The 257,543-nt window shown below is 40.7% G+C and overlaps 7 protein-coding genes and 1 non-coding gene across 13 annotated transcripts in view; 3 read left to right on the forward strand and 5 right to left on the reverse strand.

Moving 5' to 3' along the window:
- Nucleotides 1-17,773: 17,773 nt before the first annotated feature.
- Nucleotides 17,774-23,060, forward strand: LOC140996881 (uncharacterized). Its single transcript, XM_073467326.1, has 10 exons — nt 17,774-18,011; nt 18,618-18,914; nt 19,988-20,293; nt 20,949-21,059; nt 21,155-21,208; nt 22,155-22,190; nt 22,304-22,342; nt 22,442-22,474; nt 22,580-22,627; nt 22,893-23,060. The coding sequence occupies exons 1-10, from the start codon at nt 17,924-17,926 to the stop codon at nt 22,952-22,954; spliced, it is 1,074 nt and encodes a 357-aa protein (XP_073323427.1). The 5' UTR covers nt 17,774-17,923; the 3' UTR covers nt 22,955-23,060.
- fam114a1 (family with sequence similarity 114 member A1) lies at nt 23,061-35,547 on the reverse strand. 3 transcript variants are annotated; one of them, XM_073467329.1, is made up of 13 exons: nt 35,461-35,547; nt 33,038-33,379; nt 32,839-32,923; nt 32,520-32,746; nt 31,840-31,974; nt 31,494-31,646; nt 31,244-31,409; nt 29,421-29,506; nt 28,308-28,532; nt 27,981-28,120; nt 27,816-27,888; nt 26,367-26,420; nt 23,061-25,404 (listed from the first exon to the last, which is right to left on the reverse strand). In XM_073467329.1, the coding sequence occupies exons 2-13, from the start codon at nt 33,371-33,373 to the stop codon at nt 25,279-25,281; spliced, it is 1,806 nt and encodes a 601-aa protein (XP_073323430.1). In that variant the 5' UTR covers nt 33,374-33,379; nt 35,461-35,547; the 3' UTR covers nt 23,061-25,278. The 3 variants fall into 3 exon arrangements, with proteins under 3 accessions (XP_073323430.1, XP_073323428.1, XP_073323429.1); XM_073467327.1 differs by having other exon boundaries at nt 25,183-25,404; nt 31,205-31,409; XM_073467328.1 differs by lacking the exon at nt 35,461-35,547 and adding an exon at nt 35,344-35,399 and having other exon boundaries at nt 25,183-25,404; nt 31,205-31,409.
- A 1,146-nt stretch (nt 35,548-36,693) lies between these two features.
- Nucleotides 36,694-36,765, forward strand: trnap-agg (transfer RNA proline (anticodon AGG)). The gene has a single exon. It is a non-coding gene; the product is annotated as a tRNA-Pro (tRNA).
- An 879-nt stretch (nt 36,766-37,644) lies between these two features.
- On the reverse strand, nt 37,645-54,080 carry klf3 (Kruppel like factor 3 (basic)). Of its 3 annotated transcripts, none has more exons than XM_073467332.1 (6): nt 53,786-54,080; nt 44,867-44,927; nt 43,920-44,418; nt 43,165-43,312; nt 40,781-40,947; nt 37,645-39,711 (listed from the first exon to the last, which is right to left on the reverse strand). In XM_073467332.1, exons 2-6 carry the CDS (start codon nt 44,906-44,908, stop codon nt 39,530-39,532), a joined length of 1,038 nt encoding a protein of 345 aa, XP_073323433.1. In that variant the 5' UTR covers nt 44,909-44,927; nt 53,786-54,080; the 3' UTR covers nt 37,645-39,529. The 3 variants fall into 3 exon arrangements, with proteins under 3 accessions (XP_073323433.1, XP_073323434.1, XP_073323432.1); XM_073467333.1 differs by lacking the exon at nt 53,786-54,080 and adding an exon at nt 51,403-51,421 and having other exon boundaries at nt 39,446-39,711; XM_073467331.1 differs by lacking the exon at nt 53,786-54,080 and having other exon boundaries at nt 39,446-39,711; nt 44,867-44,947.
- A 24,773-nt stretch (nt 54,081-78,853) lies between these two features.
- tbc1d1 (TBC1 (tre-2/USP6, BUB2, cdc16) domain family, member 1) lies at nt 78,854-131,163 on the reverse strand. 2 transcript variants are annotated; one of them, XM_073470584.1, is made up of 22 exons: nt 130,546-131,163; nt 111,034-111,618; nt 109,120-109,209; nt 108,915-109,019; nt 107,964-108,096; nt 106,862-106,953; nt 106,023-106,136; nt 105,714-105,839; nt 105,312-105,460; nt 104,685-104,945; nt 103,033-103,152; nt 102,594-102,707; nt 102,248-102,381; nt 95,949-96,149; nt 92,221-92,382; nt 89,823-89,981; nt 87,588-87,688; nt 87,285-87,428; nt 85,968-86,127; nt 84,644-84,813; nt 81,075-81,251; nt 78,854-80,991 (listed from the first exon to the last, which is right to left on the reverse strand). In XM_073470584.1, the coding sequence occupies exons 1-22, from the start codon at nt 131,161-131,163 to the stop codon at nt 80,725-80,727; spliced, it is 4,182 nt and encodes a 1,393-aa protein (XP_073326685.1). In that variant the 3' UTR covers nt 78,854-80,724. The 2 variants fall into 2 exon arrangements, with proteins under 2 accessions (XP_073326685.1, XP_073326678.1); XM_073470577.1 differs by lacking the exons at nt 102,594-102,707; nt 103,033-103,152; nt 130,546-131,163 and adding an exon at nt 125,102-125,231.
- A 1,931-nt stretch (nt 131,164-133,094) lies between these two features.
- pgm2 (phosphoglucomutase 2) lies at nt 133,095-144,578 on the reverse strand. Its single transcript, XM_073470739.1, has 13 exons — nt 144,414-144,578; nt 142,108-142,275; nt 141,142-141,333; nt 139,310-139,393; nt 138,764-138,957; nt 138,290-138,479; nt 138,104-138,201; nt 137,612-137,792; nt 137,258-137,351; nt 136,001-136,130; nt 135,689-135,881; nt 134,437-134,570; nt 133,095-134,181 (listed from the first exon to the last, which is right to left on the reverse strand). The coding sequence occupies exons 1-13, from the start codon at nt 144,486-144,488 to the stop codon at nt 134,079-134,081; spliced, it is 1,836 nt and encodes a 611-aa protein (XP_073326840.1). The 5' UTR covers nt 144,489-144,578; the 3' UTR covers nt 133,095-134,078.
- Nucleotides 144,579-146,173: 1,595 nt separating this feature from the next.
- Nucleotides 146,174-194,984, reverse strand: zcchc7 (zinc finger, CCHC domain containing 7). Its single transcript, XM_073478105.1, has 9 exons — nt 194,382-194,984; nt 193,533-193,764; nt 169,976-170,028; nt 169,110-169,247; nt 168,826-168,996; nt 165,927-165,962; nt 149,775-149,882; nt 148,934-149,051; nt 146,174-148,595 (listed from the first exon to the last, which is right to left on the reverse strand). The coding sequence occupies exons 1-9, from the start codon at nt 194,889-194,891 to the stop codon at nt 148,000-148,002; spliced, it is 1,962 nt and encodes a 653-aa protein (XP_073334206.1). The 5' UTR covers nt 194,892-194,984; the 3' UTR covers nt 146,174-147,999.
- Nucleotides 194,985-217,795: 22,811 nt separating this feature from the next.
- The window catches only part of pax5 (paired box 5), a 48,605-nt gene continuing 8,857 nt past the window's right edge, over nt 217,796-257,543 (forward strand). The window contains exons 1-7 of the mRNA XM_073466926.1: nt 217,796-217,838; nt 226,736-226,901; nt 231,440-231,637; nt 232,285-232,349; nt 237,175-237,300; nt 244,660-244,760; nt 254,223-254,355. Of these exons, the coding sequence (XP_073323027.1) occupies nt 217,796-217,838; nt 226,736-226,901; nt 231,440-231,637; nt 232,285-232,349; nt 237,175-237,300; nt 244,660-244,760; nt 254,223-254,355 (832 nt within the window). The remainder of the gene's footprint in view (nt 217,839-226,735; nt 226,902-231,439; nt 231,638-232,284; nt 232,350-237,174; nt 237,301-244,659; nt 244,761-254,222; nt 254,356-257,543) is intronic.

Consider the following 257,543-nt stretch of genomic DNA (forward strand, 5'->3'; position numbering starts at 1 on the left):
TTAGACTCCCCACATTGACACCCCTCCCCCGCCCTCTCCTTTTCATTACATCTGTGTGTTATCGGACAAAAAACATGCAGTAAAGTTCATGAGGGGGACTCAGTCTTGCTGATCCGTGGAGCGACTCGTCCATTTCTTTAATGCCCCCTTTTCTTTTCTATTCCCCTTTTGATCACCTCCTGTAATAACCTCCCCTGTCCATTAAGTAATGTCTTCCTCCACTTCTCTCCCATCCATTACCCTTGTTCTCTCATTTCTATCCTCCCCCCTTAGAGAGATGGATCTACTGTGTGAGGAAGTGTTAATTAGGCGTGTCTCGTGTGTGCGACTGGTAGATGGTTCTGAGTGGGAGGGAAAGCCGAAAAAGACAGAGGAGGAGAAGGAAAGCCCGTGTGATCCGGGAGACAAGGATCAAAACACCCAAACTGCCCACAATTACATCTGTGCCTCGCGCTGACAGAGGGAGGCACACGCACACACTTTCTATCTGATCTTATGTTGGAGCAGAAACCTTCCATCCTGCTCCCTCTGTACTGAGCAAGACTTTGACACACTTTTACTGCCATGTTTTATTCAACACAAACGTAGAGAGAGAAAAATATGTTATTGAGTGTGTGTGTTAAAAAGATGTGTGTGGAAGCAGGTCTGGGAGGCAGAGAATACACACATAACAAACACACACACACAACCTCATATACACACAAGGCTTTGGAGTGTGAACCGAACTGTCCAATTACTTTGATCCATGCCTGTTGCTGTGGGGAGAGGAAATAGTTTCTCCCCTTTAGCCTTAAAGCACATCACCTTGGTACACACACACACACACACACACACACACACACAACATAATTGCTAAGGTCTGGCCTGCTAGCTCTGCTTCCCCTAATTGCCCGAGCGGAGGGAGAATGGAGAATGCCAACTGCCAAATTTAACCACATTTGTCGTGCTGTGCATCTGTTTAGCAACAGAGGAAGATGATGATGATGATGATGATGGGAGCAGCCACAGTTTAAAAGCGTCTGGCTCTCATCCAGTCTAATCAAGCTCCTTGTTATATCAGCTCCTGTCCAAACACACACTCGCACCAACATGATTTTGGAGCAGAAGCAGCCATCGATCTGCCATTGATCCGTCGGGGCCCGACTTTTGGCCTTGGTGTGTGTACCTGTTCAACTCTGACATCATATTGTGCTGCTGCAGGACAAACGAAGTTTATGAGCAGATGTTATGAGATTATATGACCCCTGACAAATCACACCGCGCCCTCCAGCAGCAGCAGCAGCAGCCATCCAACAACATCCATACAGCAGGAAAACAATGTTCAAACGGTTCATTCCATTGATCCACAAAATACAAAGGCAATCACAATTACAGCCCATCCACATTTCTTCTGTTACATTGATGCATTTTCTTATTTTTCTTTCAGTCATTTAAAAAGGTGCAATATATAAAAATTGGCCACCTGTCAAATTCATACTCAAAACAATTATCACTGCATTAATCCTTAATAGCTGCCGTTAGCCAAAACCTTCTTCACATTCTGTTGATAACTTTAGTCAATTTTTGCACGTTTTCAACTAAAATCTTACATAATGCACCTTTAAATGTATTTTATATTTTCAGCACATCTGTTTGTGTACAGTAAGTGTGCTCTTTAAACAACTTGACTTGATTAAACCCACCCTTAAAAGGTTCACCCAAAAATGAAAATTAAATCATTATTTACTCACTCTCATGCCGGCTGAACTTGTGCACCCATTTCAAACAGGTTGTATACTAATGCTTTTCACTTAGCTGCTATAAAAGATTGAAAGATAATAAAAGATTTTGGCTTCAAAATGGGTGTAAATAATGTCTTTTCAAATCAATTTGGATCTTGGGGCCTCTGGAGACTTGGATTAAGCCAGACAAGCTTTATGGAGGCATTTACTTTTCTTTCAGTTGTAGGTTTACGTTTTAAAACAAGTCCCCATCTACTTCAGTTGTTCAGGAGAATGCTGGTTTGCTGTGAAGCTCCAGACATGTTTTGTGGACAACCAAACCTCACCCATCTTTACATCCACTTGGGGGTGAGTAGATAATGAAAATTCAATATATGAATTCATTTTTGGTTGAAATTATCCTTTAAACCTGCATTAACAGCTTAATTTATTGAGAGCTGTATTTTTGGAACACCTGATTAATATTCACTCTTTGTCTGGCTCTGTTTTGGTCTCCACCAACCCCCGAAGGAAATTTTTTGTCTCTTTAGCAGCTAAATGCTCCACTATGTTCACCAGCTAGTTGCTAATTTCTGCCATCTGATGTTTGGTGCCTTAGGGGCAGTGTACAGTGGGTATATCAGAGCCAAAAAACAGCTGCCTGATGCTGCCGCAAATGATACTGATGAGGCCCATAAACTGAGACATTGATAATTCTCTCCAGGTTCATCACTAAGAAAGACCCCTTTGACACAACACATAATCATTTGATCAAGATATTAATACGAGCAGCTTTCTAGGCTGAAGGGATATACAGGAGGAGGGCAAGTAAGAGATATTGCAGTTGGAAAAGTGCAGCGTAGAGCTATGCTAAGTAGCTTCTGGCTGATAGATTCAAAAACATCAACTGATAAAAAAGTACACTAATAACCAGCCCACTTCTTTTCTGTAGTCAAGAGTTTCTCACAGCGAGAATCCCATCTTTACATAAATTACACGTCTGTGTGCAAAATGACACAAACGATTGCTAATCCTCCTGTTGTGTGTGGGTACGTTTGTGTGTGCACGTGCGGGGTTGTTTGCCGCTGTAAAAATCGCTGAGGCATGAAGTTTGCAGCTGCACACAACAGGAGATAATACACATCCTGAATTATTGATGGAAATGAAAACAACTCCATTTTTCCTTTCTACTGTCTTTCTCTGTCGGTAACCATCTCCCCTCCTCTCTCCCTCTTCCTGTCTCTCTCCGCCTTCACCCATTTGGCAGTTTAACAGCTCTCTAATGACAGAAACACTCAACTGGTCCCTCTTTGGTTTGGTTTACAAGCACATACACACACACACACACACACACCAGCAAATACTCGCTATTCTTAGGTATAAAGCAGGTGTGTGTGATCGCTCTTGCTTGGTGCACTCAGGGCAGGTAGCAGGTGGAGAAAGTCCCTGCTGTGCAATTCATCAGCACTCTACCTCTGTCAATCCTCCCTCTCTCTCTCTTTTTAATGCTCCATAGCTCTTTTTCCCATTTCCCTACTGACATCCTTTCTCCATTTCTGTCCATCTCGACAAACCGCATCTGTCTGTGTGTTATTTTTCCCTTTCTGCTTTTTTCCCCTCGTGCTGCTGCGGCGCCTTCTTATCCTGTTCACTCTCTTCCTAAATGGGCTGAGTGTTGAGGGAGGAGAGGAAGTAGAAAACACGAGGGAGAGAGAGATGGAAAGAAAAAGAGAGAGAGAGCATTTACGGCCAAATACAGAGCAGGCCTTAATAATTTACTCTGACCTGGAGCCATAAGCCAATCACTCCTGTAGAAATGAGCGAGAGAGCAAGCGAGAGAGCGTGAGAGAGAGAGGAGCTGCCATGTTGATACTGACAGTCCCTTGATGCTGTGATAAATTATTTGAGGCGATACACTGGACTAAAAGCCTTGAAAGATTCACTGTCAAATGTCGAGACCGGTGAAACTGAGGCATCCATTAAAAGGAACAAGAATTTAAACAGTTAAACTTAATGACACACAGCAGAGCTCTGTAGTAAACCAGTGTTTGGGTTGTAAAATCTTATTGGGATTTTTTCCTCAACTACATGTGAGAGTTTCTCAGAACAAAGTGAAATATTTATTATGTGATGGTGAGAGGTCAGAGCCTGTGCCAGAAAATCTTGTTCAGGAAGTCGTTTTATACAGTAGCAGAGAGAGATCAACGCGCTGCAACATAAACCTCCACTAATTGATTTTTTGGGCCAGTTTGGGGCAGCAGAAGAAGCTAAAAGAACAAATTGAAACAACACCGACATTTTATCACCTTATAAAGTTCTTGCGGCTAACTTGATAGCAAACAGTTGCCTCTTTGCAAATTCAGCCTACAGGAGCATTCATTTGGATTTGTGTTTTTTGGGCAACCGTAAATGTAAGACCCCTGTTTGCTTTCTTTTAGCTCTTTGTTTTGGTCTCTAGATGAAAATCCTTACCTGCTAATGCTCAACTTTGTTCACCAGGTAGTCACAAAGTGTTTGCTGATTGTTACTGGGTAGGTAGTTTACATAAAAAATGCTGCCCCCTGATGAGGGCGGTGAGATTGAACCAAAACAGTAAATCTGGATTTATGCAAATCTAAGGTGTTAATTTACTGGAGGTGTTTTGATTTATAGTTGAGCTGTTGGTGATTACAACAGATATCACAAGCGATATCACCACCGCCAGCCCAGCTGCCATAATTAAATGTCAGCAGTTACGCTTCTATAAACCACTATGTTAACATTTGTACACGTCATATGTTCCATATTGACATTTCATGTCATATCACATTCACTAAGTTGACCTGACTTTCATATCAGGAGGTGGAGGGGATGGTGGTGGAGTTACGTTAAGTAACAAGGCTGCGATTCAACATTTTTAAGTGTGAAACCACTGGATTTTTTTAAAGGAGACCTTGGAACTATTTCCAACTGTGTTTGTGGTGACAACAAACTGATATTTTTTGTGTGAAGTCAGGACATCTCCAACTGTGTCTAAGGCATCAAAACAGGGTGATCCTAACAGGACTAAGGGATATCTGCTGTGTTTGTGGTGACTAAACAGGTATTTTAAGTCAAAACATGATCTTTTCCTAAGCCTAACCAGAGCAGAAGCAAAACATTGTCAGTGTGTTGACTTAAATATTCAACGTTTTGAGAAAAAGGTTAAATTGCGATATAAATATATGTAAAATTTCAAAATATCCATGGTTTGCATTCTGGTGATTGTTACTGCAACTCAAGATTAAAAACTGAGCACGATCAGGCAAAGTGCTTTACAGTAGCATAGAAATAAGATTAAAAATGACATTTAAAAGTCAGTAAAAAAGCAAGCAAATACATAGTTACAATTAAAAAGACATTATGAATTATTGTGATTAATTATTTGAAAGCCACTGTACACAGTAATGAGCAGAGCTCAGTTGCTCAGGAGGCTTGTTCCACAGGTGGAGAGCATACAGTATAAACTAAAAGCTTCATCTTGCTTTGTTTTGATCCTGGAAACACTGAGCAAACCAGCAGATGACCTGAGGGATCTGGTTGCTCTGTGAAGCAGTAAATGCATTAAAAACAAAACAGTGAGCTAAAAGACGCACCAACGCTCTGTAGTTCTGAGGGGAATGATGTGCTGTGGGTTCATCACTGAGAAACACCTTTTACATTACATATTAATTTGATCTATTTTTAATATAAAATATGAATGAAGCTCTCTCTTGCCATCTTGAACACCTGTCTCTATGTATTTACGTTCATTCCCTAGAGGTATGTGCTATCCTTAACCATAATGAATACATGGCTCAGCCCAAACCTGAACCTCACCTTAATTTTACCCAGATGGAGACAGAAACCAATTTGTGCTGAAGGCAGATGCAGTGAAAACAATTGACGACAGCAGTTTTCCCCCAATTAGACATGTCATCCTCAATCAGCTGGTATAACTCCACAATATACCCCACAGTGTGATGCACACACAAACACACACAGACACACACAGACACACACAGACACACACCTGCATGTACCCATACAGACTACTGCACTCTCTGGTCTATTCTGCCCCTGGTGTGAAAGAAATAGATAGTGCCTGAGAAGCATTTTTAGGCAGAGCTCTGTCCAGCAAGCTCTCTTATTGGTCAATCTGAGGAAGGTCACCTTACCCCCCACCGTTCATTGATCCATAAACCTATGTGACAACAGAGAGAGGAGAGCAGGGCTGGATAGAGAGAGAAATCAAATTACAGAGGCGAAAGAGGAGAATTAAAAGGAAATCTATGAATATTATAGCAGCAGTTAAAGACGTTGTACTATTCTGGCTGCTTCTGTACCTGAATGTCAGTTCCATCTCAAACCAATCATGGTCCACGAGTCACAATCTTTAAGTAATTAGTCAGCCAGTTGACACTTGATCAATTCTGGATCAATTCCTCACTAAGTGTGAGAGTCTGTAAGTGATGCCTGTGTGTTTTATTTTGGCCATTCGAGAGAAAGGAAGAGAGACAGAGATGGACGAGAAAAGGTGCATCGAGCATGAGGAGACCATTCCGACACTTTCAGCATCAGACACGAGTGGATCTATGATTACCTCTTGTCAGTATGATTACACCTCTGTAATATAACCAAATATGGATCTAAAAATACTCAATTTAAGAGAAAACTGTCTCTAAAATGCTTGCAGACATTTCACATTCAAAGAGCAAAGGCTTCCTTTTACATATATATATATATATACAAATCCTTTGTACAGAGAGAAAAATCCTCAGTAGACCAAAATGACTAAACGAATCACTGAGTGAAACAGAAGATGAGAGGGCAGAAGGAGCACCAACAAACTAAATAACAAAACAACTCCTGGAAAGCATTGGCAATCACTTAAAGAAAAGAAATCTGGCATTTTTTAAGTAATTGTGTCCATTTTGACCGCTGGGTCATGTTTACTTCCCACTCCTCATCTTCATTCCAGTTCAAAAAGCAATGCTTATAAAGGCAAGCTGTGCAAATCTCCTAAAGCTTTCCAAACACATTTCAATTTTACATAAATCATGTAACAGAAAATAAACACAAAAATAGGCCCCTAGACTAACTGTACAGGGGTCTAGCAGGGCAACTTGCCATGATTTAAACAGCTGACTGTTGTTTACATGAGTGAGGCTGTCGGTCGCTGTTGATGAAGCATGTGTGCCTGCTTCGCAGTAGCAAACAACACAAGGCTTGTTTATGTTATTCTTGCTGACGTACAGCATTATTCTTCGCAATTTACTTTTTTGTACTCATTTTGTGTACCTTTTTAATAATATTATTTTTGGAAAGTGAATAATTGATATTCAGTGACATAAATGAAATCACTCCCCTGGTCCCCCCATGTGTGAAAAAAATGCAGAGGACATGCCCTCTTGGATGTCCCTATGGTAGCTAAAACATGATAAAGTGCCCTCTAGGGTGCCGTTCAAGTGGAGAAGACGTGATAAAGTGCCCTCTCTTCACTATAAATGTATTGCGACTTTCTCCACGCTGGTGTCCCATCGCACACAACCGGTTCCTTTTTTAATTATTCGCCCCTGCCCCTCAAACATCCTAAGTCTGCCACTGCCCTGATATACCTGTTTTGTTTTGAAAAGAGTTGATGAGTTAACAACGTTAACATGAACCAGTCAGAATGGTCAAGATTATAAGAACTGAATTTTTTTCTTTAAGAGTACTTAAGATGTGATTTCTTACATGTAAGTTTAAGAAATTCTTCTGCTTATCGGTGACTGCCATTGTAAATCCCTAAAGCTGTGAGCCATCTGCCTTCAGACATTCAAAAGTGCAGTTTGTAACTAAGTACAGGATAAAAGGAACATGGCAGGATGAAGCAGGTTTAGAATGAGAATTAGCGGATCGAGGTAGTATTAACGATAAGAAGAGGAGGAGGAACAGACAGAAGGCGTTGTCGGTAGATAATTACCAGAGGGCGGGCATTTAGAGGACGCTGACACTGCAGCTTATCATCTCATAACTGGCCCTCAGTACTTCATATTTTAGCACAGGAGGGCTTTTAGCGTGCATCTGGTTTATTGAGAGAGAAAGAGAATGAATGAAATGGTGAGACGACAGAAGATCATTTAGGATGTTCGTGCGTCAGGAGTCTGGAGATCTGTCATAAAATGTTAATCAAACATTGATGGCTTGAATGTTCTCACTGATGTATGATTATGTTTAAAACTTTTCTAATTAACAATAAAGGATAAACCTGCTCTCTCCGAAGGTCTTTTATCAAAAATGCAAGAAAAGCCAGCGTCTCAGAAATGTCAAGTCTACCAGGCGCCTTTCTCCCAAAACATCTGCTTGCTCCTCTATCTGGCAAACTCATGAATAACATTATCCCTAAATAAACTTCAGGAAATAAAATTACCTCTCATGCACGAGAAAGCGCATACACGTGTGTCTGATGTTTGTGTCTGTGTGCCACTTTCCATTATAAAAGGTAGACAGAAGGCTAATTTTACTCTCATTGTACAAGCTCAGCTACAAGACGCGACAGGAATATTCAGCTCTAGAAACGGTGCACACTTTACAAACCAGGCAGAGAAATGTTGTGATCATCTCCTATCAAGCTCTTAGAGTGTGTGCTTGAAGAGCTCTATAAATAGCGGGGTCATCACATCACAAATACTTCATATAAAACAATAAAAGCAGCAGCGAGGCAGACCACTCAGAGTGTTGTTGTACAGGAGGTCATCTGCACCCACCTAATCCACTAACAATGACTCATTGCGGACTGAAGTGCTTTTATTTTAGCTCAAATCACTCCACGATGCTAATGAATTACTTTGAAGCTCAATACAAAATACTGACATGTTTGTTTGTGTCATTGTTGGCAAAAATGCATGACAAAAAACTTTTGATTGCGCTTATGTTATTTTAAAATTACCGTTATTTGTTTAAAACTGGACCAAAACCCAGATCCTGTGACAAATTAAACTCAAAAGGACTCTGCATCAACAGCTAATTGAATTGGCTTATATCACATGATAACAAGGGGTTTCATAATCTTTGATCTCATAGTCTTAATTCTCTTTCAGGAACAGTTCACTCAAAAATGTAATGTCATTACCTACTCAACCCCATGCCGATGGCAAGTTATGGGGATGATGTCCACGAAACAATCCTGGAGCTTCACAGCAAAACAGTGTTGCAGCATTTTTCCTAAACAACTGAAGTAGATGGGGTCTTGTTTGAAAACTTAAAAAAACAACCGGAAAAAGACCATAAACAAACAGCTCATCCGCCGTAAATCAAGTTTCTTGAAAAGATGTCATTTACACTGAGTTGAGGTGATAATTCTCCATGGGGTTTGTCATTATGAGTGACAACTTTCACATTATAAATAGTCATTTATTCAATTTTAATGCTTTTACCTGTACATAAGAAATCATGTCCTCTGCATAAATAGACACAACAAATATAGCACAAAACTCTTCTGACTTCCATGTGTTTATAAAGCCGTGTATTTCTTTCTCAACTCTTAAAAAAATACGTCTGAGGCGATATTTTCAATGAGAGATTGATTGTGTGTAGCTATATGATGTGTCTATTTATCTACATTTGATTGAGCTTTTATGTTAATGTGTGTTTATTGTGTTTTTATTGTTTTTATGTTACATTTTTATTGTGCAGTTTTATTGCAACCCCACATGCAAGCCTGCTTTCCCTTCTTGGACCATAAAAGTTGATGGTGTGAGTTGTAAACAATAAAGCACTTCAAAGTGTAAATTGTAATGATAAGTTAAATCAATATAAACATGATTTTGAGATACTGTGGATTTTGGCGTCGATTCCAATCAAAAATAAGGTAAAACTACTAAATTTAGAGTTCGAGAGCAGCATTTTTACCCAGCAACCTCCTCGTGTGCAGAAGCAGAACGACTCATTTGTTTGGTAGATGGGCCTGAAAGAAGGTGCGATCGGAGCGCATTGATTTTTCCTCATGTTAAAAAGCTTTTATTGACATGGCATTTTCTCACCAGGAAAGGTTACAGCAGAGGAGAAAGGAGGAGGAGAAAAAGGTGAAACATAAAGGGATACAAAGGAGATGCAGCACCACGATGGCTCTAGAGTTTGCTATAAATTCACCCCACTTTAGCCCACTTTAATGTGCGCTATCGTTTGAAGTATTGCCACTCCCAACACATTCACACACACACACACACACACACACACACACACACACACACACACACACACACACACACACACAAAGATGTGACAGACACTAAAAGCCTTGAAACTGTGTGAGAGCCAGCGTGAGAGCCCCCTTTCACATTTCTTTAGGTGAACAAAACAGTGGGGAAGGAAGCGAAGAGAAAGAGTCCGTCAAGGACAAACTGTATTCAGAGCACATACTACTAATATAAAGCAGTGTGTTACAGACAGACAGCGAGACAGACAGACAGACAGACATATTAGAGCCGCGAGGAGGATAAGTCTGGAAACCTTCATCACCTTTAAAGGTTCGCTCATAATGATAATCTCTTTGTGAAACATCGTAATTTCTCCATAAAAAGTCATAAAGCTTCACAGTGGCTTCCTCTCTGGAGAGCCAGATGACGCCTTACCGCTGACACAGCACTAAATCACCGCGCTGTCCCTCCTCCTCCTGCGCCTGCTCTCTTTTTAATGGAAAAACATGCTCAGTACCCCATTCCTCATTTCCCACAATTTCTCTTCTATTGGTCTCCTCTTTAACTTGTTTTCCCATTTTGTGAGTGCTGCTCATTACTTTGAAATACCTTGAACGCAGTCAATGCACTGTTAATGAGCACGCCTTTTAAATATGCATACTTTTAAGACTAAAGGCTCAGAGAGGAGAAATCATTGATTTTTTAGCCACTTGGGGGTAGCAGAAACATATTATGAGCACAGCATTGACATATCTTGACCTTGTAATCAAACACTTCCGCATAAACATAATATTTCATTTGGAGTTGTGTTTCTGTCCACCTGGAGAATGTAAGTGCAGAATTCACTCTCTTTTAGCTCTGTGTTTGGTCTCCACCATCTCCTAAACAAAGTATCTTGCTCTTTAGCTGCTAAATGTTCCACTTTCTTTAGCAAGTTGCTAACTGTTTCAGTCTGCAGTTTGGTGTGTAATTTCAGCATCGCGTGATGTATTGGGGGCCAAAAAGACTTTTTCCCACAAGCTTCTGGAAGTTAGCTAGGAAGTGGTTCAGTGCTAATGTTAGCTAATAGGTTATCAAACATGTTGATTGACTGAGAAATATGACCTGATGTCCCTCCAGATATTCACTATCCATCATCTTTTCAGTGGCTGATCAGTCGGAAAGTGGTAAAATGATTCCCGATGTTTATGCTTTCTTACTATATTCTTACAGCAGCAATCGAGCTTCCGAACCTGAACATGACATCACACGAAAATCCAGTTGTTATGAGCTGTCCGTTGTTTTTACAGCTTTTTCACTTAAAGCAGCTGCCTGCTTTGGCTGAAAATGACGGTATGAGTGGTTTAACAGTAAAGTTGTGGGCCAGATAGTAGACACTAGATAACAGTGAGCTGAAACTCGTTTTAAAGCTCTTTAGGCCGAGGGGAGCTGAAGAATCAGGTGATAATTTCACCTTTCAAATTGTCATTTGATACACTGTTATTGTAAAAATATCATTATAGCCACTCTTTGTATTTTCTTTCTTATTGTTCATTTACATCATACAGTACACAAGCAAAGCCAAAGCTAATGCCTTCATTTATATGCACACACGGTTGCCAATTAAACTAACAAAATTTCACGTCAGTCCATCTAATAGCTATCAAGATGTTTAGCCTGTATCAAAATGGTTGACTGACCAACCAACCAACTTTGCCTCCCTCAAGCAATGTGTGAAGTTTGGCTAAAAAGTTGCTAGAGGCGAGACAGGGTGCTTCCTCCTGAGATGAGAAGTTGTTAGATGAGAGGAAAAGATGAAAATTTGACACAGTTAATATATGGAGATGTAGGCAGAGGGGGATCCACAGCGGTATTTTTCTTGTCTCATTAGCATGTTGAAATTTATTCAGCTGTTTGACTGATGCAAAATCTAAACTGCAATGTGAGCTGAGCAAGTTTAGTTTAGATTAGATAACTTCATCATTTCCTGGAGGGGAAACTTGTTTGTTAGCCCACGCACAGTGAGAACAAACATCAGAGACATGAGTCAGTGAGGTCGGGCCAAGACAACAGTGGTAAAACCAACACACAAACTAGCACATATTCAAAGAGGGAGATTAGTGCAGTGCAGGAGATGCCTAGCTGCTAAATTACCTCATAAATAAAAGTCAGACCATAAGTGATGCAGCTGAAATTGGTGCCAGACGTCAGGCAATAAACATAAAATAAAAGCTTAAAAACTGACAGAAATACAACACATACCTCAGAAAGCAAGCAAGTAACACAACTCATTCAAAACTGTCACAGCTGTGGGCAAAAAAGACCCGCTAGGTCTGTCTGAGGAGCATCCTGACATCCGTGACCAGTCACTCAACACACTTTTTAGACTGCGTGAACAGAAATGGGATGACCTTTAAACTGAAGTATGGGTTGAGCTCTTCAACAGCTTTTCTAATGAATCAGGAGATTAAACAATTAGATCACACTTAAACCACGAACTGCATTAAAAACCAGAACAAGCCCGCAAATCTGACCTCTTTTCTCCATCAATTTCTCAACACAAACACAAAAAAAAGGAGAAAAAAGGATGAAAGAGAACTTGTAGCTATTGATGCTTTAGCCCATCTGAGAACATCATTGTGTAAAGCATTTAAAGCAGATCCAGGGATTAAGTTCAGATATCCCAGCGAGCACATGATGAGAAGGATCAAATGTACAACATCTAATGCCTGAGATACAACCATAACCTGCACTGTGCCTGCCAAGCACACCCCGTTGTTGAATATCCTCCCTTGTACCTAAATCCCTAATCTCATCATGCTGTTACATTCAATCTCTAAACTCTCCTCATCAGATTCTGCAGTAATGGAGAGCTCCAAAAATATCCCACATATATCCAATACCTCTGGAGTGACTTCCATCCAAGGAGATGCAGCAAACTGTCAAGGTGACTGACAGTTAATGCCCATAATATTCAGCAAATAACTGGAAAGTGTGTTGATAATGCCTGTCTTCTGTCTACCTCAAACACACACTTCCCACTCAGTCAGCATTTGCAGCACACTGTTGTGTTCATCATTAGAGCTTCTGACTGCAGCATTAAAGGTGATAGATGTGTACTGTTAGCTATATGAGACAGATGCTGCAGACTGTACTGCTGAACAAATCACCTGTATGAGTCGAAAAGATTGAAACAGTCTGAAGGTTCGCCAAATCTCTGGGGTGGAAATTTGTTGTGAATGAGTCGAAAAGTTCTGGCAGTGATCTCTGGAGGCTGCAGAGTTCATTACAGCAAATAAAAGTACTGGACTGAATGAACGGATGGTCAGGTCATGGGGGTCAATCAAATCAAAAGATTTATCTTCGGAGGTTTAATTTAATGGCAATCTGCTGTACACAAGATACCCATCGGCATTTGAATGAGACACAACAGGTTTTCGATTAACTCTGATGAAACGTGTGTCAATAGACTCGCAGAACAAGTCAGGTGATATAAAGTAGTATAAACAGCAACATAGTGCAGGTATGGAGAAGGTTGTGGTGGATGGGCGGGTAAAACACAAGACTTGCCCTGCGATCTATTGCAAGCAGGAATTCAATAGTTCTCGATAGAACTCGACCTCCTACAAGAAAAAGAACAATTCCTACTTGTGACCTTGGGGTATATTAATCTACCCTGACTTCATGAGGGAGAAGTTGTCTGACGTCACACAACACTGGCAGCACTCATGGGAAGGGTGTGTGTAATTGTAGACTACAGTATTTGTATAAGGCTCGGGAATTAAATGTTTAGGTAGGTTTCAAAGTTTGAAAGTGCCGTTAAATTAATTATATAATGGCATCTGTGACCTTAATGTGTCGTTTTTCCTCCTCCATTTCATTTATAATGCAAAAAACGCTGCCCTGCTGAGGGTTCAGTTGTGTGTACACTTGTCAAAGAGACATCATTTTGTCACGGTCAGTCAAGTTTTTCGTTCACTTCTGGCGTCTTGCACCTGGAACGCTTTGAGGTTGAAGGTTGGAAGTTTCAACTAGGAAATTCCGACCTCCGATGTTGTCTGGAACGCGGCATAAATGTGTCCCATCGCAGCTGCTGGAGAAAACATGGACGCCTGCAGCAAACTGATGTTTGTATGTATGGTAAGTCTTTGAACTTCACAAGCAACGACAGCAGCTTATTTAACAGATTAGAAGATGGGAAGAGTAGGCTCGTACAGCAAACTTGCAAATACTAAAAAATAAATAAATATCAACATCAAATCAACTGAATGGAAATGGTAACAGCAACTACAAAGTTGTTACAGCACATATCATGACACAACTGCCATTCAGACTGAATTCAATAGCAATCTGACCACTTGCCAGGATATCTTACTCTGAGCAGACCAACAGACACACCGACTCTGGCAAACCACCTCACATCCGCACATGTTGGTCCTCCGGCTGGAAAAGCAATAAAATTGGGGCTATAACATCCAGGACTTCAGAGCGTTTGAACACCTGGCTTTCCTCTGAGGGCTCAAATCTCTCCAGGCATCTTCACCGATCGCAAATTTACATTTTCCAGGTCCATCTGCTCGAGCTTCCACCCAATCAACCCCAGTTATTTATTGGTTTTCTGTCAAGTTGAAAGTTCAAAATTATGGGACTAAAGGGAGTGTGGACCTATAAGGAGGTTTCATTTTCCTGTTCATGCCGGTTTGTCACAGCAGTTTACTAATCAGACACACATGGCAGTAAAGGAGAGGCAGTCCTTACCTTTGGTTTTCTAACCAGGTTTCAAAGAGACTCAAGGATCCTGGAGATGTTTCCAGCTGCTCCCCTGAAAAAATGTGGAACACTCAATTTCACTCTCAATTTCACTCCAGCCAATAAAAAACTGTTTTGATACATGCTTCAGCCCCCTTTGATATCTTATAACCCTCAGCTTGTACCATCTGTGTGGAGCTGTGAGATAACATACTGAGCATGAAACACATCAGAGACACTGAGGCGTCATTGTGACAAACCCTTTATCAAAGGGTGGTCTTTGGTCTAAAGCCTACAGTATTAATTAAAAATAAAAGGTTAAGAAAGTGTATGTTCTCCTGGTCAATAAGGATGGGCAAGTTGTACAACAACACCGCACCAGGTTACAGGACTTCTGGTGTCGGCGTTCATTGTTTAAAGCCCAATTAAACAACTTTGAGCTACGAGGATGGACTTGGAGTTGAGATTAACTAAAAGCTAATAAAAAGCTAAATCATCATTAGACATTAGCTAATGGGTTCCAAAATTGCTCTTTTTTTTCTGTTCACCTGCATGTAACCAAAGCCCGCTCAAGTGTGACTGGTCAATGCTACTCGGACCAGAACGCTCCCTACACCAAAATCCTGTCCCTTTCCTCCATATTCTGCATTCATACGGCGATATCTGTTTATAGAGATTAGTATGTATAAATACATAATAGCCATACACTCAAAATATTTGGAAAAGCTTCAAGTGTTGAGCAACTATGATTAGAAATGAAAGGACAGAAAGTGATTTTTTTCTTAGTTTTGGCTGCTTCCATCCGACTCTAAGCTGCCGACTGAGCCCTGAGAGAGGCGAGCCGCTGTGGAGTGGAGATAAGGCTTCACCTGCCAGCCACGCTCATCACTGTGTTTGTGTGTTTGAGTGTGTTTGCCTGATCCTGTGTGTGTGTGTGTGTGTGTGTGTGTGTGTGTGTGTGTGTGTGTGTGTGTGTGTTTATGTGAGTTTCCGTCCCAGGCCAGCCAAGATAAGTGGCTCTCAGGAACCCAACCGTAAAATCTCAGCTACACTAAACACCCAGCAGAGATCAAGTCAAACAGTACAAAGGAAAAAAACATATTTTTTCAGAGAAGGTGAGTGAAATAATTAAAAAAATGATAAACAGAAAAGGTCATATCTACAGCAGGAATAGAAACACAGGTCAGCTCTCTACTGTGTGAACGTTAATAAAGTCTATGGAAGCACATTTCTGCCACCTGAAAAAAAAAAGGTTTCTCAGAATTATGACATCATAGTTATGAGAAAGGGTCTCATTATTATGACTTAATATCTGATATCTATGATTTAATATCTTGTAATTATAAGAAATCTTTTCAAATCTATGACATAGCACCTAATAATTATCTGATTCCAAGTCATTATTATGAGAAACTTTCTCATAATTATGACTTTTGTTTGTCTGTCGGTTGGTTGATTGGTTTGTCAGCAGGATTACACAAAAACTTCTGAACGGATTTCCACAGATCTTGGATGGAGGATGGGTCTCTGCCCAGAATATGTCACGCTGGAGCAGAGAAGGTGGACTCAAATGAAGTAGACAGAAGATCAGTGGACGAACTGACATTCAAGAAGAAGGAATTTTTACTCACTTTCTTTAACATTGTAAGATAGAGCGTATTAATAGTAATAATGCACGGATCTTGATGAAAAAAATGAGGTGTATTTTGGTGGCTGGTATCAAGCGAGTACAGATGTACTTCAGATGTTTTACAAAACTCTCTTGCAGAGTGTCTTATCCTTTGGCCTTATTTGTGCCTTTGGAAACATGTATATTCAGGATCAAAAGAAACTACAACGAATAGTCAAAATAGCCAGTAGGATCATTGGAGTTGATCAGGTATCTGTAGCTCAATTGTACAATGACCTCAGTTTAAAAAAGACAGATCAAATCCTAAATGACTCAACCCACCCTCTTCACCTGACATTTTTAAGAAGTAACAGGTCAAGTGGCAGAATCCTGCAAAGAAAAAATAGGACCACAAGGTACAACAAGTATTTTGTGCCTACAGAAATTAGACTGCACAACAATACAGTAGAAAAACTCCTAAGCACTTTAAACTACTCCATATGAGCATTCAACTATTTTTATTTATTCATACATGTTTGTCATGTTTCCCCAATGTTCCTACTGTTTTGTTTTGTTTCTCTTAATGCTTTGTATTTATGTTTTTCTTTTCTTTTTAATGCTGTACAGTATATAGCAATGGAACGTGCAATGGTGACCACATGAATTTCCCACTTGTGGGATAATAAAGTTTACCTTGACCTTGACCTTGACCTTGACAATATGATGGAGATCCTACATCTGGTGAGCTTAAATTATGGTTAACCAGTTATAGGTTGTTTAAAATTCTTACTGAAAGCAGCATTATGTAATTTTTTTCACCTAAAATAACAGTTTCAAAATCATTTTGATGGTACAGTGTCCCTCCCAACATTAGTTTTTGCACTATGTAGCTTCAGCAAGAGGGGAGGATCACAGTGTTACATACATGCTTACTTCCAAGTTTTCAACACATAACATTGTTATGACGTAATGAGTTTTGTTTGTAGTTATCACCTACACTACGTCTGGCAAATTATTACAGACCTGGGATTTGTATTTATAACAGTGGTGTTGCACTCAGAAACTGTGTGTGTGTGTGTGTGTGTGTGTGTGGGGGGGGGTGTCAAATGTCAATTTCTACATAATGTGTCTACAAAGAACTCTGTTTTTGACAAACACGTAAACCACAAGCTAACCTCTCTTTACAGATACAGACCACAGCCCACTACAACACATGATTGGTCATCTGTCTCTGTGTTGTTTGTCACACATGATTTTAATGCAAAAAACTATTACAGTCTATTCATCTCATCTTTAAAGAGGACGATCGGCACCGTAACACTTTCTCCCACAGAAATCCACAACCAGACAGACAGAGACACACATGACAGACAACATGTTCACTTACATTCTGCGGTTGGAAACTCTTTGTCGTTTCTGTAAGTCTCCATTTCTCACTCGTTCTGAGGAAATAACAGGAAGTGTAATAGGAAGTTGCATTTTGCACATGTGTCGTGTTACACTGTCGCCTGCTTCTACAATAATTATTAGCCATAAGGAGCAGGCGTTGTTGTCTCAACTTAAGGCTACTACGATGGGCACGGACAAAGTGTGACTGAATGTGTTGGTTTCAAGAAAAGGAAGCTGGCACCACGAGCCACAAGTCATGCCTGGCCCGCCTGAAGAAGGACGCGCGTGTTTGTGTGTGTGTGTGACCTGATGGTGCAACAATGACAAGAGTAGCACTGACAAAACTCTTCATCCTCTTGATCCTCGCCTTCATCATCTGCCTACCAGAATTCTTCACGTTTTACAGAGGTGGGTCATCCAAACATCTTCAGATGGAGGTTCATCCTCTGTGTGTTCGTGTGTGTTTTTCCAAATGCTTCACTAGCAGTTCGTGACCTTTTGAAGCATTCAAAAGGCAGAACTGAGGCTGTTTCTTGGCTCGGTTTTGTTCAAACTTCGTATCAAAAGTCACTCTTTAAAAGAAGTAAACTTTACGTTGTTGAGTCACTTTGTCCTCTTTCTTCCTCTTCATGTATGCTCACTCTGATTCAACCTCTCTCTTTTTGTCTTTCTGAGCTAAAAGTCACTCCTAAATATAGCTCTTTACAGCCCTGACTGACAGCTGCTTTGAAAATGTTTCCGTATTGTGTTGCCTTGAAAAGCTTCTCTTTTTGAGAGCATCTTGCTTTAGGCTTTGTACTCGTCCACGTGTTCACCTTCAATGCATTTGCTTTGTCTGTGTCTTTCCTGTCTGTCTTTGTCTGTCAGATATAAACTGGAGGCAACAGCTTCCATTTTGAGATTCTTGCTCTGATTCCTTACTTGAGAGCATTTTGCCTCTTTCCCCGCTCTAAGCCTGCTCCTGCTGAGAAACTGCTCCCAATTTTCTGTTGTTCATTCTCTCTCTCCTTTCAGTATCAAAAGTTAACTTCCTCTGCCTGCCATACCGACCCTGTGAGCGAGGGAATCCGGTGAAGACGGGGGGAAATGGGATGATCGAGGATGCTGAAATTAAGAGAAAGAAGATGTGTGACCCATCACAGACTCCAGAACGTGAAAAATGGGAGCAGGGCTGCACACAAAAGAGTCAAAGCAACAAAACAGATCCTGTGTCGGACTTCAGGGGAGGCAGTGAAGACCCAGAAAAGAGCTGGTTCATCTGTGAAACTGATACAAACATGGCAGAACTACACAGAAACATCTCATCTTCAGGTATTGCGCAGTTTTTAAACATAAGCTTCTGTTGTTTTTCGTCACTTTGGTCCAGACTAAAATAAAATCTTCCTTCTCAGCTATAAAAAGACGTTGAGACATCTTCGAGTTGTAGTTATTTTAGCCTTCAGTTATTTCATAATGTGATTAAATAAAACTAAAATGATTCAATAGTCTAAGTGGATTTGTACTGGATTTAAATCAGATTAAAAAAAAACCCTGTCCCTTGTACTAATAAGCAAAAGGTTAGTATGCTAACACACTAAACTAAGATGGTGAACATGGTAATCATTATTATGGATCCTGATGCATTTTCCTTGCCTTGACTCGAAGTGTTAACTACGGTGGTCTATGAGCTGTAGTTTCCCCAGTAAACACACCGACTCTTCCACATCCTTCCTGGTCTTCTGCTGCTCCTCCCGGGGGTCACTCATCCTCCCGAGCTGCCAATGGGCTGCCGGCCACTGGTCCGCTACCTAGCCCAGAGACACTGCAGCTGTGACAAACCCAACAACAAAAAAAACCTAGACACAAACAATTAACACCAGAAAACCACTGAACATACAGTTAGAAAATAGCACACTAGATAGCTCATTCTTGTCTCATTCCTGGTGTGACTAAATAGTAAATTCACCCTGGCCCACTGAAAAAAAAAGATAGACGCAAGCTAATCAGAGTAAAGTGGGTCTTGCAAGAAGTGTAGTGGGATCCATAATAACACCACTGTGAGCATGTTAGCATGTTGACGTTAGCATTTTGCTCTAAAAAACTGCTGTGCCTTAATAAAAGTTACAACTGCAATTGTAATGAACGTGTCAGAGTATCAGTTTACAGTCGTGCTAGAGTAGACTAGTGCTTCAAGCCAAATGCTGAGCCAATGTTGATGGTTAGCGGGTGTAATGATTAATGGCACCTCAGTTTAGTATGTTAGCATGCTAACATTTGGTAATACTAGCACGCTAACTGCCTCTAGCATGGCTGTAGACTGCTAAAAACCCTGACATGATCATGACAGTTGCAATGCGCAAATAATTTATGACTATCTATCTATCTATCTATCTATCTATCTGCAGATTTAAAGGTTCAATTCGAGGTGTCAGTGGAGCTTCAACTCACAGTTGCAGAGACCCTGAATCTCACCTTGTACGGCCTCAACAATCAGAGCTCCTTACACCTCCACCCATTAGAAGAGGAGGAGGATGAGAAAGAGGAGAAGCAGATGGATGGTGTAGGACAAAGCGAAACATTTTACTGCTGCCTCCCTGCCTCACCCACCTCGGAGTCAGCCAATCAAAGCCACTGTCTCCTTTGGCTTGCCAATCAAACAGTTTTGAATGCAACAGCAAAGGAAAAGCTGCCATGGAAACGGCCACAGAAAGGTTGGTGTCAGGATGAAGGAGCAGAGTTTCTTTATTCGCTCTGTGATCGGTGTGGCTTTATTCTAAGATTGGAGAGGAGAGGAGACAATAAGAGACAAAAAAATTGGCCAATCAGTTTTCATTTGGGGTGAAAGTGATTCAGTCTCATTCAAACCCGTCGTCGCTCTCAGTGGCAGTGGAGTCATTTTTTTCAATAGAGCAAATCTTTCTACTCTTGACTCCAGCCTCAGCTCAGTGACTTTGTTTCTCTTCCTCTCTCTGTACTGTAAGATCCGAGAGTTACAGTTCATCTTAATCTACTGTTTCTCCAGGGCTCCATTGATTTTGGCTCCTCTTCTTTCTATTCAGCTCTCCAACACTCCCCCAAGCTTAAAGCTACAACCAAGTCATATTTTCCAGTGTGTGTGTGTGTGTTATAAACTGGATATCCATCAAACTTTGTTTTTTCTGCCAAATTTCCACCGAACTTTTCCATACCCTTCCTTACTGTTTCCCCTCTGCTTGTATTTGTAGCTGTATCTCTACCTCTTGCTATTATTTTCTCGTTTTTTTCATCATTTCATGTATTTGTTTAATGAAAATAATAGTTGTTGCAGGCTTGGACCTTTTCTCTTACCATAATCTGTCTCTGCTTTAATCCCTCTCCATCCTCCAGATGAGTGGCGATGTATGTTCAGGGTGCTCTGGCTGGTTCTGCTGTGTGTGTTTCTGCTCATTATAGTTACAACTGTGCTCGGACAAGTCTACTGGGGGAGATCTTCATGCAGTAAGACACACGCACACACACATTCACACACACATGCACATTGGGTTACTTTGATCTTTTGATGTTGACCCGAAAATGTCTCTTAATCTCGTCAGAAAACCCCAAGGTGCACCCTGTTGGTTACAACTTCACGGGCCGGCAGTTGAATGGTACATTTTTTCATTTCTTTAACAAAACGTGTTACTATACTTTACACTTTCCCTGATTACTAAGTGTCTATAGACAACTTATAAAACCACGATACACACTTCACTCTCTCAATGCCTTTTTATTAATCAATTAAGCAAGTTTGCAAACATAAAACTGGAATGGCTCTCAGTAGAGCGCATACCCCTGCCAAGGCCCAAAAGTCCCCTCACTCATAGATAACAACCGCCTTCATATGTCTGATTATTTTCATTAAGATCCATGCATTATTCCCTGAGAATTAAGGAAAACATTGAATAAATAGCCCAATCTCGCAATGTTAAAGAAAGTGAGAAAACATTCCTGGATCTGTCCCTTTGTCAGGATCCGCACCAAAAGTTAATGAGGTCTATTCTTGGCCAAGACCCATCCTCCATCCAAGTTTTGTGGAAATCTGGTCAATAGGTATTGTGAAATCCTGTCGACAAACCAACCAACCAACCAACCAACAAACAAACGGACACAGGTGAAAACATAACGTCCGTGGTGGGGGTAATAAACATCTACAAACAATCCAAAAATACATAAAAATAAGGTTTAAGGGCAGTGTTCAATCCATAGCTGGCCAACAAAATCCAACGCTGCTAAGGTAAATTCAAAAAGTGCATTTATACACAAGATAAACTGATCTTTAACTGTTAATGCTCACTAGTCTTACTGCCTATCAAATAAAACCAAACTTCCTTCTATTTGTTCATGCCATTGAAAGCACAATCCTGATAGCATTAGCTCCAAAGATAATTATGATAAATGTATTGAATGGTGAAACGCCTCTGTAAGTCTCTAGTTTTCTCCAGATTAAGAGAAAATGAGACAGATTTCATTTTTCAGGCGAGGGCAGAATACCTCTTTATGACAAATGATAAATTTGCCTGATATAATGAATATTTCTGCTTATCTTTAAACCAGATGGTGAGAGGCACACAGACACCCTCATTTCCAGAGGTAACTGACTTTGGTTAATTAGTACGCCATGAACTCTACAAAAGGTCTTTATTTTTGACATGATTTTTAAATGTATTACATTTAAACTGTAGTATTTTCTTATTGTCCCACAGGGATGATCCCACACTCCCTCGGGTCCCGGACTTGGCCCGGTAAGTTTCTTCACACAGTTTGGATGAAAATCATTTGATTGATCTGATATTTCAGTTCTTTGACCATGTTTTTTAATTTTTTTTTTCCTTAATGGACAGTACTGTCACCTATTCAAGAAGTTGGCAGTCAAGGTAAAACTCACACACGTGAATAAATTCAGAGAATGAATCAGATCACATGCACTTACAGTTCTTTCTGTCACATTGTATTTAACAGTCTGCACAAACTTTTTTCAGACAACATAGAAACTCTGCTGGATGGAAATGTCGACCAGTGTTATACAGGTAAACTTTTTTTTTCACATTTACTTTGATGCGAGTATTTAGTAGTTTCAACTTTCAACACAGTACCTCTACCCTCGCTTTTAGGTGACACTGCATCTGTTCCATGTTTTACTGTGATTTATACTTAATATTAGTCTTTATATGATAATCAGCATAGTTTAAAGCCTGAACGAAACAGTCAATATCACCCCACTCTGACTCGTTTCACTGTCATCTAATTCTGTGTCTGTTTACCATATATTTTTTTTATCTTGTCTATATTTAGCAAACCTGCATCATCGCAGCCATCCATCCGCCTCCTCCCTCACAGAAGAGCAGGCCTGGTGACAGAGGAGGACAGAAAAGGACTCAAAGTGCAGTGGAGAAAAATAATAATATCTTTCAATTACCAGCCACCTTTAAGGTGAAAATAAAAACATCTGAGACAAAGAAAGATGGTTACACTTGTTTATTTTCAACATCTCATCCTCAAACAGTCCCAGGGCACTTTATTAGAAGGAAAACTTGATATATGAGTAAACTGTCCGAGCCGAAAAAAATGACCGGGCTTTCAAACATTATTTATTTTCGCATTACAAATCATTTTGTATTCTGAGGCACGAGCATGGCTGATAAACAGCCTCACCCTATCTACCGCTGAAAGCAGGCTTAATATCTGTCTTGCCTGTGTCAATGTATCTCTAAAAGACAAGAACCAGAAGTAAAGAAGGGGAAGAAAATATGTTATCTCCAACAGAGATCTGTGTAACTGCAGGCTGGAAGAGCCAATTTAACACTGGGTATTAAAAACCAGATGCACTGTGAGCACCTTGGGATTGCTATAAAATGCCACAGGTGGTTGAAGAAAAGGAGGAGAAATGAAAAATGGCTGAAAACAGCATCAAATGCCTTTTTCAGGAGGGCAAGACGAAATACACAAAAACACCTTCATGTTTCGGCTAATGCCTTCATCATCGTGAAGAGTCATATGAGAGTTTTGAGAGAGGGCACAACATGTCATTATTATTCAAGAAATACTTCAGCGTTTTCTTTCTTGCCAAGAGTAAGATGAGAAAATCAATGCGAAATCATGTGTTTACAGGAAATACGTAGCTGGCACCAGCAGCCAGTTAGCTTAGCTTAGCATTTAGACTGAAGACCGGGAAACAGTTAGGATGAACAAAATTCACCTACCAGAACCTCCTTAGCTCACAAATCAATACATTACCAATGAATCTTGTTTGTTACAGAGGCTATTATTGATATGTTTGTATTAACAATGCAACAAAAGACAAAATGTCACAATTTGAAAGGGTTCAAGGGGGGATTATCACCTTTATAGAGAGTTTCAGGTCATCTGTTTAGGTGTTTGTTGCCCAACTTTACTGTTATGGTTTGTTGAGGCTGCTGTTTTCACACACTTACCAACTAGCTGGTGAAAACAGCGGATCATTTAGCAGCCAAAGAGCCAAATATTTCCTCAGGAGATGTTGGAAACCAAAAACCGAGATAAAAGAAGCTTACATTCAGCAAGTGGCCAGAAACCTGACGCAAATGAATGATGATAATATTGCTACGGAAATGCTGGAAGTGTATATAAGAAACTTTATCATCATATCTATCAACTTTAAAGTTGATGATATGTTAATGTTGTTTTCACAAGTTGTTTCAACTGCCCCCATGTGTCATAAACATGTTTATTAGTGAGCTTTAGTGGTGCTGGTGGGCAAATTGTCATTACTTGGAGCAAGTCTAGCTATTTCCACCTGTTCCTTGTCTCTGTGCTATGCTAAGCTAACTGGCTGCTGACTGTAACTTCATATTTATCATACAGATATAAGAGTGGTATTAATTTTCTCATCTTACAAAGTTATTCAGCAAATTTCACAAAATACTGAACTACTTTTTAAGCGTAGCAGCACAAAAATAAGATAGTTAGAGATGAACTCACCTACATTTAATCTTTAAGGTACATATTTTCTAATCTTAAAGTATGAAGATCCAATTTTTCTTTCAAATCAAACTGGACGAGAGTGAAAGAGAAGGTAGTGTTGCTTCACATAATTCAATAATAATTAAAAAAAACAAGCTAAAAGTGTTGCTGTCATGTATTATTAGTAATACTGGCATTTTGTCTCAAACCAGATTAAAACATGTCAGTTCACTAGTGTTAGTCAATGCTTTATGTTGAAATAACAAGAGACCATCAGGAGTGCAAAGAACGCTTAATATACATTAATGTAGAGTCTCTTGAACACAATCAGTCATTTTCTGTTTTTGGTTCAGCTTTTGGAGACAACAGAGAAACAACATTATTTGGCAGATATGAGTACCAGCTGAAGTCGAGTCAGCTCTGAACACGTTTGGTTCCTCAAAGCACAATATCAGCTGTCGAAAAGAGATACAATGAGGAAGAGACACACATTCAACCTGCATGTGGGTCACTTTGACATGTATCTACTTGTTATACTGTTATTTTAAGATTATATTATGTACGTTATATATAAAACATCTTCTGCCTGTCGCTATGGCACTTAATGTAGATTTTAGCTCTTAATCTAGAATAATCTATTCTCGACACTTAACTGTACAACAATAGATACATTTAAGACAAGCGGGTGAGCAGGTAGCGCGTGTTTGTGTGTGTTTGTGTGTGTGTGTGTGTGTGTGTGTTATTGCTGTGTCTGTGCTGCTGGTTCTGTGTTGGACCGACTGTGCTGGCTCTGGAGATGAGAGATCTGCAGGACCGGCAGAAGCAGCTGAAATGCATTCTGGATGTAGTTGGTGCTGTTGGAGCCCTGCAGACAGGAGACACATTGTCATTGTCATTGTCATTGTCATGTCGCATACAAACAAAAAGTGATTTAACCTTTTTCACAGCTGGTGACAGATGTGTATTTCAACATAACATGGTAACAATTAAAGTATTAAATGAATTATTGAAGCATAAGAAAATCGTTAAAACAAAGCATGAAACAATAAAATAAAATGTCGTGGAGCAAGATTTATGGTTACATTTTAATTTAAAATACTGACTGCGCTTGGAATAAAGTGTATTTTTGAAGTGTATTCCCAGTGTTACGAATCTACTTTTTCTTATTTAGACACATAGCATGTGCACACCTCACCTTGTTTCCCATTAACAGATGAAACATGATCAATTATCTGGTGTTACGTTTCCCCAGAAAGCAAAACCTAAAGGACAGGGGTCGCAGGTTGGGAAACTAACAAAACACTGTACAAATCACAAAAAGGGTAAAAGCAAATTTGTCCCTTGGCGTCTAAAAGGTGGCAGTGGGGATAAAACACACAGCCACCCTCTGACAGACAGACAAAAGGACTGGACCCAAAACCAAAGGTGAAGTGGGAGTCACTGGACAGGGGGGAAACAAAATGTATGGAAACTGGCCAAAAGAAAAATCTCAACACTCTCAACTCAGATTTTCACTCAAACAGAAAACAGAAAGCCAACTTATGGTGTTGACTCCCTGAAGACATACAACCAACAGTGCAGGTTCCCCTTATATAGCCTCCTAGCTGACTGATTGCAGTCAGAGAACATCACACATGTACCCAATAGCTCCTGACGACCTGTGACCTAGATCTTGGGAAATCTCTGTTCACAACACACGTCAGTCGCAATCATTGTTAATGCATTTCTAGCAGTCATCATCAGGCTCACACGGCTTCGTCATTAATGTCCTTCATCGCTACTTGATCATAATCGAGATTATCTGAGAAAAAAATCTGTACATCTCACCTCTAGCAGCACGCTATCGACCAGCGGATTCAACTCCTCTGCTTTCCTCTGGCCCTGAGAGACAGAACGCCAGAGATGAGAGACAGGAAGCAGCAGTGAGCAAAGATGTGAGATCATAATCTAAATACTCAGTGTACTGATGGAAAGCCTTGGGAGAAAAACACACAAAAACTACAAAGACAGTCCATTTCTCTCAAAAGATATTCAAAACACATAAATGAGCCACACCATTTCACTTGGTGAAATCTCCCTTCATTGTCACATAATCACCATGGACATTAGGGCTACCACTAAAGATCATTTTTATTGTTGATTAATCTCATAACTTCTTTGGTCTGTAAAATGTCGGCAAATGGTGAAAAATGTTAATCACGTTTTCCCAGAGAGGTCAAGAGGTCCTTAAATGTCTGTAAAGATATTCAGTTTACTGTTACGAGGAGTAAAGAAACCAGAAAATAGTCACATTTAAACTCTTTAGTCCAGCAAAATAGAATAATACATTATGCTGCATGATTGGTACATTTGTAGAAATGATGCAAAAACATTTCATTTTAAACAAACATTTTAATTTCATTAAAAATAGTGCTGCTAGCCGTTGTTAGTTTATGTTAGCAGACTATACATTAGCTACTCTTGTTCTCAAGAGGCACTCGAGAACGTTCATAAAGTCACATCCTTTGGACTGTCGCGGAAAGTCCGACCTGAGTCCATCACAAAGAAATCCACAGCATTAAACAACTTCCACAGGCTTGCATAGACAACTGAGAGAGACGTGGAAGGTCTCATTTTTCACGTCACGTGACAATCCGCTCACATATGGTTAATAAAAAAGCGATTAATACATTTAAACTGCTACAGATGGCTACATAGAGCCGCTTTCAGGAATGGAGATACAACTGAATGGCTATTATGAAAAGATGCAGACTATAAATAGCTTCCAAATCAAGGTCTTGTTTCATGAAAATTTAAGGAAATATTTGGACTGTAAGAAGCAGGAATCAGATACATTTTATTTATTTTTCTCAATATATTACTCAACTCAATTATCAAAACAGTAAAACTGATTAATCGTTGTCAGTGTAATGTGCTTATTTTAAGTCAATCCCATATATGCTGCTACTCACTAGGGCATAAAATGTATATTATTTGCAGCTGAAAATAGTCCCAAACAAATGGACTATACTTATTCCTGATTGAGTTTTAAAATATTACAGTACAATGCTGTTTTAGGAAATAACTGAGCCTCAATGAGCCTCAACCCAATTAGCTTAGATCTGAGAGCCACAGGGATGAACGTTAAGACAAGGTGGGGAAAGTGTTAATTCAATTAATACATTGTGATATTTTTAATGGGATTTGTTGGCAATAAGAAAAAAAAAAGAATAACACCAGCCTCATCCTTTAACACGCCTACTATCCACACACACACACACAATCTCTCTCACCTACCCCAACAAAGAGCAGCGTATCAGAGAACTTCTTGGCCAAACACTCCACCTCCGTACACATGGCACCCGTTAACCTGGAATAAGAAGGTAGATCTTAGCAAAACTCTCTCTCTCACACTCATACTCACATACACACAAATGTGCACACATGCACAAACACACACACCTGGTGAGGATGTGAGCCTGGTCTCTGGCTGGTTTCTCCAGCTCCTGGCCGTGGAGGATGAGCTCTGCCACCTTGTGGAGCTGCTCGATACTGCGAGCCGTCACCTCAGCCAGACTGCTGACTGATGACAGGTAGACGGCCTGGAGAGAGAGGGATGAACACACACACACACACACACACACACACACACACACACACACACACACACACACACACACACACACACACGGAGTCATTGTATTAAATGAGCTTGTGACAGCAGGAGTACAGGGAGATTAAATTACTTTTGCTGTGTTGAGTCACGTAATGTTGCTGAGCTGACCTCACCTCTACAGATCTGGGGTCTTTCTCTTTCTTTTCCTCCTCTCCGCCCTTCATCTCCTCCTCCTCGCTCTTCTCCTCCCCCTGCTCCTCTCCGCCTTTCTTCTTCTTCTCCTCTTCCTCTTCAGTCTCTCCAGGTGAGACCTGTCCTCCCGGCTGGTCATGCGTTTCCCTGCCAACCGTCTCCGGCTGTTCCACCTCGCTCACCCAATCGTGGGCCTTCATCCGAGCCTGGTGATTAATAATTACCACCCATCAGCTCTGCGTGGTGAGAGCTCGCCATCCTGATGTATGCTAATCAGATGCATATACACGCTCATATGCTAATATAGGTCCTATATGTGTGAGGTTGAATATGCAGAAGGACTTCAAAGGTGATAACTTTTGTATTTCTTATAAGACTGCAGCGGGAGAGAGTGGCTCAGAGTGTGTGCATGTATGGACGAAGAGCTAAAGAATAACAGGAGACTGTCTCAAGACTGTTTCAAGTTAAGGGTAGGAAAATGATGCTTTGACAGGCTTCCAGTGTTTTGTTACTTCAACTTTCTCAGTCTTTTGTAGCAGTACAACAAAATGAGTTCACCCACTCAGTCGCACAGAAAAAACACAAACAGCAGTAAAACATCAAAAATTATAAATAAATTACTGATGAGGTGGACAGACCTGCTGTCATCTTCGGCATCTTGCTGATATTAATATTACCGGTGCATTAATGTAAAGCAAAATTTGACTGACTGTGTTGAGACGGACTGCAACAAATTACCGAATTTAGAGGGTTTTTTTCCACGATTAATTGTTTGCTTTGTAAAAATGCTGAAGAGGCAACTGTGCTCATCTCTGTGTCGACGAGCTATACACTGTTTAATTCATTACTGTTTGATAAATCTAAAATATACACTGTTTGGTTTATGTTTAATTTATAACAAAACAGTCATTCATAACCGAAGCTGTCAGATAATTGCAGTGAAGTAAAAAGAAACAATATTCCCGTCTGAAATGTAGTGGAGAAGAAGCAGAAAGTGGCATGAAAAGAAAAAGTGTCAAATAATGTACAAGTACCTCAGATTTGTACTTGAGTGCAGTATTTGAGTAAATGTTCTGTGTATGTGTGTGACTCACCTTGTTGAGTTTGTCTGGAGTGGCAGCAACATGGAGCTCAAACAGCAGCTCAGTGAGAACGCTCACAAACTCCTCGCCGTCGGCAGCTGGTAAAAAACACAAAAATACACACATGCACACACACAAAAACACAAAAACATACTTCAATTTACACAGCATATGTTAAAGCCATAGATGCATAAAACAAGAGCAGTTTGTAGCAGGTGCACATGTTTGATTTCCCCCATGCTGAGATCATAATGATAATATTCTTGTTTGCCTTCAGCTAACAGCACAACAGAGAGTTGGAGCAGTTCTGGTTCTTGTTTTCGTGCCAAATTAATTCAAAATCCAGTATATAAATTACAATTAGAGCTTGATGCTCACAGCACACATGCAGATTTAATGTCTTGATCTGATTGTTTTTGTTTAGAATCTGTGATGTGATGCGAATGTGTCGGTGGCCCCTGAACACCGGCGCTGGATCAGTGTTGAACCCTCCAGGTAAAGGGACTGCTGTGACATCGCCCGAGGGCACCTGTCGCACAGTATAAGGTTACATATAGCTTTCACAATGTGAAGTGACAAGTGGCTGGTGAGATATAATGAAAAAACAAAAACTTGGCATCGCTTGGTGTCCCCTCGACACTGAATTTCACTTTGGTAAAACAGTTTCTACTTTGTAAGCAGACAGCAGATCAGGAACAAAACGCCTCCAACACCGGTTCCCATGAGTTTCTCAGGTTTTCCAGGCTTTTTGCAAATAGGAAAAATAATGTGTGCACGTTTCGAGTGAATCAGACATTATTTGACACAACACTGTCAGTTTTTTTCCCAACACGAGGAAAATGTTGACAGAGACTGCGCTTTGAACAGTTTACACCTGAGCTGACACTGAAACTGAATCCCTCCTGACTGCTCTGACCTGACCTTTGACCTCCCTGTGGATGAGGACAATCGAAAAGAGATTTCACTTACAGGGATCTTTATAAATTAAACACCACATAATGTCACAGACTGACAGTGATATGTCTGATTTACTGTTCGTTCGGTCATTAAGCCTTTCCGTCCTGTCAGTTACCTACGACGGTGATTTACTTGGATTAAAGAACTGTGCGAATATTTCATTTTCACTGGTTCACTAATTCACTGGCAGTAATGTATTTAAAATACCTTTCGTCACATGTTGGGGGGAGGGTAAGTTTTTGAACATCTCAAGGTAGTTTCTTTTTATAACCTGAAATATTACATTCAGTTCCCCTCCCCGCCCCAATATTTTTCTCACAGGCCCTTAAGTACCTGTTTTTTCCCTGCTGGTTAGAAGTGTGGGAGTAATTGACAGCTACATAAACTGTTTTCTTGTGTCTTGTTGTTTGCTGCAGCCTCCAGGAACCTGTGTACTGTTCATCTTTAGAAATTGGCGGAAAAGCGAGGCAGCATCTTGTCTTCTTCCTCCAGTGAGATGTTATGAAATCATTATGTATCACTTGTTGTGATTGTAACACTGATGTGCAGCACTTTATGAAGGGGCACTTGAGCAGTTTAGCATTATTTCCCTGTTTTTATGCTCACTCTATGCCCCTGTTTTGGTACTTAAAATCATCCACTGAACTGGAAAATTCAACCAAAGTGAAATATCAGCTTTGACACTGAACTTCTGATCCAATATCAGGACTTATGCCAGAGTTCAAACAGAAAATAAAGCCAAAATAAACAGGGGATAAAGCCAGCTGATCCTGGGTCAGTGCTCAGGGACCTCCTCCACCTCCAGCAGGTCTGGTGCTCGGTTGGTTTGGGTCACTCACACAAGGGGGTAGAACAGTGTAATTGGGAACTTAGATCACCGTTATCCTTCGTCTGTCCTCCTCCTCCTTCTCCTTCTTCTTCTTTTTCCTCTCCCTTTCCTCCCTCCTCTTCCTCCCGCTTGATGAAGATGTCCTTGATGAAAATCAGCTCCTTCTTCACCTCCTCCTGCTCCTCTTCCATCAGGGACGAGAGGAAGGCTTGGACCTAGAGCAGGTATATATAACTTCATCAACACTGTCTTAAAAAAAGACTGAACAGTACTCTATATTCCTCACAGTTGTTCTTTACCTTGACCTCGCTCTCATTGGACAGGATCTCTAGGGCCTCGAGGTGTGACAAGCCCTGGTAGTCGTCAAACAGAATACCGTAGTGAGCTGTGGGAGCGCTGATTGGCTGGTTGCCCAGACGAGCCCGCTCTTTCTCTTTGGCTTCCTTCAACATCTAAAAAAACACAGTAAAACCTTAATTAACAGCCGCAAAATCACTAAATTAATCCCTTCAAGCAGACACACAATACACAAGTTTTAAACGATACATCTGACAGGAGGAGACGTATCGGCTTTCTGTCAGTGTCTTTATGTGTGTGTGTGTGTGTGTGTGTGTGTGTGTGTGAGCTCTGTGTGAGTTTGCGTGCCTGACTCAGCGAGGCGGTCTTCTGCATCAGGGTCTTGGTCTTTTTGAAACCCGGGTCACTCTCAGCAAGAACGGTCATCGTCTTCTTTCCAATGAACTCCAAGGCATCCAAACCCCCACTGATCACCGACTTACCCTGGGAGAGAGAGAGAGAGACAGAAAAAGGTAAATTGTCAGAGTCGTCAAGGAACATTTAAAGGAACTGATGAAAGAATAAGACATGATAAAAAATGAAAATACTCAAGGTAATCCACACCAAGAACTATAACTCAAACCATAACTATAAAGATAACTAGGTGAGCATCCACACTGATGATCGATCACGTTCTGTCAACAGCGGCAAAACATGTACAGAGAAACAAAAAGAAAACCCACAGAAGGATTTGGTTTCATGAAATTCTTCAAATATGACAGGAGATACGGGAATCAGCACTCTGCTACAAGAGTTTATTAATACTTTTGGCTGACCCCATCAAGATGGTTTGGCAGCATGTCTCAGGTATAATGGCATTTTTTAATGTTACATTTGCAGCCTACTATATGTTACATAAGCGTTTAATACGTTGTAGAAATATCCAAGACTGAGTTATTACAGCTGACCTTCTAAAAAGTGTCTCTTAACTGGAGAGAGCAGAATGTGTGTGTGTGTGTGTGTGTGTGTGTGTGTGTGTGTTCACTGACTGTGTTCTGCACAGCGTGTGTGATCGTAGAGAAGACGCCCCTGCCAGAAGCTGCAGCACTCGCAGACGACTCCCCAGAGCTGGAGAGGTCGGTCTCTCCACTTTCACCTCCTCCCTCTCTGCCCTCCTCTGCTCCCTCGTCCTCCTCTCGCGCCTCCTCTCCTACTGAGGCGCTGTGGAGACGCAGAGCCTCTCCTGCCTTCACCTTAACGGAGGTCAGGCTCTGACCTGCACACAGACACACAGACAGGTAAAGACGCGAGGGTTGTGTGGATGAGGAAATATGCGATGGTGAAAGGAGATAACAACAGAAGACGTACCGACTGAGGAGGTGGCACTGCTAATGAGAGATTTCCCCCAAGAGCTCCAACCTCCCCAACCTTTTTCTTTCTCCTGAAGTGACTTCTGCACAAAAACAAACACACACAAAAAGAACGTTATTTAACAATATACAATCATCAGTACTCAGAAATCCAGAATTGGAGATGTTATAAATGTCGAGATACTGGTGCTACAGACCTCCACATCCTCCTCTGCAGCCTCGGGCTCCAGACTCACTGGTTGGTCACATTCGAACACCTGACCCTCAGCAGGAGGCTCCGATTGGTCAGTCAGACCCTCTGAAGTCTCGGCAGTGGCAGCGATGGTGGTGGCGGTGTCTTCAGTGGTCGTCTCCTCAGTGGACTGTGGGAGGCCGACACTCTCCGGGATCAAAGGAGGCTGCAGAGAGTCTGAAGGCGGTGCAGGGACTGCTGGGACATCCTGGCAGGAGTCAGAGTCAGAGTGAGCGGGCTGAGTGGGTGGAGGGTTGATGTCAGCAGGGGGGTCTCCGTCAGAGGGGGCAGCCTGGGACATGGTGATCTGGAAGAGAAGAGACGTTTGATTTTAGTGGGAAAATGTTGATCTGTGTTATCTTTAGATTTATAGACATATACAACATATACATTTATCATAACATAGATTTAAGCTTACAAGGTACAAAAAGACGTTTTCAAGGTGCAATATGTAAGAGCTTTGGTTGAAAAAAGTTAAAAATGAGCTATCAGCAGAATATGAACAACAAAAGTTTTGACGTCATGACGTCTGTGTATTGTGCTGCAGAAGTTAACATGATAACCAGCTTGTCCCGGTCCAAAGCTCTTGTGCTAGCGACGTAAACACAAACACTATGGCAGCGGCTACAGTTAGCAGCAGTTAGCTGTTCACTCTGATCATATGATGCCCCCTTATTTGTTTTGAGTGTGAATTTGACAGGTGACTAATTCTTACATACTGAACCTTTAAGTTTGGGGACATAACAAATATTTAAATAAAAAAATAAACAAATAATATGTCGGGTGATGATGACAATAATTTGGGGATGTTTTGGTATAATTTATCTACACAATTGCACGTATTTCTGCAACTTATAATACTGTAATTTTCATTGTCAATTACTTTTTTTTGAATGGATTCAAAGATTTTCATTTTACAGTGATATAAAACAGAAAACAAGCAGATTCTCAGGTTGGAGAGGCTGCAACACAGAATGTTTGACCTTTCTTTCTTGATAATTGACTGACATAATTAATTAATTATGTTTGGATAGTTTTTTTCTGACTATCTACATGTGGAATAATCAACACGACATCACATGCTCAGACACGTACAGGACAAAGTCCCAACACTCAAAACACACAGATCACTAAATCAATTCAAAGTCTTTGCAAACATCTGTCCTCTTTTTTTTTTTAACAGGCGACCATTATTGCAACATGACCAACAATCTCTTCAGCACCATTTCCAAGCATTTCTTTGCTTTGATTTACTTTTACAATTTTGCATGTATTGGGTTAGGCTTAATGTAAATCCAATGATTAAACTTAAGAGAGAGGGAAATATCTAATATTTGATGTCTAGAAGAAAGGCCAAACTTTATGGTGGACATAGAAGATCATGTACAACCATTACTTCTCCTTGCATGAATCTAAGAATCAAAAGTCAGACTGAGTCAATTATTCATACAGTATACTCTGTAAATAAATGTGCAGCTTTCTGAAGGATGTCTTGCATCCCCTGATTTCTATCTGCAGCATCTCTGGTGAAGTAACCATCACAAAGTCTATTACATTAATTTGCATGTTATATTAATTATTAGTCTAAAACTAGGAGAATATAATGTGTCTTAAAAGGTGTGCACATTCAAACTTTGAGAAATCTGAGCCCAAATGATGATTTATCGCTTCCTGGCTCGACAGCATCATCTACTGGTAGGTTGCTGTAACTGCATCCTCATCACGACTGTCATCCCCATGTTTTCAATCTCGGTTAAGTTTGTTTAAGGCTGTTTCCTGGCAGCAAAAAGGCCATTTAGCACAACGTTATCTCTGATGAACTGTTTGCAAAAGATGGCGAAATTCACAGGTTCACAATACCAACAAACATCTGTCCAGAAGAAAAGACACTCCAGCCTGCAGAACAAGGCACAATAAGTATGATGTGACAGTTTTTTTTCTTTTGATCTGGAGAAATAAGACAATAAATGTAATCGAAATGGTTGAGAAAGAAAGCCTGTAGAGATCAAACTGTGGCCTACAGCTAGTCACTCAAACTGGTTAAATGAAAACAATCGTTAAAAAACATCAATATGAGCCTTCTCAAAGCTTCTTCTGCTGCTTTTAACACATTATTACACTGTGACAACATACACAACGATGTCAAGCGGACACTCAACAGAGACCACTGTTGTATAAGAAAGCGTTCATGACAATTAGGCTATTATTCGCAGCTTTATCATCTTCTTAACCAGCAAAACACACACAATTTTCAACACTGAAGCAAATTACTGAAACTTTATCGCCGGCCTCTTGTTGCAGACTTGTGTCTCCCAGTTGTTGCAGACAAAGGCAAGTTATAAACGTCAAAGACAGTTTTGTTTTTGTGAAAGTGACAGTGCAGCTCACCCGTGCTCTGGTGTCAGCCAGCAGCTCCTCTTCCGCCCCGCCACGTCGGCAGGCCGGTCAGTGACTGCGCCGAAGAGTAGCGACAAGAGGTCAAGATGAGTCACTGCCTCAGCAACCACTGTCGTCTGTTGGGCTGCGAGTCTTCTGGCACAGCCACAAGAAAGTAACTATAGCTAATGACTAGCAAGCCAGTGCATACAGCAGCTGATTTAAGACATTACCCTACAGAAGCCACCACTTACAACAATAGGCTACAAATGAAAACAGGCTGTTGTTGTTGTTCTTTTTCTTTTTTTTTTCATTTAAAATATTTCACAAACTGAAATAGGTTTAAAATATGTATATTATACATTATACAAAAAACAGTGTAACGCGGGGTATAAGTTCCTACGGAGCCACCTGAAGGTCATGGCGAGAACTTTTTAAGAACATTTGCGCACCCTCCCAATATGTTTGCATTCCCTCACAATATGTTTGCGTTCCCTCGCAATATGTTTCGTGTTCCCTCACAATAATTGTTTACTTCTGTTCCTTCTGAGCTGCATTATTAGGGATTATGGATCTAGCACACCGACCCCCGGCCTCTCCCCGGGTCTTCTGCTGCTCCTGTCGGGGTCACTCATCCATCCAAAGCTGCTCTTCACCCAGAGCAGGTAGAGCAGACAGGCTGGGTGGCGGAGCAGCAGCAGAGGTGCGGCCTAATGAGCCCAGAGACTCTGCAGCTGCGACAGCCAAAGGTCCGGTGTGTTTACCTGCTGGGCAACAGCTCACAGTCAGCCGCATCAGCTCCACTGCTGACTGCTGCTGCTGACTGTTGAATTGTCACTAAACTTGTGTTTCCCTTCTATTTCATGTCAATATGGCTACCGTGAAAAAGGTCTATTGGAAGACTGCCCACAAAGATGCAAGCATGAACAGCCGTGGATTTGGGGAGGGGCCCATAAAGGGTGCCTACGTGCAGCGTCCAGAATGTTGTGCTACGCCCCTGATGCTACGCCTCCTGCGTAAACACGAAGACGGAAGTGGGCAGGAGTGAATCACCTCGTTTCTCCTATAGATGTGTTTTCTAATCGGAAACACAATGGATTTGTTTCGGAGTTTCGCGTTTCGAGTCGAAAAGCTCAATAACAATTCGTATTGTGTATAGTTATATAAAAAAAACACTTTTAAAAAGGCAATATTTCGTAGATTGCTACAATAGTAATAGTGTCTTACTTGCGACTTTTGCACGACGGCTCGTTGGTCTAGGGGTATGATTCTCGCTTAGGGTGCGAGAGGTCCCGGGTTCAAATCCCGGACGAGCCCACGTTTTCTTCTTGAAATAAATACAATATATGATGATGTAAATACAGACTTACCTTTTTCTTTACACTTTCTTCAATATTTTGCACAGTAAACCCTTTTCACTTTGAACACTGTAGCTACAGCTCTTCATGTGAGAATGTATATTTTAACTGTAAATTACTTTTTCAGATTTCAGATCTCACAATGTTTTTTGTATAATAAATTAACGGTCTTTAAAATGTCATAAAATGTAAAAAAATAAAAATAAAAATCACATCATATCATGAATTTTAAAAAATACTACAACTAGAAATTATTTCTTATCAGCTGTATTATATTATATTATATTATATTATAATTGAAGCTGAAGTCAAACCTACAATATAAAACGTTGTGAAAAATGTTTTACTTATTTATGTAACAGCATGATATGGTAAAAAAGATCATATTGCAGTTACAGAATATTGCGATTGTGATATGATTAATTATTAATGATATTCACCATTTTTGCATCACAATTTTCATTTTTACTGATAACCCTCCCCAAAAAACTACTAAAAACATGATGATGTGACATTTGTTGGAGTCTGTACCAAACAAACATGTTCTGGAAAACAAGATTTGGAGGCCAGGGCATCTCTGCAGCACTACAGCACCTTTTCATAACTGGTTTATTGTCACACATTTGACCTTTATCAAAAAATATCTTCAGCTTCTTGCTATTTGGATATTGCACTTGGCCATATGGCAATTTCGATTGTATTTCGGTTAATTGTGCAGCTCTACTTATAATCATAACAAACTGTCACATTTGAGAAGCTACTACCAGCAAATGTTCAACATGTTTCCTTAATAAACCACTTTAATGACACACATCCAAATTTAAGACACAGCACTCCATTCTGCAAATATTATCAATAAGTTTATTAAGTGGTATGAATATTCTGTTTTAAAATATAATGCAACATTGCAGATAGACCTGTACACTTATATGTTCACAGTTTAACATGTTCCCTTTGAATTGCCAACATTTAGATTGAAAAGAGATAGATAGCAACATTATGGAAATGTATAATATCCATTATTATGAGTATCAAAATCATGCTTAATAAAAAACCTTTAATTGCCCTTTCAGTCTAATAATCAATTATAAAATATACATACATATATATATGTATACATATATATATATATATTACAACTTATATTTGCAGAGATACAAAAACATTTACAAGCAAAGAATATCCAGGAGCAAATGCAGATCGGTTGAGCCACTACATTCGGTGTGTTTGTTTGTTTGTTTGTTTGTGTTTGTGTGTGTGTGTGTGTGTGTGTGTGTGTGTTGTGTGTGTGTCACACCTTTATCTGGCATTAAAAGACAAACCAAGACACCTGTTAAATGCTTCGGATCAAACTGACCAGCAGATATATGAGTAGAAAAAACTGTTGTGATTAAAACATGTGTGGCTTTGGGAAAGTTTTATATATATTTATATATATAAAGTGCACATTGGAGACATGTACAAAGACGCGATAAACAAACTTTTTTTTTGTTCTCCGGAAACTGTAAAAACAGAAAGTTGTGCTAAAAAAAAAAAAAAGATGGTTGATGAATTAAAAGGCATTTTTTCTTTCAAATTAGATCTCCTGTATGAAGGGCTGGAATGAAACTCATCTGCTCCTGATAAAAAACAAAAATTAAAGAGCAGATTTCCCTGCTTTGCACTTTGCATTTTTCTCATATAAAAGTGTCAAACAATAAAAGGCTACCACGGCGTCACATCACAAACCAAAACAACTGTTCATACAGATACACAAACTCGATATAAGACATTTCATTGCTTCTACCCTTAAACCAGCCAAGTGGTGTCTTTTTCTCACTAACACAATAATGCCCCTGTGCAGCAACGTTCACATTTCTGAATGAAAACTTAAAAAACCCCCACTTCACTCTGACAATGAAAGACCCACAGTCCCCCTTTTATTTTTATTCAACCCAAATACCAAAAGCACACCAGACTGAGGCTGAGCTGCTTTTATCAAGTGCATGTTTTTTCTGCTGTGTGTGCATGTATGTACAAGAGAAAAGTGAGCATTAGCTACCTGTTTTTTGTTTTGAAGTCACTTCATGATGTAAGCTTGTAGAGGCAGATGAGGTGTGTGGTGTTTTAATGTGGCGGTCCATGAAGTAGGAGTTAGCGTTAGCGTTACGTCACAGGTAGCTGCATTGACAAAAGAGAGCTGATCTATGACACGATGATGATGATGCACAGTAGGCGTGAGTTATGATACATTCTGGAAAGTTTCACATTATGTCGGCCTAGCTAGCAGATAACGCGTGTCTGTATAAGTCCACAATCTTTACTTGAATGCATGCAGAGGAATGAGAGCTGATGTTGCAAAAATAAGAAGCTTGAGCATGCCGTGTGCAGGTTGGTTCTGCAGCCACAAGAGGGCGCTGCTCTCAGGCCAGCTGAGATGCTGCAGCAAAAGTGTCTGGACCTTCCACAGCTGATCTGGTACAACAACCACTTTTCTATTGTGATGTCAAAACGATCTGACGGATGGTGTGATGGGTGGATGATAAGCAGGCTGACACCAGCTCATACTCAGGCTAATGAGGTGAAAGGGTCTAAACTTGCACCCTGAGGACATTCCCCCACTCCCTGTTGGAGTCCGAAGTGTAAGGCCAGCTCTTAAAAACTCCCCCCCTCAAGTCAAAGTGGTACAGTCCAATGTTGGAACCAGCACCGAGTTTCTTTTTCAAGCTGCCCGGTGGAGGCTTTCACACCAGGAGGTGGCGTTTCTTGTGCAAAGCCAGGTGGTCAGAACGAGAGAAGCTGCGTTCACAGTCGGGGCACTGGAACGGTTTGACTCCTGTGTGCTTGCGGAAGTGTCTCGTCAGCTCGTCTGAACGGGCGAACTTCCACGTGCAGCCTTCCCACATGCACTTGTAGGGTTTCTCACCTGCACATAGAGAGAAAGAGCGAGGCATGTAAAAGGTGAAGTTTTGGGAAGGTCCAGAAGCCCTAAGCGATCATGGGTGGAAGATATTATTTCCTCCGTTTTCCCTGAGATAACTAGTTCAATTTTATTTGTTTTCTCGAGATCATGAGTCATTTATGTCGTTATCACAGAATAACAAATGTTGTTTTCCTGAGATAAGATCTTTCTCGAGAGCTTGAGGATAACGAGCTGTTATCCCAAGAAAACAAGATAAATTATATCTGTTATCACAAGAAACAAAATGTTGTTCCCTCTTACTCGCTATAGCTTAATGTTCATTAGACCAGCAGTGCCAATGTTGTGGCCCAGATCTGGCCCACACCAGACGTGTTCATCCGGCCCACATACTGCGTGGAATGATACCACTTGGGCAGTCAGCACTTGTTTGCCAAATCTGAGCCACAAGCAGGCCATAACATGGCCACATGTCAGCTGAGAGTGAACCGAATGAACCAGAACTGACCCGAATCTGCGCCACAGTTCGTTCATCTATTCTGGTGGGCTGGATCTGGCCCTTGGTTTATTCAGTCTGCTTTTGGCTGACTTGTGGCCATGCTTGTGGCTCAGATCTGGACCGCCTAAGTGGCATCATTCCATGCGGTATGTGGGCCGGATGAACGTGCCTGGTACAATTTTGCTATCTGGGATGCCAGCATGTAGCGACTGATTTAAGCTGAAAATGTCAGATCAAGGAGTATCCATTATTAAATGCAGAAGCTCATAAAAGGTTCATATGGTTTACTTCAAAACTCCCAAACCCACCCCACAGAGCAGTGTGTATGTACTGGTCACTTAGGAACCTCATGAAGACATTTTCTCATGAGAAATTATCTCGTTATCTCAGGGAAACAACATTTATTATCTCGTGACATAAAGACATAAACAAAGTTTGTTTTCTGGGGAAAATTACCTCATTATCTCGGGAAAACAACATGTGTTATTCCGTGATAATGACATTAATAACTTGTGATCTCAAGAGCCATGAGCCATGACCGTGTACTGCAGCTTGCGTGTGCATGAAGACTCTTACCGGTGTGTGTCCTGCGGTGTGCTTTGAGGTGGGAGCTCTTGGTGTACACTTTGTTGCAGCCGGAGAAGTCACAGCGGTGAATTCGCCTCTTTTTCAGTGTGTCCGGAGATTCAGCAGGGAGAGGATGCTGTGTGCCCGAATGAACTATTACTGATGGGTTGTTCCCCCTGAGAGAGACACAGAGAAGAGATTCTTGTGTTAGAGTTCATCGGTTTGACCAGGAGAGGGCGCTGGTGTCGAGTAACAACCACCTCCTTCATGATGTTGCAATCTTCATTGAAGTTTAATTCGGTTGCAGCTCCTCTCCCGTTGCAATAACAACATCTACCAGTCCGGAAGTTAAAGAAATAACACATCCCACCTTTTCCAGTCAGCCACGCCTTTGCCTGTCACCTCTCTCATGTTTGTGACACAAGTGCAGCTCAAAATAAGTCCAAAACTGTGAAGTAGGAGATGCAACTTTGCAGCTACTCTTTACAGTCTCATATTAGGTTTCTAACACTCTGTGTGCGTTTGTGTATTACAGCTTTTCTGTGCAAACGTTTAGCATTTAAACTGTTGAGAAAAACTGCTGAGAAAAGTCATGTTTTCAAGCGTTTTACAGCCAAAGATGAAAACAAAAAGGAGTTGTCTTTCTGCACTATTATTAAAGAGTGTGCGTGCGAGTGTGTGTGTGTGAGTGGCAGTTGAGAGCAGGTGTCGAGTGTTGAAATATGAATCCCTCACAGATCAGCTCTGCATAAAGGAATGTGCAGAAAATCCCCCGTAATACACACACACATTCCCACACACAAACACAAGCACACGCCACTTCACTTCACACAGCCATCATTATCATACACACTGAGCAAACATGACCTATTTACTGTACACAAACTGTATATTTACATCGTTCATGTGTGAGTTGAGTGGAGAGGTGATGACAGATGTGGACACACCCTTTATTTGCCCTTAAGGGTTCAATTATTTCAGTAACGATGCCTTGTGATAGCAACTATTGCATGTATAACCGACCTGCTTGGTAAGAGAAGAGCCACTCTTATAAAACAGATGATAAGGGGAGGTGAGGAGGAGGAGGAGGAGGAGGAGGAGACAGGAAACAGGGGCAGAAGAGGAGGGCATGAAGGAGTGGGAGTTGCTGGACAATGAGCGATAAAATGACAGGAAGTGCTGATCAAGGAAAGTAAGTCGAGATGGGAAGGAAGGAGGAAGAGAAGCCGAGGAGGCGACAAGCTTAGGTTGGCTGATATGAACCTGTGTGGCTGATTGAGAGGTGATAAGAAGATGCGGGAAGGAGCCGATGGTTGTGAAAGGAAATGACAGAATAAAAGACGCCACAGTGGAATGAAGGAATCCGGCACACCCACACAGTTCAGGCAGTTTGCTCATGACAGGTGTTACTGGTCCTGTGTTATCTCTGTATATTAGAAACTCATCTCTAAAGTGGCTTTTAGCTGCTCTCAGTTAACTTCCGCTCACCACCACTCCCACTGCATCAACAATGATGGAAAGGCTGTTGTTGAGCTGCCATCTTTGTATGTTTTCCCAAAGACTTTTTGAACAGAGCTACTTCTAATCTTCTAATTTCACTGAATAAGACCGATCTTCTTAAAGGAGCATGCAAATTAGTTTGATGGATAGATGCTTTCCTACTTCCATAGTGACCAATAATAATAATAATAGCAAATTGGACTGGAGACAATTAAAGCAACATTATGTAACTTTTTCACCTTAAAATGACGGCTTCAAAATCATATTGATGGTACAGTGTCTTTTGATAGGGTGAACGGTTTCTCTGTCACAGCTGTCACTTGTTTCTGCACTATGTAACTTCAGTGAAAGTGTCAGATCACAGCGTTACATACATGTTTACAAGAAATCAACAAAGGTGCCTGGTTGGACTTGAACCAGAGATGTTGGGATTATATACTGAATGTTTGGTCCGATTCAAATCACAGTTTTTGATAATTCTGTACAGTTTTTTATGCAAAGTTCTGTGGAGGGGCTTGTTTGACCTCATGTAAGCTGACAACCAATACCACTATCAGGGAGATTACTGTGACACAAAAAGATTCCTAGATAAACATCACAGGTTTATTTCATTTGAAAATTGCTCCACACAAGGTTAGAAAAAGGGATTTTTTAAAATCAGAAAACAATATCAGTTCAGGTAACAATAAACTTCAAGCGATACCCAGCCCTAGTCTAGGGACTCCACCTAAAATAAAAAAAAAAAACAGGAACAGCTATGGATCTGGTCGAGAACAAGCCTCTGATCACCACTCACTTCCATATAAAGTTAAAGGGGAAGCACTGCAGCAGACTGTGAAATTTATCAAAGGTTCCTTTCATAATCTGTGTGAGTGTGACGGTGTGTCACTCACCCGTATTCGTGTGGTATCCTGATGACTGATGATTTCATCTCCTGGCCGCTGTAGACGTCATGAATGAGCTCAGGGCGGGGCTCTGTTTTGATTGGCTTGTGCAGGTCGTGGACGTCGCCTCGCAGCTCCAGCGGCTTCGTAGAGTGAACTGAGTAGATACGAAATAATCAGCAAATGTGAGCTGGTATTGACAGGAATATATTGTTACTATCTTGTACATAAAATTAAGATTGTTTTGCATTAGCATGTTAGCTTGTTAGCATGCTGCTGTGAGCATTTAGCTCAAAGCCCTGCTATGCCTAATTACAACCTCACAGAGCCACTAGCAAGACTGTGGACTTGAAAGTCTTGTTTCTAAATAAATAATTTTTTTCTTGATTCTGTTTTTTTGATTTTGCATTCTAGATTTTAACTTTTCCTTTAACACTAGTGGTTATTTTTGTTTGGTTTTGTTTCTATGCTAGTACATTAGTCCTAGAGCTGGGCATTGCAAACACACTTTAATTCATATTTATCAGACGGTTATGAATGCATGTAGTCTCTCTCTATGTGCATCAAATATAGGGGATTCATGGATGATGACCTCTGTGAATTTCTTCTGCAGAAAACTAACTAGCTAACACCAGCTACAGTTAGCAGCAGTTAGCTGTTACTCTGGTGATATGCTGATATTTGTTTTGAGTATGACAACAACAGCTGGACAATTATTACATATTGCACCTTTATGCTCAAAAAACAATAAAACGTGGCTTCACCTGTCTTGTGGTCCCTGCTTCGATGGTGGTCGTCCTCCCCGGCGACAGGCGGGCTCACCATGATCGGCTGATGCAGGTGGAGCGGCGACTGGTAGAGGACAGACAGAGGCACCATGACCGGAGACACCATGACCCCTGACCCCTGGATGACCCCGGAGCCCGAGCTGATCAGAGGAGCCACCATGGGTGGGTAAGGATGGGAGTGTGGAGGGGAGCAGCGAGGGGAGGCGCGGGGAGCAATGCTGTAGGGGGAAGGCGGGGAGCTGCGTGAGGAGGCCGGGGAGGATGCGGAGGAGCAGGGAGGGGAGGAGGAGGAAGAGGTGGAGGAGGAACGCTTGCTGACTGACAGGTCCACTGGCTCCAGCTGGGTGTGTGTGGGATTGCTGGGGGTGGGAGACTGGGTGAAGGCGTGCATGTGCGCCGGGTGGTAGAGGTGGGTGGGATGGGAGAAGATCACTCCGTACTGCTCAGAGGTTTTCACCAACGAGGAGTAGAATGACTGCGGGAGAGGATGCAGGAGAAGGAAGCAGGGAAGGGGGACAAAAGAGCAGAGAGTTAAAACTTTCCGCTCTGCATTGAAAAACAGGGAAAACACGTTTCTGCCGCACAAACAACTACAGCCAGCCAAAAAATTTAAACCCAGCTCTGTTTGGGAGCGGATAACTGTTACGTCTGTGTGTGTGTGTGTGTGTGTGAGTGTGTGTTCATTAGCCTGCTGCCTGGCAGTGTTTTTACCCATTGTATGCAAATGTCCACTGTACGGCAGCCTGTTTGTCCAGGAAGAGCAGGAATGTGGGAACCAGTCTGTCTAGACACGTAACAGGCGTGTGTGAAGGTGTGTGTAGGCGTGTGTAGGTCAGAGTTACTGTACATGTTCAGGCATGATCGAAGCACACAAACACACACAAGCACCCAAAGCTACATTTAGACAAACACACGTGTCTTACCGTCTCCATGTCTGTCTTCAGAGGGTAATCATACATCAGCATGGCTGCACAGGCCAGGCTCCTACAAAATAAAACACACATATACAGTCATTAGTACACACATTTAAGAAACAACAACACATTTAAAAGTTATTTCATTTATTTTTATGTTCAGCTTGGTTTAAAAATGAAACCGGTGGTGGAAAAAGTACTCAGTACTAGTTGAAGCTACTACAAGAAACTTTCATTTGTCGTTTACTTGGCAGCTCATTTGGACAAAAGATTACGATGAGGAAACAAGGTAAAGTTTGAGACTGTTTCATAATCAGTTAAAAGCTGTAGCATGTTTAAGTAAAAGTAAAAAAGAAAAAATGTCAAAATACATCATGTAAGTGTTGTTTTCAGCCCTTATGACAAAATAAATCTGAGGGGTCGTGAGAAGATTAATGAGGTCGGAGGAAGGAAGACACAAAGTTTCTTCTCTATAAATGTGGACTGTTTTTTCTGACTTATCTCTGACTTTTACCCTTTTTTTGTGAAATATTGGTGAGTTTAAATGAAGACTCTTTGGTGAAACCGTTAACAGGTCATAAACACCTCAAATGTGACATAATCAAAATAACTAGGGACTGTAGTAGCTGTCAGATAAATGCTGTATGTAAAAACACAATATTTCCCTCTGGAGAATTATGAAGTAGCATATAACAGAAAGTAAAGCACAGGTTCCAGTACCGCAAAATTGGATGCATGCCTCAAGGGTGTGACAACATTTCCATCGTTTTTTCTTGTTTACAATCATCTACACAATGTGTTAAGAAATTAAATTAAAATATATTATTGGTTGCACCTTAATTATGTGCTGGTGCACCTAAATGTAAAAGTTAGGCGCACCAGTGCAACGAGTGGAGCCCCGACATACCACCACTGTCCACATCTCTGTTCTTTTACTGTTAAACTTCCATAAATAATGTGTAAAATTATCATATTTTCAAGGCAGAAGACAAAGAAACAAATTCTACACACACACACACACACACACACACACACACACGAACACGTTTGAGAAGCGATGAAAAGTAAATCACTGGCAGAGGCGAGACGAGGGTCTGTAGTTAAGTAAAGGTGGCTGAAAAGTGTCTGAAGTGTCTGTGTGTGTTTTACTGCGCGTCAACGCATTTTTCTGTCTGATTCTACACATCTTCTCCTCTCTCATTTTGTAATGTCCACTGCAAATCACCTTGTCTGACAGCTTGTGAAAAAAGTTAATAAATAATAATCACCAGTCTGCTCAGACAATGCTACAGACGATTTTTACGAGACTTTTTCCCTGTTTTACGACATTTTGACAGTTACAGGTGTGATGTTGCTAAAAACTACCTAGTGTAGGAGACTAGACAGAGATAGTATCTCAAACATTTCTGAACACGTAGACACACACACACACACACACACACACACCTCCCACTGAGGCCTGTTGAGTGTTTGGATGAAAAGCGTGTGAGGTTTCAAAGGTGTTTCCAGTTACCTTGGCTTTGAATGGCCAGGTGCAGCTGCGATGACTCTGTGTTTGTGCCTAAATGAGTGTGTTTATGAGCATGGCTGTGTGTGTGTGTGTGTGTGTGTGTGTGTGTGTGTTCACCAGAGCATTAAGGCAACATGAACTGTCAAAGAATGTACCCTGAGGGAGTCTGTGTGTGTGTGTGTATGTGTGTGTGACCTGATTAAAGTCCACAGTCTGGAGACAAGTCAGCCTTTAATTATTAACAAATGGGCAAGAACACAGGTCGTCACACCCTAGCACACACACACACACACACACACACACACACACACACACACACACACACACACGCAGACTCCAGATGGGGAGCTGACCAATAGGAGAGCAGGATGCTTGCTCGCTGGGTCAGGAAGGGTGTGAACATGACGACTGAAGCCTCGCCCTTTGCCCGGCTCCAAAGAAACAAAGAGACTGTGGTCAGGTGGGGAACTGTGTGTGTGTGTGTGTGTACATATGTCTTTAAGGGTGTGTTTTCTAATCCGGGTTTGTATTGTATAGTAGTTCAACTAGAGGTCAAGCCGTTGTTCTATTTTGGCTGTGAATCATACACACAGAGGTGATAATAAAAGAAGGTATGAAGCACAAACAGAATCAGAAAAAGGCCAAAAGAAAAAGCGTCTCAGTGTACAGTGAAATCACAGCGTACAGGTATTTTCCCCATGGAAACATGAAATTCAAAATGAACAAAGACTGCTCGGGTTTGAAAAAAATCAAAAAGTCCCCACTATCCATTTAAATATTTCCCCTCAGCTATTGAAACAGCAATGCAACGATTACTTGGAATGAAAGAGTAGGACTTCTGCAAGAGACACATCTCTGACTCATAATCAATCACATTTGCAAACAAATGAGGGACACAGTGTCACTGATGGAAAGCACCAGACAACAGGCCGGGAGAACTCGAGGTTACAGTCCAACATGTACAGCTGACAAAAACAAAATCACTGTCGATTGTTCTGTTGAATATTTTCAATTGTTAAGTGTACGCATTGTCAGAAAATATAGGAATATCACGTTTCTTTTGTCTAATCCTCAGTCAGAAACCCAGAGATATTAGCCAACACTCCTCCTATTTAGCCTTAATAAGAAGTATATTTAGTATATATTTTATATATTCACTAACTGGTTTATAACACACTGTAATGTAGATGATGGCCTGACCTACAATCCCAAAGTGTCAGTATATGAGTTGGGAAAGAGACTTAAAAATGAACTGAGAAGAGAAAGGATAAAGTATCGATTCTCTGATTCATTGTGAATATTTGCTGCTTTCTTTCCTCCTCTGTGACTGAAAACTGAATATCTTTGGGTTGTGGACAAAACAAGACATTTGAGGACGTCATACTGGGCTTTGGGAAGAAAATGATCAACATTTTACAGACCAAACTAATTGATTAAATGAGAAAATAATCAATAGATTAAATTGAAAAAAAGGTGCAGCCCTTGTTCTGAACCATTTATGAAGTGTTAAATACTAAACAGGGGTACTTAAAGTGACCAGATATTAAAGATAGAGCAATATGAGCGAGTAACTGATAAATGCTGCTAGCGGTAGCTGCCATTAGCTAGTTAGCTCAGTTAGCCTTGCAGCACAACAATATAAAAACCCTTATATTGAAGAAGCTTAAAACATCTGACATTTGAGCATCTAAAACTAAAAGCAAACATCCCTCAACACAAATACACCTTGTGGACTCCCTTAACTTCTGAAATATAACATGCAAATTCTCTTGTCACTGCAGGGCTCAGTAACATGTGTGAACACATGGGCCAAGCATACCTTTCGTACGCATACACAGTATGCTCATGTGCTGAAAAACAACACCCAAAATGATCTTTCAGGACATAGGTTGGGTTCATGTCTCTCAGAAACTGCAACAAACGCCTGCAGCGCTCAGTGTACGAATTCCTCGAAAGGCAGAAAAGATGGAGTCACGGGAACATACCATTCCTCTCAGAGTTCACCTGTCAGCCAGCACATGTGAGGCTGAAGTTGATGCGTGCATGTCTGAGAGACGTCTACTTTAGTGGGCTACATTCACTGGTTTGAGCACACACAGGGCGATGGTGACAGAGATCTGGGTCGCACAGCAGCAGAAACAGCAGATAATTAATGTTGGTTGTTATAATCTGCACGGAGGTGAACGCCTGGTGGTTTAGGTTTACCAAAGCGGGGAAGAGAACGGGGGAGAGTCATCATCAGGATGGTGAGTGGGGGAGCCCGTCCTTGGTAAAAACACTTTCCCTGGCGCCCTTGGGTGCATCATAAAAAACTTAAATACAATGAGACACAGAAAGTTTGGACAATCACAGGAAAGAAATGTAATTTTAGCCGCGCAGCATCTTCCTCAGTGTACAACTCCACAAACCATAAGGCCTCAGGAGAGAGGAGACAGTCTGCAGCTGGAGTGTGTTGGTTTGTGCAGGAATCAGTCCTGCGTTAATGTTGATTATACGAGAGATTAATCAGCAGCAATTCAAGCAAAAAATACCAATAATGTCCCCATTTAAGCTTCTCAATTTTCTATTCTCTGCCTTACGGGACGGTGAATTGAATATCTTCGGGTTTTGAAATGCTGGTTGGTCAAAACAAGAGATTTGAAGATGCTATCTTGGGTTTTTAGAAACTGAAATTGTAATTTGGGGTTTTTTTTTACTACTTTTCGACGTTCTAAAGATCAAATTATTAATAGATTAAACGTGCTTTGCTTTTGACAATTTTAGTAATTTCGTTCTTTGTTCTTGCTCGTGCTATTTTTGTTCCCAACCACAACTGACAATATAACCGTTCTTTGCCTTCTCTCTATTTTTTTTTTTTTTTTACAAATATCAGTGTAAACATATGGCTTTAAAAGACATCTAAAGCTCATGGTAGCTCTTGCAAACTGGTACTGCTTGTATCAAGGACTGTTTGTTTATAGGCATAGTACACCTTTAATTAAGAATAGGGCTGCAACTAACAATTATTTTCATTGCTGATTGAGCTTCTGGTTATTTTTTCAATTAATCGAATAGTTGTTATATATAAATGTCAGAAAATGGTGAAAATGTCCATCAATGTCTTTTCTTTGTCTTTTTATCAAAAGTAAAATGAAGTCTTTGCTTCTTTTGTCCAACCAACAATACAAAAAGCCCAATCTAAAGACGTCACTTTTGGCTTTGAGAATGTGCGATGAGCATTTTTTTTTTTTTTTTTTTAACATTTTAATAGACTAGAATAGATGATTAATCTGTAGAAAACAATCATTAGTTGCATGGATCCTCTGACAGATTGAGTTTTGTTTTTACAGTGGGAATGATTAGTAGATTAATCCCAAAAGAAAATTGCTTTCTAACTAACAATCATTTCAGTCATTTTTCTGGCAAAAATGACTCTTTGGGTTTTGGACTGTTGGGTTGGACAAAAGAAGCAATCTGAAGACATCATTTTGGGACTCTGGGAAAGTGTGATGAGCATTTTTCACATTTTATTTGACGTTCGAATAGTCAAAGTGATAAATTGAAAATAATTGTTGGTTGCATCTGACAGATTTGAGTTTTGTATTGAAATCAGACAGCTGTTGCACCTCTGCTTCATCAGAGCATCTCCAGCTTACTGCGGATCCCTCAGCTGTACAACTCAAAGGACACACACACTGTGAAGTGAAGGAGCCAGTGTGCTCTGCACCTTTTCGATAAATAAGCAGCCCTACCTGAGCTGTTGTGGAGTATTTTCTCCCTGGGCGCTCGCTCTACATGTGGGTGTGTGTTTGTGCATGTCGAGTGTGGTCTGCAAATATTGTCCTTCTATGTCAGAAGAGCTACTGTGTACTCAACCCCAACCCACTCAGCAAACACTTCCTTCACCCCTCTCTGTCCAACTCTCTCCACCCCGGGACTCTTCCTCTCCTACACCTCCTCTTCATCTTCAGCCATCACTCTTGTCTTTACTACTGTATTTATCTGAACCGCACACCACCCCGCGCTCCTTTTCTCTCCCCTCTCTATGAATGATATAAAACAACATGACTGAAGGGGAAAATATTGTGGCTTGGAGTCCCTGGCTACTGACTCAACCACACACACACACACACGTACTTATACACACACATTCACAGCCGCACACCAAGTTTCTGCTAGCTCAACAGAATACACACACTAAATCACTGAAGGGCTAAATTATTACAGACACGCACACATGCTCAGACGTACGCACACAGAAACAGGGCTGCACGCACACACACACACTCACACACACACACACCCTCTAATGGCAACAGGCTGGAGATGATGAGATCACCAGAGAGACCAGAAACCTCCAGACAACAGCTTTGTCCAAGAACACGCCGCAATAGACACACACGAACACACAGCTTCAGTTCAATGCCTCTGCCTCTTTCGCCTTCCTCTGCCTCTTCTTTTACCTTCTCACCTCGCATCTTGTTTCACACCTGACTGTCTTTGCTCTCAATATTCATACAGCATCCCTTGCACATCCTGTAGCCTGGCTCACACCTTGTTACCTATTTAAACCCCTCGGGTGGTGCCCTGATTACTCTTAATTTGAGATCCATAATTAGGTGACTCATCAAGGTGGCGAGCTAATATTCCAGCGTTTAACTTTTCCTTTCCTTCCGTTGCCCTCCACTCGCACCAGTTTACCCCCTAATGCACCTCCCTGCTCCCTTATTTCAACCCCTTACCTCACTTCCTTCTCCCAACTCCCCTAATGACGACTCATGTGCTCCCACTTTGACTCCTCTCACTTTAAGGCCTCTATCCTCTTATTTTGGCTTCCTATCCCCTCGTCTTTGCACACACACAGGCACGTAGCCCCTCTCAGCTCCTCTCCAGCAGACTGTGGGGCTGCAGGCCTCGGGGGGAAGCCAGAGGGGGCCGTCAGCGGGGGAGAGGAAACAGGATCCATCATCACACACACATGCAAACACACATTTAAAGACACACCAGAGTTGACTTAGGGCTTCAAGCGCTGACAAAGACACACATGCGTACGCACCGAGAGACGAACTTGTCAAAGAGGGGGGGGGACGTTTTGAGGCTTTCCAGACAACCGAGGACAGAGGGAAGGAGAGAGCGCTGCCAGAGAGGGAGAGAAGCGGAAGCCCTCAGAGTTTAGTCTGACTGTTATTATTTCCACACTGCGTGATGGGTCGGGGGGGCGTAAAGAGGAGGAGGAGGAGGAGGAGGAGGAGAGTGAAGCCAAATGGGGGGTGCTGCTGCAGGGGGCCTGCGGTTTCCTGTCTGACCCCCCCACACACACACACATGCACGCACACACACCTCCCTACCCCGAAGAATGAGAGGAGAGAGGGGGGAATAGAAGGAGAGAAAGGGCAAAGAAAACAGCCGCTCTGACCAAACTATGTCAAAATGGAAGTGGAAAGAACAAGGCAGAGACAGAAAACGGGGAAGAAAACGAAGTGGGTTTCGACCAAAATATGACAAAACTTCAATGAACCACAAACATGAGGAGGGGGGCCGGCGGTGAGAGAGAGCAGTCACAGTGGCTCAATCCAGTGGTTTAAAAGCAGCAACAGACACGCTGCATACGAGTGTGTGTGTGCGTGTGTGTGTGTGTGTGCGTTTAGCGGCCGTGTGCGTGCGTGCGTGCGTTGGCACGCATGCGAAGTTGTGTAACGAGTTACAGCTTTTTTATGTTTATGGCCGTCTGTGGAGCGAGGTGTCCTAATTCCCTTAACTTCTAATGGAGAATCACCAACTCTTCAGCATCCAGGAGTTTAATGTTTAGCCCTAATGTTCCCTGGGACGTGCCCTTTGAGCAGCATGTGTGTGTGTGTGTGTGTGTGTGTGTGTGTGTGTGTGTGTGTGTGTACACACTCCTGCGCATTTTGTTCCACCAGATAACATCAGCATGTTGGTTCAGGAAAAAAAAAAAAAAAAAAGGCGTAGGGGTGGGTGGGGTATCTGGGGCGTGTGTGTCAGATCTAATGAGAGACAAATAATTAAGAGATACATAAAAATAAAAAGGAGGTCAACTCTTCTTCTTCTTCCTCTTTTTTAAAAACTTTATACAGAGCGAGAGTGTGAAGTAAGACAAAGAGGCAGAGAGAGAGAGAGGTCGCCCTCATTCCACCCGTCCACCCCCCACATCCACATCCCTCTCTCCTCCCTTCTTTCTCCCTCTTTCTCTCTCACTCCAGGCTCTAAACAGGATAAGGGCTTCATATGCCAAGTGGAATGTGTGACGCAAGCCTCAGCCTTGAAACAAAGCACAGGAAACAGGGAGAGACAGAGACGGAGAAAGACACACACACACACACACAGCAAAGACAGGGAGAGATGTGTGTGTTGTAAAAGGATGGAGTGAAACGGGAGGACAAAGAAGTTCAGGTGCGACTGAATGAATCTTTCACCCTCACACACACACACACACACACACCTGTCACTCAGCTCCTGACACCAGGCAGCAACACTGACAGCCATCCCTCACTCGCTCACACGCTGATCACGCATCAGATTCAGTGTGATCACCAGCCAAGCAATAAATCAATGAGATGAAGGAGAGATAATCAGTTTTTGCTCATCAATGAGCTCTATCAGTTGTTTTATCAAGCAAAAATGCTAAATTCTCACTGAATTTGCTGCTTTGGTGTGTTTTATATTAGATTTTGGATCAAATATGAACTTAAAAATGGCAAATTTCATTATTTTCTTGACATTTCTGAAACTAAAACACTGAATCTCCTCATCAAACAGCTCAACTGAGCCCCCAGCTGATCACAATAACTTCAATATATGAGTGAATCTCTATATCTAGATTAAAATCACACTTCATGTGGTCACAGGTTGTTAAATGTCACTGACACTGAAAAAGAGAGGAACCAGCTCCACAGACTGAGACACATCACTCCAGCGGAGTCCCTCTTTTCTCTCTCACCAGTCTGTCTGACCACTTTCTAGTTTTAATTAACGAAACAACACTTTGTCCTATAAAAGCCTCCGAGGGCTATAAATAGCAGTGTCTCCTCGCTGCCTTTCAGTGGGGTTACATCAGTGATCAGACAGCGTTGATCATTAGTCATCGGCTCATTTTTACAGCATGACATCCACGAAAAAAAAAAATCAAGAAACTCTCCTGAAAACATCTTTGAGTAATTAACTAATTAGGACAATTAATCAAACACAATCAGCCTGATCCCATTAAAGACCCACAACTCTGACTTTATGGACTTCTTCTGGGTCTTTTTTAAATGAGGTTTGCTCTGACACAACACGTCCACTGCCACATGTAGCCTTTTTTTTTTTTTTAGAGAGAAGCAGGCAGAGATTAGAGGCTTCAACCACACAACATCCGAGAGGAAATAAGAGCAGTGTGCCGGGGTCACCGTGAGAAACACGGCGCTCAGAGGGACACTTACTTCTCAGATGGATGTATACGGTCTGTTCCTTCCAGGAGAGACGGTGGTTTCACTGCTGCCTTGCTCGACGGCAGAAGCTCCGTTTGAGTGAGAAACTTCAATTAGACAAGTCCGCTGAAAAAGTGACGCAGGCGACGATCGGCTCTGCGCTGTGTCACTGACACCAGGCGCAAAAAAACAAGACGCTCCACTGATCGATGGCTCCACGAAACTTCCCTAAGTTACGAAACTCCCTCTCTCTCTCTCTCTCGCTGTGTGTGTGTATGTGTGTGTGTGTGTGTGTGTGTGTGTGTGTGTAAATGTGTGTGTCTCTCCGTTTTTGTCGTTTAGAAACTGTTGCTGTCACATGATCCGCTGTCTGTCTGTTCTCCATGGGGTCGGGCCGCTGGGCGGGACCGGGGCGGGGTGGTCCAGCTCGTGTGTGTGTGTGTGCGTGTGTGTGTGTGTGTGTGTGTGTGTGCGTGTGTGTGTGTGTGTGTTGCAAAAGTTTGGTGAAGAAAGTAGGCCTACTTGGAACAACTTTTGACAATGGGCTGAATAATAAACCTGTGCAGTTTTTTGTCTTGTCATGTCATTACAGGCTACATTATAGAAGCTATAGGTGTATTGTGTTTCATATGACTAGGCCTAAAATAAAAAAAATATTTATTCCTACTGCTGTAAAAAGTCATTACATAATTTATTATTTATATATAAGTTGATTCAATTTAAAGTTGATAGCCAGACCACCTCTGAACTTATAAACATGAGTACTTTTAACTTGATGTACAGAGTTCAATCAACTCATAGAAATTTCTAAAGAAACATGATCAGCATATTGGCAGACTTCCCAGCATCCATTGTTTGAGAGGTGAAACTCTCCTGAGACCCTTCCTATAGTTTGAAGAAAACATATGTTATGGAAACTTGCTTTTCGTCTTCCTACATTTTGAGAGAAGTTCTCGTTCTTTTTCTTCTTCTTCACAATGACGAAACATCACGAACATGCTAACCATGATAAAGGTTATACTGAATTCAGTCTTTACCTCATCAAACACACACATTTTCTATTTAGTCTTGATGAGTTGGTTGATGTTTGTGTGTCAAATATTTATGGCAACAATCAAACTTAGACTTTTAAGTTGAAACAGCCTAAAATTATTTACAGTGTATCTCATAGTATATCAGACTTTGACCCTTTGTCTGCCTGCTCATCCCTGTGTCCAAGGCCAATCATTTATTTTAAAAGTTGTTGGCTATTTAACTGTTCTATATAGGATATTTGGGCATTTTGTTGAAAGTAACTAAAAAGTAGTCTAATGTATTACTCTTCGCAGACAGCAATAATGTAACATAATATATAACATTAAAATGAAGGTAACTGGTAATATGTAATGTATTGCATTTTGTAAGTGACTAGCTCAACGCTGGTGGGTTTAATTAATTCCTGTAAGTTATATAACACTGGGTCCTTTAATATACTGCAGCCTCTAAGGTGGCCTCATATTTAATATAAGGATAAGATAAGTTTTTATTGATCTCCAGAGGGGGACTTTGGTTGTTGCAGCAGCACAAGGACAGACATAAGTAGCCTACAGATAAAGAGTAAAAAAATAATTAATTACTTAATAAGAAGAAGAAAAGAAGAAGAAAAGAAGATGAAGAAGAAGGAGAAGAAGATGTATAGTAATAATAAAAATAAGAGTAATTAAAGTAAACAATAAATGTAGTGGAGGAAGAAAACAATTCAATTTATTCTGATTTACACACACTTATGAGGGTTTGAGGGTTATACTGTATATCATAAAAAAGTCGAAGTGAGGTGTACTGGAATACAGAATAGACTACAATTTGTGTGCTTCCTAGGTTAAATATTCAAATTTGAAAATGTAAGCCTGTTTTCTTTTTACGATGATAATAAACATGACTAATGAAGGGGATTGGTAACAAGTTCCAGCCTTCTGTTTGTGTGCGTGTGTAGAAGGAAGAGGGTGTGACAAACAACAAGCCTACTGCATTGCTATAACAAGAGAGGGAGAGACAATTACAGAGCAAACCATAAAACAGATTATATAATTTAACGTGCAGCATTCGTCACTCATCACAATATAAAATGCTTTCTTCTGATTGGCTCACAGGTGCACATTAAAACACCACTCCTGTCAACACCAACTATTGAACTGCAAGTGACTATTAATAATATTTGTTGGAAACACCACAGTTACATTTAAAGATTACATAATAGTGTTGGCATCAACACTGAATTAAATGACTCGATCTAACATGTAAGAGTTTGTACCGCTAGAAATCCGTGGCAGGCAGGTGTAAACTAACAAAAAAGTAAAAATGCTTGAGAAAATTGACTTAATTATGTTCCAACATCGTATTCTGCGTGACACAGTACTTTCAACATCTAAAAAACAAAACAAAAAACTAAAATAAACTAAATGCAAAACTTAAAGCTGCAATAACTGATTTTCTGGGTCACTTTGGGGCGTATTTGACATGGCTTAGTTGATAAGTCGAACTTTCTAGCAAACAATTGCTTATCTACACATCAAGAAGAAGGGCGCAAAATCATAATTCATTTTGAGTTGTGTTTCTGGCCAACTGATGAATCAAAGTCCGCTATTCACTCTTTTTTTTGGCTCTGTTTTTGGTCTCCGCAAACTATTGAGGGAATTATCTGTCTCTTTAGCTGCTCCACCATGTTATTATGGATCCCACCGCATTTCTTGCAAGACTTGCCCTACTCCACCTCTGATTGGTTGCATTTTCTATATGCTTGACTCAAACTTGTAACTACAGCAGTTTATGAGTTATAGGTTTCCCCTGGAAACACACCAACCTCTTCGACCTCCTTCCTTGCTGGTCCGCTAACTGGCTTGGAGACACAGCAGCTGCGACAGTCGAAGAGGTCGGGTTAGGGTTAGTAAAGGTGTCCTCAGCAGATAATAGTCACACTCATTTTGTTAGTGTATGGTGAGCTAATAGCTGCGAAAGGGCTCCAACTTGACTCAGAGCTGGCTTTTCTTCTTTTCAATATGTAAGTAACTTGATGTGTACGTAATGTTACATTCCTGTTTTCATTAGTGACAAGCTAGAGCAGGCACTAATAAAATTTCCAAAGAAGGAAGTCAGGTGAAGTAGTACAGAGAGCGAAAAGTCTGCATATACAGGAGGTTGGGGATGGATGGTTTGGTTAAGCAAGCAGGACTTTCATCGAGGAGACCTCTGTTCGTGTGAAACCAAAAGTGAACAGTGAGTTATTTTAACTTACTAACGTAGTTATGTCATTTACATAACATAACATAACTTACTTACATAATGTACGTAACTGAAATAACAGTGGTAACGTAGTTATTTGAAGCCAAACCCTGACGATTTCCTAAACCTAACCAAGTAGTTTTCCTGCCTACACCAAATCAAACTGCAAGCGTACGACAAAGGTCCTGTGCACCTGTTTACTGGTACACTGCAACTGTCATTATGTTTTGGGCACAGTGACATAATTTGTTTTGGAAGTCGCTGGCAATCAACCTATTGGGTTGTTTTGGTATGAGGATGTTTGGCAATAATAAATTGCATTTATCAGGTGGCTCTCCACCTGATGAAGCCTTGAAAGTGATTCCAGGGAACGTGTTTATCCTTCGCGAGACGCCATGGTAAATTATAAGCATACCTAAGCACTGCTACTGTAATTGAGATGATTTAGAGACACATTGTAGCACAGTACATTTTGCGTCATCTCTTACTTATGCATTCTGTCCGATATTCTGTTAGTAATTTTTCTATTTTTGTTCTGTTGCTCTTCTTGCTTTAGTAGCACATGCTGGTATTTCTCGATTCCTTTAAAATGTCTTGAATGACTCAAATAAGCTAAAAGTACAGGATTATAAACTCATGCTTCACATTTCTGTGGAAAAATAAGGTGGGTCGAGGTAAGAACCTAATCTAACACACACACAGAGACACACACAAACGTTGGCATCTGTCATTACAGCCCCGTCCTCCATGTTTTCTGTGCAGCGAGGTGAGGCGGTGCAGGGCGGTGCTGCTGCAGAGCTGGAGCAAGGCTGTGATTATATGACAGCTGTGATTTCATGGATGGTTTCAAAATTAATGTAGGTGTAAGCCTTTCGTGTCTGAACACACATCCACTTCGGCTTAACCGGCTTCATCTATATGAGAAATGGAGCATGACAGTGGTGGATGGGAGCACGATGGAGGGCGTGTTTCTGTGTTAAAAATGACTCGGGGAGAACAAGCTTAAGCTGACTCCACAATACACCATGAACCTATAGACAGGAACAAGGAGTAAGAATTTAAATTATGTAGGTCAGATACATGGTGTCATTTTGCTAATTGTACTGTGCTGTAGGTCGTCATGCAAGCATTTACCCGCCATATTTGTTTTAGATTTTTTTGTGCTACTCTTTGGGATTGGGTAGAACGGTATTTGATGTCTGATTTGAGATTTGCACAGAATTACAATTTATCTAATACAAGTCAAGACACACATATTATACATTTTTAAAATAACAAAACATAACAGAGTGGAGTTTCTGATTGGTTATCTTTCTTTCTTGATCTTTGCGTTCCATCACGATGACCAAAATCAAATATCAAAATCAGACCCACCTAGGAAGATACATATCACGTAGACAAAATACAAACACCTTTCAAATGTTTTTTTTTCAAAGGAACTGTAAACAGTAAGTTCTGTAGATTATCTTGCCCACTGCAAGCAAACCCCGGCATGACCAATTTTTTGCAAAACTTTCCCAACATTTGGAGCCAGGGAAATACCAAACAGGCACAAATGCTCAATTTCTTTTCTGATCTTTACTTTCCATCACAAATTCAAACCCACCTATGTAGAAACATATCAGGTTGGCAAGAATAGCAAACATCTGGTGTAGTTTCCTGTCCCCAAAAAAGCTCACCACAGAAAGATCTGTTGAGTGACTGGGACATTTTCTCTGGAAAACCCTTGGTTTGGAAGAAATTTGTAAATATTATGAACAGCGAAAAGGAAATCCTATCCACCTCTACTGGGTTGAGGTGGCATACATCAGCAGTGGATTCAAAAAGAGACCTCTGCAAACCAAACCAAAACTCTCCTCATGGCAAAATATCAAGGATCACAAGGGTTGATAGGAAATTAGTTCTAACCCTAACCCATTTAATGTTTTTCAGACTTGTTAACATCTACTATTATGAAATGACAGTAAAATTAAAGACAGCCTCTTTTCTTTTAATTTATGTTGCAAATAGACACACACCTAATGTGTCTTTCTGTTGTTTTTTCTGCAGGAATGAGTTATGAAAGTTTAAGCGAGAAATGTTCACGTTACATCCTGGATTGTGTCCCTCTGTCTATGTATGAACATGCATGAGCCAGCGTGTACACAATATGCAAAGTAAACTCCCACTGGCTAAATATTTAACGAGGAAGAGTTTCACATTTTCAGCACACCGACTTCCGCAGGCCTACAGAGTTCCTCAGCTGTAAAATGGTAACAAGTTCATTTATGTGCACAAACAGACTTTATGCAACAGATGACATTTAATCATGTGTGAACATCATACATTAGTCCTAATATCAAAATTAGTTTAATGTTTGAAGGGTCATCCACACTCACACATCAGCTTTTAACCCAGGCAGAGATATGTACACCAGGTTTTAAGAAATACTGATGTCGAGAGTCCACGACCTGAATTTTAGATTTTTTCAGACTGAAATTTAAAATATATTTGAAAATAAATCTCCTAGCCTGTATTGATTGTCTACATGGGTTGATAAAATGATGCAGTTGCTTCCCAGATAGTGTTGTTACTATTTATTTGCTTATTATTGCTTTTTGTATTTACTGTCCTTACAATGCAATTTTAAAATTTTCTTAATATCCCCATCTCTGTTTCTTCCCTCTTTTCTGTCGCCTCTCTACAAATTGTGCACCCACAAAATCAAGGAATCAACACACTGTTGTCTTTATTTGAACTCTCCTGCTGTTTTGTTACCCAGTTGCTAACCTTCCATCAATATCCCAAAAAAAAATACTGAGAGCATGACCTCAGTGTACTCCTGCTGTCCTGAGCCCAGCTGATATACAGCGGTGCTCTGTGTAAAGAATTTGGGTTAGGAGGGTTAAGAGATAAATTAATATGCTTGAAAACTGCCTGATAGTTTCAGTCCATATTAACAGCAACTAATAACAGGTAAAGCAAAGGTCATGTTCTCACCTGTCAAGAGTCATAGATCAATAATTCATTATCAGTAGATCAGTATCAGTTATTTCTCTGAAACTGGACTGCTGACTGCTCACCTGCTACTGCTAACTAAACAAAAACAAGAGACTGAATACTTTTTCGTTCACTTTTTCGCCACCAACCACATTTTTTTTAAAATTTCTATAACTGTTAGCACTTCCCCATTTCCTTTGTGCCTTGCATTGTGGGAGAATTCACACGAAGTTGCCCGTATTTAGTATACACGCTGTATGGTTTGTTGGAATGAGTACACAGTATGGATTTCAGACACAACACATGTTGGTGCTACCATTGGCTTTGCGCTGAAAGAAAAATTAGGCCCTTTGAGTCAAAAGGCCATGAGCACAGACCTCTCACCGCCCTCACACAGGTACAATTTCACCAACTTATCCTCGGTGAGTTCTGCTTGTTGATAAGGTGATTTGTGTTTGCTTGAATGTAATAGAACACGTTTCATTGTGCAGACTTTACAAGTATTTATCTGGAAGAAGGTGGTGACTCATGAGACTCTCTGTGTGCGTGTGTGTGTGTGTGCGTGTGTTTGTTTGAGTGTGTGTGTGTGCGTGCATGTGAGCGTTCAATTGTCTATACGTGTGTATTTATTTTCAGGTGGTATTTGTTATATCATGCCGTCTTCTGTTGAAAAGGTAGGGGAAATTTTCTTCTGTGGAACCACACACACAAAACTGGTCACTGTTCCAAGAAATGTGGCGCTTCACTGACGACTCATTAAACACACTCAGGACAGACATTAGAAAGCATTGTTTATGCATGAATAGTTGACAAAGCTCTAATGAAAGTTCAATCCATCAACAACTGCGATTCCTTCAAGTGAATTAGAAATGAAAGTAAAAGAGTAATGTGTGCGTATGTGTGCAGCATTGTTAGAGACAAGAGGCATTTTGGAGGTTAACAATAGGTCCTGTCTTAGGTCATGTGTTTGTTGATGCGCATAACAGACAAAAGGTCCACGCTTTTACTGTACAGAGTGACAGAGGACCCCTTGATCACTATAATGAAGTTCCCTCTTAGATAGTATGGAAAGATATCCGAACTCCAGCATTGATAAATAAAGAATAAATAAAGAATAAAACCAAAATAACAATTATTGTGAGGGAATAATAAACCAAATGTATGAATCTATTTTTGCTATCATTACAATTATTTTTAATTATTTAATCTTTAATTATTTATTAAAAAAGATTTCAAGCACACAACAGAGTCTGATTCAACCCAGTGCTGTTTGAAGTAAATCATCTGTAACAGTTTTCATTAAATAAATTTTTTTTTTACTTGATATTATTTTTGCTTTAATGCGGGTCAGCATCTGCTTTTCTCAAAGATGAGGACATTTGTAGTAGAGATATTTGTTTGGTTGAATAACTGTGAACTACAGACTCAAGTCCCGGCATGATTCAGAACACACCCTTGGAGTTTTCCTCCTGGCTCAAGGATACAAAAATTAAATGTAATCCACAAGACAAAGGTAGTCCAATTTAAAATGAATACTCTTTTAATCCAAACAGGCTGTAATAATGACATATAATAACACAGCAAAATGTTAATACCCCTTGTTTAAAATGAGAAATGATGTCACATGTGTGACATAATTTTAGAATATAATTAAAACCCAGACACCTGTAATAAAGTATATGTATATCTATCTATATATATATTATGAACTTGATGATTTACAGGTAAAATATTTTTTTATTTTAGTATCTGTGATTTTTTCATAATATTTGCATCACATGGAGTTTTCTACAATATATATTTCACCTATATAACGACATAGTTGAATTATTTATTTCTGAAAAACATCAACAAAGTTTCTGTATGTATTTATGACCCTTTTCAGTCTGTGTTCAGCACAGATATTTACATTGTAGTCTGCATAGGTCTGTATGTGTGTGTGTTTGTGCATGTATGGTGATAGAAGAGGGAGGAGTGCAGTTTGTAAATGTCAAGTTTGGCCGGAGGTGGTGGTGGCATGTACACACACACACGTACACACATGTACACGCCCACATAGAGACAGATAGACACATGCACACAGACAACTTTCTACAGACAATGCAAATACTAAAATCTGTCCCTGAGGGAACAATGGTGATTGGAGGCCAGAATTTGTGTCCGTGCTTGTTTGAGAGAGCGTGCCATAAGTTACCTCCTCGTGGTTGCATGCCTCTGCCAATCAGTAAAGGTGCAGGTGCAGTCTGTACCCACAACTGTATGGCTGACTAAAGCTCTCCTTCCAGTTTACTGATGCAAAGGAGACATTTTATGTCATTTCAAAACCTTTAAATAAAGCTGTGAAGTTATATGTATCTGAGGTCTCATCCAATACAAAATAGGGACAAATCACCTGAAGAAGAGCATGTAGCAGACAGATGGATCAAGCGTTTCTTTCAAGTATGAAAATGTTGATCATGATTAGAGAAAACTTATCCGAGATAATTGTGTTTCCTGTCGCTTGTGTCATTGTCAAATCACATGTGATAAATGGACATGATGATAAGTGTTCCTGGATGAAATGCAGGAATGAGGAAATGCACACAATGAAACGCACACAACGAAACGCAACCTTTGAGCCAATTATTCTTAAGATAATGGATTCAGGCTCAATTCAGAGTACATGTTTTTACACAAACTCAAATGTAAAAACACGTCCACCATTTATTTGATCTTGAACTTTGCACTCTTGAACTCTGCAATCTGGAACTTTATGAGCTGAAACGATGACTACAGCGTTATCGCTATGAAAACCATGTCACGCGTATGAAAACAAGTTTGGCGTTCATTTTTTCCGTTAAGATAAAGATAGAAGACTCATTGTAATGCACGGGATGAACATTACCATGGTGATGACGATGGCTTGATGGTGTCACCAGAGGGACAGATGATGTTGAGCAACTTGCAATCTCTTTTTATCGAATTTTATGTTAAATCACCAAAATTGCTTGCAAAAATTGCAGCACTTTGATTATGTATTTGATTTTATAATTTGTTGCCTTATAGGAAGCACCTTGAAACTTAGGTGTGAGAGTGTGATCTATAAAATAAGATTGTTATTATTGCTATTTGTAATGTTGATGATAATTGTGGGTAAACACAACTGACATGGACAACTGTGTTGGTAATCCATGATAAAGGTGTCCAGAAGCATCCACACATGGTGAAGAATATAAATATTATAACAGGGAGCGTCAACACAAAATATTGGAGCGTCACTTAAATCGACATCCATAGCGACACATTCAAAGGCAGCGCTCAAGTGGACAAGAGAGAGGGAGCGTGTAACGTGATACAAAAACTTTCTTAGCTCAGTGTTACTCTATAATCCTCTGGTTGGTCACTTAAGTGTCTGTACTGCAGACTGGATTATCTAGAACAGACAAATGTAGTGACAGTGGAGTCATATCAATGGTTCCACTGTAGGCTGAATGTGCATCCGTCTCATCTATCTATTGGCTTTAAGTTCAACTTTCAATGTTTCTCTTGTCACAATGCTGAGCTTAGGTTGGGCTAGGTTTAGGTACAAAATAACTTGGTTAGGGTTAGGAAAACATCATGTTTTGGCTTAAAATACCTGTTTGGTCACCACAAAGACAGCTGGAAATCGTCCCGAGGTGTCCTTCAAAATATCCAGTGGTGTAACACTTACAAATGCTGAAACGCAGACTCAAGCTGCAAGTGATAGGTGATATGGTGATATGACACGTTTTGTAGAAATGTCATCATGGTACGTAACCTGTGACACATACAAATGTGAATATGTCAGTGGTTTGCAGAAACTTTAACTGCCGATATTGTATCTTGATGACTCAGCTGCAATGGTGATGATGATGATTTAAAAAAAAAAAATCACGAGGGACACATTTGCCAGTTGCACAGGTGCTTCTAGTTATAAAATTTAGACTCACTGTCTCTAAAATTTGTTGGAAAATGCAATAGATGGTCGCAGTCTGGACCCCTGAGGAATTATTCTTAATAAATCATAAAGGAGATGCAAGTTGTAGGATTTATTCGATTTCAACTAATGTTTGATGATAAATTATCCATGGTAAGTATAATCATGCTTTCTTCAACTAAAATCTTAGTGAAAAAGTTAAATCAATGAACAAAATCAAATAATTTGTAACAGTTTCAGATCCTTTCTCTTTGACTAATGTTATTTTCTTCACTCCGACCTTGGTGATATATTCATTGCTTCCCTCTTGCTCATACAAAATGCACTGACTTCCTATGAGTTTTAGAACGGATTTAAGATTTTGTGGATAACTTTTAAGGCCTTGTAAAGTCATTGGGCAGCGGCCTCCTGGTCGTTCCAACCACTCGATTTGTTAATCTTCAGCTTTGGACTTTGGACTGAGCATCTCAGGCAAACCAAATCTGTAGCATCCTTTAAATCATTTCTTTATTAGAAAGTCTTGATTTAAGTTCTTTTCTGTTTTATATATTCATTCTGTGTCGCCTTGTAGTCTCATTGTTTTTGTATATTTTAGTGTTTATTCTAATTCACTTTTACTGTGAAGCACTTTGTATTTTGTTTTTGAACATGCTTCATAAGGAAAGTTATCATTATTAATGGATTCATTTCATGTGGGAAAAATTAGTTATAAACTTTACAAAGATTTTGAAAAAACTCAAAAAGATTGGCTGAAATTACTGAGACTACCTTAGTTGTAGTTGACACAGGGAGGAGAAGACATAGGTCGTTCATACATAAAACATTTAACTCCTAAAGGCATAAAGACACACATACCGACACTGGGCTGGGTCAAACTCAAATACTGACTGACCCCCTCCAGGGAGTTCACAACCAACGTAAAAAAGCATCACTCACAGTTAAAATGCTGTCCTGCATCTCCTGGGTTATATTCTGTTTGCACAAGATTGAAAAACCAAGTCTTCTTTACCACCTACAGCTGCACTGACTTCAAAGATTAGATTACACTTAACTCTTCTTTCTTTCATCTAACAACCGGCACTTACTTTTTTACTGCCCAGAGAGATGAGTCAGTCAGAGGAGTCACAACAAAGTGACAGATATCTTCTGTGGGAGACATCCAGACCATCCAAGTGTGTAACACATCAGATTCACAACAAATCAGATCAGCAGGAACATATCATGTCTTTATTTAATGGTGAAAAATGTTGAGCTTAAAAATTCAAAGACAGATGAAGAGGTGCAATTTTTAGACAACAGGCATTATAACACAATAAACCTGCACTGGTGTGATGTTGGCACTGGCTCGACGATCCTACGTCAACGATAAAAAATGCGATGCGGGATCATAGTTCTGTGGAAGGCAGAGAGATTGACAGAAGGCAGATGCCAGGTACGATTTCACTGGAACTACAGGCCTCTCAAAACCCGCAGGTGAAGTGAAACATAAGACCTTCATTCCTCTGCACAACCTGCTGCTGCAAAAGTAAATAAGCAGAGTAATCTGTTGATAAATGTCTGGATAAGGAAGATTCAAACGTCTGTATCGTAGGCAACTGGACTTGTTTCAGTTTCTTTAACAAGGTTCTCAACACGTTCTGTAAATGAATCATTTGCTGGATGCTGATCTTTAAATATCTGATGTGATTCTGTCGATATACTGTATACCTGTTTGAGATGAACCAGGCGTGCAGAGGGTCATTCACCAGTCAGTCGGTTGTTGGTTCAAGTCGGTTCAAGTCTTCTGGTTTGCTCCCAACTTGCTGTGGCATCGCCATAACGTGAACAAGAATAATCAGACAAAATCAATGTGCCGTCGTTGCCTTCCATTGACTGCCAAATCTGAGTGCATGATGGGAAACAACAGGTTTTCCACTGATCTGGGGTTACAAACAGACTAAACACAGAGAGGCTTCCAGGCGCCACTGAACTACCTCCTTCAGTCATTTGTTTGTGGATTAACTGAGCTATTAACTGTTGTCACACTTGGTTTTAATCCAAAAATGATAGGCATTTTACAATAGCTTTTTTTTTTTTTTTTTACAAGGGGACACTTTTTGCAATAAACTCAGTTGATTGGCACTTTTTGTTGGCATGTTACTTTTTTGTATTATATTGTGTCATAATTTCGTTTCACATGTACGTCTCAGCCCAGTCCTAATACACTCACTTCACATTTATGATGTGACTTCACATCAGCAGGTGGAGGGGACGGTGGTGGAGTTACAGGTGAGAAGCCGTGACTGTAGATAAAGTCAACATGAAAGTTTACAACATCAGTGTGTCACATAACACAAATTTGTGTAATCATTTTGTTAACTTAATCATTCGTAGGTTGAAAGAGAGGCCATATTGATGAATGTGGAGGTATTTCTCCAGAGTCTTCTGGCACTGGTAGGTGAAATGTTGTCTTTATAAAGACGTTACTTCAACTCATTTAATGTTTCATATAAAACGTCATAAATATGGAACTATATAGACTGGGAGCAGTTTTATATATTCATGTAAAATAAGACACTGCTCACTACTGTAGAGTGTTCAGAGTGTGACAACTTTGACTACTCCGAACCATGACTTGTGGAGTAAAGTGCTCAAGCTGACAAAATAAATACAAGCTTCACTGTTTATTCTGAATTTGATCCCAACAACACATTTCAAACAAGTTGGGACAGGGGCAACAATAGACTGTGAAAGTTGTGCAATGCTCCGAAAAAAACAGTCTGGAAGATTTAACAGGTTAACAGGGTCATTGGTAACAGGTGATAGTGTCATAATTGAGTATGAAAGGGGCGTCCTCGACAGGCTCAGTTGTTCAGGAGCAAGGACGGGCCAATTCACCACTTTGTGAAACGTGATTGTGTAAAGGATATTACTACGTGGGCTCAGGAACACTTTGTAAAAGGGTGGGAAGCTCAAATGTCGTATCGAGTCATATCAACGTTGGAAATCTGACATATAATTATCATTTCATTGTTTCCTGATCAATCACCCACTAAAATAACAATGGATAGTGAAATTCCAGAAACACATCGGGCCATATTTGAAGGTAAGACAACATTGATAACCCGTTAGCTCGTATTAGAAACTGCTAATGTTAGCATTCAACAACTTCAGAGCTAACATTACTGTTTGATGGCGTCACACGATACGATAGGAAAGGTGTGAATTAATTCTAAAATATCAACACACAAATCTTGGACATAATTATTTAAGCTGGGAAGTGAAACCTGGATTTAAACAAACAGTTTGGTTAGCTAGGAAATGGTTGAATGCTAACGTAAGCTTATCAAACATGTTTGTTCTTGAATTATGAAAAATGTCCCAATGTCCGTCCAGATATTTAAGGGGATCACCAAAGTCATCCGAATTCATCCTCTGGGGACCATCAATGCATCCAATAGTTGTCGAGATATTCCACTAAAAACCACAAATGTGAATGCAAGGTGACCCTGGAAAGAAAGTCCAGGAATGACCAAACCCATCAGGATTGATCCCCTGGGGTTCATGAATGTTTGAAATGTCTAAAATTTGCCAGTGCATCTAGCACTAGTTGAGATATTTCAGTATGGCCTAAAGGACACATACTGGGGTTGTGAGTCAAACAACTTCCCATACAAACACACACACACACACACACACACACACACACACACACACACACACACACACAACCCTTGCGTCCAGGGCGTGACTTGCGGGCACAAGGGTGTGTTCAGACCGAGCTATAAAAGATAAACCATAATTGTCACTTGGGTGGACCTTCTCTGAGGGGGCATGCTGCTGGCAGAAGACACACACACACACGCACACACACAGGTAAAATTGACAATGGCATGGCAGATGTTCTGGCATGCTGAAGTCAGCTGTGGTTTGGACAGGTCGCTGAATTTGAAGTGACAAGTTGTCTTCACACCCTGTTTGAAAATCATGTATTTCTCTGCTTTTCTCAGCTCATTATGTAAAATGTTCCATTTCACAATATCAAAACACATCATAAAATGCACAGAAGAGACACACCTTTCTCTTTGTTCTCTACCTTGATTCTTGACTGATAAGCTTTGTTAAGACAAATCATAAAGGACGAACCTGTATCGGTGACTCTGTTTCCCGCCGGTAGGCAGGACAGGCTGCCAAAGAATCAGAAAAAGGAGAAGAAGAAGCTCAAAGAGTCTAAACATCTGCTGGGTTTCACTTGATCCCTATTAAACAGATTGAGTGACACTCATAAATGAAGGGATAATGAATTTTGGAGAATGTCAGAATATGATCTCTGGCTGATTTCCAGCCTTATCTGACAGCTGAGAGGCAGCTGTGTGGAGCTCTGGCTTGCATAAAAATGACTACCATAAACTATAAGCGTGACAGAGTGAGATAATGATCTGTTTTCTTTCCCCAGCAATACATTAGAAGAATACTAGGCGTGTTTGTGTGGTGACGGCAACTGACTCTCACTCTGGGCTATGTTATAGAATATTAACGTCTCCCTGAGGAACAATCACATCTGTCTATATCCAGACAGGCAGACAGTACGGCGTAACCGCATTCATAACACTGTAAGAACAAACAAAGTAATCGTTCATATCTGAGTTTTTTCACTGGCAGCGCTTCTTCAGAAAAACTCTGCTGGGTTCCAAAATTCCTGTGGTGTCTAAACAGGTGTATTGGGTGAAACACAGCAAGGCGTGTCCACCCTAGTTGGCCGTGCTATCATAAATCTATTTCTAATTGTTAATAATTGTTGCTTGTTGACAATTGATTAACCAGATTTGCTTTGAACCACGGCAGGAGGTTTGATACTCCTTACTGATCAACGTGTTTCAGACCTCACTTATAGTTTCCGTGGAAAGTGATTTAGCAGTGGGGCAGGTTTTGATGTGACAGTTTTGATTTTTATGCTTGTGTGGTGGAGTTGATTTTTCGATATGATCACACACCAGGTTCATGATGAAGGAGGGCAGAGCCTGAAACATCAGCATGTCAGTGGTCAATAGTTTTGTCTGTCAAGCCTCCCTACAAATTATGTTCAATGTGCAAGAAGCGAGAGGCTATTTCTGTAGCGATACATTCAATACATAGTTAACAAAACTAGTCAGTGTTTTTAATTTGTCGCATTTCAGACAGTAGATTCTATCCATGAGAGATCACCCATCATGATTTCTTGAATGTGATCATGGAAGGAATATGAAAAATATCTATATCCATATCGGTCCATCAGTGTTTTGTACATATGTTGTACTACCTTTTGTATTTAGTTTATTTGTTGTAGTGTACTTATTTTTATTGTTATTCTATCAGGCATTGCTGTCAGCATTTACTCCTTTTATGCTTTTTATTATTAGTCTATTGTAGTTTGTTGTTTTATATGATCCATGCAGTATTCCCCCAGAAAGTAATGAAAATGTTGAAGAAACACAATATCTCGCAATGCTAAGGAAAGTGAGAAAAAATTCTTGGATCAGTCCTTTTATCTGGATCCGCACCAAAAGTTAAAGGGGTCTATTCTGGGCCGAGACCCATCCTCCAGCCTAGTTTAGATTTTTAGTTGAAATGTTGATGACACAACAAAAACATAAGCTCCTTGGCAAAGGTAATTGACCTTGACCTCTCCTGCAACAAATTTCACTTCCACAAATTTTCATTTTTCAATCTAAAAAGTAAAATCTCCTCCAGCTTCATGACTGTAAAAACTTACCTCATTTGTTAAAGACAATCGACACCAACATCGTTTCAGTAAATTGGCTCTTGGTCCAAAGCCAGCGTGTTCACCACACCAAATAGAATCTGATCGGCGAGCCGTCTTGCCAACAGGCAGACAAACATGATAACAACCTTCTGACAGAATCTTCCGTAATTACAAATTGAAATTACCTCCACACCTCCTCCGGTGGCCATAAATGCCAAGTTAACCCAGAGGGTGTCTGAGCGCATTCTACAGTTAATTAATTTTCTTTTTAAGCTGGCTGCTCCCATTCTAGACAGGTTCGACCAGTCTAATGAACTACCTTGAAGTATTAAAAAAAGACAGCACACGTAGACAAAGCAGCTAACAGTTCCCCGAAACTCTGCCCCATGTTTGTGATGTTTGTCTGTTTTGCTGCAAATACTTAACCCATTTACTACCCATAAAACAGACTAACACTCAATAAAATCAAATTTCAGCTCAACTTTTAACACAATCTTCAAGCTCAGCACTTTGGGCTTGAGTACCACACTCTGCAACTGGAGATTGGACTTCCTCACGAACAGACACCAGACAGGTTGGGTTGGTGGCCACATCTTCGCTACTGTTGAACACCAGGGCCCCCCAGGATTGTGTACTCAGCCGCGCCCCCGTTTATACATTCTGTGTGTAGCATGAAGGGGGATTTCAGTGAGCAATCTTGTATTGCATAATGACAATAAAGCTGAACTTTAAACCTTAAACCTTGAGTCTACCTGTATTTGACCTACGACCCCTCCTGTCAGACGACAGTCATTCTCTTTGTCTCGTTTTCTGCTCTTTTCCAGAAGCTTATCAGTGAAAGAAACAGTCAATACACGTGTGCTTCTGTAGGTGGTCACACCAGCTGCTCATAAATTCAAACTTAACCTTGTTATTTTTTTATTTGTTTATTTACAGGGGACAGTGTACATTAATCAACACTGACATTTAACAACAGCCGGGGTTAGCTCAACAGTTAATATGCACCCACAGTCTATAGTTGTGCTTATTAACACGACTAAATGAAAATAGATTGCACCACAATAATTTGATTCTTACATAGATTATCTCCACCTAAATATTTCCACCTAAAGAACTGTCACGTGTAGAAGTTAGAGTAGAGGAGGTATATTTTATGTAATATATCTGACCTGACACTGAACAAATCTCATACACCTGGATGATTTTTAAACTTCATTTCACAAAAATAATAAGCTACTACATCTCAAAATACATAATTTTATGCTAGAAATGTCAAATTAAATGACTAACGTTAGCTAAATAGCATCATTAGCATAGCTGCACTGTACATGTGTCACTTTAAAGTACTGATTCTTGAAAGACATATTTCTGCATGCATATGAATAAAACAAAATGATATCGACATTTGCGAAAGAGGAAGAATTTTGGGTATCCCCTGTTCCTGAACTAAAAGTCCCGTTCATTTTTCCATTAGACAATGTTACTTGACTCACAGTTGTAGCAATTCAATAGATTCGACTGGCATGAAACTCTTTCGGTTAAATCATCAGAGTTTAAGATTATCAGCCGTGTAGGAAAATATCTGGTTCATAGTCGTAGGTAGGGGGCCAATGTAGCCAATGTTAAAGGTGGACAGTACAAGTTCAACTTCTAAAGTGCATTTCAGCAAGAAACATCCCAAATACAATCTGAATTATGATTTTTCTTTTATTTCTTGTTACTCAAGAGCAAAGCAAAATAACGCCCAGATTTAGAGACATTATGTCTTTCGTTAGCTCAAGCATACATTCATATTACAGAACATTGGCATATAGCAACAGTAGCAACAGTATGTATAAACTATAATTAAAGATTGCCTCTAACTCCTTACATAGCAATCAACCTACAGCACACCTTGATCCAGAATTAGAGAACAGCGCATCATACAGAACAGGCCTGAGGGATGTTACACAGTTATTCAAAGCTGAGCTGGAATAATGCCAGGCTTTATCTTAGATGAGTCCTTCCATGACACAATTACCAATTCTTGTACAAGAAGGGTGGGGCACAACAGTGAAACAGACCTAAAAGATAGCCAGTGTGTGTGTGTGTGCGACTTGTTTCTCTGGATCAATGTGTGTGTGTATTTGCGGGCACTGTGCATGCGTGTGTGCGTGTGTGCGTGTGTGTGTGTGTGCATGTTGGGTGGGGGCTCTGTGAATCGTCTCCCCACCCTGCAGGGAGTAGTGCTTCCTCTCCAGAGTTCAGAAATAACCAACAGACAGCTTTATTGTTCAAGAAAACCTGCCTGCTGTCTCTGCCTCTCTGTCGCTCACACACAGACACACACCCACGCATGCATGCACGCACACACACACACACACACACACACACACACACACACACACAAAGACCCCTCTCTCCTTTTACAGATCTGAATAACTGACAAGTAGAGTCTTGGTTACACCCTGGCTCTGAGGAAGGGAGGAAGAAAGAGGGTGAGAGAGGTGAGGGAGAGAGCGAGAGAGAGCGAGAGAGAGCGCGCGCGCGAGAGAGAGAGAGAGCGGGGGGTAAAGGGAGGAGCTTTGTGGACACTCGATGTGCTGACAGGACAGCGGTGGTCACACCCAAACTGTGGCGCCTGACCTTCTACAACAAACAGAAACACCCTTACACACATACATTAACACACACACACACACACACACACACACACACACATAAAAAATCCTGTAACATCATCCCTCTCAGTTTTCCAGTGAGGATGTCTTTTCTCTGCTCAGCCTGCTGTTCCATGTTAGCAGTCTGTGACTCAGCAGGACGACTACAATCTGCCTCTTTCATAATCTGGGCCTCTCTCACTCTGAGGTCACCGGTGAAGGCTCCGCAGCACACTGTGGTCTTATGTCCTCATTAACTGGCTACTGACTTAACCTTTAAAACACAGAACTATAGGCTATGTGATAAAGTCATATATTCCTGTTTTTGCTATGTATGTATTTATAAAGTATGTACTGTGATAAGAACTTTGACCCGTTACAGAAGACTGTGATCAAATGATTTGAGAGCCAATATATCACAACTGCAATTTGTTTGCCTAATTGTTTCAGTGAAGCTTGAATATAAATATTGCTCTCTTGTTCACTTGCAGGAAATATTTGAACAACATTCAAGTTGGTTCAGAGTTGCATTGTGTTTATGTGTAATCAACACGTCGACATTTATTCTCGCAGTATATGTTTCCAAATTAAAACCGCAGCAGTGTCACTTGCTTGAGCAAGTCTCCCTTAACATTCACGTTGAGGTGACAAAGCTCTCTAGTGGCCATTTTGATTATGACAGGTGCAAAGAAGGAAGTCAGGTGACATTGTTATGAAGTTATTAAGTCAGTGTAGGAGGCATAGTAGGGTCAACATACAGATTTTTGTTTTGTTGTTCTTTCAAGCACCATGATTGTTCTCGAACCTTAACTACATGTTGTCTCATCAGGAAACAGATTCAAACAGTAATTTGTTACAGTTCTGAAATGAAGTTGTGGGCCATCAGAAAACTTGTTTATGCGTTGTTTCAGATGGCATGGACAAACCATTGATTGTCTTTGTTTTATGAAATGGCTGTCCACACATTTCCGGGTAAATCTGCTTTAAGAACTGCACGTCCTTTTTTCTTTATCCGTTAAATACTTTACTTTTAACAGTTTGCTTAGTATATTTTGTTTATATATTACAGTTCTTTTTTGTATAAATATATGTATAGTAATTTTTAACATTAACCTTGCTAGTTAAAAAATACCTACGTGATTTTCTAAACGATCAAAAATGGTAAAAACACGACATTTGGACATACGTCACACTACTTTTCTGCGAGTGGAGACATTCTATTACTGTTAAGGAAACAGCAGATTAATCGAACAGGATGTGTTTCCTGTTCATTGGTTATAATAACTAACCCGTATTGTCAAATAATTATAGAGGGTTTGGCTCAATAAAGGTCATATTTTTTTTATAACTTTTGTTTTTATAAGTGTTAATCAGCTCAGATATGAGCAGTCATAAATCATTGCTCTCTGAAATGCCACCTGCCTGCCATAACCTCAAACCCACTTTTATCTTCATATCTGCTCCTTTAATTTACAACACTGTTTATCACCTCAAACACTCACCTTCTAATCAACACGACATGCAGGACGAATTGAAAATGCGACCAACATTAGAAAAAGTTTCCGCTCTGATATATTTCCAAAATGCTTGACGGTGTTTCTTTGTACAGCAGCTGGTCACTTCTTGTCACCACGTGATGTAAGGACAGGAGTGTTGATCTTGTTGATCAAACAGAACAGAAGCTAAAAAAAGAAACAGAAGGGAGTGTTTATATTCAATTAATAAAGAAACAAATTACTCAGGCGTGTGCACATACATGTGCACAAAGTTACACTTTGATTACAGTGGAATGTGTGCATCATTCATTGAACACAACATTATGCAACTGTGACATGTTAACCAGCAGTTAAGACTTGTGGAGCTGCAACATCTGAGCATCGTGATGAAACACACACACACACACACACAGGCTGACACAGACAGTGATGTTGAAATGCACAGGGTGGGATACATGTGCAATTTCCCTGCCAAGACTTTGGCATTTCTTCGTAAAAGATCTGTTTGTTTCTCTTAATGATTAATTTCCATCTGTAACTCATAGCTGACTGACACATTCACACAGACGGCAGTGCAGAATAAACTTGCCTGAGCGTTCAAATATGTTGATTGGATCTTTAAAAGGGAATAACTTAAATGCTTTTCTGTTAAAGGCTTGCGTGACATATAAGAATATTGTGCATGTTACAGAAATAAAGAGGTAGGACATATGCAACATGACAGTTCAAGATTTATTGTATTTGTAAGAATTTTGTTGAAATAAGAAATTTTAACAAAAAATATAAATATACTGAAATGCTTAATGTTCATTGGTCTTTTAGATTCTTCTGTTTCCTCTCTTGTTGTATTTTATTATGAAATGTACAATTTCCTGTGCAGCAGGTTTTCACAGAGACTGATAAGCCCGATCACAGTACAACTTTAAAATCTTTAAGTCAAATCCTGACTGTTATCAAAACATGCATTTATTCAGGTTAATATTCAACAGGTTCAACCGCTGAGACTGATGTCAGCCTTAAGGTACACTGAGAGAAGCAGCCTAATGGAGCTGTCACAGGCTCAATATAATCAGGAGCTGACTTTATGGCCTCCATCACTTTGAATTATCCAGGTGCTTCAGTTTAAGTAGCTGCTTATCAACGTTTAGAGCTGTGGTAGCACTTTATGAGCTGTTACTGAGACCTTTTGTACTGACCAGTCTTTGCACATAATGTGCCCATATATGTCCTTAAACAAAGCATCATTAATGATTACATCCATATAAACCACTTCAGTTATTTGTTGGTGTGTAAAGGTGAGCTGAAGGGGCACAGCCTTAGCTGAACTTTAACTCTGCTAGCAGAGGATATGACAATGGTGGGTCCACCACTTTGATCCAGAGTAAAATACATCAACAACTATTGCCATGACATTTAGTTCAAACATTCATGGTCACCAGAGGATGAATCCCACTGAATTTACTTGCTGAGTTTCACAATAAAGATGAGGTTATTGGTTTGGTCTGAAATGTCACATGAAACACTCGACTGAACTTAATCAACTTTAGTACAGATATTCAAGGTTGGCCGAGGATGAACCCTAATTACCTTACCAGTCACCTGACTTCTCCTCTAGTCCCACCATTGAGTAAAAACTTCAAATTTTTTACTCGAGTGCTACTATTAGGCTGACTTTTGTGGTTTGGCGTCTCCTTAACTTTTCATAACTATCCCATCAACCTTTGAGTTTAGTGCTGATTAGCAAATGTTAACATGCTAACACACTAGACTAAGATGGTGAACATTATTCCTGAAAAATCTTCATGATAGCATTGTCATTGTGTGCATGTGAGCTTGCTGATAAAGCTCAAAACACAGCTGTGCTTAAGACACACCTCTAAGAGCTGCTGAAGGGGAACCAGAGCTTGATAACATCTGATAACATGTACATATACTGCTTCAAACTACTCATGTATAATCAAAATATGTAATTACCAATTCCTCAGCTCGAAAAAGCCGTCCCTCAGGCTCACTCAGGGTGTGTTGGATGAGGGCTGGAGGAGGATTCAGGCATGCGGTGGAGCACAGGGTAGGGTGGAGCAGGGCAGGGCTGAGGTGGAGTGTGGAAGGGCAAGCAGATGCCAAGTCAAATAAAACAAAACTCCAGGCAACGACACAACCTCTTGCAGTCTGCTTGGCCTGGCAGAGAGACAAATAAACACACACGCACACATGTAGACACACACACTGTACACATGCACTATTTACACACAGTGTAGGCAGCACTCTAGGTGACGAGTGATCCTGCTCCCTCTTTGTTCACTCAACCAAAGAATTAAGAAAATCTGCCCACAGATGCAGAGTTTCGACCACAGTCATGCATAAACCCATTGCTCCTGAACAGACAAGATGCTTGTGGCCTTTCAACCTCAAACAGCAGGAGCTCTGACACAGCAGGTGCACACACACACACACACACACATCACAACTGTACGTCTGCGCTCTTACAACACTGCATGACAACTGAGCCTTTAACACAGACACACATGAGATGGGCAGGGCAGCTTGGTCAAGGGTTATGAAAATCCACATAAGCACCCAAGAGATCATCACAGATTAGCTGCACAGAGCTTCAATGAGGCAGATTCTGGTGGTCTGCAGGGTGTGGTGACATATCAAGCAGTCATGCAGTTTACCTGCTGATCAGTCTCATTAGTGGAGGCGGGTGTGTCCGCCTTCTGTGTGTCATGTGGAGAACTTGACTCCCTTTGTTGCTGCTCCATGGAAATCTCCATTCAGCTCGAGTGTTTGGTTTGGATCAAGACTTGAGCTGCGACTTTAAAGCAGAGCAATCAGTGCAAGAGTTCACTGGCTAATGATGGTCTGCAGTTAATAACAATGTGATTCTTGTTTGATCCCTGCAGGGAAAGTCTTTTGTCTCGCCCTCATCCAGGGCAGGGCAGGTCAAAGGTTGTTTACAGAGCAGCACTTATGAAGCTGACATATGTTTTTTATTACGTTTTTTTGCCTTCATTTGATAGTGACAGATTCAGACAGCAAATGTAGGAAAAGAGAGGAGAGTATGACTTTTAACAACTGTCAGATGAGTGACAGTTACACAGTATAGTATGAGTATAGGTCAAACAGTCATGTACAGACTTAACACAGGGAAAAAGTTCACTCTTTAGCTGCTAAATGTTTCACTATGTTCACCAGCTAGTCACTGTCTGTGTCCGTCCACCGTTTGGGGCTGAGCAGGTTGTATAAAGCGGGTCTCTAGAGCTTTTCACTGAAAAGTTACCTGAAAAGAAGAAAAAAATCTCTATCTCATGTTTCATTTACTGTGGCAGATTTGCGTCCAGTCTGCAGGTTTGGCCCGCGCAACCTGACAGGCTCAAAATGATGCTCAAACATGAAACAAAATCCTGTCACTGCCTAGTTCTTGCCTCAAATGTTTTCAGAAACACATTTAATTGTTATCGTTTTTTTTTTCTGCTTGAGAAACTGACCAAGGACCCCCCCCCCCCCCCAACGTGTCCATTGTTGCTATGTCACACATTTCATTGCTCTGATGGCTGTAGGTCTATCCAGTTGTGTTCAGAATGAGTTTCCACACTAATACATAATTGCAAATTAGTCCAGTGATGCCATGCCGAGAGAAAGCTGAGCAACCTTTTTGCATTATATTCAGTCAATTAACATTGTTAGTATTGTTTGTTAATATTTAAATATGGATTTGTGAAGCTTAAAGGAGATTTACGACGCATGTAAAAGATTTTGAAAGTAAAAAAGGTCAAAGTCACCAACCGGAGCTCCTATCTCCTACAGAAAACACGGCACTTGAAACGCCTCGTCAGTAGTCCCACCTTGAGACAGGAGCTAAAACAGTCAGGGGGGATAAAGTACTGAACACTAAAGCATGCAAACCTATTCTAGTAGTAACCCAAAATAAAAGTATAACCTGAAAATGAGAATGTCTTCTTTAAGTATACTGATATATTTTATACTGACTACAGACACACCATACTATAAGTATGGAACTGGGAAGCGTGTCAAGAGAGGTCTCAGCCCCCTGGCTTGCTCTTGTTAACCTCTTCGAGCGATTGTGTGGATATGAAGCCTTTTTGAATGTTTCCACTTCAGTGTTTTGTTTGAAAATAAAAGCTGGTGGCTTTATCATGATTTAACAGCACAGTAAAGTGTATAATCTGTTCTTTAACAAAGAAATAAACATTTTTTAAAGAAGAACATTTTTTTCCCCGTAGGACACACAAACAGAATACCTGTAATGGCCGTCATCACAGTTATTTTTCACACACAGAAACATCCTAAATAGGCGGCTCCAACCTGACCAGCTGGTTGATTAATGGGTTCACTCAGAGGACCTCACCAGATTTAGGAATGTGAGGAGAAAAAAGCCTTGTGTAATCGTATACTCCTGTTAGTCTGAGCTGGACTTTGAGGAAATGCATGCTTTAACAAAACAAACAAAACAAAAAGACATGATCACCTGGAAAAACCAGAGCATTTGCAGTGGAGCGTACATTTAAATGTCCCTTTTAACGTGTCTGAAGTTTGTCATGCACAGACCTGAGAGGCTCTTTCTTTATCTAAAACTAACATAGGCCAAATTTTCATTTTATTGTGTATTTGTATAAGTTTTCTGGCAGAGGTTCTGCTGTTGTTGCTTTTTCAGTCGTGTACACACACACAGATATACATGCACACTAACAGCGTCACAACTTGTTCCAACATGCTTGTCCCTTCAACCTCACAAGAACTTCCTGAAAAGAAATGCATGCCTGTGTTTTAAATACTGTGTACGGTATACACATTTCCATATGCTTGGAATCTTATATCAAGCCCATAGCTTTCAAAGTGACTGGCATGTTTGGACATGAGGGTACGATCTACACCATCTTTAACAGTCTGACACCTGTGAGTTCGTACTGTACGCAGCCGAACACACACACACACACACACACACACACACACACACACACACACACACACACACACACACACACACACACACACACACACAGATAAAAAAAAAACTGGCCTCAGATGTGCTGAGAGGATATGAAATGTATTTAAAGTACAGAATAACAATAACAGAAATAATCAATTAAAACAAAACACATGTGCAAGGAGAGTCTGGAGTAAAAGCAACCAATCTTTACAGTGTAAATCAACAGATCTGTTGCCATCAGTGAAGTGCACACAGACACACGGTAACACATTTACACATTAACATACACACAGAGCTGCAGCTCAGTTCGAAGGAATTCAGTGTGTTGAATACAGTAGATGACTCATAGTTGACAGATTGTCTCAACAGCAGAGGTTTCCTATTTGAAGTTTCAGACATAAGTGTGTTTTTCAGCCATTTAAAGTCAGTGATCTGTTAAAGTCTGTACTTCCCCTCACTAGAAAGGCACAGCTTCTTTTTTTTTTAAAGCTTTCTGCTGAAACCGCATCTATTCTCTTTCTACACAGACGGATCGGCGTGTATTCAAAGGTGACAAAACAGGATGTGAAATGGACTGGATTTATTGTGTTAGTCTTCCTGCAAACTACTGTAACTAAATGGAGTTTGAAACGTACAGGATCAGGAAACAAGAACTACGGAAGACTGAAAATATGGAGGAGACATTAAAAATAGTTCACCTCTGACCTCTGAATATGAGCACCACCATAACACAAGATCTGACATCATTCAGCTTCTGTCATATTCGACTTTTATAACAGGAAAACAAAACAATTTGTCATGAAGTTATTTCTTCACCTGTCTCTTCATCTCACTTTCTTGTCACACTTACTTTTTTTTTCTTTGGAAACATTTCATCTTTGTATTAATGATCAATACCATGTTCTTTGTTCGTTTTACATTAAAGGACAAGTTCCCCTAAAAATGAAAATTCAGTCATTGTCTTCTCATCCCCATGTTGATGGAAGGTCGGGTTAAGTTTCCATGTGCACAAAATTTTTCTAGAGCTTCACAAGAAAACAGCATTCTCCTAAACAGCTGAAGTAGATGGGGACTAAATAAATAAATATAAAATGGCTCTGTACAGCTCGTGTGGCAATATTCTGGAGGCCGCAGGATCCCAAAAAGATTTGAAAAGTGCACCCACTTCAGATGAGGTGCATGCTAACGCTTTTAGCTCAGCAGCTAGAGTGAAGATTTTATCTTAAAAAAGTGTGTAAATAATGTCTTTTCAAATCAATGCGGGATCTCTGGGCTTCTGGAGACTTGCATAACACCAGACAAGCTGTCATTTTATGTTTTGTTTGGGTGTCCCAGTCTTCTTCAGTTGTTTAGGACAATACTGCAACGCTGTTTCTTTGTGCTGTGAAACTCCAGAAATGTTTTGTGGGCTACGAAATTTCACCTGACTTTCCATCGGCATGAGGGTGAGTAGATAAAGACTGAATGTACATTTTTAGGTGACTTATCCTTTATTTTGGACATTCTTTGGCTATTTTAACCTTGTTGCATCCGACACATCCACTCTTTCAGGAGCATAAAACATGAGTGAAGACACTCACACACATTCAAAGACACAAACATACAAGTACAGGTGCAAATGTAACTGTTTTGTTTGTACAGTAGAGGCCCAGTGGGACAGTGCTATCTTCGGGGATTGTTTGTCAAATCACATGTTCATTTATATTTGCTATAGAGAGGGAAGAGGGCACTTCAGGGATAATACTGCCATCCTTTTTCTTTTAACCACACCCCCCTTTTTTTATATTCCCATTATTCTCCTCCTTTTCTGTATTTCCCCTTTTTAGTAAAACATTCACGAGCTGGGAAGAGGACAAAGGTCGAGGTAGTGAGCCGCCTTGACGTCTCACACGACCTTCTCTTCCTGGGCCTACTCCAACCAACTCCTCCTTCAGTTGACCTTAACATTTGGAAGATTATTAGGTGCAGTTTAAGAACCCTCTGGAAGAGCCAAAGGGTGGGGGAGGGAGTCCACAGTCCTGTTCGCTGCATGTCTTTCAGAGGGTGGGGGGAGTCCGTGTCCATCAGGGGAGGTGTGTATACCGAGGCCTTTGAGGAGGTCCTGGAGGCGTGTGACGGTGCTCGCTAGCTGCTTCTTCTCCTCCTCCAGTGCAGAAACCTGCTCCCTCAGCTGGACCTCCGACTGGGCCAAAGCCTCCACTCGGCTCTCCAGGCTGCAGACGCGAGCATGTGACACCTGGGTGGGTGAGGGAGATGGTTAAACATGAACAAAAGAAAAAAAAGGGTAATGTATGACTTTATTTGTGTGTGTGTGTGTACCTGCAGCTCCTCCAGCAGGTCGAGGTTCTGCTGTCGGAGGCTCTGATTGGTCCTCTCCAGCTGTGCAGCTCGCTGGTGTTGGTTGAGGGTTGGGGGCGTGTCGAGCAGCTCATCCTGCAAGACGTGGTACTCCACCTCATAGGCCTGCAGCTGCTTGGAGACATCCATCTCACAAACCTAATGTGGATTGTAAATAGCAAACATCCACATTTATAAATGCATATTAGCCAATAGAGTGAACAGTGAACCTTGTCTCAGTTCAGAAACTCTGTTTAAAAAACAAAACAAAAAACAAACTCTCTTATTAGAAGAAAGACTGACCCAAACCATTAGAATGTGGCTGGATTATCTAACATTGTACATTGAGAGACCATTTATATGTTTTATAAAACAAAACAAAACTATTGTAGACAATCTATAGGTCACACCTGTGTAATAAATAAGACAAAAATAATTGCTGATATTTAAGAACACAATTTAGTTACAACAAAGTCTGTAAGGATAAGAAAGGTCAACAAACTGTTTCTGCTGAAAGTCTTTATCAGCATTTTGGCTTTAAACTGAAATGCAATGGTGTCAGCTAGGCTTTTTAAATACACTCAGGACTCAGAGTGCTTTGAATTTGTCCCTCTCATTTGCATAGGTAGTGGTCCTTGACTCCAGAGAGCACCTTTGATCATTGACCTTTATTTGATACTAAATTCATCGCCTCATGGTTGTACGCCTCCGCAAACCAGTCAAGTTGCAGTTTACATCCATGACTGTGCAGACTCATAATACAGCTTTTGTAGTAAAGACTTTCAAGGAATTCAATAAAAGGTATTAAGTGTACTTTTACTGGCAAAAAGGAAGTTAGCACTACATTCTACATGCATGTTTCCAGTGAGTAATTTGCAGTGAGAAACATGCTGTCTTCACTTAAAGACTATTTTTACAAAGAGGTGGCGAGGACACATAGAGAGCTTCGTCATATGGTGCAACGATAATCACCTAAAGCTCAAGATGAGCAGAAACAATGAGCTGGACTACAATGCTTTAATTATGGATGTTGCTGCAGTGACGCTACACATTCTGAAACATGGATGCTGCACACACATCTTCAACCTGGCAGCAAAGATGGTCCATTCAATCACCACAGTTTTAAGGTGGATACCTGAGATCAGTGTCACCAATTCAGCATCTGCCTAAATGTGAAATATGGTCACAATCTCCCCTACTGTTCCTTAGAAATGGCCAGACATTTTTTTTGACTTTTGTGACGTTTGACATTTTGGATATTAAATACCATCACTTCATCATTTTATCCCAGCAGACATTTGTGTGAAATGTTGTCATAATTAGCATATTAGACATATTAAACATGTGTTTTGTTAGATCTCCCAAATCGTTTTAGGTTTAGTGTGATAATAATAAAAAAGTATATAAAAGCAATATATGAACACACCAGAAATGTTGGTTATGACCCCTTATTTCTTTATTTCAGACATTATCAGACAGGTAGTAATGATAAGGTACTGCCATCAGCATTTGCCTTTGGCTTCTCTTCAAAATAAGTTTGGCTAACCTGTGGGTTTGTTTGTAACTTAAAAATACCTTGAGATAAAATCATCTGACATCATCATCAATCATCATCCTAAGCTGGCAAGTACAATGTTATCAATGCTGGTAGGAATGACGCCAATGAAGCCAAAACTAGTAACAAAAGGTTGCATGAAACAGGTATTTCCCTTCAGGTGTTTGGAGCAGATTGCTGTTGTACTGCATCTAAAAATTCTATATTATTGCCTCATAGATCATACACATCCTGTGAGTAAACTGATGTGATTAGTAGCACTTGAGGGAAAGTACCGGCAAACTAGAGCTAGTGTACGGAGGCATAATATCACCCTACCTGTCCATGACACATCAAACACACATTAGTTCTATCTGACTCATAAAAACATTATGTTCCCTGCAGTAGTCTCTGGTATGTTTGATTATTGGAGTCATTCAGGACGTGAGCTTGATGTTATTGTCATACGGTAGTTTTCCACTTTGTTCAAACACTGACATATGAGTTTAAAGGTTAAATGACTTCACCGATACTCCACCCATCAGCTGTTATGAGGAAAGGGTGTGGTTCACATTAATAGCACCTGTCACTCAAGCAGTGTATCATTCTCTGTTTTCTTGTTTAGTCATAAAACCAAATATCTATCACTGCTGTGAGTTGTAAAATCACATACTATGATGAGACACATTTCTTTAGTGAACTGAGGGAAGTACGATAGTTTCTTTGGTATATTTAGTGACACAATGACATCATGTATTTATACACAGACACACCAGAAGAGGCCTGGCCACCAGTCCAAAAAATTAACTAACCTACCTTTGGGGGTGGAAATCACTGCTGTATGAGATTTTGAGTTAAATGATAAGTCTGGTGATATTCTGCACTTGATTTATTGTTAATGAATCCCACAATAATACCAACAATTAATGAATATCTAAGTGCTGTATGGTGTAACCAATGCCTCGTATATTTTATTCCTGTGTGCCTCAGACCTCCACTGTTGTCCGAAAACACATAAATGAGCCGCACGTATCTTTATTACCATGAACTGTAGTTTATTCTGGGTCGATGTCCTGCTGCATATAATACTCCAGGCGTCTGAAGAAAGATGCCATCAAGTTAAACCAGAGACCACGTACAGTTATAAATAGTTATTTCTTAAAAGGTATTTTTTGCTCATTGACACATAAAAGGCCCTTTAGGTTACTGAAAATGGACCTTTTGGAAAACTCCTTCCAGGGTGAAGATATTCAGAAACTCTGTTTTCAGTGATGAGATGATGATGATTATGATGAGATGGTGGAATATTTGAGTTTGTACATTGATGGAATTGATGTTATATTGTCTATATTTAGTATATGTATATGTATGTAGTATAGTATATATGTGTTTTCAGGAGTGTCAGTACGGACAGAGATTATTTCTGAAATGCTTGTCTGGATGTAGATCATTTTTGTTTGTTTAAAATACACTCTTTTTTTTACGTGTGGACTAGGCCTAAAAGTCAGGATATTTCAGTCTATGCTGCTTCCACATTTACCATTCTTTTTGTTTAATTTCAATCCTGTATCGTTAAGGAAGCTCACCTCTATAATCACCACAGAACCACTTTAATATCTGGAGGAAAGTGGTCCCCAACAAATTAACAGAGACTGCAGTACGCAACTGTTGCAGGAAATTATTTAGACTTTCTTAAAAATGAAATTATATATCCATCACCCATTCCCATTTAGAGGTATTTATGTTTTCAGTACAAACAAATGGTTTGGGTCCAGAGTACCAGAGAAATGCTCAGGAAGTTGGAAAGGATTGAGAACACATGGTTAAAGAAAGAATGTGCCTTGTTCTGTGACTTCTTGTTTATAAATGACTAGATAAACATTTTATTGCCTTCTCAGAATATTGTTAACAATATGATTTAAGTCTATTTAATGACTTGACTATGATCCCCACATTTACAATAAATAAGATCCATAAAAGAATCACACTGCATTGTATTACTGTTTGTTATTCTAACCTGGTTGATGGTTTTCTCCATCTGCACCAGGCCGAGGTTGGGCAGCGTGGTCTTGATGAAGTCCACTATGGACTCCAGGCTCTCGTGCTGCAGGATCAGAGGCTTGTGGCTCCCCAGCAGGCTCAAGGCCACCTTAAAGATGACCTCTGACCCCTGCAGGAACAACATGTCTGACAAAGGACAAAAGTAGGGCAAACATCAGAGAGGAACAAAGAGAAATAAAGAAAACAACAAGATTGGAAAAGGCCCATGACGTGGCAGATTTTTTTACAGTTATGCAACCAAAAATTATTAATGACAGACGCTTTTAAAGTGCAGCTTACCGTGTTGATTGGTGACTTAAAGGATTTTTATATAATAAATGCTTTGACGTCAACAAACCACTTTAAGCAAACATAAATATAGGCCAGGGTGAAAATGGAGAGGTGGAGTAGGTGTGTGTGTGTGTGTGTGTGTGTGTGTGTGTTTGTTTGCGTGCTTTGAATGCATCAGGGTGGAGTAAGGGTTAGGCAGGATTGCATGAGATCATGCAACAGATTAAGGAATGGGAGTGGAGGTGTGGAGCCCCACATGCTGTATGATATCAAAGACTTCACAGTGCTGTGATGCAGATGCCCTCTAACTGCAACACACACACACACACACACACACACACACACACACACACACACACACACACACACACACACACACACACACACACACAAAGCGTTACGCTTAGATGAACACGAGGAGCCAGTGAGTCTGGTTCACTGACTGAGCACCGTGTAAGAAATTAGGCATGAAAACAACGGTAAGGAAGGAATGAGGGAGATAAAGGCAAAGACATATACAAAGGCCTGTGGGTGTGATGATATTTACACAAATGATAAAAGGTGACTTCAGAGGAAAACAAGCCTGTAAGTGACAACAAAAGTTTTATCTCAAATATGTTTGTGTGTAGGCAGCGTTATTCAGAAGAAACTGCTGTTTAATGTTGGAGACAAGTTTGATTATTATCATAAAACTTCAGTTTATTTTTAACAATATACAACGCCTCTCCCATCTTCTTTGTCCCGCTGCCAAACTCATTAGATTCCTTGTATGTACTCCACTTTACGATCCTCTATTTCCTCTTGTTTTGCCAACTCCTTCAATCATAGTTTCCTTATTTTCCTCCCCCCTTCTCTCACTCTGGCTCCAGGATCTAATTAGAAAAATTAACCGTGGAGACAATCTAAACATCTCTGTGGAAGCCCCCACCGCCAAGAAGCAGTGTGGTGACCAAGTACAACAAGAGTGTGGTCTATGAACACAGACACAAACGCCCACTCTCAAAGCTTACCAAAGACTCTGGCCACAAAGCCAAGGGGGAAGTGTGAGGCGAAGGCGGTGAGAAACCAGGGGGTGGCGTACAAGCTGGGCCCGATCTCCTGCTGCTCCAGGTGGCTGTAGAGATCCCTGTGGTAATCATGGAGCAGCCGCGACAACTGGTACATCTGAATCTGACATAAACAACAAACCACAGATTGTTTATGTTGGTCTGACTGGGACCATGTGGTTGAGTGTACATTATGTGCAGTTTGTGCTTTCATTATTCTATACATGGTTTTAAAATTGGATTTGTGGCACATTAAAGGGTGAGGGCAGAGCTATGGAGCCTAAGCATGACGTGCTACTGAGAAACCACATGGAGAGCACTGCTTTTTCTCTTCTTCTACTACTTTCTGATGCTGTGACACACATCTGGAAAGTTATTTTCAATGCAAACCTTCTGCTTGCCATGATCATAGGAGTCTGCAATACGGCCAGAAAAAAATATCACAATATTTCAGGGTATTTTTACAGTAACATTTTTTTGAAAATGGCAAAATACTGAAAAATATTTTTGGTTTCAAGCTTAAAACAGCGAGAGAGCTCTTCTTGCTGGATTTTTGGGCCCAGAAATACTGGAAGAACCAGAGATCCTGCTTTTGATGTCCATGATTGAAAATAAAAGCTCATTTTGATTGATTTGACACACCTAGCATAATGGTACATTATTTGCCTTTGGGTCTGAACATTGCCATTATTATAATATTAATTGTTTGTATCATATTAAAAATTATACTTGTATCATCATGAACAATATGATATGGCACACCCCTATGCTATTGCCACTTTTTCTCACAGTGAGCATAAGAACGTAAATCTAACAACCGCACGGCAATAATCTCCTTTTTTGTTAAGAATCCTCCCACTGCCGCTCTCTATCACAAAGTGAATAAAAGAATGTAAACACAATAACCGTGGGGTGCATAATTCAAGCTTGATACTGCCTGATCATGTACAGTACATCTGTCTAGTGTTGCAATAGTTCTATTAAAGGGTGAAATCTGATGCTTAATTTGAATTCAAAACCTTCACCACAGGTATCTAAGGTATTATTGTTGTCAACCTCTTGCATCAAGTCTAAATCCAGCTAAATTCCCACACATACCAGTCATGAGCAACCACGTCTCAACCAAACAAATGGCGTCACTTTGTTAAACCAACCTTCAGTCCTCTCTTTGATGTAATTATGTGTGCAACAGGGAGAAATGATCGAGATTAAGGTGTGTACGCGACAGTGACAGATTCTGTAATTTGTGCTATATATGTGCGACAAAGAGACTCCATGTACCTGCAGGATAATCATGTCAGGCCTGTACTGTTTGCGGAGGCCCACGTCATACATTAGAAATTTGAGCATGTTGAAGGCGTCCTCTTCCCCCATGTGTAACAGCAGCACTCCAGCGATGAAGGACAGGCCCTGGCAGTAGCCCACCTACAATAATAACAATAACAAAGTTGACGCCTGCACAGGCAAGGAAGGGGGGGGGGGAGCTTAAGCCTAACAGACAGTTGACAGTTCAATTTAGTGCATCGAGTGAGGCAGAGACATACAGCAGAAAGAAAGTGAAAGTAAGCCACAATTAAATGATACCTCAGGGTCCAGCAGCGAGTAGGCTTTCAGTATATTATACAAAGACAGTTGTCCTGCCCCCAGCTGGGCTTGGAAATATGGATGAGTTGGAAAAGTGCGACCTGGGACAGAAAAAAAGAGCGAGACATGATTTATACTATAAAACATCTGCACTGTTTGTTTTTAGTATGAAAGACTCCATAGATCAACCTGATATACATCTTAAAAACACAATAACATTGTTTTAATAGATTTGATTTACTCGATTTTATCTGACACACTCCTGGAAAGAATTTGAGTGAATGAACTATAAGACACCAAAAAAGCCTCTGGGTGTGCACCACGTGTCTGGATGCAGCACAAACTCTGCTAGACTTCTCAGGGACGCCAGACTTCACAATTTGCTGTTGATTTTGTTTGTTTTTTTAATAAATGCACTCAGTGCTTACCAGACATGTGCTAACCCATTCCAAGGTGTCACACTTACAAACATGTTTTGCTTGATGCGAAAAACACATACCCTCCTTCAGAGGCTTAACATGTTACGGCAGAGGTGACTTTTGCCTTTTACACATGACAACATAATGACCTGGGATCAGCAAATCTTAGCATGGACAGGCTGGTAACTGGCAGGTGTGTGTGTGTGTGTGTGTGTGTGTGTGTGTGTGTGTGTGTGTGTGTGTGTTTTGGGCTGTGGACTTCTTGTCGTACAGTGTGTGACAGTAAAGCTCTGAGGAGAAGAACAATACCAACAGTGTGAGTGTGTATGTGTGGAATGTGCTGTGGGGGCTTTATCTTTGCGAACATAATGCCACGACTCCCGCCCCTGCCTGAAGGAAAGAGTCGGTGTACATGTCTGTTCTGTGTGCTGAATGTAAGCTGTGTGCACCACCCAACCCTAAATTCTGAACACTTGCCCTCCTGGCTTACTTACTGTATGTGAACACACCTTAACTGCACTTTTCGCTTGTTTATGTGAAGTAGACGGCTTCATGTTGGTGTACGTTTTCTACCTGCAGACCTTTTTGCTGCTTCAGTATCATAAACACTTTGTGTTTTTATCCTTGAGCACATAACACCTTCATATTGGGCCATGTTACCAACCGTCACTGAGTGTGGTGTTACCTCCGTCCACACCCTGATGCAGAGTGAATAACATGATAGTCAGATGAAAGATGCAGGGTCAACAGCAAAAACACAGGAGGTTAAGTGCTAAAGGGATAGATGTAGTGTGGGTGGATGTGTGTATGCATGTGTGTGGGTGTTATGTGGGTGGGGTGTAGGTACTGTATGTGTGTGTGGGTTTTCTGGTAGGAGGTGTTGTGAACATTTGAGGGTGAAAGCGTTATAACAAGGTTTGAGACATTGTAATGTGCATTGTACAGGGTTTCTGCAGTGTTAAAAACTTTTTTAATAATACACAGAAGGAATTTTTTTTTACTTTTTTACAATCGTGCTTGTCAAAGAAAGGCGGAAATCTAACAGAGAAGATAAAATCTACAGTTATCTATTGAGAAAACAATTCATAATCATTATCAAAAATCAATAATTTCTAGTAATATAATTAATTCATTGATGTGGATCCAGATTAAAAATTTATTTAACTGATTTAAAAAAAATACTTAGGCACTACAAGGAACTTTTAAGCGACTACCGTCAAGGAGGGGGAAACAAGGGGTATTCAGTTGGTTGTGATCTCTCACCTCTCCACTGGATGCCACTAAAGTCTACACACTGGACCGCTTAACCAAGTTTTTGCTAATATTGACACTTGCCCATTATGAATTTCTAGCTTCTGTAGCAAGCAGTAGTGATTGTGTTTGCTACTGATCTAATGGTGCTGAGTGCAACTCCACAAAAAAGGATTAAACAGCCTCACTTACCTCCAATAGCACATATGAATAAATATTCATTTTGATCTCAGTAAAGATCATTTAAGATTTGTTTTATACCTCCTCAGTTTTCCTCCACTTTTTCAGGGAACTGAAATTAGTTCAAGACCTGCAAGTTCCCTGTCTGTAAATCTTAAATGTTCTGTATTAAATGTCTTTGTGATGTGTATGTGCGTGTGCACGTGTGTGACAGGCACCAAAACACATACTCATGTGAGAGGAAAATGAGTCTGTTTGAGCACATGGTGTACTGTACATTCCTTCATGCTTCAGGTTTTTTTCCATATAGCAGAATAGCTTCATGACTAAGCATCTTAAAAAAATTGTGCAGGTGAATATGAATATGTGTGTGTGTCCGAGTTACCCAGATCTATGAGGATGGCGTGTTGCTGCGAGGTGAGCTGTTTCAGCAGGTCTTTGTATGGCGTGTGATTGGTGGGGGGCCTGGAGGGGACCGTCTGCCTGAGCAGGTACTGTTCAGAGAGAAACTTCCAGATCTCGCCCCGATGCTGCCTCGGGACACCTGCCGGAAATGACAGAGGACAAGGGTGGGGTTGAGTGGGGTGGAGTATTGCACCAGTGGTACGGCATGTTAATCTGCTGTAACTGACAGCTGTATAGGTTGTGAAAAAGACACCTCTTGCAGCAGCATGCAATTCTTGCCTTTAGTATGCAAATCATCTGACTTCAGGAGCACACAATGGTGTAATTGTCAGAGGGTGGAGATACTCAGAGGACCATTAACATGACTGTAAAAATACCTTCATGTCAGCCCAGTCATTAGTTTGACTGAATCAGCCAGACTGTCAGAGCTGGTTAACCAAATGTTTCTAAATGGTGAAGTGATACAGTGTGAGCGTTGAGATTTATTATATATACACCACAAATATTCTCCTGATAGACTCCTGCATAGCACTCTCCGATATTTGGTGTTTCTTTTGTTGTATATTGCATGTATGTTGATGAAGGTTCTCAGTCATCCAGGTCATGGTAATTCTAAGTGCTGTATCATAGGCAACTGGACTTGTTTCAGTTTCTTGAAGACGTTTCACTTCTCATCCAATAAGAAGAAGTCTCTTGGATGAGAGGTGAAACGTCTCCAAGAAACTGAAACGTTTCTGAAACGAAAAAGTCCAGTTGCCTACGATATAGCACTTAGAATATATTGTACTGTATGCATATTTCTAATATTTGTTTATACTTGTAAGTTTTGCTTAGAGCAAATTCCCTCCATCTCAGGAACATCCTGTTAACACTCTTTTATGCACATTCAAACCTAGAGGCTGCACAGCACAACCATAGTTATGAGCAATTACTGGGGCTTAAAGGAAACGTTCAGAAAGTTTGGGCAATGCACTTATTGGCTTTCATACAGCATTTGTCTGTGAGATGAATACTGTAAGTCTATAGCCATTAGCCTGTTAGCTTAGCATACAACAAAGAATAGAAACAGGGGGAAACAGCTAGCCTGTTAAATGTCACCATCATTTGCAGTTTAACATAGCGTTACATCTTAACTCATACCTCCCTGGGGTCTCCACTGGTTGCCTGGCAACAGTTCAAAGCCAACATTAGTCCAACTTATAACCCCCCATAAAAGACAAACTGTTATTCTAAAAAACAAACAAATTAAAATGTGTTTATTGGTGACTTTAAGAAGTGCAGGTAGGTGGAGTAAGGCTAGGAACCCCCCTCTGCCATTTTCACCTTACAGGTTAATAAGGCTCATGCCTCAATTGTAACACTAAAGCTGCGTTTCCATGAAGTGCCTCAGTATAGTACCATTTGAACCCTACGTAACCCCTAGTAACCGCACCTAAGTGCCAGATCTGCTGTGCGTTTCCACTGCGGAAAGTACCCTAGAATCTAGGTGTGTTATTGGCTGGCTTCGGGGTAACTGCTTTGACTTTTCCAGCAGTCGGAAAACAACAGGGGAGACTGGCTTTAAATCTTATTAAGCTATTGCATTTATCGGCTGACACACTGTGACCTGTATTCTACAGTACATTACTGCCCGACTGACAACTGAAACAAAGTCTGCTAGGTGCCTACGAAAAACCAGGATGGTACAAAACGTTTCTTTTGGTACCATCCAGAACTTTTGACAACTGAAAAGGAAAAATAACTGCTCCAAAGTGTAACAAACCGAACTGAACTAAAGCGGACTGCTTGGTGGAAACAAGGCTTTAAAAGACTGTAAGACATGTGACCTAGCAGCTTTAATCCTGACCTCCTATACGATGGGTGTGACCACTGTTTTAATGTGGTGTCATCAACTTGTGTTGTTATCTAGCTCTTGAGGCCACCTCATCACGTTCAAGCACTGCTGATCACTGGCAAGTAGCCTTCCTGTGTACATTTCTGTTCTGGACTTTAGATCTCGCCTGTTATGTTTGAGGCCGAAGGCAGAAGAGATAACCTTCCTGTGCTCTGTGCAGAACATGCTGATACTATAAAACGGACAGAACAGAAAACCTTGACAATGGAAGACAGACACTGGGGGTGAAGAAATACACACTGACTTCACAGTGCGCACAAACAGTGCATCAAAAACACTTCACGGAATTCTTTTATTTTGCTGTATTTGGGGAAAAAAGTCAAAGCTGATGAAAAGGACAAAAGTTACAACACATTGAGTGTATCAGTTTTGGAGCTTTATACATTAAGCTTTAGTCAATATTTGCTAATACCTGGTGATTTTGAAAAAGAACAAACATTTCCAAGTAGTACTGATATATGTATTTGTGGAGCAGAATATGTACCTTGTGCAACAGCAGCATGTATGGTCTCTGCGTCAAATTTGACCTTTGCCCTCCCAGGAGTTCCCAGCATCTTCTCCCAGACCAGAGTGACCTCTTTCAGACATGGAGTGATCTCCTCGTAGTCCAACTTCAGACGCTTGTTCTGCAGGTCGCTCTCTGAGGCTACAATAAATACACGGATAATACACGTCAATCATAACAGTATAGCAATATTGAAAACCGCAGTGCCCTCTGTTTTGGTCCTGTTGTGTGTGTGTGTGCAGGTCCTCGGCTGGGTAAAGCTGAGGTGCCAGTACTCCTGAAAGTTATTTTACCCCACTTGCCCTTATGCCTTTTGTGTTGTCGCTTAGGTTTAGTTTCGCACTGACAACATGCGCCTCACATCAGCTACTGCACTCATGCACTTTCATACATTACTGATTGAGACTTTCACACACTCTTTGTTGTGGCAAGCTAGCCTGTCATAGCAAATCATAACAGTGTTGAAGAGAAAATCTGAGGTACAGTTGTATCAAAGAAAAAAAAACTAAAAAAAAACTAAACAAAAGTTAGGGGTAACATTCGTTCTTTTAGCTCTGCTTCAGTCTCTACTCCTGAGGGAAATATCTGGTTCTTTAGCTGCTGACTGCTCCACTATGTTGACCAGCTAGTTGCTAACTGTGCATGTTCACAGTTTGGTATTGAGCAGGTAGTATACAGTGGGTTTTCAGAATTGCTCACCAAAAACAACGCTATGAGAGCATTGAGAGTGAACCAAAACAGTAAAGTTGCAGTAAGACAGCTAAACAATGAGCTGAAACTCACTATAAAGCCCCATAAAACTGAGAGGGTAACACTTTATATATTGAGGTCTTTGTGAGGGGGGGGGGGGCTAGTTAACAGCTAAAAAGGCCCTTACAATTCATTATAAGATGCTTGTTAACCTTATTATGTGTTAATGAGACTATACTCATATAGACTATACTATGTTAAAAGCATCATTAACACTTTTATTGTTAGATTAAAAGACATTTATGAGAACTTAAAAGATCATAGTTTATAGACTGCTTAAGAGCCTTACTAACAGCCTTATGAGTTTCAAGTTTAAGGTGATAATGTTCAGTAGGTTCATAACAATAAGGAACCTGTTGCACATAACACATTGTTTTCACGGTATAAAAATATAAATTATATGTCAGTAGGTCTGTGTTCAGAAGGTTGACCTTCCACAACATCCTGTAGCTGGGCTTCACAATGCATCACGCAGCTGGAATACAGTGACATGTAACACGCCAGCTTCTACTACATCTAAACATATCGTAATTTGGAAGTTTGTACATGCCCACAGATGGGGAGTAAATCCTATTATAAAGGAATGCCAGATAGACCCTTCGGACTGGGGCACTTATCATAATCATTATAACACGTTTCCCCTTTTGTGATATAATAACATGTGTTTTTGTTTTGTGTAGTCAAATTGACGAGGGGAGACCTTGGCCCTGGACTTAACATACATTCACACAGCCCAGGAACTAAACAGAAAGACACAAACTGTGAATTCCGTTGCAACATGTTGACACCAGTGATCAAAGAAGGTGAGGGCACACCCAGCGCCCCTCATCTGTTCCTCTCTTTCTGACAACACCCTTCCTCTCTCCCGCCCCTCATCTCTTAACCCCTTCTTTTTTTCTCTCATTCTCTTTTTCCTCCCAACACTCAACTCTTTCTTTTCATTCAATCCCACATTTGTCTCATCTGTCAACCACACTCTCCCCTCTTTCTTTTCTCCCTCCTTCCCCTTTGTGGACTTTCCCCACCCTTTTCCGCTAATGTGTGGTGTCCACCCAGTGACCAGCTGCAGTTTGGCAGAGCTGGGGAGAGTGACATCATCACTACGGGACAGGAAAGAGACAGTAGGCCACTTCCTGCTCCAAACTGCACTGACATCTTCCAGGAAATGGAGGGGAAATTAGGTGTGCAGCCAACAGGGGGGATTGTAGGGAGTGTATTTACATCAGCAAAGGTTCGTAAAAAGTAAACTGGGGCAGTTGTACTAACTCCACAATTTTCACGAACAAATTAAAAATATGCAAATCCAGTGCCTCGAAAAAGTAGAGTGCTTTGCATAGAACTCACACTCAAATCCAGTACAAACACATCTTAAAATAACTTGGCACCAGATAAATTGTGATCTCAAGAGGCCAGAATACTTGTTATGAAGCACTGTATATCACAGCCTCAGCAATCAAAGACTGAAAAGTAGCGGGAGTGACCTGGAATGCTGGATAATAGAGGAAGAAAACTTGGACGGAGCAGTAGCTGACACACCCAGAGTAAGAATAGATGCTGTTGGAGAGGCTGCGGCTCTGCTGTCTGTCTTATCAGCTGCCTGGAGCGGGCAGAGTCTAGTCCATCAGGACTCGTTCGCTGGCTCTGTCTTCCCACTCTCCAACCTCTCCTCACTTCCCGCTCTCCACTTCTCTCCCTTTCTTTCACAAGAACGCTACGCCCCTGATAACGCACAACAAGATAGGATACCCCACCCTAGAGAGAACAAAGATACACACACGCATTGATTGAAGGGCGCGCACATACACACACACACACACACACACATTCTCACAGTTGACCCATAAACCAGGCACCAATGAGAGAGATAAACAGAAAGAATGGAGGACATGGAGTTGAGCTCCACCCAGACAAATAACGGACAGAAAGGTGGAGCGCACCCTGTGGGAGGAATAAAATATAATTAAACTATAGACACACAAGACAGCCACCACATGGTGTATGTACGTTGGTGTGTATTGTATGAGTACAGCGTGTGTGTGTGTTTGTGTGTGTGAGAGGCTGAAAAGAATTAGGTCGCTGCCCTGACTTGCTTTTCTTACATCAATATTGACCCACATTCTCTCCAAAATTGAGTCTTTTTAATGTCAAACACTTCTATCTGTGTGATGAATAAAGTGTTGCATGTGTGCAAAATTAAGGCTTTGTATACAAGGGTAGTTAGGTGTGGCGCATAGCTAGGTGTGTGTTGATACATGCCAACTGGGTCAGGAAAGAGGTGGTGCCCTTGACACGCCCTTGGCAAACACAAGCACGCACACACAAGTCTTTATTATATAAGCTGTTAAATTGTAGGTCTTCATATTTAAAGAAGATATCCTTACCTGTGTGTGAGCGCACATCTGGAAAGGCATGTTGCCAGAGATGAGTTAGAGAAAGGCCAAGTCATCTTGTTATTCAACTGCATTGTTATGTGAGTGATACCACGGGGCCTGCTGTTTTCATTATTATGCTGACAGACACCAAGCCCTATCAAACTTGCAGAAGCTGGCAGCGCTAAAATGCACTGTGATTCAATAACACTGATGATAGTAGCTGATATACTGAATTTCAGAGGACAAGAACAGTTGATTGTTTCTGGATTACGTGCCTTTACATTTGAGGTGTTTAGCTGTCTTGCCGTCAGAAGCCTGGCAGACAGTCTTAAACTCAATTTGAGAGACAAGTATGACAAAGAGGCTGTTGTATGCATTGTGGGATGATTCACTTTCACAGCAACACTGTGCACAACAATGTAGTGCTCATTCATTTCACTTGTCTGCTTGGTATTTGTTGCTGTATTTTGCACTTAGAGCTTTTGTTTATTAACACATGAAAAAATTGCAAAAAAGGTTATGCAGGCTCCTCATGTGTATATGTGTGTGTGTGTGTGTGAATCTCTTTTCATCCATCTAACTCACCCTGTAGTTTCTGGTTCTCCCTCTCCATCCTCTGCAGCAGGATCTGCTGCAGGATAGCCTTCCTCCAGAGCTCCCTCAGCTCCTCTTTGCTCCTTTTTGTCCTCTCCTCAGGCACCAACCTTATGGATAAGGCCTCACTGCCTCCAGCTGCCACCTGGCTCACGCACACTCGACCCCCCTCCAGACAAGGATCCCCCCGCTCTGAAAGACAATGATATTACATTAGATTATATCAAATTACTCTACATCAGGTGTTTGTAGCAGCTGCAAATAAGAGAATATAGCAAAGAAAACAACAGAGATGTTAAGCATGTGATTAACATGTAGTAACATTATAAATGTACGTTTTAATCACAACATTTATAAACAAGTTGTGTGAAACTTCCGAGCTTGAAAGGAGAAAGGAAAATTACATACTGATATGAAATAAAAAGATGCATACACACACAAAGCTTACTGTTCAATAATTACATTCAATGAACATTCTCATATAAAAAATATCATCATTTTGTGTTAATCACACCATTTCTTAAACTGATCCACAGTTGAAAAGCCCAAGTCAATTTACATCATCACTCATACACTCTTGCAAAATAAAAATAAAAATGCTTAACATAGATATATTTGACACAGTCAATGCACACACAGTAAAAAAAAAAAAGTGTTTATGTGACTCCACCTCAAAGTACAGGGTGGATCCCAAACCTCAAAATACCCTGTGTTGTTTAGAGGAAGGACATAACAACTATCCAGATAGCACTTACTTCTCTTTCAGTTCATAGGAACATAACAATTCAGTTTTATCATACACACACACACGTACACATACACACGCGCAACCACACACGCACAGGCATACCTTTGCTTGACGTAGGTATGTAAATTTGATATTTATCTTTCCAAAAAAGTCTTCTGAGGAATATGCAAGATAAGCCATCCCTCCAATCCTGCAGACGCACTATAAATACAAACCTCCACACTGTACATCAACACTTTACACACATGTATGTGCACACACACGATGACAATAGTATCCTTTGTGCCAGGTGACATCAACATTTATATATGCCTTTGTGTCTGTGTCAGGGAGACTTTCCAAGACATGCTGAAACCAGCAGAGTCACTATACAAACATATTGCTCTTCAGTTATGAGGACACTGACACACACACACACACACACACACACACACACACACACACACACACACACACACACACAGAGACGTCAATGCCTCTTAACAGAGTCATGTCTTAGTTAGATAAACACAGACTGCTACAATGCTTCAACAGAACACTGCTGAAGAGTTAGCGGTTAGGTGTGAAAAAAATTCATGCATGCACGCACACACTTACACAAAGTGGCATGATCCACACCCTGAGCAAACACTCCAACTTGGCCAGAACCAAGTCCCCAGCACACACACACACAGAAAATGCAAAGTGGGTCAACAAGACTGGCGCTTTCCTCTGGCGCTGTCTGTGTGTGGACTGTCAACATGACCTTGAGACACCGCCATGACACGCACACACACATTCGCACAAACACTCAGCTGACACACCCATGACCTCATGTATGTACGCACACGCATAAATACACGCCCAGCTCAACCCAACTTAGCAGTGCATTCAGCCAGCACAGAACCCATCACACTGACCTGCTAAAGGCACTGTTTTCCCCTCACTTCATGGCAGTTGACTGTCAAAATAAACTCCAGCTGCAGATTTCATTCATGATGAGAAATGACTTACGTGCTGTTCACATGTGTCACTTTAAAAGTGAAACTAAGTGAATAATGACTGGCCTAAACCTTGCTTATCCCTTTATGAGCAGCAGGTTCAGTGGGAAGGTGGATAGAAAGGTCACATCAGTCCAACATTCCTGGAACATTTATTAGAACGAAATACAGAATCCAGAGGAGCGTGCGCAAATTAAAACAAACACCTTACAGTGTAATGTAATTAAAAAGACCCACCTTGTGAAGGTTACAATGCCCACTTGTTGCTGAGACTGCAGTGGAGAGGTGTTAATTGAATTGTATGGAAAGGATTTGTGGCTGCGAGTGTGTTGAGAATTTGGACATTTTTAGACTTTGGCACCGCCTAGTGTTGACATACAAAAGACCCGGTTATAGACGGCAACCAGTGGCTTTCAGCACACAATGGCTAACATTTATTTTATGCATTTGATTTCATTTATATATTTGTTTCTGCGCAGCTTCTTAGCTTTACCAGCTAATTTACATTCGCAGTCCCTTAGCAGGAGACAGAGATATCAACCCTGTTCAGAAAATTAACACAATAGTATTAAAACCACAGTTACGCAACATTACATATTCATTATAAAACATCAGCAAGCCAAAAAACAACAACAACAACAACAACAACGAGATTTCAAAACATTAGAACACTACAACAATAACAACCTTTTTTTTTTTTTTTTTAACAAGATTTAGTGTTTTTGTTATGTGTGATGGGTACATGATTAGGTTGATTTTAGTCATGATTTCACATTAAATTTAAAACAGCAAAGCTGCAGCACTGCAGTTTTATCTGAGCACAGATATCTACGCTTTTATTTATCCCTATCTAGCTATACCTTTGAATGATGTTGCAGTAATGATAACAATGCCTAACGTACCCTTTCTTCCTTTTTGCTAATGCCATCTTCTTGATGTCAACCTTAGTTGTCACGATAGTTTCCAAGTGTAATTTAATTGAAGTACTTGAAAGTTAATATTTTTTTTAATGCTGTATTTTTACTTATATCAGTGGACAGAGTCACAACAGAAATGGAAGCTACACATTTCAGTCATAGCTGTATAAACAGTATGAGCCTGGAAGTCAAAACAACACTTGCATCAAAACAGCCATCTCTATTATTATTGGCGTGGTGTGTGTCACTGCAGGTGGATCCACCATGCCGTGATAGAAAACTTCATTGTTTACGTTTCAGGATCGATGCCAGTTCCCACTTCAACTTACAACAAGTTGCAACTGTTTATGATCTTCAACTCTGGCAAAACCCCAGGACTGTCACATCTCTACTCTGGTGGTACTATTTGAAATAACACACACACACAAAAGATCTGTTTGAGCTGTCAAGCTGTGGTGTGATTTTTGAGTGCAGGAGGTGTTTGAGGCGGCTGGCAATGACAACTGCAGCCTGAATAGTTGGAGCTCTACTGACAAAAAATTATGTAGTGTGACAATACTGGAAAGGTTCATGACAACACAGGCTAAACACAGGCAACAATGCAACAGTGGTCATGTCTAGACCGACACCAACACTTACTCAGAGACTTAACAATATTTTTCTGCAATGCATCCACATTCTTAAACGGTGTCAATGAAATACTAATAATATTATGCATTTCCTAAATGTACTAGTTATTGCCTATACAATAGCCTATTGTATTCAACTGCATTACACTGTAAAGTCCTTGGAGAAAATGGTGAAATATTGTTTCCTGTAAGAAAAGAAAGCAAAACTGACTGACATCCATACAGTCCAACAATTTAAAAAACATCTTTGGAGCTTTTTAACACGATTGACTTCATTAGTAGACTCGATACAATACCTCTTTAAAGGCTTCAGTAGGCTTTAAATGTCACTGCCAATGGATGATGAAACTAGTATTTCTCAGAAGAAGCTACAGGCAGATTTATTTTACAGATGAAACAATTACTCAATCAACAGAAAATCTCAAGCAACTAGTTCATATGTCCAGAAAAAAACAGTTCTCAGCTTCCTCTTGGAAACTGAATCTTTTGGTTTTGGCTGTTGCTCAAACAAAACAAGACATTTAAAGACGTCATTGTGGACAAATTAAAGCTGTTATTTTCAGTATTTTCTGACAGTTTTTAGACCGAATGATTAATTGATTAATCAAAAAAATAACTGATAGATTAATCATGTGAATTATTATTTTGTCATTATCATTAATCATGTGAAAATAGTCATTGGTTGCAGTCCTGACTGAAACAAACTATAAGTTGACGTAAGGATTCTAAAACATCCCTTCCAAACGCTCGTATATTATTATGTAATAAAGAAACTGCTTCCTATGTTTTGCTGATTTAAAAGGTACTATGTATGAACATGTTTTTAAATGAGTATGTGTGTATCATGTATTTCCCTCAAGGAGTTTTCGTTTGCTCTTCTTACAGGAGTTACAGTGCAGCAGTGGGACCAACCCAACTATCTCAACTGTCAACACTTGTTCTGTCATACACACAAACACACGCTACATATAATTATCAAAACACAGGATCTGAAGGCGTGCAAGCACATGCACGATTCCCACGTCTGCACAGACAAACACACGCTTTTGTGTGCACTTACACTAAGATAAGACTGGTGATTGATATTTCAAAGTTGTCTGAGGTTAAAGCAATATTTCACTAAATGTGGAACACTATTTTCCACTTGTATCCTTCACATCTCTGAAATATTTGACAGGGCAAACCAAATGTAGACCTACTTTTGATTCATTTTACTCTGCAAAGGCATTCAAGATTTTCCACAAATGTATTTAATTTCAGCCCTAAACAAAAAATCAATGGATAGCATCAGGCAGAGAAATGTTATCTCACTCAATAAACAAGCAAAAGATGCCACAACATCTTGTGTGCATGTCAATCTACCAGTCTTCTAACAATGGAAATCCAATGGCTCCTGGTTATTTGGGTCTTAAGACTGGACAATAAGTGGGTGACCTGCTTTGTTGAGAATGGCTTTTGCCTTCTGAGCCACACTGTATCAATTTACCCTTAACAAAGGAATTTAAATTGCCAACAGTTTTTGAGTACTAAAAATTCCTTCAACTGTAAATAAACCAAAAAAAAAAAAGAAAAAAGCTGGAACTCCTTTACAATGTGAATCAACTGGGATTTCTAGAAGAAAGCAAATGATCAAAACTGGTGGTTTGGTTAGGACTTCAAAGTGCAACCCCAAAAATACTTGCATGAACATGAGTAGCAGTTTATACATTTTCACCTTAAAAAAATAAAGGGAAAGGAGACAGCAGGTAGAGAAGAAGCAGGCAGGAGGGAGGGGATAATAGCTAATTCAAGTTCATACAGGAGAGAGAGAGAGAGATGTTGTAAAGTGATTTACCCCCATTCTCTTCCCCTCTTCTAAACACACAATATGTACACTCACATGAAATGAAACAGTGACACAAAGTGGAAAGGCTTTGTCGCTGCACCACTGTGTACAAATCGGGACCTGGTGTGGTTGTTTTTAATAACAGCACACGTAACGCAGCACATGCTCATGTCCTTATTTTGGTAGACAAGTGCCGTGACTTGGAACTGTCTTCTTCCTTAGAAGAGGACATGTTATGGTTTACAACTGGAGCATGAAAAGTATTCCTAGTGTGATGACGATCTCACCTGTCAAAGCTCTTTCATGCTGCAGACATGCTCAAACTTTCAAAGTAAACAAAGCAGGTACTTTTTGTTATTTTGGCAATCCAAAAGAGATATGCACCATATTCATTATCATTTACTGTATCATACTATCGTAGATGCACATTCCTGTGCAGTGTCATGTCGAAGTGTGAAACATTGTAACAGTGTGTTTTGTTTCAGTTTTGCAGGCAGGTGTCAGTATTTTTATTTGTAATTAGCTTGGATAATGTTTAAAATGCTGTGCAGTCCCTTTATTGTCTTCTTTAATTTGTCAAAAATAATATGGAAATTCCATTATTTTAGCTGATTTTTTATGGCTGGAAAGTAAAGCCAATATTATATCTCTATAGTAAGTAAGTACAAAGTAGATGGTACTAATATCAAGTATGATGGATATTGCTCAATGATACCTTCATATTTGTTACAATTTTGCCTTTGTTATCCATTTTGTCCTCTTGCTAACATGGGACCTCAGTTTAACAACGCTGTAATTATGGACAAACACTATATCAATCTTAAATGTAAAAAATACATATATAGTATATAGCACACACATAGCATAGCACACAGCTCCAGTGGGCTCGAGGTTTGTGTGTTTAATCGAAGGAAATTCTTTTTTATAAGGTATAAACTTTTCTTTATAACTGCCCAAATTATCAGATCCATGATCGACACTAAGAGAACCTCCATTTTGACTTGTCTCAAAAAGAACAACAGAAAGAACAGTGGGCCAGTGCAACAGCAAGTTGTCATGGTGACTTTCAACTCTTTTTAGGAGGAATAAATAAGAAGGAAATCGACACACAATGTCATGGTCAATGTCCTCCTACAAGAGACACTAGTTTCTCCTTGCATGGGCTCAAATCAACGATGTATCCGTGCTTACCGTTGGTTTCTGTGCTCTTCTGAGGTGTAGCGACCCGTAAGAAGATCTGCTGCCTCCACGAGTGGCGGTGGCTGCGCAGAGGACTTTCCCCTACCTCGTATGATGCACTTGGACTGGACAGCGCTGCTACATCCCTGAAACACAAACAAGGACATAAACAGAAATGGTTACATAATATGCCCTCATAATCATTCATTAGGTAGTAGCACACACATTCATATATACAGTAAAGATATGTATCAAAAATAGAGACAAAAAATCAGTTAAAATAATATACAAACCAGGAGAACATAATTGTTCTGGACACATCAGTGTGGGTGCGATTATTTAGTGTACGAGTGTGTACCTGCTCTTTGGCTCAGGGGATTCATTCTCATGTACAGGGGCCAGAAATTGAAATTTCAGAAAATTAGGGACAGAGGAAGAGGAGTGGAGACGAGCACGCAGACCACCCAGAGGACTGCGATGGAGAGATGGAAGTGAAAAAAGATAACAGAAAACAGATTTCAAAAAAGAGAAACATTGGCCCCGTTCACACAGAGAGACAAATGCAAAATACACTTGAAATCCATTGATTTCAAAGACAGATATGGCTGTGTTTTTGTTACTTAATGGATCAACTCTAAAACTGCACCAATGAGTGACACTTTAAGTGTCTCTCTGTCTGAACAGGGCCTTACATAATAACATGGAAAAGAAGCTCAAACGAAGATATGACAAATTAAAAATGCAAATAAACAGAGAAACTACATGAGCCTAACAGAAAGCCAGTGCAGAATTCTCACCTTCTTTTATTGAGCCGGGCTCCAGTAGAAGGTGAGGAAGGATGACGAGGAGGAAGAGTAGAGGGAGATGAAGGGCAAGGAGGAATGGGTGGAAGGGTGGAAGAGTCGGTTGGGAGATGTCTGAGAACGGCGCAGATAAAGAAAGAGAGAGCAAAGAGAAAGAAAAAGAGAGTCAAAGACACTGAAAAAGTATGAAAACAGAAAAAAATGGGTGAGGAGAAAGAGCAGGGAAATGGAAAGAAAAATGTTTTTTGAAGGCAGAGCTGGGAGATACAGAGTAAAGTAGCGGGTATCGACCGAACTACATCAGTACTACCGTGTACCATTTGACGTTCAATCAATCTGTGGCAAATTTATATCACCAAGCTCAACCTTAATTAGGGCAGAATTTGAAGAGATGGTGCAACACTTTTCTGACAGGAACTCAGATACTTCATGCATTAAGATGGCTGTATACTCCAATATGTGTTTCTTTATAGATGATGTACAGTGTCTTTTTTTCCCTTTGACAAAGATACGTCACAGATGCTGTCACAGACAAAACCTGTGCATGACACGCAAACGTTCAACTACCGATGAAACTGCTGTCACAGGCTTATTCTCGATTGTCTGAAAAGAGTAGGCTGGTCATACATACATCTCATAGCATAGATGCAAGGTTATCAAGAAATCATGGGAAATGAACAGAAGGTAACATCTGCACACTTACTTCAGGTGTCAGACTAACAGTTGGATGAAGAAATGTACTTATTTGGATGAAGAAATGTACTCATGACACGTTTGCGTGTCATGCACAGGTTTTGTCACTTTGGACAAAAGCGTCTGCTAAATGCCCTAAATGTAAATGTAAATGTAAGATCAAAGTGGGATCGAATTTTTAAACTTATGTGCCATGGAGTAAGTATTCAGGGGTTACCCTCTTTTAATTCACATGATTTCCTGATATGTGTCCTATGTGATATGTGTATAAAAGCCTACTGTTCTCTGACGAACAAGAATAAGCCTATGACATTAGTTTCATGATCAGTCATCAAACTTACAATCTGACCTGAAGACAATCCAGGTGGGAATCGAAACTTTGTCTTTATTAAACTGTGGCATGGAGAAGAGTTAATTCTTGATCATCACCATTTATAGAGACTTCAGTCTGCACATGTAGATTCACACTGATCATTACACCACATGCGTATTAACTTTAAAAGGAAATTGTAACCAATCCTCCCATTGTCTTCCAGTTCAACAATGTCTCATAGCAGTGCTATGTACGATTCTTTAATGTGACATTAATTTCCTTTCATCCTACAGAAGCACTGTCATTATCTCTGTCTACACATATGATAAATATGTCACATGTTACTTGTAAGGTGTGACGTTTGTTTGTTTAACGGCTGTTTAATAGACAAACCATCAGGATACAGCAGATTAATTATTTAACCCTGGAAATATTTGTGTCCAACACTTGCATGTTCTGAGTTTCACTTCTGCTTGTTTGATCTAATGTGATCTGAATCTTATTCATTTTATATTGAAATCTAACGAATAAAATCAAACAATATTTAAATCTTTTCCGTTTTTTTTAAACTGACAATGAATACAAACAAACACTTACTGGTCTACCTATTTGAACACATACACATACACAGTCTGCTTACTTGCTCTGGTGTGGAGTGTCGGTGCTGACGGAGTAGTGTCGTACAAGCTTGGGCTTGGTAGCTGCAGTTTGGTCCTGCGGCGTGTGAGTTAGTGTGCTCAACGGAGAGTACTCTGCTGAGGAAGGGGTGGGAGGGTGGCTGAAAGTGCTGGCCCGTCGGCGGAAGCCCTGTGGCTGTGAGTCACCGGGTAAAGAGGAGGAGGAGGGAGACAGGGAGAGAGAGGGGTCAAGGCGCTTCAGGTCTCCTGTTGAGTTGTGGCACCTGAGGATTAATGAGAAAAAGCATGTGAGGAGACATGCACAATACAATGACCATCTAAATGGCATTAATGTCTCAGGTGAAATTTAGTTTATAATATGCACTAACTAGCTTTCGTATTCATAGGAAGTCCAGACGATTTTCCTAAAGTCACTGACATTGGTCTATAAATGGCTCCTAGTGTACTTGACTGCTGTTGACAGTAAAGATAAAAGAGTAGCTGTCACATCCTTCTCTGTTGTCCCTTTGAATTGAGGGTCATAAAAACCCCTAAGCATGAATCAAGTAAAACAAGGAAATGCTCCAACCTTTAAAGCACTGACTGTTCTGACCCAAGGTATGAGTCAGTGTGTGGGCATGTGTGTTTACCTGAGTGGGCTGGTGGGTCGCAGCTGGGTTGAGGCAGGCAGGGGGTCATCTAGACAAGACTGGTCCAGGCTGCTGTTGACCGTACAAATGGAAGAACCGCTGTCACTTCCTACGCTGCTGTCCCTCTGAGCTCTGGCCTTGCTGCTCCCCTGCCAAAAAAAGACACACGCCATGGTTATATACAGTATATGTCTTTTACATGAAACCAAAGATCAGAAACCAAGACATGAATTCAAGGACCCTTATTTTGTAATTTCCTCAAAATGTAAGGATTAATAATTAAGAACATTTTCTAAAATACTTTTTTCTATTGTTCTATTTTATATCATAAACAACAAATAATAACAACATAACTTCATATGCACAAGTGCATACAAACCGAGCAATAAGGAGCACTGTTACCTTCCAGATTCCCTCCAGAGACTCAGTGAGAGAGCGCTTGGCCCGACTCTTGAACTGTTCAAGCCGCTGCCGACTGCTACTCTGCTGCTGCGCCTCCACCGGGGCTTGAGCCGCCTCCTCATACACCTACAGAAAGCCAAGACAGCAATGAGAGCGAGACAAGACACTTATGTCTTCTTTGTAAGTGAAATGGATCAAATATTTAGACTTATAGGATGTAGGAGATTGAGACAGGAAATCAGTAACAAAAAGGAGAGAGAAAGCTGGTACAGTCCTGCACATGTGTGCACTGAGATATGCAAAAGTTACCTGTTTGTCTCCAGACAGTGTGTGTTGATGGCTCCTCTGTCTCTCTTCATACAAATTCCTCAAAGACACCATCACCAACTCGTTCTCTTCCTGATCGCTCTTAGGACGAGCCCTCTGAAACACACACACACGCAATGTAATTTTTATAATAAGTACATTTTTGTTCAACTCTGGCCCTGATGTCTGGAGAACGTATTTTAGATGTTGACATAAAAACAGTGTCCAACTCTAAAGGTTTTTGACTGAAAAATAGCAGTACATTACAGTGCTGTACTAGATTACATTTTGCTATTTTGTGCAGGAGGTTGCTATGATTTTCAGGATTTAAAAAAAAAAGAGCTTAAACCAGTGGGTTATATGTGATGAGTAAAATTGAATTTCTTGCATATTGTATTTGTACAACAAAACTCTTTGTTTTTCTAGCATTAATTTGGTAACATAAAATACATTTATCTGCTGATTAGACCCATTCAGCACTGTTGCAGTTCAGCTACACCACCAGCAGATGTCAACTGAGTCATAGAGAAATATTTGAGGACATTCACCTCTCAAGACTCATCTTTAATTGTACAACAATCTAGGTATATAGGTATACTTAAATTATCCATTGGCAGAAATTCTTTAACAAATAAATCCACTTGTTTCTGGGAAAACTCAAGAGTTGAGAGAAAGAATTAGAGCACAAAGGAAAGAGAGATGAGGTGGCAGAAATATATAAGTCAGGTGGAAAGACGGATCAGTGTATCATTCAAAGTAAATCCCTACATGAAAAACTTGGGATCGGGCAGTGAGTAAGTCCTAATGAACTGAGATGGATTTGTAAACTTGAGACCACATACCATAGTGTTTTCAAAGACTGAAGCTTGCTCCTGGTTGTCCAGAGTGGCCAAGTGTTTCTGAAGCTCCAGCTTGGTTTTAGATGGGTGTAGACCTGAAAAAGAATACATATCGTAGGATTGTGTTTATAGGGTATGTATGGTACTGAGGGCCAATGGAGCTGCACTCTTATGTGGTATACTGCCTATTCCTTATATCTTGGTCACATAATTCTGCAGCATAATACATCCTTATACATGTAGAATCTATAAGTTGTCTATATAAATAAAAATTATATAAACATTTGTGACCATTACATGCCCTCAACTTTTCCTCTATCAGCATATCCACTCAATTTGACCAGAGTCATAACTACTAAAAGGCTTTTTTGAAAAAGTCTTAACCTTATACTAATCTTTAGGACTCATGATTTGAAGAATTCAGAGTAGGTTGTCAAAAGTTTTACCACCACTACTACGAAACCATATGATTAATAGGTGAAGATTAAAGATTCAAAAGACAGTGTAAGACTGAGTTACAACTCATTACATTTGGAGCACCTACAGCAGGATGTTGCTGATTGATTCATCAGAGTTTTACACTGGTATTATTTTTCTCAGTTCTTTGAGGGTGCTGAAGAGCTGCTTGGTATCAACATGAAAACCAGTACCTCTGAACTTGAATGCAAACTTGGGTACCCAAGCACACAAGGAAAAATACCAGTGTCCCGTCCAATAATTCCAAAAGATTATTCTCTAAAATCCTTGTGCTGAAACTTATGTCCGATGTCTTTGTGACAAATTCTTGTGTGTAAGTTTTGTCTGTTGGAGGTCCAGCTGACATATGAAGCATTCTAGCTGTTCTTCACACAGAGACTCTGACCATATCAGCCCTGATTCTTCTTTTACCGATCACATTCTCAAGAAATGTCAGCATGCACAACATATATCGTGAATTTCAAACATGTCATGTAATTGAAATCCAGTGCTAGTCCAGCCTTTTGCCACTATACTAAAATATTTAAAGATGTATCAACCTATTAGAATAACTCTACCCAATTATAATTTGAAAATGATTAAAATTTTCCGATGTGTACTGTAACAGAGTTCAGGGACAGTTTTCTACCTTCTATCCTCTCACACAGTCTGTGGAGTTGCTGCATGGGGCAGCTGTCACACTGCTGGCTCTGGGTCTTTGCATTCTGCTGCAGGGCTGCCACAGAAAATGCCTGCTTCAAAGTCAGCATGATCTCGTCCACCTACAAGAGCAAAATACAGCCTTTCAACAATCCTTTTTCGTTCAGTTGTTAGTGCATTCATCAATTCACATTAGCCTCTTTTTAAAGTGTAATCCACAATAGAGAACCATTATTAGAACAAATTCACCCTGTTTCCCATTCTAGGTAGGAAATCTGGGTCTTTGCAGATATTATGTCATATGCAGGATAAAACTAAAGTATATACTGTTTTTCCCCTTGGCTTGTCCAGAATACTCTGGCAGCAGTGAATCACTTGGAATTACTGATGAGGATCAGTGAGTCATTATTTCAAGAACTAAAGGGAAGCATCTATATGGTATAAACCAATCACAGTATCAGCTGACTGTTACACAGTGGGATACATCCATCTAATGACAGAGGCTTTTTCATCAAACTGACAGCGCGTTTGGCACACCATGACTCAGTGGAGCACAGATGCCCCGAGTTATAGGTATAAAGAATTAGAGCAGAATTTAATCTTGATTGATAGAAACCAAAAATGGTGAAAAATATCACCTTCATGCATTCTGGCACTCAAATTTTAATCCAAAGGAAACCTTCGAGGTGTTAAATTAAACTGAGTGGGCTGATCAAATATTAACACTGAATGGGAAGTGCTGATATGGAAATATATGAAAGTATAATGAATGAATTGTAACAAAAGAAAAGTGCTTTTTTGGATTTTTGCTTTGTTAACTGTGACGTTTAAAAGAAGCTCTCCATGGAGGCAGAAAATCAACACAAATACGGCAAAAAACATGTCCCTTTCTTTTCCGGCCATGTTCGACTATGCTCCTCCTTCATTTTCTATCTCTCACCAGCGACTCGTCGGTGCACTGGAAGACATAGCAAACAAAGTGGCAGCTCCCTCCTTCCACTGTCTCCCTGCAAATGAAGCCAAAGTGATCCACATGACGAATACCCTGGAAAGAAAAGATCAGGCTGTTACACCATTCAGTATAGTTTTAAAAGACACACAAGCCTAAACAGAAAATTATGTGGAAGAAAGGGAGTACTTCACACCTGTGAGCAGAAGGAGATTTCTCTGAAACTCTTCTCTATGGCAACTTTCTTAGTGTCCGGACTGACCAGGAAGATCTGAGATCTGCCCACCTAGAACAAAGACAAACACAAAAAGTTAGACTCTGTGTGTTTCCATCAGCTAGTAGTGCACTATGTGCCTCTGTGTGTGTCTGTGTTGTGGTTTGTGGTGTGTTTGTGACAGTAATAATGACCCTCAGAGAGTTTTAAGTCCCAATTCTCACACATTTTTTTTTACCTTTGACTCACATCGAAAATGTGTTTAATAGCACAATATCATGTATCAGTGAATTTGTTCTTGTGTGAACCAGTACGAGGCTTGATCAATGATAACATGATATAAAGGGCACCAGAAAATAATTTTAAATTATTAATATCTAAGAAAATTAATTGCAAACATTTTGATATTTGAATCATAGTTTCAGTCATTTTTTAAGCAAAAATATACTGTCTCCAGCTTCTTAAATGCGAGAATTTGCTGCTTTTCTTTGTGATATATGATAGTAAATTAAGAGTCTTTGGGTTTTGCACTGTTGGGAAATTGTGATGAGCATTTTGACAATTTTTTGGCACTTTAATTAAATAATTCATCAATTCATCATGAAAATAACTGTAAATCTTAAGTTGTAGCCCTTCTTTTTAGTCCTTTTTAAATTCTTCTCATAATCTGATTTGTCAATTGAGGCAGTTTCATTTCTCCTTTTTTAAACAGTACCAATGAATTTTCAGCACAGTTCTGATTCAGGGAAGGGGATATCCCCATTCATACCATCATCATTAGGAAATGAGTCACTATCTCTTCCAAAAACTCAAAAAGGGACTCAGAGGTTCATAAAAAGCAAATGATCTCATGTCTTTTCTATCAAAAGTCTTCTTCTGTGAGCACAGCTTTTCTTTCTGTGAACAATTTCTCATTCATTGTACTCCATAACAAACATAAATCACATAATCAGACTATCTCTAGACTCTCTCTGGGGTTTAGTCTATGTCTTCAAAACTGAGGTGGTGATGTCACCAGGATGAAGTCATTCTGTCAGCGGCAGGATGTTTCATCAGTGTCAATAATGCGTCTTTATTTGCTGAGAGGGAGAGCAACAGGCCTGACAGTGGTTCCTGTGCCAACGGTCACCATTTCCTGTCTAGAGGATAAACAGGAAAACTCCTGTTGGCAGGAGGTCAGCGAGGTCAAATAAAGGCGAACAAGGGGAGCGTAACCGAGCTCATTGTGAGCTGTAGTCAGCGTTTTCTCTTGCTGAGTCATTAGGGGACTTTTTTTTTGTCTTTCTTTCATGCAATCCCTCTCTGACCTTTATGAGCAATTGTGTATGAGGACTTGTTATTTAGGGTTTTACAAAACTGTGCTTTACTGCAGTCTTTTTAACAAAGATGTGAGGAAGAAAAGCAGTGCGCTATTTTTTAATAGTTGCAGGAGAAAATTAACATCAATTCTATACCTTAAAAAAGATCCTTTAAAAACCTTCCAGGGAACCCCAGTATTTTGCCGTTCACGCAGTCGTCGGGTTGTTGGAATTAATTGAATGTAACACATTAAAGGCCCTGACTGACAGCCAGTGTGAAGAAGGATAGCAAGGGGGGAGAATGGATCGCTTTCTTGTGTGGAGCAGTTTACCTCATTTTAATTGTGTGACCTGTCTGGTTTAAATGCATGTGTTGCTGCTTTTATGTAATTTTACAGTTTCAAATCAATTATTCTGAAATATTTCATGAGTATATACTTGTTTTTGCCAAATTCTATTTGGAACCAATAGATAAAATGATAAGATAAAACATGTTATAATGGATATTTTGGGAAATAAATAGAGGTATGCCTTGGGCACAAAGTGTTAGAGCATACTCGCTATTGTTTGTGTCTGTGTGTTGATTGAAGAAAGTTACCGTGAACAGCATGGTCCTGTTCTCCTGCAGGCTGGTGGGCTGTACGGTCGAGTGGACGTGAGCATCAGTAGTGTTGGTGTGAGAGATCTCTGGTGAGAGTCCATTCTCATCCAGGGCCTGCAGACAGGGGAAGCTGGGGTCTCTTTTAAACAGGACCGGACGCTTCCCAGTGGTTGGGCTCCCTGTAGCACCATTACCAACAGCACCACTTGCGAGTCCATTGGATGGCAAGGTTAAAACCCTCCTCAGCCCACCCACCAATCCCCCACTATTTCCTCCTTTATCACTCGTCCCTGAGCCATGCAACTGGCCAAACTTCTCGATGCACTCATCAATCAGGGCAGGAGGGGCTTTCTTGTGAGCGACACTCACACGACCGCAAAACAGCACCTCAAACTTCTTAGCAAAGGCTGTCGGAGAGACTACATAAGGTGCCGCGTTGGTTGTCGTTGTGGAGAGAGAAGAAAAACATGTTTCAGAGGATTCGCTGCCTCCACTGGAAGTTTTGCTTGAGAGGATGGTGATGTCATCGTTGCGGGCCGAGCTCTTGCCAGCCTGCCTCAACGTACTGATGATCTCAGGAACCTGGGGGGACAGCAAGGAGGAGATGAGAACTTGTAACTACTGAATTAAAAGATCATCATCAAGTGGCCTATGTACTGTTATACTACTGAGTATGGTCACATCATTTGCCAGACCACTACCAGTATCTGAAGCTCTATATTTAAAACCTGCTTAATACTTGAATTTGCTTCAACAATGTGTCCAAAAACATCATCACTGTTTGCAATTTTTATTAAGATGATAATGTGGAGCAAACATACACAGATTGGGACCCAATAAACTTAAACACTTATGTTTTAAAGTTCAAGTCTTTGCTAATTCATTTTTGAAATAAAACAAAGCCTTGGCAGTATGCTTTGAAAAACTCTACTGTAACACTGGTCATTGGTGCTGTTCTTTTAGGAGCTGCCTACCATGCTGTGCTTAAAAGTATTTCTCTTGCACTACCATCACATCCATCCATAGCCACAATAAAAGACTGTATCTAGAGGTACTCAATGTAATAAATCATTTTTGTGAATGTGGTATTTGACTGTGTGGCTTACTACCTCAGCACTGATGCTGATCCACAAACAGATGGCTTTAGTATTAACACTGAAATAAACACTTGCGAACAACAAATGTTCCATTTATCAATGTAGATGCCACACCTCATTATGAGCTACCCTGCCATTTGGTGTAATGTGTGTTATGGTTCGCTGGAATAGAGCAGCCCTTGTGATATCTTCCTGTGTTGAAAAGAAGCCGAACTGGGACCTTTTCGACTCAAAGCAGGCTTTGTACTCACTTTCCCTTTATTTGATTCCTTCCTTTCCCTTTTTCCTCCTTCACTGCCCATAAACTTTGGTCACCTATTTTTTCTCTGTAATGTCTACTTTCTTTTCTTATAAAAGTATTTAAAGCTGAAGGTTTACCAGCATCCCCATCTTAACGTATTTGTGTTGTGTGTATTTGGGCTTTTTGCATGCAAGCAAGGCCACTATTTGTGTGCGAGTGAAAAAGACTGTTACAAAAATCTAACTATTCCTCTGAAGATATATGAACCTTGACAATTTCCATCACCTATTTACTTACCCCTCTACTTACTAAAAATACTTGTATACACACTCAGATTCACAATCAGGGGTACAAACTTGCACACACCCACACACACATACTGAAAGAGAGCAAAAATACTGTATAATTACTCCAATGCTCCAAAACACATTATATACAAACCAGCTGACATGTCAAGTGCTCTCACAGATGGATCATAAACCCATCATCGTTGAAACTGGAAATATTAAATCATGTACAGTACATTTTCAATAAAAAGAGGAGGTCAGAGTTTGCTGCAACTGTTTACTATAGAGGCAGATGGCTTGTGCTGAATTGACAACAACCTTTACTTATATCTTAAAGCAGCATTGCAGCAATTGATTTATTTGGGTGTAAACACAACACTGACATATTATCACCTCATTAAGTTGTGCTGAACACGTTAGTACATTGGCATTAATCAGAGTGACAACCTGGCGAATGCAAGTCCAATATTCAGTCTTCTTCTAACTTTGTTTGGGCTACATCATCTCTTGGGGAGAATATCTGTCTCTTTAGCAGCTAAATACTTTCCTATTTTCACCAGCTAGTTGCTAGCTTTGTCCGTCTGCCAATTGGTGCAGGGCAGGGAGCTTAAGAGTGGGTTAATGTTGCAGCCATAAACAAGGCTATGACTGGTAAGAGTGATCTAAAACAGTTAAATTATGGGTCATAAAGCCAAAACAATGAGCAGAAAGATGCTAAAACTCTGCTGAGGGGAACTGCAGAGTCACTTGATAATTCTCTGTGGGTTCATTAGAAAGAAGGAAACATTATACAAATTAATTTCCCCTATTGTTATATACAAACATTATTCAGCATAGCTTTCAAAAATGTGTATATTTTTATGTAACCAAATCTTGAGAGAAGGGCAGGGGCCTGCTTCACATAGCAAACGCCATATGTTTAAAGATGCTTCTTTATATCATAACCTATTTAAAGCGTTACATACAGTGAGATGGGGTCAAGTTCCAGACGTCGCACAGCAGATATCAGTGAGTTATCAGGGCTACGTGTCGTGGAGTTCACTGTGCAATAATCAGTTAAAGAAAGATTATGCAATGTCAGGGAAAATGAGATAGCACTTATGTTCTGTTTTTAAGGAAAGGCTCAGTTGGTCTCTTTCATCTTAGCATGCATGAAAGGAATTAACAGTAGGAAACAAGCAGCACTGTGAAGTCAAGTTTTATGTTACGTTTACTCAGAAGCTGAACGTGTCTTTTAATATCAACTCCCCACTGATATCAACAACTGCAGTTACATAATAGCAAAGAGGACCACAGGACCACTGCTCTGCTTCGCTGTCTCTCTGCATCTCTGGCTGAACTCCCACATGAATCCAGCAGTCAGAATGTAACAGTTCATTATAAAAAACTCAACATGGTGAGTTGAAAAAGTTCACTTTCTTCTGAGAGACAAAGACTCACTGCCATCTATAAACTCTAGTCAGGAAAATGGAATGAATAAAGAGATTATGTCTGATACTTTGGTATAACTTGGCTGTGAATGTAGTTTATATAATCTATGTAAACACTGATTTTCCAGCTTCACAGATGGAAGTCCGTCTGGTGAAAAAAAAAAAAAAAAGCAGCATCGGACACAGAGCAGAACAGCAGAAAATGCTTTGTTACTCTCGTCTAGCTTCCTGGATACCTTTGTCAAAGTAAGGGTAATTCATTATTCCCACACTGCAAGTATACACAATATAATTGCTCTGTAAGATAAAGAATATTCCCAGATGATCAAACAAAATGAAATGTAAATGTATTTTCTAGTCCTTCAAGTATTTTACAAGAAGTTGATTTCTTCATTTTCGTGAAGCAGATATATGGCTATTCTTTTTAACCTGGGCTGGTCTGCAGGTGAACGTACATAGAAGGTTGAGTGAGGACAGCCTTGAGCAAGTGTACCGTAACTCAGGGCTCTCGCTCACACAGAAATCCATTTTGTAACTGCTCTTTCCATGACTAACACAGAGGGTTTCCACGACCATTAAAACAGTCTGACACATTGATGGTGCCAGTTTTAAAGACAGACAAGCGAAAAGCAGACAGAGGAAAAAATAAAAAGTTTATAAAAATGTTTTTAAAAAAAAGCTAGGTGAGGTTAGAGAAACAGGCTTTGGGTCAACAGCCCCAACGATAATGTATCTGTTCAGTTTTTGAGGTCGCCCTTGGCTTGATTGTGGCTTAAAATTCATGGCAGTAACTCAAAATATCTTTAGACAGCGATCAAGCAGTCTGCAAACAAACTTGTAAATTCACTTCTGAAGCATAAACCTATTCTCTGTTATTCAGCCAAATGCTTTCCAAGCACTTATACTCTCACAAAAATATGTCTAAATAAATGCTTTCCATTTGTTACTTGCTCACAAGCCTGAGGTTAAGGCACAAAGAAGTTATTACACAGGTATAACGCTAACCATTCAGATTGACCGCAATCATGGTTTAATCTTTATCGGAGTTCTTCTGAAAAGGATACGATAACAAAGCACAAAACTGAAGAGCTCAATACCACAAAGTTTGAACGTGGTAAAGCATAAATATTGATACTGTGGAAGGCAGGACAGGGTTCCCACACCTTCTTAAATGTCAAATTCAATGACTTTCAAAGACTTTACAGGCCCTATTCCCTCAAATTCAAGGACCTTCTTAGGTTTATATGCCAATATGAAAGCTGTTTTTATTTACAGAACACAATGCAGAAAAAAAATGCTTGGGCTTATATATAATTATCAAATTCCCAGTGAAGTTTGATTCAGTGCACTGATTTTTGACAATAAAGTTTATTAAGCTGTAAAATATCTTTCCTCTCTCACATATCTTTGTCACAAATGTTTGATAAACACATGAATCATTGCAAAAACTGTGTGTTCATGGACATGTATGTATAAAAGATTATCAGCCAATTTATCAATATTGGAATTTTTTTACTCCCTTGTATTCTCATTGTCCCCAAAAATCCAGTATTGGTTGGGCTGTAATCAAAAGAACTTCAATCTCTATTTTTGCACAAAATATAAAAATTCAAGAACTTTCAATGTCGCCTATTGATGTTTATTTTCAAAAACGTTCAAGGCATTGAATTATCCCCTAAAATTCAAACTTTCAAGGATTTGAAGGACCTGTGGTAACCCTGTAAGATTGGTGAAAACGTAATGTCATGACCATTCAAAATAAAGGCATTAGCAACACAATGAAGAAACCTCCATTGGTGGAAGCTCATTGCACCACAAGTTCCTTTTGGTTTGTAAGTCAGTGTGGTCTGTCCGCACAATGATGACCTACATTGTGTTTCGCATGGTGATCTTTCTTCTGTACTGCAGGGACACTCTGTGCTTTTGAATTGTTATCTCTTGATAATACTGGTAACAGTTAGAGCATCAACACTGTAACTAAAGGACAAGAGAGATTCAAGGCTGCTCGAGCTGATTGTCCCTGAGTGCAGGACTAGTGTTTATTTCTTCATAAAGCACAGAATCAATCCCAACATTTTCTTATAGCCAACATGTTTTTTTTAAACTAGTTTAATGTATTTTCTACTTTGTCAAACATGAAAATGTCATCACAAATTCATCAAAATTTACCCAGCTACTATCTATGTCCACTTCCTCTATGTAAATACATAACAGTAACACTCTGAAAATAAACTAGGTTAAGTCTAAGTAGGAAGTTTGCCTACTTGTTGTCTTGTGATTGTGTGTACCACTGGTGTATTGAGTTAATAATACTAAATTATGTAATATTTTATAAATCCTTGGTAAGCCAGTTTTGCTTATGCAGAGAGATCATATTCTGGGATAATCTGGAGAACAGTTCTGGGGTTTGGTGGGGTTTTGAGCCCTACTTCCTCTCTTTTATTATTCAAAAATAAAAAACACTGGACAAAAGATGTTATGCTAGACAGATACACAAATTAGATTATAACCTGCATCTGCCAACATTTCATGCTTCTCCTATTGTTGGCCCAGTTTGCTACCCATAGTGGCCTTGCACCAGACCAAGGAACAAAAAGGAGGAAGTAGACAAGCAAAGCAGAAGCAGAGGTTGAGTCACATCAGTGATGTCATTGATATGAGATGCCTGAGCAGCTACTAAATCTGCAATCTCACATAAACACTTCCAACCAGGTCCTGCTGCGTCTTGCATCGGCATGAGGTGTGCTCACTCCTCTTCTTTTATCAAAACAATACCTGCCTTACAGCGGCACACTGGCTGCTCTGTTCTGTCTCAAATGTAAGCTGCTCTGGATACATGCGTCAGCTAACTGCCCTGAGTGTAATGAATCGGTTTGACCGTTGAATTTTCTCTTTTCAAAACAGCAGTACAGTAGTGGAAAGTGAATTAGTACATGAAGTCATACTTGAACTTACAATAGTACAATTTTGATCTATTTGTAATTCACTATTTCAATGCAGAGGGACATATCCTTTATACTCTCCTACATTCACCTGACAGCTGTATTTATTTCTACTGAGCAGATTAAGATTTTACATCAAAAACAAATAAGCGTATACAATATAATGCATTCCTAGATTTAAACTACTCAACAGCATATTAATTAGTAAAGATTATCGCCCCCTCAAGCAGCTGCAACATTTAAATGCTGCTTACATGCTAATGAATTGCAATAATCTGAGGATTTAAAGGCTCTGCACACTGTGTTTTCAGTTGACTGATTGAACCTCTACTCAGGTTGAAGTTGGGAAGAGTTAAAGTGTTGAAAGTGAGCAAACACCCACAATACCCGGACATCCTCTAAGGGGAATGAAGCTATGATGAGTGTTACTTAATAAACCTGTGTTTTCCTGCTTTGACGAATCAAAATGTCTGCTGTGAAATATGTAAGAATAACTAAAGTGCAAGTCATCCTTCTTTAACAGGTGCAACTGGTGACAGAGGGAGATGCAAGTTTGAAAAGGTTCAATCAGACAGCAAGTGAAAACACCTGTGTGAGTGAACCATGAGTGTGTGGGGCCTTTAATAAATTCACATTAAGATATCTTTCTGAAAGGAGTTATTCTGCATACTTTTACTTCGGATAATTACAATATTTTTTGTTGTTTGTAACTTTGTACTTTTACCAGAGATTTTGGATGCAGGACTTTTATTAGTAAAGGATCATTTTTATAGTGTTTTATATTGCTACTATTACTTAAGTAAAGAATGTGAATACCTCTGTTAGAGAGTTACTCTGCAATAAATTCCCAGGTGACATACCAAACAGCATTAACCTTAATAAATCTGTCTGCTACATATAACCTCTACCAAGGAGGTAATGCTTTAAGTCTTGGGGGTTTATCTGTGTTTTAGTTTGCAGGATTTCCTCAAAAACTTGTTTAGGGGATGACAGGATTAGTTTTCTTTTCTTTCTCAATCACTTTGCAGGAAATGTGGCACACATCTTGCATATAATTACAAAGTTTAAGGATGGTTCAGCCTCAAACATTTAATGCATGCTGAATTTCTTGTTATCCAGTTAGCTAAGTAACCTGGTTGGTTGGCTGGCTGGATGAAGATTCTGTGTTACATAAAAGACAGATTCAACCTGTCACAAATGGATAAACATTGGATCTAAGGACATTTGATATCAACAAGAAATAAGATAAAACTTGTGCTCGTCTTCTTCTGGTATGCTCAGTTTCAACATGAATTTGAATCACAGAAATTTTACCTCTGGGCGTTTTAGCAGTTTACCGACACAAACAACCAATAAAATATGTTGAATGACAGTAACGGCATGAGCTGTGACAGCATGTACCAACTCAAGTGTATAAAATGTGCCTGCGGAAGTTTTTGTGTCATTAAATGTTCAAAAATCTACCAAGAACGTTACTGAAAAACAGTTAACAACATAGGATAAGAGGGAGTTTTTGCAGCTTCTAAAAACGACTTTGCATAATGCAGTATCTGAGTGCATTGTGCTGCTTTCACAGCACAATGTTTTGAAGATAAGGGCCTCATTCCCAAAGGATGACATGGATGAAGACATAAACACAAAAAAGTGTAAATCATAAATATCATGACTATCTATCTTTTAAAATTAAAAAATGGAGATTGATTTTTATCCCAAAATAACCCTATCAAGACTAACCAAATCTGCAGTAAACCAAACCCAAATATCTCCGTAACAAAGAACAACTCTGATGTCTTCACTGCTTGAGGGAGATATTCAAAATAAATAAGACTTAAATATCCACCAATATCCACCACTGACATGTGTCCATGGTGTTGCCCAACCCTGCCCTAACCTTCTTACATGCAGCAGAAATGCTAAATTTCTTTTATTTAAAAAGATATATTCTACCCCACTTTTCATTTAAAATTTCTCTATGCCGGCTTTCACCCATAGACTCAGAGACGCAATCCTCTTGACAATCTCATCCTACTATCTGTTAAACCTGCCCTTCATTCACTCACTGTTCCTATTTCCTCTCCCAATATCATCAGCGTCCACACACACCATGTTTTTCGCCCTCTAGATTCAAGTGTGTACTTGTTTTAAATCATCCTGCCATCAGAGTGGAGTCCACTGTCCACTGACAACAGACGCCTCTCTGTTTTGCTGGCCCCCCTACATCTACCACTTCCTCTTCCTTCTGCTTTCACTACATGATTCTCCGAAACACTTGAACCAACAGATACATGTAGTCCTTGTATGTGGCACTGCTTTCACTCCTCTCTCTATTGGATGGAGGGGGAGAATTTGTTTTCTTAATTACACTGCTCTGGTCTTTTCTCATTTCAGCCTACCATTCCCCAGTGTCACTCCCTCTGCTTTGTTTGGCTGATAACAGCTCCTTAACTGCTCAGCTTGGTGACGTTATAGTCTCTGCTATTTCATTCAATCACAACCGTCCCAAATGCATTTTTCAGTTGAAACCTGCCTGTATAAAATAATTCCACATAACAGATAATATCACACAATTCACCATACAAAAATATCCAATTGTTAAAATTCAAATTTTAATTTGTGAAGGGTTAAACTGAAAGGAAAATAGAGCAGCAACAATTAGTTAAATAATAGTTGAGTCAATCAACAGAAAATTGATTGGCAACTATGTTGATAATTGAACTATTGCTAGTGCCAGCTCCTTGATTATGCAAAATTGCTGCTTTTAATTTGTTTAGGATTTGGTCTGTTGGTAAGATAAAACAACCAGTATCGGTCAGGCTCTAGAGAACACAGCCATCTTTTCTGAAAAAATAAATAAAAAGTTGATCGTTTATCTCTCCTGCAGAAACGGATAGAAACAGTATATGTTCCTTTAAGGCCGCAAGCAACAATTATTTTCATAACCATTAATTATCAATCATTAATTATTATGCTTGCTGATTATTTTTCTTGATTATTAAGTTAGTCCATCATTGTATGGAAATGGCATGAGAGAGAGGGGGCACGACACACGGCAAAGGGCCACAGGTCGGACTTGAACCCTGGGCTGGTGCAGCGAGGACAGGGCCTCTGTACATGGGATGTGTGCTCTACCAACTGAGCTAACCAGCACCCATTCCTGGATTTTTTATTCCAATACTTCTCCTTTTCAGATGCCTTCTCACAAGTTCCTTCCTTTTTTAGACTATTTGTAGAAGGCTGAAACATCTGATTTGGAGTGGTGGATTAGAAGGATTGAAGGGGAGCAGAGAGGGTTTGCAGCCTTTGCCGTAGACACACAGCAACACACAGCAGCACACAGTATCTTGTTCAGTGAAACACTTACATGAGGCTGATCTCAGACAGGAAGGCACTTGGACACAGCCTCAGGCTGTGACCCACAGACTTGGCCTCTCACAGAAGAACAACACTGAAAAAGCATGGTGTCTCTCACCGAGCAAGAATTAAATAGAACTACTGTAGTACTGACCTCAAAAAGAGGGAAGTTACACAAGTACCTGCAGGAAAAGAGAAGCTGCAATTCAGAGCAATAAACAAAATAAACTTTTCTGTGTTTGTCAAGTGGAGCAAAGAGGCCAAAGGTGAGGATATTATATGAACGACATAGTCTCTAACCTGGACCATAAGGGACAAAACTACTAGTGAAATTAAAACCAAACACACAAATGTATTCTTTACATTTGCCTACATCAGTGCAGCTTTCTCTACTCTTCGGCTACATCTGGATCCTTTCTCATCTATCTAGTGTATAAAGATGAGGGACTCAGGTTTAACACAGATGAAGGAAAACCAGAGCAGCAACATTTAATCAATTAGTTGATTAGTTATCAACTATTAAAGAAATCACCAACTGTTTTGATGATCGATTAATTGGTTTGAGTAATTTTTAAGAAAACAATTGAGGATTTATATTGGGAAATATCTTTTTTCACTATTTTCTGTAATTTTATAGACTAAACAACTCGAGAAAGTAACCAACAGATTAATCAACAATGAAAACAATGTAAAAATGAAAAAGCCCAAGATAAAACACATCAATGCTTCTCCAGTGATCTATCAAAGTGTAAAGAAATCTTAGAATTATCAACCTTAAGTAAGTTAGTATCTACTTTGAACTGAATGTGGAGAGTAAATGAGTAAAAAATGGACAAAAACTGCACCTTAAGAAAAACCCTTCTCACACACCACTTAAATCAAAAATACTTAGTTGAAAACATTCTATTTGAAATTGGTCATACTAGCCTACATTGATATTTTACTTGTATCCAGACTAATTTACTTTTATAGCAGTAAGCCTTCTAGGAGGTACAAGTGAGAAGTTACAGAGGAATGTCCCTGAAAACCCAGTGACACACCGGCCAGCCTACAACAACGATGATGACGAACTAGCGAAAAGTTCTACTTCTGCACTTCCCACGATCATGTGCCTGGATCTCGTGCCTTATGGAGCACAGCCAGGCCTCACAGACGCTCAAAGTCCAATCCATAAAACAGATGAGAAGCATCACTGACAGAAAGTGGAGCGCAAAGGAGAGAAAAGGGAACATTTTTGAAGGGTGGGGGACAGTTGTAGAGCAGGAAGTGTCACTAGTTAACCACAAGGGTGTCCAACACTCTGACATCACTCAATTAGGACTAAGGACCTACTTCACAGCACAAAGACAAGTGAGGCAGAGATGATAAACTCATTCAAATGTGATAACAGGGACACAATGTAGGGGCTTGTTGTCTTTGTGCTGTGCTGAGTCAGAATGAACTCTTGGCTGAGAATAAAGTAGGCCAGTGAGGTTCACAGATAACCCCAATGTTCTCACCTCAGATTGAAAGAGTGTGGAGGTTAAGTGTTAGTTGTAGCTCTACAACTGACAGGATGACAGATGAAGCAATTGAATGAACAAGGTGAAAGACAGCCTGCTAGACAAATAGACAAAAAGCAGATTGACAACTAAGAGGGACAGACTGTCAGTTATATAGAGACAGGAAGGTACCTCCAGTTTACGGGCTTGTTTTTACTACAGAGTGTGTCACATGAAGAGGGAGGGGAAAGCATGTGAGACCAAGGGATTACAAGAAGAGGGTATGGCTGGAAAGGAAAAATTCAAATTCCAAGCACTAGTTTCGCTTGGACAACTTGGGTGATTATCAACCCCAATCACTTTTAAAATATGTTTTTTGTCCAAATCAACATGCTGCCTACAAGGGTACTTTCCACGTTAAAACAGATGGCAGTTGTTTCATCTGAGGAAGTCATATGTCAACTCTGTTAACAAGTAAATCTGGAGATGGTGGAACATTTCTGTCAAGCAACATCTTTTATTCAAACAAGCAATTATCAGTCTTTAGCACAAATGTGACTTGAGTCATTAGGTCTAAGTCTCAAGGAAGTCACTGGTCATTTTTTCTTGGGGAAGTCCAGTCAAGTCACAAGTTGTGGTAAGTCAGGTCGAGTCGAGTCCTTACGCCTTGATTCCACCGTGCACGTCTCCGTGACCTTGTATGTGCACATTGTTTTGTCCCGTCATATCTCACCGGGACCAATTCAGAAACGCAACGTCATGCCTTCCTGATATTGTTTACTTGCTCAGATTTAGTTCATTTTGTAATTTTTCCTTGATTTTTGTGCTTCTACCATGAAACGACAAGTTATCAGTACCTGTCTAATAATGATAGAAATGGCCAATTTATCTAACCTGTATGTAATTAATTGACTTTGTATCATTATATCATTATTATTGATATTGGGTAAAATAAATCTAATTGAAAAATAACAAATAACTTTATAAAAGCTGATTTATTTCTTAATTTCTTCTTAAACAAAATATATTCCTTCCCCATTACTTTTACACAGTGAAATACTGACAGCCAGACTTAAAAATAGAAGTAAGAAACTAAACCAAAAAGATAAAATAAACATAGACAAGTCATCGAGTCATCATGTCTCAAGTTAGGTCAAGCCTAACTTAACTTTTGAGTCCAAGTAGGGTGTCACTCTCAAATCATTTTTTTTTTCGCCAAGTCAAGTTGCAAATTATAAAAACACTGACTCGAGTCGACATGAGTTCAAGTCACAATGACTCAAGTCCACAAGTCAAAGCATGTTTTAAAACTACCGACACTTGTCACAAGCTATATCATAATCACTTAAGAGAGAGAACCAAAAGAAACTCAAAAAATGCTGAAACGAGTTAGTGTTTATCTATTGTGATGTGAGCTAAATAATCACGTGAGATGCGAGTATTTTGTCCTTGCCGACTTGGAAATTTGAAATGTGCCGCCCGGTCATGTTATTTGGAATAATCTCAATTTAAAAAACGGCCAAGTGTGTGTCACTTTAGGACACGGCTTTACGGTGACATGTGTGTGAAACTAACGATGAGAGAAACTGCTGAAGCGACAGCTCGAGACAGACTATGTGACTAACAAAACGACTTGCCTCCTATTCCAAGGGTGAAATCCTGGCATAAACACAATGGCTCTGGAGGTGATATCGCCATGACTCACTCGCACGCTCGCTCACTCAGTCAGTCACATTAACCTACATTTGGCTTACAACAGCTAAGCAGACTGGATTTTCATGTACTCAGACTTATTAAAGTCTGACAGTCAGTAAGATACCGGCAGCTTTAACACCATCCAGTCAAGGAAATAAAACATATCAAATGACTAGAATGATAAGGTGCTGTATCAGAAACCATGTTGAGCAACACTGTGAGGTAAGAGGATGTGTAGGTTTCTATGATACAAATGAGACTGTGCTAAAAGTTTTTCATTCTCAATTATAGAGCTGCAACAATTAGAAGATTGATTGACTAGTGGATTAGTGGATGGGAAGAAAATAAATCACCAACAATCAATTGAACCTTTCAGTCATTATTAAGTCAAAATGTCAAACATTTGCTGGTTCAAGCTAAATGTGAGAATTTACTGAAGTACTGTTCTTCTGCTACTTTATACTTTCTCTCCACAAAATGCATTTGACACATTTAGTTACTAGTTACTTTGTAGATTGAGATTATTTTGTATTTATAGGCTATTAATTGTGACGTGTTACCGATCGCTGTGGGCGGGACATCATGTGAGAGGATGCTGCATCAGAGCCAAAGTAGCACATTTTTTAATATGCTTATTTCACAGCAATCTGACAGAAGAATCACCAATACAGATAATCAGAAAAAGGCTGAATATCGGCTCCGATAATCGGCCAAGGCAGATAATCAGTCTGCCCCTAGTGAAGATGTGACAATATTGCTCCAAGCTCCACCACAAACACACGCACACACAAAATACGGTTTGCAGCACATAAACAAGCTGATAATCAATAATCAATAATTAAACTTATTTACAGTAAAGTAGTACCAATATCCAGTTATCTGTCAAATTAAAACCCATAAATTTCAATATTATTTAAGCATTAAAGCACACTTTCCTCATTATCTGACATAAATACACTTTGTCTAGCTGCCTACACTACATGAGGCTTCAAATCATACTGTTGTCAGCTGTAGCAACCTCAGAAAGCCTCAGTATTAACAACCAGCAGCCATTCAGTGATGACATTTTCCACCCATGCTGTCTTGACCAGTTATGGTCACGTTATGGTACTTGACCAACTACTGCAGGAACCGGGCACGACATCCAGCTCATAGGAAGAAGAAGAGCAGCAGTCTGTGTGAAAGTTCACTTGACATTTAACCTTACACTGACAAACAAACAACCACATTTGACATAGGGTGCATCAGGTAGCTAGTTAAAGAAGGGGTGGTGTCATGATTTACAGTGAAAACATAATTCTTCGTCAATAAAGAGTGAACAACACGTTATTAGACATGTAACGACTATCCTGCTGGAGCCGCGTAGCTATCGTAACGACCAACGACAGCTAACTTGTGGGACTTGGCTAACAACAGGTTGCGCTAATTTGGCTAACATTAATGCTCGCTAACCACCTCGGTTGACGTTAGCTTAGTGTCCACTTAGCATGGCACGCAAACTAAACAAAACCCCGCCGACACAGCTTCAAAACTCCACTTACATCTTTCTGTTCTTGTTTGATGTTGAACAGGTTGAGTCGCTGGAGTCGCGCTTTCATCCCATCCGCCATAAACTTTCCAAAAACGAGACCTGAGCGGCTGCTTCTCCGAAACTCGTTTCTTCTGACAGTGTGGGACACTTCAATATCATTTCATTGGAAAGTTCATTTTGCTCCCTGAAGCCGAGGATCCTGCGGTTAAGCGTCAAGATGCCCAACACAAAGCAACATAAAACAATTTCAAAGTAAGATAATTCCAATCACTTCATATGGATATCCTTTACACACTTCAATTGTATGCTTTTGTTTTGAAGGCTATGAACAACTTCCGACTTTATTCCAGCTAACTGTGGCTAGCCTGACGCAGCTAGATCCATCAATGTGTTGGGAGAATGGGGGAAACACAGTTCCTGTCCCCGGTCAGTCAAACTTTAGGCGGTAGACTTTTGGGTGGTAACATGATTCAGATTGTGACTATCTCCGTAGACAGAATCTGAACATAAACAGTACTTCCTGTTGCAGAATGAGTAGGCTCAATCAAGTAGGAATGAATGCCCCTGGGATGCACTGGGAAGGAATAGTTAATGGCCCAGAAGTTTCTAACTGTGACTTGTCTTAAACTCCACAACCAAAGTGCATGAATGGTGGGAGTTTCTATTGAATATTGTATTCAATAGACTGTTGCACTGACTGTCTGATTCAATGTCTTCAAATGAAATAATAGGGAAACTGTAAGGCCCAGTGTTATAAAAGTACCCAAAAGTACCAAAAACTTAAGTGAAAGTAAAGATATTGTGTTCAAATATTACTTAGGTGAAGGTTAACTGAAACAAAGGCAATCAAAAAACAGTTAAAGTAATATATACATATATTTACATTTTAGCACTGTAAGATATTACACTATGGGTCGACCAGTTATCAGATAAATAGATCAGATTTTTCAGATTATTCAAATCAGCGTTTGTTTTTTTAATCTGAATGCTAATAAAATAACTTAATGAAAAAAAGTGCACTACTTTGGCTTTAATGCAGCATACAATCTGCAAAGTAACTAGCAAGAAGTTATCAAACAAATGTAGTGAAGTATAAAGTATAATATGTGGTAGTAGCAGGAAAACAGAAGTACTCAAGTAAAGTACAAGTACCTCAAGATTACATTATTGATTAAATGTATTTAGTTACATTCCGTCTTTGACCAGGCCAGACACCTGTAATCTATTGAAGAGTGATTCAGGTTATTTACCTCTATTTCTTTAAGTACAAGACTACTGAATGAATAGTCAGTCCCACATGCTGATTAAACAGTTGTAGGACTCAATCAAAAGCCACAATGAAAAACGTAAAGTATTTCAGAACAAGTAAAAATAGTGATATATAACAGTTAGTAGTGAATAATGGAGTATCGCAGTCTTAACTAATTTCACACATATATGGAAAAATCTAACATTGTTGGAAAATAAGTGTGTAATAACCCTAACCCAAATGAGAATAGTCATGATATGAGTCATTTACTCACCACAACCAGTCAAATGAATCTCGAGGCAAACTAGCAATTAATCTGAGGTCAACTTCTAAACACTGACTCATAAGGAAATAAGAGGTTTGTTTTGTTTGTGAATAATGCCTTTTGATTGCCAGACTAATGTTAGGCCAAGTATTATACTGTAAGTGGAACTGAATGAACCAGACCCTTTTAAATGTCTGGATAACAATAAAATAGGTAAAAGTGAAGAAGTAATACTAAAATATCTTTAGTCATTACCGACTGTTCGCTCACAGAATAGTGATCAAGTAGTTATAATTAAACTTAGAATTAGAATAATTAATCAAATAATTACATAGTTAAGTATTAGTTGGCTTGTAAAACACATATTGGCAGCAAAATTGAAAACCACTGCAACAAACACAAATGAATGTATAATGTGTTCACAGTGCGACAGTGTGAACTTTGTCCACTTCTGTGGTGACACCCAGTGGTTACTTATTTGTTACTCCAGAAGCAGCAGGGAAACCACACAGACCCTGAGACGGTTTCTGTCCCCTGACGCAGAAGAGGAAGTATCTCTTCATCTCTGCAGGGCTGAAATTACTCACTAATGATACATTTTCCCGTAATTACTTTTTTTTTTTTTTTTAACCACAAACACATTTTTTTTTTTTTTTTTTTAGCAGACTTCAGAAATCACAGTAACGCTCAAATTTTTATGCTGCTGACTTGGCCAGGACTCCCTTGTTCAAGAGATTTTGAATCTCAATGGGAATATTCCTGGTAAAATAAAGGTTTAATAAAAAAGTAAAATGGTGAGGTTATAATAAAAAGTGTTACTGGGATCAATAGTGCAGCAACAAGTACAAATCCTGCAAAAATGCAGGTTGTGAGGCTGGAGATTAATCCAGGTCTCTGCACTGGTGGCTGTCTGGTTTTTCACATGCACCACACTGACACTACATTCAAATAAAACTCTGACATGAGATGAAATCTTAAAACTCAGAAGGCCAGAATTGTAACACGTTGATGCTTTTGAGCTTGAGAACACCTTTCAAAATATGACACAGCCCAAAGAATCGTCATAGTCTCGTACCATATCTCCTCTATGCTGGACAAATGCTACTGTGCCTTTAAGATCAAGCTGTACTGGCACAAATTTGTATAACTTTGGTAAACTACTTTTAATTTCATGGACTGTTAAACATACACATTTCCTTTCACATGGGCTCATAATGTGCCTGTTACGATACAGTACAGAGAAATGTAATTTTAGGAATGAAGATTTACTCCTCCTGCATCGCCTTCTGCCCCATTTTTGATGAAATTGTGATCTAAGTGAAGCTGCTGCTAACTGTCCCATCACCTCCCCCGCTTTAAAGTGACAGTGATCACGGGTGCGGAGTGTGATTTTGTGTGTGTGTGTGTGTGTGCGGTTCAGTGTTTCCTGTGTAAAATGTTTACAGATCTGGCGGTGTGTGTGGTTTTAGTTCTGAAGCGCCAGTTCTGTATTCGAACAACATTCTAGTTTATTGTCCTACATGCGTCTCTATTGTATTAAATAAGAACTCACAACATTGAATAAGTATATAACAAGTGTTGCCCAAAGCTTGCGCTGTTAATCATCGAGCATGTCAGTGTGTGTGTGTGTGTGTGTGTGTGTGTCAAAGCCCAGTGTGACAGAGCTAGAGAGACAGGTGGTCGGCCTGACATCATCCTCACATTCTTAAAAGGGCTGAACAGACAGAGAGAAAGAGCACACACACACACACACACACACACACGACAAGCACATCACAACAGGCGCTGGGCCACAGGAAGTGGTTGCCATAGTAACATGGCTCTACATCCTGCTCGGTTAATGTAAAGCGAGTTCACACCGAACAAATACCTGCACAGTTCTCACAACAAATAAAACAGCCTTGCGTGCACATGCTCAAGTTCAAGTTTAGATGCATGTGTGCATTCACACCCCATACAGTAGATGCAGTGATACGTACTGTATGTACACATACTGTATTTACGGTACATGCTGGCCTATGCAGGTGTTTATTATGTGAGCCCATGTGTGAAGAGCAAGAAAAACAGTCCTCGATCAAGTTCAAGCTGACATTTTGTCTTTTGACTTGGATTCATTCAGTTTCCCGTTTGGTGTCCTGCTTTGTCTCCATCTCTCTAATTTAATCTAACCGTTTGAAGTCTCTGTTATGTTGGGCATGGCGTGCAATGAAGATGATATCAAATGTCTCTGGCCTGGCTCGGACACCAGCTGCAACTTGTGTGCACGGAGGCTGCTGGCAGAGCACACCATGTGGAGGAGAGTTGAAAGGTTTGGAGGTCAGGAGCGTGTTGATCAGCAGAGTGTGTGGATTTTTATGTTTGTTAGCGGTCATGTTGTTAAAGGGATTACAGTGTACAAGGATGTCGATAACGGCAGTGCAAGATCCAGTCTCTTGGTGGGATGTCATAACAAATACTGATGAGGAGATTGTTGTCGGGCTGGTCTCTGTTTCTCGTGTTTACCCTCTGCTCAAGAGGAGACACTTTTAAAAAAAGGTTCTTTGATTTATACTTGATTTATACCCTTACATAGCCAGCAGGATCATCACTTACGTCAAGTCTTGACTTTGCTTAGGGATAAGATCATTTCCACGTCAAAGTAAGGTTTTATAAATAACTACTTAAAGGCGGTTTTCTGGTGACTGTTTGGAGCTCTTTAAGTTGTTTATTGTTTTGAAGTGACCTGGGACCTCATTTATAAAACTGACTTATCATCAGTTTTGATCTTAAGTATGACTTCAGTAGAAAGCCATGTACTGTGTATGTAGTTATTTATGAAACCTTACTTTGACGTAGAAATGATCTTATCTCTAAGTAAAGACAAGACTTGACGTAAGTGATTTTCCTGCTGGTTATGCATGGGTATTGCAGTTTTGGATGCATATGTGTCCAAGCCTGTGGTGAACTTTGTATGAGCTTTATGAACAATGTTCTGTGGCGACACACTTTGCTTGGTAACCCACAATTTAAGACAGAATAATACGTGTCTCCTGAATTTAAACTCCTTTGCCATTGCTGTGATCGCATCCTCCGCTGTGATCCTTTCTCTTTTGGTTCATCTCTATTTTTTTTTTTAGGGTTTTTTGTTTTATGAATCAAATGTTACCTGTCTGAAATGATCTTGAGACTAAGTTCAAGTATAAATCTGTCTTGACTTTGCTTGGAGATACGATGATTTCCACATCTAAATTAGGTTTCATAAATAACTACTTATACTTGGTTTTCTGCTTCAGTCATACTTGAGATTAAAATTCATTAGAAGTCTGTTTTTGTAAATGAGGCCCCTGACAGACTGTTCCCCTTGATTTATGAATTCATTTTACATTATTGGAACAGTTCATCCACCATTGGAGAACAGAGGATTAGTTTTCATGGAGCTCTTTTAGTTGTCCCCTGTCTTGTCGTGATCAGGACGTCTCCTTCTTCTTCTTCTTCTTCTTCTTCTTCTTCTTCTTCTTCTTTTCTTTTTGCTACAAAATTATTCTAATTAATATTCAATATTTTCTCAAGGAGTGATGAGGGCTAGAGCACAGAGCTTTTTCATAATGTGAACTTAATTTAAAAGACCTTATTACTACAGCTCCTTTCTGCTGAGCTCCAATTTGGCTGATTCATTTCACCTTTGTAGCCGTGTTATTGTTTTTCAGAGTATATCTTTTCCATTATTGTTTGTGCCTTTACATACCTGTATATTAGGGCTCCAACTATTGATTATTTTCATTTTCGATAAGTCTGTACATTATTTTCTTGATTAATTAATTTGTTGTTCGGGTCTATGAAATGAATGTCAGAAAATGGGGGAAAATGCCAATCAGTGTTTCCCAAAGCTCAATGTGACGTCTTGTTTACTGTCATAGAGGAGTAAGAAACCAGATAATATCAACTAATTACACACACATACCTTGGTGCTGTCCTGGCACTGGAAGACATAGCAGGCACAGTTTGGTGCGTCCCTGACCAGGCAGCCGAAGCTGTTGGGTTCCTGGCTGTTGTGAATCAGCTTAGTCAGCTGGTGAGGACGACATTCAAACAGCATTGTGTGTGTCAGAGGGTCCCAGACAACTCCTTCTCCCAGAACTGACGCACATCGTACCCATGACGCCGACGCACACAGAAAAACAGTCTGATTACAGGTAGAAGGGTCCAACTGTCCACCTCCACGACCTCCAGAACGCAACCAAGCACCCAGTTTCTCCTCTGCAGGCTGAGCCCTGCTGATCTCAGCCACCACCCAGGGCAGCATGGCCATGGTGGTGAGGTGGTGGACCGGCAGAGAACCGATCAATGTCAGTTTGTATCGTACCTCTTCCTCCTTCTCGTCCTCTCCTTCTTCTGCTACCTTTTCCCCCCATGCTGCAACCCTCTTTCTAGCAGAAGGGAGTATCTTAGGGGAGGTGAGATGTGAAAGTGAGGGGCATGAGCGGTGGTTTGAGGTTAATTTAGGACAGGGTTTGTCAGAGCTTCCTGGCCTGGGGGGTTCATCTCTTCTGGGTTTCACTTCAAAGTAGAGTCCCTCCATGGCTGGTGTGGCCGGAGGCAGCTGTGTGCCTCTGCTTCTACCTGCAAAACATCAGTTTCAGGATATTTCTTACACCAATATGAGAAAGGGCGGCCACAGGAATGTTCAGGCTGCATTTATCTTATTAAGATATCAATAAAACAGGAACAAGCAAACATTGATTTTAAGGATTCAATGTTCGTCCTGGATGTATGCTTCACTTTGTCATCTGTAAAGCGCAGTGAAGCAGTCACAGGGTCATTTGGAGGATACTACAGAATGACCACCTGGTGTTGTTTACCCAGCCAGAAGCACATGGCTTGACCACTGACCTAGACTTTTACAGCCTCAAGGACACACAAACACATGACACTTAAAGTATGAAGATCATATTTAGCCAGAAGGGAGTCCAGCTGACCTCACCTCGCCTCCATACTGTAATCAACGAACCTAAACACATTATAATGACAATGATGACTAATACTGAGGTGTGGCATTACAGTTTGCATATAAAATTAGCAGGGTACAGGTAGCACAATCGAAACATTAAAGCGGGACATGTTTACAGTATGATGATAAACAGATCGCACCAGCTATGGATCCAGAATAAATCGACAAGCGGCTGCTGACGTACCTCATTTGTGACCTTGCTGTATAAATAAATCCACAACTTAAACCAGCTGGGCCAGTGCAGCGTACAATATAGGTCGGTCCACTGCACCAGAGCAGCAGCGGAAGTTAGAGTGAGATTTTATTTCCGAGAAACATAGTCCCACATGCCACATTTTTACCGGTTATTGCAATTTTACGCACGGATCAAGTTATTTTTACGCACGAGATTGCGCAGACACCAAAGTGCACCAGATATTTGAATCCGCTCAAAATGATCCCTCTGCTCCTCATCCAGGCGGTCTCCTTACCTGCTCACTGTAGTCCCGTCCGATGTGTGCAGCGCTCAAGTGTAATCGAGGGAGGTTGTAGTGTTTATCAGAGCAAATGCACACGTACACATAGACATAGAGAGAGAGGGGGAGCTTCACACAGTCTGAGCTGTCTTTAGTTAGAGTTAAATATAGAAGACAGGGCAGACCCTACCTCCCTCCTCTCTATAACCACATGCGGCATGACAAGTGCATGCTGCATGCATGCGCTGCCGGAAGATGCAAGGGTGTGTATGTGTGTGCGTTTTTTCCAACCTATTACGGACTTTATAAACACCGACCTTGTCAGGACCTGTAGTCCTCATGGGGACCAAATGAGTTGAGGATCCGAATGAGGCAAAATATCACGTCAGGGGTTCTGGTTAGTTTTAAGGGAAAGATGTGAATTGAGGTTTGGTTAAAGGAATAGTTGACCCAAAAAGGAAAATTCAGCCATTATCTACTCAGCCTCATGTTGATGATAGTCGGGTAAAGCTTCATAGTCCACAAAATATTTCTGGATCTTCACAGCAAAACTGTGTTCTCCTAAACAACTGAAGTAGATGGGGACTTGTTTTAAAACGTAAAAAGACCACCAAAAACCTTAAAATGCTCCAGACAGCTTGTCCGATTGATTTGAAGAGACATTATTTAAACCTTTTTAAGATCAAAACTCCTGCGTTGACAGGATTTTTGTAGCTGCTAAGCTGAAACTGTTAGCGCGCACCTCGCCTGAAGTGGATCCAAGGGCTTGACTGTATGTCACGGGTGTAAATAACATCTTTTAAAATCTTTTTTATTTACGTTTTAAAACAACAACTACTTCAATTGTTTAGGAGAATACTGCAACGCCATTTACTGTGAAGCTCCAGAAATGTTTGTGGACTATGAGACTTCACCTAACCTCCCATCAACATGAGGGTAGATGGATGAATTGTTCATTTATGGTTAGGGTTAATGAATGGAAGTCAATGCAGTGTCCTAACAAGGATAGCTGCACATACTCTCTCCTTCCTCACTTGTCTCCACGTACACTGTTAGAAACCATCTTTTATTGAGTAAAATTGTATTTTCAGCACAGTATTTTGGAATACGAGGCACATAAGGATAGGTGAGCTGCTAATTACACATTTCTTGAGTATAGTCAGGATGACTTAAATACTGGGAAGAAAAAAAGGTCTGAATTGTAATTGTGGTGTCAAAAGTCCCTTTGATTGTTAACAACTATTCATATCAAGTAATGAGATGTGGGTGCATTTAAAGAATTAATTCATAATGTTTCCACTTGGTGGTGCTCTAAGCTTTTAGGCTTGGACATTTTACAATCTAGCAACTCTGCATTGACTGGATTTTCACATCAGACATCATATATTCAACTGTCACTTTCATTGTTATACCTTACTGTTAACTAAGATATTACATATTCAAAGTTTATCAGCAGTTTACAAAATCCATTTAAGTTACAACATCAGCAGTTCTCAAATACAGTCTTGTGTAACTCCTCACATCAGCAGCACTGCAGTTGATGCTGAAGCAGTGTGGAATGCATAATTATTACAAGTGAATATACAGCAGTGTGTGTATTTAAACACTACAGTCGGACAACAAGTATGACTCTGGCTGTTGAATTTCAAACAAACACAAAGTCAGTTGTGACTTACAATCTCCAGCACAAAGGTAAACTGAATTCAAAGCATGAAGCTGTGATATATTGTGACTACTGGGTGTAAAACTGGGTCTGGATGCAAAACCTAAACCCAAAAACAGACATAGTGGAAGTTAGATGTTGTAGTCAACCCTGCAGATGGTTACAATAAAGTCAGATTAATTCAAAGGAGCAGTATGTCTGATCCAAACTGGGAAAAAACACAAGGTGCCAAAATGTGCATTCAATTAGTTGTAAATCACAATGAAGCCTGTACTGAATCATTAATCCCTTCTGGAGTAATTAAGACATTATGTGAAATGCTGGTCAGAGATATTCACAACTGGTCCCGACTGTATGTGTTATCAGTGCTACTCCGGTTTAGGCTGCAACTTATTCTTCTCTGGCTCGAAGAAGTTTTTGACAATGGCATCGACCAAGTCATCGAGCTCCTTCTTCAGCTGCGTCACATCACTGTTTAAGAGACACAAAGAAATAAATTATATAATGAAGTCCACAGGAAAGTAAATCACAACTATTTTTTTCAAGTAAATATTGAATGTTTTCTTTGTTCAAGCTTATCCAAGATGAGGATATGCAGCTTTTCCCTGTTTCTCATCATTGTAAATTGAATATCTTTGGGATTCGGATAGTTGGTTTGACTAAATAAGACTTTCTGACGTTTTACAGCATAAATGATGTCTCTATAATTAAATAACGGTGACTCACCTGTTACCAGGAGCAGCACAGAGCTCAGTGTAATATTTGATTTTTGGCTCGGTGCCACTGGTCCTCATGGTGGCCACGCCCCCATTGGAGAAGTTGAAAGTGATCATCTGACTGGATTTGGAGGTGGGAAGAACCTGGGACACAAGAGGAAGATGTGATTGATGGCTAGATGGAAAACAAGAACTAAAAGAAAGCTCTGGGACAGCTTAAGTTCTCCATAAATACATTTGCATACAAGTATATAGCTCATATTATTTTGTTTTTGGGTATACTTTAGTCGTTCTGACTGCCCTTTTCAAGAAGTAACTTAAAAAGCTGAACCTGGAAATGTGGGTTACTGAACATTTTTCACATTGCTCAATACATTCTTAGCGCTCTTTTTTAAACTTAACACCACCACATGTCAGGGTTACCCCTACAACATCATTTTGTTTAATACAGCACTGAGATATTGTCAACTTTTAAGTAAGCAAACAGTTGCAAACAGTATTTGGAATTGTGTTTTTGGCCACCCGATGAAGTTCAATATTCACTCTCTTTTATCTCTGTTTTTGTCTCTACCAACTCCTGAGGGAAATATCTGGCTCTTTAGCTGCTAAATGCTCCAATATGTTCACCAGCTAGTTGCCAGATGTGTCTGTCTTTCATTTGGTGCTGAGCAAGTAGTGTACAGTGGGTTTCTAAAGCGAAAACATCACTATGAATGTGGTGAGAGTGGATCAAAACAGCTGTGTGCCAGTGAGCTGAAAATCTGTATAAATGACACTAAAGCCGTGGGGAGCTGCAAATTTAGGTAATAATTCTCTGTAGATTCATCACTAATCTGACCCATCTCATACTCTCACATTGCTTTCACATTGTAAACGTATCAACGGGAGTTGCTTTAAAATAGAACAAGAGTGTGGAACAGATACAATTATGATAACAAGGAGCTCACAGTGTAAACCTTGGCCTCTTTTCATCAAATTAAGCATGTGAGAGCCCTGTAGGTGTCACAAAGTGATCCGCTATTTGCAAAAACTTTTTTGTGAAATGTGAAGGTGCCATTGAAGGGAAAAGGGCCCCGAACACAGAACAATTCTACCAACTTATTATTCTGGTTATGTTCATAGTTATATCTATTTGGAGACAACATAACATTCTCACTATACTCAAAACATTGGATCAAAACTGCACAAAAACAGCAAAAATGCCAGAGGTTTTGCCATCGTTTGAGTGGATATACCGTACATGTATCCATATGATTACTTACAGCCTTGTTATCGGGCTGGTTGCTGTCGTAGCCAGTGGTCAAGTCTCGTACGGCAGAGATGGAGAAGCGACCACATTCAGTGGGATACGAGTCCGTCTTGCCACTGTAATTGCGCAGGCGCTCAAACAAGCTGCGGATCACGTCCTGGTCGTGGCAGATGAAATAGGAGTTCTTACTGATGTGGTAGCCATACCTGACAATGAGGAGTAGAAAGAGAGAGAGAGACAGAGAGAGAGAGAGAGTCTGTAGTTAATGTATCTTAGTAATAGAAATCATAGCCAGATGAGTGTCATGTATATATTTGTGTCTTACTCTGTGTAGATGGCAGTGAGTTGTTGAGAAAGGCTTGTTTTTTTCGTGGCCAGATAAGAAATCATCTCTCCTGCGATGGCTGCAGCACTCACTCCATCCTTGTCCAATACAGAGGGACTACACATATACCCTGCAACATAAACACACAAACAAACAAACAAGCACACACACTTTCAGTTAACCCCTGGTACGTATAAATTCCAGCTTCTGTAGTCACTTGCTGATTTACTACAGTACGAGCAAGGGCACGCGATTCCAATTATGGCATCATAATCATGTTATATGGGAATGCTCTAAACGATGTGATGTTGTGTGTGGGTGACTATCTGTCATATTATCCCCAAACGACCTTTAACCAAGTGTTTGGTCAACCAAGAGCAGGATCCTCAGTATACATGTGGCATTCTCATGCATTTTAATGATTCATGTATTCATTTAAAACGTAACCAAGGCTGTTCGTCACGGTTACAACACCATGAGTCACATAATGAATGTTGCTGCTACATTCATCCTCAGGCTGCTGAAGGAGGCCACAAAGGACGCTTCTGAAGAAGCAGAAGAGTGTTTTGGCTTTGGGATGTGGCTCAACCACAAGGTAAGACTGGTTACACTTGTTATACTATGAGGATCCATGAAGCCTGGCTTGCCATGATTCTTTCTATACAGCTAATACCACTGTTTGAGGAGACAGTGGCAAGACATGTTTTCAGATAGATTAGAGTATTCTGCATATTTATTGCTTTAAATAATTGTTACAATTCTACATATTTTAATTAAAAATGTGTACAATCAACAAATTTGTTCAAATGACGACAAAATCTGAAGATTATTATACAATACATTGTTTTCATGCCAAGATTTTCTCCAACATAGAATTCCAATAATATCATATACTGTGATAATGCAGCTCTTATACAGGTTGGTCACTCTAGACCTTTTTTCTTAGCCTGTTTCTATGAAGCCATGTGTCTGAATGGCCCTCACCCCAGTTTAGATCTTGTGAGCTGGCAAAAGAATCTTATTTTCACTTAAACTGTAAGTTGCCCTTTACCTGATCTCAAGTCAATTTACATTAGATCAGGCAGATCAAATTAACCCAGCTTGTGACCTCATGGAGATCATTACAGGACCAAACTCGTAATGTGTTGTAATGTGATGCCACGAACAATTAATTACTAACAGAAATTCCTAAGACTGTGCCCCTGGACAACATCCATGTGTGTGTTTCTGTGTGTGTATGTGTGAGTGTGTGCATACCTATGGCCTCCTCAAAGGCAAACAGAACAGTCTTGCCCTGGTCCAGAAGGTCTCTGCCTCTGTTTCCCATCCACTTGAACCCTGTTAGCGTTTCCTGTTTAAAAAGTTGTGACATTTTCTCTTGAATCACTATTACTGAAAGCATTTGAAGGCAGCTTATTGTAGCAGGAAACACGGCAATGTTTGGACGCGCAAGGACATAAAATCCAGGAGAAAGTGAGCCATATTTATCAAGTCATCCATACAGTGCATCTGACTTTGAATGTTGCCCATTTCATGTTCTGTGTTTTATATCTTGCTTCTTCCAAGTTTCACATTCATAACACATTGCAGTCTTGAACTTGAGTTGGTTACCTCGAAGTGGAAACCTTCCTTGAGCGCGATGGCGCGCAGTATCTTGGATGAGACGGTGCTCGACAGCATGTAGAGGCTTTTCACAGCAGCAGCATCAGAGTTTTGCTGTTTCCAGCAGCGGAACATCCACCAGCCGAGCAATGCTCCCAACTCATTACCACTGAACACTCGCCACTGACCACTGACACAGAGGGAGAGAGGGAGAGAGGGAGAGAGAGAGGTTATGAAATTTCTAAACTCCAACAACTGCTCTGGCTCCAATTTGTTCTTTTGGTGAAGTCCATTTCCATAAACATGCCTCATTAACTCAAACAAATATGTATGTGTTCCAAACTTGATGATGACTACCTTTTTGGTAAAAGGAGTTTGAAATTCTTGCACTTGTGGCATGTTCAGAATGGAAAGGAGAGCCAGAAAACATGACAAGGCACACATCTACTTTCTTCTACACTGTTGGCATGTTAAAGGATGAAATCAGCATTGTATTATTACCTCTCCTGCTTCTCAGCGATGGCCAGTCGATCAGCATCAGGGTCATTCGCCAACACAACCGTGGCCCCCTTCCTCTCTGCCAGTGCAAACGACAGTATCTGCAAAACATATACACATTACACCTTCAGCCAATCACACCGTGTATGCTGCATATAACTGCATGTGATGTGAATATTGAGAACATACCAGGACTCCCTCCCCCTCCTCAGGATTGGGATATTTGACGGTGGGGAATTCAGGGTCTGGATCTTTCTGTTCCTCGACAGCATATGGAGGGTGAAGGTCAAAGGCCTTGAAAGCCGACTGGACAAATGTGTGGCCGACACCGTGCACAGACGTATGTACAATTTTCACCTCTGAACTCTTGTTTATGTCCCTGTGAAAAAAGAAGCCTAAGTCAAAGCATTTTTCTTCTGTCCGTTTTGTCCTTGTTTTGTCCTTGTTTTGTCCTAATTTCAACTTTTTAGTGTGTGCATGTCTCTGTGTCCTAGTATGGCCTACAATGGCATCTCAAGCATGCAGTTAAAGTAAAACAACAACATATATAATGATGACAGTCTTCAGTGGAATATAGTTTGTCCAGTTGTACGTCATGCCTGTCTCTTCCTCAGGTGTTTTGAAAGATATATGCTGCTGAATAGGTAGTTATCAATGGAGCACCTGTGATGACAGTGTTTCTGGATGGCTTTGAAGTATTGTGTGTTGATGTCCTGGTAGGGATCTTTGAGCAGGGGGCTCTTCAGGGCCTCCTCTGTGTTCCAGGACTCAGGCCATGGCTCCAGGTTCTCCTCTATGGCCTTGGCGATGCCTTTGTCATGAGGAGACACTATCTGGGCTCCGTTCTCCCAGTACACCTGAGACATGCACACAGCAGCAGAGGACAGATAAGGACAGCGATGAGGACAGCCGATAAAACATGAATGACAATAATGAGCTGATTCCAAAATCAGCTCATTATTGTATAGAGGACATAAAAGACAAAGAAAACCAGGAAAACTCTCAGGTTTGAAGGTAGAACCAGGAAAAGTTTGGAACTTTGGCTTTGAAAATGTCTCAAATGACTGATCAGTTTTATTTTAGTTGGTGATTACTTTTATGTGATTAACTAATTGAAAGTGATGGTCTTAGTTCCACTGAACACGATATATACATATATATTAAAATAACAGACAAACATGCAGTAAACGAGTAACTAAAAAGTGTTACCTTGTAGCCATTGTCCTGTTTAGGGTTGTGAGAGGCGGTCACCATGATACCAGCACACAGACCCAGGTGAGAAACTGTGAAAGGCTGCAGAAAACACAGGGGAGAAATGTGTTAACTTTCCCAAAACACTTAAACATCATACTAGCCCATGTAGAGTATACAGTATACTGCACACAACGTGAGAAAAAAGGACAAAGAAATGTTGACAGATATAAAAAATATAACAGCAGTCATTTCATTTATAGAAAAAAGCCAAACAGTTAAACCTGTTTTTTTCTGTTGAAATGGAGGTGATTTCTAGTAATCAAGTGGCATTTCTGAAAAATGTGTTTCTGTTTGTAGATCACTTCAGTCTATGAGCCAACAATTACTTTGAAGGACTCAAGTGAGAAACAGCAGCTCATGTGCATCTTTCTCCTGCTACCCACAGACCTTCCTTAACATAAACCTACTACTACTGCACTACTTCCTTTCTATAAAACATTTTACTTTACTATAAACTTCTTGCAGCAGGACATTTATGTGGACTTAATATCCAGGTGAAATAAAACATAATTTTAAACTGATTTACAAACTGTGTATTTGTGAGTGAAAACAGATCAAAAGTGTTTCACTTATTGTCTCCACTATTATACAAACAAGATGAGTCATGTAAAGTGAGAATGATCCTGATTCTGATAGGCTAGTGGGAAGACGCCCAAAAGTTATTAATGTCTTAAGTGTTTTCCTGCAAAACCGGTTCAATTGACAGTTATTTTGACACATAAATAATAATAATAAAAGAAGTGTAAAATGATGATCATACACCTGAACTCATGTTATTTCCAAATGGAAACTTTGATTGATTCCACATTTAGTGTGACAGTGGGCAAGAGGTTCATCTACATGTTTGAAAAACAGATTGTGAATATCATGATGCACTATGAGGATGCAGTACTAAAAACATGTAAGTACAATGAATGTCATTCTATTTTTTGGCAGTAACTCCTATCTCATATCATCTCTCTTCTGCCTCCTCTTAGTTAGTTTATATGTCTGTAGGTGTGTAGGTCAAACTGACCTCACAATAAATCCATCATTGACCGTTATATCTAATATTTCTGCTTATGGTACTTCTGTGTTTGTGGTAATGTTTTCACTCAATGCATCATCACGAGTGTCACAACAAACGTGTAATCATCAAAGTTTGCATTATGAAACTGCTTGAGTTCTTGAGGTGTATTGTTTCCCATCTGGCCCGGCTTTATTCTTTACTTCTTTACTTATGGGTTGTTTTACAATATCTGTTATTCAAACCACTTTTGCAGTAAATAAAATTTAAACTAGAATACATTTCACATATGGGAGACCTTAGAGAGCATGAAAAAACCTGGTGTCAACATAAAACCTTTGTGTGGGCTGCAATATATTTATGTTTTATAGTATAATATATTTTGTATGGTTTCTTGGTCAATACAAACGTGTACAGTGGCATGACCACAGGGTCATGTGAATTGTCCCCCTTCACATGTCTAAACTGAGTATAACCAAGTGAATCATACATGCTTATGCAACCTGTAGCATTTGAAGGCAAAGTGTGCTTTTTGAATGGAATTTGCCCTGTAGCTTCTACCCCACTGTCACTTGCTCCACAAGCCGGACAACCGGACAAACTGGTCAAGGAATTTGGTTTCTTTCACAAATGTAACCTACAGACATGATGTTAAGCATGAGTAAAATGTAAACTAGAAAGACGATGAGTAACTGATACTTCTGTTTTAAGGTGTTCATCATCTGTGACTAAAATGTCAAAAAACCCAAAATGAAGAAATCGCAGAAGTTCAAGTGATTACCACAAAGGGTGTAGGAGTGATGTCAGAAAAGAGGTGGACGGGAACCCCTCGGCTGATGAACACAGCTGCAGCCAGACTGGCGAAGCGCTTGCTGTTGCCCCCGCTGGGAGGGTGGGACCGGGCATCATAACCAATCACCACCCCTCGCTCCTTAAGGTTCCCAAAGCTCTCCTCCAGGTAGTGACAGAAACCCTGTCAGAGGGAAAGACTTGATGAAATAAGAGACAACTCGAAGAAAAGGGTTTAAAAGAACAACAGAATCATAAACCAAGCAGGAAGAGATGCCCTGATGATGCAGTGTCTCTGCCAACAGCATTTCAAAGGCAGGAATCTACTGATCTGCAGAAGAGGATAAAATGACAATAAAATTCAATACAGCCTATTAAGTTGCAAAGAAAGAGCTGCCATTCACTACACTTGACTCAAGGGTCACATTGAGTTGTTCCAAAAAAACGGAGTTCAAGTAAGTCCAACTTACAGCAACAACACAGCATTTGCTCTGGTCATATCGCAGATTCATTGAAAGAGGTCGAGTGAAAAGATAAGTGTTATCTGTCCTTCACAGTTGATGCACTGATGTGTCAAACAAACAATGTAAGATGCACCGATCCTGGTTCGAGTTAGGCCACAAGTCCACCATGCAAATGTTCCAAGGATGATTCCAGTATCAGTCTACGGTACGTATGTTTTTAATCAGTATTTATGAAGCCAATTGTTGTGTTGCAATTAAAGTGGTGCACAAATTTTGTACTGATACTCTGAAATTACTTTGTAGGGAGCATCAGCAACACCAGTGAAAACCTTTACTCTGGAGCCCCCGTACAATGACCAGTAACAAGATGGTGGCATGTGAGCTATGCAGTCGACCACGAGAGTCTCGACTGCTTCAAACAGCAGAATCAATAATGTGGATGTCTGACTTTGCATGTGACTTGATGTGCGGTAGCAGTTTATCCATTAACCAACCTGTGTGGTCTGGATGATAGTGAGGTCATTCATACAGGAAATGCCGGGGCCCATGGCAGCTCTCAGACCTGCCGTACCGAACTCCATCCTGGAGGAGAAACATTTCCTCAGAGCCTCCACCGCTCCTTCCTTCACCAGGTCCTGCACCATGGACACTGTCTTGGGGTTCTGGGGAAGAAAAACATATTTTGTTATGCACAGGAATACATCTCACATTGATTATCTACATTTATCTACAGTCAATCTGTAATGTAACGTTCTTCAATTTGTTTGTTTTTTGTTCCCTATGATGCCAGTACACTGAAAAGTCCAACTTACGATTACTATTATTACTAATAACAATAGTAAAAGTAAAAACTGCATATTGCAATGCCCTGAAGCTAAAGTTGACATATTCAAATGTATTATTCTCTCAAACCTGCAGTCCAAAACTCCAAGGTTTTCAGTTCACCATCATGGGAGACAAAGAAAGAAGGCAACTATTCACATTTGAGAAGCTAGGACCAGGCTGTTTTACTTTAAAGGTATTTTAACAAATACTGAACAATAAAAATCTTTGGCAAAATGTTTTAGAGTCTAATAGTCCAATAACTGCAGTTGAATAAATTACACAGAAATGTTAATTTAAGTCTGTTCTGCTTATAAAATGAGGAAAATGAAATTATCAAGAAAGTCACCAATACATTTTCTGTCAAGTGACTCAGTGATTTAGAAGTGATTTAAAATGCAGGTCTCTTTTAAACAATTTGTTGTGAATGAATGTGTCCATTTTCTAAACATATGCTTCTTAATCAAATGGAGCACTGAGGAAGAGTTCCCTAACGCAATTATCTTAAGACTGATGAACGAGGCTCCCTTTTCCAATGTGACCTGATTGTTATCATCGCATGTCTCTTTAAGACTATGAATGACTCTGTTTGTGTTGGTCAGATGTCCGGATGCATGTTAGTGTGATTACACGTGTGTCTGTGCTCTTTCACGTCATGTGTGACCCGAGCCTTTTCTCTGTGAAATTACTAAAGAACAGTATATCAGTCTGTATGGAGGAAGTCTGTTGACCTCGTGATAAGGACAGGAGAGAGGGAGAGGAAATGTGGCATCTCAAGCTTTTACTTTTGTTTAATTTATTTACAGCACAAAATAATAGGATTTTTCTCCTTGGCAACTAAGGGCTGGGAGAATATAAGATTTTTTTCATGATGGAACATGATAAAAAACATTAAACATGAATATCATCATGAGTGACTTGATTAATGATCAAGATATGATTATTGATTATCTAATTTAAGATTGTTTGTTTTTTACTAAAAGGGATTTTAACTCCAAACAGATTTATGTCCTATCTGTAACGCTTTAAAAATAAGTGTTTTTCAATAAAATTTCTTGAATCACAATTATTTAGGACAATCGTGACATTAATATTAACAAAAAAAAAGTCAAAATTCTCTGATTCCAGCTTCTTACGTGTAAATATTTTCTGGTTACTTTATGCCTCTATGACAGTACACTGAATATCTTTGGGTTGTGGACAAAACAAGATTTTTAAGTTAACAGTGAACAACACTTTTCACCATTTTATAGACCATACAACTAATTGACAAATCCTGAAATGATCAACAAATGAATAGACAATGAAAATAACAGGTAGTTGCAACCCTTTTCCAAATATCCTGATAAGAAGTTTCTAGTTTGCGATTCAGAAGTAATTTCAGGGAAAAAAAGGAATCTTGGAGCAATTGTTCAAGTCAGACATCATTCATTATCATGTATTATTGGAGACTTGATCCTCTACATGTGAATTATTTGTGTGCCTTGTGACAAATTTCTTCAAATGAACTGACTAAAAGGTTAAACTAAAAACTAATTAACAACTACTGGACTGGATAGGGACCTGTATTCTTATCAGATTAGACAGCGCTTTCAACTTATTTAAGATTTATATATTGTAATTGTGAAGACACTGGCACAGGAAGAAATACAGTTTAACTGAACTAATTATACTAAAACAAATACAGTTAAGTATGTCTTTTGCCACATGAGTGTCATCTGCAGTTTGACGTGTCTACATGATATCCTTCCAAGTTGTTCTTATAATATAAACAATCCTTTCATTCATTATTTCTTCAGAGAGTTAACGCTACATATTTTGATATTCGTAAGGCATCTTAATAGTCACATGAAGTCCTGGTTTGACCTGACTTGACTCAGTTATATAAGAGTGACGCCAGGTAACATCTGAAGTATCTGGCTGACAAACTCCAGGACAGCTACACCACATTAAGCTAGCTCGCTAGCTGTCAGCTCACCTTGTCATACTGCAGCCACTCTCTGACAGCCTGGTCGAGCTTCGTGTCACCGGTTGAGGACAGACCGGTTTCCATTTCTCTTCTTTACCCGGGTCAACACACCGTCCACAGCACTAACTCTGCTCATACGAAGTGAATACGCTCACACTGAAGCCTTTTCTGACACAAAATGGAAAAAGCTGCTGTGAATGATGAGAGCGGCGTCCACGACGCGGGGCGGAGCGACGTAATGCGTCATCACGAGTTACTCATCTGTTGCCTTCACGGGTCGCCGCAAATGTAAGAACTTCGTTAAAGGTGCACTGTGTAGTTTTGGAGAAGAGATTTAAATCAGAAGAGAAAGATCTTCATCGACTGATTTTTTATGCCTAAACAAACTGTTCGTTTCATGACTGAATAAACAAATCCTTAAAGGACAACACAGTTTCATACTGTTTTACTTTGTTTTTATGTGGTGGACCCTGCCACCTTTCTAGCTTCAAACAGTGTTCTGGGGACCTTATTTTCCTCTGAGAACAGCTTGTTTATTCAGTCATGGAAAAGATAAATATTTCTGAGTTTGTAGTATTACCTCATTAATATTGTAAATGTTCAAATTCTAAATTTGAACTTCTTTTCCAAAACTACATAGTGCACCTTTAACCGTTTTAACAAGCAGCAAGTTCAAGTGGGAGAGCGTAAATCTAACTAAATACACATTGTATATAGACATGTACACATGATACACTACTCAAAATTAGTCAGGGATAATGGGATATTTTAGTGTTTCACTTGATTGTTTACTCTGTGACGTATCTGAATTTTTATTTTGTGTTTTGTGAATGTTTTTGGTCCCCAAAAAATAATGCAACACATTTAATTTGTCTTTCATAGGACTGCTCAAGAAGAATACTTCATATTTTTACTATTATTATTTTAATACCAGTAGTTTTACCTGTAACTGAGTAATATTTCAGTGATGGAACTGTACTTTTACAGATTTTCAGTACTCTTTCCACAGACTATTTTGTGATTTAATCTTATAAAATATGATTTAAAAAAAAAATTGTTTCAACTATCCACCAGTAAATTTTATAGATGCAACCCTTTCCTCTACAGCAATATAATTAGGCTAACTGCAATGAACCAGTGAGAATAATTAATCAATATATCATATATCACTCTGGAAAAAGGGCTGTTCTGTTTGGTTTGCTTTTTGTTCACCAGTACTATTGTACTTTTACTTTACTAAAGTTTTGAATGCATGATCTTTACTTGTATATCTTTATTTTGGTTAAAGTATTTCTGACACTACTGATTAAATGACAAGATTGTGGGCGGTAAGGCATGTATAAAGAATAGTTTAGCATGTTTACAGCTAGCTGTATTTTTACTTTTAAGGCATATTCATTATTCATGGCCTATGTTGTGTGTTCTCAGATGAACAAATGTGAAGTAACCACTGATCAACAGTCCAAGCAGTGACTAGTCTAATCTAATCTTTGACACCCACTAACATTACTTTAAAAGGTTACTTCTAATTTAGTACAGCACTGCCCTGTATGTTCTTGCTTCACATATTTATGTGGTTATTTTTATCAACAAGGTGGCTCACTTGTTGGTGCATCACTACATCTTTTTTCACAGCTGTAGTTAGGAATGAAAGCAGTGATTGTTAATAATGTTGTGAAATCTTTCTGGAGACGATAAATGACACACTGAAAAGATGGCTGATGTTCCCATACAGGTATCTCATCTGGTGGGAAAAACGGACACAGGGAGACTGGAACCAAATTACTTTAATGGATTATTTTCATAATTTACATGAATGATTAAGAAACAGTTTCAAGTTAAACCAGGTCATAGTGAAGCACAAAACTGATTTCTCCTTCTGAATCACAGAACTGAAGTCAGACAGAGAAGATTCAAGTTTTATTCATCCAAGAGACTTCAGGTAACCAGTATTGTTATCAAGGAACCATCTCAAACTCTTTATGTTAGTGATGATGATTCATCCTGTTATAACCATAACAAATAAGACCATGTACAACTGAATTTAAATAGTTAGATAGATGGTTAAAAGTTAATACTGTCAGGGCTGCATGTCAGCGATGCATTTTGTCCAGATCACCCAGAAACTTCTAAAGTCAAATCTGTAGATTTGCATTAAACATGTGTAATAGACATATTTACAGTATGTTCATATATTTAGATGGTAAAAATGCATTCAATTCTAAATGAAAAGTGTATTTTGAAAAAAAAATCACCATTCTTTGGTTCCAACTTCAAAAAGCAGCAACAATTTTGAAGCTATATGTTCAGAGCAGAGGCACTAGGAGATTATCTGACTGTCCTTCAAGACGCAGAGTCTGTTCAATGTGCAGAAAGTGAAAAAAAGAAATTAATGGATGATAGCAATGACAGTAATAGTCCAATTTTAACCATTCATTAAACGATCGACTGAAAAAATTGTAGGTTGATGCAACTAAATTGTTGCTAATTGTGAAGTGATGCCACAGCTTGAATCTGTTGTAATTCTAACACTGACCACAGGATGAAACTATGAAAAGCAGCCCAGACTACAGTATCAAACACAATAGATCTTTTCACAGCAGACATTTTGACTTGTTAAAAGCACAGGTGGAATTAATAACATTAAAGGATAGGTTCACCATTTTCAAAGCCCATCTTTAAACAATAACCAGGTGCCCTGTGTGAACATTACAACAGGTTTTGCTTGCTGTAATCATCCCTCCTATTCATATGTGACATTTAGAGATCCCTTCCTAAAGCACTTGCGGTGTAAGTGATGACAAAATTTGCACTCCAGGTTTGTGCAAAAGTTTATCTGAAGCTAATGTGACACTTTAGGAGTCTGAGTAAGAGAAAGTAAGTGCATATAGTTTAAAGTTTCAGTCTTTTAAGTACATAATCATCTCCTCTAGTTTCCCTGTTGAGTTAATATGGAATGATTCTAACAAAAAAAGGATACTTTGTACTAAAAAGACTAACTTTAAAAGACTTGATTCGTCTCACAGCTGAAGCCTCGTACTACTATTGTTACTTGCGTTAGGAGCAGATCTCTTAATGTCGGGGATAAACAGGAGGAATGATTACAGCAAGGTCACCCTGTTTAAATGTTAATATGGACACCTGATGATCATTTTAAGATAGAATTGACAAATCGTGAACCTACCCTTCAAAGCAACAAAATGTAGCTTGCTGGAGAAAGATAGTTGGTTGATTCTTCTCATCCCAGATCATCCAATACTGACATTTTGATTTGGCAATCCGGGTCGGCAACAATCCAAAGCATCAGTTTTTGACAACTTGGCGACCTATTCAAGTGACAGTGAGCCAACACGAATAATACCAGGACCCTGAAACTGAAGCAGCTAAATTCAGCCATCATTCATTCTTATTTCTCACATCCTACTGTGACACGTCAAAACATCTTCTGTGAAAAATAACCTATGAATCCCCTGAAGCAGCCTGACAAACTGTTTTGCAGCGAGACCTGAGTCAACAGGATGTCTGACACGTCCCTAAATGTCATGTACACATTCTGCACTATCCTGTCCCTGACAGCCACACGTCACAAGCACTGCTATCTGCTGCGTTTCCTCTGTTTAATGTTAAACAGGTTTTCATCCGTTGGGTGCGTCTGTGCGGCAGCTTTTTTCTCAGCAAACCTCTTGTTTTTATACCCCCTTTTCCTCTTTGCTTTGTCTGGCTTTGACTCTGACCCGTGCATCTCTCCAGTCCAACTGCGACGGTCTGCTTTGCTGCCTTTGTGTCCTTCTGGTGCTGCTGAAGGAGCTTGCTTTGGTTTCCTCTTTTTCTTCTTCTTTATATCCAGGCTCGCTGCTTTGCCTCCACCTCTGGGAAAGTCATCTGCCTCATCCAAAATTAGTTTAGATGGTGGGTTCCTCGAGGTGGGCACTGGTCTCTTGGGTTTCCACGGTTTCACATTGCTGCTGCTTTCCTGTTGCTTGTGCTTTTTGGATTTATTTGTTTTGGGTGTTGGGGCCATAAAGTCATGTTTGTCACTAAAAAAGATGTGGCTTGGGCTGGGTTTGTGGTTGTTAGGACTTTTGTGAGGTGTATGGTTAGACTTATGGTTGATTTTCTGTTTCTTCTTCGGTGGTCCTGGAGTGCGAGGGGTCAGAGGACCGGCAAGGAAAATGCCATTTTTCTGCAGTTCTATGGAAAACAGAAACAAACGGGCTTTAATGACTTATTAAATTGATAGAAGTGTTTAACATTTTAAAGTCAGGTTAGACAAATACTTTTTCCAATGTTTTATCTCTGCAAATAGCCACACCCAATATAATAACATCATTGCAATTGGAGGAAAACAACTATATGTTTTTTTTTCCCATTACAATTATTAACTGACCATACACAAATGTTTGAGTGAGTTACAAACACATCAACATTGTGTATTGCTACTGTAGAAGACAACATGTTCAGAAAGAACAAATGACTGCAGTCAGGAGCAGATGTGTGTGTGTGTGTGTGCTTCTGTGTTTGTGACTTACCTTGAACCTTCAAACCAATCCTGTGCTGTCTCCGTTTGATGTCCTCCGCAGTGTCGTAGTGGTTGATGAACGGGGTGGTTGGATACGTCCCATTGAACATTCTCTGCCGTGTACATGCCTGAGGAAAACACACAAATAAAACATACAAACAAGACACAAAATGTTTAATGACAAAAGTGGACAGAAACTTGAGGTGTAATCTATCAGGACACAAGAGATGAGGGGAGGTCCCCGTTCAAACTCTGACCAGGGACTATACAATTGCATTGCCAGCAATTTTAACCCTCAGGCCAACAAGATGGCACTTTTGGAAACAACCAGTCATATCACTGTAGGAGTTAAATAGATTAATTTAAATACACTTGGTGGACAGGTGTGTAGGAGAATGAAATCATGTGAAAGAAAAGGTTGATTCCTGACACAGTTCCATGCTTCAAATGTTTAATCTCTAATAGTCTCTTAGTGCTGACAGTGTGCAACATTTTCTTTCATATTTTTGTAGAAGTTAAAACCTCACTGCATACAGGAAGTTCTTAAAGTTGAGCCTGATAAGCAAACCTAAGAAACTGGACATGAAACACAATATTTGCTCCTAACAGCTCTCTTGCATGCAAAAGCCTGGTGTTATAAGATTTGAATTACTTCCTACTTCTGTAGTGCTGCAGTATATAAACTTTTCAACCACTTTAATACTTTAAACAGTTCCTGCAATTTTTTATGCTAGTCACTCTGGACTTTATTTTGGCTAAGAGCTTAGAAAACAGTCACTAAATGCAAAACATACCCACACATGTCATATTTAACACAATTCAATTAAAATCAAACAGACTGAGCTACTCACGTGGCCATAGTGTCCTTTCCTGGAGCAGTTGTAGCAGTAGGCAGGGGCCCGACCCCGGTCTCCTCCTTTCTTCTTCACAGGAATACCCTTTTTAGACACTTTCTTAGTCTAAGCACAGATTGAGAAAATGAAAGGAGCTTGTTACTAGAAAAGCAATTTTCTCTCTATGAAGAATGTGGTGGTTTAACGTTCTGTTTGTCTCCCATTCTCCCTTTTCTCTGCCATCATTCCCATGCTGTCTATTGATACGAGCTGCTGTGTATTGTACGGTGAATATGAGTGCTGATATAAACCAGTGATTACTGGGGCTATAGTTAGAGGCCTGTAATGACCCTGTATGATAAGTAACTCTGTGTGTGTGTGTGTGTGTGTGTGTGAGTGTGATTGTGCGATTGTGTGTGTGTGATTGTGTGTGTGTGTTGGACACAGGGTCCCGTCCCCTATGGGCCTTGTGTTCTGAAAGCCTTCAATGCTCCAGCGCCCACAGCAAATATACACTGATAAAGAGAGAGAGAGGAGACACAGGCACAGTGCATTTACTGCTAATGTTACACACACACACACTTAATGCCATTCTTTAAAAACACACACACACACACACACACACACACACACACACACACACACACACACACACACACACACACACACACACACACACACACACACACACACACCTTCATACTCATCTAAGGTGCCCCCTCCTTCCTCTCTCAACCCTGATTCGGAGATTACAAATCATTTGTGCCCCACGTCATTTCTTAAACATAGCTTAGCTTTTCTTCTCCTCTCCCTTCCCTCTCTCCTCCATCCCCACATCTATCCCTCACACTTGTTTTTTCCCCCCTCTCTCCCTCTCTCTCTCTCTCCCTCTCTCTCCCTTTTCCGCTTGAGTAGTTTTGCGGCAGAAAGGATGAATGCTATTAGAGCGTCGCGTCATTATCGGGTCAGGCCGGCCGGGCCCATCTCCATCACAAAGGCCAGGAGATCACAGACCTCTTGCAAGCACACACACACAAACACACATGTGCACCCTAAGGAGATCACAGTCCCTCGTCTCAAGCCCCCCCGCCCTCCCCGACCTCCACCCTTCCTGCCCCTCTTCCCATTCATCTTTCATGTAAATTGGCTGTAGGTCTCCCTCTGTCTCTCCCTCCCTGACCTTGGGCTTGTGTTATCTCCAAATACTCTGATCCAGCACATAGACAGAATGAATGAAAGCACGAGAGAGAGAGACACACAGAGAGAGAGACGGAGAGAGAGAGAGAGAAAGGGAGAGGGGGAAGAAAAAAGAAGAAATTAAATCCCCTCCCATTCTCCCATCAACCTGTGATAGTTGTCTGCAAACCTGGTGTGAATGTGCGTCCGCATGCACGAGAGGCGGAGTCGTCTGCCTCATACAATATTAATTAACTGGATGAACCTTCATCCCTCCCTCATTCCTGCTCTTTCTGTTTTCATCCGGCGCTTCCTATCAGGGGCATCTAAATTGCTCACAGGCTGAAGGCCTGAGGGATCATATCAGTTTGGTGTCTTTCTCTTTCTTTCTCAGGAGTCCTAGAGAGTCTGGCTGTGCAGTGAAAGTCAATATGACGGTTTAGATGGTTTTGAAAATACACAAACAACAAAAATGTGTAGTTAGAACTATACGTCTTTCTTTGCAAAATCCAGAAGTGAGAGACCCAGAGACCCTGGATCAAATTATGTTTTCTTAAGTAAAGGTTTAACCACAGCAGTCTTAAAGCTAATGGGGACATTGCCAGCAGTAAATGATAGAAATGTACAATATTCAGCATTGTAGGTCCCAGAGATGGTCAGAGATCCTTAAACAGTTTAGCTGATGTGGGATCAAGTTAGCAGGTAGTTGAATTTGAGACTTAAACCAAATTGTAGTAGATAGTTTTAAAACTTTTAAGAACTGAGACTAACTGGGAATCATCATGTGAATGTTGTACAGCCGATTCTGCAGCAGTAGCCAGAGATGGGGAGGTCATTTTGAATGAATCTCATCTATTTTATTACAGAAAATATCTGAGAATTAATTTGCCGTGAAGGGTGCACAGCTGACAAGATGGTGGTTTTTGATTAAGTTTAGCAACAGCGTTAAAAAGAAATTTAAGATTGTGTTTATTGTTCCTGATATGGCGAGAGAAATATGCTGATTTTGCAGCAGTAAGAGTAGGCTTATAATTCAGTACATTCTCACGTAATACGAGGTAAAGAAAACTTTTCCAGCAGGCCAACTTATGACTTTGTGTTTCGTCTGTAAACCCGGTTGTAGACTTCCTTGGTCGTCCAATTTTGGTGGAGACAGGTGCAACTGAATCAAGGAGGGTAGCAAGCGTTGAATTTAAGTCATTAAGAAATTTTCCTGACCAGCTTGCGTCAGGAAAGGGACCAGGATCACTAAGTGCAGTTAACATGCCAGGCCAATGTAATGAATCGGTGTCAACAAGCTACTATCTATACTCTAGAGTTTCTGCAGAGAATTTCTAATGCAAAAAAAGCGTTCTCATCTGTTTAAAAACACAACACTGGATGGTGAGGTGAAAAGCCGTCACAGAGAGGGGTGAGAGGTGATAACTGTTAAACACGGGGTTAAGTGCAGCTACTTCAGACAGTCTTTCCTGGAGGAAATTCATAGCTCTGCATGTTTGCGGACACAAAAAGTGACAGAAACACTAATTGTGTAAAAACACAAAATAAAGACATACTGAGAGGCAACTTCACACTCTGCTTAGCTCCTCACCTTCACACACCCGGCCAATCACTGTGTAAAGTGGGTGTGAACATCAGAGTGTCTGTTTTGGTTTTACAGAAGTAGTTGAATGCAGCCAATTCTGACGACTGACGGATTTCCAGGAAACTTGGATGGCTCTCGGCTCAGAAAAGACCCCACTAACTGTTGGTGCAGATCCAGGAATTTTTTCTCACCTTATTTAACATTGCAACACAGGGTGATTTTCAAAATTTTGTGTGAATTTCTCAGGGAATAATCATAAAAATATCAGGCATGTTTGTGTGGCTTGCATCTAGGAGTACATATGATGCAGATACTAACACAATTCTGTATCTAGCAGATTCAAATTAAACCTTGATTGGATTAAAGGGGACTGTTGGGCCTTGCCGGAGGTATGCGCTCTACTGAGTGCCGTTCTAATTTGTTTCATTTATTTTTATATTTTTTGTCTTTTGTCCGTGTCAGATTAAATTTGCGTTTTTTGCTTTGTTTTTCTGTTGTGTGATTATTTGAATATGTGTTTCATGATTGCTGTCAAATCATCAAACATCGAATCATTCCTCATCTATTAAACATGATGTTACATCTACACTTTTCCTGCTTTCCAGAAAGCTCTCCATTCATAAACTTTCTTTGCAGACAATTCACAGCATGGGAGGCTGCATCAAAAACCTCTGTATGTGTTTACCTAATGGTCCCTTTCGAGTGCAGGAGAGATCTGATCCACTTCCTGCTGATGAGACATGAAGAGCTTGTGGAGCTGCTCAGAGACACTTTGCCAGTCACACAAAAAGAGGACTGACGCTGGAAGAGGACTGACGCTTTAGGATGTGTGTACAGGAGGGTGTTTCGCTGCGTGGACACAGACAACCAGCCATCCGTGGCCTCTCATGCATGCACACACGCATGCACACACGCACACACGCACACACACACGCACACACACACACACACACACACACAACCATGTTTTCCCACAGTTGTCCCAAACACATACACTGTCTCTCTCTAAGCCCAGCTCTCCTCTGCTCCTTGCCTTAGCTGCTGGTGGCAAAGCCGTGATAATCCTTTGGCCAACACAAAGCTCAGACTGTTACAGACTACAATCTGAAGGAACACACACACACACACACACACACACACACACACACACACACACACACACACACACAAAAAACACAATCCGAGAAGCAAACAGGCTTGTGTGTGTGTGTGTGTGGGGGGGGGGGGGATCTGAACAGTAACGGGTGGTGGGAGTGTGGGGGCCGGGGCCAGCGGCGCTGTTTTGCATATGTTATTGCAGCAATGGGGAGAGGTTTGCATATGTTACTGGACCCACAGGGGACCAACTCTGCATGCTTTATCATAGAAAACAGCCACACAACACAACACAAGACTACTGGGCTCATACCAAAACAAACAGACCCTTGTGGTGCGTGGGTGTGCAACATGCCAGTATGTACATATTAGGTTAACAGGGAGGGTTAATTAGACAGTTGTGAAACGGCTATAAGGTGAACGTCTTCTCAAGGAGAATACAACAAACTACAGGACTGTTAATCCACTTATTCTCCTGGGTGAATTTTAATTGTGCAAAATTTAAGCGTTTAATTATGTTTACCTTCACTCATGAACGGGAGCAAGAAAATCAATCACTTAGGAGAACGTTTAAGGTGGAGGTGTGCATGTGTGCGGTTAGGGAGGCTATGGAGGAGGAGGAGAAGAAGAAGGGGGAGGAGGAAGAGGAGGGGGAGAAGGAGGAGGGGGTCCTCCAAATAACCAGATGTGATTCCTGCCCCCTTTGTGTCTGCCAGTTCACAAAGACTCAGACCGAAGCCGTAACCCCGCGCCCTGCGAGGACCCGCACTCACACAGTGTGTAATTCCCAGAGGCTCTTCCTATCTCCTCCCGTCAGTCAGTCAATCAGTCTGAACACAATCAGCAGGAGTCCTGATTTTCTCTTTAGAGAGAGAAAATGCTCCTGGAATGTAACGATAATGTGATGCAGGTGTGAGTGCGGTGGGCTGCCACCTCTGGAGGAACACCCCCCTCCTCTTCCTATTTTTTGGGGCAGCGACTGGAGGTAATCTGGTCACACCGTGGAAGGCAGAACAGAGGATACAAGCTAATCTATTTAAATCTAGCTCTAAGTTATTTGATTTCTATTCTGCTGAGTTCAGAGGCTTTTTTTTCTTAATTCTTGCCAGTGTGAGGTCATGTTTATGGAAATATATCATTCACTTTAGTCCCAGCAATTAGACAGAGACAACACATATGTACATGAAAGACATGAGGATTTAGATATAGTTTATACAGATGGACTCGGCCTCTTATGCTCTGGACAGGATGTTAAACCCTAATTTTACATCTCAGCCAACAAATCACACCAACTCATACTTCCAGACACACACACACGCGCGCACACACACACACACACACCAAAATCGACACCATCCAGCTAAGCGGAAAGGCACAAAGACCTGCAAAGCCTGCAAGACCTCTGATAACACCGCACCTGTATGTGTGAGCGTGTGTGTGCGCATTTATGTGTACATTCCTATGGTTCTGCATGTACATTCAGGAGTGTATGTGAAGACACCTGTACCAAAAAATAAACTCCCAGTGAAGTGTCCCTGTTTCCTTGCATGAAAGGTTTGATAAAACGCTGTGCTTTACCGCTCTCTTTTTAATTGTTGTTTTAATTGTCGCTAAAGATTTCTACCTTTTTACCAAGTGATGATTTGTTTTAAAGTTTTATTCTAGGGCAGAGATGTTACATATCACATCTTTAATTCAATCGAATAGAAATCTGCTGATTAATCGTTTGGTCTAATCACTGTTAAGAAAGAAGTGAAAACTACCCATCAGAATTTTAAGTTCACGGTAACATCTTCACATTGCTTGTTCTGTCCGATCAACACTTCAAAAACAAGATAGTTTAGCTTACAATAGGCATTGAGCAATATGAAAATCGAACATCACGATTATTCTGTCCAAAATAATTGTGATTCACGATATCATCCTGATAATAATCTAAATACGCTTAAAACTCAAAATGGCACTAAAACAAAATGAGTTTACCATTCATTTAGCTACAAAACAAATACTTTTCATTCCAGCACAGATAGGACATACACTTTTTAATGATCATCCTTTTTTGTGGGGGAAAAAAAGCAATTACAAGCTATGACTATATCTACTATATCGGTTTCATCAGGAAATCCATAAAGGACTGTACATTATTGAGCCAGACAGCTTTCTCAAGTCTCTCGATTATGGAAATTCACGGTTAATTCATGGTTAAAATTTCATGATTAATTGTTGCAGTTCTAGTTTATTTGTTTTTATTTGATTCCCTGTCAAAAAGTCTGTTTTCTTTGAGTCTACTTTGAAATGCTGCAAGAAAAGTGTCCCATGTGAGACAATAAAGAACAAACTGAGTTGTTTTTGAGCTGGATGTGAGGCTGTACAAAGATACTGACCGTCATTAACACTTCACATCTCCTTTGTGAACTGTGCTACCTAACAGACTTGTACCTGCAGGACTTTACTTTCTTTGCCCTTATAGCTGTAATTTTTAATACAACTGGACTGAAAACATACAAAAGCCGTTTCCTTTTTACAAATGTACCCTCCACTCCCCCAGGTGCCGTCAGTGTCTCAGTCTGAGGTGGGAATAAAGAGTTGAGAGCCTTTTGACACGGCAGAGGTGAGAGTCTGTACTGTACAATGATGAGGCAGCAAAAACAGCTCACTGAATAGATGTGGATTTAAAGGATTTTTACAGAGTGCTGTTTGAATTGAGCACATTCTTGTAAGAGGAGGAGAGAAAAAAAAGAGGTCAGCCAGACAGAGGGGAGGACAGAAGCAGAAGAAGTGGATTAAAGGTCAAAACTTCAATCTGTCATTTCAAGTTCAGCAGGAAGAACAGAAGAGTTAAGAGTCATTACTGTTTCAATTCTGAGTTACTTGTGAGGCTCAACTATAATGTGAATGTGAGGTTTTGTCAGAATAATAAAGCTTTACTCTTATAAGTTAGTCCTTCAGCATTGCGTCTGTGTACAGTATATTTGTGACTACAAAGTTACATATCCACCGAATGTGTTCTGTCACTGTTACATGCATTATGTAATTTTGTTAATTTATTCAACTCTAGGACTAATTATTTTCATTGTCCCTTAGTTGTTTGGTCTATAAAAAGTCAGAAAATGGTTTAAAAAAAAAAAAGTTCTTGTGTTTCCCAAAGCCGCAAATGACATCCTCAAATGTCTTCTTTTGTTCACAACCCAAAGATATTCAGTTTACTGTCACGGAGAAGTAAAGAAACAAGAGAATATTCACATTAAAGAAGATGGAATTAGAGAATCTTGAATTTTTTTTCTTGTGAGAATGATTCAAACTGATTAACTGGTTACCAAAATAGTTTAAGATTAATTAAATAGTTGACAGCTAATTGATTAATTCTGTTTAATTTTGTCAATAGTTTATAATATGGTGTTTGTTGACTATTTTGTTCTTTGTTTCAGCTGCAGTCTTCTTCAAGTTTTTACTTGTGACTTTTGCTAGGTGTGTACTACAGATGTATAATTAATATGGCTGTATGGTAATGTCACTTGAACGTATAGAAAAATATACACAGCCGTTTCATTTTTCTAATTATTCTTTTAGTCTACATGGACAAGACATTTTTTCCCTGCAAGACTACCATTTGTGTCCATGCAAAATAAAAGAATAGTTGGGAAATAATACAGCAGTGTGTAGGTATATGTTGTGTTGTAGGTATTTTTGTCTTTTTGTGTAAATAATTGTTTTCGTCCATCAGCAAAAAATGTATGAATGTTTGTGTGCCTCCTTAATGATTTATAAAAATAGCACATAACCTTTAATCAAGAGCTACTGCCACTTTAATCTCTCACTTGGCAGGAATTATACCACTGGTGTTTTTCTAAAGAGGGACAGAGGGCTGAAACACCACGTGTGTTTAGGACAAACTAATTCTACATGGAGTTAATTTGGTTAATAACTTTCTCCTCATCGCGTGTGATCACAGTGCAGTTCTCTGTCTGACCATTGGAGGGCGCTCTAACACAGCATGCTGAACAGGACCTGGGGTCAATTTTAAACTACTGAAGTGAGGCTGGTTGAGCACAGAGAAGATGCACTCTGGCATATTTATTAACTTATATTTCACAGAGTAAAACAGTTTTAAACAAACGTTCCTTCTAATAGGAGTCTTTTGAGGGAAAACATTTTTCAAACCTATCTAGAGGCTGTGCTTTGTGCTTCGTGACCTGACTGGGTCACTGAGGAGGAAAAGCATTTTCAACTTCCGCTTAATGCTCTGGTAGTTATACCTAATCAATATGAAACAAAAAATGTACTCAAAGCTACTGTCTTTGGAGCTCTTGTCCTGTAATTCAACAACTATTTAATTCATTGTAAGTCAGTGAGACAAACAATGAACCTGGAACACGATGTTCCAGACACATTCACTGTGATCGCCTCTACAAAGAAGTGGACAGTTATCAGTTAGATGTAAAACAAGATTAATACGTCTGTGTGTACACAAATCATTTCCTGTTGATAGATACATAGAATTCCTTGTATTTAAAATTATCTTATAATACGAGAATTGTTTGGTTGCAAAAATAAACTCCTCTATATTCCCATGTCATTGTAGAAACAGAAGAACCAACTTTAACTTTAAACTTGATCATACAAATTCATCAACACAACTTCAATGTATTCAAATTATTTCTCTGTGAATTAAAATCTAAACAACGTCAACTTTTGTTTTATGTTGTTCTTTAAAATGATATTTATATACATATATATACAGCACATGCTAATACTGCATTGTACTCTGCACATCTGGTGTGCATATCAGGATAGAATTCAAAGAACTGAAATCTCACCTGTACAGGACGGTAAAGAATAATTTCACAGAAACTACTTGAATATAAAAGTGATGTACACTCACTGGCCACTTTATGAGGGACACTTGTGATCCAATATAACAGCACTGCCATTACAAAAATAACAATGTTCAGTTTTGATTGACTTTATCTAAATGTTTATTATTAAGGTTGTAGTTTGGAGAGGTGTTGTTCAGGACTGCATTATATTTAGAGGAGTTTTAATAATTTGGCCACTTTATTTACATACATGAGAGAGGCTGTTAGGAATACCTTTCAATACAACGCAATCCAGTACAACACCATCACCCAGGACAACCTCAATAAAAAACATAAAGTAGAATTATTACAGTTCTGAAATTAAAAATCAGTCAATCAAAAATGTATAATAAAAAAAATACAAGCTTTGTAAAAGAGAATTCATGGCGGAGTTGTTGTGTTGGATTGCCTTACATTGCACCAGTGAACCTAATGAAGTGGCAGGCCAGTGAACATCCTGCAGACAAGGTTTTGGTAAACATCTTTAAAAATGATATAAAAAAAATAAATAAAAATGAATGCAAGCAAAGGGTCTGCATAACTATTTTCAAGTTTCAAATCAATTTTACACCTGAGGATGAGTAAGTCACACAGACATTGACACTGCAAAGGATTTAGACTCTTAATGTTTTAAAAGTGTCACACGTGTGAAAAATTATTTACTTCAACCTACAAAAATGGAAGAAATGAGCCATTGAATTATACAGACTAAATATTTTAATAGTTTGAAGCACATTATGCGCTATGAGCTTTAATTTGACATCGACAAACTCAAGGGGTCTACTTTGTTAAAAAGTCATTCTTATTTTTTTTTCTTAAGAAATGTAAATGTATTTTTTTTTTCTCTGAAAAGAAGAGGATTTTAGGGGGTAAAACGTCCTAACCTTGGGCTAACAAAGGCATGTGTGAATTGAGCATACAGCAAAGAAGCCTGTGGAGAAAGACAGTGAGACAAAAAAGGTATAAAACGGTTCAAAATACTAAAAGAAAAGGGAGAAAAAAGGGCAGTCAGGTGAGAAAGAGGGACACCGAATGGAGTTTAAGGAAACGGCTTAATTTCTGTGAACAAAAAGGTCACTGGCTGTTTTTTTCCACGGGCTCCCTGAGAGACACACCACACACACACACACCTGTCCCTGAGGAAAAGATCGATACACACACACTGATACCACCGTGAGGAGAGAATCCGCTCGATACTCACAAACACACACACACACAACCGCGGGCAGAGGTGCCGATCAATAAACACACACGTACAGGTGTCACCACTACTATCTAAAGAGAGGCCAATCAATGCTCACACACCGTTATACCTGTACCAATCAGCTGCTGTGTGCTCACATTCACTCTCTCTGCTCGCTCTCGCCCTTTTTAATACGCTCACCCCTCCTTGTTTCTCTCTCTCTCTCTCTTACAACAACACACCTCTCTCTCTCCCCTTTCCAGCTATCTCTGTCTTCCCTTGTCTGTCTCTGGTCCATACAGTTTTTCCTCTGTAGGTGAATCATGTTGAATCTAATGTCACACTCTGATACACCACATATAGCTGGCAAAAACATACCCAAAAGCTACACGGCAGTTAATTATTGATTAGGATTTGATGCACATTCAGAGTTTTACAGATTGAAAAGGAGGAAAATTCTCACTTCAAATATTCTCACTAGTTCAAGTGAGGGACTACACTTCCTGCAGCAGCCATAGGGTGGCGCTCTGGTCCTAACTCAAGCACAGCAGGGTCCTGACAGCACTAACAGGAAGAAAAAGTCACTGTATGTATGTGTGTTGTGTGCATAAATGCACGTATTTATGCATGATCTTCACATGCATTAATGCAGTCTGTGTAAGGACAGCAGGTCATTCAACTTGCACTGCCTTTCCTGCCCTTCCTGGTCAATCTCCATCCATCCATCCATCCAGTCCCCTTTTTATCATACTCCACCTTACTTGTCTTCCCCTTTTCCTGTCTTACATCTGGGTTTTTCTCTCTGTTCTCAACCTTTGGATCTAAACCTTATGTTCTTTCTCTTTCCTGTGATGTTTGGCTGATGATGATAAAAGTGATTCTTTATTTCCTTTCTATCCTCTGAAACACCACCACTGTTGAGTTCAAATTATAGTGCATGGTGAGTTAAAAAAGACAGAATAGAAAAAACATTTATCACAAATTATGGTAATCTATTACTTGTTTTGAGCCTTTTATCAACCAACAATGCCAACCATTCCTGAGTGTCAGCTGCAGAATTTGCTGCTTTTCTGTTTTAAATATCATCACAACTTGAATGCCTTTCAGGCTTTAGGCTGTCTGTAGGACATCCAATTTGAAGCTGGCATTTTATGAGCAAAACGATTAATTGATTAATCTAAACAAAATAACAGACTCATTGATAATGATAATAATATTAGATTCAGCCTTATGCTACATTTCTTAGTCAGTTCATCCCTTTCTATGTAGTTTTGTATTCCTGTTATTGATCAGCTTCACATAGACCACATGGCATCACTTTCACATTTTCAAACATTTTTATCTGAAACACCAACAATTAACATTGTGTTTTGGCACCACTCACTCAGAGCCTAAAGAGCTTCTCTCTACAATCTCTGCTTTGCACTGACACTCAACAATCAGCAGAAAGCCAAAGCAGGGGAGGCATGATGCAACGTGATTTGTCTGAGAGGTTAGCAAGATCACAGCCTTGCTGCGTTAATAAAAGTGACTCAACCATATGCCCGTCTCAGACTGAGAGTATCAAGCTCACACCTGTTCTTTTGGGGCTTGTTCAAAGGCATTCTGGGAAATGAAGGAAAGCGCTAACAGAAACAGAATAAGTCGATGAGGTTGGCTGGTGGAAATAATTACACATTTTCATCCTTCCAAAAATGTATTGATAGTATTTTGGGGGATTTTTCCAATGACATTTTGCATGACGAATACTTCGTGAGTAAGATCAGAAGAGACAAAGATGGAAGGAGGTGGGCAGACGGGGGGGTCTCTGCAGGAAAAGGAGACTCCACGCTGTAAAGCTGTATGAAAAAGAAAGAAGTAAAACCAGGCTGTCTGTGGGTGTGTGTCTGTTTGTGTGTGTGTGTGTGTGGGTGAGTGAAAGAGAAAGATGGACCGAGAAAAGAGTTGTTGAAGTGAACCTGTTCTTCGAAGCAAATCTTTCTGTGTAAATATCACTGTTGTGTAAAAACGTCTTCCAAACCGTATGACACAGGCAAGATGAAAATGTTGTGGATAGCTTTTTACTCCATTTACTGTTCTCTCTATATATAAATTTGTAGAAGTGTTTGCGTGTGTGTGTTTTGTGTGTCCATGTGTGTCAGTATCTTACTTTCACAGTAAATACCCCAGGGCTTTGTGGTCTATACTGTGTGGTTTGGAGGAGTTTGTTAGTCGAGGGCCAGGTGCAGGCAGACAACACATACACTCACGGAAGATAAACGGACTCGACACACACACACACACATGCTCATACACACACACACACACACACACACGCTCACACTCACACACACATGCTCACACACACACACACACACACATGCTCACACACGCTCACACACACACACACGCTCACACACACACACACACACACACACACACACACACACACACACACACACACACACACACACACACACACACACACACACACACACACACACACACACGAAGGATAAATGGACCCAGTAGCAGGGAGGTCTGACAGAATGCCTTTTCACACCTGGCTGAGCCCAGCGGAAGGTGACAGAGTCACATCTCCCAAAGCAAACACACACTCACACACACACAAGCACAAATACACACACACACCTTCTCACATTGGGGAGTTCAGGGTCATAAGCAGCATCATGAATAAAATGAGGCTGTCTTAAACAGAAGGAGCCCTGTGTATGCATGTGTGTAGGTGTGTTTGTGTGTGTGGGTGTGCGGTTGCGTCTGTGCGAGCCCCTAACCCCCATGCCAGTTTGGATCTGTAACGACCTTCTGTTCCCAGTGCTTAAATGGCTTAAATACTTCAATTAGACCTGGGTCACAATCCTCCACCCGTTAAAGCACGGCGTCACACACAAACACACACACAAAAAAAGGTGGTTTCATCATCTTGCGAGACAACCAAAGGAATCTCTCTTTCATTGGCATCTTCTCTTCCTCTGTGGTTCAAACTCCACAGTAAAACATATAGCAGCATCCCCCGCCACCATGTGAGCAACAATTAAACTTAACTCCCATCCTCTCTGCCAGCTTCTCCCCTGGAACTTCTCTGTCGTCCTCCTCCTTCCTCCTCCTCCCTCCGCCTCTCCCGCCGTGCTACCCTAGCGCTAACGATGCTGCCTTTTCATTAGACAGCCCCTGCTAATTAATCTCCATAGAGGAGAGTGACAGACCTCCCCCAACACACACACAAGTGCATGCCAAGATATATGCAAACACACACTCTTCTTCCCTCTCTCCCTCACTCCCTCGTCCCGAGTGGCGTTGGCAGCCCATTTCATGCTTTATCACGTCTTTTAATTGACAAACAAGCTGCTCTTTTCTCTTAGGCTGAGGTCTATATCACCCCCTCGCTCAGATGCACACACACTCCCTCAGACACACATACATACACACACTCTCTCACACACACACACACACACACACGCACACGCACACACACACGCACACGCACACACACACAAGGCGCCAAGAAACTAGTTATCTTTTCAGATTTTGGATAAACACACACACACACAAATAAGCAAATGCATCCCTGCTGACATCTGGCCCATGTGACTGTCACACAGTTTTCTACTCTTTGACACATTGTTTCTGCACAAGCAAACACACACACACACACACACACACACACACACACACACACACACACACACACACACACAGACACACACACAGACACACACACAGACACACAGGGATGTCACGTGTGCACTAAGGTTGAAGGGAGAAAAGAAAAAGTAAAAAAAGGTTCCCATCACTCTTGGCACTTCCTTAATCTTCTGAGATGTGTTTTTTCCGCCATGGTTCACCCATCTGCTACAGGGGAAGGTCAATACCAATCACAACTGACTTATTGATTCTGAGTGATCGTGTGACACCTTTGCCTTCATGGTGCTCGTGGAAATTACATTTCTTTCGGAGGGCTTTTTCTTTTTGGAACATCCACATGCTAAACTACAAATGATCTAGTTCTTGTAAAGACTGTCACATCGCTAAAATGATTGTCACTTTTTGGTTGATAGAGCTGGACCTTATCAAACTCGTCTGGCTTTCATTGCATGTCCCTCGAGGTTGTACTGATCTTGGAAGATGTACTTTTAATTTTAAAGACCTGATGATCTGAAGCATTTCACAGAGAACTCCCTTCAGCCTCTGATTGTACCTGTTTTAATTGAATTGTATCTTTTATGAACTGTATTCATATACTTGTTTTAATTGATGGTTTTATTTTTGTGTGTTTTCATATTTTGTTTCTTTTATGTTGTTTTAAACTGTTACTCGTGATCACTGTAAATGAAGTTTCAAAGTTTTATAAAGCATTCAGAGCACAGTGAGATGAGGGTCATCATCCAGGAGATTGTTTGATAAACGCAGCTTCATCAGCACTTTTATGTAATTTTTCGTGTGAGTGGAACATACCGTATTCTAGAGATAGAACGATTAATGAAATAAGTGGTTCAATGTCAACTTTTAAACTGACCACCATTTATTTTGATAATTGATTAATCAGTTTAAGTAATTTTTCAAGAAGTCAACATTTTCTGATTCTACCTTCTTAAATGTCAATATCTATGTCTTTAATTTTTTTAGATAATAAAGTGAATATGTTTAGATTGTGGACAAAACAAGACATTAGGGGGCATTATCTGGGGCTTTGGGAAACACTGATTGCCAAATTTTACAATTTTCTGACCAAACAACCATCGATCAATTGGGAAAATAATCAACAGATTAATTGTTAATTGCAGCCCTAATCTGTTCTGTTCTGTGAATAATTATAAAGTCTCTCTTGCGAGGTTACTTTGAGCTAATAATTTAACATTGTTGAATGTACAATTGGTCGAGACATATTTCGCACAGTAAGATCTAAAATATTTCTATTCTGATGAGGCAGGTTCTGCATGAAAAAGACTTAAAAAGTGTCACTGGCTGTAAGTGGGACAGGGTGAGTGTGCTGCTGGCTTAGTTACCCCCTCCTCCTCCTCCACCTCCACCACCACCTTGTTCTTCTACATTTCTCTCATTTTAATTGGGACTCTGAGCAGAACCACTACGTCCACTGGGATTTCGCCAAGTTTCACACAGGTTAAACTGTTAGTACACGCTACATACTTACAACCAGAACTATTTCTAAATGTAGTATTGGGGGGAGTGTTCCTACTCCTATGTCCAGTCCAAGATTACACATTTTTTGTCACTCCCATATATTTTGGTAGCTTTCGTCTTCATTCGTAAGTAGCCTGTCTCTCCCTTTTGTGTTTTGCTCTTAAGAGGTAAACCCTGGTGAGCTGAACTGATTTCTCAGTCAGCTCAATACTTTATTATTTTGCCACTTTTGTTTTGAGGTAATCCTGGGTGGAGGTATGTTTTACAGTACTGTTGACCTTGTTTGGCTCATGGTGTCGTGCAGTGTTTTCTATAGATAAAACTTTTGTCTGCAAGATTGCTTTGTTGTATTGTGCTCTGTGTTGTCAGGGGAGACAGAAGCTGAATTGAGCTGTTGTGATGAGTGTCCATAACTTGTGCCGATTTGTTTGCGCTATAGTTCAAACTTGAGATGTGTTTGTGTAAGTTTTCCTTTCGTTATATGGGTCTTAGTGTGATTTGGTGACTTAGACATCGAGTTAAAAGAAAGCTTTTGTGACATCAGTTTGTAGTTTCTGGTAGCAGAAGTTTGCTGCTGTACCTAAATACAATGCTGTTTTGACACTGGTGAGGTGTGAGATAGACCAGCTCATTTTCTTGACTTTAGTTTTTGCCAACAAGTTTATTTTTTAATTTGAGAGGCCTTCAAGCTTTCTGTATCCTAAGTACATTGGGATGTCAGCATGTGTAGAGGTCTTTTTGGCTGAACCCTGTGAGGAGCATCTACACAATTATACTAAGGACCAGTTGTTGAAAGTAGCCGCTAGTTATGAAATTGAAATCACTAGCATTGATAGACGAGTAAAACAAAGCATTAAGGAAGCTCTTTTTGGTTGTAAAAAGACAACGACGAGGCATTCCTGAAAAGACATCACCAGTTACAACCTCCCTCTCGTGAGACTGAGCTTTCATTGACTTCTTAATTTGCTCTTAATTTGGTAGGACTCTGTCTGTGCACACTACACCCCCATCAAGCATTCATATGTCCACAGACTTATATTTTCCTGCTCAAGCCCACTAACAAAAACATAAAGAAGTGCAGCACTGCTTAGGTGAAAGGATAGACAGCCCCGGTTTAATGGTAAGATACTCACTGTGATGTGATACTGCCTCCAGATCTCTGGACAAGCCTGTGGAGGGGAAAAAAACTTGATATGGTCACCAAATATACATACAGACTGTTCATTCATGGAGAACATAAAATGAATAAAGCAGATTGAAAAGTGGGCAATGCTAATGTCTAAAAAGTGTTTGAATGTTGATAATTCTGAGTGGGATACAATAAAGACACAATAAGGAGGAAACATTTAGGCAGATAGTGACTAACAGACATGAGAGGACTGAGAAAGGGCCAACAGGAAACTGAAAAACAGACCATGGTGTCATTTGTTTGCCTGCCAGATCCCTTAAGTCTCTTCCTCTGTCTCTGTCTCAACCTTTATCACCCTGATTTCTTAGCCTGTTTCCCTTCAATGTGTCTCTCCACAGTCATTCAGGCAAACAGTCAGTAAGTGAGGCAGTCAGTCAGTCGTTTTGTCCCGGTGTGGCTAAAGAATTATCTCCGGGGCTTCGCCACGCTGTTCCTTAAGCGTTCCGACATCCTTTCCCAACCGCCGCCACTTCCCACTGGGAAATTGAAAATGCCACAGTCGCCGCAGGCAACAAGATTTATCTACTTACACACCTACTGAGTGAGACAGAGAGAGAAGGAGAGGGAGATCTAAGCCTGTAAAGAAGTCTGTGTTTGAGTTTTGTTTTTGTACACTAAACAAGTTATGTAAATTCTTTCACATTAAAAAAACAGAGTATTTGGCCCTCTGTGTTTGTTCAAAACCTGACCTTTAAAGAGCGCGAGGCACCTTTTCTGGCTTAATCTGAGCTGTTTAGATTTGAATACAGAGACGGAACATGAATTTCGATAGCTGTATCCTCCTCCACCTCTCATCAAGCTTTCTTTTCTTCAACAACCCCCTCCCCACCACCACACCCGCTCCCTCCCGTTTGCTCTCTCCCTCCAGACCGCCGGGGTAGTGTGTTGTTGTCGAGGGCGACAGGCGAGGCGAGCGACACACTCGCGCTCCGTCAACCGTCTGTCTTTAATGAGAGACACAGAAAGGCCCAGGGGACAGAGACCTGACTCTCTTTCTCTCTCAAACACACACACACACACATACACTGACACGTACAGTATAATTTGAGAGTGTAAGGGGGGAAAAAAAAGTTATGCGTTCCAAGAAAAGGGTAATTACAGCACCACGCAACTTTGCACCTTTGTTTGCTGTTGAAAACAATATGTAAAAGAGAGAGGAAGAAGAAGATGAACGTGAGGTTCTGGAGGAAGAATGGGTGTGAGAGAGAGAGAGAGAGAGAGAGAGAGAGAGAGAGAGCGAGCGAGAGAGAAAGAGAAAGAGAAAGGGGGAGAGAGAGGATAAAATGGGCGGTGTGTGTCCTGGTCTCCCCTCTCTCTCTGGTGTTCACCTGGTTACTCATCCATTACACAGAGCACAGTACATGACTGACTGGCGTATAGCGAGAGAGAGAGAGCAAGAGAGAGTAAGAGAGAAAGAGAGAGAGAAGGGGGTTAGAAAGAGAGAGCGTGTGAGGTGGGGGAGACACAGGCAGTCTCTTACATGCACACAGGGTTTTCCATTCTATGGCATTAGTGTAAATGGCCAAGGTAATGAACGTTGCGGTGGGATAATTGTCATTGATGGTCATTAGATTCACCCTTCAGTGCCAACGTACACACACACACACACACACACACACACACACACACACACACACACACAGCCCACAGCTGGAATATGCAGCATGGCAGAGACATAACTAAGCTGTAATTGCTGAAGTGTATCAATTAATGTGAACAGCAGCGTGTGCTGACCCCTGGTCACTCATTATTACTGGAAGAGGAAGTGGGGGAGAAAGAGGGGGGAAAGAAACAGATCGGTAGATGCAAAGAGGGGAAATAAAAGTAGGGTGCATACAGTATACTTCTGTTACGGTGCCTCACCATGTTTACATTCAGCATTAATTGTTTTTACTTCAAGCCAACTCCCCTCACACTCATCTGTGTGCTCACTCATACAGCAGCATCAAGTTGATTGAAGTCTTGTAGAGTCACTGTTTGACTACATTACCCATTTGTAACTGGATGACATAACACAGGTGTTGCTATTTGGTTCAGTTATAGTGTGTTGGTTCCATTGTGTCAAATAGAGCATATGACTAAAAATATGTACATACTTTGGTTTGGCCCCTTACTTTCAATAATGGGTAATTTTAATGCTACAGCTTACAATGATATCTGAAAGTGGCTCTATCTAACAATCTGCAGCAAGTGACATGCCATGTGTGAGCAGACTCGAATTTTCCGCAACAGTCTGAAGGAAGTGACTTTATGCATGTTCTCGAGTTCCTCGTATCAGTGCCCCTCTCGGCGCTCCACTTTTTTCGTAACGTATGGAGGCTGCACTGCTGAGGGTGCAATCGTACAACTGTATGTAAATTTTGTCATAGTCAGTCAGTTTTGCAGTCCATCCTGCACCTGGAACGCTTTGAGGAAACTAGGAAATTCCAGCCTCTGACATTGTCTGGAATGCAGCATTAGCACCCCACAGAGGATTTGTGAAAAATAAAGGTCCAGTGTGTAGGATTTGGGATGGTCTACTGAAATAGAATTTAGAATTCATGATTATGTTTTAATTAGTGCATAATCCCCTGAAACTAAAAATCATTGTGTTTTTGTTACGTTAAAATGACCCCTTTTCATCTACAGAGTCTGCCATGTCTCAACCCCATGTTTCTACAGTAGCCCAGAATGGACAAACCAAATACTGACTCTTGAGGGGGCCTTTTAGCGTTTTCGGTATTTTGAGCGGCCACCGTATTAGAGGGTGAGATGAGCAATCTGCAACCTCACTGCTAGATGCCACTAAATCCTACACACTGGTCCGTTAACTCCATCCTAATAAACAAGAATGCTATACTCACATCAAAGAAGTGCCCCGTCATCCCGCAGCGGTGACACTGTTTATGCCAGTACGCTTTCTCGCTGCAGGACTCGTAGAGGTGTCCAGGCTGGCCACAGTTGCTGCAGTGCCTATTGGGACACTGACTGACCAGGTGGCCTGGGGTGCCACAGAGGAAGCAGGGTGACAACTTCTGCTCACACACACACACACACACACACACATAACACAGTTAGTAGGTTTACGTTCTTGTACTCATCAATGTGTATAAGCTGTACATGCTACTGTGCAGTGAATGGAACTGACTTTGGGCTCAGGGCAGTTCTTGGAAAGATGTCCAAGCTTGTTGCAGTTTCTACATTGGACACTCTTGTCGGTGTAGTATCTGTTTGACAGCCGCTGAACCGCTACCCTGGCACCCTTGTCTTTGTTATAGATCCGAGCCTGAAACACACACACAGTTAGTGCATCATTAACATCATGATTGTGAAACAACTTGGATATTTTGTACCCACAAAAGATAAAGATCAACTGTTAATTAATTTCTAGTGAAAATCAGATATTATTTTGGAATCACTATCAAAATGTGCAATAAGAGTATGCCATACCTTCTAATGAGAGTAAAATATTTGTTTAAAGTAGCACTATGTAGTTTTGGAAAAGAAATTCAAACTCAGAAATATTCATTTTTTCCATAACTGAATAAACAAGCTGCTCTCGGAGGAAAATAAGGTCCCAGAACACTGTTTGGAGCTAGAAAGGTGGCAGGGTCCGCCAAATATAAACAAAGTAAAACAGTATGAAATTGTGTTGTCCTTTAAGGTCAGTTTGTTTATTTAGTCATGAAAACAAAGAGCGTTTGTTTATTTAGTTTGTTTAGGCATAAAAAAAATGTAAGATCTTTCTCTTGTCTTACCCAAAACTACATAGTACACCTTTAACAAATTAAACATTACTTAATATATATGACTTTGGCTTATATTTGTACAGTGCACAGTGTCAATGTATATATTTTTAGAGAAAAATGTTATAGTTTGGATTCAACACTCAGAAATATCATTCATATCATTTCAAAGACAAGCATAAACTACAGTATTTTATAAAAAAAGACCTCAGACGACAGGGATGGCTGAATGTCAGGACGTATGTTACATGCTGTAATTGCCACCTACCTCCTTGTCCTTTGCAGAGACCAACCAGCTGCTCCCTCGTTTTTCTTTAACATCTGGCAGGACAGAAAAATGTCTATTAAAACACTGCAAATTTAATTGCTTAGGTTTAGGATCTTATTTTCAATTGTACTCATCATATTGTCTAATATGATCGCAAAATTACAAGCAAACATCATAATGTTATTTACATTACAAATCACAACGATTAGAGTTAGATAAAGGTGCCTTTCTGAATGGGAATGCACAAGAACACAAGAAGGATTTGTTACAAAATCTGTTTTTATGAAGTGTCCTGATACATTTCTGAAAGCAAAGTTTGGACCAACTGTGCATCTTCAATACTGGTTGGTTACACGTGTCAGAGCATGTTGCTCGAAGAAGTGTGGCTTGACAAATGTCTGTTTATCGCGGCCTAATCTAAATCTAGGAAAATAAAGTTTTTGCTTTCTACAGTTCTTTTTGTACTCAAACAACATGTCAAGATTTTGAACCTATACGAACCAGTTGATAAATTCTCAACAATATCCAACCTTATTAAGAACTCTAAAGCCTGAGGAGTAAGTTTAGCTTCCTGTAAGAGAGGGACACACACATACACACACTGAAACTGACACAGCGGCAGCCCAGCACATCTGTATGAGAGTGGCACTAACAGCGCCCTGAGGGAGACCACTGTATTCTCCTCAGGCCCACAGAACTGTAACTGACATCCAGAAATCGTAACATACACACACACACAGACACGCAGAAACACACAGACACGTGTACTCAGCATAAATTATGTGCTGATAGCAACGACCCACACAGCCTCACATGCTTTCACAAACACATACAGACACACCCACGCATCGACCCCCACGATTAGCTGGTTGACAGTCTTTAGCCTTTGGACAAACATACAGCCTTGAGCCATAATCAAATATTACAGTCTCCTTTCCACCTCACTCTCTCTTGCTCTCTTTTTCTTACTCTCTCTATCCGGCCCCTTATCGCAATTCTGCTCAGCCCTCCTTCCTCTGCTTTCGCTCTCGCTCTCTCCCCTTGTTTTCTACCTCTCTTTCCCCCCCTCTCCTCCCCGGGTGTGCGGCTGCAGTGGGAGGTTATCACCACTCTTCCCTGTCAAACAAATTAAAATGGCTGCTGTTTGGATGGGGCTTCTTTCTGCTGCGACCTTCACCTCCAAAAACACTCACACACGAACATTCCCTTACGAGCATCATCGTCATTACACCAAAAGCTTCTAACTCCAAATTAAGAGGTTTTTTACTTTTAAACATGATTTGAAAGAGGCATCACTTGAGTAGACGAAAACCTTTGAAAATCACTTAGAAGGTGGCCCATCTTGGACAAAAGCAGTTTTTCTACATGTGTGTACCTTGTGTACAACCACACTCAATGTATTTCATGTTTTAAGAGGGGCTTCTCTCTAATTTCTGTCAGAAAATAATTACCTTAATGCAGAATTTAAGCCGAACACTAAGATTTTAGACTGTAACATCAGTCTCTACACAAAATCAGTCCAAAGTGAATTGAATCTTGCAATCATGTGTCAGTAATTTTGAATTTGGTCCATTAAATCGGAATGTGTACATGACTATGTTGGACACAACATTGAATTTTATTTTCAGGAGGGTTTCTCAGTTTAGATCCATATAAATTTGAGGCATTCAAATTTTCTCCTGTCTCTCAAAAGAACTGGGTGGTGATGAAATCAGAAGTCCAATATGTTTTCAAAATATTCAAGAGCAAAGCAGTGTGTAATGACTAACCTGAAACCAGACAGCTATGAGGTAAAAGCAGTATTTAAAGAAATATTCACAGAAAATGCACAAAGGTTATCAATAGGAGCAACACGGTAAAAGCATTTAGGTGACCTGGTATCAGTTAAGGACTGCAAACAATAATTATTTTCATTATCGATAAATCTACCAATGTCTCTCTGATTAATTTATTAGTTGTCTAATAATAATGAGAAATGTCCACCACAGTTTATAGAGCCCAATGAAATGTCTTAAAATGTCATGTTCGGTCTGATTATCAGACAAAAAACCACAAAGATATTACATTTATAACGATATAAAATAGAGATAGGCAGTGAATTATCACATTGGCGAAGCTGGAAGAGCAAAATGTTTGGCATGTTTGAGGTTTTGTTTTTCCTCAATCGACTAATCTTTTCAGCTGTATTTCAGTTAAATAGCAGGGGAAGAGAAAGAAACCACAAACTAACCATAGTTCTCCTAAGACATTAGTATTTCAATGTGTTTGAGAGAGATTGGATGAATTTGTTAAAAGCTGCTTGGTCAGTTTAGTTTATCTTGACTAGCTTCCATCCACCAACTTGCAAATGTTCCCAAGGGTCAAACGGTAAATAGTACAACCACAGAAGATCGTTGTCTAATCCGTGTTTTGGTATGTTCACTTTAAGCTTTAAGTACTTATTTCACTATTTCATGTCTTTATTTTCAATGCTCTCACTTCAGTGACGCTTTTAAATTCACTGTACTGTCCACTAGAAACATGCTGTGTAAAGGCACATGGGTTGTTTCTCTCTGTCACACTGGATTAAGAGTTAGTCCAAGGTGGTTTGCGTGGTAAGTATTCAGAAGTGAATGCGGGAACCTCTGCAGTGCTCACCTACTGTGAACAGACTGGGGGGCCTCTGTGTGACGTGTGTGTGTGTGTGTGTTTCTGTGCGTCCGTGCACATGTAGTTGTTGTTACACAACAGCTAGCACCCAGTCAATGGGCAGCTTGAAGAAAAGGCAGGGGAGAAAGGTGTGTGTGTGTGTGCGGAAGTGCGTCTGAGAGTGTGTGTGTGTGTGTGTGTGTGTGTGTGTGTGTGTGTGTGTGTGTGTGTGCGCGAGTAGGCGTTAGTGACTCAACGAAAGTCATTCCCAAAGCGTCTCCCGGGGGGACTCCCCAAATAAAGAGCAGGAAGCTTTCCCTTAATCTAAGGGCCCCCCATCTCACCAACACACACACGGATAAAGGGTGAAGCTCTTTGTCACGGCCGAGGAATCAAACACATGGGTGGGGGTGCCGGGTGGTTGAAGAGAGGATGGAGGAGGAAAAGAAGAGAGGGTGGATGTGTGGGTGGGGGGGCTGTTGTCTGTACACTGGGTGAAAATATGCTAATCAACATTGAGGCCCTGTTCAAAACCAAACCATCAGAGCTGCTCGCTTCATCGTGGCCCGACTGATCTGAAGGAGTCTGGAGCTGAATAAGCAGATGGCAGCGGCTTCATCGAGCAGCTGAACGGACTCGAGAGAGAGGCCTCCGCCATGTTGGCTGCAACTGTTCAATTTCAACCGATCTAATGGTGAAGCGTTTCTTACAGCCATCTTTAAAGACATAAAAACAAAACTGGGGGTCTGAAGATGAACAACGACCTCTGGGTCTTGACATGTTTTTACGTGTATTCAATCAAACAATCAACAGAGAGAAATTTCTGCAGGTTCCACTGATTTTTATTCTGCGGGACACACTCGTACATTATCACATCACCGTGTCGTCGAGGGAGAGTCGACACAATGGCGTGGAAGAGGGGGAGACAGAGAAACAGGGGGAGGGAAGGATCAGGGGAGAGAAGGCGACAGATGCTACCTGTCTGTCTCATAGGTACCCTGATTACTAGAAGATGAGGAGGAGAGGGGAGGAGACTGCGTGCCAGTTCATCAGAGCCGGTAGAACAGAACAAAACACGGAAAATGTGTGTGTGCGTGTGTGTGAGGGGGAGCTTGTATGTGTGTATGAATGCTCTGAATCTGTCCCTTCTACCAGTGAGAACAGAACAGAAGTGTACGTGTGGCTAATGAACCATGAACACCCGGCTCTCCTGGGGTGAGACACACACAAGCACACACACGCGTGCGCACACACACACACACACACACACACACACACACACACACAAAGGGAATATAAGGGACGAGGAGTAACATCCTTCTCACGGGACAAGGTCCAGGCAGGGTGGTTTAAGTCAAGGACGAGACATAAGACACACACCCAAGTCAAGTCGATGTGGCAGTCTCTCCTGACAACAACCCTCAACTGTGACCATAAACCAGCTTCCTACGATGTGTGTGTTATGTGTGCATGTCTGTGTCATCTACTGCAACATCAAAGCCTTGGATTGACCTGCTGTGCCCCTATCCCTCTTTCCCTGTCTCGACACTTAAACTGGCACCCCAAGCCTGCCCGCCCATTGTACCACACTGTTGCCCGGGCCCATTAACACACCAACCAGCAGGCACGCACACAGACACAGACACAGACACAGACACACACACACACACACAGACACACACACACACACACACACACACAAAATGGGAGTGAAAGAGAGGCCTTGCCCCCCAAATGGAGGTTATGTTTGATACTGAAGCGACAGGGCCGGATTAGCAACACTATACATGACAATAGTTAGGGTGGGCGGGAGTGTGCAGGCTGTGTTTGTGTGTGCGTGTGCGTGTGTGCACAGAAAAAAGCGCTTCCTTTGTGACATCACCCTTGCCCTACAGCCTTGAGGTTAAACACACCAAAAAGGTTGGCTAAGTCAGACACTTGCACGCAAGCACAGGCACGCACAAACCCGCCGTAGCTTTTCGGAGCTCTTTTGTGTGACAGAAAAGTCTGGCTGAGGGTGTAAAACACAATGGCAAAGAGAGCAGGAGAATGAGAGAAGTGAGATGAACAAGAACAGTGAGAGGGAAGGGGGGGGGGGGAGCACATTACAACACAACAAAAGAGAAGCTGGCTGAATATCAAGCTCACTGGACAGCAAGGAACATCCAGGTAGAGGAGGACTAAGTGTTTGTGGGAATGGTAGTGGGGAGTGAGGCAGAGATGATGAAATGATATGCAGAACAAGAAGGAGATAGACTGTGTGTGTGTGTGTGTGTGTGTGTGTGTGTGTGTGTTTGCCATGCAGGGAATAGATCAATAGCTGTACAGGCCTATTATAGATTAAAGCTGCAGATTTCATTTGGCTTCATTTCATGCTCCTTCTTTGCCCATTTCCACTGATCTCTCTGTTAGACAGACACAGGCTGAGAGAGAAAGAGAGCTGAAATGCACAGGATCAACAACAATACGCTTCCAGTCAACAGGCGTTCTCCAACGGGGGCAAAGATTTGCTTCATTTACAAACGTGGTATTAGTCATAAATCTATCTGTTGATGAACGCTTGACTGAATTGACATTCACTGTTCAAAGGCCCTTCTTACTTCTTACTTTGAGCATAGCGATCCCACATGAACATATAAAAGTTTAGTTTCATTGCAACTAATGGATTTCGGTCTATACTGTTTCAGTCTGTGCTGTCGGCGACATATGAGTCAGAATATGATGACAGGAGATGCGTTTGAGTTTGTTGTTTCTTGCTTGGCAACTGTCAATTAAATCGTATCAAACCACACTGACACAGACTAGCTGTAGCAGATAAGATGAGTTTTTGAGATTAAATAAGACCAAACTTGAACATTTTATTGTGGTTGGGTTGGTTTCCGGTTTTGCTATACGGGTCTGACGTAAGAGCTTCAACTGGTTTGATTTTGTTCCAACCGAGTGAACAGGCATTTGTAACGTTAGGTGGAGAGTTAGCAGGAGCCCCGGGAATCAACGATAAGTTCAGCTCCATAGGTGGTGCGGTGCTTATGTCTTGGTATGTTGTACTAGAGTTGAAAGTTGCGCAAATAGCGCCCCTACGCTACTCAGACCGCCATCGGCAAGAGAAATCTCCCATCAGTAACCAGTTGGTGCAGGTTATACTGCAGGTTATAAGCGTTTCAGTACGAAGACTTGTTTTGATCTGCCGCTCCTGTTTGCTCTGTTTAAGCTACTGCATTACACTGTTAATACAAACTCAACACTTCCTGTATTCATTTCAATTTAAAAGTCCTCTAGAGTTTCAGTGTTCAGAAACCCTACATTTCTTAACAAGGCTTTTATGAGAAAGATTTGCAGGAATTTGTTGCGGTAAACTCATTGCAATATTCACAAAAGTGGGCAACTTGAACCGTTGCTGCTGCCATCTTTTCTCCAGTTTCACTTAGCTGAAGTCTTATCTTATTCATAACGACCGGCTTCCAGCAAAACACACAAGTTCCAAAAACCCCTTTACTTTCATCCTCTGGCTAACCTGTCTGTTTCCCTTATATCACTGAGCATCGCAAATGTTCTTGCGGCACATGGCACACAAAGATGCAGGTTTTTTGCATGACTTGGAATCATGCACAAAACCGTCGGGATAACATACAGGCACCACGAAATGTAAAGGAACAAGTTCCCATGTTGGTAATAAACCTCTGCCAGCACAAGTCAGACAGACGAAGAGACAAATTTCTCAAAAAATTACATAAAAAAATAATCAAAGCTATACTCAAGCCCACCTACATGTAATTGGGTGGCAGAACCCCTTTTAGCCAAGCTCTCTGGAAATCTACCTCAATCACAGTCCAAGAAAACACAGAACATAACCTTGACGTAACAGACTGTATATACATCAAACGCGATCTGTCAAAGGCAGATCCAAAAGACGTTTTGTGATCAGTGATTTGACAGATTATTTTCCGACTGCAGGTTGGTGAAAAGGCAAAACGCAGTCAGATGCCATCACCCTGGTCCCTGTTGAATCTGCCTTGTGTTCGGCCATCACATATTTCGTTGCAGCCCGTCTCTGATTATCCACCCCCTACCCTCGCGTGACAAGCCGAGCCTTCACCCCCTGCCAGCCCCGTGCCACCTCCTCCCTTCCTCCTCGCCCCCTTCCACACCATGTTGGCAGCCAGGGCAGGGCAGGTGGCCAAACCTGTCAGTCAAAGCACCGTCGCCACGCGGCAATACCACAGACACCAATTACCACACAGCAGGGGCGCGGCCTGGCAACCGCATGGCAACCACATGGTCCAATCAGGGTACACAACAACAGGGACCAGAGAAGGCCAAGAAAAGTGAGTGAGTCTGTTTGTATGTGTGTGTGTGTTTGTGTGTGTGCCTGTGTGAGTACGGCGGAACCATGTTCAAGTTATCCAAAACCGAGCCTGTGCACGTCTGCGGGTTTGACAGGTAGTCATTGTGTCTTTTTAATATCCGTTAGCCGTCTATTTAGTCGAGATTTTCAATTCAAACGCAAAATTTATCTCCATGTATCTGTTGATAATCAGTGGTTCTTATTAAACACACAGCTCTGACTCATGATCAGTTCTGCTGGTCTCACCAATCATGCATCCATGTTTCAAAAAAAAGAAAATCAAAATTTGACTTATTTATGCTTGGCTGGTTTGTGCCAATGACACATCACAGGACAATGAAAAATGGTGCTCACTTTTAATTACCGTTTTACCGTCTGTTGCTAACTTGAAGTACAAGATCATGAGATTTTTTCTAAACGATAAGGATGATGGTTTTAAAGTCACATTGATCGAATGAAGACTAACAGTTAACATCATTGACTCAGACTTCAACTTAAATAGCTTTGAACCAGAAACTCACCTGGAGGTTATAGAAAAAATGGGTTTTTGGTACATTACATTACACAGCATTGTGTAAAAGACGCAAGAGAGGCTTTCAATCGGGAGATGAAACTGCCAAGACCAATTAGTTTGAACAACTGTCTTTAATAGAGATACTATAAGTGCCACTTGTGTAAGGAAAATATATTTATTGAAATTATAGTTATACTTTAAAATGAACCCTCGTCCTTGGATGGATATTATGTAGATACACAAAATGTATGTTTTAAAACATAAAAAAAACACTTGTTGAAATTATATATTATAACATGACTCAAACAGTTTAATTTAGAGTAGATAAATTTGTCAACTGACATGCGGCAAATCTTTTGCCATCAATCATTTACGTCAAACAGTACCTTCCTTTAGCTTCTAAATTGTGAGGATTTCCAGGTTTTCACTGTCCGTTATCTTTGGATTTGGAACATTGGTTGATAAAAAAAGCTAATTGGATGATAAACCCTGGATGTAAGGAAATTATAATTGGCATTTTTCACAAATTTCTGACTTTCTGAGGCAAACAGCTATAAAACAATTGTTGGTTGCATCCCTAATTTAAAGTTCAAACCTTCTAAGAGTTTTACATGATACAGTTTACACAGTCGCCGACAAGAGAATAAAACAACAACTGAATCAGAGGCCACATATGTTTCACTCAGTATGCCTATTTGTAGGGAGGATCACTGTGGACTTCTAACTGAACTCAGAAAGACAGCAGAGCAGCGTACTAGTCAACAAGTGTTTGTATTTAAAGTCACACTCGTGTAGGCGAGCCCATAAAATATCGCTGATAAAACTGACCAAATTATTCAGGGAGCCCCTTTTGTCTTCTGCGGCGAAACACGCTAACACACCAGCAAACGGCGTCTGTAAGGGGCAAATATATTTTAATAAAACCAGTGAGTTGCAACCTCAATTTCATTTTGATGAATTTCCTCCTGCGGGAGTGAACCAGGCAGTGGGCGGGAGGGCGGAAAGGCGGGAGAGCGGGAGAGGGAAGTGGGGTGATGGGGGCTGGGAGGCAGATAGAATTTTCATGATTGTTATTTTTGTTATTATACAGCGAGAGAAGGGGGGGAGGTGGTGGAGGGGGTTGAGATAAACGGCGTTGGTTAATCTGAGGCATTTTGTGGAGCGCTCCATTATCGGGCAGGTTGGGCACGTCGAGGGGGTTATTTTTCTGAGGGATCTTTGGCCCCGGTAATTAAGCTCCATTCACCAGGCCCTGTTCCCCAAATTAAAAATTTGTCATTAAGTGGAATTTACCATAATGCCTTTTTATCTGCCGGCGCTTCAGCATGCCTGCATACATGTGTGTGTGCAGGGTAGAGGTGAAGGAGGGGCAACCAATAAGGGGTTAGACTGTGGTCACATGCACGTACAAACACACATATGAATGGCCATGCACGTACGCACACACAAACACACACAGAGGAGCAGAAAGGGCAAATTGAAAAACTGAAATAATCCTGGACAGCAGCAAGCGTTTGCATGAGCAAACACAACACACACACACACACACACACACACACACACACACACACACACACACACACACACACACACACACACACACACACACACACACACACCCTTCAATCCTTCAAATCCACAGCCTTTGGGGTAATTAAATAATGGTGCTTTAAAGTTTTAATTTAGATTTGGCTTTTTCCTTCCTGCTCCTACTGTATGCCGTACAGAGTGCACACACACACCCACACATTAATCCACACACACACAGACACGCACACTCAAAACAGTCACAGTAGGTTATAGACTTCACCCGGCGAGATAGCCCTCGATGGGCAGGGTACATTGGAGGAGAGAGTGAATGATTGAAGAGCAGAATCTCTGTCTCTATAGGCTTTATAAAACAATACAATTATTAGTCTTTAATTAGAGCAGCCCCTCTGTGGGACAGGGGACAGACAAAGAACAATAGAGGATTAGAAGAGGAGCTCCTAATATGGCTCTTTTATCGCTCTGTTCAAATACAGTTTATAAATGCATCCAGCTGTCCTTTTCATCTGCCAAAGTTGGAAGTCGGTGGCAGATTTGGGAGGGAATGGGAATAAAACAATATTACCTTTTATTATAACCAAGGTCTGCAAATAAATATTAATTTTGTTATCAATTCATGTGAAGTGTTCAAATTATTGATCGCTAATGACATAAAATGTCAAAAATAGACATTATAGGCTCCAACCATGAAGTGGTCCAGCAGAGGACCTTTGTTACACGTCATTCCCAATCTCTCACATTTCCTGTCATCTCTCTATTGGCGACTCGAAAGAAACTATAAAAAATCACTAGGATCACAATTTCAGTATAACTACAAAAAAAAGATGCCAGTTATGTCTTTAAAAAGCTTATTTTATCAAACTGTTGATTAATAAAACACAAGTATTGCTGTGAAAAAAGACAAAGAATGCAAAAATGTATTTACATAAACCTGTAATAACCAAATGTTACCTTTTTTAACATGATTAATGATTCAGACAATTAATAGGATATCAAACCTTCTATTATCCTGGCATAACTCAACATTATCATTATCAAGAGGGGAAAGAAAGCAGGAATGGAGGCCTGGTGGGATGATCAATACAGCACAAAGTCTCAAAAATGATCAGGCAGTAGCAAGAGACAGCCTTTTCTATGCCAAGGAATAGAAAATAGGGGATGTGTGTGTGATTAGTAAGACAATTTGACCTTAAAACATTATTAGTCAAATGTTACTGGATGTCTAAAACCCAACGATAATGACATAATGATAACTGCCCACATACTAAATGTTAAAAGGATGCCGCGAGTGAAACTAAAACTGAGTCATTAAGACTTTTTATGACTGCTTCACACCATCTCTGCTAAAAAAAAAAACTTCTGACTTTGGCCACTGTGCAAATACAAAAATATCCCTCCGACTCCTCAAGGAAGAAATTCTCCACATGCCATCAGAGACTGAAGGTGGGGGCCTTAAAATGAACAGAGGGGGGAGCTGGGGGCTGGAGGAAGAAGAGGAAGAGCAGAGGAGGAGGAGGAGGGTGAAAGGAAGGAGTAGGAAGAGAGGAGAAGGAGGGGGGTGGACAGATGGCAGAGGTTATGCCTGGCTGAAGGGGGCACGACGGGAGGAGGCTGTTCTGGGTGTTCAGGGTGTGTGTGTGTGTGTGTGTGTGTGTGTGTGTGTGTGTGTGTGTTTTTAATGGGAGGAAACACCACGCTTTACCCCCACCTCTCCAAATGCAGAGCTCATCCTTAAGAAATCCCTCCATCTCCCCTCTTCCTCCTTCCGCCCCCTTTTTCTTTAATTTCCCATGATTCCCTGCTCATAGATGTCAAAAGTGCATTAAATCCATCTAAATAAACATCTGACTTTTACTTTAATATCAAATCCAGTTCTTGGCTCAGTTGATCCATATTGGCTGGAGATTGAACAAAATAATTAGGTCTTCCTGCATCTGATTGACAGATAAAACCTGGTTAAGGTAAACTACAGATAGAGCCGAACAACAACATGCTGTCAAAATCTGTAAATGTGTGTGTATGTGTGTCTCCAAAATACAGTGCAGGGAGAAATGGCAGAATGGCAGGGGGGAGAGCTAGAGAGAGATAGGGGGTCTTATTTACTGTCGTTTAATTTGCTCCCCTCTGCTCCGTCCATCCCTTGGTTTTTCTGACAGGTAATAAAAAGCTGGAGCTTTCCTGACAAGCCCATTTGAATTTGGATTGAATAATATAACTGTAGGGTTTCCCACATAATGCTCTGTCCAAGCGTGCAACGGTGCACAGACACTGGCAGCCCCCTCTGCCTGCCAGGGTGTGAGTTGTCTCCGTGTGTGTGTGTGCGTGTGCGTGTGTCTATGGTGCTTATCACTGCACACACACAGACAAACACACAGGTTCTTACGTCATGGTAGTTAATGCAACAACAATAATGAATTCCTGCAACTACCCACCATGCCACTCCCATATGCCAATCTCCACGTCTCTGCCCGAACCTTTCCTTCTCCTTTTCTTCACCCCCTCTCCTTTGCTGCCCAAGATCCCTTCATCCCACCTCCTCTTCTTGTCTTACCTCATCCACCACTCACACTCCCTCCCTCCCTCCCTCCCTCCCTCCCGCTCTGCCTCTCTTTCTCCCTCCTCCTGCTCTCGGTAGCTGCTGAAATCCCATTCCCCGTGGGGCAGGCTAAATTGAATTGGCGTGTTTATATGAACAACAGGGCCGTTGCTTTAATATACCTTAGAGTTTATGCCTAATGCCTCCCTGCTAATACCACTGGAGCTTGCCGCCCTCGCTCAACACACATCGCTTTTATGGAAGTCATAAAAGAGACAGAATAGCGAGCGAGGAGGATGAAGAGATACTCCAGGAGAGTGCTTGTGTTTGTAAGCAGGAGGGAGAAAGAGACTGTTAATACATCTTAACAAGTCATCTGTTTTATCACACCTCTTAAAGATCATCCTACAGTAGAAACCTGCACACACACATACACACAATAACACACCACAGACACACACCATCCTTCCAGTGTGGAGTGTGAATGAAAAGAAGAGAAGACAGAAAGGGAGGAAGATTTTTTTAGATTAGTGAGTAATGCTGAATAAATATCCGGAGATTTGGTTGAGGGAGTCAGTCATGCTCGTCGACTTGCAAACATCCTCCATTTTCTCTCCATCTCCCCCCTTCTCTCTTCCTTTTCTTTCTCCCTCCTGTCCCCCCTTTCTCTCCCGGCCCTGTGTCAGCCTACAAAAGGCCCACAGTACAAAGGAGAGACACAGGCCTGAGACACTCAACCCAATTACTATTGATCAGTCTGCACTCAGAGGAGAAAAATGCGCTCACCTGCACTCACGCACACACAGCCACACACACACACACACATATATAAATCTGTCTAGATACAAAAAGTCCTGTAAGGTCAGCGACGGGTATTTGTTCGCAGCTGATTTGTAACACTGACCACTCAGTCAGGAAAAAGGAAAATCATGTCAAGGCTACCGTCTACTATCACCAGGCTACATTACTTCTTACCGTTTTCATTCTATGGCACAAAAACAGCGAGTTGTAACAGCCGAAGAGTCTGGTTTGCTGTCTAATTTTCATTATTTGTGTTGTAAAAAGCAAAGCAGTGACAAAATGTGTTGAGTGTTGATAAATCTGCTCGAAAAAAACCCAATGTTTTATCCATTTAGAAATATTTTTCAACTAAAGGGGGAGAAAAACATGAAACAAAAACCAGAGAGAAGATGCACATTTCAAGGTGGTATATTGGTTGGTGCTACGCAATAAAAAAAAAATCCTGTGTGCTATGAGAATATAAAACAATAAGACAGTCTTGTAACAATGAAATGAAGCCATACAGTTTGTGTTTACTTGTTTACAATGTTACTGTACATTCTGGTGCTTCTTTACAATGACCCCTCAGTATGTTTGACACAGATCCTCTTTACCACAGAGATTGTTTCATTCTTTTCATGTACCTAGAGCAAAACCTTTTCAGATTTCCACCATTTTGGAGGCATTTGCTTTACTTGTATGAGAAAATTCATATTGTGGAACACATTTGATCAATTAAAAGCCGAATTTGTGTAGGCTAGAAATAGAGAAATTTGAAAACTGAACAACAAAGTACTCAAATGTCGCTTTAATAATATTTTTTTATTTGCTGTTGCTGACAATTATTCCATTTTAATTCAATACTCACAGAAATTTAAAAACCCGCCTTTGATCAAACCTGCATTCTTTACTAGTTGGATGGTTCAGATTACATTTCAAATTAGCTTCTTCCCCTGAGTAATTCATTTCACACTTACTTCACTAAGTTTGTCAAAATTCAAATATAATTCTGGTTAGAATGTTTTTAAATCTTGTTCAAACTTAAGCGAAGGATAAAAAACAAATATGAAATTTATAATGTTTGAATTCTGATTGATGACAAGTACAAGTGCCACATAACAGTGTGTAAGAGGAGACCAGGAGCTGTAGGAGAACCTGTGGACATTCTAGTTGATCCGCAGGGGGGTAAAAAGCTAAATCAGCCTGTAAAGACTGCGTAAAACATGAACGCTTTCCTATTTGAGTATCCCTGACCAAAACCTTGAAAAGCCTGCAAAGCCCTACCCGTGGGTGTACGCACACACACAGACACACTCACAGTCTCACATTAGGGTGTGATGAACTCTGTGTGTTGTCGGGAAGGCTGCGCCGAAATATCAATGACTAAACTCCCCAACGAGTTGGTAACTATCTCCTTCGCTCTGATTTTATCCTCAATAATTAATTTTCTCTCCCAACGCCGACTTCGGCTTTATCGGTCGCTCGCCGCCAGAATCTCAGCATTCCATTTAACCATAATCCCCCGGATAAAGGGGCGGCCTAGGTGTGCTAATGCACAGGCGTGCGTGCACGCAGGAGGACGCGCACGAGCAAAGACTTAAACTTCATTCACAGACACATAATGTTATAAACGAGGTATATAGATGTGCAGGGACAACCGGTCATACTAATGCTGGGCCATTTCTTCAACAAAAGGAAATGCACCTCACTGATAATCACCGTTCCCCACATTTAGAAACATCAAGCCTCTCTGCTGGAAGTCTATATATGCAGAATGTGGACACGGAGTTTAATGTCAGCTGTGTGACCCCTCAAACTGATCCCAGATACAGGCTGGATTAGCACAGGAAAGCCTATATAGCATGAATCCTGACCCTGCAAGCCCGGCATAGCAACAGCCACGTAACCAGGGCTTGGTCTTGTTGTATGGAAGGATGGTTGGGAATGGGAGTGGAGAAATAAAGAGATGGGATGGATGGAGCAGAGGGAGGGAGGGGTGGAGCTGAAGTGTTAGGGGAAGAAAGGTGGAGTGCGGGTATGGGCACGGGCTGATGTTGAATTTCAGTGATACCCTTTTAGAAATATTCACGATATATTAACTTCCGCTTAAGACCGCATGAAGATCTATTTACTATTTATCACCCCGGTGTATTTTTTTCTGATATATAGATGAATTCAGGCTATACCTTAGCATGAATGAGGGCTGTGAGTGCGCTTTAGCCTTATTTAGTGCCAGTTTGAGAAGGAGATGTTCCAGTTAGACACCAGGTAACGCAACCACTGAAAATATCCTTAAATAAGTATACAGTGGAAATGAGGAAATGGCTTCCATCCTGATCAGTCTGACTTATCTAATAACTGATATGAGCACTACCTGCATGTTTTTAAGAGATTAATGACCTTTTTCAGATATGGGCCTTTTCTTTCATCTGTCAGAGAAGAAACACTTGCATTTCATCTGTTAAGGGCTGGCATTTGCCTCCCTTAAGTCTTTCCAACTAAACACGTAAACCCTAGTATTTAAGGGCCTATTAACTGGCAAGCTCTCGCATCCTAATGGGACTCCTAATTAGCGCTTTATTGAAGGCAGGTGTGATGGAAAGGTCAACCAGTTAAGCTTACACATGTCGTAAACAGATAGTATTTAGTACATCAGTATACAACACATAACAGTGGGTCGAATCCGAATGAAAGAAACATAGACACAAGGGGCAAAGAAATCAGCAAAAAGAAGAAGGGAAAGTAAGTGAGATGGAAAGAGAAAGAGAAAGAGAAGAAGATGAGGGAAGAGGGCTAGATTGACTGAAATATGGTGAGTGCCAGCTAGGCCAGACCAGGCCCAGCTGGTCTCTGTCTGACGAGTGCCTTAATTAAGAGACATGGGGAGAAAGCCTTGGAATGGCCACATACACACTGCAAGGAGCCTCTGGAGAGGAAACTGCTAAACAGGCACACTTGTGTGTCTGTGTGGTATACTGCCAAGAATCTCTCTCTCACACACAGAGACACACACACACACAGACACACACACTCTCACACACATACACACACACACACTCATACACACACACACACACACACTCACACACACATACGGTCATCCTCTGGGACCTTCTGAAAAACACGCCCGGCTATTATTAGGCAACCCTTTGCATACCGGAGCAAGCGTACTAACCCTAAATGTACGTATTTGTGTGTTTGGGGTTCTCCCTCTCATCCTGTTGACTGTTAAACTGAACTTCTGATTCCAAAACAGCTCTGCTCGTGCTGAAGAAGATGGGAGAGGAAAAAAGGGGGGAGACGAATGAACGAACGAGGCAAGGGGAGAGAGGGGGTGATTTTGTGGATCCATGACTGCCTTTGCTCCCCCCCCAACCCTCATCCTCCCTGCTCCGCTCGCCCCTCTTCCTCCTGTTCCTCATCCCAAAAACGTATTAATATTAATACATATCCCTTCAAACCCTTCTCCTCCTCAACCCCCCTAGCCCAAAAAAATATCACCACCCTAGGCTACCAGTTAATAAAGCCCTCTCGACGACCCCTCCCAGCTTAAAAAAAAAAAAAAAAGCCAAGGAAAGACAATAAGGGGAAAGTTCTCCGGCCAAATAAAAGAAGAGAAATTAATACAGTCCCACGAGACCTCCCTCTGTCCCACTGTCACCCCCCACAATAATTTGATTTCCTATTAAGTGATTGCTTAATTATAATGATTATTATTGGTAATTGTAATTGACATTTTTTTTCTCCTTCCGCTACTCTCATCCCTGTCCCTTCCCTTCCAACCTGCTCTTCTTAAAAGACAGGACGGAAGGAGAAAATGCACGAGGGAGTAAAAAAGACGGGTGGTGGAAATCAGGCCAAACTGAATGGCACTTAGAAATGTGACATTTAAAATACTGTTACAGTCTCACGCTGCCCAACAAGAACATACAATATGGGATTAAGGTGTCCAGGTTTTGAAGTTTTATTTAATCATACATGAGTGTGTTTCTGTGTGTGTATTCGTCTAGATGTCTTTTCCTGTAGCTTCAGGGCACAATGTCTGCTGCAGGTCTCTTTAGAAGAGAGATTTTTGCTCTCAATGGGATACCCTGGTTAAATAAAGGTTAAAGAAGAAGACAGGGATTCCCTATTCTACCCCCCCCCCCCTTCTACACACACACATTAAACTACAGTAGGGACCCTCTGGTCTCCAGTTTATTACCCCTTCCTCCAGGCTACAGCCACTGAAAAATTGAGGTTGTATGTTTTTATATATATATATATATATATATAAAAAACACACCTCCCACCACCATATTCTTTCTGACACCTTCTGCAGAAAATTTGACATTTCAAAAAAAAAAATCAAAAACCCACAGTTCAACAGCAGCACATAAAAACCGCACCGTGTTGAAAACTATTTCATTTAATGTCACATTCTTTCTCTATTCGGAACTAAAGACGGTGAAACTTCGTTCCAGTGGGCCAGGGCACGGTTATTGGGCTCACCTCAGGCGTGGTGAGGCTGACACCGGCTGGCACACACACACACACACTTTTGTCTTAAGATGCACACACCTTCACACTCCAACACACACACCATCCAACCTCGCATCACACCTTCACTTTCACTCTAAAATGTCCTCTCATTTCCACAAAATATTAAACTGTAACTATCACGGCGCCTAATAAATATCTTTAAAAAGAGAAGACATTTTAAAATATGAACGCAATCCGTCGACAGTAGGATCTCTGTTTCAAGACGCGTGTGCGTGTGTGCGAGGGGGTGTCTGTAAGTTTAGTCGAAATATTTTCTAGTTGATTATATTTAAATGCTCGCGTCTCACTCACTCTGAAGACAAACAGCCGCATTAATACAAATGAGCACCTGCAGCCTTCACCGCAGATGTCTGTGGGTGTTTTTCAGTCAAAGTTTCCAAGAAAAAAATAGAGAAATTTTCATAGATTATTTTGACAAAGATGACTTTCAGACAGGATGGCTTGTCCCCCTGCAGATGCAGATAAACGTGGTATAAATAAACTCATATCGGCACAGAAGAAAGACACTCGGCAGCAGAAGAAGCACCGCTGAAATCAGAATGTCTGCAGTAACTAATAGCAAAATTAATAATCTGATCAATTCTGCCATAAGACCACAAACAAAGTCATAAAATGTAACAATAACCATGATATCTATAAAACATTATTAAAATTACATTTCTGTAATCATGTAAAATACACAAATCAATCATAAAATAGTGCCATCGCAAATCACGTCAACTTAAAGCTTCAAACGAAACAATTCAAATGTGGCTGACGTCTTACGAATCTGAAACGGCTCACAAGATAAACAGCCGTTTCATTTAACTTGGAAAAACAGAGCTGAAACCAGATGTGCAGTTTTTTGTGCGTCAGGTCAAAGTGTTATAGGTGACGGTTGGACTGTCAGAACTACACACAGACTGACAGACGGCGCTAGATGTCAAGTGTGTGGGCAGAATCCAGCCGTGTTCGAGCCACTCTGAGATCTTAGCCTGGAGACAAACCGGCCCTGACCGACAGCAACACCGTGGCCGATCCTTTTCAAGGCCTGTCTCATCCACTTTAGCTTACCCACCCTCATCTCTCTCTCCCTCCGTCTGAATCTGAGTCCTTCTGTCCGTCCACACAGATTTCTTTGGATGTAAACTCCAGTGATGCTTCACGTTACGGTCAGATTTTCTACTGCCTCATTCCTGCTTTTTTTTACTTGTCTAAACAATCATTTTTCCTCCATTTTTTAAAGAAAGAGGTAAAAGAAGCATTAAGTATTTGACAGAACTGAACTGACAGTGGATCTGTTCTGCAGTGACATGGACAATAGCGGAACAACAAATAGTGAAAAGAGACAAAATAAGGCAATTTATTGAAGCTTCATTTATGGTTGTGCATACTTTTTGTAATATATTTCTTTAGGTGAGTGAAGGCGAGATCACAGGTCTGAAAAACAAATACCACAAGCAAATCAGTGCTTCTAAAAATTTGCTCTAATGATTCAAAACAATGAATATTTCTATAAGCAAACTATATTCAGAGGCCAAATGTTGAATTTATTTTGACAAATATAAGAAGCCAACCCCAGAAAATACTCAAAGGACACGATAATGGACACAACTGCTTAATAAAGGGATTTTTCACCTTACAAAGAAACAGCTATTTCATTTAACAGATTACAGTTGTCATTACAGTTCAGTGGCCGCTGGCATCAAATGATTCAATCAAACGTGTTTTTTAAAAAGTGAAGGCATCCGACTTTCAACTGAATTTCTACAATTTATTTTGCATTTGCTAATATTAGGCCTACACAGTAGTCTCATCTAATTTGCATTTCCTCTGTAAAAACTGGATAATACAAGTCAAACTATGGCACAGCGATTTCATGGTGCGTGTGTGTGTGTGTGTGCCTGTTCAAACACACTGTGTGGTAGTGTGGGTGTGGCGTTACACCTCGTGTGGCACTGGGCAGCCAAGATAAGAGCTGATCCTATCCATGCCTCCCTTCTGCAGCGCCTGCCCGCCCACCCACACACCCACAACACACACACACACACACACTCACACAAAACACACACTTAGTGCGGTACCCAACATGCCATTGTAATCTCATTTTACAATCCCAATGCCCACAGCCGCAAACACACAGAGAAGCCAACTAAATCCATATTCCACTCGTTCGTACAGTACACTGGCGTTTGAGTTAAGATTATACACTTCACAATATACAAAAGGCCAACTGAGGTCTCAGAGTGCGAGAAGCTCCAGGCCCACAGCAGTAGCATCCCAATACACACATATGATGGCAAAGAGCAAAAACACTTGTATTGGTCTAAGACAGACCGTAAGGAAATTGTTGTTATTTGTAAGCAATGTAAGCAGCATGACAAAACTGTAAAGGACAATACAGCAGAGAGAGGATTGTGGGAGAGGAGAGGAGAGGAGAGGAGAGGAGAGGAGAGGAGAGGAGAGGAGAGGAGAGGAGAGGAGAGGAGAGGAGAGGAGAGGAGAGAAGAGAAGAGAAGAGAAGAGAAGAGAAGAGAAGAGAAGAGAAGAGAAGAGAAGAGAAGAGAAGAGAAGAGAAGAGAAGAGAAGAGAAGAGCTTACCTTCCTCCTCTGTGAGATAGAGAGAGCTAACCTTGGGCTGCAAACACACAAACACACTCACTTCTCTCTAATTCACCAAGACTTTCAATGAAGCACACACACACTTTCTGACACACAGACACACTCTGATGTGATCGGCCACCCCGATAGCGAGCCAGAACTGACTCTCTAAGCCTCAAACAAAGTTTGGTGTGCACTGACCAAGACCGAGGGGACAAAAAAAAGGGAAAGAAGAGAACTGGGGGGAGCAACAGAGAAAAGAAAAAAAAAAGTGTGACCACTGAGTGAAGTTTAACCACTTATGATTCAAGTTTAGCTTCAGCACACCCCGCCTACACCCCGCATTCATTCACGGGCATGTACACGCACACCTCTCCGGGTGCGAGAGGCACTGAGCTGGATTTTGGGAAGCCCTGCTTTCTCTCTCTTGTTCCATCTGGTTGCTGCTGCATGGCTGCCGGACAGGCAGACGGCCCTCGCTCATCCCCCTTTTCTCTACTATCTTTTCTCTTTTTCTTATCCAGTGTCCCTACAGATCCACCCACCAAGCAGCTGCCCTCTGCACAGCCAGGTGACAGATAGCTGCCGAGGCCGAGTGTGCATGTGTGTCCATGTGTTTGATAAAAAAAAAAAAAAACATGTGAGGGGAGTGAGAAAAGATTAGATTGTAGAAGTATGTGAACAAGTGACACCATGTAGGAGAGACAGAACGAGAAAGAGGATGAAAGGATTCAATTTCTGTAGACTAAGTGTAGTGAATGTGATTTGATGGTGATGCTGAGATGGGCTTTAGGCGTACAAATACTATTAGTCACTGTTGTGCAAACCTGTTACTCACACACACTCTCACACACACACACGAACACACATACACACACATAAACACAAATGTGAAAAAAACAAGATAGGCTCCCAGGCTACAGGAGTCAACACATAACATGGCATATAAAAAACAGAAATCAATCTTTATATCCATCCAACAGCCCTCGGTTACGGATGCAACGGTTATTGTAGTCATAAAAATTCGACTAGCCATACCTCAGGGACCTAAAAATTGGCCTTCTCTCTCCAATTCTTTGTAAAATCAAAAGGGTACGTGAAACAAATTCCCAGAAGAAAATAAGTCAGTATACAATCTCGGCATGAAGCATAACCAAACCAATGCCAGCAAAGAGGACAAGAGGAGGCATAATCAAAACTGTGTCCCAGTTCCATACAACATATCCAGTGTATACAGTATGTACTATACTTAAGAGTTTTGTGCTGAAAGGAAAATTATGGAATATTTCAGCTGACTGACTCAAATCAAAAGGAGAGTCTGGAATGCCACTACAACCACAGACGACTATTTTCACAATTATTCATTTTGTTTATAAAAAGGTTGCAAACTGTGAAAATGTTTCCCAAAGACAATGCTGACGTCTTCAAATGTCTTGTTCTGTTCGATTAACAGTTCACAACCCAAATGTATTCAGTTCCAAAGATATAAACCAGAGTACAGCAGCAAATTCTCACATTTATGGAGCTAGAACCAGCAAATGCTCTGCACTTCTGCTTAAAAAGTGAATTTTAATATTTTTCAACTATCAACAGTTGCAAAATAATTTTTCTGTTTCAGCTCTCAATACCGCTGTCAATTAAACTTTATAAACAGAGAGAAAAATGTTTGCCCAATGTTTACGAGTACTTATTTGTTTTCCCAGATCTCCCACAAGTGGTCTCACCACCAGCTGTATTCTTTGTTGAATGTTGAACGGTTTTGACAAGCTCCTCCATTTGTGCAATGCATTATGGTAAAAGGGTGTACATCAACAAAGCTAAATTCAGAAATCATATGCACACTGTTTTTAGTATACTGAAGGACCAAGGTTGGGAGGTGCTCCCCAAATGATTGTTTAGCAGAGACCTTCATTCACCTTATTATCAACTGATTTAACATATCACTCACATAGACAGATAATTATTATTTTTTCTTTGTGAAATAGCACCTCTGCTTTTTTGTTAGCAGTTGATGTTTTAGTTTAAGAAGATGTTTTCTTTGTGATGAAGTCAGCAGAGGTTATCTTGTTATAAAAGAATACAGGAGACATGTTATATATTTTTCTTAATGTCAACAAATCGCACTAAAAGATCATAACCAACAATGTGTTTGTTTGCCTCTCAGTGCTGTCTGACTTTCCTACCCTGTCTGTGGAAGATGTACTAGTGATGTACTAATCACTAATTTTCAGGGCTGCATGATGTGGTAAAATAATTTGTGACATATATTACCATGATTCAAGATTAGTGTGAATTATCATTTTTACATCATAATTTTAATTTTCACAAAAAAAAAATACTACATCATGATGATATGACATTTCTTGGGGTTTGCACCACACACACACATCTAGAGAACAACATTTTTAGGCCTCAACATCTGCAGCTCTTTCTTTATGATGCCGTTTTGCCACATATTTTACCTTTAACTAAGGATTGCACACTTCTGCAATTTGGATACATTTCGATTTCAATAATATTTTGATTAATTGCACAGCCCTTCTAATTTCCTGAAAGAGCTGGACACTGTCACTACGTTTCTCAAACAGAAGTAAGCAGTGCATTTGTTGGGAACCAGTTTCAGCTGTGAATTCATACACATGTAGTGAGCGTTTACAGCAGAAGGAGAAACTGAAAATAAACTACAGTGCTTATTTTCACTATAATGAATTAACATGCCATGCAGTGAAATAATTTGGCTTATGGATGTGTTTTAAATCATTTTTGAACAACAATTGAGCTCTTTGACACCAAGGAATAAGCTATATCAGGCTTTACCTTTACAACTCATTGTTGGATCTTTTCTAGTAATGCATGACAGGGAAAATTATTTTGCCACTTATACAGTGTAAACACACACTACATACTCAAAACCTGGTTAGATCTGCTGTGTAGTGTTGAATTAGCTCCAAGCTCAAGACTATGGAGGCTCATTCCTCAAATTTCCTTTCCTTCAATTCTTTTTTTTTCTACTAAACCCTCCCCCATTCCTCCCACTTTAAGACCCCTTCCTCACCACACCCATGACCCCCCATGTGCAGACATGAGGTCAAGCTCCAAAGATCACAGAGAGAAGCCAGACGAGGAAAAGAGAGGGAGAGCGAGAGAGAGAGAAAGAGAGGCAGAGACCTAAAATCCTTCTTTCCTCCCAAAACCAGGCCGAAACCTCAAGCCTTCCCACCAGCTCCAGACCCCCTCCTTTAGCCCAGTTGTGTGTAGAGGAGGCAGTGAGCACTCTTGCAGAAACATCAGCCCAGGGAAATTCAAATGAGGAAGAAACGGTGAGAGAGACACAGAGAGACGGAGAGTAGGAGAGAGAGAGAGCACAATAGTGAGAAAATAGGATAAAAGAATGAGATGGGAAAGCGTTAGGTAAAAGAGAGGAGGAGGGGGGAGAGCGGGAGAGGAGCTGGAGAGGTTGCTGAGGCTGCAGGTTAAAATAATGTGTAGATCTGAAGAGATTTGCAGGGAACATTTTTATTCATTTTTTGATTACTCCCATCTCTCCCGACCTCCCCTCCCCTCTCCTCCTGCGTTGTTGTCTCTCCGTTTGTTTGTTTTTGGCATTAGTGTTATGACTGTTGCTATGCGTGTGTATGTACACATGCATGCTGATTAGAGCTGGAATATTTTATAAACACAAATATTCACACTCGCACAAGCACTCGCGCACATATCAATACATAATGCACACAAACATACTTAAAGATGCATCAGAGAAGCAAGCTGCTGGGCAGACAGCACCAGGAATGCTCAGAGCTTACAAATTCGTAAAACATGCAGAAACAGATGCTGCATATGTACATACAAACATGCACCCACACAGATTGTTCACAGTGTAGCCCATTGCTGTGCCCGCTCCTTATCAATGTTCTGCAGGTAGGTTAAGTGTTCTGAATGAGCTGGACCGTACAAAATTACTCACCGCTTCCATTCTCCTGGTCACACACATTCAAATCCAACAAAACCATATCACAAAGGTCTGAATGCTACACAAGACACCCAGTACTAACAGTACACACACACGCAGAAACAGAGGACACACCTGCATAGCTGTCAAAGCCTCCCTCCAGGTGGAGTGAGATGGTCTCCTCTCCCTCCAGGTTAAGTGAGATGCTCTGGTCTCCATCCTGATTACCTCGACCCAGGATCATCCAGTTCTCCAGATCTTCCGAATCAGAAGAGTCAGACAACGAATCTGAATCAGAATCAGACTCTGAGCTGCTGAGGTCCACAATCACTGGCTTACCAAGACTCCTCTTCCTTTTCTGGGTTCCCTAGATGACCAAACAACCATATTGTAGATCACACAAAGCTTTGAGTTGCACCAGAATGCATCCTTTACTGAACTTATCATATCTCTAATTAGATATGAATTAAAAGTGAAAGAAAATGTGTCCTTTGTAAAACACTATTACCTCAATTGTTGCTCAACTTTTAGACAAAGCTCAGCTAAAGTAGCAAGTAACTTACGGGCATTGCTACATGCCCCACTGATACAGTTTTCTTGTCAACTATAGTCAAATTAGTGTTTTTCTGACTTTGCAGTTACGTTCAAGGAGTTATGTTGAAGAAGGCAATTCTAAGTGCTTTACGTGGGCAAAGAAATGCATTAGAATGATGTTCAAATGAAAGCAGACATGAGGGAGTATATAAAGGCCTCAGAATTGAACCCTTGGGGACTCTCCAATGAGAAGCTACTTTTGTCTACCACTGTCTAAAATCAGTGAAAGCTTCAGAAATATCCTGTGGTAAATTTGCCATCATTTGTGCTGTGCATGAATGGAAAGCTTGAAGTGGAACAACAATAACTAAGGGGGGGTTGGGGCGTAGCAAGCAATCAATTTTTTGTACACAAGAAGTCACACACAACATGTGGCTCTTTTTTCTTTACCTGTTGGGCAGGGGTGGAAGTCTGCCCCCGCTGTAAGCCTTGTCCCTTTAAGGCACAGACACCTTCGTCATCATCTGCAGTGTCGTCAGAGATGGAGATGACATTAGGGCTGGAGTCAATCACGATGACTTCCTCGAAAAAAGATGAAGATGACCTCTGATCTTTACGGGTTCTTTTCCCCCTTTTCTCCTCCCTCTCCTCCTTCTTCTTCAGGTTTTGCAGTAGCTTGCATATCTCAAGCGACCGAGGCCTACTTTCTCCATTGTGTTCCTGTTCTCCGTCAACATCTGCAGACTTCTCAGACACCTTAGGCTGCTGGACGTCCTGACCCACCACTTCCTCTCCTCTGTCCACCTGTTCCTCAGTCTCCCCAGCATTAGAAGAGTAGTGGAGCTGGCTATAGAGGTGGAACTCCAGCTCGCTGTTGGCCTCTGACTCGTCAGAGTCCCCGTCACCCTCTTGATAGAGATCATCCTCGAACTCCTCCCGATCCTGGTACGAACAGTACATCACTCCAAAACACACTCAATGAACACACACACACATGCACACAGCCACACACTCGCACTCGCAGGAGACAGTGAGCTCAGTGGCTGAGGCCCACTGCAGGGGAAAAAAAACACACAAAACCAAGACAAGTTATATAATTATCACAATGAAAGTATTACTAGATTGCAACAATATTATAATCCAAAAGGAACACATACAATAGATGTACAATTTGTGATTAAGTAATAATAAAGTAACACTAAATGAAAATTAGTCTTAGAGGAACAATCATTAAGCCTGTTTACTTTAATTAATATAAAAATATCCATCACATGCAGACACAATTATGTCAAATTTTATCTCAGGACTGAAGATTAAGTGAACACAGAGCAGCATCAATTACAGTAAGAGTGCAGACTTTGGTCTTGTTCTGAAATCCTTAAGGGCTTGTTAACAAAGCTGGGAGAGAGCATGGATCAGTTACACTCATTTCTTTTCACCTGTAGACTGTTTTATCAAAGCTTTGGTGCTAAATAACAGCTTGGATCCAGGTTTACCACCTGTTAGGCTAGGTGATGATGTCAACAAACACTTTAACAAGACATGATCTTGGACCCACTTTGAATGACAATGTTAGAAACCGTGAAATTATCTTCATACTACACCCACCTAACACACTGTGTTGCTAATTTTCCCAATCTCTGTCTCTCTAACCCGCTCACACACACACACACACACTGGACAGAGAAGAGGCACTGGCCCATTGCTCTGTCCAGTCCTGCGTGTCTGTGCCATGATGGCTGGAGATGATTGGCTCCCAGACCGCACACACCGCAGAAACGCCACGCTACACGGTCATAAGCCGGCCGCCGGGGATTAAAGGGACAGGAAGAAGAGTCTTCCCGGCTGCCGAGGGAGAGCAACAGTTCTGAAGTTTAGCAGTGCACAGAGACCTGGAGCTGACAAATGTCTGAGTGTGTTTTACAGTGGTGGAATGTAAAGTACTAAAAAGCCCAGGCACAGTCATGGTCCACCAGCACAGGTGTGCTCACTTAATCTGCCCAATTAAAGAACAACTCAGCACTATGTGCTTATATACAGACTGAACTGACTGACATGTCCCAGATTCTCCTGTTAGCTTGGTTGTATCTGTTAAGGTGGGACAGCCCAGATCGTCATAACGCTAATGGCGTGTTCCAACAGAAAGCAAAGCAAGTTTTTTACGTGTCAATATTACATACAAAGTCAATGCCAAGACACAGACAGATGCAAATTTGTGTCTATGCACGTCCGGTAACGTGAATGACATGACTTTTGCATATTCATGCAAGTTTTAGAAATATTCATCTTTCAGCAAAAAATTCACATATGTGGTGGGGCTTTCTGAGTGTTATGTAGGGAGGGCCAGGTCGAGCATTTAGGGGCAAAGGCCGCTCCTCTGCTTCTCCCAGGGAGCTCTGGAGGATAGATCAGTGTGCAGAGCCAGATCCTCTGGAGGAACAAACACTTGGAGCACATTGGTTCTGCCGACGGGAGGAATTCCTTTCTAACTTTTGGGATTAAAAAGTGGATTATCTTTCCTCCTTTTTATCAACCTGACTGCAGCAGCAATCCACAGAGGTGACTTCCATTATCGGGTATTTATGTCAAACTCACACAACTAATGCAAGGCGCAAATTCGCTTCATATGCGGTGTGAACACACTATAACACATTTTGACATGCCACAGTAGGAACAGCACAGGTGTGAGTAGTACAATGAATGGTGGTTGAATTCCATTTGGCTGCTTTAGTTTCAGAGGCCTTGTTTTGTGCATGCTGACTTGCTGTCAGACTGTTACGTTTTACTGGGATACTCGAATAAGTCATCATTGTTGTGAGCAACACTGGATCTTTTCCTTTCCAAATAGCAAATAATCTGTCTGTGAGAGCAATCCTACAGTTTGTAGTCTGGTAAAGTAAGTTGTACAAATGACTTCTACATTTCCAGACACTGAGCGCCAACCTATCGGCCAACCAAGCACATCCAATTAGGTCAACGCCGAACAAAAGTGAACTAACACTTTTGATAGTACTGAAACAGGAAGTCCAATCAACCAGCGCAACTTAAAACACCCATTTACTGAAGTATTTTATTTTCGTGACACTTCTATTCCACCACATTACATTATGTCCCACCTGTAGTTAAAAGTTGCGTTGTAGATTAAGATTTTAAATAGAGAACATATGATCATCTTATAAAATACCAAAAAGTAACATAAATATATACATATAATTAAATGAATTCTGCCTCAACTGGATGCATGCTAATGCATCGATAATACTGATCTATTATATAAAAATATAACAGGGGTCAAACAACATAATGAGTACTTTCGATAATAAATGTACATGTCGTTGTCAGTGCTTGGTATTTTAAATGCAGTTGGACTTTTACTTGTAATGTACAGTTTGTGTTGGTGCATGTATTTTTATGATGTAGTACTGCTACTTATTTATTTGGACAAGTCTAAAGTGTGTACAGTATTTATGACAGGATCAAATCAAATCAATCAGTGCATATATGTTATTCCCTCGAAACAGGTCATTTAAAGAGGGATAATTGTAAAAATAAATGTATGAATGAACTGATATGAAGATGTTGGGTTGTCATGGTGTTAGGTTGTTCATGGAAATACACACATAATAGAGTGACAGGGTGAAGTCCCTAACATACGGCCCACGACTAGTTACACTAATAGCACACGCAAAACCGCAGAAATCACATTTTAATGAGCAAATATGCTGTTTAACTGTAGTTAGCCTAGTGGTAGCCACGGCTAGCTGCATGCTAACGAGCTAGCAGGTAGGCTATGGCACAAGTTAGCTCTGTGGGAAGCTACTGTGAAGTGACTAACGCTTAACTGGACCAGAAACGCAGAAACATTCGAGAAACTGTCCCTGAGAAGTGATTACTTATGTTTACTTCCACCTGTCGACAGTCAATGGTTAGCATGTGTCCCTCCTCTCAGTCCACGTGTTTATAAGCAGCAGGGCAGCCGGTCGGATGTAAACAATGAAGCACTTCAGTCACAAACACGCATGAAAAACAGTAAATACGTGGGAGTAAAGTAGCCCTACTCAAAGCCATCACTGTATATGTTGAATGGTTAATGTCAGTAAGCATGAGCTCACCTTTATCCAACAAACTGGAGAGCTTACAGCAGTCCGAGCTGCTCTCCTGCTTCCAGTCAGAGGGACACAGGCAAACAACTTCCGGGTCCGTCACAGGGAAATAGGTGGGCCGACCGGAACGTTTCACCGCGTGCTGCTGAGGCTGTTACTATGGGAATACTTGGGAACCCCTAAACCCTGGTAATTAATGTGAAGTCTGATTAAATTAAAGTTTAAATTAGTGATTTTTATAGGTTTCAACTAGGCTTGAAATTCAGGCAAAGCTGTAGCCATGATTTTAGAAATACTGTTGTTAGTGTCCCCTTAATTCTTCAGCCCTCATCTTCACGAGACTCCATAAAAAGCTTGTATATTTTATAATACTTGAAGAATTTCGCTTTTTTCCTGACTGGACAACAGTGAAATTGCTCTTTTTCCCCTTTTTCCCTAATTTTAGTTGCATGTCTGTCAGATAAAGAAACTTCTTAGTACCTGTAGAAATGTGTGCACTTCATGGGACTCTTTTCCCTAAACCTTAAGCCAAACTCTGTATTGCATTTTTTCCTGCTGTGTTTCTATGCACTGCTTGAACCATTCAGGGCTCCAGACTGTCTTTTTCCCCCCTTCATTTAAATTACAGCACAAGACACAAAAAACGGTGATAACCTTAATTGTCTAGAAAATAAACTTAGAGTTAGGAATGTTGGAGCTAATCAAGCTATACGATGCAAAATAATCTACAGATTATATGTTTATAGGCTAATATATGTTAAAGGGCAACTGTTTGCACATTTAAATGGTGTTTGTTGAAATACATTTCACAGGCTACATTTTCTTACAAACCCCAGACATGCTAAATCTCAGGTACACTCGTGCAACCTACAAAAATGTTTGGTTGAACTTGACAGATTTTTGGGCACTTGTGCAACCAAAACAGTTGCCTGGAGTCCTGCCACTCATTTTTGTTTTGTCTGCCATCGAGACTTTAATCCTATATATTCATATATGATAAAAGGGCTTCTAATTTTGCTGTGATGTGAAGTTATTCTAAAATGATATGTTTACAGTTTCATCCCCAATGTGCTGCTATAATCTGGTCAAATCTGTGAAATTAAGAATTTCTTTCGGGCCTATATTTGTTCAGACCAGAGGATGTGGAGGTCACAGTCCCTTGTGTCTTCATCAGATGGGGATTAGAGGAGGTCATTGGAAGATTTAAACGATAGAATATAAAGAATATTTTCTATCAAGGATACTTGTTACAATCTGCATCTTTGTTGTTGTTATTTCTTAGTGTTTTTCTTGCTTGTTGGATAGGATTATTATTTTTTCAATCTCTAGACTCACCTTAAAAAAACATCATATGAAAGCGTTGGATTAGGTCTAACAAAACTAAAATAAATCCTGTGAGAACAGAACTTTCCTCGTTCAAGTCCAGCTTCAGTTCTTTGCTGCCTGTCAGCCCCCGTCTCTCTCTCTCTATCCCAAAGTTTCCTATCAGCTCTACAGTATACTGCCACTGTCTAATAAAATGCCCTAATAACACTTGCAAAAAATAACAAATAAAAAAAATAGGGGCTCTGGAATGACACTGCATTTGAACTCTACTGTTATGCAAAATATTATCTTTTTATGGTTGCACATATTCTATACCCTCAGACTACATTAGTGTGAAACATGTACTCTGATTATAAAATGTCATTATTAAAGTTGATGTAAAATGGTAAACTGGAGGACTTCTGAGGAATCATATCTCTTTCTGCAGACAAAAGATCCAGCAGGGCCCGACACCGTTTTCCACTACACAGACTATTGTCAGTCTGATGGATGTTACGTGTTTTCACCTTCCTCAATAAGGCACAAATATTAGCTATGAAATGTCAGAATATGTGCATGTGCACACTGAGTGTGTGCATGCATGTCTGAGTGACTAGTGCGGACCTTCAGGCCTCTGCTATTATTACATGTTGATGGGAATGTAAATCTATATGTAAATGTAATTCAACAGACTGGCTATCGCCATCAGTCATATTTATAACACGTAGAATACAGCAAAATTATGCCAACTTGGCTCTCGTGCAGACTGTGTAACATTAACATCCATCTTGTCCCCCCTTCCATATCATGAGAATAATTGTGAACTCTGTATATCCAACTATAGGCGTCACCATCATAATGATTGTGAGCGTGTGGTGTTATGATAGGGAATCAGAGGGTGAATGCCATCTGATTCGGGAGGTTTCTCCATGCGTGTCAACACAGGAAAGGCCATCACAGAGTTGGATTGTTTCCTTCAAAAGGTTAGGCTGCACCTCATGTCTCAACACTATCACTTCTTTTAGCCCATGTATACATCTGACACACACACACATACACACACACTTAATATCCTGCATCTGTTTTGTTTTTGGGAAGTGCACATGGGGGCCCTCTGCCTCTGCTCCTCATATCTCTCTAAATTGGATGCAGGTCCGGGATGCCTCACTGCCTCAGTGAAATTGTGATGTGGCCGCCTGATTTTGGCTTCCATGCATTTTGACGGCATTTACTATTATTATTTTAAAAAAGGTAGAGGAGACAGGCTGAATGGAGGCATCTGCTTCAGCGGTTCATCTCGGAGCGTCCAGGACCAGTGGCGTGTTGAAGATGGATGGAGAGTCCTGGACAGGGATTTAAAGTCCCCCGATTTCCAATCACACATTCCTGAGGGATGGTTCTGCCTGATGAATGATCTTTATTGAGGAGAAGGAGTTAAAAGAAGCATGTCATTGCTCTCATTTGATGGTGTTTCTACGTGCCATGGTGGCCCCTACTTCATTTGGCACCAGATGCTGCAGCCAACACTTTGGATGAAGTGGTTTATCAAAACAGGATTCTCGTCAGACACAAGGTGTATTGGCAATATTCTGCAACTGAGGGTCATTTGTGTACAAAAGTCTGTCCTATACACTGCTATTGCTTGGATTTAGTCTGATGAAAAACTCATGGGAGGATTTTCATAGAAACTGAGCTCAGATTCGGACAAGATTTTGACCTGAGGTGCACTAGAGAAATGGTTTATAAATCCAGATTTTTAGGAAATAAGTACAGCTGAAAGAATCAGTCGATTAATCATTTACAAATCTGCTCCATACATGTATTCAAGGGGCTCTATGTAACAATTTGTAGCAATATATTTATTACTTTTCTATTGGCCATATGTGAGTGGATTGTAACGTGATATAAAAAAAATGAGACCTTCCTCTTCTCTCCCGGTTGCCTTTACAAGCCTGTGGATGATTTGTTTAAGTAGTTTAATGCCGCTGGACTGTGAATTTCTTTGTGAAGGACTTGAGTTGGATTTTCTCGAGTGCCTGACAGTGCCTCTCTTCACTCTGCTAGCAGAGAGCAACGATAGCTAACGATAGTTTAGAAATGGGACCGCTAACACAAACTAATGATCGGCTTCCAGCACAACACAGAAGTTCTGCAGAGCCCCTTTTAAAGGTCATACTGTATTGATAACATTTTTATGGAGACAAATCTTTTCTTTTTAAAAAAATAATACATCTACAGAGCTTGTCGAAAGGTGCAGAATAAAAGTATCTCTTTTCCCTAAAAATAGGAATGCACGATATATATTGGACCGATGAATTATTGGCCCAATAATGAAAAATGTACATTTTAGGTTAGCGGCAGATCATGAAATTACAGCCTATAAACAGAACAGAACAGATAATACAAAGACAAATTGCTTTAGTTGACTTAACAAGTGCAGCATTTACACACAGTATGTGACGGTATGCACCAACAACAATGCTGTTGTCACGTTCATGACGTAGAACTGCTGCACCTCTAAAGAGCCGCATATGTCGTCGCTGGAGTGGGCGTTTGTTTTTCAAGTTCATAAGAAGACAACACAATTGTAAAATGCAATACGTGTTAACACAATAAATCTTATTAGGGCTATGAATAATAAATCATCCTTCTTTTGCTACATCTTAGCCTTTTTACCCTCAGGGGTGCATAAACTACAGGCTATGAACTTATCAATACAAAAATGGGAAATTATTGTCGGTATCAACCGTGAGAAGCAGGTAATTATCAATTATTGGTATCGGCTGAAAAAATCCATCTCGTGTATCCCCACTTAAAAACATTATTATGATTGTGAGTAAATCATTTTAAAATATTTGTCGGGTCCAAAATGATTGTTTTGTCTGATGTTAGAATTCCGAGGATTGGTTCCAGCTCCTACCAAACTTTGTCAATCCATAGTTTAACAGCGTTGGTATCACGTTGTATCTGTGTTTTGTTAGCGGTCAACAGTCTTGGTATACGCCAGTTTGTGGAAAAAAACGTAAGAATGGCTGAGTTCTACAGTATGCTTCCAGCACACTGTACTGCCCTAATTTTAACTAGCGTCAGCAACATTAACGTTACTTAATGGTAGTAACGTTACTGAGATGCCTCTCAGTGTATGTGCAATGGAGGCTTCAGGTTTTCACTTGTGCATGCTGAATATTGACTTCCAAACTCTTTGTGATGTCACAAATTACACTCGTAGGCCCGCCTCTTAAATCCAATTTTCAATGAGCACAGAAAAAATGTCCACTTTCAGCAATGAATGCGCTGCTGTAGAGTATACCTAAAAAATTCAACAGTTGTAACAAGAATAAAAACACATTTTTGACTGGAGGAGACTTTAAAGACGCAGAATTTCTGTGTTGAGCTGGAAGCCAGTCGTTAGTTTTTGTTTGCAGACTCCACTAAACCAATGTAAGCTACTGTTGCTCTCTGTTAGCGGAGCGGAGAGAGGCACTGAGATGAGGCACTCGAGAACGTGCATAAAGTCCCATCCTTTGGACTGTTGCGGAAAGAAATCCACAGTCCAGCAGCATTAAACAAATCATCCAACAGCAATCAAGAGAGACGGAGAAGGTCACTTTACAATCTGTTCACATATGGCCAGTAAAAAAGTGATAAATATATGGAAATTGCAAAAAAAAAAGTTAAATAGAGCTCCTTTAAGCTAATATGAAAAAAAGGTTTCATCTTTTTGGCTCTCTTTGTGTTCTATAGTGCACTAAATATTATGTGTTTTTTGTTTGATGTTCAGACAAAATAAGACGTTTTATGGGCTCTGGGAACATGTGATTAACATTTATTTTTTGCTGTTTGCTGACTCTCTACAGACTAAACAATTGATTAATCAAGAATAAAGTCAGTAATAGTGAGTAGCACCCCTAGAAATAATTTGTGAGATGAATGAAAGACGTGTCTGGCACCTGCTGATGCAGATTCCAACCGTAACCGGTTGCATTAGCTTGTTTCAGTTCTGTAGCGAGACTTCTGTTGAAAACAAGTCTGCTTCCTTTTCTGCTGCTGGTGCAAGCGTCCTTGTTACTGTATGTATGTAAATACTACCAGCCAGCCTGTATCAAAGCAGCCAGGCAGGAGGAATTCCCTCTAAAAAAAAGAGACTCGCCCTGGATCAGCGCTTCTGAACAAAAATGGCTCCCATGCATCACCCATATGGGGCCCTCTTTGCTGGAGTCGTTCGCAAACTCCGGGTGTACAGCATTTTGTGAAGCTACAGTCCCCTCACCAGTGTTTTTCTTTCACTGCAGCACACAGACTCCCTTGTATCACTTCAGTGAACGTTGGATCTTTTCAATCATATTAACACAGGTGTTATATTTTCATTAAATAATAGATATCACAGCATCAAATAGCTTTGCAGGATAAGACACTGATGGTGTATTAGAGATATTCAGTAGATTCTGGAGTTAATATGCCAAGTAGAGCATGTAGTAATCAGTGGCAAAGCTCACATGCAGGAGGAAACAAATGATAAAACACAGCCGGAGGGGAATGATGACTCGTCACAGGGGCAAAGCCTCAAATTCTGAGCTGTGTAACAGAATATTTTTTTTGGTTTCACAGTCATATTGAAATTTTAAGACATTTTCAGGCGTGCGATATGGGTAAGAACACCTCCACACCACCTTTTATGCCACCAGCTTTGATATTGACTATCATACAATGCTGGAAAAGCAGTAATATTGACATGCTGCTTTTTTTTTCTTGCATTTTTACATTGAAATTACATGGTCATTGTTGTTCCCACCCTGAGAAGTAAGGACCTGTCCCAAGAAAAGACAAAAAATAACTTGCGTTTTCTTTTATTTCTTCGTGAAATACTGGATAATTAAAGCTTCTAGAATTGCTTCACATGAAGGGTGGAAGATATGGATAAAATGTTCAATCATGATGTATGTAATCTTACATCAACATATTGATACATCTTGTGATGTAGTGCTTTTCTACTAAAATTAATTTAGAAAGTGTTTAAAGATAAAATAATCGCACGTCTGGTTATTTTGTTGAATCCACCACATTAAATAACCAACAAAAATCAAAGTACTTCATCACATCGGAGCAAAAAACATACAGAAGGACAACATATCCATAAATTAGTCCTGCTCATTGATTTGCAACACTGCCCACGATGGCTTGACAGTTGAAAAGTTTATATTGTCTGATGATGTGTATCATCACATCGCCAAACTCTTCCTGAAATGAGACGAAAAATCACTCTTTGCTTTCAACTTGTGTTCACATTACAAGTAGACATCGCCTCATTTTAAGGGGTCAGAAAAGGTGGGAAACAATTGTCTTAGCAAAACAGGATGTTCCTGTGTTGATGGGCCATTTTTTGTGCAGCCAGTGGATAAATTAAAGGATAAGTTCACCAAAGAAATGACAATTTAGTCATTATCTAGTCATCCTCATGCCGATGAAAAGTCGGGTGAGGTTTCACAGTCCACCAAACATTTCTGGAGCAAAACAGTGTTGCAGCATTCTCCTAAACAACTGAAGCAGATGGGGACTTGTTTTAAAACGTAGAAAATAATTAAACAAATAAAACAAAATGGCTCCATATAACTCGTACAGAGTAACCGAAGTCTCTGAAGCCCAGAGATCACAAATTGATTTGAAAAAGGCATTATCTACACCTTTGACATGTGGTCAAGCAGCTGTTTTTTTTTTGTTGTTTTTTTTACATTTTAAAACAAGTCCCCATCTACTTCAGTTGTTTAAGAGAATGCAGCAACATTGTTTTGCTGTGAAGCTCCAGAAATGTTTTGTGGACTACGAAACTTCCCGACTTTCCATTGGCAGGGGGGTGAATAGGTTTTTTGGATGAACTTATCCTTTAAAATCTCTGCCATTGGACCCTTCTGAGAATGACTGCCACACTTTTTCAAATTAAATGAATAACCAGTTCAGGTGAACCCCTCCTCCCCCAACAAACACTCACACATCAGTCCAAGAAACACTTTTAGTGGCGCTCTGTAATCAACACTCTGTCAGTGCTTTCAGCAGGAAAAGACTTGGACAAGGAGAACAAGCCTGACAACACCTTTTCAGACCGGACCAAGTGACTTGTGTCTATGGGGATTAAATTTGTGAACAGAAGCTCTATACACTCACACACACACACACACACGGCGCCACACGATGCCACAACACCTCTTTCTCAGCTGCGAGTATAAAACCACATTGACAGGAGCCTTGTCCGCTCTTGTCGAATCGTCACGCTGAAATGTTTACCTTTACATACAAATGGCCTGGTGTCATGTTGTGTCACATAATGTTTCATGGACAAATAATGTGTCCCATTTCTCAATCCGCCCTGCAGCCCTTAAGCCCCCTTCTAGCCTCTATAGTCACAGCAACACCCAGGCACCATGGCCGCAGAAAGGGAAGCTTGTGTCGCCACAGTGAAGTGCCACTCTGAATTAAATCCCAGGGATATAGAGGTGAGCTCAATCAGCACTGCGGTGCGGCACTCTCACTGTTTTGGGGAAGGCAATGGCTAACACATGAGCACCAGAGGAGAGTTGTTATCACACTGTTTTAGTTCAGGTCTCCACAAAAATATGAGACACACAGCTGGATCAAAAGTGGTATTATGAGATACACGAGGGACTACTGTTGAAGCCATGCATGAGTTGTCTCAAGTACAGAGTTAGAAGTATTAAAACTATGAGATGGAACTTTTGGGTAAGTTAATAAGTAAATATGTATTCTTTCAAAACAAAAATGTACACAGTTCTTCAAAATAAAAGCACTGATAGCAGGGAATATAAAGCTGACAGGATAGCAGCAAACACAACAAAAACAACATCAACAAAAAAGCAGGAGCCAGTTAAGAAAAATGTGGGACTATTGTTGAGATTTTTTTTTTTAATGTTAACTGAACTATTAAAGTTTTAGGAGCAAAACGAATGCATAGTCTGGTTTTATCTTAAGTGTAGCTCTTTGGGTATACAGGGGGGACTGGGCTGATGTGAATTATGCGAAATACGCTGAATAAATTAAAACAAATTGCTCCAAAACCAAGCTTTTTAGTAGGAGCTGCCAGACGAGTAAATCTGGTTAGCCCTGTGGTAAAAATCATTTGATTAACATTTACTAAGAACTGACTAAAGGAAAATATTTATGAGCAGAGGTGGAAAGTAACAGTACAGATTACTGAAACACTTTTGAACTAATAGGGACTTTGACTTTATTTAAGTATTTAAATTTCTGCTTCACTCCAATTCAGAGGCAAATATTGAACTTTTATCTGACAACTAAAGTCCCTTTGCAGAAAAAAAGGGATTTACATAGAAAACATATGATGAGATGATAAAAATATAAACTCATCATATATCAAAGTTCAACTTTGGTCCACAGCTACAACATTAGATTCTGCACTTACATGTTAATGCACCAAACCCCTAATATATAATGATTTAAGACACATAAATAAATAAATAAATAAATAAATAAATAAATAAATAAATAAAATAACACCACATTAAATTAATTAAAGGGCTCATTCTGCATGAGTGCCTTTTACATTTTGCTGATGAGACCTATACTCCTATTTTGAAAGAAGGACTTTTCCTTGTAATAAAGTATGTTTTTTTAATTGTAGTATTTCTACCAGTTGCTGAAGTAAAAGATTGTTTCTGAGCTCCCACCAGTCAGACCGGTCATGCAGATGTAATTCTTCATTAACACACATTAACACATCATTGTCTCTCTCCCACACATACACTGACTGAAGCCTGTCAGAACTGAGGCCTTTCAGCTGTCCTTCCCTGTGGTTGACACTGCATTTAAACGGTCTGGTGGAAACCAGAAAGTCCCAGAGAGACACTGAGCATCTCCTCCTGTGTTTACGTGTTTACTTATTGTTCTAATCGTCCCTTTAGTTCGTCTTTCTCGCGCTTTAATGCGATTCTTTCCGGTTCCGCTCGGTCAGAGCGCGGGTCACCGATCCAACTACTCCCCCCTCATATTAATTACATTAATTAGCACGGGGGATGGAAAACAAACAAGTGATGATTAATATCTAAACTATGGCGAATTCTTTGAGGAGATGCTGCTGAAGGCAAAACAAATGTGGAGCGACTGAGACAAATGAGAGGATATTAGAAAAAACTATTCAAGGCACAACATAATAAAAATAGATATATTGTTAGCTATTTGCTATGGGGGTATTATAAGATAACATATTATAATAATCATCATTAGAAAATAATACATTTATAGTTAAATAAACTTTAGTTAAGTTATTTTACTGTTATTATAACATTTATTAAGCAATTGTTTATTGTAAAGTTGCAACTGATGTTTATACTACTTTGTAAATGTTTCATAAATACTCTATAAACATTATTTGAATGGCCATTAAAAAGTTGCAACTGTTTATAAACCTTTACAATTGTTAATAAATGGTTTATAAAGCATTATATTGTTGTTTAACAGGGAAATAACTATCAATTCATGTTTAATTAACTGCAAATTTACCATTTATTGATGATAGTTATTATAAAGTGAAGTGGGTCTAAATACAATTCTGCCTATTATCTCTAAAAAATGGCAACTGATGTGTACATTTTGGTATATAATAATAATAACAATAATAATAATAATAATAACACACTGTCCTTGACTGATAATAACAATTTTATTACAATCTTTACAACTGCATTATATTTATAAATATCATGTTCTTTATATAAAAAAAGAACAATACATGAAAACGCTCTATTATTCACATTAACACCACTGTGTAAATTAATTGTCAGGTAAAGCTCCATTAAAATAGGCCTCATTAATCCTATTTCCCTCAAACTGTGTGAATGTTCTACATTAGACATTACATTTTTAATGTCTTTCTTGCTGTCCTTCACTGCACAGCCTGGCAAAAATACCCCCCAAAATTAAATCGTATATAGAATATAATAACTAGGTTTCTTCAAATAGCTCAATAGCAGATAATTGTACAGTCTTTTCTGCGAGCTAACACGTTCAGGAAATGCACTGAATAATCCTCTGCCATGGCCTCGCATACAGATTGAACTTTGGGGCCTATAAAAAGATAAGGGTGAGGGAAGTCTGCCGAGGATTCAAGATCGTTTCCTCCTGTGGAGAGTCAGTCTACAGGCTCTGTGGTGTACACAGAAGTGGGACATATATATCAATATATCTTAAGCAGTCTGATACGTGACGTCAGTGGGTTATAATCAGTAATAAATATGACTCTTTAATTTGTAAAAAAAAAAAAAAAAAAAGTAGATTTCATCTCACTTCCCACCACGTTTCTATTTGTGGCTCACAGAACATTTCACCCACTTCATACAAACATTCATCTGACTCAAACACTCAACTTAAGATTAATCATGAGTCTTTTTTTTCCTGATATCAGCCTATAATCGATTTATCGGTGTGTATCCCTCCGCCTTGGGGGTCGAGGAACTTCCTGTTGTAGTTTCCCGCCATCACGCGGGAACATCAGGAGCCTATATCTGTTTTGATGTTGTGGGCGCGAGCCGGAGGTCAGGGTCGTAGTGTTGCAGCGCGAGGCGACAAGCAGAGCAAAATGGGTCGCTGTCTCGCGCTTTGTTCCGCACTCAATTGTCTCGGGGCTGCGCGTGAACCCTGAGACCCGCAGCTGTCTGGAGGACAGACAGGAGGAGATGGTTAATAATAACACGCTGCAACTCAAACACATCTATTTTAAATCTTCATTTCCCTCTTTCACAGTTTGTAGAAGAAGAATTTGTGGTGATACCCTTCATCAGTGACAGACTGAAGTGAAGGAAAGTCTTCACCTCAACCTCACCACTCATTTCATCTGTCGTCTTCTTTTCTCACCTGGCGTGTTAACACGAATCTGTCGTCTCACAATCGGCAGATGTGGATATTTCGGGTGTATTATCTGGCAGGGACGCTTCACTTCCGGCTCAGGTTCGAGCCTATCCGTCATTGAACATGCAGCAGGACGCACTGCTGCACGCCTAACTATTATAATATTCACTCCCGCAGAGAGACACTTCCGCTGTTCTCATAGTTTCAGCTTTTGTCTTAAAATACGGATATGCAAATATTTACACAAGAGGATACTCAGGTTTTTGATAGCCTGTGTTTGAGGCTGTTTGTATCAACGTTCTTACACTGGAGGAAAGTGATTATTAAAAATGTATTTCATTTGATGTATTTTACGTGTGTCACCAGTGTTGGTTTGGTTAAAAAAAAAGAAAAGAAAAGAAAAAAAAGGATAATTTGTTAAATAAAAAGTGAGAACAGGGATGTTTTTTTTGTTTTTGTTTTGTCAGAGGTCTTACCTGTCTTCTCTTTCTTTTCTTTTCTTTTTTTGGGGGCTCAGTTAATGAAAAGCCAAACGAGGTCCTGAGTTGCACAGAGAGGGTGAGCTATAACTAAGTGGAGCAGTACCCTGTGAGTTGGTCTTACAGGACTGTGAAACACAGTCCTCAGTGGATGTTTGCTCTAAAAAAACGAAAGCGCCAAAGAGAGTACACATGTTCAGGAAATCTTGAATGTCATTGTTCCGCCAGAGAATAAAGTTCTCTCTGAGAACCAAACAAAGCGGTGAGTATCAGTACGAGTGGAAATTTTCAGTTGGCAAATTAATATTTAAATTCAACGTTGTGCCTTCACAGGTGTGCGTCTGCGAACAATCATAGCCGAGGACCGGAACTATCCGTTTTGTCACAAACACTCCGCACACACAGTGCGTGCAGGAGGAGAAGACTACACTCTCCAACAGCAGAGCGCTGGAGTTGAAGTTGTAGCCCTGCAGTGCGCCTGCTCCGCGGTGTTTCCGTCCGTGCGTAATGCGTAAAGAGCACCGTGCGTAACAGGTGTACACCATCAGAGGAGGGGAAGAGTTTGGAGAAACTCTTGCAAACGCTCTCTTGGAAGTTGCTGAAAGGACACTGCACTAAACAACCAACTTTCTCTGGTTTGTAAGTCAATGTAAACAGCGAAACCTTCACGAGCATTACGCACGTAGTTCACCTGCCTCCACAGCTATCTGGTGCCCCAGAGGAAATGAATCTCACATGAAAGAGGGGGAGAGAGTCGGAGAAAGAGAAGGGGAGAGTGGGGCGGGAAAGTTTAGTAAAGTGGAACTTGGTAACAGATGCGACGGAGGGGGGCGCGGCCCTGCAGGGATGGGTGGAGGTTGTGTGTTGTGTGTATGTGCGCGCGCGCGTGTTTGATGCGCGTGCACGTCGCTTGCATTTGTGTGTGCAAGCTCGTGCAGGGTGAAAAAAAAAGGGGGACAGGACATGAGCGCACATTGAGAGAGCGGCTCTTTTACTCGGCGTGATCATTTCACGCTTCCCTTCGAAGCCTTTTTTCCACCTAAAGCGTTTAGTTGCAGCTGACTGAGCACTTGCAGGGAGTGCAATAGGGAGCGGAAGGGTCGAATTATTTCAACCTACAATCGCCCCAAAAGTACTGTGGGACGAAAAGGGGGGGGTGAAGGAGAGAGAGGGACAGAGAGAGAGGGAGGAAAACAGTGTCAGAGAGTGAGGGAGGAGAGAGAGAGGGGGAGAGGGGGACACTGGAAAAGTTTTTGTTCTTTTCCTTTTTTTCTCCCTTCATCGCCTCCCCCTGTTCTAACCGGGGAACATGGACCAGGGGCCCAAGAGTCCTGCACTGCGGCTGGGGAGAGCAGGTAGGGTCGCACCGGCTTCATTTCACTTTTAGGAAGAGATGAACTTTTCAACAAGTGAGACACGTTTGGTGCCTTTTGGTTTCTTTGTCTGCTGAAGTTTCTTTTCTTTCTTTCTTTCTTTCTTTCTTTTTCTTTTTCTTTTTTTTGCTAATGCGAAACTTTTAAACTGAAGTTGTTTGTGGAAATGTAAGTTATTAGAAATCCTTCTTTTTAAAAAACTTTTGTAAGGTGTCCTGAGTTTTTACAAGTAATATAAAGTTTGTTCAACTGGTGCTTTATGAAGGAAAATAGCCAAAGCTGGAAAGTTAACTTATTTTTTAAGCAGCCGAGTTGCACATACACCAATCAAACTGTTTCATGTTAAGCTTGTGACTTTTGTGGACCAGTGATAACACTTTGGACATCAGGATGATTAGCTGGTAGGAGTTCTCAACTTTTTTGCTGCAGGATTTACATTTTTACTTAGGTTCAAATATGATTTTGATTTTAGTCAATGTTTGATCAAACATCCTATTTTTGGCGTTGTGTGATCGTAGAGAGACATGTGGCTGAAGTTGTTGGTTTGGTTTCACGTTCTGCGTCAGGTCACCTCCACGTGTTGGTCCTCACACCTGAGAGGGGTACACTGATAAAACGCACACAATGGATTTGTGTGTTTGTGTAGCACAGGCTCGTTGTTCACAGAGTTACAAATGAAAACTCTTGGTGTCTTGTTTGTGTTTTGTTGAAGTTCAGTCTAAAATACCTCTCTGAAGGAGTCTGGTCTGGTCTCTCTCCTGCGTGTCTCCATCAGTTTATTCAACAGGTTCATCTCCTATAGGCCTATTCATAAAAACAGCGGGGTCTGGTACAGCAGTGGATCAGGCCATCGACCTTGTTATGGCACCCAATGGATATCACATCATTTCATAATGCTGCCCGCTGCGTCTGCATTGATAAAACGTCGTTTGTCATTAAGAAACGGTGGGCAGGTGATCCCCTGCGCTTCGTGGAGATGCTTTTGTCCATTGAAGAACAGAAAAACTGCTGCAGTGGTGCCTCTGCTTGCCTGTCAGAATGAAAGCACGCATGTTTGAAAGGTTAAGACGGCCATGAAGCAATATTTTCATGATGGTGCAGTGTTGTTTTCCATATTCATTTCACATTGTTGTAACAAGGAGGGGTTTTCCATGTTGTCTCATGAAAGAAAAACATCACCTTGCGCTCGGCCTTCTATGGAAAATCTGTCATCAAACAATGCCTATTGCTCTGTAGCACAAATAAGGCCCCCTTTGCAGTCTTTTGTGGAGTGGGCTTGCCCCTGATAAACGGTGAAAGCGATGGGATTTGTAGCAATTGGATAATAACCTTTTAACCGCGGAGGAAATCAGAGTTTAAAGGAGGCCCTCCCCTGTTGGCGTGTAGAGTCTTTAGGGCCCAGGGCCTTCACCTACAGCCTCTCTCTATTTCCTCTCACTTTAAAATACGTGCTCGGGGTACAAAGGAGGTGCGGTGAGAATGAACGTGGATCTAATGAGACCCCCCTTCTCTCCCCTTCGCTTCCCGCCCTGTAGGGTGGCCGTGCGTAAAAGTGCGAACAGGCCGGTTGTTTCCAAAAAAGCGGGGCCGCCATTTCAGTCTGGCTCTGACTTTTAATTATCATTTTACTAATGGGGGAAAATTCATGGACTGATCACTTGACTTTGATCCCTGAAACTTCTTGTGATTTTATGTGAAATCAACACTGAAGAGTTGTTCGCAGAATATGACTTTGACTCCCTGTAACAACACCAACTGTTTATTTGAAGAATAACCATTTTGTAGTTGAATTCAACCTAACAAGAGTTGAAATTACTATATTTTCTTTATCCATCTCTAACTCTGGAAATCTAACACTTGATTTTTGCTGTGTGCCTTCAACAAAAATGTGCCATCCTTGCTCCTTTCATTATAACAACAGAAAACCCGCACATAAAGTATGATCAGTTCTCCCTGAGAGAGGAAATTTAGGTCCCGGTTTTGGTCCAAATATACTGTATCACCTTCAAACAACCCTTTGTGTGTGTGTGTGTGTGTGTGTGTGTGTGTGTGTGTGTGTGTGTGTGTGTGTGTGTGTGCGTCCCTGCAGCTTGATAACCAAACGGCACATCAGACCTCCTGACTATTTCGGCTCCATACATTCTCCATTTTTTGATTAAAAATATTTGATCCTCCACTTAAAGGTCATTGCCAAAACATTTATCAAAAAGAGATTACATCCTGTGTAAAGTATAGGTCAGATTTGCTTTCTGATGTTGCGGAAACCAAGAAGAAAAAGCCGCGATGGAGAGAGATAGAGGGCTGAGGAGAGTACGAGAGGAGGGAGGGGAGATGACCTCACATGGCATAGCCTACTTTCGTTTTGACCTCAAGTGCCCCGTCATAACACAGCTCTGATATCACGTCCAGCAGGGCCTTGTGTGTGTACTCCATCATGACAGATGACAGACTTATCTTTACCTGCGTTGTCATCGATCCAAATGGCGACAAAACAGGCCGAGAGGCAGCAGCGAGGAGCGTGATTCACCTGCTCGGGGGAAGTCCAAGACGGTTCACTCTCCTCCAAGTCCATATATTTTATTTATTAGTTATGACTTTTATATTTTATAAGCAAATGAAAACTTAAGAAGAGATACGGCAGCTTTCTCATTATGTTTACAGTCAGCGGGCGTGTAATAAACGAGCTGGTGGAGTTAACATGCGCTATTAATTTTTCATTGCTTTTTCGTTTCGAGGCTCGGGCGCAAAAAAGCAAAACAGCCGAGGCTTTCATGGTGGGATGGAGGGAAGGGAGAGGAAGGGAAGGGAAGGGAGGAAAGAGAGGAACACTTAAACAACGGCGTCGCCTCCAAATTGCCTCCGAATGATTATCACAACTCCGCCACATTCTTACTAATGTTTAAAAAAGTATACACACCCTCTTCCTCACCCCCTCCCTCCCATCCTCCCTCCCTCCCATCCTCCCATTTCCAAGGTAATGAAATATGGTAATGGAGTTGGACCCCCGGATTAAAGTCGTCCTACCCTGATGGAAGTTTTCTCCAAATTTTCAACCCTAAAGCAACAACAATTTGTATACATGATTGATTGTGTTTGGATTTTTTAATTGCTTATGTATTTAATTTGCAAATCGGAGAGACAAGGGCGACGGCTGCAATTTACTTCTGTGTGGGGAGGAAAGGCGCCCGTGTCTATATCTCAATAAATAAAAACAGACTCAGAGGGAGAACAATGAAAAAAAAAAAAAAAAACACACACACACACACACGCAGGATATCATATCGCTGTTGTGTTTTTGCTTTGGAGTCCTTGTTTGGAGACCTCAAGAGCCAATTACTCCACAAAAATGTTTATTTATTTATATGGAAAAGGAATTAAATACTTCACAAAAAATTAGAAATATTGAATTTAAGATTCTGTTTATTGTTACACGCTTGACAAATAGTAAATAGCTGAAAGAGTTCCCAGTTTGCGGAGTGTTTTCTCGCAGCAGCGCCTGTTTCAGTCGTTCGTATTGTCTGAATCCGCCTGATTTTGGTCATATGAGGCCTAAACAGCAGGCCAACGTCTTTAGTACACGATCCAAGTCTAAATATATAAGTTCAGATTTCTTGACAGCAATCTGGTTCATTTGTTTTTGGTCTTTATTGGATAAAAAAAAACACATAACAAAAAACAACAAAAATCAATGAGGTTTGTTGTCTGTCAGGTTTGTTGGAGGCCTCTAATTCATGAATACTCAGTAAAGCAGATGTGAAATATGAATGAGGATTAGTGTGAATGTCTCAGGCTGCACTTTACTGTCAGTGGATTAAAGAGCAGGGACGTGGAATCAATGAAGATTCACGAAACCATATTTACTGTTGAGCCAAAAATCACAGAGAGACACAGAGATCCCATATATAGTGTGGTGTGGTGCGTCCATGCAGGCCTGGACACATGCTGGGTCAGTTCATGGCCACACTGGAGATCCCGGAAGGCTCACGAGTTCAAAGTGTTGATAGTAAAGTTCCTGTATGTCTTCAATATGCGCGCACGTGTGTGTGTGTGTGTGCCTTTGTGCACGCGCGTGCACGCACGGGCATATTGTCCCGAGGTTGAGCGCCCCCTCGTGGCTCATCCTGCAAACAGCCTCACCAGGAGAAGCGAGAGCAAAGCCTAAAGAAAACCCCTCCAAGCTTCCACTTTCTGACATGGTGTTAAACACAAAGCAAAGAGACAAATAAGAAGAACAAATGTAAATATGTTTGTTTTTAATGAGGACAACCTGAGTGTAAAGTCTTCACCAGTCTGGGAGGGTGCAGAAGGAGGGAGCGCACGTCTTTTGGCAGGAGGCGAAGAAGCCAATAATTCAAAAGAAGAAATCTGCGAATTAAAAATTAGAAATTAAATCAACTCAATAATATCAGACGTTGACCTTTTCAGGATCAGATTCATTGCCTTGAGGTACATCAAGAAGCCTGTCAGTCTGCAGAGGATAAGCCTGAAAACTATGGGAGGAATAAGGTGGAGACTGTTTTAGTTGTTCATCAGTGATTATCACAGGAGGCTTCTTTAATGATATCCTCTGAAAGGTAAGAGCCGCATGTTTAGTGGGTCCAATCTGAGGGTAAGGTGCGCGCAGTATACAAACACCGTGGAGCTGAAATGATTAAATGTCTAGAAAACAGGAAGAAGGGAAATAACACTTTTTAATTTGGCTCATGCTTTAGGCTATTTGTGTGGTTAATATTACAGGGGCGAGGCTTAGATATGCCCTCTCAAATCAGGTGGGACGAGCATGTAATGAATCCCTCTCTCTTTCAGTTTGGAGTGTAAATGCGCAGCTCGCCAATTGCATTTCATTAAGAAAAAGGGAAAAAAAGAGGAGAAAAAACGACATCCGTTTGGATCGGCAATCAATTAGGTAATGAGTCGGGTATGCATGTTTCATATGTTTTCCTCTCAAGTCTCCCCAAGCTAAAGATTTATAACATTGTGTTGAAGGAGGGGAGGAGGGGGGATTGTTTCCATAACATCTGACAGCTTTCACTCACTCATTTTAAACTCTCATGTGTTTGTGGGCCTGTAATTCGGATCTTTCGTTTTTGAGCGGTTATGTGTTCCTGTTTTCCCCTGAAAGATGGACAATCTCCTGTTTGAGTTCCCTCATTTATTAAGTCTTGCTGCAACTAAGCCTCATTTTTAGTAATACTCAATTAATTAGCCATTTAATATTGACATGAATAAATTGAGCGCAAACGGGTATAAAGGCATTAAGTTTTTTACTTCGTTAATTGAAATTAAACATATGATCATCTACTCCCCGAGCCCTGCGTCGCTGCGCCGAGCCTCCCCATTGGCGGATGCACAATACATGCGGGGCGTCATTGGCCCACGGGATTCTCGCCGGCCAATCGGCGCGCTCCCCCGCCCGATTCTATCTGGAGCCGGCGGTGACGCGGAGGCAGGGCTCGCCTTGTGATTGGCCGCTTCCTCTGTGATTGACGGACAGCTGGCCGGCGCGTGTAGGTTAGGGTTCCAGGGGGTTGGGAGCGCGGGCGCTGTCCGCACGAGAGCAGGTCCTGAAACGCGGCGTGCGCCACCGTGGACTGTGGGCGCATGAAGCCAGCTCGTCTCTTCAGAGTTAAAGAAGCCTGTTTATGTTTATTTGCACCACAGTTTGTGGCGTTTTCTGGCGTGAGCGCGGAGAAAACTACCCTTTGAATTTGGACAGGACTATTTTTCTTTTTCCAGCGCGAAGAAACGCGTCTCCAAAGTCTCATATATAAACCAGGAGTCCCGGTCAACACAGAGGGGGGGTGGAGAGCTGTAGTAGAGTGAGCGAGAGCTGGATAACAACTCTCACATCAGCCTCAGCAGCTTTTACTCTAACCAGAGAGTGCTGCTTTTTTATTTTCCCGCTGCGTAATTCTTTCTTCTTTCTTTTTTTGGCACGGTGGATATGAGACTTCAAGATGTGAGCACTCATCCGCTCTCAGTCGCTGTGTTCATGGGAGATTACCAAGTGTTAATGTGAAAGCAACTGCCGAGGACGATTTCTGACCAGACGAAATGTGCAGCAAGTAACCTGGAAGAAAAAAAAGCAAACGTGGATCTGTGAAGAGAATTACCTATTTTATTTCCAGTTGGGTTTTTTGTTTTGTTTTGTTTTTGTTTTTTTGTTTTTTTAATTTTTGTATTTTTTAAATATTTTTGTACAGACTGAGAGGAGAAAGTTCAGCCTCCATCGCAGTTCAGGGGTCACGGCCAGCGGACCGAGAAGGGGAGAGAGAGAGAACAGAGGAGGCCACTTTGTTTGCCCTGCATATTATTATCATTATTTTTATTTTTTGTTTTTGCAGAAGTTTGAATCTGTTTTCTCGGACTGAGGAGACTCGCTGTTGACGAGCAGCTGAAGGAATGAGCGCCGTTGTTTCCCTCCTCTGGTTTTGGAGACGCCAGAGCAGAGCCGGTGTGGTGTCCCGTCCCCATGAGGAGGGAGCCCGTCTCTGACTCGCACTTCTGACGCCATTTCTTCCTGAAAATCTCCCATCTTACATGTTTTTTGATTTTCAAAGTGTCAGCCAAGTAAAAAAAAAATCCCAGTTTTTAAATCAATTAAGAAAAAGGGGAACTGGTATCTTTTCCGATTAATTGGAGGTCATAGTGGCCGGCTGAAGCGAGGCGTCCGGTGGCATTTTTTTCTTTAAAGACCCCTCGTCTCGTACCGGGGCCCTCCAGCTCTCCTGATGGAGATTCACTGTAAGCACGACCCGTTTGCTGCGATGCACAGTAAGTTTACACCTTTATAATTTCCTCCATCTGATCTGCATGAACTGAAACAACCCCCCACATCACAACACCACAACTCTGCGTGCATATGCGATAATGACAGCGTTTCCAGCTGCACCTTACACTGCAAAAAAACATAATCGCAAAGTGTGTTATACGTCTATTATAATCATTATTATTATTATTATTACTATTATTATTATTATTATTATTATTGTTATTATTATTATTTTTTTCGCCTTAACAAAACGACTTCAAAAAGTCTCCCAACGCTGCTGAAATATTAATTAAAAAAAACCTTTTTCGATTAACGTTTTGATGTTTCTTTAATTTAAAGAAATCTTGATTCAGCCTGCGTGAAGATTTGTTGTGCAAGTAAAGTATCTCCTCCTATTAGACGCATATTTTTAAAGCTTCATTTGATGGGTTTCTCCACTTAAACGATAGATATATTTTTGCAGTGTTTTAAATGTGGACACATGCAGAAAGTTTAGGCCCAATTTCTATTCTTTTCTCGTGGCATCTTTTGTAAATTTGCTATTCATCCCTCAACTTTTTTATTTTTTTAATTATTTTGTCTCTCGCAGCAGTGTATATAACAGGTGTGAATCGTCGAAATTGGGCACAAGACGTGAAGCTGAAGTGATTTTTTTTTAAAAAATATTCTGATAAAATGCATCGTAATCCAGGCAGTGCAGGCCTACATATTGTTGTGTTTGTGTGAGACGGTTTGCTGTGTTTGTCCCTTTGAAGGGAAGAGGAGGTGCAGGGGTCAGAGAGAGAGGGAGAGAGGGAGAGCGTGGTAACAAAGCATGACTAAAAGCTGAACTTGATCCACAAACAGTATCAGTGTTTCTGCACATAACCAGGTTAGACAGACACACACTGCACTCACCACACACCGGGTGATCTGCTCAGGTCTTAGAATAATAACAAGGTGAGACTCTGTTGATCCCCCGCAGGGAGATTCTCCTTTCACTGCCCAGCAGGTCACACACACACACACACACACACACACACACACACACACACACACACACACACACACACACACACACACACACACACACACCACACACACACACACACAGGTTCAGCCTGTCTTGCCCAAGGACACTCCAGCAGCCTTGGGGACGCGCTACATGAATGGAGGAGGAGGAGGAGGGGGGGACACAACTTGTTCACTCAGTCGTGACATGGCGGGCACTGCTTTGTTTTTTCCCTCCCCAAATACTCGCTCCCTCCCCTTCACACTGATACTTATTTTATTTTTTACACAAGTGAAAAATCAGGACTTCCGTGTTTCATCTTTTAGTGTTTGCGCTTTAAAGGAGAATCCCAAAACAATAGTTCAAACTATAATATATTAAATGAACATATTTTATCTGTTCCAATGATTGGCTGTGATGAAGGCCCAGGAAATTATTAAATGAAGAACTTTACACGTATTGTCAACAAGCCTGATTAGTGGCATTTCAAAAAAACACGAGTCCCACACTCGGTGCCTCTGCGCAATAACGCGTCCAACAGGCATTTCAGCGTGTAATAGATCTCGCTTTATATATTTTATTGCACTTTAGTCCCGCAGAGGACTCGTGTTACGTGACTGACAGAGGTTCCCACGGTGCGTTATCCTGCAGGATTAAACATAAAAGCCGCACTCTCTCTCTCTCTCTCTCTCTCTCTCTCTCTCTCTCTCTCTCTCTCTCTCTCTCTCTCGCTTCCTCACACACACATCCAAGAAGAAAACTAGAACGAATCATGTTTCCTCTTCCCTGCCGTTTCACCAAAGCCAATGATCCGCGGTGCTGACGGTAACAGCGCAGCTAAAGTTATATATGTCAAAGCCCGGAGACGCTTTAAAACGATTACACCTAAAAAATGTCAAAGGTACTGACACACACACACACACACACACACACACACACACACACACACACACACACACACACACACACACACACAGAGAGAGAGAGAGAGAGAGAGGTTGGGATGAATCGACTGTGACGCGTGGAAATGTTGTTGAGCCTGTGTCTTTGTGTGTGTGTGTGTGTGTGTGTGTGTGTGTGTGTGTGTGTGTGTGTGTGTGTGAGCGTGACACTTAAAAACACTTTAAAAAATCATTATAAAATAGCCTAAAGTTCATAATGTTAGGATTCTTTGTTGCATATGTGCTTGAGGGTTATGATACTGATTTTAAAGCTTAATTGTGTAACGTCTTTGTTTTACTCATTATAAAACACACTTTACTGAGTGTTTCACACTCACACGCTGTGCACTGTGTGTACGTGTTCGTGTGTGTCCTCACATTAAAAGCTGACACTGAAATTCACGTATTTGCAAGAAAAAAAATAATGTTTTCACGTTTTTTACCTATAAAGTTACGTTATCTTCCTCCAGTCTTGTTGATTATAAAACAGAAAAAGTCATTATTTCACTGGTTCATCTCATCCCTGAATCACCTTGATCGTTTGGGTTTAACTTTCCTATAACTTTGGAGCGTGTTTGGCACCACCAGCAACAATATATATAGGCTGCCAGTGACGTTTAAAAAATCCATAGCAGGTAATTGTGATGATAATGAGCTGAATTTCATAATCACGTATTGTAATGGTAATGGTGGCATGCTGAATATTAAGTAGGCGAGGCTGCGGCCTACCTTTAGTGACCGACTCATGAGTTAGCCCAAAGAGAAGGGGTTAAAAATATATATGCACCACGTTTTATACATGAAGAAAATGCATTAAATGTATTTGAATCAAACTTTATCCCGACTACTGTCAAATGAAAACAACGAAAGTGAAGAAATAGCAATTTAAATGTTAATTTATTGCACATTTACGCTGACATGCGAGCCCTTTTTTTATTTATTTATTTATCATATGTTTTCTTACGGGAATCTGCGCAAAAAAACCCTCTCCTTTTGATGAAACACAACTATTTATAAATCTAAGCGTTTATTAACAAGACCCCCTGAGTCCTCCTCCGCCGACAAAATATTAATTATTCCACCTTTCAGGAGAAAAAATAACAGTGCGCGTCCAAAACGCCTGCCTGGCACATCTCACAGATCTATTCACTGTTTGCTCAAGGAAATTTGCTTCATCTGTATTCTCGCGGGCAACTTTCCAAACAGGTTTTCAGCCAAAAGTAATTTCTAGTTCCCTTTTTTTTGTCAAGACAGAGAGAGAGAGAGAGAGAGAGAGAGAGAGAGAGAGAGAGAGAGAGGAGACCGGTGGCGTTTTGTTGCGATTTCTCTTTTGCTTTATTTTTGAGTCGTCAGGCCGTGACGAGGCAGATGAGAGATGAGAGAGAGAGAGAGAGAGAGAGAGAGGGAGACAGACAGAAAGAGAGAGAGACATAGAGGAATGTAGCGGGAAGAGAGAGACAGAGAGCCTAATGGACCTTATTTTCTGGATGGGGGAGCTCGAATATATTCTGCTTTATCTCTGTATTTCTTTCCTCCCGGAAACAGTGAATCAATCAAACATTTAAGGAGGTGCTGGGCTCTTAAGTCAGCTCCTATAAAGGGTAAATAAATAAAATACAACAGGGATGCATAATGACCCCTGGTCCCCTGGCTGTCTCTGTCTGTCCCTCTCTGATTCTGCGTCTCCAGGATGAAAATGAAGCCGCTTGCCTCTGCCAGCCCTCTCTCTCTCTACCCCCTCCTCCTCTAGAGACTGTATAGATTCAGCTTTTTGTAAAAAAAAAAAAAAAAAAAAAAGCCAAAAAGCCAAGAGCCCTAATTTGGCAAAAAAAAGATCTTTGTATCTAATTTGCATCAAAACCTCCCAGAGCCGGCCAATGTTGATTGAATTTCTGGGAGCAAGTGGTTAATTTGTTTGGTCAGTGTGATGAATTACTGGACCTCTGTCACTAAACTCACACAGCTGTGAGGGAACGTCCGTCCTGAATTCTTCTGTTTCCTAATTAATTTTTTTTTTTTTTTTTAGCCATCTGTCTACAAGGAGTTGGAGAGATTCCTCTCAGAATGAATTTTACAGGTGTTGTTCTGTTTTCGTGATAAAAACTGCAGCATCGACTAAGGTCGCTTACCATTTCTTGCTTAAAAACCTGGCCTGCGGTCGTTAAAATGCAACTTATATCGCACATTTGGAGAATTATGCTACAGTGGCCGATAAACAAATGGCTTCATATAATGTGTAAGTTATTGCGTTTGTCCCTATCAGTATTTATGGGCTTGGGAAAATAAATTTTAAACACATAATCCCCATAGCCTACCCCAAGAATGGTGAGAGTCTGAACGCCTAATGCCAACAGTAAATACACAGATAAGTGAATAAATAGTTATCTGGAGGTTTTTGTAGGTCACAAGTCATTCCTCTCCATCTCTTTACAAAGCAAGGCGTATTTCATGCCCTGGCCCAGATAGGAAGGGTGAAAGGAACCATTTCATTTACTCTTATCTGGGAAAGAGGGAGCGAGAGGGAGGGGGGGGGGAGTCTTCTCTGCAGATACCTGTGGTGAGGAGGACGTTGCACAGTAGGCTTCTATAAACGAGCCTATGCGAAAACCGTGCTTTCATTCAGCGGAAAGGTTTCGGGACATAATAATAAAGGGAGGAGGAGGGAATAATGCCTCCACACGACTGCACAAAACATTCACACAGAGCGAGCGAGAGTGTGAAGGAGCTGGAAGTGTCCATGTAGGTCAGCAGGGTCGCTCTCGAATGAGGTATATCTGGTGTGAGCGTGAGTTTTCTCTGTGTGTCTCTCAGCACCCTGATTTGAAGTAAAATCACAGGAATTGGTGATAATAAATCTGTGGGTTACTAAAGAGACAAAAAATTACAAGAGCAGTAGCAGTTCAGGGTCACGCAGATTGGGCTCGGCTTAAAGGTGCAATAAGCGATTCTGGAGAAAGATAGTTGAGTGTTGAGTCTCATTACCAGATCGTCAATACTGACACTTTGGGTTAGTGGCTCGGACACAGTGAAATCATCCCTGTTCAATCACAGGAATCAGTGACAGTAAATCGATGGACAAAAATGGCAAAAGCAGCAGGGTTCATGGGCAAGTTCAGCGAGGTTTAAAGGCACAATAACGATTCTGGAGAAAGATCGTCGATTGTCAAGTCTCGTGTCGAGTTTTGGCCACCAACCGAAAGTGTTTGACAACATTGAAATGACACTCAACAATAAACTATGCTACACGTTGCAGCTTTAAGGAGTTGACCATGTGCCGCAGCATCCCTGGTTCAAGTCCAGCCACTGACCCTTCTGCCCTCCCTTCTCTTTTTGTTTCCAAAAAAACCTCAACAGGATTCAACAATAGCAGACTGTAGTGAGTCCCCATATCTCCAGTGAACCATGGATGTAAAGATAAAAGATGTAGCATACGTTATAAAACAGATTGTAAATCCCTTTGAGGTAAATTTGAGAACTGTGATTTTAGGGCTGTGCACATAAATACAAGTGACTTGACTTGAGTCGCCACCCTGCGCTGACCCAGGAGCAGAGAGTGCAGAGTGGCAGTGGTGGAAGAGGAACTCAGATCTTTAATCACAGCATATAAATACTTTGTCAGACTGAAACTAAAAGTACAAAAGTATTTTAGCATCAAAATATACTTATACGCAGAATGGCCCGTTTTAGATCTATAATGATATATCATGATTTATTTGAATCTGTAAAGTAACCAATAAATGTAGTGGAGCAAGTAAAGTACAAGTATCTCAAAAGTGTAGGTGAGTAAATGTACTATGTTACTTTCCACCACTGCTTACACACACACACACACACACACGAAAAAAACAAAAAACACACCAGCAGGCTCACACACACTGAAGCAAAGTTTAAACAGCACACAGTATAAAACAGCTTCCTGTGTTCCCAGAGCCAGTTCACTGAGTAGAAGATATCAGGTTTTCTCACTTGTGAATGATCCTCTTCAATCAGATATTGCTTTGCTGCGCATCAGACATACCAAGGATGTAAAGAAATATTATACTTTATTATACTTTAAAACACCTATTACCTCAGTTCAGGAATGATTCTCCTGCTGGGCAGAACCACAGCTGATTCAATAAAAGGGCGAGATTTAGTTCTGCATGTAGGTTAAAAAAGCAGCAGCGTTTTTAGAGCTTGACCCGTACTGAGAACTAAAGTCAGGACGACTTTAAGTTGTCAGTATGGGTCAAGCTCCAAAAACACTGCATCCTACACAAAAGTGTCTGTCTTGGATGCTCCAAACCTGAAAATCGTCTTTCAGCCAGGTTTTCTGTCATTCAGCTTCAAAATTCAATAAACAACTGTTTTTTACAAACTGAGCAGGATTATTAAGATGAAATCAGCCCCTTTAATTCACCTGTCCCACCACAGCCATGAATCATAAAAGCTTCTTTAATCAAACAGGTCTGGTGATATTTGAGACATCTGATGTGATTATATTGTCTTTAAAAGTTGATGCTGGTTTTATGTTTATTTGCCATTTAAACTTTGAGCCTCGGTTGAGCCCCGCTTTCATGGACGTTGCATAAAATATGACTCTGTCTATATATTGCTGTCTTTTGTAAAAAAAAAAGATTGCTTTTCAAATTGTGCTGTCTGCAGCAGGCATCTGCATAATGAGGCTTCTTCTATCTCAAAGAATAAAGTAGTAAAGGATGGAAGAGAGTGACCGTCCACACATCGGCCGTTTGGAAATAGCTTCGTTTGATTCCACAGAATGAGACTACACATTTCTTTATTTATCCTCCATGTGTGGATCTATTTATATTTGCGCTGGAGGAGGCTGTGCGTGTGTGTGTGCGTGCGGGCGTGTGTGTGTGTGCGTGTGTTGCTTTATTTTATGCTGATGGAGGAAAGACGAGGACAGGGGGACAGGTTCAGGGGACAGCTTTGTGTTTAAGGGGGTATCCCTGCTGGGGTTATGTGTTTAAAATCTATTACCCCCACAGCTAGGATTAGTGTGTGCATGTGTGTGTGTGTTTCCCCTAAAGACGTAATCACTATGGTAATACAAAAGCCAGTGGATTATGTGGTAGAAAAAAATCTTGTTGATTTATACTCTGCCTTTGGTGAGATATATACATATACAGTATATATACACACACACTATTGGGAAGCAGGAGAGAGAGTTCTTCTTACTTTCTCTCTCATGCTTACTGTATCGTCTGGTTAGCCGTGGTGAGAGCTGTAGTATCGAAGTGCCTGACCTGGCTTGGCTGGTTGGAGCCTTTCATGTAAATTTCACATAGGTGTGAATGTGTTGCATGCTGGGATAGACTCAACAACTGTTGTTAGAGCTGAGTTAATTAGTTGCTTAATCCGTTAGTTGACCGACAGCAAGTTAATTTGCAAAAATTGGGATAATCAATTAATTGCTTTTTGTCATTTTTAAGCAAAAATAACAACAAGTCATTGGTTTCAGCTTCTCTTATGTCATTATTATTCTATATCTTTGTTTTGGGGGTCTTGGTTGAACAAAACAAGTCTTTTAAAGCATCACATTGGGAATTTTTAAAATTATTTACTGACTTACTACATGCAAACTATATCCTTGTAAATCAACCTGCTGTTGCTGCATTTCACGTCCATTATCGTCCCTGCTTCTTTGCTGCTGTTTAAATCTTGTTGATCAAAAACCACGGAAGTCTGAATAAACAGGCAGCTGTTATTTTCTGTGTCTTATAGTTGCAGTAGTAGAAGAGCAAAGGATTAAAACAGTTTCTAACAAGGTTCAGCTCTATCCCCGTGCATACCCGTCTTATTCTCTTTCATTCATTTCCTCTTATACTTTCATCCCTCAGGGGGAATATTAGTGGTATCTTTCAGTAAGGGGCCAGGGCCAGGCCTTGGTCAATAATTAATTGAAATCCCTTCATTTACTTAAGATCTTAGCGTACTCCGCCCCGGGTGAAAATGGGCAAAGTTTGCACTTTGGAATAGTCCAATTGGTACTATTATGCTGAGCCAGAGAAATCAGATGTATTTGAGATAGTAAATTGACTCCAACCAGAAGCTAACAGCGGTGGGATCCAAGAAAGTACACATTTCTTAACCAAACCTCATAAATAATAATCATACATACACACAGAGCAACTCCAGTAGCTAAAAAGAGATTTCTTGTATAAACAGTAAATATTTTCAGTGTTATTGTCAGTGGTTCAAGAGACCTGACACGCTTTAAAGTATGTTTTAATGTGAGAATACAACTGTTAACAAACCGAAAAATGAGTTGTTAATGGCACAAACACAACTCAGTCTTTTTGTTGAGGTCTTAGAGGGCAGTTATTAGTCGACCTTAAGCCATCAATGGACAAGAGAAATCCACGTCTCTGACAACAGGCGGCACTAAAGCAGAGCAAACTAGATAACTGTGGATGCTTTAATCCAGACTGTAATGTAGTTATTGGAAAAAGAAAGATCCTGATGAATGACCAGTGATGTTTGTGTGAACGTTACCCAAAAATGGCCGCCTGAACAGTCTTTTACCAAGGCATCTTAACTCCAACTACATGCACGGAGCTGTCCAGCAGTCGGCAATGGTGACTCTTGTGTGTAAATGTTGAATTGAGTTACCATCTTCCTGTCTGATTTTCTGTTGTGTCTTTCCAAAAACTTAATTAGAGGAAACACTCTGGACACCGATGATTGAGTTAATTAAGAAGTTTTTATCTTTGATTTTGTCGATCACTGGGTATTTTTTTATGACTTGCACAATCGTTTAGTCTTCTCAAATTCTTGTCTTGCCTCATTTGGTCACTCCCATTCGAATAAGTTTATCTTTGTTTCATTTCACTGCCTGTAACCTAATTAAATTTCTCAATGGCTTGAGCTCGACAGCCATAATATTCCTCTCCCTCCCTCTGCCTCTCTCTCTCTGTCTTATTCATCCCTGACTTTATTTTTGATTCATTCTTCTCTCTTGTAGGACATGGCGGAGTGAACCAGCTCGGAGGTGTGTTTGTAAATGGCAGGCCCCTCCCAGATGTTGTGCGACAGCGAATAGTAGAACTCGCCCACCAAGGGGTTCGGCCCTGCGACATCTCACGCCAGCTACGAGTCAGCCATGGATGTGTCAGCAAAATACTGGGCAGGTAAACGGCACACAAACACCTACGACCATATGATCGCAACACAGACAAGAGTGTGCCGAAAGACTGCAAGGTTGTGCGACCAGACACTCCTCGGCCAGTCGACTAAGGTGTATAAAAAGGTCGTCTTCCTGGTTTTGAAGCATAACGGAAACAGGAAAGGGAAAGTGTCTATCTCAGTTCTTTATTGTAAGGGTCATAGGCTGATTCTGTGTTGGTTATGTGTCAAACTGAAGCTCCTGTAAGGTCACACCGACTCATTTAGTGTCTATTTCTTGTTTTCACAAGATGTTGTCTTTCTTTCTTTTCCGCCTGCCTCTTATTTCTCTATCTCTAGTTTCTCCCCTCTCCTCTCTGTATCCTATATTTCTCGTCCGACCCCTCTCAATATGTCTGTGTCTGTCTTAGCCCCCCTTTTCTCTTACTCTCGCTGTCCGTCTCTCTGCCTTTTCAAAGCTAAATTCAAGAGTAAATCCCTGCTCGTTCCATCCCCCAGAGAAGAAAGGGGCACAAAAGGGAAAAGATTCATCACTTTTTGGAATTAGCATCAAAATGAAAGTGGCACCATATTTCTGCACCCCACCAAAAAAAAAAAAAAAAAGAGAAGAAGACAGAGCGAGATGGAGAATGGGAGACAGACAAGAACAAGGGACACAATCAAAAGGGGAAAAGGCGTGTTAAAGAAGAAGAGGAGTGCAGGAAAAAGGAAAAAAATGAGAGACGGAGAGACCATTTGAGGGGACGGAGGGGAAGGATTAGCTACAGCGACCCTCAGCTATATCAAAAAAATGTGTTGCTCATTGTTCTCCCCTTGCCTCTCTTTCGCTCTCTCTCTCTCCCTTCCCCTCGTTCTCTCTCTCTCTCTCTCTCTCTCTCTCCCCTGTCCTGGCCGTTCAACTCACTGAAGCGTTACCGTGAGGGGGGGAGGAGGAGGAGGAGGAGGAGGAGGAGGAGAGGGGGATCGAGGGATGGAAGGAGGGAGGGAGGGTTGTTTTATCCTCTCCTCTCTGTCTCTCTGGTGCCAGCAGAACAAAAACACCAACTCTACCACTCTGTGTGTGTGTGTGTGTGTGTGTGTGTGTGTGTGTGTATTGGCTCATCGTTGCGCGGATATCAATAACCATGCTCGTTTATTCACCAATGATTCAGCTGTGAATAATTTAAATAGTTTTCCATTTGGAAATAGATTGTTTTTCCTCTTAGCTGTGTTTATACTCCAGCTGCGAACAGTCAAAATGTGCAGCTCACACACACATTTTTTACACACGTGCAAGCGCGCGCACACACACACACACTCAAAAAGAAAGACAAGGAAACACACATTTACAGGAACACACATCTTCACGGAAGGGATTACTCTACCGTACAGCGGTGGAGAGAGAGAGAGAGACATAGAGAGAGAGAGAGAGGGAGAGAGAGAGAGAGGGAGAGAGAGATGGAGAAAGAGAGAGAGAGAGCAGCAGGTTTAAGACTGACTGACAGCTTGCATCCACAGACAGCATCCCCCCTTTTTCTGCAAGCTGTGTAGCACATTTGCTGTCCCCCCCCCCCCCCCCCCCCCCGCCCCCCCCCATGCCCCTTCTGCATGCAAATACATTCATGAAATAGCCATGGTGGACACGAAATGCCTGAATCTGTGACTGTGTGTGTTTGCCTTAGCGTGTGCGTGTGTGTATCAGTGCCACCGTCTTCTTACCTCCGTGTCCCAATGTGAAAATACCAAAGAACAGCAGCCAGAGCTGACACCGCATCCGCAGTTTGTCTGAATGACTGCGACGTCACGAACAACTATGACGTTTTTGTTTCACCTGAATTTAATCAGCAAAGAGTTTAGGTCAGTTTCACATGTAGTAAGTCCGGGGAAGCTTAAATGGACAGTTCACTTCCTCTTACCTGTAGTTATTTATCAATCTCGACTGTTTTGTTTCTAGCTGAGCCTCTCTAGATTCCTGTTTCCTTCTGCGCTGTGATTCGTTGTCGTTCAGTAGAAAGAAAATAGTTCCTACATTAAACTACAAACAAGGTTTGCAGTATGACTGCACCTTACTGTGTGTGTAAGTGATATTGTCGGTACTGAACTGTAGTTATACTGAGAGAGTCACAGAGTATACATGTCTTGGTATGTGGCTTGATGAATCATTTACATTTAAACTCAGACTTTTGTGCAGAAACAGATCCCCTTGGACTGTGGAGGTAAACTATAGTTGAGGCAGCCTTTCTCTCATTTTTAGATCATAATAAAATAATCTACAGACATGCTGCTTCTGCTTCTACTCTCAAACCCCTGGCCTCAGATGATCACCCTGCCATCAGATGCCGGTGATCCCTGAACTCTAGTTCTTGTGCACCAAACACACATGAAATTATCTACGTCACATTGTTAAGACTGACACTCTCACCACCCCACTAATTCAAGAGGATGATGTCACACCACTTGACCGCAGCGTGCGATTGTTTTCACTGAATATTGTCTTCTTTTGACATTTTTAGCTGTGTTCATCTGTATCTCGACATCAGTGGCTTTAAAAAACTGTAAATGACTGAATGAACAATATTTTAATATCATTAGCTGTTTTCTCTGTGCTGTGGCTCATTTCACTATGTGAAGCAATAATGTTTATTTTCTGGGTGTATGGTCTGTTTATTCTCTTTCTGCCCTGATAAAGAGACCCAAGAGGTTGAAACCAGTCAGGCTTTTATCAGTTTGCCTGACTGAATTTAACTTTTTACATTGGATACCAAAACATCAGCTTTTAAAGTTCTAACAGACAAAAGATTATAACAACAACTAAACTAAAAAGGCCAAATAGAGCTAACAACAGAGACAAATGTAGTCCTTGCATTGATCATAACTATAATTTCTCCTGTCCACGCTGGCCATGAAACGACTGCTTGCAAGTTTGCATGTAAGACGTGGACAATAAAACCCATAGTCCTTCTCTGCAAAAAAGGCATTGTGATGTTCAACAGAGACTTATATGAGGATTGAGCAGTCTGAGTTAGACAAATCGAGGGGATATCTTGTAAAGATTTACTCTTTTTAGTGCGAGATTCTCTCTTTGTTTCCCCAGAGAGTGTTAACTTGATAAATTGCAGTTGAAGGATGCACACAAAATTAAATTGAACAAAATCAGAGACGTGTTAGCCTCAGCCGAATTAAAAAAGGACTGTGGCTTTTGTATCCCATTGAACATTTTACTTTACTTTGTCAGTGAGAACATTAACAGTCCATCATTACTCTTTTACTTTTACGGGCACGTAAGTATTGTTTTAAGACAACTTTCTATCCTTGAAGAAATTAAACACAAGGCAGGAGGATCATCTTTTATCAAGATCAAGTGCAAATGGAGGTGGAGAGCGAGGGACAAGCCAGAGGGACGTGAAGTGTTTTTTGAGGTGAGCTAGAGAGAAGTCCTCACCGCAGTGGGAAGGTCATTCCTCCAGTGGAGAGCCAAGAAAGATTCGAGACAGATGAGAGCTAAACAACGTCCGAATTAACACAAGCAGGGCCAGTGCAGAAACAGAAAGGTGTTTTTTTCATATGCCAGTTCAGGAGCCCAGTCTGTGACTGCTGAGTACATGAGTGAAGCAGAACTCAGTATTACGAATTCAGTTTTGATGCTGTCAATAAGTGTGTCTCATCCATCATAATGTGATTTCAGCTTTTCTATTTCTCAGCTTTTAGAGATCAAGATGGAGGGATTAACAAACGAATAAAAGGTGTCTCGGGTGTCTAATTTAAAGGATAAGGCTGGTGATATTTTACATTTTCTTGTTTTTTTAAATTACGTACTTACAAGTATTCTCTTTACAGCCAAAGCCTGACATAGTTTATTCCTATTTTCCGTAGATTTTTTTTGCTGCCCAAAAACCCATGAGCTAGACACGCTGTTGCACTGAAGGACATGTCCCTACATAACAATGAGCATTGGCGTTGTAGTTTATTTTGTGTCCGTCCCACACACACCATCCTGCCGGTGTAAAATGTCCCGAGTGCATGAAATCTTGAGGACGAAAATTGTTCCCAACAAATGCACTATATGCTTCTGTCTGAGTCATTTTTTTGCTATAAACTACAGTGCCCAGATGTTCTAGAAAATGACTTATCTTTAAAGAAATTGAAACATATATTTGTGTCCCATTTTTAAAGATTTACATCTGGAACCCCTGTCAACTATGTTAACATGCTCCGATTCTTGTTTTGGTGGGATTTGTTTTTGGATTGTCTGCATTGATTAATAATGTCAGAATAAGCGCACCAGTGTCAGATCAACTGATCAGGTCACAGAAGTCAGAAATGCATAAACTACAAACTGATTTGGACTTTTTAGAGTCCAAATTTTTTAATTCAAGACAACACGGTACATTTTAAACTACTTAAAACACACTGTGGGACTGCAAGTAGCCTAATAAAAGATGAAAATGACAAATAACTGAAAACAGGTTTTTAACTTGCACATTTAAACTTCCAACAGCTTTTATTCAACACCTCCTGTCTTGTGTTTCCCCTTATGACCCACGCTGTGTGCTTTGATTGGCAGGTACTATGAAACGGGCAGTATCCGCCCCGGGGTAATCGGGGGATCCAAACCAAAGGTTGCTACTCCCAAAGTGGTCGACAAGATCGCCGATTACAAACGCCAAAACCCCACCATGTTTGCCTGGGAGATCAGGGACCGGCTGCTCGCCGAGAGAGTGTGTGACAACGACAGCGTTCCCAGTGTCAGCTCCATCAACAGGTACTGCCGTCTCTGTAATCTGTGTGTGTGTTTTCAGCATCAACTCAAAGCAACAGGTACTGGGCGAAGGTAGAGGGCAGAGCAATATAATACCATGCGTTTTATGCGTGTGACTGTGTGTGTGGAGGGGAAAAGAGAATGGCAAAGAGGCCCCGGTCTCCATATGTATGAAGTGGCTGCAGCTCAGTGGTTCAACACGATGGTACAATGACAACCCTTTCCCCTGAGCATAGAGGCAGAGAAAAGGGAGGGATGGTGAAATAAGAGAGAGAAGGAGTGAGCAAAAGAGGCAGACAAAAGAGAAGGAAGGTGCGTGAGAGTAAGGAGAGAAACAGACACAAAAGGGAAGGAAAGAAAGGGAGAGGAAGGGAAGGAAATGAGAGGACAGGAAAGGAGAGGAAAAGGGGAGGAAAGGAGAAGAAAGAGGAAGAAAAGGGCTTGCATGAGCAGCCAAGCAGGAAGTGTGAGGCCCCTCTGCCATGTCAGCCTGCCTCAGCCACTTCACACACACACACGTACACACACACACACACATTTTGCTCCCACGATGGTCATGTTCTCTCTGTCACTCATCCCCTCTTTCTCTCTCTCACACACACACCAACAGCCACTTCACACACACTAATATCTCCTCTCTCCTCCTGCAGGATCATTCGGACAAAGGTTCAGCAGCCGCCCGGCCAAACGGGCTCAGTGTCGGCTCACAACTTAGGTAGGTCGCAGCTATAAAAATCCTGTATCCAACTGTCAAAGCAAATTTTACAGCAGAGTCGTTTTTGTGCGAGTCTCTCAGGATCGGATCCTGGAACAACGAGACCTATTGAAATTCTGGACCCCGACTTACAGAGAAAACACGGTGTGAAGTGCTGTGTGCACGAGTGTTCTTTGCCTGAATGCGTTGATGAAGATGTCCCAAAATGGAGATGACGGCTCTTATATATCTTCTTCATAAGAACATTTAGATTTTGTCAGATTGGGTGAGTGTGTTTGGTGAACTGAGGGCTCGAGTAATGGATGTGGTTAATAATTTCTTAAAGCACTTTTTGCAAAAAGCACCTTCATTGTCGAGTGTAAGGGAGAGAGACAGAGGGATGGAGGGTAACATGCAACAAAGATGTCCAGGCACTCAAACTGGGGACATTTCAGTTATGTATTTTTATTTTTCACCATTTCTCCCATTGAGATCAAGATCTCATTTATAAGAGAGACCTGGCTGAGGTAGCAGCCATTCAAAATCACAACATAATAAAATGCTACATTTAAAACATGATGTACAAACCTCCACAGAAAGAACAAGAGAACAGGTGTTCAAACATGCCCTTAAATTCATCAGTGGATATAATTTCAGATCTCCAAGTTATTCCATGACCAAAGTGCAGAGTTTTCCCTAAATTAGAGGAGCGTAGCTGGAAACTCGCTGCGTTTAGACAGAAAAGGGTGCAGAGGTAATTTGGAGGTTAACCCCGTATTGCTTTATAAACAAAAATAAACCAATACTGCTCTTAAAGTCTTAAACCCCGAGGCCACTGGTACTCTCCATAAATACGCACAAAATCTGTAGCAGGACGACACTCCAGTTAGATGATTTATGGATGCAAGGACGTTTGAAGCAGACACCGTTCTGCTTGTAAACTGGCTGCACTGTTGCAGCTGAGCACAGACGTGTTTTTGTAACAAGTGCAATATTGTGGCCAGTAGAAGGTTTTTTCAAACAGCAATAATCAACAAAAGTAATGTAATATGTCACACTAAATGTAATTACAGAAGATGCTACAGAACAACAATAATGGATCCAGAAACAATCTTTCTGTTGTTTCCTTCCTGAGCAGGGATGTTAAAGAACCTAATGCCCATAAAACCTGAATCATAAGCATTGAAATGTCTGTAAATGGAAAGTATGATCATGAAAAGGGATGTTTTGCTCACAAATTCCAGTTTAAAGGAAGCCTGGGTTATCAACAAAGTATCTATCTATCATGGTTATAAAATATAATTATGATTATGATTATTATTCAGTGATAAGAATTATGAATTTGTTGGGGGTTGTCCCAAACAAATATGTGTTCTTACATCTGGAGAGCAAGATCTGTAAGCCACGGCATCTCTGCAACACTACAGTACTTCATTATAAAGCTGTTTTATCACATGACCTTTATAAAAAAAGAAAATGCAGCTTCTTGTGATTATAGTCAGCTGTTTTTTTTTGTTGTTTTTTTTTTACCTCTTAATCACTTTATCAACTGAAAAGATAGCGGTTACTGGTCTCGTCTACTAGTCTTGTGTCGCCTCGGGTGGCTCTGTGCCAAAATGTACGTTGTGGCTATTTCTATTAAGTTTATTGTCATGCTGTCCACAGCTAATTTTCACCTCTTGGTAGGTTCATTCGGCATGTTTTGCGTTGCCAGCATAAAGTTGATTTTAAAGACATTTGACTAAATGAGAAAAAAAAAGGTAGCCTTACATGTGATCCTGACTTTTGGAGGACTAAAATGAATATTCGTGATTAGAAAGTGAAGCTCACAAATTATGGAAGTCAGTTTTTCTGAATATGACTCAAAATCTGTAGATCTTAAAAGATCTTATTCTTATGTCTATTAAAGTTACATTTTGAACTGTATAAACTAAAAATAGACCCAAGCTTTGGCTGTTAATTTGTGGTTTTTAATCGTGTCACAGACTGAAGCAATATATCTATTACAGCTCTGACTGAAACATTATTTCCTTTTTATTCGATGAATATCTCAGAGTACAAATAAATATGAGCCTCTATCTCTCTCCCTCTCTATCTCCTCCTCACTTTGCCCTGCAGTGGATTGTGTTTCGGTGTCTCTCATATCTTCATAATCGCACATTGTCTATTAATCTAAATTAATTTCACACACGCTGCTCCCTGACTCCTGCCTTTTCACACACATTTAGCAGACGCACGCACACACACCCGCATGCACACACACCTAGACACACGCGCGCACACACATCGCACGCTTACAGATTACACAGATAAATGGGTCCCACTCCCAGGCGGAAAATTGAACATTTGGATTTGCAGAATAAAAGCGTTACATTCTGATAAAAAAAAAAGAGTGAAAAGAAAGAGAAAGGAAAATCAGATAATTGAAGTGCTAAATCAAGTGATGGGAAAAGGAGGGATATGCATTCATTATACTCTCCCTGTCGTTAGCGGAGGAGTGAAGGCTGGAAGGAGGCCTTGATCGTCTGGTTTATCGTTTTTTGTTGTTTTTTTTTTTATTCCCTTTTCGGTCTTGTCTTTCTATGTTTAGGGGTCTGCTGGGAGAAAGGATTAGGATGTCTGTCTCCACACCTTTCTGTCCCTCCTGGGATACCATACTGTCACTCAACCCCACGTCCGCTTACAGGGGCACAGATAAGAGACCGAGGAATCAGTGACTGTATGTCTCAGTGTGTGTGTGTGTGTGTGTGTGTGTGTGTGTGTGTGTGTGTGTCAGGAGGTTGCAGAATGTATGTGTGTGTGTGTGTGTGTGTGTGTGTGTGTGTGTGTGTCACTGAAGCGGTGACAAGTATGTCGCCCAGCGAGGAACTTGTCTCCTCCAGGGGGAAGATTAGAGGGAGAGACATGAGGAGCAAAACACAGACAGACTCATGTCCTTTGTGGCTTTTTTTCCCCGAAACTTCAATCTGGTCTGTGTGGCTGAGTATAGTTTCAGAAGATTAAAGTGAATCTATGTTGAGTTTAAAGAGAGAAAAAGAGGATTTCGCTTATAGTTTCTTGCTTTGTATCTTTTGCTTGTGAAAGTGTCATAAATAACTGAATCAATACACGTGAGCGTTGCACAAGAAAGAACGATAAACTCACAAATCGTCAGAAGTAGCGCCGGACGTATTCATCCATTTATTAAACAGCCTTCACTGCGTGTAGAAAAATATGATTCAGCCTTACAAACAGAAATATTCAACACATTGGGTCCTTTAACTAGAGTTTTTCGGTCATATAGCATGTTATCATATGTGTACATTTAGCTGAGATATTTGTATTAGAAGGAAATAAGCTTATGCCACTGAGTTTCTAGCTTCTCTCATGCAGTGATACTTTACATGTCTGTCTAACATCATATAATGAAACCATTTATTTTAAGTACATGTGAAGAAAACCACACTGCTCATAGGCTCCTGCAAAGGTGACCGTATCTCTTATATATGAGCCCTAACAAGGAGCTTTACTGTATTAGTAGTAGTAAGTTTTAAGTTCTTATGAGATGCTTATTAACATTAATAACATTAACTTCCTGTCCGTTTTGCAGTTAGCAATCCTGTCCTTCCTCTCTACGTCACCACACTTGCACAACTCTTTTCATTCTTTTCGAGGCAGCTCTCTTCGCCTCTTTCTTCTCTCCAAGTGTTTCTCATTGCTTGCCGTGTTTTGTAGTATAAGCCGTCACCAGGAGGGCCGTAGTAGCTTTCCATGTTTTCCCATTGCTGGTAAAAAGTAGGATCCTGCTCTGTGCGAGTTGCTCGAGCAGACAGGACCGCCTCTTTCTGGAGTTCTCTGTTCTGATTGGATAAGGTGGGCAGGGATGCCAGAATATCTTTTCTCTCTTTTACTGCATGAGCAGGAGGAGGAGAGACATGGGCTACTGACCAAACACTCTATAACAGTGATTACTGTTGGAATATAGAACTATTTAACAATATATTTAATAAGAATATAAAACTTACAGCAGCTTTAAAAATGGCACATTTATTGTTAGATTATAAGATATTTATAAGCCATTATATGAAACATGCTGACAGTTTATTGATACATAAGTTTCTTATAACTGTTTCTAATAACATTAGCAACGAACACATTTATTAAGTTTAACTATGATGTCACTGTGAAACCTTTACTAATCTTTTCTTGTTGCTTTATTAAGATTAATACATATTTTATTAAGCATGTAATAGCAGTTAGCTATGCTACTTGCAGCTACTGGATCTAAAGTGAGAACAATGCTTTATTAAGGTTAATAAATCCTTTATTATACACTTCACTTCACTATATACCTTTTTTTAAGATTATAAGACATGCAGCAAGGACTGCAGGCTGGAATTGAACAATCAATTTGTTCATTATGTTATAATAAGGGCCTTATTAGCAATGAATTAATGCATATTACAAGAACCTTTATAAAAAAGCTTTACCAAAAAATCCAACATAACCTTGAACCCCCCCAAAATCTGGCCCACTTAGTTGGGGTAACTATTTGTTACAGCTCGCATTACTTTGGAGAATTTGATCAGTCTCATAATAAAAGCAGTGTATATATTTCTGCTTTTATCAAAATATACTGTAAGGTGAAAAAGAAAATGGGTTTCATTCAAAGTCTTAAAGCGTTGCCACCCTTAGTCTCTGATTGTTAAAAGATTTATCTGCATTGTTGAACTTCTGTGACTGACTCACACATTTTCTCAAGGAAGCTTACATACGTTACTCATAAGTACAAATATGTAAGGATATTCTTCTCCTTGATCTTGTCTTGTGATCAAACGGTTTGTGCTGTCCTGTGATCTGCCTGCAGGGACGTCCGTGGCTGCCACACAAGTGTCGGCGGTGACCAGTGACTCAGCCGGCTCCTCGTACTCCATCAGCGGCATTCTGGGTATCAGCTCAGCTGCTGATGTCGGCAAGAGGAAGAGGGATGAAGGTGAGCAAAAGAATATATGTGTGTTTACTTGCATTGTTGTATTTTTTTGGTGGTGATGGCACACGTACAAACACAGTACATAACATACATAAACACATTATATGATGACGGACAGTCTGAGGAACCCCCTCCTCACTGTACAGCACAGAAAGCCCAGATGGAAAGAACTCAGCAGGATCAATGACAGATGTGTGCGAGTCTGTGTGTGTGTGTGTGTGTGTGTTTGCGTGTGCAATATGGGAGATCTAAACCAAACATCTTCATTCAGAAAGCCCTATTTGTTTACCAACAGAGCTTCACTGGAGAGCTACCTGAGAAGTCGGTTTATGCATGCACTATTGATCATATACGTTGTCATACTGGATCAATGTTGTATGCATGTTAATAGAGGTGTGTGAGCTTGTGTGTGTGGGTGTCTCACATGTACTGTATGTATGTTTGCGTCTGTGTGTGTACAAACACGTGTGCATGATTGTGAGTGTGTGTGTGGCGGTGTCAGTGGCATTAAAAAGCCATCACACAGACAGTCTCCTGCGGTAAATGAGACAGGACCAGATGTCGGAGCGAGGGGGGGTGACAGAACGCCACTGGGGGCTATTTCACACACACACACACACACGCACACGCACACAGATATAGTATCCTTTCCCACTGCTGATGAATTTCCAAAACATTCCAGCAGGTTCCAGGATGAATCCCAGGTGACATCTTGTGCGTTCTGATAAGGTCCACACACCCATCAGCAGAGCACAAAGACTTTAGCCCACACACACTCACTCACACACACACGGGTGAATAATGATGACATACAAAGGTAGCTGATAAAAGTTTCTCCGTTTTGTGAACTTAGCAGTATCTTACCTTCAATAATTGTAACGTGAATAAAAAAAGTGGAAATGCCAGAATTTCATGAAATATTGGAGAAACGTTTTTACGCTTGTCTGAAGTGGAAAGTGTGTTGACAAAGTGGAATGAAAACGGACTTTTGAATAAATCACGCCGTATGAACCGTGTGACTTTTTTGTCACTGAGGCTTCTGCTCTACTGAGGAGATGAACATTTGCGCAAGCTTTACTTCCCTGAAATTAGTACAAGAAACAAATGGAAATGCCACGTTTTCATCATGTTTTACTACATAGTTTTGAAATATTTGACAGGGGCTCTTTTAATTATGTCATCTCTAGCACCCTCTTCTTCTGCAGTGCTTTGACAAGCGCCACCAGCTGTTGGTCTCGATGTGACCAACTCCTAATATACACATTAAGGCTGCTACGGTATCAGTTTTTCACTTCATGATTACCGTGGCCAATCAAATTCACGATAACGATATTATCGCAATATCTATGGAAATTTGAAATTTTTTATAAAAAATCCTAGCAATCAAATTCATCCTTAACTGTTTTTACTGTGTTTTTTCCTCTTTTTTGGCAAAAAAATACTCAAAATACGAGTGTAGGGAGGTGGAGAGTGAATCTGTAACCATAAACTTAAAAAAATTAACGCAAATATTGAAAATATTGTGACACCTCTAATTCACAAAATATGGAAGTTTATGGAAATGTGCAGCCATTCACATTTTCTATAGAAGATTAACATTTTTTATTTTTTTATTTCACTAAATTTTGGTGGAAACTTGACTATACATTAGTGGTTACTCCTTGACGGATGTCATGTTTAATACCCACCTGAAATTGTCCCTTTCACAGTCGACATTTTGACTTTTTAAATGATGATAAGCACAGATGTAACTAATAACATAACATGATATTTCTGTTTCATTCAGTTGCTTTACCAGTTATAACGAGTCATAATGTATCAGGGGTCTACTTTTCTTTTAAAGCCATATTTAATTGTCAAGAATAATGTGAGTCATGTATAATTACACAAATGATATACTGCTCTGACGTCTGTGGCAAAGACTCTGTGGTTGAATCTGTAGTCGAAGTAAAAGCTCTGTAATCTAATTAGCAACATTATTGTTTCGCTTTGTTCTTTATGTGCATGACGCGCTACACTTTGCGCTAAATGTGTGGTCTGTTTGTTGTTTTACTACGACTCGACGTTGGGTTCTTAATTTATATCAAAAATATTGTATCACTTCAGCGTTTCACTGAAGCATCCAGAAAGCGCCATTGAAGCGTTGTGTCGCTCAGCGTCACGTTTTATCTACAGTGTTTCTGTGGCAGAGGTCTGCGCGGTTGGCTCTGTGGTCTAATTAACAGCATTGCTAATCACAGCTTCCATTAGAGCAGCCCCCGCTGGATAATGACACACACACACAGCAAGGGGCGACAGGGGGAACAGCATGCACTGACATGGACAGACAAACACATACACAGATACACAATAATGCAAGCCTCTCACACACACACTCACACCCATATGCTTGTCGGCACGGACATTTGTACACAGAAGGGGAAAAGATATGAACATACACAAGTCACCCACACACACATCAGCCTTCTCTTGTTGATGTTGTAGTTGTATCTATCGCTCTGTACAGGTAAATGTGTTACACATGTAGTAATGAGACAGTAACAGGGAATCTGTGCATCTACCTCAAAGTTCAAACACTGACTTCCCATGTATGCAGAAAAGCATTTAGAGAAAAGTATTTAAGTAAACAAGGTTTTTGTTTAGGGGAGCAAGTTGAGCCACTTTTTACATTTGGTGATTTTACAGGGAAATCAAAGTGTGTTTGTATCAAATCATAGTTAATATATATACTTCAGGTTCTTATGAACCCGTGGAATTTAAATAAAAGTTATCTAATTATGATGGTTTCAGAACAATCACACTAAAAAAAATAGTCCTATGGCACAATTTGCCCCAAGGTGGAGGTAAAATGAGCATGGGGTCGGGGTAAATTGAGCTCTCTAGGGCTTAGCAGACACCGTTAAATACTGATGAGATCATATTGAACACTATAAATTGAACAAAGTGAAAAACTCATACTTTTAATCAAACCATATGTTTGTGTGAGCGCTTGGTAAACATGCTAAAATGATCAAGATATCAGACTCTTTCTGCTGTATTTTGAATTTGAGTGACACCTTTCCGTGACCTTATTCACAGCAGACATTTTGACATGTAATGAGCAGGAAAAACAAAGATGGCTGAATCACATTTAGTTTTTCCTGTTCCATGACTCTGACATAGTGCAGAATGGTTGACCGGTAGGGTGTCTTTGGACACTTGAATGAGACTGAGCTATTGTAACTTTTATCAGGGCCCTGCCTATGTTTCATGCTATCAAAATGTCTGCTGTGACAAAAAGTAAATTTAGAGGCAGACCACCCAACTGAAATACAGTACAGGAGAAGTGCACCTGTTTCCCTTTTATGGACTCAAAGTGATCTTTAGGTGAATAATATGATATATATTTTTTAAATGGGGCATAGCTTCAAGCCACTGAGTAAGCAAACGCACTGCTGTAGTGCCCATGAGCAAGCATCAGGGGTGTTTTTGTAATTGTGACACTATGAAATGATCATATCTTACAATGTATCAACATGCATATAAAATTGCGATCAGGAAACCGTTTATCTCTGCTGTAACTTATAAGCATAGAAATGGCAGCTGTTCAAGTGATGGGAACACAAGAAGGCGGGATCGTGGCATGTGTGTTTCTGTGTGTGTGTGTGTGTGTGTCGGCAGGAAGAGTGTGTATGGGTAAAGCCCTGTGGTGACCTGTGCCCCCAGCCAAAGCGAGGGGAAGTGGGGGGTGACCGGGGGGCCAAATGTAGATGAATGGGAGTGAATGGAAGAACTTGACTTGTGGGGCCAAAAGGGGACTATTGTATCTTAACCTATTCTCTTATACACAGCGGCTGTGTGTGTGTGTGTGTGTGTGTGTGTGTGTGTGTGTGTGTGTCTGTGTGCGTGTGTGGATGTGGAGATCAGGACAGGTGGACCTGTTAAGATAGGGAACGTTTCTTTCTGTCAGTGATTCCTTAATGAAGTTTGAAGGAAAATAATTTTTACTGGTTGTTAAAAAGTCTCTTTTGCACGAAGAAGAAATATTGTCAATGGCGCTTACCCAGAATGCCAAGATGACCTCTCACCCCCTTGTGCATCCACTGTGACATGCAGCAGCTTAACAGATAAAAGACGCTGGGAGTGAGCAAAAGATGGAGGACGGCGGAGAGGAGAGGAGGGAGGGGTGCTCCGCCCTTCACCCTGAGTTCCTCTCTGTGCCTCCCGCCCCCCAAAAAACTTTGATCTCTGGAGTTTAGATGCCGCACACACACACACACACGCACAGGCTGGGGCTGTGAGGTCAGACTTACGACCTCTGTCCTATCAGTATGATAATCTATGTCATCTATGTCAAGTGCAAAAAGATGCACAGTGGTGGTGTCCTACCCCCTGCAGACACACACACACACACACACACACACACACACACCGCACACTGACACACACAAACAGGTGACAACCCATCTAAGTCTCAAAGGTATTTGGATTTAATAATCCAACTGTTCCTGCCTTGTCGAATAAATGGCAACGGCAGGCCGAGTCAGAGTGACACAGTGATGGAGGAAGAGAGAGAGAGAGATAGAGGGAGAGAGAGTGAGAGACAGAGAAGGCGGAAGAGAGAGGAAAAAGGCAGAAGAGAGAGAACAATAAGGGCTCATTGTTTGTTTTGTTCTGCTCTGAAAAAGAGGGAAGAGAAGCGCTTCCCTTCTGAGACTGACTCACAGAGATAGAGGCAGCTGTGAGTGTGTATGTGTGTGTGTGTGTGTGTGTGTGTGTGGGTGTGAGTGTGTGTGTGTGTGGGTGTGAGTGTGTGTGTGTGTGTATCCGACAGTGAATAGGATTTAACCCGTCACGGCAATGAGTTTCTTTACCCATCCATGGATACAATGAGACCAGCCGGATATCAAGCTACCCACCCACACCCACATCCACAACAAGACACACACACACACACACACACACACACAGGCGTACAGACACACACACCTACACACATTCATACAGATGAATGGACAATATTGATTATCATAAATAAAAGCTTTGTTCTTACTGCTCGATTACAGTAGGTCCTGTCTGTCTCCTTCGTTCTCCGTCTTTCTCTGGTCCTTTGTCGGCGCTCCGTCGTGGCTTGGGTCAGTCTTTCAGTGTGTATTTGTGTGTGTGTGAGTGTGTGTGTGTGTGTGTGTGTGTGCGAGTGACAGAGAGAAAGCAGAAAGCAATAAGCTGGCTGAAATGGTGCCATCAGAGCTACATGATTGATCAATTGAATTCCATCATGGGGACTGGCCGGTGGGATTAAATGGGTCGCCGTGGGTTACCAGGCTAAAGCATCATACCGGCTTTATCTCCCCCCTGATTGGTCTGTCACCAGAGACCTGGACCATACACTCACACTGCTCCCAGCATCTGTATATGAGTGTGTGTGTGTGTGTGTGGCTATAGTAGAGAAAGAGAGATTATGATCAAGCAGTGTGTTTGTGAGAGAGTGGCTGAAAGAGGTTTTTGTGTACTGAAAAGGTGTAGCGAGGTTCTGTGAGTTTCGCAGCACTGTGTGAGTGTGAGGTGTGATGATTTGAGGTTTACTCTTGAAGTCTTTGAAATCATATGAAAAGCACGCACCAATGTCCCACCTCTAGATGTATCATTTTATTAAGTTTTCAACAGGTTACAACTCAAATCGGGAAAATGAGTATGTAGCTCACTTTCAGTTTTACCTACAGATAATCTGGCTAAATCATTAGCTGGTTAACATTCAGTCTAATCTTCTGACAGCTCAACCTTAAATCCCTGACACACCAGGCCAATGTTACCCCGTTGGGCATCATCGGGCATTGTCCGAGGCTCCAGTCAGTGCGGTGTGTCCCGCACCGTTGGCACTGGACAGCCCTTGTCAGTGGCTTTTTGGCATACAGAATCAGCAGCTCGCTGTAGCATTCATGATTTCACAAATTTTGCACAATTTCTCCTTATATTTCCCCTCCGCCTCTTCACCAGTGCAATTTGTTTTTACCAGACACATTCCTCATTAAAAGTGGCTATATTAGCGAGATTGGTGTCAAAAAAATGCTCCTTAATCATAACAAGGGTTTGTATATCCGCAGAAAGGTATTTCCTTTCACACAGATGCAGGACCTACTAGCTTGTTGGCTGTCGGCTGTAGTATTTGTGGTGTGTTCAAGTGCAGCTTTTTGAATACTGAAACGTGTGTGGAGTGAGTTTACCAGACCTCCTTAGCCCGCTCCTCATCTCTACTGCAGGCTAGCAACGGTGGTGCTACATTAGCTGCTACTAGCACTCTGAACAAACAATTAGCATGTTGCATTGTGGGAATCATACATGGCAGGTTCTGAGGAGAAAGAAGAATGGGTAGAAAACGACAATATCTGTTTCTGCTGCATTTTGATCCTTTTGTTTAACTGTATATCGACCGTCCAAAAAACTAAATTGGGGGATGTTACTGAAAGAATTATCCTTTAATGAATGGTGATTATAGTTTTCTTTCTTTCTTTCTTTCTTTCTTTCTTTGACCTGGCTACATCACTCTTTGTTTTTTCTTTAAGATCACAGTCTGGCACAAATGGATCTGTATTTTCAGTCCAAATGGAAAAAAAATATATTTGAAGCCCCTTCCCCATCTCCACCTGTCTGTCATATCACTCCCTCTGCTGCCGCACAGACACTCACACACTCACACACACACACCAAACACACAGTGACCCCCAGGACTAAAATAGGCTCTCAGGAGCGGTTTGGAGCGATGAATTGGCTCTATAGCGGGGGATTTTCACCCTCATCCCCTTTTTCTCTTTATCTTTTTCTCTCGTTCACTCTTTCTAATCATTTGTGGGCCGCGACTCTTCACAGCTCTTATAATTGTCTCGTTCGGTCCCTCAGCCTTGCAATAACTGCAGGATACGAGAGCTCACAGTCTAATACTGATACCACAGCAATATATATTTGTGTGTCTGTGTGTGTATGGGTGTTACGACAAGAAGTGTGTATATACGAGGGGCGAGAGTGTACTTTTTGAGAGATCAAGAAGGAGGGACAGCGTATGCTTGGTAATGGATTGCATTTGTATAGCATTTTCTCTGAGTCTCCACAATCTATGAAGTCACTCAGTCCTAAATCAGCTCAGTGGGGTTCATTTGAGTCCTTACATTGCTCAAACTTCTCTCTCTACATCTGCCTCAGTGATTTATTTTTTCAACCCTCCCTTCAGTCCTCTATCATCGCCATCTTTCTGGATTCTCCTGGTTATAGACTCACCACCACCTCCTTTAACTCTCTCTTTGAACCCCTTCTATTTCACTTAATCCTCCATTAAATGTCCTCCATCTACAACCCCTCTAACCTCATCCCTTTCTTCGCTCTTTCTAGGTTTGCAGGAGTCGCCGCTGGCCAACGGGCACGGCCACAGTGGGCGGGACTTCCTCAGGAAGCAGATGAGAGGGGAGCTGTTCTCGCCGCAGCAGATCGAGGTATTGGACCGTCTGTTTGACAGACAGCAACCCTGTCCAATCCAATCCAGCTCTGACCTCTATCTGAGCCCTGACTCTGGCAAGGTAAGGGCGTGGCACCGTGCAGGCTCTGGGCAGAGGTCAACAAGACTATAGGGTGCTCTGATGAAGAATAATGCAGGGGAAAACTTTCCATTAAAAACTAATGAGCGAGACTGACAGGGGCAGAAACAGAGTCAAGGGGTGCTCAGTGGCAGCCGTGGCCACCAGAGATTATAGCCTGGTTTATTCAGAACCACACACAGTTCCTCCTTGAGGGTCAGCATTTCTTTTTCCTGGTTGACACCACTCCTGCCTTGCCACAGCACAACCAGGGATGCTTTTTTTGCTTCCCTAACCCAACCCCCCTATTTTGGATTTGATAAGTCAAACAGCTATGCTTTCCTAATGCTTTAAAGGTCCAGTGTGTAGGATTTAGGACGATCTATTGGCAGAAACTGAATATAATATTCATAGTTATGTTTTCATTGGAGTATAATTACCTGAAAACAAAGATTGTTGTATTTCGTTACCTTAGAATGAGCCTTTCATATCTACAGAGGGAGCAGGTCCTCTTCAATGGAGTCCGCCATGTTGCACCGCCATGTTTCTACAGTATCCCAGAATGGACAAACCAAACACTGGCTCTAGAGACAGCGTTTTTGTGTTTTTGCATTCTTAGCGACCACTGTAGTGGAGGGTGAGTTGAGGGGTGTCACTAAATCCTACACACTAAACCTTTAAATAGTGATGTTATTCCTAGTTATTGCTCGTGCAGGATTTATTTCAAGTTTGATGACTTTTAGTGCTCGTTACTTCAGTTTGAACGCACTAGTTTCAGGTCACTTTGGACCAAAACGTTCTCCGAATGATTATACATAATATTATATATTTTTTGTAATGAATTGTAAGATTGACACACATATAACAGTCAATTGCACAAGACATATTTTTGTGCCGGCCACAACAGCCGGATCAAACTGTCTTCTGGCATGTTTGAATACGAAATCTGCAAAACATGAAGCTGCCCATTATGCAAAGGCTTAAAAGCTAATTGAATGAGTTTAAAGAGAGAAAACATTTTAACTCAAAGTGCACTAAAATGTATGACTTTTTATCGACAGAAATGTTTTGAGTTCATGTCGAGTAAACTGTGACGGATAAGAATGATTAAATGTGACTAAAACTAATAAGCATTTTCATCCAAAGACTAAAACTGAGACTAAATCTAAAATAGCTGCCAAAATTAACACTCAGCCCAAAGTAGGAAGTGGTCTCAGTCTGGCCATCCCCATGTTGTCTGGTCAGAGGTGCCAAATACAAACTTAATACCTCAACCTTAAACTATAACTGAAACACAAAGGAAATTACAGCATGTACTGAGACTATATTCATTTTGACATAATTAGGCCCTTAGCTCAGTGAGCTAATTATCGGTCAGCAGATAAACAAGTTTGTTTGTTTGATCTGCAATTATATTGTTAATATTTATTTTATAAAGACTCTTAAGGTTATGGGGAAAAGCAACTTCATTAAGACGACTTACAAACGGTGCCCTGTCTTTGAACTTTGTTGCTAGATGAAATGCTTGTCTCTGCTTTTAGCTAAAAGCCTGTCCTGCCTGCTATGCCTTGCCATGCCATGTCAATCTTGAAGAACTCAGTCAGACTGCAAAATGAAAATCAAATTTTGATACTCCTAATTGTGTCTGCAAATCATTGCATTCATCCTGATAGACATTTTTTGCTTCTTCTGTGTTGTTGTTTTTTCACTGAGTGACCTGAAAATGCCAACATCAAGCCATGTTTCTCTGTCAGTCCCACTGACTGCTGTGAGTTTCTGTGGTCTGATACGACTCAGTCAGGCCTGCCCTATTGATGTTCCTATAATCTAGATACACTGCAGGGGTTAATGAGCATATTGACCCGGCTCTCATTATGACCTCACTTCCTGCTGCTCGGGGACGGTGATGGGAGCTGTCCACATGCTGATGCATCTTGGGATTGTACTGCATACGTGTGTGTGTGAGAAAGGGTGTGTCTGTGTGTCTTAATGTTGCATCTAAATTGACCTCCCACCCTCTCCCAGCAGTAAGTAAATCTGAGTGGAATAGACAGGTGTAAGTATGACGCTGAATAACAAAACGACAAAAAGCCAGCATTTGTATTCTCTCTACACCTTTTCTCAGATGTCCTCTAATCTGCAGCCCTGCGGAAATATTTTGTGAACGTCTTAAAATGACACTTCCTTTAAAGATGTGCCTACTTCAGGTTTATTTAATCAGTGGATGTCAAGGGCAAAAGGATAAACACTCACTAAAGGAGTAGCAGTATATGGAGTCACATCCAGGCTACAGCCTTAGACCTATAGGGCAGAGTTTCTTCTTTTAGCCCATTCACTTCCCTTTGACCGACATGGGGAGTGGAGTGGCACAGGGCGAGAGGTCGACAGGGATTGGCTCTAGTAGCTCTATAGACTACGACTCAAGACTATAATACCCATGATTCATAGGTCAGTGTCCTCTCTGAGCCCGGTCAAGCCACTGGGGTCGGGGATAGGGGCTTTAAACCATGGGTCGCAACGGGGTCAAACTGGAGCTGTATTGTGATTACAAAGAGGCGCACACACACTCGCTCTCTCACACACACATTAATCTACATCACTATCTGTCCCTCTACCTCCGCTCCCTTCTCTCATCCTGTCTAGCCGACCACCCCCCTTTTACTCGCCTGCATTTCCCAGAGGGAATGATTGACAGTCATACCCTCCAACACTGACACGCTGACAGCCACAGCTCAGCCGCTCTGGTATGTGGGCTGAGGTGTGTGTGTGTGTGTTTGTGTGTGTGTGAGGTTATGGTCAAGGAGGGTCATGCTGTGCTGTGACTGACATTCCTAAAAGATGTCTGATAAATACTTGGTCCTGCTGTTGGGGGTGCATTTGACAGAGTGTCAGCTTGTGTGTGTGTGAAAGAGAAAGAGAAAAGGAGCGAGTGGGAAACAGAGGTGCGATCGGCTCAATTTCAGGTACCAACAGTATATTATAATGCTATACTAATATACTGTAATTTCAGCGGTTATTTCAAGCTCTTCATTATCTTTTCGCTTTCTTGCCCTGAAACACGAGCCTCATTCATTATTTCTTCTCCCTTCATCCCGCCTGAATAGATAAAAAGTAAAAATTGCTCACGTTCCTCACAAGCAAATCTTATTTTATCTGTCACCAGTAGTTACTCTGCTATCCTGTTTGTCTCAGACCTTTTCTTTATCTTTCCTCCCTAACAAGCCATCCTTTTATCTCATCTCCCTCTCCTGCTCTTGTTCCCTCTCTCCCTGTAGTCTATTAAGTCCCACTATTAATTTGTGTGTGCGTGCTCCTATGTGTGTCTGCATGTGTGCCTGTCGGAGAGAGTTCATTTGAATTTCCCTTCAATCACTTCCTATTACCCAGGTGATAAATCAGCAGGGCTGACGGAGCCCCCACCCATCAGTGCTGCCCCCGGGTCCAAATGCCCACCCCAGCACCAACCAGTGTGGCTACACTGGGATATAAAAAGAAAAGTCTGTTTATTCTCATCATCCAAAAAGCTTAAAAAGACGGAGAGAGTTTAAAGGTGATCTCTTGTGAATGGTTAAACTGGTCAAAAGATGTTGAGGACTCATAATGCACACAAGTGCTGCCTTATAAATAGATTGTTACCCCCTTTACCTCTGTGTGAATTATTCAAGTTAGAGGCTCATGTTTTTCTGCATATGTCTTCTCGTCAACAAGTTCCAAGAAAAGACTGTGTTAGACCGTCTCTCAATACATCTCTCACTACTCCAAAGTTATTAGTTACCACAGAAATTGTAAATCTTAAAAAACAGGTCACAAATTTATAGTGCCATTAACAAAAAGGCTTTAGGTAATTTCTTAAAGCAGCTGAGCACTGTAGTTTTTACCAAACAAAATTGAATAGTGCATTTTTGGGGATTATTTTCACCCATGCATTGATTGACATTGAGGAAGTATTTATGTCAGCAGGACCTGGGAACACACATGTTCACTGCAACATCAGCCAGTTCACCAGTGTGGCCTGTTGTTGTATTTTAATGACACAGAGGTAAAGACTACATTAAGGTTTTCATACAGTAAGCAAAGTCATTTGCTCAAATTGTGCTTCGTCTCTGTTGATTGTTAGCTGTAAGCTAGCTAACAACAGACGTTCCTGCAACAATAGGATTGTTGTCCATAGTTTGTGTTGTTCCAGGGATCACACATAGTGTGACACGGGCCACAATGCGGGTTGCCGTGGTAACGTAAATTTCTCACTAATAAGCTAATTACCTAAGTAATACTACTAAGCTCATGACAACAATGGTGTTTCCGTTTACACTGGGCTTTTTACCAGAAAAGATGTTTACTCTCTGGGGAGCACTGTGTTTAATTACTGCTCACACATTTCCTACTGCGGCAGCTTCACTTCAGAAGCATTTAACTGGCAAAACACGAGTTGACTTTTATTATGAAGTAGGCTAGTCACAGGAAATGCACTGTGTTCAGTGAGATTAGCACATACTGCTATCATTAATCAAAAATGCGTTTACGGAGCAAAACAGCTGTCATTTTCGGCATGTGTTGACAGCGGATCAGTTTTATGTCAGGGAGTAGTTTTATACAGTCTGTGGGAGTAATGGCACAATGATGAGATGTTAGGTGAAGAGCTTCAGGTGACAGGCTGCACTCCTCCAACAGTGAGGTAACAACTCCTTTTCCCTCATTAACGTTACCAGGTTTCCTATTAGACTTGGGTTTAAATGAGAATTATTGCCAAATAGGCACTTTTGGTTTCACTTAAACAACAAATCCTCTGCCATCATCTTGTCGGTTAACTCTCCTTACTCTCGTCACGTGAAAAGTGAATGAGACTATAACCTTCTAATCTGAACGGTTTAGTAAGAACAGAACAAAACGACACATCATGGCAGGAAGAGTCTAGTTCCTGATAGATGTAGACAGTGCTGACTAACTTTCCAACGTTTGAGTGGAGAAAAATGTGCATGTAATTGTCCAATTTACTTGACTTTACTCTAAAATTCACTTTGCACTCTTTGGCCTCACAGACAATACTTTACAAGTTGGATCAATTCATTGTTGGTGCTGGTTTTATCATGAGTTTTGTTGACTGTGAGAGAAACAGCTTTACCCTCTCACTTCTGTGATGGGATCACTATTCTGTATGTGGAACAACAAAAAAAGGCACTGGGCACCAATGCACAAATATTTAATTTCCAAATTTAAATCAATAAATCATTCATAAAATAGAAATGTTAGGCCAATTTTCCATCCAAAATGTATGAACTTTTACAGCCTCTCCCCAGAGTTGAGGTCCATCTGGCTCGTCAGGAAATGAATATCCTCCCCACTGCTGCCACGCTCAGTTTGAGCGCAGATGAATTCCTTCCCCACAATCCCTGTCTCAGTTTGTGGGCCTCTGAGGGAATTGTATTTGTTTATAGTCAAGCCTTTTTCCATCAGGAGTACACAAGACAATGTGGAGAGAAGCAGAGAGAGAGAGAGAGATGGAGAAATCGGGAGCTATTTGGGGAATGGAGAAAAGGGAAATACTATTATGCAAATAGGGCAAGCCAACAAGGCCAGCATGTGTGTGTGTGTGTGTGTGTGTGTGAGTGTGTGAGTGTGTGTGTGTGAGTGTGTGTTTGTGTGTGTCGGAGGGCCGATTAGGACTCATCTGTTATTGATGTGAAATTTGAACCAAACCATTACCTATCCAGATCTGAGTCAGTAGACCAACCTGCTGTGTGTAAGTGAGGGCGTGGGAGAGAGGATGAAGACACTGGCAGTGGCCTCACACTGTAAAGTTAAATGACTATTCAGATATAAAGTTATTTTTCATATTTAGGATGTAAGTTGTTCGTTCAGAATGAAATATGGACGTAGTCATCGTAATGTCAGCCTCAGGTTTCTGAAGAGCCATCGTGAAGCTCAGTGTGGTGGTTCGCTACTTGGCAGCTAGCTGTCAGTCAAAGTGGCCACGCCTGTAAATATACCAAACTTTAAGCTTTAATATAATTCAATACAGTTGCCATGAAGGGGGAAATAAGATTATAGAAACCAAAACTGTTTTTGTACCAGGCTGTAAACATGTAGTTGGCCATTTGATTGGGGGGCATGGGGATTTATGGGGATGGACTTGCTCAAGTGGCCATTGGAGGAACTGCAGTTCTTGGTACTTCTGCGTTGATCTTAGAGATTTTGTGACACTAAAAGAGAAGCATAAGCAAGCCGACATCAATAATCCACCAATTTGTGTAATGTAAATCTTGGAACAAAACATATGCTGGAATACGTCACTTGTGTTCAAACTTTTTGTTTGTTTGTTTTTATGCCTAGCATCTTTTATGAATCAAATGTAATACATCGTTGGACATGAGTTTAAAACTAACTTCAAGTGTAAATCCAAGAACATTTTTTAAATGCGGCCCCTAGTTCAGACCAAAAACAGCACAGGACAAGGGGCGTGCGAAGGCCTTAAAATGCCAAAACACTGCACAGGGGTTTATAATACTGTGGGGTTTACAACTCTGGAAGGTTCTCACAGTGGCAGTCACTCCAGCATTCATGAGAAAACGAGTAGAAGTTACAAAGTAATCCAAAAGATCTGAATACCTGCAACTGATTGGCCAACGCAATGCAAAATTTTGCAGTGGAGTCAGGTTCAACTTTATTCTGGACGACACTGCATTCTTCTTTTTTTGCTGGTAGCTCTCTGCCCACTGTGTCAATAGAGCAGCTGCTTTTTATTCGTGCAGCACCGAACACGGCCTCCATCCCAAAGGAACCATGCTTACTTTGTTGCAATTCTTTCCACATTATTTTCTCGCTTCCACTTTTTCTTATGTCTGACAAGCATTCAGCTCTCTCCGTCATCTCCATCCCATCTGTTCTCCTCTCATCCTTCTTTATGCCCATGACTTCCTGCCCCCTGGCCCAGCTCCTGTACCACCTTTTCTTTTAACCCTACATCCTGCAATGTACAACTCCCCCACCACCACCACCAACGCCACCTCCACCTCCAGCACCCCCCAAACCCCAACCCTTCCATGGCCCGGCAGCTGCGTCCCTCCTCTTTGATGAGGGCTGATGGCGCTGTATGAGCGGTGGAATTGACAACATTTACGGGGCCGAATGAGAATGATCCATCTTCCTTAGCGGGCCTGTCACCCCACTGGCCAAACTTCATCATGGCCAATTACCACGGCAGACCCCTTCTTCTCCGCTGCTGCTGCTGCCCGGCCCCCATCTACATGGATACATGGACACATTAGACACCATTATAATAAGACAGAGAGCGGCCAAGAGAGGGAGGAGGAGGGGGGTGTACAGGGATAGCATGTATGATTGGGTGAAAAAAAAAACTACAGGTGTGATGTGTGTGGGGGGGGGAGGGGGGAGGCATTAAGAGAGAAAAGAGGGCTTAAAAATGTGTCTGAAGTGTAAAGAGAGAGAGAGAGAGAGAGGGAGATGTGTGTGTAGTGTACTGGGTAAGCTCTTATTTGGCAGGTCACAGTCCAGTGGTTGTGTTGTGTGTTGACGAGCACAGGGGTGTTTAAGAGGTCAGTGAGCACAAACACACGCCTACACTTACACGTCCTCACACACATGCACACACACACACACACACACACACACACACACACACACACACACACACACACACACACGGATGCAGAGGTATTAAAAGGGTCAGTGCAAAACTCTCACCTCATCACCTAAAGGAAATTCTGATTGCTGTCATTAGTGTACACACACACACACACACACACACACACACACACACACACACACACACACAGTTCAGCTGTATAGACATTTATTTTTATAATTTTTCTACACAAAGTCGCAGCCATCGCAGAAGTATATTACAATTATTTGCGCATATTCTTACCGCTCAACATACTGGAGTTGGATTTTAATAGGCAATGGTGGTTGTTTAACAATGAAGACAACACCTCCCATGATCCTGTTCTATGCCACAACATCTGAAATCACGTACTGTGCCTTTAATCCTTACATTTTTACTGTGTTTTTCCATATATACATTCTATAAAATACACAATTCATATAATCACTCACACACATACACACCACACCACACATATAGCCAGCAGACAGGTCATTTGCCCATCATGAGTGTCGCAGCCCTGAGAATTGGTGGTTAATCTATATATAGTTGGTCATCAGCATCATTGCCATCACTCTAAATCACCACACACACACCGGGGCAGAGAGATGAGGATGGATGGGTCATGGTTTAGTGTTGGGGTCAGACTGAGGTGAGGGGACAGTTTCCATTATCCATCTATCTGTCTGCTTGTTGGGAAAGCGAGAGAGAGAGCACGCTCAGCTAGTTTGTAACAGTGGCTGCCTCATGATTTTTTGTCTGCATTAACTTGGTTGATACAAAGGTCATGAAATATACTAGGAACAACAGACTTTTTAAAGAATTTTAGATGAACAGAATGTAAAATTTTCAGTGTTTTCTATTGTGATATTTTGACTATTTTGTGGCACTAGAATAGATTACAGCAAAGATAAAATCAGAAGAGGAGTAATTTTATGACATGATGAACATTTGATTAAAAACATGCATATTTGCATAAACAAATAACTATTACATGTACGTTACTGTAACATTGTAACCTCTATTTCTTTTGACACTTTTTAATCTGCACTGTAGCTTCAAGGTCTGACTATCTGGAAGATCCTCAAGAGAGTTTTCACAGAGAAAAGAATCTGTACAACTAGATAACAACCTGATATTGCTTTGTCACTTCAGTCTCTTCTTCTCTATATGTCTTTAACTTGTGCACACTGTGTGTGTGTGTGTGTGTGTGTGTGTGTGTTAAGAGCACTGGGAGTCTGTGTGGATGTGTGTTGAGATGATCACAGTTCTTATTATTGTTGGTATCTGGGGAGACAAGAGGCTTTGTGTTAGCCATGGTCTATGCGATGCCACTGCTTATATGTGTACAACATGTACAATGTGTGTGTAGGTCTGTGTGTGTGAGAGTGTGTGAGGATGAGAGAGGAGAGATGAAGAGAAGGAGCAAGCTGATCCGCTGGTTATAGACTGTTGGACTTGGTTGTTCAGTAAATCCCTGTCTTTGTAAACAGATCAATAAACTCTCAGCTGTAGGTGTGTTCCTGTGTGTGTGTGTGTGTGTGTGTGTGTGTGTGTGTGTGTGTGTTCATACTAAAGCTTCATTGCTCTTTGCTATAAGGAAGGGGCAGCATGTTGGATTGTAGCAGGATGTAACAAACAAATTGATCACAGCTGTAAGCAACATCCAGCACTACAGTGTTTATTCATGTTGTATCGAACAGGAAACGTCATGATTTGTTCTTTTTTTTATTCTCTCTCCACTTCCTGCCTCTGCTCAGACGTCAGATTATTCGGCCATGGCCTCACTAAGTGGTGGACTGGACGAGATGAAGAACAGTTTGGCCAATCCTGGTACAGGGGCGGAGTTAGGAGCCAGTGTGTCCGGTCCACAGTCCTATTCACTCGTTCCAGGTAAGAAAGACAAGTATTTAACTGAACTCTTCTTTTTTTTACCTGATAACAAATTCAAGGTCCAACTCAACACCCCTTGTCTCTGCGTCCCCTATGGTGGCTGCTAAAAACATGAAAAGCAGCCGGTCCTCATCAGGAAAATGACCATTTAGGTTAACTGTGAGTGCAGCTCATTACGACCCATATTGTTGTTTGTTGTTAGGCAGTGGCCTCTAGTGCTTGTAGTACTTATTACAACAGCAAAGGAGGAAGTCAGGCAAAGTAGCATAAAGAACTGTTCAGGTCGAGAGCGAAACCAGAAAAAACAGAAAACACTGCTCCTGAAACGCCTCGTCATCACACTACGTCACAGAGTCACATATTCACATAATTTATGCCTCGCGGCTGGTTTGGCACGCAAGAATTGCTTTAGCTCAGCTCCTCTGTCTTAGTTAGTGGTGCTTGGTCAGGCTTGTGCGAGCTGACCAATCAGAGCAGACTGGGTATTTAGGAGGGGGGGTGTTAAAGAGACAGGAGCTAAAACAGAGGGTTTCAGACAGAGGGGGAATACAGTGCTGCAGCACTGGACAATATGAGAAAACTGATGTGTTTTTTTAACACTAAAGCATGTAAACCTAATCTAGTAGCAACCCAAAATAAAATTATGAACCTGAAAATTAGCATAATATATCTTTTTTTTCTTACCGTTTTTGCCTTTTGGAAATGCACATGAACGTGCATACACTACATTGCAACTAAATCAAGCTGAACAGTTCTAGTGTGCATTTTGAGCCTTTTTTTCATTTGTGGGGAGTTGTCAGCAACATTAGTTTCATGCCTGGTGAGGTTACATCTGATCTATGGTAGGAGCCCTGAAAAACTAATTAATTTAAAGTAAATTACCATAAACATTTTCAATGAATCCAGCAGTACAGTATACTTCATTTTGCATATTAACAACATCCAAATCCTAAAAAGATACAGAGTCAGATATTGATTGAGAATATAAACTGAATGGCCGTGCAACAAAATAATGATAAGATGATAATTCAGAGCTAATTGAAGCAGATTTTTTTCTATTTAACAATTGTGACTGATGTGATGAATTTCTTTTTTGCTCTGGCTGTGTGATCACAGCTCATTCCATATCAATACATGAAAGAGAAAAAAATGAAGCCTAGTGCACAGGTCTGACCTCAGTATAAAAAATACAGTAATTCGTATTCCAAACACAGTGAGCCAAACATCGTTTAAGTCCACCTCAGCAGTGAGCGAAGCTACATGGATTCCAAGTGATCCTGTTTAAAGAGCTCAGTGCTTTGGATCTCAGGAGAGGTGAGAAGCCCAGAGGAAAAGAAGGGAAAGAAAGGTGGAAGGATAGAGGAAAAGTGAGAGCCTCGTCTCCTCCTCTGTCTCCATTTAAGGGCGCCGGGAGAGGCAGCGGTTAATTAAGAGCAGACCGGGGAGCGCTTGGACAAGGCTTCGACGTTCCCATCTGTAATGAGGGGAATCATAGAGCTGGGAATTTGGGATATCTGGGAGAGGGCTCTTTTTTTGCCCTTTGAAACCACTGAGGAATATTACCTGCTCAAGTCAGGAGAGAGAGAGAGACACAGAGACACAGAGAAAAAAGAGAGAGGGAGATAAAATTTCCATTTCTGCTTATGCATGCAAACACACATTCATATTCACACACACACCCTCTGAATATTATGCATGCATTTCCTTTCCTGTCTCTTCCCTCAGAATAGAGCTCCCTCTAGGGGATCAGACGTCTCTGTGTTTGACGCAATGTTATTGCATCCTTGAAGTGTTGATACTCCGGACACATGCTGTAGAGCAACATTTACACATTCAATCTTCCTTTCTGAGGCCTTTCCAAATCTGTAGGGCATTTTCCTTTTTTTTGCCCTGAACGCCACCTAGTCAACATGAGTGCAAAGGGATGCACTGTACACCCTCGATTCCCTCCAGGTTTGACACATGTTCCTCTGATGGCTGTTTGATGTGGAGGAGTTAGATCGGGAGAGAGTAAAAGAGAAAAAGAGGAAGGGGATACGTGTTCATGTGTAGCTGCAAGCGAGCACGGAGGAGACTTGTACTTGTTCGTTGACCTCTACGGCAAAGCTGTGGAGAACAGATACATCAACACAACTGGCATACATATGCACAAATACACTGCGTGCACAGACACAGAACACACACACACACACACACACACACACACACACACACACACACACACACACACACACACACACACACCTCAGAGGATCTGGCCCTGTCTGCCCCCTCTAAGTTGGGCTGTAGAGAGTCCATCTCTCCTCTCTTCCACCCTCTCCTCCCTCTCCTCCTTGCCCTGTGCACTGACCCTGAGCGGATGAGTAGCCCGTCTGCACTAATGCCTCGCTGTCGCGTCAAACGCAGAGAAAAACTTTACTACACTGAGACAGCAGAGAGGAGGCGGAGAGGGACAGAGGAGGCTGGAGTCGAGAGGGGATCAGTGAGAGAGAAACACAAGTAGGGAGGGAGGTGAGGAGGCAAATATCAAGTGGAGAGGACAGAAATATGAGAGGATGAGATGTTGGATTCGTTTGTAAACACACATTTTTCTGTGCTTACTCCCCTTCCTCATTTCAAGTCCATTTCTTCTGCCCATTTCTGTTCTACTTGATTTTTTCTCCCTTAAAGCCTGACTGACAACTGATTTTTGAGGTTGACCAATACTGATATTTAGGAACTGAAAAGATTAACAACGATGAATAATCCATTAACACATTTACACATAAACATGCATTCCCTTAAATAAGATTTTTAGCCAAGCTATCAGCAGGGGTCTAACAATGACAGCGTCAGTCTGTCGTTCCACTACTCCAGACCGCAATATCTCAGTTTTGTACAGACATTCAAGGTCCCCAGAGGGTCTAGGCCTGTCCTAATGGTGCCTATTAGAATATTTAGGGCTTCACAATTAATCAAAATATTATCAAAATCAAAACATGCCAAGTGTAATATCCAAATCAGCCGACAAATCTTGATTGCCAAATGTAAGAAAACATGTTTGTTTGAATCCAACCTCAATATGCTTATCATTATGCAAATCAAACCTGCTTAACATCAGAATTTTTTCTGTGTAAGCTTAAAGCACCACTGTGTCAAAATCTAACACATTTGTTAGCATGGCTGACCTTTGACCAAGATTTGTTCTG

Source organism: Pagrus major, chromosome 1 (assembly GCF_040436345.1).
Source record: "Pagrus major chromosome 1, Pma_NU_1.0".
NCBI lineage: Eukaryota > Metazoa > Chordata > Actinopteri > Spariformes > Sparidae > Pagrus > Pagrus major.

Excerpts from the sequence above, each read along its gene's own strand:
- pgm2 (XM_073470739.1), bottom strand. The coding sequence starts at position 144,488 with ATGGAAACCGGTCTGTCCTCAACCGGTGACACGAAGCTCGACCAGGCT. Across the intron at positions 138,958-139,309 it reads AACAGGACAATGGCTACAAG|GTGTACTGGGAGAACGGAGC; the intron begins GTAACACTTTTT and ends TGCATGTCTCAG. Across the intron at positions 138,480-138,763 it reads CAGAAACACTGTCATCACAG|GGACATAAACAAGAGTTCAG; the intron begins GTGCTCCATTGA and ends CTTTTTTCACAG.
- zcchc7 (XM_073478105.1), bottom strand. The coding sequence starts at position 194,891 with ATGTACTGTTCGTACCAGGATCGGGAGGAGTTCGAGGATGATCTCTAT. Across the intron at positions 149,883-165,926 it reads GGAGGCAGTATCACATCACA|ACTAAGAAAGTGTCTAAAAA; the intron begins GTGAGTATCTTA and ends ATCTGTGCTTAG. Across the intron at positions 148,596-148,933 it reads GATTGGTTTGAAGGTTCAAG|AACTGCAGAAAAATGGCATT; the intron begins GTAAGTCACAAA and ends TGTTTTCCATAG.
- tbc1d1 (XM_073470584.1), bottom strand. The coding sequence starts at position 131,163 with ATGGAGGGACTCTACTTTGAAGTGAAACCCAGAAGAGATGAACCCCCC. Across the intron at positions 111,619-130,545 it reads AGTGCCAGGACAGCACCAAG|GTTCCTGAGATCATCAGTAC; the intron begins GTATGTGTGTGT and ends CTGTCCCCCCAG. Across the intron at positions 81,252-84,643 it reads TGGAGAAAACCATCAACCAG|GTTTGTGAGATGGATGTCTC; the intron begins GTTAGAATAACA and ends AATCCACATTAG.
- klf3 (XM_073467331.1), bottom strand. The coding sequence starts at position 44,947 with ATGTGTGTTTTATTTTGTAGGAGCCTGGCCTGTGCAGCCATGCTGATG. Across the intron at positions 44,419-44,866 it reads TGAAGACAGACATGGAGACG|TCATTCTACTCCTCGTTGGT; the intron begins GTAAGACACGTG and ends CCTCTCCCGCAG. Across the intron at positions 39,712-40,780 it reads ACACCGCAGGACACACACCG|GTGAGAAACCCTACAAGTGC; the intron begins GTAAGAGTCTTC and ends CTCTATGTGCAG.
- LOC140996881 (XM_073467326.1), top strand. The coding sequence starts at position 17,924 with ATGACAAGAGTAGCACTGACAAAACTCTTCATCCTCTTGATCCTCGCC. Across the intron at positions 21,060-21,154 it reads CTGGGGGAGATCTTCATGCA|AAAACCCCAAGGTGCACCCT; the intron begins GTAAGACACACG and ends TAATCTCGTCAG. Across the intron at positions 22,475-22,579 it reads TCAAGAAGTTGGCAGTCAAG|ACAACATAGAAACTCTGCTG; the intron begins GTAAAACTCACA and ends AACTTTTTTCAG.
- fam114a1 (XM_073467327.1), bottom strand. The coding sequence starts at position 33,373 with ATGTCCCAGGCTGCCCCCTCTGACGGAGACCCCCCTGCTGACATCAAC. Across the intron at positions 31,410-31,493 it reads CCAATGAGAGCGAGGTCAAG|GTCCAAGCCTTCCTCTCGTC; the intron begins GTAAAGAACAAC and ends TACCTGCTCTAG. Across the intron at positions 27,889-27,980 it reads CAGGCTCACATCCTCACCAG|GTTAACGGGTGCCATGTGTA; the intron begins GTGTGTGTGTTT and ends TTCTTATTCCAG.